Genomic DNA, 258,280 nt, shown 5'->3' with positions numbered 1-258,280 from the left:
TGCCGCTGCTCCAGCTCCTCGGCGGCTGTCACACCTGCTCTGCCCACCCCTCGGAAAGCTGCCAGAGGAGAGAGCAGACAAAGGAAGAGCAGCACAGCTGGAGCCGCTGGAAGCTGCACGCTACCCGGGATTGTTTTTGCGCTCGCCGGACGCCCCTCTTCCGTAGGAAGTGCCTTTCCTGTCACCCTGTGAGCTCAAGCTCCCTCGTGTTTATCGCTTGCCATCATTTTTAAGGCATTACTGCAGAGTTCCTTTGGTTTTTTAATATTATTCTCACTGTTTCTGGCCGGTTTAACCACTGCAGACAGTACATCTTCATTGCTGGCTATGCCCATGAAACACAAACACACGTGGCCTGCCATGATGCCCCCACTTGTTTGAATGACCCAGGACAGAAGAGCCCTCCCAGAGCACATGGACACCAGAGCACCAGAGAAGGGGTTAATAAAGGGTTTAATACCAACAGGCCACACAGCAAAGCCCAAGTTAGGGCTGGCTGCACCCCTCCCCCTGGCCTCCATCCTGCTGCAGGAGCCCTGGCAGTGCTGCATCACTCAAGTGCTTCTTTCCCCACTGAGCTCCTGCCCCACTTGTGTGATGTAACGCAATCCTTTTGTTTTCTCTTTAAGACATTAGCCTCAGGGGCCATTACAGGGAAGAAAGGTAGCTGGGGCTCTTTTATCTGGAGGAATCCATTAAGAGGGGGGGTCCTTTCCGTCCTCCTTGCCCAGGGAGCAGCTCATGCCTTTGCAGTGCTCCAGGGACATCTCGCTGCTCTGTGGCCACCTCCTCCCTGCTCCAGGGATGTCTCCTCCCTGCACCATGGCCACATCCTCACTGCTCCATGGCCACATCCTTGCTGCTCACAGCCATTTTTTCACCCCACTCCAAAAATGGGGCAATCGCAGCATCACCATGCAGAAACCATGAGTCCTCAGCCCCTCAAGTGAAGTGAAAAGGAGGACATGCATTTTTAAATCCACCACAGTCTAATAGACTAGCTTTCTCTTTTCTGACATTTTGGATACCTGAGGGGTGTTTAGTGCTCTGGCATGTCTTTGTGGCTATAGAAAGCAGAAACTCAGTCTTGCTTTGTTTATGGTTGCACTAAAAGCAGCAGTTCCTATGCATTCACAAGACTCCAGGACCCAAGGCTTGAAGTAATAACTGCAGATATTATAAGACTTCTAATAAACTTGAAACCACTGAAATAATAATAAAGAAATTAAAAAAAATGATAGGGAAATTAATTGAGTAGTGGCAGGGAGGTGCTCTTTTTGGGCATACCCTTTGCGCTTTCCCAAACCATGAATCACAGAACAAAACACTTGCTCTGTACAGTGCATGCCACCAAGACCAATGAGGATATATCTTAGTTAATATGAATTGCCTGAGTTCCAGTAAGACATTAACAGCAGATATGAGCCTGCCCTGCTTACGCTCCAACCTCACCAGAGACCAAGCAGCCATGGTCAGCCCAGAGCCAAACCAAGCAAGCCAGCCCAACTCAAGGGCAGAGCGTATTTACCCAGGCTTGGTGTTAACTGCTAACAGCATCATGTGGCTTAACCACAGATAGGAGCTGGCTTGCATATCAGTGATTCAGAAGACAAGCAGTGTGAGGACACCAAAATAATCCTAGCTAAATACAGTGTTCAGCACAAAAGATGCACATCAGAGCAGAAAAGGTGCCAGCGTGCCTTGCTCCTCTTTAAGTTGCGAGGGATAGGATGCTTTTGAAAGCCCTACTCAGCACCTGCTGGCATCTGTGCATGGGGAAGCACCTCTGAAAGCCTTCCCCATAGACACAGCCATGATGGGCAACACTGACTAGCCTAAAATAGAGGGTGGCTTCCTCCCACGGAGGGAGCATGAGTGTGAGAAGACATACATGTGAGGAAATGCATGTGCATGCACAGGCAGAGCCGGTGTGAGTGGGAGCATTACTATGACTCCTTGTCAAAACCGTCAGGATGAGAGAGTGGGGGATTGTCTCCCCCAGCCCTGCCCTGCCTGCCTTGCCCTGCCCTACCTTGCCTTGTCTTGCCTCATGTGGTGACTCCAGGGGCAGGGAGGGAGGTGGATAATGAGGGAAAGGAGATGCGAGCTCACCTCCCCAGTGCAGTTGCTTTATGAAATGCAGGGTCTCAAGGAAAGGTGTGGGAACACACCCACCCACACGCCTCTCTGCAAAATGCGGCAGCTGTGCACACCTGAAAGCCACGTGCTCAAACGCCAAAATATTTCAAGTTCACAAGATCTGGCAGGAGGAGGGAGAAAATAAATGAAGGAGGACTGCTGCCGGGGCACACGCATGGGAAGGCCATCATCCCTACCACCTGCTCTGCTGGGTCACCCTCTGCTCGCTCATAAATGTCCTCCACACTCGCCATATGTCACACACACCCTCCCTGAACCCAGCACCACAATTATGCCAGGCCCCGCCATGGCCAGGGGACAACATCACCTTCCTGACAGTCCTGCACTGTTGTCGGTGTCTGGGGAGATAACTGACCCCCAGCTACTTCAGTCACAGACGACAGAGAACAGGAGCAGGGAGGAGTCTGGCTGCTAGAAGCAGTGATGGATGGACAGACAGACACACAGAGGTAATGGGAACAGCACCGGCATGAAAAATATTTAAATTCGTATGATATTGCAGAAGGTGTCCCCTTTCCTGTGATGATCTTAATTCAGCGTAGGCTAGTGCCATAAAAATGGGTGAAGTTGGTGCCACTGGTAGGATAGCAGGCAAGCACTAACCTAAGCAGCCCCTCAAGCAGGGCTCAGGCACCAACATCCACATCTAGGGTCTGGTGTCCCACAGTATAAACTCATCGGCAAAGTGTCTACACCAATCTAGGCTAATTTACACTGGCAGAAGATCCTACAGTGGGTGTACACTTTGTATTAGGGTCTTGTGATGAGGGAGAAGGTGCAGGAACGGGGAGATGGGCTGCCTGTGCACACCTACCTGGAGCAACAGCCTCACGGGAAGCGGGAGGTCAGTGAGCGTGCAAACTGCGGGGCAGACCCTCAGCATGTCCGGCGACGCCTGCAAAAACGTGTTAAAAGCAGCTTGGCTTCCAAGCCCAGGCATACCCCTGCATATTTCCTGCAAGGAAGGAAGCAGCTAGCAAGCCCGTAGCTGCCCATTAGTGAGACCTCGGGGCTACACACTTCTCACAGCTGTGCCGCCTGCCCCTCAGCGCTTCAGGGGACCGTGGATGAGCTGGACACCATCTTCACAGTGCTGTTAAGTGGGTGTCTGATGGGGCAGCATCGACGTGCCGGCTGGCTCCCAGGAAGCTACATCTGGCGCTGGATGTAGCATAGGCATCTTGCTCATCCTAGGCTGATGTTCCCAGCAGGGCTGGTGAGCAAGCAGGGGTTTATTGCCTCCAGTCAGTGAGGACGGCTGCTCAGGCCTGCCGGGGTAGCTCTGCACAGCATTGTCCTCAGCCACATAGGTATGTGCTCCTTGATCCGTGCAAGTCAGGATGATAAGAGCCAGGGAGAACTGCAAGGGAGTACATTTTGCAGCCAGCTAATACAAATAAAACAGGTCATCTTCAAACGTATTGCAGACAAGGCTCATCTTTCTCTACCCGGAGAGTTACTGCAAACACCAAGAAATTGCCCTAACAAAGAGCTCCTACGAGACAGTGGAGGGATGTGATGGAAACCCCACTATTTGAGATGTGATTGACTGGACAAAACATTGAAAATATGACGGCTCCGAAGCTGCCAGAAAAATACATCAGAGCTGATCTCATCTATGACAAGTGTATTATGTACTTATGGATGGATCTATACAAAACCCCACATCTGACCCAGGGTCACAGGCATAAAACAGTGGGAGTCACTGTAAACACACTTATAATTATTTGGGAATTTCTTCCCTTTCTTCCATTCATTAAAGAAAATTATTTTGCTTCTCTTTCTACTTCTTTACTCATGAAGAACTTGAACCACAGCCTATCAAGGTTTGCAGAACTTTGTTGGATCAAGATTTGCACCACTTATTGGCAAGAACCAGCTCTGCCAACATGTGGAGAAAATGTAATCCTTATCCTTGGTAATTGCTTCTATACCTCATTGGTGTGTAAACAATAAACAACACTAACAGTGATGTTTCTGACAGCCCTTGTAGCCCCACGGGCAGGACTTACACCGAGTGCCTGTTACACATTGCTATCCCAGTCCAGTTGCTTCATGTGCAATTATAAATGCTTGATCTTGGGAAGATGCACCAGACATTTTTGCTGAGTACTGCTCTGTGCAGAGGTGATACAACTTGAAGAGGACACTGTGCAAAGCGCCAGAGGAGTTTTTCAACTGCTCCCTGTCCCACTTACAGGCAGTGCCTGGGGCAGGGGCCAGTCGTGCTGGGAAAAAGGGCTCACGCAGCCCAATTAGCCTCGCTGATGGACTGGCACATGCTGGCAACTAGAAAACAGCTAATGCTCAGAATTTTTTTAATCTACTGTGTTTTAACCTGCTTGGGTGCCAGTTTTCGGGCCTGGCCATGGATGTTCCCAACACTCATGAGAACATCTTCTCTTTCTGCAGGAAAAGTGAGTAAGTGCCCCAGGCTGAGGGGACCTGCAAGAGGCAGGTGGGCTGCCCCCAGCCCTCCCTCAGCCCCCTCACCCTCATACTCACAGAGGCAGGAAGGCTGTCACTCAGCCCAATCTCTGGGCACTGCAGCGGCTGGGGCTGGACCGCCTTCAGCTAGACTCTATGTCATTCATTTCTCCTCCGCTGGGAAATGGCTCTCTGAGGCCCTGGACATCTGCTGCTGCTTACTCAGGCTGTGATGCTGGTATCGGAGCTGGCACCGGTTCAAGAAGGGACTACAATATTTTATCGTGCCGGTGCTGTTTTGCTGAACCCTGCCTGGGAGGCCAGGAGGTTGGGAGGATAGGGAAGAGGTAGATGCACCTGGTCCTCCACATCTCTGTGGTGCAGGGGGGCTCCCGCCCCAGCAGGTGTTGCAGCCAATGTGCAGGTCTCCAACGAGAAAGACACTCAACTTGCACTTGCCAGGTGGCTGCATGAGGGGAACACATTGCTATGGAGAGGAGGGAGGAGATTTTCCTTGGCTTGGCTGGGGAGGGCTGGAGGCAGGAGTGGGAAGAAACCCTCCCGACATGCAAGAAGGTAGGCAGGGGAGGGAGAAGATAGCAAAAGCAGGAAAGTTCAAGAAGGAAGGCAACAGCAGCAGGCAAGCAACTTAACAAAGGGCACCTGTTGAAAGAGCTCTAGGAAAGTTCCCAGTTATTCAGGGAGTCAAGAACATGTTGAGTCAACATGTATTAGGAAACAAATCTGGTGGGCAGAGAGGGAGGTGCCTGCATCTATCTTGCCCTCGGAAATACTCTGGATAATGTCCCACAGTGATTGCCCTGAAAGGCCAAGAAACTCGCTGCAAATTGCTGTATGAGCCGCAGGACAGCAATGCCCTCAGCCAGGTGTGATTTATCAGCATGCAGACAGTGAATGGCCCTAACAGGAGCCACAGACACCCCCTGATTCAAGAGGGAAGATTTTTCCCAGCAGGGTCTTGACAGACCCCTAAGCTGCCCCACAGCACCGCCACCAAGGTCAGTCTTCAGCCTCCCATCCCTCACTTGCTCTTCTTTGGGACAAAGTCCTCAGCTTTTGTGGGTGTTTCTTCAGCCCCAACAAGATAAAAGCCCATGATGCACATGAGGTGGGGCTGTGAAGCCAATTGCTGGGAGCAAAGCAGCTGCATCCATGAGAAGCAGGACAGTTGGGGCTGTAACAACTCATCCCACAAACACTGCGGCAAACCCCACACTGAAGGTCTCCATTAGACAGTTTCCCAAGGATTTACAGCTCAGCCATAAAACTGTGCGCTGTGGCAAAAGTTGGCAGTGTGGGAGCAAAGTTGTGGTGTTAATGTTCATCTGCAGATTTGCCTTACCCAGTTTTCTCCCTGCTAAAGAAGAGTACGCGTGCTCTCAACTGGGGTAGTTACATCTGAGCACTTCATGGCCAAAAAACCCATGCATGCAAGTAGAGGTGAAGAGGATTTGGTACAGGATCAGCATTACCAGGCCTTCATGTGCCCTGGGGATTGTTCCACACTGAAAGAAGACAATAAATAACAGTGACTGATGGCGCTAGCAGCACGCCCTGCTGCAGAGGGCTCTACTGGAGGGTGCCAGTGGGATTTGCACGGCACAGGCTTCTGCAGGCAGGATGGTGGTTTGGGGTGCCTGGCTGGTGCCCAGCTCCACGACCTCCAGGCAGGCACTACTGCTTGTCACAGCGGCAAATTAATGCCTCTCTTCCCTTCTCTCCCTGCTCCCCCCCCAGCCCTTCGCACCACCTCGGTGGCCACCAGGGAGGGGGCCCAGGGGGCGTATCTGGTGGTGCGGGGACGCAGGTGCCCATCACCTGCTCCCAGCACCAGCTGGGGGAGAGGAGGATGGGGCCAGCAGCCTCACCCCCTTCTCCTGCCTGGCTGTGGGAGGGTCTGGGCCCAGCAAGCGGGGAAATGCATCTCTAGAAATCGCAGCATTTGCAAGGCGAATCAGGCAGAGTCCTTGAAATTGCTTGAAATCATTTTTTTAAATAAAAGGAAACTGAGTGGCGCAGGGGGCCAGGTGGGAAGCAGCAGGAAAGAAGCCTTGGGGTCAGAAAACCACGGTGGCAGGAGATGGACCGACCTGCTGAGGCCATGCAGTGGACACCACTGCAGCAGTTTGTACCCTCTGCCACCCCGCCCCCAGCACAGCTGCAGGCTCCCCACCTCCCTAAAAGCTGCCTCACTTCAGCCAATGCCTGTCTGAAGGAGCCAGCATGGTAGCAAGCAGGGCTTCCCATCACTGTGAGCCATGGCAGGTTTTGAATCCAAAACCTTGCTGGTGCTTCCCCAACCCCCCACTTCTCACTTTCCAACTTCAGGCTCCTTTTTCTTTCAGATATAGACCCATGCTGAAATCGAGTTAAGGGAGGCCTGGGCTTGTCCTTTTAAACAGATGAAGTGGGGGGTGTTGCGGGGGGGGTGGTGTTTGCTATAATTGGATCACTTACTGTGTGACTAATCACAGCCGCCAGTAACCACAGTGACTGTGGTTTTAACCTTACTTGGTCATTTCCAAACCACTGGGACAACCCAGCCATCTGCAGCAGGGCGGGTGGGCAGCTGCAGCCCAGGGCCGGGGGTGTGCAGTCCCGCACCCCTCACCGACCAGCCTGCTGATGGGGTGGGGAGTGATGGGGCATCGGAGAGGGTCCTTTCCCCGCTCCTGTGCAGGTGTTCTCCCAAATGGGTGTGGGGAGTTGGGAGCATGGCCACAGAGCAGGCAGGGCCAGGGGCTCACAGTGGAGATGGGCTTCAGCCAAAAATCCAGCTCCAGATCTGAAATTGGTGGGGTCCCCAGATGCACGGTTCAGGCTTCGTCCATTGGACAAACCCACGCAGCTCCACACGTGTCTGGATGTGACTGATGGCATCCACGCTCATGGTGGAGGTGGCATCTGATAGCCCACATCTTGCCCTGGTGCATCCATTTCTGGCAAGGAACCAGCAACTAGATTATAGACAATAGAGAAGATTAAGTTTTGATTCTTATTTATTTGAGGAAGAACAATCCTTAAAAGCCATTATTAACCTCCTTACCTTTAATCAGCCAATTGCTAGGTGTCCTGGTAGCCCTGCTTTTACTGGGTGACCTGGTAAACCTGAATGTGGTTCAGGGCAGCAGTGTGTGGGCTGCTGCTGCCGCTCACGAGGAAGCTGAGATACAGCAAGGCATGTGTCAGGGCATTCTCCCTTCTCTGTAATAAATTCAGGGCAGCGAGGTGAGGCTGGGGAACCCCCACGTGCCCCATGCAAACACAGCCACCCGGGAGAGCCGGGCAGCCACTGCTGCTCTTGCTCATTCTGAGCCCAGCGTTCAATTTCTCAGAACGAGGACAGAAGGAAGCAACAAATGGGAAGGAAACGGGCCTGCTTGTGAAATCCAAAACCGGATCAGTAAGAAAAACACCATAAATTATGGATCCCCTGGAGCCGCCGGCGGCCTGTCATTGTGCATGATCTGTCTCCATTGTACTTTTCAGTGCGGGTGAAACTGTTGTAAACTAACACAGGGCAGGCTTTTTCTGCCGAGGATCACTGCCCGCTGCTGGAAGAGCCCTCTGCCTTCCAGCACAAACAGCCCATTGCGAACCAAATGTTTCGTGTAACCGATAGCGGCCCCACTGGATAGGCAAGCCCTTGAAGAGGGTGAAGGGGAATGAGGGTTTCAGCTGATCCTGCTCACTGGAGCTTAGCACCGGTGGACACGCCAGCTGCAAGGACGGGGACGGGCAGCCTTGGCCAGCACAAGGGCACCCATTGTTCCCCAATACACTGCTGGAAAAGACAACCGGATTAGGGTAGTTGAGCGGCAGCACTGCACCGTAGGACACCCGTGATGGGGAGCCGAGGGGGCTGCTCCAGGCCCTCAGCCCCCAGATCCCAGGGGCTGTGCTGGGGGCAGATGGGAAGCACCCATGGAACGCCCTGCCTGGAGCAGCAGGGGTTAAGGAACATGGGGAGGGGGATTTTCGGCCCCCCAGCTGCACCAGCCTGCCTCGGATGCCAGATGCAGGCGGGGAGGGGGAGGAGGGGAGCGGGAGCGGGAGCAGGAGCAGAGAACGAACTCAAGGTCAAACGGCGAGGGGAGGGGGAGGAAGAGGAGGTGGCGGGGAGGGGAGGAAGGGTGTCCCCCATGCAGGCGGAGAATTGCTCTTTATCCAACCTCCTTCCCCACTTCCCACACGCCAACCGCAGAGGCAGCCTCTCATCAGGATATTTATGAACACGCACAGAAATGGGAGGCTGAAGGGAGGCAAAAAAAAAAAAAAATCCCCCCCACCAACCACCCAACCCTGTTTTGCTCATTCTCTTTCTTCAAAGAGCAGATGTGCTGTGGCCTGCAAACCGAGAAGGACACTCCCTTGCTGTTAGCTAATTTAGGCTGACATGCTAGGTTTTTGCGGTTCGAAAGGAGAAGTTTAGTAATCAGCTGCTAACATTAACCAACACACCTCTCGCACAACGGCCTGCGCTGGGCTTGGGTGTCCTTCGATGTTACAGGCAAAAAATAAAAAAAAAATCCATTTTTTTCTCTTGCAGAAGAAAAAAAAGGCAAAGGCTCAGCAGCACTGAGGAGCCAGATAGTGCTGTGGCGCCCGGCTGCAGGAGCCAAGCGATCAGCCTGCTTTCATGGGAGCCCAAAAAGTAAATGAACAGCAGCACCAGCGAGGAAAAGGCTGTTGCATCACCCTGGTGCTCGCCAATTGCATGCCACCCCCACGGATTTGAAGAAATAAGTCTTTCTAGCAGGTTTCTATGATACTTAAAGGGTCTTGCTTCTTCTTTTAAGCCACTTTCCTGCTTATTTTCTCTGTTTCTGGCCACGGTTCAGCAGCTCATCAGAAGGTGGGCTAGACCCTCATTGCAGATTCAAACACACTTCTGTGCCAAATTGACCTGCTGTTATCCCCCCTTTCAGCTACTGTAACCAACACCACACAAACAATGAATTATGAGATTAGAGTTACAGAAAAATGGCCTCATTCTGCAGATGTTGTGTCTGGAACCGGCTGCTGCGTGGCCTCGTGTTTGTTGTGTCATCTTCCTCACTCCCCGGCCGCCTCCTCCTCCTCACAGCCCCACCTTCGCAGGGTGGCGATGTATGCCAGGGACACTGTTATGTGAAGGGTTAATTAGGAGCTTCCAACCCTCCCCCCTCACCCCCTCCCCCCCCCCCCCCAAAAAAAAAAAAAAGGAAGGAAAGAGAGGGGAAATGGGTGAGAGAAAAACAGCATTGATAAGAGAATAGCCATTGTATAGGCAGAAAAGCAAATAATCGATCTGGAATTAAAAACAAAAAAGCCATAGCAGATATATTGGAGTTTCATGTGGGGGCTGCGCAGCGGGGACAGCGCGATACTGCGGAGGCCAGAGAGGGCATGGGGTTTCTTTGTTGTATGTGTGCTGGGAGAGGCGGGGATGTGTGTGGGGTGCGTGTGCGTGAGTGTGAGCGTGCACACGCGTGTGGTGCTGGTGCCGACACGGCGCTGTCAGCTGCTCGCCACCACGGCAGCTGGTACCTGTGGACTGAAAGCCCCTGTGTGCACCATGGCAGCATCAGGACACAGCACTGCAGCCTCCAAAATACATTTGGTAACTGAGGAGCATTAGGGTATTGTGGTTTTTATTTTTCCACATTGGAACCAAATTTTCAGGTTAAAAAGTGGTGCTTTAAAGCAGATATGGGGACAAGAAAATACAATGAATTAAAAGAAACCCCTGAAACTCTTGATGCTGCTGAGAGTTTTGCTGTTGACTTCAGCTGGGTAAAGAATTTGCCCAGGAAGCCGGTGACTGATGTGGATCAAGCCTGGCGGATACACCTCATCATTATTCTCTTTCCCGCTATGCATGGTTTACACAGCTTAATAATTATATCTTATGTGCAATTTTTAATGCACATTAGGGAGTGATGAATGGAAATAAAGGCTTTCTGCATACTGAAGGGCCAAGGCTATGCTCTTGGTTAGTGGTGGGACAGGTTTTTTTCAAGGGAGTAATTGATTTGGAAAAACAAAAAGCAACTGGAGGTCTGTTGAAACTATTTGCCAATTTCATCATGTTTTCGGTGAACAGTTTTGACAATTAGAAAAAATACTCCAGCGTTTAATTTGGGGTTTTCAAATGAAAGTATCTACAATTTTCAGAATGAAAATACTCAGATCTGTATTTTAAAATGATGTCTCACTTTGAAAATTATTCATAACGACTTTAAAAGGTATAACAAAATGAAATGGTCTTCTTTGGAGTGAAATTAATCTTTAATTATTTCTTTTGCTGCTAAGAATTTTTTTCCAGTTCAATGAAACCTTTTTTTGTTGTTGTTGCTGTTGAATTTATGTAAGAGGGAGAGCTGGGTGTCCCTGGCCTGCCTGGCTCCCTCCCCCAGCGCAGAAGGATGTGTAATTGCTGGGGAAGGTAATTGCCCACGAGGTGACAATAACTCTGTTCATCGGGATGAGGCCAGGGATTCCTGCAAAGCACAGGTTGGGCATTGTGGAAGTGGGACGAGTGCAGCACAAGGGAGGAGGGCCACCAAACCTCTCCCTCCTCCTCCACTCGGTACCCAGCCTGGGGGGGTCCCGGCCTGCATGGGATCCCCCCCTCTCCCCCCGGAAGAGCCTGGAGGTCATCTTGCACCAGAAAGCTGGGAGTTTCTGCATCCAAGAGCAGATGGCTCCTTGCCCCAAGGTGGGGCAGTCCCATGTTCTCCAAGGAAGACACAAGTGTCTCTCTGAATTGCCTCGTGTTGCATCCATCCTCCCACTGCCCCTCAGGGGCACCCACTCTGCCACTCTGCAGTGCTGCCGTGTGCGTTTTTAGTATCTGGGACTGACGTGACACTCCAGAGGACAAGAAAGCACAAGGCAGGAACAGGAAGGCGGTGGCGAGAAGACGCCCCATGGAGATGCTGCATCTGCTCCATCTTTTTCTTTTTTGCTAGTATTTTAATCTCTCAGCGAAAATGAACAGCAAGTTGCAGAATTTGGCTCGATCTTTTATGCTTTCTGCAAATTCTCGACCTTCCCTCACATCCTGTTGTGCTTCAGGCAATGCGTACTTTTTCCAGGCTTTGCTTGACACCAGGCTGCACAGGCAGGAGCTATAGGTAAGCTCTAATATGTTAAAAATACTTAGCAGTCCTTGAGGAGAAACACACTTTTCTGAGACGCTGCAGTCCTGTTAGGCAGCAGATTCAAGCTCCTTTTCTCCCTGTGTCTCTGGTCTCAACTTCTCTACAGCATCAGTTCCCTTTCCACCCTATGTTTTTCCCCATGGTTTTTACTTCCATTATTCTAAGGCAATCTCATATTGACATTCTCATCCCAGTCCCGTGCCGGTAAGGCAGTTTCCCTATCAGCAAACTCAGCTAATAATGTGACAAAACAACATTTGATAAACACCAGTTATTAAGACCCAACAGTGACAGAAAAGGACTGAAGACTCCAGCAGCCTGTGCTCCTTGCCCCCTCTGTTTAGTTTCTTTGGCCGTATTCACAGCAAGTGCTTTCTACAGTGCTATCGAGAAGTTTTGCATCTTCCAGTCCATTTGCCCTGGACATTTCAATGGAGTTTACGCTTATGTATTTTGGTGGATTTCATCATGGTCGGAGACATTCCAGGAGAAGAAGATGGGGGGAAAAAAATTAGGAAGGTGCTCAGGAGCTGGATATGTGCATAGCTGTATGTTAGCTACTCCCCAGCCTATTAATCCAGTCTTACAGGATCTACAGAGGAAGAATTACTGCAGTTTCCTTAGAATTTGGGTTGTTCCACAGCGATCTGTGAGGTTGTGCTAGGCTGAACACAGACTGCTTGGTTTTCTTTGGAATATTCAGATCAAATGGTTGCATTTGGTTGAATCCCTTCCATAAGAATCAAATGGATTTCTATTGCATTTCTGCCTTTTTCCCTCCCTCACCCCGTCAAGCAACAACAAAAAGTCACTCATGAGGAAAGCTTGAGCAAGGAAACCTAGAATTAATTTGAGAAAGTTAGGGGAAGGAGACAAAGGTCTCGTAATGGAAATTGCATTAACTCAAGTGCTCAGATGCACTATTATCGCAATCCCAGTGTTAAGAAGCCACAACTGGCGCTACAATGCTCTCAGCAATATCCACTGATAGGCTGGGGGGTCAGTCCCAGCATGAGGACAGTTGTGGTAGCAAGTGTTTTGGCTGGACAATGCCAGGTCTGCTGTGCCATCACCTCAACCCCATCTGCTTTGCACTGCAGCCATCTCAGGAGGGCATTAGTTTTGCTTCATGCTGGTGGTATACAAGCATCTAGGTACATGACTGCATCCCTCGTTTGATTTTAAACTCTTTTTTTTTCTATCTGCATTTGAGTTACAGCTTTAACCTTTGCAGCAGCACCTTTTTTAACCCTTTTCAGAATCACCCCATGGCTCACACATCTCTGCTATTTGATATTCTCTCTTGTTGTTGCTACCCATGCGCATTTTAGTCTCTCACTGTTCATATTATCCTTATACAGATGCCATACCAAACTCCTCCCCATCAACTACAGCAGTGAACACCTGTTCTCACATCATTAACTTTATGTGCTTAAATTCTTCATGAACATCACTCCTGGCCTGTAGCACTGCTGCTTGTTGAACCCTGACGGATAATCTATGAAATTTGCAAAATAGCTTCGAGGATGTAATACAGAGGATTCTCCACCCAGATTTACTTGCTGGTTCCCAACTATCCCATCTGAATTTGAAATATATATGCTTGCCTGATTGGGAATAGGTTTATTAAGTACCTGGGCTTAAAAAAAGCCCAGTTTATCCATCCATTATTCTTCTAACTCAACTGGTGGTAAATCAACAGCCTTAATAGTGTTGCATTTTCCAAATGAACAGAAACCATTTCAGGACTCCTGGAGGACAGCACAAGGATCTTTCTAAGGCTCTGTACAGTCAGCATCAACTTCATCACCTTCAACCCTTCCAAATTTTTTTTTGCTCGGATGGCAGGTTTTACAGGAGCATTTTGATGCGTAGCCTGGTGCTCGCTGTCCCTCATCTGACATATCTGCTTTTTGTCAGTAGCAGGATTGCAGCGGATCCTGGGGCCAGCCCCCCTCCCTCCCTCCTCTTTTCTGAGCCATCCCCAGGAGGTGCCGTGTGGGCTTTCCCCACGTGACGGGGAGCAGCTGCACTCCTGTTCTGCCCCCCCTCGCTCCCCCCGCGTTGCAGCTGCAGCCCATCCTGGCTACAAAGGACGAGGAGCTAACTTTTTGTGGCATATGCTGTACAGTCGGCTTTGCTGCATCTTTTGTCTGGATTTGTTGCCTTCAAAATAGCTGAAGCCCCTTTGCTTTCTCAGCATTCACTGGGCCTGAGCATTCAGCCAGCCGAGGCATTAGTATTTTGTTTTTGTGAGCACTCAAGACTGCTATGAATGTGGTCAAGTGTCGTTAGGCCTGGGACATCATGGCACCCTCTTCCCTTCTTTCATAGCACAGGCAAACTGATACTTCGTGCTTAGAGAGCTGCCCTCAGCCAGCCACCTACTTGCCATCCCATCCCAATTCATCCCATTCTATCCTATCCCATTCCCAGCTCATCACCTAGGGCACGCACCTTTGCCTTTGCTGTGCCGGGGCCCCTGTTCAGCCCTACAGAACCACCCAATAATTAGTGACCCAAGACCCTTCCCTTCCCAGCATCTCCGTAAGATTTGCTTTCATGGCATTGCAAAGACACCAACAGCAAACCCTATTCCTCTCCTTCTCCTGTCCGTGCTGCTCCTGAAAGGTTTAGGAATACTTATTCAGGAATTATTTAGGAATGACAGATATGCCTTCTTCACGGCCCGGTGTGCAAGGAGGCTTCCCTATGACATAAAGGGCACCTTTACAAATGGGGGTTATTCTGGCAGCCCTCTGCCGCATTCAGCGACATTTGTGCTTATGATGGCTTTGGCATTTGGGTGTCATGGCACTCACAAGGTGCCCTGAAAGCGGCATGCTGCCCAGGCTGGGCATGAGTGGACTTTTGGAAAGCTTCCACAGCCATAAAACTCACTGTGACTTCTGGTGAGAGTATCTGAAAATATGTTCCCAAACCTTTCTATGCTCTCAAGTATTTTTTAGAGTACACAGAAAAATATTCTCCTTTTCTAAACTTATGCAGTGTTCAAAATGCAACTCTTGCTTTTCTCAAATCTCCCTCTAAAGCCCAACTGGGTGGGAAGGCTTCCTTACATCCACAGACAAATGTGGCTCGTGTGTAGGAAAAGAGAGACTTTACAAAATAACACCAAGACACCTCATGTGGTGTTGTCACATACGAGAATACAAACACAGCTTTGGTGCAAAACTATTTTATGCCAGGGAATCTGGAAGTAGCTGGTGTAGATAAATGAGTTTCAGAGGCAGTTAAGTATGTGCATATTAGGTGAGAAGTATAATGCTCCAGAGAGCTTTACGGAGCAGCGTTACTCACGTTAGCAGCTGCAAAACCATGAATGTGCATTTAAAAACAGGAATTGGAAGAAATTATGTTCCTTTCTTCAGTGTGCCTAGAGAAAATGAAACGTTTTTCACACTAACTTTTCACACTGCCACTTTTATTCTGCGTACTCTGTGCATGATACCAGTCTTATTAACCTCTGCCTCCTGCACTCACCCATCAAGTACAATAAAATGGCTCCTCTGATGTCCTTGGTCTGCAGGGAGTTTCCAGAAATGGCATCTGTGCTGACATTGAAATAATCTGCAGTCTGAGGCAAGTATGCAAGTTACGGACGAGGCTGCCTGGCAGCGGTGGCGGGCTCTGTGAACTGCTCCATTCTTGTTTACTTAAAATCCTTTTCCTTCCTCTCTTTATTTGAGAACACAGTATGCCATGCCATGATGCTATCTAATAGTGGTCCCGCATGGACATGGGCCAGCCAGGGACCACAGCCCGATATTTGCAGCCGCACGGAGGAGTCAGCACTCTCTGCTCTGCCGGCAGAAGCTGCAGGCTTTCACCGCCTCTGAAAATCAGGTGTCCGCTCTTGGCCTCCTGGCATTGGTCCCACGGCAGGGTCACAGTGAGAGTAATTGTACCTGCCGCATGACAGGAGTCAATTCCTACTGACTCCAGGTAGCTGCTGCTGCCACTGTTTCAATCAGTGCACTGGTAATTAAAAATTGGTCAAGGTCCAGCCGCTTCCACTTGATATGTTGGGTGAAAGCATCTGGATGAGTGGAACGGAGGGGACCCGAGGCACAGCTGGCTGCTCGCAGACCCCACACTACTCATGCAAGGAGCCGGAGCCCCATGGAGGCTGTGCACAGCACAGACCTACTGAAGCCTGTCTCTTCCAGGGCAGGAATGAACCCCAAATAGACGCACATCAGGGTCCGTGCCACAGCAGGATGCAGTGCTCAGCGGAGCAGAGCAGGACATGGGCAGGCTACGGGCAGGCAGCAGCAAAAAGTCTTGGGGATGATTTCAGCTGTCCTTAGGATGATTGCAGCCCCTGGGAAGGACATCTTTTGGTAACTCCCTGTACTTTTCAGTATAACAATAAATATACATTTATACAAAGACTTCGTCATGAGAGACCTTTCTCTGATAGCACTTGTAGCCTGCTACAGCTGAGAAATACAGACTATCACATTTAAGCCCTGCAAACATCACTAACAAACCCTAGTATCTGGCCTCTCAGCACACCGCTGGCTGCTACCAGTTACCTTTTACAGAAAAGGGTGTAAAACCAGGACAGGGAGCAACCGTTGCCCAGATGTCCTACAGCCACTTCCAGGCTATCAAAAACCATGGCTCAGACACAACATACTGAGATAAACCTGGTGCCCTGGCTTTGAGTGTTTGATCTTCAGCCAGTTTGCAAAGAGAGAGAGAAGAAAAAGGTTAATCATGAACAGCTGATGTAGGAGTTGCTGGTCTGATATAAAAATGGCAGATTCCCCTGTAACCACCTACCTTCCAGAGCAGGAGCCTTCACCAGAAAGCAACTGCTTCCCCATTGCAGGAACTGGCTGCATGACAGGTATTTCCAGAGAGAAGAGCAGGTTAAAGTACTGTGTGCAGCTCTGGAGCCCTCGGCACAAGAAGGACATAGAACTGTTGGTGCGGGTCCAGAGGAGGGACACAAAAATGATCCGAGGACTGAAGCACCTCTCCTGTGAAGAAAGGTTGACAGAGTTGGGGTTGTTCGGCCTGGAGAAGAGAGGGCTGCAGGGAGACCTTATTGTGGCCTTTCAGTACTTAAAGGGGGATGGGAAAGGATGGGGACAAACTCTTTAGCAAGGCCTGTTGTGACAGGACAAGGGGTAATGGTTTTAAACTAAAGGAGGGTAGATTTAGACTGGACATAAGGAAAAAGTTTTTGCAGTGAAGGTGGTGAAACACTGGAACGGGTTGCCCAGAGAGCCTGTTGGAGGCCCCATCCCTGGAAACATTCAGGGTCAGGTTGGACGGGTCTCTGAGCAACCTGATCTAGATGAGGATGTCCCTGCTCATTGGAGGGGGTTGTACTAGATGACTTCTAAAGGCTCCTTCTAAACTAAACCATTCTGTGATTCTATGAAAGCAGTTTTCCATCTAACCTGGGCACAGATTCATTGAGGTTACCGAGGAAGGGGTCACAAAGTGAACTCGCAGGTCTAGCAGGTGTTTATAATACATGCTGCAAGATTTTTCCAGCTAAGCCACAGCCTAAGTTTCTACCCTGAGGGTTACACCCTGAGAAGTTAAATGGGATGCTGGGAAGTTTGTAAATACAGAACATATGTTTGTCCCACCCGCTTTCACTGCCTTTCCGTGTGGGCTCATATATCTCTGAGTATACACAGCAGCCTTGCCCTCGCCTGTTATTTCCACCTGCTCTTGGCACAGCTCGGCCGAACCTGTCCCACGTGGCACACCAGCGCTGCCTGTGTCAGCTTGAAACCTTTCACCAGTGCGAACTTCACGCCGGTGCCACGACCTCCTCTCTGTTATATCTTTCTGGAAAAAGTGTGGCTGTTGGGGCTTGGCGGCCTCTGCAAGGGAAGTGAGGGTCACCCCCAGCCCTGACATGGCCCCCAGCTGCTCCGCTGCCCCTCAAAATCCCTGGGCTCATCACACAGGACTTTTGCTAAGGAGGTTGTGGTACTGCCACCCTGTTTCCAACCAAACTGGCAGATTTTTGAAAGGTGATTATATCCTTATAGTTTCTTGTGAAAAACAGAAAAGGGGGGATAACGGCTGAGATCAGCACCGCAGGAGTAAAAGGGGGACTGTGGGCAGCTCTTGCCAGGTCTCTGGCAGCACCAGGGGCTGAGGATATCGCAGAGGAGAGGGGGCAAAGCTGGGCTCTGCTCAGTCTGACACTCACTAAAATTCCTGCTAACAAGGAGAAGAGCTGGACTTTGCACCGGGCTCAGGCCTTTCCCAGCTCCATCTCTGTTTGCCACCGAGTTAGGCAGCACCGGGTGAAACAAAGAGGGAGCAAGAGCAGCTGCGGGAAGCTTTTCTAGAGAATAACTATTTCTATTATTTCCCAGCCTGACTGGAAGCATTCATGGGCTGTGAGGACATGGTTACTCCCTCATCTGCTTTACTTATCTCAGCCGCTCTAGGTGGTGGTTGTAGCAAATGGCACGCTTGCAAGATAACAGAGGCTTTAAGGGGCTCCTGTCTCACAGAGAAAGGGAGATGCTGACTCAGCTGCTGGAAGAAATCAAGTAAACATGGAAAAGGCACAAAAGTTTCTTCAGCCCGAAGAGGAGAAAATAAGGGAGGGATTCTGAGAATAGGAAGACGCTGAATTCAGGGCGCATCCGCTGGCGAGGCGAGGGGGGGAGGCTGGCCAGGCCAACAATAGAGCAAAACAAAACAACACAAAGGCAGGAAATGCAGAAGTTCAGGTTCACACAAAAGTTCAGGTTCACACAGCGTGGCCGGGGCAGCTGCCCGGCGCAGGTACGGGACCCTGAGCAGCCACGGGACTCGCAACATGGCTGCGCCCACCTGGGATTTTCACAGCTCTGCCCAACCCGGAGCTGTTTGGTGGGTGTTTTTTTTTTTCTTTAAATAAGCATGTAACACCTAGTAACAGGGCTGTGGAGCTGAGCTGGTGGTGCAAATGACACAGCATACAAAGTATCTACACAAGGATGGTTTCATAGTTTGCTGGAGAAGCCGAGTATTTTTTTCAAAGCCAAAAATGATTAAAAATCAAAACAGCAGACGTCCCCATGAGTTCTGCTTGCTGAGGATTTGTGAACTCACTCAACAAGCTTTACAGTCCAGCTACTTTGGCTTTGACTAGGTAACCAGACCACTGTAAAAAGTGAAATCTGTATTACCATGCATCCTCAGTGCTGATATTTCTGTAAGTATTTAGGCATGTAATATTACGCACCAAAGCAGGAGCATATCAGCAGTTAAATTTCACTCGCTACTAATTTTGGAGGGTTTTTTGCTGTAATGTTCATAGCAAACAATATTTACAGAGGGATTTTAACATTCATTAACCAGAAGGTCTTCACAGGTTTATTTCCTTTGCAAAAACCAGTGTCACTAGATGCTGAGCAAGATGGCAGAGCAACAGCTGTGGGCATAAAGGACAAAACCACATGAAATTCAGCTTGGTTAGCAGGCATATTTAGACTCAAAGATCAAATGGTTCACATAGACTTCAAAACAAAATGTAGATGGGGACCGAGTTCATCCACGTGACTCAGGGCCAAGTTTCGAATGACTGCCCTTGGTCCTGCACTGTGGTGGTGGTTCCCATGGGTTCGTGAGGCCTCTCCAGTTGGCAGAGGGGGAAGGACACTGGATGCCCTCAGCCTGCCCGGAGCCACGCTTGCAGAGCGGCATCACCCTTGCAGCCGTGGAGGTGGGGCACAGCTCTCTGAGGCTGAGTGCGGAAGGGCTAGTTTCCATGGCGGGGCTTCTCCCTGTTCTTTTGGAGATGCCATTCCCAGTGTTTTGGGGCTTGCACGCAGCCCACAGCTGAGTCCCCCACCCGGCTTTGCTGCTGCCAGAACAGCTGAGCTCATTAGCATGTAAAGGAAATGAAACTGCAGCTCCTGGGTTGCTTTGGGTGGAAACCAGGAGACCATACAGCCATGCAGAAGACACACAGATCCCTGTGTGTCTCAGACCCTCACAGAGAAGCAGAAGGCTGCAACAATTTTTGACAGGGCAGCGCTGTTTGTCGATGATACCTTGGCAAGAGGGAGATGCCTTGCTCCGTTTGGCTTCTGTGCTGCTGCTGGAAGAGGGAGGGCAGAGCCTGCGGAGGAGACTCTCACCGGAGCCAAGCAGCAGCATGCAAACTCTTCTGGGCAGCCAGGGGGTTTTATCTACTGCCTATAAATCTCCACATAAATTTATAGCACTATATAAAAGTTTAAAAAGAAGGAGGAGGCTGCGGCTCTGTAAGGAAGGGAAGTGGTGGGGAAAGGAGTAGGAACAGGCTTGATTTGTGCAGTAGCCTGGAAAGAGTCCATAGGGAGTTTAAAAAGCAATTGTATTTTGGATCCTGAAATTAAGCAGCGAGCCACTTGCTGTTTGGCTGAGGGTGAAGTGGTCAAATGTCATGACACGTGAGGGAAAACAGCAGCTTTCCATCCCCAGTGGGAGACCCAGAGTGAGGGTTTTACATGGGGAGGGAGGGTTACCACACTGGAGGAATACAAAAAACAAACGAAACCAAACCAAACAAACAAACAAAAAAAGGCAGGACAGGAAAGCATGGACGGAAATTTCAGCAGAAGGCCCAAGACTGCTGCAGCAGCAACGGACAGGCTGTAGTGTGGCTGGAGAAAGGAAGAGAAGGAAGAGGATACACGGGGAATGGGGGTGGGGGGGTGGTAAGGGGGAAGGAGAGCTGGGGTTTATAAACCACTGTCAGCTTAATTTCATTTCCCAGGAAAATTAAAAAAAACCTATTTGTAGGCACACGGATGAGAACAAGGAGATGAGATTCAGTGAAGATGGGTTTGTCAAGAACATATTGCACCAAATCAAATTAATTTCCTTGTGTGGTAAAGTAATAGGCTTCACGGATATACTTGAGGTTAGCAGGCTTTTTACACAGTCTTCCAAATACCCACCTAAGTGAATCAGAGAAGCACACTCTGGCTCAAACTCCTGCAATGCAACTGAAAATCAAATTGGAAACTGTACAAAAGGATTTAGCTTATGGTTAAAAGCAGGTTCTGTGACACCTTGCAGGACCCCATGCAAACAGTATTTAGTAGGGAACTGAGATCATGCCTTCACGGAGAGTCTTGAAATATTTTGAATGGCAACATTCATGCTTAAAGAGGTCTTGATTCAAAATGACGAAGTAGAGAAACGCCTGTACAGTCCAATGAGAAGCAGCACACTAATACATTTATGCAGAAATAATGCACAGAGGGGCGACCAGTCAGGGGATCACCAAAGGTACCTCTTGGGGAACAGAGGATCACAAGCTGAGCACAAACCAGCATCATGCCACGACAAAAGAGAGAAACTGGGTACCAGGAGGTGTGAAGGGGAAGAGCTGAAGGCCCAGGTGAAGCAAGCCAGCCACATGGACTGTCCCAGACCAAACAGGGTGGCCAGTGCCAGGACCTGCTTTAAGACTGTCCAAAGGGAGTGATCTGGAAGGTCCAAACTGGAGGGAAAGACTCAGTCAGTCTGAAGACAAAAAGATTGAGGGGCATCACATAACTGATTTCCAACGTAAAAAAGATGTGGCAAAGGAAGAGGGAGCCTTTGGTTCTCCATGCTTACAGAGAACGAGAGTAACAGGAATAGGCAAAAACTATGGCAGGGAGAGTAAGCTAAAATGCAAGCGAAGCACAGCATGGTTTGTTGGATCTCCATCTGTCAAGGTCTTTAAGAACGGGTTAAGCAAATGTGACCAGAAGAGCCTGAAGAGTGGTTAGCCCTCTTTTAGGGCAACAGATTTGTTAGACCTCCACAGGCCTCTGCCAGGCCAATGAGAGGCAAATATACATTGACATAGTAGTGAAATAAAATGCTTGAGCACTAGCCCTTCAGTAATAACTCAGGGTATACAGTCTAATAAATTAGTAGGACAATTTAGGCTATTTTGTTTAGGACCTGGGTGCTGTAAGACCAGAACCCAGAGTCAGGAAGAGTTTTACTACCACCTTCAACACAGCCAAGTTTTTACCCTGGGATTCCAGCTCCCTCTACCATCAACCACAACTCTCAATAATGATGTTTATATCACCCACTTTTATTGGCTATTTCTCCACTGCCCAATCAGTTGCTCTGTGAAATGCCTAACTCAGCCTGGCCTTTTGAAACTACACATAATCATGCAAGGGCTTCAACAGCTTTGCCCATGCCTGTAGACACCACTGCCTGCTCCCAGGTCAACATGTCCTATTATCTTCATGTTTTGCTTTGCTGACATTTATGAATGCCACTGCTCAGTTAAAGAAAATTTTATTGGGCTAAGAAAGCAGGATATTGTGATGTTCATTACTAGTATAACTTCTCCTTTCATTCATCATAGCCATAATTAATTTTCTAGCATGGGTATAGGCTGAGATTTAAAGCCATCCTGGTGAAATGAATTAGCTCTTTTCTCATCTTATTTGGAGTTCCCTATTGTGAATATCCTCCAAGTGTAATAGAGAGGCAATTTATGAGAAAGAAATCTCATCTGTGTCCTATTCCTTGCCCTCTCTCTGGTGATTTTATTATGCCAGGGTGCCTCTTCCCATTTGTTTAGAGGGCAGGCTGCATTCATTATTATAAGTTCAACAGGTTGTTTAGCATACATCAATGCACAGTAGGAAGTGGAGACAGGCCTTGAATGCACGACATCCAACAGTCAAAGGATGCAGTTGGGGTCTGTGCGTGAGGGATGTTGCTGCATGTAGCATCTCAGCACCAAGGAAATCCTTAACTAGGGCTCGTGGTGATCCAAGACTTAAATCCCACTAAGCCACGGATCATTCCAGGGGGAGACACTGGACAAAACGACTTGCGTGCATGAAGCCTGACCTGACTCAGGGCTGATACCCCGGCACCAGCACATCTCCCATTGCTCCCAGTCTGGTGGGCAATGCAGCTGAAAATGCAAAGACAAGATGGATCGACTGTTTTCATCCAAATAGGAGCCTGCTAATGCTGAATCTGCTGAGATTTAAAGCCATTCTTCTGAAATGAATTAGTCCCTTTCCTCGTCTTATTTGGAGTTCCCTGTTGTGAATATAATCACAGCTGTATGTGGAGAAAGCTGCTGACTTCTGGGAATGAGCATTCAGCTTCAAGGGAGCTTAGGAAAGCTGAACAGAAGCAGCAAAGGATTTTGCAAAGCAATGCAATGTGATGACAATGCTCCGAGGCCCTGCGCAGGGACTCTGGTGTTAGCAAGCAGCTAAAGCTCCCCAGGCCTTAATAGAAAAGCTTGCACCTTTTGGTTGTGTCAGAAAACTCCAGTGCTGAAAATTCCCCTGTTGAGGTGGAGGCAAAATTTTTTCCATGTTGCTGGGCTCTAGGCTTCTCAGTTTGCAGGCAATTCCCTAGTTAAACCAAGGGGTAACTATTCAGAAACTTAAAAAAAGGCCCACGGCATCAATTGTTGACTCCAAGTCTTTCTCTTTTGTTGTTTAAAGTAAACATCTTGCACAGAAAAGCAGATCCTGGCAATCACACAGTTATAATGCTCCTCTTGCAGGAGGACATATGGATGTAGCTGGAACCAGGGAGGGAACAACCATGGTGACCAGCGATGCCCCTGCCACTGGCTGGGGCAGCTGCATAGGCTGATGCACCATGACCGCCATCTCCACTGCTGCTTCAAGGCTGGTATGCTGACAGACCATAATGGCTTATCTTAATGGGTTGGGCTGCACAGTATGGCAGCTCGCAAAGCATGTAGTGCAACTGCATTTGCAGTTGAAACCATCCTGTTCGCTGTCCTAGGAAAATGTCCATCTACCTTCCCACTGAAGTTTTATTATTAATTGACTGCTTAGGCAGTTTGCATGCAGATTTCAGACAAGACGAAGAGGATATTCTGGTGGTTTAATTTCAACTGAGTTGAAAATAAAAATCAGCACCAGTAACTTTTCATAGATTTTACCTTTGGAAAACGGTTGCATTTGATTTTCCAGAGAGCTGGGATGCAGCTAATTAAAACCGCACATACCATCCTAACATCATATCCTCACTACTGAACTTCTAACCTGACATAAATACATTGCATACTGTAACCTGTTTCTCCTGATTATTAACCTTGAACATGGCAACCTATAAATCATCAGTGAAACAGCTGGTGCTCAGCATTGCCCCAAAGGTGTATGATTACGATCATTTTATATATATCTTGGTACGCAGACATGAAAAATTCATTGAAGAGCTTGGTATTGTAAGACTTATTGTAATGAATTTTCTTAAAAACATAGATCATGCTTAAAATAGGTGTCTGCTCATTATAATGTAGCCATTTATATCTTCCTGAATTACTTGAGCACAGCTTGGCTGATTTCTTAAGAGTCAAATGTGATTCCTAAAGAAATCTGGAGTGGTCAGTTTGCCCATACTTCACGGTGAGATTTTAATTTTTAGCTTTATGCCTTTATTTCTATGGGGGCCAGGACCCAAACTTGCAAAAATATCAAAAGGATTACGGATTTTTCCCAGTTGAAGGATCCTCTGCAACCCTTGGTGTTACATCCATCGCTACTGGGATTTCAGTAGCTGCCGTTAGCACTTTAGCTGTGGGGATGGTAGCTGTAGATTCACACAAGGTTCGGTGCTAGCAAACACAAGAATTGAGCAACTGTAAACCAGTAACAAAACCAAAGGGAATAAACAGCATAAAACAGGACATAAAACCAGAATTTGAAAATGAGCTCGTAAACAACACCAAATCTGCCAGCCAGGACCTCAAGGAACACGGAGAGTTAGTCCAGAGGGAGTAGGTCACCTGGTGACATTTCGGTCTTCAGGACAGCGTCCTCACCTTTTCCATCCTCCCAGCAGTCAAGTACATACGTACAGCCTGCACCAGCTAAAAACATGCTCCATGATTTAAAGCTACCCAGCACCAATCTAGCGAGCACCGAGAAGCCTGTGCTACATGTTCCCATCCTACCCACATTCTGCAGGGAGGCTCCAAGGTTCGTGTCCAAGGTTGAGTGGCTGTTTGCAGGTAGAGGGAATCATGACAGAAAGGCCCTGCATTTTGCTTCCGATTCATACCAGCAATTTGTCATCTTGCAGACAAAACCATTCTTTTCCGATAGGTTACGAGAGGCTTTTGTCAATTCTGGCTCCCCTCCCTCCTGAGGCTCCTCTGTCAGAAACCCTGCCTAGGATGGGATAGGGGCAGAGCCTTCCTGTGCCAGCCCTGCCCATGCATTTTCCCCAGGATAACAGAGTCGATGCGGGAAGCTCTCCCTGACCTTGCTGTAGTCTCCAATAACAATGCACACCAATACAAGGACGACTCCATCAAGGACTCCTTGACTGCATCAGCCCCATACCCCTTCAGTCTTCACCTTGCTCTGGAAGGGCGTCACTGCCACCTTGAACCAGGAAGGGCAATCTCAGTATTCCCACAGAAAACTCCACATTCCTCCCAGAACTCCTGGTTTTGATTCCCCCTGACATTTTTTGTTTGCTGCAAGCAGCAGACACACCGACAGTTGCGTGCAACCCTCTTGGTCATCAGAGAGATCAGTGCAGATTTAATTTGCTTTTGCCTGCTCACAGCATAGTCCCCCTTACCTATCAGAAAGAGTGAAGACAAACATAAAAACCAGCTCCACAATCACTTGCAGATTATTTCTGTAGTGCAAACAGTAAAGGCTCAGCAAGAAAACCTGATATCACTGCACGCAAACATTGCTTGGGTCACCTCAGGCATGAGGCCTAAGAAGAGATCTAAAAAGCTACCTCTCCATGAGGAATAAATGAAGCACATGGCAGAGAAGCGTAATTTGTTCCAATTTAGTTAAGACCCTCTTGGGATGCCAACTTGCAACTGCTTTAGGAAGACTTCATTAAATAGCGTGCAAGAAAGTGCGCTCATCCTTTAGCTTGTATACAATGAAATCTACTGATGAAAACAGTTTCACAAAGCCTTTTCCAAATCCAGGTTAAAAACATTCACCTCTGAAATGGTTGTAGTCAAATGCTACACATCTTCAAGTGCTGTTACTGCATAGCGTGATCCCTGCTAGCCATCAGCAGAGAAGCTGATCCAGATACATTAGAGGCTGTTACGTAGAAAGGGTGCCAAGAAGAGCTGACAAACATGAGGTATTTAGCAGCATGTACTGAAAAAAGGCTGAAAGATCTTTTGTGGCTTGCCTCTCGTAGCTTCTAGAGATTTGCTTTTTTCCTTTGGATTAAACATAAATATACAGTAGGTAAGAAATTATGGCAGCTCTTCATGTGGCAAGGGAAACTAACAGGGCAATGAAAAAGCTTGCTCAAGTGAAACACTGAGTGTTTAAAGCCAGCAGATGCCTTTTTGTTTTCCCGAATGCTCCTTTTTAGTGCATTTGCACAGCGCCAATGACAGAAGGTGCCCCTTGGTAGGAACTGGTACTTGGAAAGCTGGACTTAAGGCCTTTTTAAAACTACCAATTTCTGCTAAAAGACCAGTGGACACTGGAAACATCAGCTAACCGCTTCTTGCTATCTGTCAGAGAGCAGACAAGGCTGGAAAAAACCCCAAGAATATTATCTTCTCTCTGCCCATCCCCAGTGTATCCACAATCCCCCTTATTGAGGCAGCTGTAAATAAAGCCAAGGAAGAAACAGAGGAGGCTTTTCACTCCTGCATGACCAGGGAGAAAGAGAAGCTCTTAGCTTGGAGTACACTAAAGCTTCAGCAATCTACCATTTTAATTTCAGATTTGCCCCATCAGCAGAGCAATGTGTACAGCAGAAGCCTTTTTAGGAGAATGTGAAGCTGTAATGATGCAAATCCTGACACTTAAACCCAGTGTCTGAACATGCGACTTTGGTAACTACATTAGTCAGGTGAAGCAGCTCCACCATCAGATCCAGGTATGGCCAAAGGAGCACTAAAGAAACGTGAAGGACAACCAACCCTCCTCCTGAAGAAGTCTGGATACTGATTTGTGTTCACATTTTTATGATGTTCTACGCAGTTACAACAGCAAGTGGTCGCAGGTCGAGCGGTAGCAAGTTGTGCAGCAGAAGCAGTAGCCGTAGTCCTGCCCTGAAAGCAGGACTCAACGGGAGAAGCAGTGAGACCCAAAGCTGGGCATGTGGTTTTACATGGCAGCAGGAGACAGCGGAGAGAAGCTGACAGATCTGGTACCTCGCAGTGGGGTAGCAGGTTTTGCCATCGTAGAGTGGCAGCAATTGATTGAGAGGGGCTGTATTATGACAGCCTGAGATGTAATGAAGATTGTCATGTTCAAAGACGAGCTGAAGTCTCTTACCCAGGCAGTCCTAATCAGGGTGGTTTGAGTACTGCGTGATTGTTGCTAACATTAGCCTCACAACATCTCTGTTGAAGAAGCCAAGTGTCATTCTCCATTCTGAAGATTGGAAACTGCAATTAAAGCAACCGCCTCGGGGAAGCAGACAGAATTAGAAATCGAATCTGGAGTCCTGGGCTGCCGCTTCGCCCATGGGCTCACCCTTCAAACTCGCGAGTAGGCAACTTCAAACAGTCAGAGGGCACCTTTTACCTGCAGCCCGAGACACGCTCCCCCAGACTCCAGCGATAGCCCCAGCCTAATCAAACGGGCACAAAAGAGCAAATGCTGCTTGCAAAACAAAGCGCATACCCCACTGGTCACTAGAGTGCTACAAGCTGGAATCAATGTGATGATTGTGACAGCTGAGAACAAATTCAGCTATGTTTGACAACTTCCAGAAAATATTGGCAGAGGACAGGGAGTCTGCACTGCCCAGCAGCACCTTTGTGAATTGATTAGCCATATAGCAGATGGCAAGCCTGCTGCAGACTGAGACAGCAGAAGATGGCCAGTCTGGTTGAGAAGAACTTGAAGACGACTGGGAAGAAAAAGCATGTCCTTACAGTGACAGTCCAAAATGATATTCTGAAAATGTCAGGTGCGTGGCAGATGAGGAACAGGATTGATTTTTAACATTTGTTTCAACTACTTATTACCAGCACCTGTCTGGCTCGTAAAACAAAATTACATAGCTCAGTTTGAACCTTTCACTTTTACCTCTTTCCTTCACAGAAATCCTTAAAGAAAATATAAAAACCCATTTATTCTTTTAAAATATTATTCTAAACAGGACTTACAGAAGTCGTTCAGGAATCAACCGATACGTTTGAGAGGACTTACATGCTTTCTTTGAGAGCAGGTATGCCTTGAAAGTTTGATTTTTAAGAAAACATATTCCGGACAAAGACCAAAGGCTTTGCTTCCCTTCTCTTGCCACGTATTTTTGGGAGGGGTTTGGCACATGTTTGGGGAAAATCCATATTTTTAATGGTTTTAGGAAATGCCTTAGGCGATTCAGAGTCTGCACAGCTGCTCATCAGTAGCCAGCCATGGCTGAAGGAGCAGAAACTATGTATCGGAGAAATATGCCATCTTTGTCTGGTACAGAACAATGCCGCTGCAGTGAAATACAATGGCCGTCTCTTATTTTCCACTAGCCCTTAGAAAAAAAAAAAAGGGGGGGGGGGTTGGTGTGGGTGGAAAGGGAAGGATCATGGAGTTTCCTTGCAGGGCCTCTGAGCGGAGGGAGCAAACATTAGCTCTGCGCACACAGATATGCAAATCCTTCCCCAGGCCCAACAATAGCTGAAGCCCTGTGGGAGGAGACCGATAGCACAGACCAGGCGGCGGCTGCTCCCAACTCCTTCGCCTGCGAAGGCCCACAGGTTCCTGGGACTTCCTGAAGACTGGAAGGTCAAAGCATCGTCCAAAGAGAGCTGCAAAAGCTCCCGTATCAGAGCTGACCACTCATCGGCCACAGAGCACACCCCTTCTAGACATTTTAAAGCTTACAGTTTGCCTGCCGTTTGGTTTACGGATGCAACTGCCCAAAAGATTGATGAATCCGTGGTTCAACGTCTCTGTATTGCCCCTTAGGTCAATAAGGCTCACGTATAAAAAGTCGGAACTAAAAGAAAAAAAGGAGCTTCTGCAGTGAAACCCCAATTACCAAAGCTTGCATCTACACACTCGGAGCAAGCTTTCTGAATGGGTGGGTTGACTTTTTGTTTTTTAACATTGACTACAATTACCAGGATTTAATGAAGTCTCTGACTTGCAGCTATCGCTGATATCTAAATTTTTTAAGCTAAGACTGAGGGAGTACAAGTAACAGATTGGAAACTACCGGCATTGAGCTGCTGCAACACAAATAGCTCAAACTATTAAGATTTGATGGTTTTACCAATGCTGACAGCAATCTATAAAAGCTGGAAAAACAAAGCCATTCAGTGACAAGGATTTACCCCCTTTAGAAAATATATTTTTGTACTAGAGTTCACGTTATCCTAAATATTTGCTATTTTGCATCAAACCTGTTACCTAAAGCTGCACGCAGACTGAGCTGGCACGTTCACCTTACATTTGGAAGGAGGCTTTCGATTGCTTCCAAAACTCCCATGCAACTTTGGTCACAGCACATGTCAATCCTTAAAATTTCATTTCCTTCATGAATTTTCCTCAGAAGAGCTGACTCAAGCTAGTGATTAGAGAGGATGCCTGAAACATCAACCCTCTACGTAAGAAGCCAACTTTCAGGTCTCTCCAAGGCACCATCACTTGCAGCCAGGTGAAACGCGCAGCGTAGAGCCACAGGAGTCTTGAGCGTCCCAAGCAGTTTTGCATGCAATATGAAATTTGATGGGACGCTTAATACTGGAAGTACAATCGATTACTTCCCCTCCCTCCCCGCAATTACAAACCCCCCTGAAATGAAAAAGTGCTTATTTTGCCGCACTCAGTGTCAAAGGCCCTCAGTCGAAGAAGTGTGCGTTACTCCAACAAGCAGTACACTTTGCCGTTTGACAGTGATGTGAAACAAGAGTCCAAGGCTGACAGAAGATACTTGGGACTCGCTCAGGGGTTTGTCTGCTATTTCATCAGTGACCATTTTCAACACTCGCACTTGAACCAGTTCTTCTTTACAGTCCAGGTTTGCAGAGTAAGTCCCTAAGACTCCTTTTGCAAGTTCTTAAAAAACACGTCTTTAATAGCCTGAGCAGATTTGTTGTTGCTTCATGGTTTCCCTTCGCAGGACTGCACACAGAAAAGGCTGTTAGCCTGCAGACCATTCCTGTACTCCGACACGGAACTTTCTTCTTGAAAGCAACAACAACAAAAAAAAGGTCACTCGTACTCCTCGATACCCCCATTAACATTTCTGCGATCATTGGGAGGTCCAGCAGAAAATGGCTGGTGGCAAAAGGTGGCTTCTCATCGAGACAGACAAAAAGGGTGCTCCAGATGTGAATCAAGTGCAGAATAGTATCTGATCTAAGCATCTTACTCACTTTTATTCATTTAGACACACTTTAAGACTCCGTAAGAATCTTTGCAATAATTAACATGTAAAAACTCTGTGTCAAATCAAAGAAAAACCTTCATATTTTCATGTAATACATTTCTTGGACATTAGATGGCAATCCCCCCACTTCATTTTTCATACCAGGGGCCCATATCCCTTCCAAAAATCACACATCACCTTTTCAACAGGTGAGAAGACTGTATAGCCTGCAGGAAGCGAGGCTGTCTGGAAAGCACAGATTACAGAGGCTCCCCCATTTCCATGGCATTCATTCTGCTGCAACGGTTCACCAGATTTGGTTTTTCTTTGATTAGGAAAGGCAGATCAGTAACGCTGTTAAGGAGGAATGCTTATAATATAAGGGTAAAAATCAACTTATTAGTCCCTTGGACACCCTACACCATGCCTTGGATGCTTCCGTGCCAGAAACCTACAGACGGAAAGAGGTGGTTACCAGAACTTCCCCCTCGTTTCGACAGAGGAAGGGGGTTAGGAGAAGAAAGGGGGCTAGCGTGGCATTTAACAATGTAATTTCTAGTCTTGCCAATTAAAAAGGGCCCTCCCAAGGGGTATCATTAGTCTGTGTAAATCTTTGCTGGGAATTATAAAACTGAATTTAAAAAAAAAAGAAAAAAAAAACGAAAGAAAAAAAGCTGTTTAGTACCAGTATGTGGAACACACACAACGGGAGGCACTCACCAACTTTTACAGTGGGAGTTCTATAGATAGAAGAAAAAAAATAAGACATGAGGCATTTAAACAACTTAACAGCTCAAAGGAGTTCAGAGTATGTAACACACCTGATCAAGTTAATGTACTTTGGCTTTCAGCTTCTCACTTCTACACGTGATGTTTTAGAAAGAGGCAGGAGCAACGCACCTCGTCAACCGCTCAGGGCCGTACATGGCGGGGGGAATCCTTCCTGACCTTCGTTAACTCCGTATGATCTATTTAAGTGGCACTAGAAGAGATCCTGGCATCTATTCATTTCAGCAGTGCGTGCCTGTGATTCATTCACACAAAATTCACTTCCTAAGCCTTCTTTTCTCACCTACTTTCATCGCTCATGAAACGTTGTTTTGAGGCCAAGTTCACCCCTTTTCATACATCCCCCTCAGGGCCCGATTTTAGCCTTGCACCACTTGTCGATTTCAGCTCTTGTGCAAATTCACCGTGGACACGGGAGCGAGGTTTGCAGCTCTCCAGCATTCCGAAAGCACAGATTAATATTAGTCCTAAGATGGGGGTCCACCCACAGCTGGCTACTCAAATAGCTAATTTTTCATGTACTCCACTGAAAGTCTAACCTTTTATCCTCACTCTCAAGATGGGTGTGTGCATGTGTGTCAAGGTGACAACACCGTGAAAACAGAAGTTCTCAAATGGTATATTATCTCGAATATCAAAAGGTCACAAAAGGGTACAAATCGGTAGCTCTCCAGAAGAGACACTGGTTTTTATGAAAAGTGGGTCAGTTTTAGTTTCATGTAGGTTGTTTGACACAGTGGTTTCTGGCATCACAAGCTCTGGTCTACAGGATACCACAGAGCCTTTGTATCCCTTGCTGTCACTACAGCATTGTGTTTTTCTACCCATTAACCAAGGATAAATGACCTAGATATTGTGCCTATTAAAGCCTCATTTTTCTTTTGCCCTTTTGTTCTTTAGTGTACCACATTATCACATGCTGAACACATTTTAAAGTATTCTCAGTCTCTCATGCCCCTTTGAAGGAGTAAAGTAGGGGTTTTAGTGTGCATTTCTGTAGAGTTACTTAGAGTGGAAAATATGAAGGTAATTCAAGGTTTCTCTTCCTGCCTAGGCCCTTGAAGACAATCAGTTCAGCATTTACAGCCACTAATCTATAAAGAATATAGCAGAAAAATGCTATGAAAAAGCCACAATGCAAATACAGAAAGCGAACACCAGTTGTGATGTCCCTAAACGCCTAAACGCTATGTTCTATAATTACATCTCTGCATATCATGGGTCACTTTTATTAAAAGCATCATTACTACAGTTGGCAGCAATTTACATCTTATCTTACATGATAGCAGTTTCCAAAGAAAAAAAAAAAATAAAAAGACATCACAACAAAGAAAAACAATACATTTACAAAGTCATGTCTGTAAACTTCAAGGCTAGTTTAGAGTTGAGGTAATGCTGTTTAGCTTTGTGGCTAAAGTAACAAAGTCCTTTAATTTAAAAAAGGTACCTGATTTTTTTCTTTTTGTTTATACCAGTGCATTACAAGATCACGAGACGATTAAACTGTAGCTTTATCCTGTAAGAACCTTCTCCGCGGGTTAATTTCCAAAAGGTACTCTTCACATTCAACAGCTGCCTTATTATTGCTGCGTCTCAAGACAGAGACATTCACACTATCATGAAGATTGTCAGAGAGAGAGTGTGTGTGTGAGTGTGTGCGCGCATGTGAGCGGGTGAACTCCCATACAGTCAAAATGAGGCGCGAATACGATATGTATGGTAAATTTCATCTTGACCTTCACAGCAAAAAAAAAAAAAAAAATTAAATATATAACTTCATCCTTCCTTTAAGCAGCACTTCCTTCTATTAGTGCCACTTGATTACAAATTGCTGCTTAATTCATAATACCAATGGTACCAAAAGAAAAAAAAAAAGCAGAGCATTATGTCAATTTCCTTAAAAAGACATGATCACCTCTCAAATTTCATCTCTCCTAGGGATAATAAATAATGCACTGCACAATACTTAATGACCAAGATACCTTTTGACACATCTGTATAACATGACTTGAACTTTTTTTTTTGCTACACTATGTTACAGAACAGCTTATAAAAACTAAGTATGGACATTAACTGTGAGTGTAAACAGTAGGACTACCACTTGTCAAAAGTTTAAAACACTTTAACTGTAACTGGTACTGGTTATTCATCATTTTCATTGTTTTCTATTTCTTCCCCCCCATCAAGTGAGTCTAGTTCTTCACCCTGTGCTATTTCATCTTCTAAAACGGAGGAATCTGCAGTTTTATCAAGGCTCTCCTCTGCATCACTGCCTTCGAGATTTTCTTCATCTTTAAAGGCAGTTCCTTCAGTTTTGTCAGTAGCCTTCTCTTCATTGGAGCCCACTGCGTTCTGAAGTCCTGCTAGTGCTGGGAAACCGGGCAGAGTCAATCCTCCCAGTCCTGGAGGTAGAAACACAGATGGATAGAAGAGGCCAGGAGCCATGGTAGACAGCAGGAAAGGATTGAAGGCCAGAGGGTTTGTGGGCAATCCAGTGTTGGTGGTGGTGGTAGTGGTGGCAGTGGCGGTAGTCGCCGCAGTAGCAGCACTGACAGATCCATTCGCAGAGTCAGTAGCAGAAACAGTGTCTGTGCTTTTCTCAGAGTCTTTGTTCTCCTCTTCATTCTCATTTTTCTTCTCTTCAGCTTTTGAAGCACCATCCTCAGTCTCTCCTTGACCGGAAGCAGTAGTGGCATTTCCAGTAGTAGCCGTTATCGGGTTATTCAACAATCCGCTTAGTCCAAACATATTGGGCAATCCTGCCATCCCTGGCAACATCAGAGGCAACATGGCAGCTGGATTTTTAGCATCCCCCCCAGCAGCAGCAGCTGCTGTTGCCAGCCCTGGCGGGAAGCCCATGAGGCCTGCGAGCTGGAGAGACTGCAGGTTCTGTAGGTTCTGGAGGCTTGTGAGGTCCATTCCAGCAAACAGACTGTTCATTAGTAGTGGGTTGATTCCCGAAGTTGATGCTACAGCAGCAGCTGCTGCAGCTGCTTTGGCAATTTCACTTTTTGGCCTTCTTCCTCTTCTGCTTGCTCCTTCCTCCCTCACAACAGGTCCAGTGAGAAGACGGTCAAACATGGACTCTGGAACAAAACCCTGAAAAGGGGAGGCGAGAAAACAAGCTTTATACTCAATCAGCTTTTATAGCTTTCAGCAGTTAACTGATGACGATGGAAGCAACAGAAGGGATTTCAGCATACTGCAAAAACAGTCTGTTTTTCAAGCCCTGGCAAATTGTGACTAGCTAGTTACTAAAGTGAATGGCAGTAGAACATGTAAGAAAAACTGAAGAAAGCAAAGTCACAGATTTTTTACGTTTAAACACAACAGTAAAACAACACATGCTGAAACTCTGTAGCGTCATTAAAAAACCCACCCTCGTACACTGCAGTTATAAGCTTAGACCTTTGTACTTTGTACTGAACTTCAGTATAGTAATATTTTATTAAAATGAGTATTTGCAGAATTTCACCCTTTATTTTCAAACAACTGTTGTAAAAGAAAAGGCTGAAAACCTAATCCTTTGACACTGCCTGTTACGAAGATGATGAATTCTGTTATAAATATGAGAAATATTTTCTTAATAGTTCCTAACATATGAATACCCATTTTTATTAAGGACTGTTGCTTATAAGAAAAAAATAATGCAAAACAAATCCTGAAGGCTGCCTTACTGTAGCTGATTTTCTGAGTGTGCTTCAATCCCATTCTGCAGCAGCCTCCTATCACCATCCCCCCCGAGCTGGGTAACTCCCACCAGACACCACAATTTCCTCAGCTCAAAACCAGCTATGAGATGAAGACTTAATAATGAATTTACACAGCCTTCAACTTTTTTGTGCCATAATCTAGAGGGAAGCATGGAATGAGAGTTTCACTTACAGACTGTTTAACAATGTCAGTCCAATCTGGAGCAACAGCAAATTCAGGATTTTCTTCCAGCCATCTTGGCAAGTCCTTCATTGGAGGGGCCATAGCTCCACCCATCTAATCAAAAGGACAAGGTTAATACTTAAAAAAACCCAAACGAACAACTATTTATATGGATATTTTCTATCTGTGCACTTTTTTTCTCTGAAGGATGGCAGTAAAGACTTTCACTTCAGACTGTGGAAAACTACACGGAAGCCAGCTAACAACACTAGAATTGAGAATATCATGTTTTTAAAAAAGTAGTAAAAACACTGCAGCTTAGGCAGGGCTAGTAATGCAATTCATATCTGATATAAGGAAAAAATGTGCTATATAGTTTCAAAAGGTAAGACTTGTTTACTCAAGTGATTAACATATCAGAAGAGCAAAGAAGGAATTAGAGGAACTGGGTGGCACATTCCAGTAAGAATAACTGCCGGTGTCAACTTATGAAACTTTGAAAGAAAAAAAGCTTGGAGTAGAAAACCTGCATTCCACACGCAACGATGTTAAAGACCTCCACTGAACTAACTTGATTTTTACCTTCTTTCCATTTCGCTTATTTACAACAGGTACCCTTTCTTCTCCTGTCAAGGTGTTTATATCCAGTTTATTAGGGTTTCGACATCTGTGTCGTTTTTGTTTCGGCTTCTGAAATGGGGAAAACAGCACATCTGCACTCTTCTGGAAAGAAAAGAAATGTATTGCTTTTTAGTTATTAATTTTCTTGACAAAAATCATCAATCATGGAACCCCTTCTTACAATTTTAAGGGGTCAATTACTTTACCCTCAGATTATCCCAGAAAAATCTTTTTTCTTATCAAATGAAGACGTTCTGCAGAACTTGACACCAGCACTGTTTTAACACATTGTTATATACAAATATTAAGAAAGGAAAAGCAACCCATACACTCCCGTGCCATGTGGGAGTTCAGATATTATATTAAGTGTGGCTAAAGAGAAAACCTCTATTGAAAACCAACAGTTACAAAATCCAATGACTATGCCCAATGTGAGGAAATCAATTTTGTTGTCTGTAAAACTAACTTCTGTATTAATATAATACAACAACACTTCTAGAATCGCATACTTACTGGTACATAACTTGGCATATCTACAGTGTAAGTAGGATGCAATTTAAGCCATTCAACTAAATCCTTGTTTTTAGGAGCATCCTCTCCCACCAGCCTGGTCCCATCCTCTAGATTGATTACAGGGATGCGAGTGTCTGGGTCCAGTTGACCAGGAGATGGAATGTTCCTTGCTGGTAGGGCTTCCATATCTTCTTCAAAAGCTTTGGTCACTTCTGCATCCTCCTGAAAACATTAACGTCTGTATTAATTCTCACTTCAAGAGAACAGTTACCTGGAGAAGAAATTTCAGGGACAGAAGCTAAATGCTCAAGGAGATTTTGTATACGCAAGAGTTAATGGGGTTTAAATATTCATGCTCTGTAAAGCAATACTGTTACATCAGGGAATTTTGTAAATTAAGCATTCTTGAACATTAAAGAACATACAGTTAAAGACAGAGCAGTTTTCGGGCATTTCCAGTTAATGGCCCCCAAGACCTACCTTCCCTCTTCTACACAGTAAGACAGACATAACTTAACCCTCAAATATATGTTGTTACAAATATTTTTTTTGTACAAAACAATCTTTTTGAAAGTACAAGCTACTTAAAACTCAGCCACAATTTGCTAGAGTAAAACTTGATATGAATGACATGAGCACCATTTTGTTTGGTTCAAAAAGAAGTAACAGCTCTAAACACAAAGAAAAAGCTAGTTGAGTAAAAACTGTATTTTACTATTAGGGAGGGTATAACAACACCATAAACTCACATTCAGAAAGTACTAGACACAAATATGAGACAAAAAGGTTGCTGCCTTACTACAGTCAACGATGTCCGTTTGTTGCTCATAAATAACAGATCAAGTCCTTCTACATTTTTCCTCCTTCCTCTCCTCCTCTTCATGGGCGGTTCTCCATCTATTAAAGAGCCATTTAGTAGATGCCTTGTGGGGGTGCGTGAAAGACCTGCTTGCAGCAGCTCCATTTGAGTTTTAAAGGCATCAGACACGGGTGTGGAGACATTAGGCAAGATAAACTTTGAAGTAACAGATGAAAAATTTGAGGTAGAACTTGTTGCCTCTCGTGAGGCCTTTGATAAATCTACAACCTTTTCTTGTCCATTTTCTGAGACCACCTGAGACTCACGTAACTGGGCAACCATTTCCATAAGATTTCTCCTCTTGGCAGCTCTCTCAGCCTCAATTTCAATCTTTCTTCTCCTCCTCCTCCTCTGACGTGGGACCGATAAGTTGAGTGCATCTTCCTAATGAAAAATGACCATTTCCAAACATTAGCAAAGCTCTGTTTGCTACGCTGAATTTCAGTAAGAGTCCAAACACATAACTCTGAAAACAAAGCCTTCATTTTATTCAAAGAAACACTTTATTTTTCTTTTTATTTAAATAAATTCTTTTTTTTTCTATTATGCAAAAGAAGCATAATAGACATGAAAGACATAGAACATGAAAGACAAAATGTTTTATGTAAGAAAGAGAAAGATGCAGCCTTGCCTTTGATAACTGAGGAGAAGCAGTGATGTCTTCACTGCCACTGACGCTGGCTTGACCAACCATGGAGAGCTCTGCAAAGCTCCTTTTTTGCAGAGGGCTGTCCACAGCTGTTGGAGTATACCCAGGTATGAGCCCCTGGAAATCAAACATCTGGCGCCTATTTACCGGCCACTTCCCTTTCAGCACTGCTTCACAGATGTTGTCTAATCGGTTAATCATTACTCTGTCCTGCATAAAGGAAAAGTACGTAATGAACCTTCAGTGTGAAAGTTGCCTTTTAAACTCAGTCCAAAGCTTCCAAAGCATAAGAAACACATTCAGAAACAACTATTCTTGCAGGTTCGGATAAACTGATCGCCTTACAAGAAGGTAACACACAGATGATTTTGTAGAAGAAAACACCACTAGAAATTAACAGCTGCATTTACACTGGGGGGGAAGGAAGAAGACAGACCAAGTTTTCTGTACGATAATGTACTAACAGACAAATTTAACAGAAACTCACTATTATCTTACACTGTATAACTTCAGTAGTTAGCAAAACCAACAGTTAGGAAGGGAAAAATCAAAACATCTGCAATCTGTATCTTAAAGCTGCAGTTCTTGAGATCCAACAGGCTGGATCTGCAATTCTGTCCTAGGAAGTGGATCCTCATTAGCGTCACTATTAATAAAGTTCAACATTATGAAATGGGCACCAACCTAGGGACATCTAATGAATGTCAATTTTCATTCCACGCCCATTATCACTTCAAATTTCACTGAAGCGTGTATACTAAAAATCTCTAATTATGTTTATTAGTCTACTTATACTGAACCTACAGAGATGAAGGATTTTTTGTTTTACTTTTACATGACGACTGGAATAAGATTTTAGTCCACATTTCCAAAATACATGCTGAAAGCAAAGATGATGAGTATCATCTGATTTTTTCCATTTCAGTATTCAAGCACATTCTATGGTAGCCTGCCTGAAGTAGCAGAAACTTCAGAACTATGAGAAATACTGCTGCTTAGGGAATATGAGCATCAGTTAGCTTCCTGAACAGCAAAACAGTGCAAAAGCCACTAGCAGATCTCAGCAGCTGCAACAGACTGCTTGCTTTCCCCAGGAATAAGCCTATTAAGAGCAAGGTCCCCCCGCCCTGCCCCCCCATCCCAAACCAGATGGCCCTGTTATGGTGATTAGTAAGCTTAAGACTATTAGTACTTTATTTCTCTTTCTCCCCTTACTGCATAGGGTAGCACTAAATTATGTATGGATTTATTATGAGGTTACGGTTTCATATTTTAAAAAACATTTTATATTAGATAATTTTCTGCATTGTTACCAAAATAAGATACAACTTTATCCTATCTAAAACTGCTGCTCATGTTTGCAGGATACCTTAATACAATTACATCTGTCAACCTTACGTAACGGCTTAGATCATGTAGGTCGCCGATATTCTTCTCTACAATCTCCTCACCCCAAAATAAAAAGGTGATCTTGCAAAATCTCTGCTCTTAACACTGCAGATTGCTCTGCAGACAAAATCCATAATTCAAAATCATAAGTTTGCTTCCATCAACAGAGGTGTGATTCTGCCGACATACAGTTATGGAGCCTATAAGAGCTCCTGTCTGTCAGTAGTTTGTTGTTTTATTAAGTGACACTATCTACAGTAAAGCATTTCCTTTCATTTCCTCTGCTAATTTGTATGAAATTGAAGAATAAAATGCTATTCCACAAGTCATTCATAGGAAAAAGTCCCTTGTCTACTAGAACTGCAGAATCATACAAAGGTCACTGTTATTTTGCAACCACATGTCCCATATTTTATCTGTACTGAAAAAGACACGTGTCATTCTACCCCTAACCAACCTTAGGCCAGAAAGAGAAGGCAAACGTTCTCTCATGAAGTAGCTGTACCACAGAGGGATCCCCATCTTCCATGTAGAATCCATCACGTGTTTCATCCCTTGCGGTACTCATAGAGGCATTGCTTTCTTCATCAAAATTCTTACCCTGAGAAGCTGCTCCTGCTGAATAACAACCATGACCAGGCATTAACTGCAGAAGTTCCCAACCACCCAGTGTCAACCCAACTAGGTATGTTAAGACAACCAGGCTTGACACAACATTTCTAACTCAGGCTTTTGTTCAGTAACTACTACAGCAGAGCTGTAGCCTTCTGCATTGGGCACAGAGACCGTGCTTATTGGCTCAGTAAGCTATCTTGGAAACCATCCCTTGTGGGGGAATACCCCACTGATGCTGGATGGTTTTTATGAAAGCTTATCTAGCCACCTGATATGCGTAAGGGCAGAGGAACTGCTACATGTAGCCCATCCCGAGCTCCATGATGGCTCCGTGTATGCCACTTACCAGCTGGCACAAGTTACAACAGCTGTTGGGCTCACGCTAAGCACACAGAATTGATCTGACCAACGCATTACCTTCAGGTTGGGAGGATTCTTCTGATTTATCATCATCATCCAGTTTCTCCTCTTCATCTTCTTCCGAACCTTTCTCAGAAATAGATTTTGGGTCTACATCTGTACTCATTTCTATGTCTTTCAATTCACATTTAACAGAGCCAGGCTCAGCCTCAGCATCACAGTCCGGTTTAGTGTCCTTATCTGCAGTATCTGTCTCCTCTTTGATATCAGGCTTCTCTTTGGCTGCTGGATTTTCAGACCCTTCAACTTTAGACTCCGTTTGTTCTGTAATTTTTTCTTCTTGTACTGGTGTGGATGCAACAATAGGTGGTGTTTGACTGCAGCCAACACCCAGAGGGTTTGCAGAAGAGACAGTATTTGCATTACCCGTCCCTCTGTTTTGAGCGAAGTTTTTGTGAGCCTCAAGAAAAGAGAGTTCAGGATCATTCAGAATGTGATAATCTGTCCTACTGACGCCATGTTTAGCAGCACCAACCAGTAAGTCTTTGTCATGTTTACCACACTCCCACCACTCTGGCAGGTCCAAGCTTGGTTGGCAAAGTTTTAGCCTCTCCCCCAACTGCGGGTGATGGAGAACCTGTTCACGGATTTTCCGCAACAGTTCTATGCGATATAAAGTTCTAGAAGCACGCTCTTCTGTGATCGGCTCAATCATAGTGGAAAGATCAGGCGGTTCTGCAATGACAATGATTTGTCTTGTTTAATACCAATTACACGTACACCCATTGCAAAATCATTACACCTGCGCAGAAAGTTTCAACAGTCCCACTGTCTCATAAAGTTGGTTCCTACAGTCAGGTAAAACTTACCGTCATCCGGTTTGACTGGCATTCGGCACACTCGTCTACACATATTCACGAAGCCATTAAAATACTTTTCCAAGCTTTCGTCGGACTTTTTATCAAGCCTGGCAAATGCTCTGAATTGATTCCAGTCAAATTGATGTTTTACAGGATCAAAAATAATTCCAAAAGTAGACACCACACGATAAAAGTCAGCTTCTTCTCTTCTTGTCCACCTAGTCAAGGAAGAAGCAAAAGAAGTGAGGCCACTGAATAAATGACAGGCCAAATATAGTTTGGATGCCACCAAACTCCCTTAGTTTATTCTTTCAAAACACAAGGGCAGTACTGGTGACACACAAGCTCAAACGAGATTTAAAGAAAGATATTACTAAGAAACTCACTTTTGTCGTTTTTCAGTTATTATAGCTTCCCTTTCTGCTTCTAGTGCCCTCACTTCTTCCCGAGGCCGACGTCTCCTGCGGTCAGTCTTCATTAGTGCCTCTTGCCTCATTTGTTGCCTTTTATAGCTGCGCTGATAGGCAGTAATGAGGCGACGCAGACGGGTAGTCAGGGTTGAAGTGTTGGGCCAGTAGAGCTGGCCTAACTCAGCATTGCTTTCACTGTGCTTGTCTAGAGAATAGAGAAGTATTTGTGCACTGCAAAACCACCACTAAACATTTCAAAGTTTCTATGGCTAGAACTGGATTCCTGTTTTATCTGATAAGAACATAAGCCTCATTAATACTGGTGCATAACAAATTAGAAACAGGATAACTACATAGGTAGGAAATAAAAAATAGAATCAAACCATCCGACTAAGAACTCAGAAATGCTTGTGAAGCATTTAGAGATAAACATCAAGCATTATTATTCAATGTTATGAATGCCAACATATTGTGAATACTGTATTTAAATTAGTGCGATGCGTCTTTAAATATATTACTAAGATGATTTTTCTGCCTTTGAGGAAACACCTATGCTTGTGATTTCCCACTTTATTATTCTCACTTAAATCTTGGCAATTTTCCTCCATTCTGAGGAAACAACGTATCCATTACTTCCAAGATTATCTCAGCAAAAACATCAATGTCTGCATTATGAAACATCCGATCTTTATCATCACAACTTCTACTATGTAATTAGAAACCCAGAAAGCCATAATGTGGATTATTCAAAGGCAGTAAATAATTGTTTTGAAAGATGTGAAGCATTGGCACTAAATAGTTTACTGCGGTGTTTTCCCAAAACACAACCTATTCCCGCATGTGGTAATATAAACAGTCCACCTTTCACTAAATGGTCCATTTATTGCCTTTCTAATTTCTTTGCTATAGTCTTACTTGGGTGTATTTCTATGGACTCCTCTTTGTCTTCTGGAGGTGAGTTTGCAAATTCCTTGGGGAGAAGACAGAAGTTACATTAGTTTTCGGTTTTGACCATATGTTATCATTTCGGGAGAAAAATATGTCATCTCTCAAACACAGCAGCAAACAATCTTTGTGAGGTGTGTTTATCTGGTAGCTCTCAAACTTAAGAAGTGCATATTCAGATAAACATGGAGAATCAGTTATAATTATGTAGATTTGTAATTACAGGAAGTTGAAGTTCTTACATCAATTTCATCCTTGAAAGGAGTTCTGGTTGGCTTATATTCTGGATCTTCATCCTCTCTGTCAAATTCACCGCTATAAAATATTTAAAAGAAGTATTTTTAAGAAATACATTGTTTTTGAGAGGGGGGTGATTTTCTGGACAAAAGCAAAAAAGCAATAAAAGCCATAAGCATGGTGTACCAAGTTACGCATTTGTATTTCATGCTCAACTGTGTAAACTTTTTACATCATATGATCACTTCAGATCCTCAGGCGAAATGTAAGCAAAATATGACATACGAACTCATGCCAACATATACAATGCTGATAAAGTTTATTAATTTTTTCATGTCCTCCTTACCCATCACCGCCATCTGCTAACATGTCTGTCCCTCTCTGTTCAGCAGCTATGGCCTTCGCATCAGGCATGCCAACCCGTTCCAGAAAGCAGAGTGCTGGATCAGCTCTCATAGAATTGTACTTCTCATAACCTGCACGCAGAGTGGGAGACAAATTTTTTTAAAAAGTTATGACCAGCTGTGAATAGAGTAGGTTTAAGCAGTATTAGTACAATTTTCTGGATTCATTCATTTATTTTTAGATAAAACAAAGGAGCTGTCACTGTGCTGGAAACAACCATTTTGTCCACATAATGAAATTTTTCATACTGGTAAATTCCATCAGCACAGAAACATTTTCACATCAATAACATTAACAAACAGTAGATACTGAAGAAAGCATTCAATTTAATGCCTTTATAAGGTAAAATCTTCACTTGTGAAAGATCTTAAGTTTCCTATATGACTTTCACGGCGGTTCTCCACATTCGACGCTCCCTACTGGAAACATGCAGGTGCAAACAGCAGCACACACACGTACATCTTCTATAGCTCCAGCCCTGCTGGAGCCTCAATGTAGGCTGCAAAAATGCTGTATGCATGGGTTATACGTAAGGCCAACGAACCTGTCTTATTAGGTTTAGGATGATGCATGTCAGTAAGATGACACTGTTCCCTCTATGGTTTTCAAACTGCTGTTTGCTTTTTTACTGCCCAAGTTGACTAGATGGAAAATGGCAGATCCCAACAGTGCGCTGCAGGAAAATGATTTTTAGACTAGACTTGCCTCAGCTGAGCCCACAAAACAGAGCTGCCGTACATAGGCAGAACAGCACAATTCAATTAGGATTTGTACTACAACACACTGCTCCTAACTGCTGTAGAGCCTCAAGCCAAACTGTAATCATGAAAGGTTTTATAAGCCATCATTCTCCCCTTTAGTCAGGCTGGGCTGCTGAGAATACCTCTGCGACCTCCAGAGAATTGGGATTATAATCAGGAATCGCTCACTGTATATATCATGCCAGCTCTGCATCCCCAGCCTTTCAAAGTTAACAAGGCTGCATCCCACTCAAGGGAGCCGGGAGTTCTCAACACTGACATTTGTGAAATATTGCTTGGAACAAAGCCCAGGAGGCACTTGTACAGATTAATAGCAGAGGTTAAGCCCACCGTCCACTTTGACACTGGTTGGCAGAGTTAGCAAGTGAAGCAGTGCTGGAAGCAAAGTTTATGGAGATCTATCTTACTATTTGGCTATTATTTAAACAAATATGGTTTTGTTTTATTTACAGCCAAGAAAGTAATGTTTTCTTCTCAAATGTTCTGCAAACATTTAAAAACAGCATCTGATATTTACAGCTCATATTAGGTTTTTAATGCAGGCAAGAAAAAAGAGAGATACAAGCCAACAGTTCCTTGGAACAATACTTGTTAATATTATGACTGAACAGTCCTACACACAGAAAGCTTTACAACTGAGTTTTGTTCAGAGTGAGACATCGCTTACCGTGTTTGAATACTCCAATTAAAAGGGATTTATCTGCCTCCTTATCCCACCAGTCTGCAGGAACTTCGGCATGGAATGGCTCAGGTATCCATATATCTACTTCACTGTAAAGACAGCATTATTTATGTTCTCAAAGGTATTACTAGACAAAGATGTTTAAAGAACAAGTGGTTCACACTGTTTTGTAAATACAAATTTTGAGTGGGGAAAAACCCCCAAAACCCAACACAGAAACTGAAATACCTGGAAAAATAATTAGGAAGGTTAACCGCCCCTCCCAACCCCAAAACCCTACCCACAACAAAAAAGCTAACATTAGCCTATTTTGGGAATGGAATGACAACGGTTATCCAAATATGATTCATGTAAAGACTTAGTATATTTTTTTAAATTTCTTAAATTGAGATAGAATAATCCTTCAGTATTAGCAGAACTGAGAATTCACTTCTGTTATTTCCCACATTGTTTCCTCCCCGAAGAAAATCACCCACGGTGCTTGATAAAATAATAAGGCTGCTTGAGAATAAACATTTGAGAGATAAAGTGTGACAACCTCTAAATGCTGCATTATTATAGTACGCGTACTTTATAAAAGCCAGCATCATAGCGCAAAAAAATAAACCTGCACTTGCACTAACCTTGAGTCAGCACCCTCTAAGATCTTGTCTGCTTGGTCCCCTATAACTTCTTGTCGTAGATAGTAGAGCATGCGGACACGCAGCAGGACCCTGGAGAGGAAGGCAGAGGGGGGAAAAAGTTCTTAACTTCAGGACTGTTTGCCAACAGTGGCTTTTGGCAGCTGCTGCTGTTCATCCATCATCCTGCCAAGGCTGATTAGCCATGCTGTATGGTAGGCTTGAAGCGTGACAGATGGTGGCACATAATCACCTCTGTGTGGTGCTTTCTGCTGGCTTCCAACAGGCCTGCCTGGCAACCGCTTACACTGCACAGAGAGGGACCCAGCTCAGCCCGGCCCCGGCGCATTTCATTTAGTTCTACCTAGTGCAGCTTGTGAAGTTTAGACACGTACTCTACCACTGCCTCTGAAGTATTGAAGCAAGTTTGTAAACAACTGAGCAGATGGCTTTCAGTAACTGTTCTGCTTCATTATCTCATAAAATTTCCTCAGCTGCTGCCTTAATACCATTTTTGGAAGCACATCAGAAGTTGTAGGAACAAACGAGATATAAAATCTGGTTTTACTACCTTACAATAAACCCTCAATATGGAATGTCAGGTTTTTCAGATTATACAACTTTTTGCTTCCGAGAATGGGGGGGAGGAAAATAATCCCCCATTTCCCTTGGGAGATATTAACTATTTTTACCCTTTATAGTTGAAACTGCTATTTAATTTTACCTGTGCACAACCTAACCGCTACAAGGAAGCGAAAAATCTTCATTGCCCATCTTTATTTTTCCCCATCTCTGCAATACTACAGCCATTTTTGGAAGTGCTGTCAGATGTTGTGGTCACACTTAAAGCTGACAGGAGAGAGAATGGCAGACTCTGGCTTTTCAAGAAGACTAGAAAAGAGGTCACCTCTGTAGAAAAAGTATCTACCTGAAAAAAATCCTGCTCTCCTATGTTTACTCAATTCAGGGCACCCCCTGCTGCCTAGTTCATGAAGTAGAATCAGTACCAGCTAAAATGGAGATTACTCAGCCTGCCCTCTCACTGTATCCAAATCCATCACAGCAACTGTTGAATTGCTGCTGCCCCTGGAACAGCAAGGGTGACCAGGGAGGCAGTAATCTGATCACCCACTTGCATGAAAAATTTAGACCACCACCAGTTTAGAGAGCTCCTCATTAGAGATCTGATGCAACCGGAGCAATACTCGGTTTTACATGTGTTATTCAAGCAAACCTTGGAAGAGCAGGGATTTGAATGAAGGTCATGTCTACAATTCAAAACATGACAGACATGCTTCCTTTTGTATGCCTGATAGCTGGGACCAGTAAGGTGTCCCTGCTCCCTGTGTGGCTATGTAAATAAGCTGTTGAGGGTCTCTATCATCTTAGTATTAAGCAATAACAGCTGTTATATCAAGCCGAAGAAGAGGAGCAGGGAAAAAAAAAACCCAACATTAACCAAAAACCAAAGGCTCTTTGCAACCTTCAGGAGTCTTATGCCTTAAAACAGCATACATGTTACATAAGGACAAGACACAGGACACCAGTTCTTACAAAGCCAATTGCTACTGCTACCTTTTGAAGGAATTGACTCAGACTATTAATTGGCATCCACCTCTGATTTTACCTAGGCTAACCATGTTGCTTCTACAATTCACTCAGTCCTGGCGGATCTGGGAAGTGAAGGAAAAAGATAACACCTGAAAGCATTCTTGCATTTATCAGTCTTCGCGATCCTCGTAATTGTTCTACTGTATTATTACAGAAGCAATATTTTAAAAATGAATTTAAGTCTGATCTGCAAACTGGTATAACAAGTAACAAGGACATGTTACCTGGGAGATGGAAATAATGTTACAGGAAAGAATTTAATTACTTTAAGAGCAAGAAAAATGTAATAACAGATCTGAGTAACAGTTTAGAAAAAAATCTGACAGCGCTTTATTTGGATGTGCACTTGCTAATGTAATTCTGTAAGTATCTGTTTTCATCAGCTGAGAATTAACCGTGGTTAGCATCTGGAAATGAGCTAATAAACCCCTTAAATGCCTTTCCTCCTTCACACCACACCCCCTGTTGACAGGCCACAGGTACTTTTCCAATCAATAATTTCTTTCCAATAAACAGTATTAGTAAGACAAGATGTATTAAAAACACAAAAGTAATGACAATCTTTCAGTAATGCTGCATTACATCTGTTTGGTATATATACAATGGACATAAATCTAAAAACAATACAACACACCTCCCCCCACCCCCCACCCCAAATAAAAAAATCAGACAACCTCCCCCCCAACCCCAAAACAAGATATTTTTGGGACATGGGTTAGGTTCAGTGTCTATGATGGATAATGGAGTAAGCAAAACTAATATGGACAACCAGGACACTGTCAAAGGAAGCTGACACAAAAATAACTAAGATATTACAAAACAAAAGCTGAAAGAATGTAAGAGAGGCTCTTACGAGACATTCATGCAACAATAAAAAAACATAACATCCAAATCAAAATACAATGATCTTTATCTCCCAAAGGTTTTCAGTTTAGTAACATGTTTATAATTTCAAAATCAAATCAGGGCACTGATTCAGGTAAGAAAGCCTGGTGAGAAAGTTTATCTCAAACAAAGGAGAAAAGAAGAAAAATTCAGTATAACGTGGAGAGCAAGAGAAGAAGGGAGAAAAAGAATGAAGAGAAGACATACAACCACACATAGGTGAACTAGTACATGAAACTTTGGAAACTAAGAACTGGATATTTGAGTTCAACGTCTACGGAACAGAACTTTAAGGACACCAGCCTGTGAGACCCCACAAGAAGGGTAAAAAACAAACAGCTTTTGTTTAAAGATAGCCAACTGTCAAGGCAAATAGACCTAGTGTAGGGATATAGTCCTTCCTTTATATGGTAAAAGAGTAACCTCATCTGATTCCATTCTTATTTAGTAAGTAGGAAACAATTTTCTTCAGAACTGTGTTTTAAGCGCTGAACAGTCACAAAGAGCTTACAGAAGTAGCCAGATATCTGTTAAGATGATTATCCCCAAATTAAAAGTAATAACCACCTTTACATCCTATTAAATGGCCCTGTGTTCTATTATAAATATCCAAAAGAAGTTGTGGACTTTCAAAAAGCACATAGTAAAAAAAGCCTCCAAATAAAATATTTCTTGATACTTACTTATTACAGTGGTGTTTGAGATGTTTCCTATAGCTGTCTTCTTGAAATAATACATCTGGATTACAGGTTGTGAGCCAATCTGCATCTTGCAGCATTGGCTGTGAACTCTGGGCTTTTACTTTCTTGCCTTTCCTCCCTCTGGGCACTGGTGCAGACAGACCTGCATAAAACCCCAATATTTCTTACAGTCTGAATAGAAAAGCTCTCACCCCAAACTGCATTACAAACATACATTTAAAGCTAAGCATCGCTGTAATATTAATTCCTTTGTGGGCAACACAACCACCAAAAACTGAACAGCAACATAATTCAGCACAGAAAATTGCAAATAATAAAATCAACAAAAAATTTCATGCAAATTTATGTGTGAAGATTTCAAAAATTCAGTGCGCTAGCCAGAAAATGGTGTTATATAAATATTTCTTGTAAAAACTCTCATGAATCTGAACGGCCATAAGGAAACAAGCTTTCTGGTTTACGGCAATTTGAAAGAGAGGAACTCCAGCAGTAGATGCCACTTAAAAATTATGCTAGAATATTTGTTCAAAACTGATTTAAGGGAAAGAGCATGGCATCCTACAATATGTCTGAGGGAGACTTCCCCTTTAAGCACAGACCAAGTCAAAGCCCACCTTACTCATAAAATCTGACAAGATCCTACGACATGTCAGAATGGCTGTAGTTTAAACTAAATACATAGCATGACTGAAGCAATTCTTTCCTATTTACTAGAATCATTATTTGATTGTGGTAGACATACCGGAATGATTAACCAAAGCTCGAGTTTGCCCATCTGCAGTTGGAGTGATCAGATCCCAGATGAAACTTTTGATATTTTCATCCCCTTTGTAATGATTAAGACAATATACCAGGATAGTCCGGCAGATGGTTTCCACATCTTGTTCTGTTAGCTGACGTTTATAGCGTCCATGTGAGAGGATGTCAGTCCACCGACCCCAGCTATAAGAAGAATAAGTTCAATACAACAGCCAGGGCACTGGTATTTTAATTTGTGACTTTTGATTTAACTCCTGGTACCAAGCAAGCTGGGACCTCCTGTGTTAGAACTAACGCATTTTGCATTTGCAGGTTACGCCAGGGAATCCAACCTCCAGCACCAAAGAGTTAAGAATATTTATTTTACAGAACAGGCAATAAGTTCACTGCTCGTAAAGCTGCACTTGAACTACACTCAAAATAATAAAGTACATATGTTTAACTCTAATGGTCTCAGTAAGGTATGAATAGGAAATTCAAGCCATTTCTACAATTATGGGATTTGGGGAACAGCTCTTATTTTGATCCTCAAATGCATTATTAGCAATTGTTGTACACAACTCCCTAAAATAAAGACAGTCATCCTGAAGCCCGCTGTTTTAGCAGCCCAATATAGCTACTTGCTTGCAAAGAGATAAAATTCAAATTGGTAAATCCAATGGGGAAAAACATTAAGTATCAAGTAGCTGAATTTAAGTATGCCAAAATACAGGAATTTATGTTGAAAAACTCTAGGCTGACTGCTGATTTCACTTCTTCACAAATACTCTTTGTTGTTCTCCACAACACTTAGAAAAGAGAGATTAAACCTTGATAACTCAGGAATTCTTTACACTATGAGAAACCAGAAACAAATACTCCGTCATCACAAAGTTACATATCTCACCAGTGAGCTCATAGCCATCTGTGAGACACTAAGCTAAATAACACATATATCAGCAACGTATATATATAGCAACGTAAAATCTCACTGGCATGTATACAGCGTAATGAGGTAAAGGTTACACAGTGAGATATTATGTGAACACGTTCAAGAGAAGGATGACTTATTTCCTATATATCATTTCCATATTTTCAGTTATTTAGCCACAATCTGTATATCCTTACCCATAAACCAACAAGTTCTTCTCGACCCTGAAACATTCACTTCTTGCATAACCCTGTGATTTGTCCTGAGGCCTGCGGGGCTTTGTGCTAGGTTTTTCTTCAGAATCACTTTCCAGGTCTGAAAACTCCATCAGTTCATCCTCTTTGACTGCACTGTAGAGTCTGGTTTGCTTCCTTACTCTTGGTGTATCAATAACTAAGTTATTCTAAAATGAAAGTGAAAATGAAGGAATTCAGCAGGGGGGGAAAAATCTTCAATTTAATTGTACCCAGAACTATCATAAAGCTCTTACCCTTCCATTTAACGCATCAATATCCAGCTCAGCTTTCTTTGCCCACTTCTGCCAAAAATTCGGGTCATCCAAGGAAATGTCTGTCCTGTTCCCAGATGCAACAAAACTAGCCTAGTAAATGTGAAAACACATGCATTGGTTTTTTAACCGCATGCTACAAAGAATATCTGTTTTCACTGGTAAATACCATACTTGTGACTTATAAAGTGGTAGTGTCAAGAAAAAAAAAGTAAGCCTGTAAACTACCATGACTGGAAATACAGATATCCCAACATTTGTGAGGAAAATATCTGAGACAAATACACTGAAAAATTAAATTGACACAGAGGCAATTTAATACTACTTCCATCTCTCCTGGTCACATTTGCTTAATTTTTCTCTGAATATCAATGCACACCTTTGCAAATGTTGAGCCTTTTCCTTCAGATTCAATAGTAATTGTGTGTGTTCGCCTTAAGAGAATCTGATCAATATCCTCTTCACAAAACTTAGACCCTTCATCTTCCTCATCCATCAGAGCACCATATGCCCCCTTTCGAAGAAGATCTTCTATTTCTTTCTTAGAAAGCTGTTGCACCTGTAACATGTAACAGAGGGTTTGGGGGATTTTTACATTAGCCAATGTGTACACCTGACAGCATGATCTGACTCATTGTCCTCTTTAGCATTTTAAGAACTGAAACTCTAAGATAATGTGGTGTCAGTCAATTAAACTTTTATGCTGAAGTCACCTTTAAAAGAAGAATATGAACAACGCAATTCTTAGGGTGAAGTTATATGAGTGGCTTAAACAATTTAATAATTCATTGTCACTAAATCCCTTTACTTTAGCTCTGATGACTGCTAAACTCCTCCCGGGAGCAGATTTAACTTACTAACCTGGCAAAAAGCTAAAGCAAAAAAAGTCCAAAGGAAACAGGTTACACCAGAAAAAGCTGACTAGAAGAACTCCAGAAAGTGCCAGGATCAACACAATGTGAAGGGTGGAATGACGAGAATGGATGAGGATTGAGGGAACATGACTCCACCTGCCCCCTTTCGGCAATAAATGAGCCATTAGATAGGGCTGAGCCTGTTCATGTAGCCTTGCCCTTAATTAACCCTACTTTAAAATACATGCTGTACTCCATCCAAAAGCCACTGTTCTCCAGCTAAAACTCTAACAGCAAGAAAAGTGTTACACATTCATAGCATTTGTTGATCATGCACCTTAATATAGTAATTCTCACCCCATTTGTGGCGTTTTCTCTTCCACTCATAGACTGTAGCACAGCCTTATCAAGGCCAAGCTTCAAGCTAGCTTTGTCAAACATTTCCCTTTCATAAGAATTCCTTGTTATCAACCTGTAAATTTTCACTGATTTGCTCTGTCCTATTCTGTGACATCGTGCTTGAGCCTGATGAAGCAAAGACAAATACTCAGTTACAGGTGACAAAAGGAAGAAAAACTGAAAATAATAAATTCAGAGAACTTTAAAAGTTATTGCTTTCAATATAAATAATAATCTTTATGCTTTCAAGAGAGGGACAACAGAGAATTTGTCCTTTAGGTGAAGAAAATTTCACAGCAAAAACGCAAAGAAAAATTTGCAATAAAATAATCTCTTGCACTGTTACCTGGAGGTCATTTTGGGGGTTCCAGTCTGAATCAAAAATGATGCAGGTATCAGCAGCAGTAAGATTAATGCCCAAACCTCCTGCTCTTGTACACAGCAGGAAAACAAACCTATCAGAATCAGGTCTTGAAAACCTGTCAATAGCTGCCTGACGCAAGTTGCCTCTTACTCGGCCATCAATTCGTTCATATGGGTACCTGAAATAAAAATGCGTTATAAGGAGAAGTTTACTGCAACGGCATTGTTTCTTTCTAAGAATATGCAATTTTAAAAAAAGGAAATTATGCCACTATAGGGTCAAAGGAACTACAACAAACTGAGTGACTGTTCCTGTGTCTACTAACTCCATCAGTAGAAGACATGCTACTTTGCCTCCTGCTTTGCGTCTTTTGGTAAAGAATACACTTTCACTCCAAGGAATTGAATTAACGTTCAGGCTTAAGGTAAAAAACTCTAGAGCAACCAAAACATTTAACTGACTAGTAAACTAAGAAGTTTAAAGCTCTCCATGTGAGGTAATTTTGTAGTCACCTGAAAGAAAAAAAATCTCTGTTCTTGCAACTTACAGTATGCTTTTCCCTTTAGTCAGATCACTACAAAAAATACTGTGAATTGTCTGAATTTCATCCCTTTTCAATATGGATTACTCACAGGTTAAATACTGTGGCCACTGAGGAAAGCGCAGTTTATTTAGAATTGTATTATATTGTTGCTCTCACCGTCTTTGAATGAGGTAGTCTTCCAGTATGTCCAAGCAGCGCACCATCTGGGAAAAGATAAGCACCCTGTGGCCACCAGCCTTCAGTTTTGGCAGCAGCTTGTCAATCAGTACTAGCTTGCCAGCAGCCTGGATCATTGCCTGGAGCTGAAAATCTGGAGAGTCGGCATTGTGTGTTTCTTTAAACTCTTCCAAAATTTTCTCTTCAGCACCTGCAAAGATTGGACAGCAATACATGAACACTGCAAAGGGTTTTATTAATAAACAATGAGCTTGTCTTCAATACCCTATAGAAACTGCAGGAATGTTTTAAGCATGATGTGAATAAACATTTATAAAAAATATTAAGCTTAAATTTAAAGCAAACACATACACAAATACCACATAAATAAATAGTAACTTTGAGCATTCATTGTATTTTTTTCCCTCTTAAACAGGAGTAAACCCTTTCCTAAATAAATTCATGCAACTGTTTGATGCACAAAATGTAATGAAAAATTAAGAAAAATGATTAAAAATAATTATTCCAACTGATCAAATGGATTTTCTGTCCTTTCTTAAAATGCAACATGAAAGAAAAAAAATATCTCATTTCCACAGGAAAAGCAAGGAATACAAATCACATTTGATGTCTGTGCCTCCAAAACCAGGCTTAAACACAAGCATGGCCTGGACCTGCTCCTTCTATTATTAATTACAGAATCGAAATCCAAACAATGAAAAACTAAGGGGGGGAAGCAGCTGTGAAATTATTATTTTACCTTCTATTTAGCTTTCATTTTCTCACTGAATGTGTTTTTTTTTTTTTTCAGTTTGATGAAGCTATCCAATGTATAAATTCTTTCCAGAATTAGTCAAAAGTTCTTTCTCTGCCACTCTCCTTGCCTATGAACGATATGCACACCAGCAAATATTCCCCTGTACTGCTCATTACCTGAAGGCTACAGACCAATTTCAAGTTCTCTCTTCAACCTCTCCTATGCTTTCATTCCATTTTTTTATGTCACTTCTACAAACAGTGGACTATTTCAAGAATTATCAGATTACGACCCTTGGCTATGTAAAAGGTTAGGAATCTTCATTCTAAGCTTATTTCACATCCAAATAAACCATTTTTTGGAGTTGTCTTATTCAGTCCCTCTGTTGTTTGGGGCTTTTTTGTTTTTTAAACAAAGTGTAGTTTATGAAGTATGTCTGGCTTGTATAATATTCAGCTTGAATACTGCTTTTGAATAACACAAGGAAAGGTGAGAAGGTTGGGGGAGGGGGGAAGAACAGCTTACTGCCAGGCCTCTGGTGAGTATCTCTCTCATATCCCAGTTCTAAGTAGATGCCTGTAAACAAACATGCAAATGCACCCTCCCTGTGTGATTGCTGGTTCAGTGCTTACTGTAGTGTGGTGTCTTCACTAGATACCACCCTAAGCAGGCTGACAGCTTCATATTACTCAATACACTCACACTACTAGCTTTTACAGAACTTAACAGACTCAAAAGGTGACCACACTTGAAGGTAGTTTTACCATGCTGATTTTCCTTATCTGGATTCCCTACTTGAAGCATTACTGATCCTAATGGTTTGCCCATAAGAAAAATAAACCTATGTGAAAACAGCACAATCAGACACTCCTTTAAGTTTGCTTCAATCATGTCACTTCCCATCTTGTAAAACAGGCATAATTTTGGGTAGTAAATCTCAGATTCTGTACTGAGTTTAGGCGATTTCAGGATATAGTAGGCTGTCAAGTAGTTCATATACAGTAACTTCAGTGATCTTTCTTGGTTACGTTGGTTTTTTCCTACTCAACTGTGATATCCAAATTTAAGTTTCACTACTAGGAAGTAAACCAATATGCAAACATACCATCTGCAAAAGCAAACCACCTAAGCCAAGCACACCACAACAAACCCACAAACAAGCCTAACAAATTGCAAATTTTCAGTATCAGAGTTTGGTCTCAGCAAGACCCACTTCCATAACGGACCATAACCTTCAAAAATCTGCTCTTTCATAACCCTATCCTAGCTAAACCCTGTAAAAGACTGCCCTGTCTTTTTCATTTCTTCAATTGCAATGAAGTAATTATATTGAATAGCCTGCTACCCAAAAGTTACTTGATGTTGTACCTGTTGGTCTGTAACAGTAGTTCCTATCCTAGCTGATTTTTAGTAGGGGATGAAACAAAGGTATTTGAATGTGTGCTTGGCCCATCAGGGAAAACTCCACTTCCACTCCTAATTAGGAGAGGCTTCCAGGGCTCAAGAGGGCAAAAGGAAGAGAGTAAGAAACCTTTCCAGTGTTCAACACTGTAGGATGTGTAAGTACAGAGGCACTCCCCCACTGCTGGCTCTTGGAGACAGAGAAAGAGGAACGATGTATAGATACTTGAGAATGGTTGCTAGGGAGAAAGCAAGGAATCCAGCCCCAAGAAAAATGACAGACAATGCTTTCCCAAGTTGGTTGGAGAATACACAAAATGCAGTAACTTCCTTTAGAAGTCTTCTCAGACAGTCTTAGCTGACCACCATTCTCCCCTCCACAGAATACATCTACCAATCAAGAAACACACAAAAACGCCCACTCCATACTACTTCCGTCATAGAACCTTCTACGGCTCTTAAATGAAGATTATCTGGAAGACTTGATTCCAACTTTTATGCAAAACAAAATGTACAGTGTTCTGCTTGGATATTCAAATACACATGCATATTGCTTGCTCACAAAACCAGTACACCTGGAAGAAAATGAGAAGAATTCAGGGACACCTTTATAAAAGCAGTTAAGTCTCCAGAACTTGCTACTGCAACAAATCATTAATCAGAACAATACGCAACATTATATACTAGCACTGCAATATCTCTTGGTAGAACTACAACAAGCTTGTGTCATCACTCTGTGTTTGAAGATGCTAATTATCAATCAACAAAATAAAGCCTCAAGCTCAGACAACTACAGGACATCGGAGTATTTTCTGTCCTAGAACTACAAAGAATGTATTTGTTTAGTTCCATCTCCATGCTAATAATAGTCAGGATTTATTTATTCTTCCCTCAAACCTGAAGGCTTGACCCGCCTGCCATGCATGACACCAAGCAAGTCCAAATGTTCCGAAGTCACAGAAATGTTATAAAGGCAAAAGCATTCAAGAGAAACTCACCCCCCTTTGTTAGGGTTATATACAGTCATAAAAAAAATACTTGAACTTTTCTGTATAGCCACCTGGACTTCAGCAATATCTAAGAGACACTAAAGCATAGAAGATATCTGAGAAAAAAAAAAATCACTGTTGTAGGCAACACTGCAAGCACTACTCATGAACTCTATTTGACAAAACAAAGTAGCAGCAAAATAGTCAGGTTTTTTTAGCAAGGAAAAATAATGGCAAGGTTAAAACTAGCTGAAAACCAAGAAATGTAAAAAGCATCAAGGTCAGAAGCTCATAACTTGAACACCCGACTATATTCCGGTAAACTGATTTATATAATGGGTTAACTTAAAACAAAGAACCAACAAAAAAAAAACAAACCCTACACCAGAACCACAAAGCTACTTTACTGTATCTTGTCTGAGTTCAGAAACTGAGCAGCCCACCAGCATGGCTGGGTTGCAGTACTTTGGAGTAACCCAAACATGTCTTTGGGATAATTACTTGCGCATGAAATATAATTAGATGTCATTTTGTGAATCAGTTTAAGCAATTTTCCTCCCATTTAAACAAAAAATGTCAAGGAAAAAACCTAAGCTCTGCAATATGGAAGTCATACAATAAAAACCTGAAATCACATATGGCTTTTGAACAAAAGAGTCTTTCGTCATGAAGCTTATAACCAGCATGAAACCAACCATAGCATAAGTCATATACAGTATCAGAGAAGAGCTGGGAACAAGAAATTAGTAGAACGCAACCCTGTACGGAGACTTGTGTTACATCCTCAAAGGGAAGATTTGATTTGACTGACACATACAAGCTTAGCATACTTCAGAGACAGCTATAGCTAGCTGGTTCATCGTATGGTCGGACACTGGAACAGGGTCCCCTGGTATGTGGTCATGGCACCACTGCTGCCAGAGTTCAAGGAGCATCTGGATGACACTCTTAGTCGTATGATTTAGTTTTAGGTAGTCCTGCAAGGAGCAGGGAGTTGGACTTGATGATTCTTATGGGCTCCTTTCAACTTGAGATATTCTATAATTCTATCTACTTGCCATAGTTAATCCTGATCTAAAACCAATAGCACCACACTGGAAAACAGTATTTGTCATTAAAGTCAACAATGACATTCACACAAATCTTTTTCTGAGTAGTTAAATTAGGAAAATGAACTGACAACATGTGGCGATAAAAAGCAGGCCTGATCCTAATTTCTTACCCCACAACTTTTACTCAGAAATTTTAAGTTACTATGTCAAAATGTTCTACAGCAAGAAAATAAGTAGCAACTAACTAACTCTGAAGAAACAATTGCCATATTTATGCCAGCATCTAACAACCTGCACAGTAACTGAAGTCTTTTTTGTCAGAAATAACAGAAAGGAAAACTTGATAATACCAACACAAACTCTGTGAGGGATAGGAAGCCTTGGAAAGAAGCAGCACCAATGTCTTCAAAAGCAATGCTGTCTCACTTTTCTACTTAAAATAAGTGAATAAATAAATAGACACACTAGAATAGATTTTCTAACTTACTGAACTTCCTTACAACCATCTTTTTGAATGAGGAGAAAAATACGATGCCTACCATTAATAAGGTACGGATGATTGCAGCATTTTCTTAGTTCCATCATAGTGTTTAAAAGGTTAGGTACATTTGCCTGGCCTCCACCCTTGGAAAGAAATGTGAAATTCTTTTCAAGAATAGCACGATAGTATTTCTTCTGAATATTTGTCAGCTCAACTTCAATGATGGTTTCCTCTTTGGGGGCAAGGTTCTTTTCTACATCTTCCTTGAGACGTCTCAGCATCATCGGCTTCAAAATAGCTTGAAGTTTTTGCACCTAGAGAATATATGTTTAATAAATAACTGAATTAAAACTGCAAGGCTTCAAATATCTATTTTTCAATTTCCTTAATTCTAAAATCCTTGTTTCCTACCTCAGATCCCAAGTAGAGAGCACTTGTAAAAAAATCTTTCCTCAATAACCTAGAGACTGAGTTCTCCTTGTTAACTCAGTGACATACACACTTCTGAAGTCCATTTTTCGTGTGCAACCCTTCTGTTTAGTGGATGTTATTAAACAGACCTCACTTAGAACTATCCTTCTAGACAAGGACAGTACTGCACACCAGTCATGCAGAGCTAACCCTAAGTAAGCACAGCTATATAAGTAAACCTGACTGTAAGATCAAGTTTTGCAGTTAACTTCTAGCCATTAAGCAGAGTGTTTAATGCTATTTTTCCCCTTTATATATCTGCTTCTGATTATTTTCTTATTTCCCCTAGTTTTGACATCTGCTGAAGTAGAAAACTATTTAGGCCTGGTCTCAAAATGAAAACATTTTATTTCTGTAAATTTTTAACACACTGATAAGTTTTTAGTGACTCCAGATTTTGCAGCATATATTTTAAGACACATTCTAAATGGGAGAGGGGGAAGAAATGCCTGTTTTCCTCAAAAAAATTAGCTAAGTTTTGTAATGTTTTTGTAAAGTCCTTTACATGAAAAGGACAAACATATTCCATATAAGAAAAGACTAGCATCTAGGTTGTTTTAGGTTGTCTTTCAAAGCACAAACCATCTCAGTGTTGCAGAGCTGATAATTCACCCTGAAATTGGTTGTCATCTCCTGATACAGAGCTGCACAGGACAGACATGAACAAAAGATACTTCCTCCTGAATTCACATCATTGCCTTAGTAATAAAACAACTTCAGGAGAAAAAGGATAAATTAGTACTGAGGGATGAACAACTAAAATACATGGAATAGGATTGCAAGGAACGGAGGAGAAAACCCAAGCTGTTAACACATCATCTCTCCCATCACTTGAAAGATAAATCAAATTCCAAAACATCTAATGGTGTGTCAGCAGAGAAGGTACTTCTTCCAAAACTTCTTGGCCCAAGCAATCCAGGCTCCGATTCTTCTTATGGCTCATGGCATTATTTTAGTAATATTCCCATGTATGGCTTCAAAATTTCCAGTTCTGCACTGCTGACATTTTGAGCTGGCCAGACAAAATCTATGTTGAGAGTCAGGATATATTAACTCCAGCTCAAACACTATATTAACAGGACTACATGTCTTCTGGATCAGAGCTGGCTCACTTCCAATCAGGTCAGAGGCCATTCTGACTGGCATGCAACTGCCCGCACAATCTGTGGAAACATATCCTGTGATTCCCTCAGGACATGCTACGAATTTTCCAGGACGAAAGGGGCTGGGGGCAGACCTGTTTTGTAATTTAGACTATCACCTATGAAAGAGTTGCTCTCATAGAAAGTTAACAAATTCAAGCAGTCAGACGTTAGAAATAACAGAAATTGAATTTTTAGACAAAACCAGCATAAAGTCACACACAACAATGCATGTAATCATGAAGTTAGATTATCATAGGGTGCAAAGGGCCAAATTAAGGCACCTAAATTAAGGCGCAATGCTTCAGTTAACTCTAAACGTTAAGGTGATTTGACTGTTACCTGTTGGCTTTTTAGAACATTTTCATGCATACACGAAGAAATTTGAGTTTTATATATGATCATCAGAAGCTTTTACATTTTAGATCTAAAACATGCTGCAGAGGGTCTTTCATTTTGCATTGATCTATGCCTTTCTTTTATTGGACAGCTTGAGAAATCTGTTTCTGAGTCAGTCAAAAAATTGGTTGGTAACCAAAAAGTTGGTTACATCTTGCTTGCTAAACTAAGTTTCAAGTATGTTCCTGTTTGCACAGAAGTCATTGATAAAACTCTCAGATGTTAACTCCACAGAAGTTACAGGGAACAGTCCCCTCACTCTGATACTGATGCTTAAGGAAGAATGTAAACTGATAAGTTAATTCTCCTAGAGCAAACAAGCAATTCTACAAGTATTGTCATCCAGCAACTGTTACAAGACACCCCACCCCCCATTCTTAAATACCACAAGGGGAAACTCTTTCTGCATGACCAACAGACCAAGGATTTAAAAAAAAAGTGAACAGGCAAAATAACTTTTGGTCAAAAGCAAAAAAAATTAAAATGAAAACAGAAGAACAACAACAAAAGGATGAAACTACTGTGATCTTGCAAAAAGTAAATTGGTATTACTTGTAAAAGAAGTAATGACATTCAGATAATAAAATGGATAAATTCACAATATCTAAATAGAAAGGTGAGCGTGCAGGAGAAATTTACCTGTTCCTCAGTTTTCAGATCACCAAATTCTTGCATGAATGTGGTTTCTGATGGGAAGCGACCTGGTTCCAAGAAGTGAAGCAAGCTAAATAGCTCTTCTACTGTATTTTGCAAAGGGGTTCCAGTAAGCAGCACTTTATGTTCCTGAAACGTTAAGAAACAGTTGCCTAGGAATCCATCTAAATTAATTTTCAATGGAGAAATACACAAAATTCTCTCTTTCCCCCCCCATATGTATCGCTTATCTTTGTTTTCTCTCCCCTCCCCCAACTGCTTAGAAGTAGCCCTTTTCAAGACATTTCTAACTAGTATTCTGGCCTTCCTTCAGCAACAGCGAAGAGAAGTACTTCACGACTTGAGCACCTTCAAAAGTCCTCCAGATACAAGAAGATATTTTACTGATCCACGACGTCCCAGCCCTTTCACAAATACAATGAACTTTAAATGGCAAAATAACAGCTGAACTTATCCCGTCACTTCCAATATAAATCCATCAATTTACCACCCCTCCAATACATCTCAGCACATGAATCTCTTCAGGGCAGGTTTAAGTTTCTAATCTAGGAAACCTGAAGTGGAATCCTACTTTCCACCTACACGCAGCAGAGCATGAGACTGTCAGAGACAACAGGAAAAAGTTGCATATTGCTTTAGAGGAGGAGCCCGGAGAGGTTAGGTGACTTGCCCAAGGTCAAATACGAATTGAGTAATAGAAGAACTGAAGCGTGAAGACCCATACCTCCATCTACAGCCGTGCCTATAAGATCAGCTTTCCTTTAATAGCAACCATAATAAGGAAAACAAACTGTATACAGCATTTTTACAAACTTTCAGTTGTTAAGCCTCAAGACTCCCTCAAGAAAAGTATCGCTTAACAAACAGGGAAAAAGACACTAAAAGTGACCTCTAACTCAGCAGTGCTTGTGTAAGGTAATGTTTATTCCTCTTTCTTCGTATCAGAAATAAGAAGTTTTGAGTTCCAGGTATTAACTTAGCATGACTGCATTCCTCTCACATTTTTAAAGAATCTTCTGACGAAAAAAACCCCAAAATTTTAATTATTTTACCTTTTAAATGGTAAATACCTCTAAAACCCACCATCTTACTGTACTCTGTGCGCTTAATACACATATTTTGTGTACATAACAATACATATTTATGTAAGCATCAGAAACCAACTCAATTTCCCCTTCTTCAGTCAGTCTGAAAGAACATCCACATGGCCACACAACAAATTAACCTTAGAGCTGACATAAATGCAGAGCAGTTGAACCCATATTTGGCCACCTGACCACATTACACATTTAAATAAATGCCTATGTGAAGAAGTGACTGTGGAGTAAGTCACATGAAAAGAGAGAAAGGAAAGAACATGTTTATCTTGATTCTCTTAACAGAATCCACATAATTCTAAGTCTAAATCAATGAAGAGACTTATGAAAAGCCAGCACTCCTAAATTGCAGGTATGCATATGCTTCCAGGTATTTTAAAGACTCTCAGCTGCATTCCCTCATTCTTCTTATCACCTGATGATTTTACCTGACAAGGAAACCTTTTACTTTACTTTTGATGAAACCATAAATCAGAAGCAATAAAAATACAGGAGATACAAATGTAAGAGATGTATACACTGACCAGGTCCATCATCTTGAGGCCTTCCAGAAGCTTACAGTTCCTGTTTTTCAGCCTGTGGGCCTCATCGATGACCACGCAACGCCATGGAATGTTACGCAGCTCCGGGCAATCAGTCAAGATCATTTCAAATGTTGTGATAATGGCATGGAACTTGTAGGACCCCTTTATCACTCGACCCTAGAAAGAACAGCAGAAGTTAAGGTAAACTCCCTGGCAAAGAAAGGAAGCACATTTGTTTCATCTTCAAAATTCATTCTTTAGAAATACAGAACAGTACAATGTGCAAGATATTTTAAGTAAATTAAGTCATTATTGCTGACTCAACGAGGGAATACCAATGTGTAAGTTTACTACTGGCTTCATGCTAGCTGTGCTTTTAATCCTGTGAAAAGGCCCACAGAATCACTGCATATTCATTACAAAGATGTTATACAAGTATTTCAGTCGTAATTCATATGGATTCTACTAATGCCTTGAAGCATTAACGTATTGCTGCAATATTCAAACAAGGTTTTCGGACTTGGTCAAGAGAATTTTCTTTTTTCTTTTAAATCAAAGGTGTGTGACAGTCCTCCCAAACAGTGCCAATAAGCCAGAAGTACATTAAGGCTCCATTTTGATGACTACTGAAATATTTTCTGCCCAGTAAACAGTAATTTCTTCCTGGTGGACACTGAATATCCAAAACACCTACAATTCTAGCAAACAGTTTTGAAAAGAAGCAGATCTCTGAACTCTTAAATGGAGAAGGTATATCTCTTCATACATTTCCTTGGTATTTTTGTAAATTTTTGTTAAGGAAAGTTCAACAGGATGATTTACTTGATGCCTGACACCATAATCGCTATTTATTTGGTTAACTGAAGGTCTTATTTTCAGGGATGATACTAAGACACTGTTCCCCCCCAAAAAAAGAACCCAACAACAAAACAACCAAACCAAACAAAAAAAAAAAACCTGAATAAACTTTACCTAAGATCATGAAATGAACATCTTTCTGACATTATGCTACATTCCTTCCCAATGTCGTTCAAAGAGAAATGTAACCTGGTATCTCCAGTGTCACTGGGTCTGCGCAGAAGCACTGTCTAAAAACGGGCCTCACACAAGTTCGAAGCCATTGTATGTTTTCAAAGCAAGGCTATGTTATGGGTTGTATATTTCAAAAGAAACAGGTACTTTACAGTAAGGTGACCATTTTTTCCTTCAAACATGTGCAAGTCTGAATCCTTTTATAAGTGACCTGTATATTGTGGGGATCAGAACTGGCTACTGACTCAAAATGATACGAAACCTGATACCCTGAACTTGGCATTAAATCTGCCTACGCACATCAGGAGTATTTCAGAGGAAGTAATGACCTGCTCAGCAGTGCTTTCTCATGGCATAGTCAAGAAACATTCATCTTCAGGAGAAAGAGAGTTGTTACCTAACAAACAGCAGATGAAGATACACTAAGTGGGCAACTTAGCCACCAAATTGAAATGCTGTAACCTTATCATGAGCCAGATATAACTGTGGAAGTAAGAGAATACAGCCCAGGAGATTCTCTCCCAGTAGTGGAAAACACTTCCATGAGCAACCTCATGACTGTAGGGCAGGCAGTGCTCTTCAAGAATGATCACTACATACAGCAGCACATCCAGGTAAAGCAAAAATCCTAAGAGGGACCCTTGATAACATATTTAGAGTTGTCTAAATCTCACATTAAAATATACATAGTTGTCTTGCCACAAGAGCTCACATTATTTGAAAGACAGCCAAATGCTGTACTGAAGAACACAGGAGTAAATCAAGCAGAAAGTTCCAAGAGCTTTCCAAGAGGTTTAGACCGTGAATGATGATGTTCCTCAACAGATTCAGGCCTCCAACACTTGAGGAAGTATGGGGAAAAAAAATCCTAAGTAATCCTAGCACTGTCACATTTGACAAATTTAAATGTAGAAACTATGAGGAAAGTGACCTATAGCATCATTGAGGTGAATTCTTAGGCAACTAGGAATCAATTTATCCTGTTTCAGTGTGGCATCCCAAGGAAGGTCTCTGATATTGGAACCACAGGAATTTCATATCCATTTGCTCAGAGAAGTTCTTCCAGTTGAGGAAATCAATCTTCCTAATAGGTAGCCGTTTCCTGTTCTGTTTGGGAAATTTTTCTGGAAGCAACTCAAGCAACAGAGGTAGCCACAAGGTACAATATAAAAGTTGGGTTACGTTTTGGGGTATTTCCTCTTAGCAGATACAAACTGAGATCAATTAGATAGGTATAAGAAGTGGACTCAAAAGGATGCACATTCCACCAGTGGGATCCATGAAAGGTTATTATAGTCTTTTCCCACCAACCTCAGACTCCGCTTTGATGAACAAGAGAACAGATGCAAGAAATGGGCATGTTAACCAATTATAGCTGGGAGGCACCTGGAAAACTGAGTCGGAGCTACTTTGTAAAATGCAATCTGACATCATCTTTCATGAAAGACAGAGTCCCTGTTGGTGAAATACTGCCTTAAACTGCTGCACGCTAACCATTCTTTGTGGAAATCTGAGGTAATCCTATGCTGATGACATGTTCATAGCTCAGTAGCTTCTCAGCAAGGAAGAAAATCACGCAGGCAATTTATGCTCTCTTAAGCCAACACCCACTGAGCCCAAAAGGAACGAACCAGCTAAGCCAGAAAAAGTCCTGAACATCAGTAGCATTATTTTGACTTAAAATCTACCAAGGACAAGGTATTCCATTTCTATGTGTGAGCCAGGATGTTTCTCTTTTTAGTCCACATTACACTAAGAAGCATATTTCCCTCACAAACCAGTCAACTCTTTTGCGGGGCTCTGTCATTAATTTTATTTGGCATATATAGTTTTCCTAATCTTACAACAGAACTCTTTCTCAGAGGTAGAATACTACAGGAGAGCAACTGGTTTATGTGATATTCCAGCCAGGGAATGCCCCCAGAAGGGCCTTCTAGTTACACTGCTCAGGAACACCAGAAGAGGCTTCCCTACGTGGCCCTCACATGCAGTAAGGCTGGAGGGATTTTAGGGGAATGTCTCTGGTAGCATAGTGTTCTTAGTGTTGAAGTCACACCACTGCAGAAGTGTATTTTGTTATTGACTGCTCTCTAGCTTTTCACAACAACTTGACTCTGGTTACTGGTGTTGACTAAAATAATTAAAAAAAAAAAAAAAACAACCAAAATCACACTACTGCAGATGGGGTAGGTGCTTCTTACGCATGCTGTCTCTTATTATCGCTCTTTAAAGCTATTCATACTTTCCCAACGTTCAACTGTCTTTCTGAGAAACGGCTCGGCTTGAGAGGCCTCTCTTTATGTTAAGACCTAAAACGCCAAAGATGCCCATGTCTGGGTTGATGTGTTTGGCAAGGGGACTAGAAATGATACTGCCAAGGCCTGCTTTTCTTTCTGTCCCTTCTCATCCCCCACTCTACACCCACTGATGGTACTTAAGAGGATGCCAGACTAAACACTACATGGGGATTCTTTTGTCATAACATGAAGAGATTTTTTTTCCCCCCCGTAATTCAGTTTCTACCATGCGTTTCACAACTGACAGAGTCTTACAAAGAATGGAACACAGAAGGTTATTTTATGACACATCTGAGCTAGTTGCCACCAAAAGGACGAGTTCACTCCATTTCTGCTTTATCCCCAACCATGGCAATTGTCTGATTCTCCTCTTAAGGCAGTTCAGGGAGCAAAGCTAGCAGAAAATGATTCATTTTTCTGTGCCATGAGTGCTTTGTCATTACTTGCTATGGGGTCAAATGACTGCCATGGTCATTACAAGAGGCAAGTTAAGAATATGGCAACAAAGGGAACAAAACTTTCTGCAGCACCTTGCTTTAGATCCTTTTAATTGCCTTTAGATCAATTAAACAATATTGCCAAAATAACACTAAGAAGCTGCACAGTAAGGTTTTTTTTTTCTGATGACATTCCTTCAGGTTTCATGCTATGAAACTGCTGCATACTAAGGGGAAGAACACGCTAAGGACAAGCGCCAATTAAAGAACAAAGAAACATGATTTTTAACACAGGAAACACTTCAGCAGAGACAGTATTTGTACAAACCCAAATAAGATATCTATCTCTGACAAGAAAAAATGTTAAACCAGAAAAACAGTACAAATCCATTCCACTTCATTTGTGTATTATACATCTAGGTAAGAAGCTACATGTAATTATTATTTTAAGGAATATAAGCCATTAGGCATCAGTGTAGCAACTGTTTTTCAAAAGAACCTTTTTTTAACAACTTCGTGTATAATTTTGATTTGAAAGTTTCTTGATAAATTGCCGAGAAAATGGTTATTTTCTAGGCCAAACAGATGCAACTTCTAACTATAAATTACTATGTGTTTTTCTACTATATTTAATACGTGATCCTGTTTCTGTTTGGCCTAAAGGCACATCAAGTTGTGCCACAGTCATCACCTTCAAAACAGTCTTAGTCTTTACTCAGTTCTTTCCCTGTAAAAGCATATTTTCTATCTCACAACCACCCTCACAGCTTTGCTCCAAGGACTCTGGTTTTTCAACACTCTGAGGACTGGAAGTGAGAACTAGGCAGAACTGGACTACCCACCACATTACTGACAAAGTCAAGAACGCCGTAACTTTTTTACTCTTTAATGAAGGTTTCTTTCCTCCTACACACTTGTACTACACCAGCCCTTTTAACCAGTCTCACAGTATGAACTCATGTTTAATTGGTCGTGTGTCATGACACAAAAGGAGCTGCATTTGTTTTACAGCCTTCCCAGAACTGAGCTCTCCCTACTGTAAGAATCACCTCCATTCCTTGTCCACAGATAACCCTATATTTAGCTATTCTGAGTCCTGTTAGCTTGGATCCAATTTATTAAGTAATACAGCTTACTCTGTATCATGAACCGTCTTAATTATTTACCACTCTCCCCATCTTTGTGTCATTTGAAAACTTCCTCAGTAATGATTTTATGTTTTCTTTCAGGTCATTGATAAAAGTGTTATATAGCTCATGGACATGAACCAATCCCTAAAGAACTACACTGGAAATGCAAATCATTTCTCATTTACAATTACATCAAGAAATATCAGTTAGCCAGTTTTAAATCCACTTAATGTGTGCCATATTGATTTTGTATCGTTCTAGTTTATTAATCAAAATATCCAGTGGCATAAAATCAAACGCTTTACAGAAAATCTAAATATATGAATTCACCAGTATCACTTCTTTAAGCTCAGCTAGAAATAATACTCCACAATATATCAAATCAGGTTGACCATCCACACTTTTTTTTTTAAGTGAGATTACAGGTTTTTGTGCTTTTTTTTTTTTTTTAACAGAAGTTTGCAAAAAAGCTGTGAATTGCAGGATTATGTTGTTTCGCAATAACATTTAATGCATGCACGTTATTTTCCCCCAATCCTGTTTACTTACTCTGGACAAAGCCATGCATTTAATTGTAGAGATCTGTTGCTCTTTATAACTTCAGTTTTCCAAATAATTTTCTGTTTCTACTCCCAATCTTTTCTGTACCTGAGTTCTTTCTCTCGTAACAACTATTCAACCTGAGCGCAGTAACACAGATTCAAAATATATCTGACTTAAAAATTTGATAAAGAAGCATTGACAAGTTTAAGTTCTGCAAGCTAGTCTTTTCCTGGAATGGTAGGCAAAGATTGATTTTTAAGCTTAGTTCCAATTAAAGTAGTATCTCCATTAAGAATCTCTTCTGCCAGCTCTCCCCTCAGGAAAGGACAATAATGAAAACGTTGCTTGCATATACCCCTGAAACCCTGAACAAGAGTTGCACCATCTCAGTAACTCTTGGTCTGCCTCTATTTCCAGCTGATCTCTTGGCTACTATTAGAAAGCACACTCTGGTTAATATATATATTTTCATTATTAGCTAAAATCTACTATATCAACACTAAAACCCTAATCGATGCTTAGATTAATAAACAACAGTAAAGCATATACAAAAGAAGAAAAATAAAGGAAAATCATGAAGAGCTTTTACCTGTGGATCTTTGAAATACATTTCATACAACTGAATGGTCCGCCGGCTTGCTTGACTCCCATGATACACAACCACATTCAACTCTGTCCAGGTGCGGAACTCCCTTTCCCAGTTGGGAATTGTGGACAACGGTGCAATAACCAAGAAAGGACCATGGATTCCTTTCAAATATATCTCATAGAGAAACGTAATGGACTGGATAGTCTTTCCCAACCCCATTTCATCTGCTAAAATGCAGTTTCGTCTGAAAACAATAATAAAAAGTCTGAATGATTTATTCCTAACTTAAAACATAGAAAATCAGTAAGGAGCTAAACAGAATAAAACAGAAATTTCTAGAATGGCAAGTTTACACGGAAGAAACATCACGACCTTTTTGCATTTTAAGTAAATGTTATGATTTGTGATGCAGTAAGCATGGATATATCCATTTTATGTACCTCTCAAGTTCACATTGGGGAGGAAGGGGCAGCAGGAGTGTGCATGAACACATATACATGCAAAAGCATTTGCCACAAGAATCTGAAACATTCACGTTTTATGTAACATGTTATCCACCCAAAATTAGTTTGCATTACTCCTGCAGGGAAGGATGGGACATAAATAAGTCTAAAACCTTGCTTTAGAAGATTACGTAAAAGGTTGTTTCAAATAAGCTATAAAAGCTTTTCCAAAGCAGGATTCATCAGTAAGCAATATTTTACGTACGTGTTGTACCAATTGAAAAGAAGCCAGTTTACTCCCTCCAACTGGTATTCCCTGAGTTTGTTATTGTTTTTATACTCCCTGGAACTCTCCGATTTCTTCCAGTCATCGGCAGGAGGTCGCTCCTGTTTCAAATACAGCAAATCCCATTAGTGGTTTCTGAAAGACCACATTACTTTACTATTTTCAAATAAAATCCTCTATATGGAGCCAATTCTTACCACACGCTCTATTTCTGGCTCCCTAGACATCAGTTTCTCAAATTCTTCAATCTTAGCTTGGTCGATGTCTTGCTTGAGCTCCCAAGTGCTGTCTTCATAAGGAAGTGAACACCATTTCACCAGATAATGCGTTACAGGCTTTGTTAAGACAAAAATAAGATTACATCACAATTTAGAAAGAATAAAAGTGTAACCATTTTTACAGATCTGCAGGCTAGATACAATTCAAAAAACTTTACCAGACCTGAATGTCTGAATCAGCCAAAAGGATAAGCAAACAGCAGGCTGACACCTTGACAACCTAATGAAGTAAGGTTACAACGCGGGGAATGCGGCCTTACCACCAAAACAAGCACACTACATTTGAAATCACTAAGGTTAGACTGAAATTTAGAAGTAAAACAATATTTATTTTCCAACGGTTACGTTTTCTATGCTTTAAACGTATTTAAGCAGTCAACTGTTTTTTCTTATCAGCTTCATCAGAAACTGCCCAGCAGGCAACCCAACCACCACCATTTACTGACAGAGGAATATGGAAACACTGACACTGTCAGTGAAGCTTTCTATTCTCCCAGGACCAAAAAGGAGTCTCCTGGAAGACAAAGCGATCTTGTTCTGCAGAACAAGTCATTAAAAAGTAAGAAACAGTGAATTCAGGACCTCTTCTGCAACAGACAGGCTAAGCAATGTCTAAACTATTATGACATTTAGCTAAAATTCTTTCAATCTTCATTTAAATTCTGTATCACCTGCATCGACGTCATATTTCTACAGTATTAAGTACCACCTCAAATCTACATATCAGAGGGTTTTTTTTGTTGTTGGGGTTTGGGGGCTTTTAATTTTTTTTTTTTTAAAGATAGGTAACTTAGAAGAAGTTTGGGAGTCTCACTTAAACCCCTTTATTTTAGGGAAACTGCTGTATTAGCCAATATTTTCTCAGACACGTTCCTATTTTCTACACACATATGCCCTGGTAGCTTCTAAAGTGTCAAATATATTCACCTTTCTAAACAATAAATTCTAAACACAACGTCTATAGGACTACAGATGCACTAAAATCTTTGTTTACCTCTCCATTATCATCTGTGCTACGTGAAAAATCCATGATTCGATCAACTTCCACATAATCTGGATTAAAAAGCTCATCATCAATCTGTTCAAGGAGAGAGGCAAAAATATAGAAGATATCTCTATTAGCCCTTCCTGAGAGGAAAAATTATCATCTTTTTCAGCAGGCAATAATATTTTGGGTCACGGTGACACAGAATTTATATTTGGCAAACTTCAACATGTTAATTGAAATGCTACAATTCAGCAAGATCATTCCCCGTGAGGGAATCAGACTTCTCAGACTTTGTTAACTGGGCCTCTTAATTACTGTGTGAAACCTTTTACTGTGAGAGAATGTTTAAGAATATTTTAAATGAAGTGTGAAATTACAATTCACTAATGAGCAATCGAAAAGGCTTATGGCATGCAATGCATTTAGCATTCTTGAAAACTACAGCTTGCAATAAAGAAATTAGAGCCTTGTACACTAAGTACCTTTGGATTATTTGAACTACTGGAATTGTCTAACTGCTTTATAAGCAAGACTCAAAGATTATTATTTCAAAAACAGAGAAAAGACACTGCATGCATACACAGTTTCTCCGACAAAAAAAAAAAGGGGGGGGGGGAATCACAATTTGTTATGTTCCTCCTTACACCTTCAACAAGTATGCAAGAGGATCCTGTAAGCTAAGTGCTGTGTTTCATTTTATCCTTTTAAGATCCCCTCCAATAGAAGAGGCAGACAAAAGGACTAGAGACTAAGTATATTTTGATAGCTTTTTCTAAAACAAGAACAAATTCCAAGTATTTACAATAACTTGTGACACACTTGGAAACAGATTAAAAAAAATGAAAAAGAAGCAATTCCAGGCATCTTCACTTAGAACAGATGGAAGTTTTCAATTTGCAATAGGTTTCATTCAGCTTGAGTTATATAGTAAAAATAAACATAAATAAATACAGTAGCACATGAACCTGGTTTTGTTTTTTTTTTGTCAAAAGACAGCATTTTACTGCAAGGTAAGCTTTCAGAGAGACAAATCAGCAGATCTGGTCTTTTATTGACAGGACCCCTGCCACACTACTGCTTATGGCTCTAAGTGAAATTAAATTGATGATAAAAAGCTTAGAATCCCTAGTGAGCAGCAGTCCATAACACAGAAAAATGTGATGCATTTTTCTGGCATAATCAGCTCCTGAGAAAAGAGCTGGTACTGATTCAGTAAGAGTCATGCTTACAATGCAAACAACTAACCACTATAGTAAAAAGTATACAGTCAGGATCGATCACGTGAGTTTCATGATCTTCCAAGACTTGGATCAAGAATGGTAATACTTTATACCAGAATAAATGCTACTGATGTATCACACAGTTGTTCAAAATCTTCTGCTTGTATACAGTACAAGGATTCATAAGAATATTCCTTAAATACCTAAAAGAAAGAAACAAACAAACCAATCGTACTTCTGAAAGGAATTTGTTCTGGCCCTGTTTTGCCTTAAACCGCTTAATCTTCTGGTGAATTCTCTTGTCTTTGTCCAGCTCTTCCACAGATGCCCACTGACAATGAAGGTAAGAACTAGAAGATGAAACAGAAAATCTTACTCGAAACTATGCTTCCATTGCATACTACTATGTATCCCACAAGTATAACTAGATCTTCCCAGGACACTGCGGTGTCACGCTAGAAACACTATCTTCATCATCATACAGATTATTCACAAATCATCTTTACTGGAAGTAATCATACTTACTAATGGAGAAACTTGTTAGTAAATAAACACAACTCCCACCCAAAATTTAAATACCCCATACATTTAGTGTTTGGCACACAGCTAAGATAATATTTATTGGGCATACTTAAAACAACATTACTATATATTTATCATAAATGTCACTATTTAACATCATATTCTAGCAAAGAGTAGGGTTTTCAGGAGTTCATAAAAATACACAAAGGTTTTAAGTACTAACATGCTACACACTTTTTTTGTGAGAACAGCATTGTATTTAAAAGTCACATGAGTCAACTGAAGTTTTAACACTGATAGAAAGGAAAGAAAAAAAACCTTGTAAATGCAGGTCCATGGTAATAATTCACCTTTAAGAAAACAAAAAGTAAGGACCACCATTTCTGCCAAAATAACTAGTCCCACTTTATGCATTAAGAGCCTGTCAAAAGTTATATGAATTTGCTAAACTTAAAGAAGATATGGTATCTTTCTAAAAGAAAAATGAGCTTATCTAGCTATGAATTATCTTATTTTAAATACTGATTGCATTGCATTTGCAGAGCCCAGAAGTGAAACAACATGCTGCTCTCACCACTACTGCATCCCTCTCACACGGGGGCAGCTACCTGCTGGAATACTGGAAGCCGTCTCCTTCATTATCTTAGCCATTTTGTGGAACACTAATCTTGGGGTTTGAAACAATTTTAAGGGTTATTTTTTAGTAGCTTGCAGGCATATTACTCTACAGCTGCAGTTAGATCTACACAGCCACATAGGTATGTGTTCATGAATCTGCATGCATAATGAGCCTTAGATTGAAGTTTTTAATAGCAGAGCAATTTTACCTCTGGATTTCATTCTGGAGAGAACACAAGTTAAAAATGACACTATCAAACCCAGCACCACCAATGCAAGGTATTCCCCTATTCGTTGGTGGTTTGGATTAAACATTAGAAATGTTTAAAGTTGGATAGTAACAGTTATATCATTTACAGTTTTTAAAAACTATTTGGCAGTTACATGAACTTAAAGATAGTAATCAAACCTAAAGCTTTACTTACAAGTTTTTGTACTTTACATAGAATTCCTCTACTTCTACCTCCTCTCCATTCTCCATCTATAAGAAAAGAATTGTTGAAATGTTAATTAAACCACTAAACAGCCCAATTTAGTTAATGATTAAAACTAACTGAAATACAGAATACGGTCCCCACATAGAGACGAGTGGAGGTGTACGAAAGCGTTTGCAGGGGGAGGACACTGATGAGGAGTTTCCTCCAGCAGCTTACCCAAGTACATACTGCACTGCTTACTACAACTTCCAAGACATGAATCATTTGAACTCCTCCCTAACCACATGCAGCTTCATTCACAACCTCACCCCAAATCTGGCTTTCTGCCAAACCCACAGTGCTAAGTAGAAGCCAAGTGTACCATTTTCTCAGGCAGCAGCCAATTAGCAACTGCACTCCTGAATGCCATATGTATTATTTTTGGCTGGCTCATGGCAACTTTACATTGTGGGTTTTGTAATGTTTTAAAAAAGAGTTTTAAAGGGGGTTTATTCCTCCATATAGTTAATAACTCCAAACAAGAAGCCATATAAAACTAAACCTTATACCTCTGCTAGAATTTTAGTGCATCAGTGTTCATGGCTTTAGTTTTACTCAATGGTGCAATTAAATTCACTCAGGCAAGATGTCTCACATACAGAGCAGCCAAATTAAATTAACACCCAAAAACTACATTTAAAGCAAGGTTAAAGTTGTGATATAAACGAGCAAAACCAAGGGCATTCAGTGCTAAGGGTTGGGACTACCCTTAACTCATCCCTAGTGCCAAAGTATTGCATAACATATGGCATGTAATACTTTGTTGAATTACTCCTGAACCCAGCCATAGGACAAACTAAGGACAGTGCACCAGGCACACGTTTAGAATTCTGTTTATGTCACAACATTAACAGTTTGTGTTTACTAATGAACTTTGGAACAATTTTAAATAGAAAAGGATTTTCTGTTTTACATACTTCATCAAGGACAACATCTGTAATACATCGTGCATGTAGCACTAAACAGACAAAACTGTTGACCCCTGTGTAAGTCAAGATCCTCCATCTTTTTAATATATATATATAAAAAAAAAAAGAGAGAGAAAAAAATATATATAGTCGAGAGACTACCCTGAAGCTAGCGGATGAACTGTCATCTTCCAAATGCTCTCTCAAAAGAAAAGTGGCTGGCTAGACATTACTTCCATAGCAGGGCAATGAAAGAGCAACAGTAGCAGCTGCATTAAACTCTATTCTAGCACAGTGAAGAAAAAGTTGATGTCTACCTAATCCCTGATTTACATAGTATTCCTTCTCTTTCAGACTAGCAAGGGGTTTTATAATTTTATCGTTTATATCACTCCAGTGCAATCTGCTTGTGTTCCTTTCTAGAGAGAGGAGCAACACGAGCTTCCACCTAATTCTCCCTGAAGAAATAGAAGAAGGTAAGGTATTTCTGGTGCTACTTCTTGATCTTCCTGAATTTGAAGATCATCAAGATTATTTTTTTAAACAAAAAAATTTAAAGGGAAGGGAGTATTTTTCAAGAAGGTATTCATATTTAGAGGTCAAAACTGTATTAAAAATTGAGAACCCATTATCTGAATCTATTCACTACCCTGAGACAAAACTGATCTTTAAGAAGTCATCCCTAATTCTAAGACATTAACTTTTTTTTTATTTTCTGAAACGTATAATGGCTAAGTCTCTTTCATTAGTTTTAAATCAGAATCCTTTGAGATACATCAATCTTACAGTGACAACATGGTTGAACACCTTTATAAAAAAGGTTTCATACTAGCCAATTTAACTCCCCTCAACAGCATTTCAGTCACAGATATTTTCTGTCAACTGCCAACTTAATAATTTACCACGTAAACCTTGATAAAACCTGTAACTCTCCTGAGTAAAACATATTTTTGTATTGCTTAATAGGTAATAACTGGTCTATGTCATTTTATGTTCTATGAGTGTGCAAAGATTCCTAAATTAGAAGTATTTTGGAAAAAGATCTTTTTAAAATCTTCCTCTGGCACTCATGCTTATGGCCAAAAAAAATATAATAAATTCTAATCAAGTTACAATCACAAACACTCAAGTAGGATTTAACAATACCTCAGTCTACAATATATGAGACAGAAGCTTATGCCTCTGACATCACTGTCCAACCACCACTACACCTATGTTTACATTAACCAGGTAAAAAAGGTGAAATAGAACACATATGCAAAATTCTCCCAAAACTGATTAGGCAGACATCCTAAAATAGCACATGGCAGACTTGGGCAACGCAGGACACTTCAAATTATCATTGCCCAGGTGTGACCATAATTGACAATCTGATCCACAGTCTCTGCAGATAACTGATGATTCCTTCCTTCAACCAAATACTTAAGAGCACACAATCTTGTACTACCACAGACATGATACAGTAATACCTGTTAATGCAAAAGTTATCTGAGCAAGCCACTCAGGTGTAGAGATAAGAAAGAGCTTAAAAAAACCAAGCAAAACCCAAACAAAAAAAAAAATCACCACCAACGAAACAATGAAGAAACCACCCCACTCAGAAATATCAGCTCCTAGAAAAATAGCAGACAGAACACATCAACAACAGATGCAAAGCAACACACAAAACCCAATCACCTCAACTGATACTCAGCACTAGATTGTAAACTAATCTGTTGTTGAAGAGATGTAGGCATTTGTGCACAGTTCAATTAGATCTAATTTTCGCCATGTATTGGTAGGGAAAAAAGAGACATTCAGATGTGTAACATGCAGGTATAATGCTCTACAAATTCCACATCTTTCCCTAATATGTGCTATGTGTGCTGAAAAGCATATTTAGTTCTAGCCATTCCTTTTCAAAAGTTAAGGAGCACAAATTCAAAGGGGACTGAAGCTGGCCAAGAAAATAATTAGAGAAATAAAAAATTTCCACATACAAACTGAAGGCGTCAGGGCCATGATGGTTTGGTAAGAGTGTGATACGTGTACTTAACACTTTGTCCAAGAGGGAAGAGCACTCAACAGAATTCAAAGTTCCATGTTAAGAACAACAGGGAAAAATATTATCTTTTATACATCAAATGTGAACTAAAGAAATTTCTACCTTTTATTCTGTACATTTCAAAAATGGTTGCAAGTACAGTGTGGCATCATATCTGGTAACTCCAGAACTAGACTAAGGCTATTTTTGAGAAAACCAACAGAATTTTACAACACGAATACTGCTCAAAAAGCATATTATCTAACATACAACCAGGGTTTTGATGACGTTAGTAAGAGTGTAAAAGACCTTTAATAAAAGCACAGTTGGATACTTCAGATGTTAAATATTAACATCCTGAAATCCAATTTTTTTTTTTTTTTTTTTTTTTTTTTTGGATTTTGAAGAGGAGGGCTGGGGAGCAGAGCAGGGAAAGAAGAGACACCCCTCAAACCTGCAAATACAATCAATAAAACACATTAAAGAGCAAGCTCAAAATAGAGCTTGCCTCCAGCAGAGCTTGCAATCAAAGACATGTAGGCAGCAGACCAACCACTTCCCACAAACTGCAGCAAAATACACACTCCCCATGAGTAATCACACCTTTGTTTGCAGGGGAGAGGAAGAAGAGAATAATTGGTGAAAAACAGCTTCCAATGTAAAGATATTTATGAAAAGACCACATTCTCCTCTCCTGCCTAGTAGACCATCAGAACAACTAATTACTGAGTTTATATTACATGAAGTTTATCTCAAAAATAAGCCTATGGTTTGAAATACAAAATAAAGCTCTGGACTCCAAAAAAAAGCCCTAGAGGTTTTGTGCTGTGAAAGCTGCAGAAACAGGTCAAATTCAGTCACAGCCAGTCATGACATTGCATGAATTTGGGTTTACAAACCTGTTAGTGATGTTATCACACACACACCCCAAAACGCCACAACATTAAAAAAAAGCCATGAACCATGAATATAGGCAACTTTCCCTTCGCCAATTTGAAAATTAATGCTTCGAGGATAAGAAATATTTCTGGTTAACTAAGATCAACATGAGTACCATATCTACATTAGCCAATGTTCTGCCCAACTGCAGTACAAGTCAGAGAATTACCTACACAAAAGAGTCTATAAAATATAAAAATGCTCTTTTTGGAACAAGTTATTTTCTACTTCCTACTCAGAGTTTGATAGTTTGGAAGTGCAAAGGCCAATCAAGTTGTGAGGCAGATTAGAAGAATCTGTAAGCAAAATAAGACCGTAACTAGCAACCAGGGCAGAATTAAGAATGAACCACACTTAACTAAAGACAGTGTTTCTTTCACCATTTTAGCATAACGACAAGGAAGATGTTAACCACCTGTATCGAATATGTAACAGTCTTGATTGCATGTAAAGTTGTTTTAGCTGCTAAGCACAACTACTATCAAAAGATGCAAAAATTATGGGCAAGGATTTTTCTTTACTAGAAAGAGCACAAACTTAGGATGTAGGAGAGGTTCTCTCACTCCTCAAACTCCCATGAAACACCGCTCTGAACTGAAGAGCACCCATAGATTTCGCTCAGGTATGTATATTTACAAAAATAAAGATTAATATCTTAAGAAACACATGAAAAGAGTGGAAGACTAAACAAGTAATCTGTTTTGTGTATATCTATCCAAAAGCGTGTTAAATACCATCAAAAGACACTTTCAGGGAACCTCCTCTAGTCAATAAAACAGTTTCTCAGTTTGCAATATCCAAGGTGTTTTAAGAACTTAGAGGCTTCAGCAGAAATATGCTTTGCCTGTTTAAAAATATGGGGGGAAGGGGTTTTGTTTTGGTTTACCTTTTTCTTGACTGAACGGCTACTCATGATTTTCTCCACAACAGGACCTTCAGCATCAGCAGATTCCTACATCATAAATACCATACAAGAGTTACGGGAGTGCATCTTTGTTACTTAAAGACTTCCTTCATTAGAAAAACTGGAAATAATCTTTTTGCAACAGGAGTTTAATACACAGGCCTTTTGCCCCCTAGCATGAGAACTGAGAGGGTTCAAATAGATTTAATACCATAATAAGGGACTGAAGGATACTTGTTTAAGCCCATTTTTAAGAGCTAACACCGACTCTAGCTCTCTCCTAAGGCTGATGTGCACAGATACATGGATATAACCACATCGGCAGTTCACCTCTCCTAAAGTAACACACGCTTTCAGTACTGTACAGCCTAAATGTTAGATGATGTTCAAAAACTCTAGCTGGTTGTCCACACAACAGCCGTCAGAATTGCCTGTGATTCTTTATCACACTATTACATTAATTCACTATTACAACTGCAGGCAAACCTACCAAAAATTCTCCTCCTGATAAGACACAATTAACAAGAGAGATCACATACATATTTCACAGGGCTTAACAAATTGCCAAATGAAATACCAAAGAACATGTATATATTCTCCAATAGGTCATCACTTAGTTAAGTGAAGTAGTTCTTTGAAAAAGCACTACAAAACAATGAGATTGTTACAACAGTCATTCTTACATTATTACCCCTCATCTTATTCAAACTATTTTATCCACCATTTACATTGCACGGAGAATAAAGTGTACCCTGCTGGGTACTACAAGGCAATAATTTCATAAAGGGGTTCTTATGGTGCCTAGCAGCAGGGGACAAGCTTGAGTGGTTTATTAAAGTCACAGAAGCCAGACCACTGAATTCACAGAAGTATATTCAAGACTCCTAGCAGTCCAGTTTAGGCTTCCTTTAGGTAGAGCCCATTAATGTCAAAGAATGGTGTCAAACTGCAAATCATCAGCTTGTAAACAAAGTAATGAATTAATATATTCTTTAAGAAGGTAAGAAGCAAATGCCTTCTGGCACAGTGTGCCAACCATGAGTGAATATCATTCAGGAAAAGGGCCCATATTTGAACTTTGAATGCTGCAGTTACAGCCATCTGTCCCGTCCGTTCATATCTGACCTGCTGCTCTGACTGAGAAGTATTTGAAGGGGAGTCTCTTCCAGCAGCATCAGCATCATCAGCCTCCTCGTCTGAAATCTTGAACTCCAGGTCTTCTGTATAACGCTTCCTCTTCACCTGCCTGCTGGAGCGTCGCTTCTAAACAGAAAGCATTGATATTTTTCATGAGAAACAAAACTGATAGATTGCAGAATAACTGAGAAAATGTCTTCATATTTCTCAAATACGCTAGTGTGTAGCAAACACTATTATTTTTACAGCACCCTGACAGAAATAGTGGGCTCAAAGATACTACCATTCTAAATTCCTCCTGTTAGCTGCTTCTAACTTCTATTAAAAAAACAAAACCCACAACAACACAAACGCCTTCACGCTTGTTCTGAGTTGGAAAGTGGTATTTTTTTCTTTTAGCATTACTAAAACCACATTAGAAAATTGGAAAGCATTATCTCAGAAAGCAATTAAAATACAAGAAGTTGCACCTCTCAATTCACATCTACGACAAACTCTGACAGATGGCCAATGCAGGAACCAAACACCACCTTTCCGCAGCATGGCCCACAGTGTTGCTAAGCAGTAACAACACACTTTCTTGCTCTCCCCATCCGCTCAGTTGTACCCAGGTTATCTTGTAGGAGAAACACAATGAAATATGGTTTCCTCACTCTACTGACCCAGCACTGTGCAGGAAGACATCCTGCAGCACAGCATGGAAGAAGACCCCGAACTAATAGAGGAAAATGAAAAACTTGAACCACCCCAAATTGAAAACATGTCCCCATACCCTCATCTCCAAGATGAGAGAAAGCTTCAGAGAAACTGCAGAAAACAATCTGTAAAATACACAAGCACGCATTTGACAGAATTTGCAACTTGACACTCAGTAACAGACACCATTTTCTCCAAGAGTAAAATTTGAATTCCCAGATAGTCTGCATCAGGTTATATATTTTGAAAAGCTGAGAGCATATGCTGTTGAAGGAAACTGCCAACTAAGCATCAAATATCTCTATGGACTGACGAATATATTAAAGAAAAATGTTGAATATTGTTCGTTTAAAAAAAGTCTTTATGTATTGATATACTCATTATTTTTACATCTTTCTCAGCTTAACACACATCTTCACTGGTATATGCAAATACTTATGTGGCTTGTTTAACAGGTCTCTGCACCCGAGTCTCTTCATGTACGCAGACAAATATTTACTTTTAGATAGTTAATCATACTTTTTAAAGCACAAATATCTGATGCACTTTACACTATTAGAAATTCTTTCTTTAATCAAAAATCAAGTTTTTGAACACAAGTTAAGTTTACATCACCCTTTTAAACGATGGTGATGTGCTTTCTACGTTTAACACAGTAACTTATGGGGGGGTCCCACAAAACTTTAACAATATTTTAATACTTGAAAATAGATATCACCTGGCAAATTTGCACCCTCATTTCCTAACCACTGATGGGAAAAATATCAATTTTCTTTTGGCTCAATAAGTGAGTCTTACCATTACTTTTGGTGCCAAAAATCTCTTCTTCCATTTCCCTAATAGAAAGGGTGCCCAAAACGTTATGGTAATCCTCTGTTTGATTTTTACTGACTTGGTTAGCTTCCTGTTTCCTCTAACATCCACATGAGGCTTTGCAATTGTTATGCGTTGCTGTCAGAAACTGTGCATACATTTACCTGCATCACATTATCTTCTACTCATTAACTGATCTATAGGTAGAAAGGCGAGTAATAGGCTTGATAATGGAATATTAAAAAAATCCGTATGACAACACACAAAGTAAGAATTTTTTCCTCTCTAAAGATAACAACGCATCACTTTGCATTACTACATAATATTGCTACAGAAGACTCAGTATTTAATGCTAACAATACAACAGTGTTTTAGACAAGTGCATAATCTCAATCTCAGCTGAGAAACCCATAGCAAATTTTTTAAGTTTCGCTGTTCTAGTGTATATAGCTGTAACCCTTCCCTAAGTTTACGCCAAGAAGTGTGGGTGCAGTATAAAATGCACAGGGTGAGAAAGTATTAAGAAAGCAAAAATTACCTGAAATATTTTATTATATTTAATTAAAAAGTGATGCAAATACCCTAACACTTATAATATTTACAAAAAATATTTCAAATGTGACGTTTATCACCCAATTGTGCTTCACAAAGAGGAAGTTTTGTCCCACTAAACTGAAGACAAGCAAAACAGGCATATATATTGAAACATAGACAGTATATAATCACCTACAAATTAACTCAGAAAAACCCCATCAGCTCGAAAAGTTTCTTCTACATCTTTTGCCAGCGCTATTAATCAGGCTGAGAGAGATTTGTGCCACAGGACAGAAAACTTATTCTTTGAACATTTTAACATTTGCATGGTGTATCTCAACTTTTCTAATTCAGAATACATGGTTTGCATGAATCAGAAATACTACTCTCTTCTGTCGCTGCTTTGGTTTTAACTAGAGTATATCAAATTGCTCAGATTTCATTATACTCTACATCCTTCTGGGAAACAGTAAGAGGGTAGGCATAAACCATGTTTGTGTTAGGACACTGCTGTTTGCCAACCTCTTCACCAGGCTGCGCTGACCATTCTCAAGTGATCATCAGTTCCAACATCTCTCCCAACTTAGAAGCAACACATCCACAACCTGATGTGCAACAGATAAATGCAATGGATTTCAGTAATACCGGCATGGCTACATAGGAGTCTCATGCCTTCCCCACCACAATTTGCATCAACCCCTTCATGAGGAAATTCTTATTTTTAATGCTCACTCTGACCACTGCCAGCAGAAGAAATACTTGTTTTAGTGAAACATTCACTACAATGATTTCCAGTTCTCACCTTCTTGGTATGACATTCTAAACAACACAGAAAACACCCGAATCCCTGTATCTCTGTAACAAAGACTGTGAGAATTACTGTTTTATGCATCTAAATTGTCAAAGGCTACATGGAACTTGAAAGATAGCATTACCTGAACACCTGGGTCATCTTCATCTTCAGGATGAGGTGATGGTGGTGGAGTTTTTTCCAAATCTGAGTTTTCAGAACCTTCCTTTCCCTTGTTAACCTTTTTCTTTGCAGCACTAGTTTCTGAATCTGGTTTCTTGTTACTGAAACAGAGGTATTTTTAATCAGTATTTGTACAAAAATGTAAGCAAAAAGTGCTTAAAGAAACAGTTAATCTATGAGATGTTTATTTTTAATTGCCTTCCTTACTGAAGTATTTAAACGTCACTGTAAAATCAATGATGCACAGGCCATCACTACCCATTTCCCATTCCTGAACAATGGACACCTCGCCTCTTTCCTTCAGTATCTTGGACAGCAACACTGAATATGTCTTCAACAAGAAATTAAAAATGAGACTGGAAAGGAAGAGCTGCTCTCTTCAAAACCTGCACTTTTTCCTGAAAAAAAGTTTTCAGGTGTTTGAGCAACCTGACACATCTGAAGAGGAACAGGATAACACGAGCACTTGTCTTGACATTAACTGTGTGGACCAGCAGAAACAGAGGAAGTGTTACCAAAACAAAAGACCAAATGAGAAAATTCCTTGCCTTCTTCTACGATCCCTGCTATTTCCAAGCAGAAAAGGCACTTTTGTGTCAGCTCCGAGGGCACCCGTACAGCTTCAGTGCATGCAAGCAACTGCAGCTTGCATGTGTGTAAGAATTACCCAGCTGGTATCTCAGCACCTACATGATACTAGAAAACTATATCCACTGATGGCGGGGAAAGGTTCGGGGGATTGTTTCTCCCCCTTCTCCCGCATGAAAACATTCACCACCTGAGGAGCTGGGACCCCATCTCTCCAACTGCACTCAGAGGCCTGGAAATGGGTGAGGATGCATCTATCAAAACCCAGCTCTAAATAACATCACCACCAAATCATGCACCAAGACGATCTTCAGCATTGCGGGGGTGAAATTTTTAACCGACAACGAAGAAGAATCGATGGTAAAAGTTAGCAATTTTAAACATATTTAGCCTTTGAGTCTCGCATGGGTTTTTGCTAGTCTTTTTCCCCTCTGTGGTCACACACCCCCACCCCCCTCCTCCCCCTGCCTGTTACCGATTTGACAGGCTGCTTGTGGAAGCTGCCGAGGCATTTAAGAGCATAACAGTTATGCACAGGTACCCAACAAACAGCGAGTACAGGTCGCCAAGCAGCACAACACGTACTTTTATTTGGCTCCTGCACCCTCAAAGTTTTAATATCATACCCAGGATGCTGCCTGGAGTTCGTTTTTCCTTCATAATCCCCAGCCTTGTAACTTCTCAACAAAACACCAGCTTTAAGCTTGTTCATATTGACCAGCACGTTGGCCCACTGAAGGGGTTATTTCAAAGCTGCGCTTTAAAATTCCCGAATACTGTTAGGTGTCGCTTTGGGTTGAGGCAACTCAGTTGCGGTATCGGGTTTTGGGGTTTTTTTGCAGCCTGCGTTTAAACTAATGTTGACTGGAAAATAGTAAGGTTTACAAGTGGAAAGACTGGGAGTTTTGGAAATGAATTTGTGTTATGGTGAAATTACAGGGCATGACACGGCTCTCCTCTAAAAAAACAAAACAAACAAAACCAGGAAAAAAACAAAAACACAAACTGAGAATTTGAAATGGGGGTGGGGGTTGGGGGTGGTGGTGTAGTTTGACACCGCGGAAAGAGCGCGGATATAAGCCAAGCCCTTCAGGAGGCGGAGGAGGAGGAGGCGGAGGGGAGAGCGGTGCCCGCCCCGCCCGCCTCCCCCGGGCGCGCGGGCGGCGCGCGGGCAGCGGCTCCCCTCGCGGCGTTTGTTTCCGCTCTAGCTGCCACCAATGGCACAAAGCCGCAGCTGAAGCGGGGCCCCCCTCGCCTTTCATCCGCGCGCCGAGAGCGCTGGCGTCGCCCCGGCAACCCGCGGTCACGTGACCAGCACCTGCTCCGCTGGCTGGCGGCCACCGACTGCAGCCATCTGCTTCCCTCAATCAGCGCCCGGCCGCTCCCGGCACCTGCGCGGCCGCCGCCGCCGCCGCCTCCGGGCGCCCCCCCCCGCCTCTCCCTCACACACCAACCACCCCACCACCACCACCCCCCGGCCCTTTTATCAAATCACCGCGAAACCGCTTCCAAATTAAAAAAATAAAAATAACACAAAACAAAACCCAAACAAACAAAACACCAAAAAACCCCACTTCACGTATTTCTTGAATTTGTTGAAATCAAAGGTAACCCGTCCGGGGAGCTGGACAGCCGCCAGGTGAAGCAGGCTGACAGCCCTGTGCCTCTTCCTCCCCTGACCCCCCCATAAATCAGAGCAAGGCGCGCAATTAAGTTCAGTAGTCGTTACCGTGCCCCCGGGTGCGCCGCTGCCCATGAATAACGGGCTTAAAGTCCGGGGAAGAATAGTGTGGCCTAGGTTTGATAAAATATCAATTTGCTGAAAGGCCGGGAAGCACTAACGAGGGCCCCGCTGCCCCGGGCGGCCGCAGCGGCTGCCACTGCACTCCCCGGTGCTTGCTGCACACAAAGACCCTGCCAGTGACTCCAGCCCTGGTGGCAAGGTCCACCCCGACAAAGGTTTCTTTCTCGTCTCGTGTTAGACCTTTCCCCACTCGGAGTGGCAGGGACTCCGAGCTGAGAGCATTTCATGACCTATATGTACCCCCGAGCCGTGCCTAGGCCTTCGGAGTCGCTCTTGGTAACAGACACACAGATGAAGCAATTCGGATGCGGTTTCAAATCTCCCCCATTCCAAGGCCAGTTAAAGACAGACATGTGAAAGAGCCACCAAGTTTGGGAGAACAAAGCCCACGTGCAGCTCCACCGGGAATTTTGAGTTCTAAATTCAGCAGAAGAATTGCGCTTTTCATGTGTGCTGTTACAAGAAAAGAAAGGAAGGTGAAGAGCAAATCATAGAAGAACAGCACCGTCCCCTAGAGCAAGGCAAGGCTTTGCTTCCCAGTGCATCTCGCACCCAGGAGCTTCACCTGGCCGGTGGGAGCATCGGCTTCCTCGAATTGTCAGCCACTCTGGTTCCTCTCCTTCTTCCCATGGACCCAGTGTGATTTGATCCTGACAATTAAGTGTACCCAACTTCTGACTCAGCCTTTCCACTTTCTGGCAGATCATACTCATGCTGTTCAGGAATGGTGTTAGTCTGGACCAGAATTACCTTTCCACATGTAAGTACAGCCAGGTAAAAACCTCTTTTTAGACACTCTGCCATTACCATTAGGTCTGTGTGTCTATGCTTAACTCTGGATGCACATCTGATAGTACTTTCCAAATCTGGCAACAAGGAAGGCAAACCGTAATATACACACGTTCAGACGACTCTCATGTTTGTTTTTACACTTGCACGAATACAGAAGCTAGCCAAGTCCCAGTAGAGACAGGATAGTGTCCAGTCCCAAACAAGAACTATAAAACTGGGGAAAAAACAAAGTAATATTTGCCACACACAAAACACTAAAATATTTCCAAACTGTCTGTTAACAACTAGTCCTTCTGTTCAAGTGATACTAACACAGACATTTCAGATGAGATGTCTTACAATATAGCTGTCCAACACCACTTTCTGATTTCCTCCTCCTATCCCCGAGCGCGGCACAGCACACTGACCAAAGGGGATCAGTAAAAGACAACCTGCAGAAGGTCAGAGAAGTGAACAACGTGAACGAAAGGGGCTGAAGAGGAAAACAGTAAGCAGGATAACTGAAAGAAAGCTTGATTTACAATATGAGAGCAAGTATCCAAACTTTGATAAACTGTTTTGTGTCAGTCAAGCGCTAGGTCAAACTCCAGGAACTTACCAGGGCCAAACCATCTGACTCAAAAACACCCCAAAAAGCATTGTACCCCTTGCAGGATTAAGAGGGGAGGTAATTAGCCCATATGTTTACATTGTGCAACTACTTGATCTGATCTGGGTAACTGACAGATCTGTTTATTAGTGTAATTTATGATGGCTATCAGGGTTTGGATGATGCTTTTTCCTGTAATTTAAACATTTAAAGTAAGTCAGACAGGCTATTGATTCCTATCTTACCATTTGAGAACACTGTCTGACAACAAATGAACGACTGGATCCTGGCTTTAAAAAAAAATAAAAGTTACACATCCACTGTGGAGCATCAAAACAGTAAAAAAACAAATCCCACCCTCTCAAAATGTTAGAGCTGTCAGACTTTCTGTCCTGCCTTACCGGAGGAAAACAATTATTTTTAAAGCTCCTAGTGTAATCAAAACATTTTTTTTTAAAATCAGTTTTTATATATCACAAAAGTAGGAAAAAACAATAGAACAACAAGGTTTTTTTCCCAGCCTGAAAACTCAGCCAAATTACTAAGAAGTACGCTTGGGTAACAGCGAAGCCCACAAGGCCTGCCTGCAGCAAAGGCAAAGGTAAATATCAGGCAGCTGGGCTGGTTCAAAAGGGAGATGAGGACAGGTGTGAATAGGAACAGCCTCAGTGGACGCACACATTGAGATCTCACACAATTTCCTGTTCTCTCCCACAGGCACCCCCTTCCTGCCTTGCTCAGGATGATCCGGAGCTTGGGAGTGGAAACTACCACCACCTCCCTGGGACCTCTCTTCCTGTCCTCCAGCTCCCCAGGGTGCTGCGTCCTGCCGCCCGCACTGCTCCCCCGTGCAGCAGCCTCTTCCCGCTTCCGCAGCCAGAAGCCATCCCCTTTCCGATACAACAAACAGTGAATCTGTGCGCCAAAAAAGTCCGTCTCCACTACCTCTAAAAGAGGTGGTTATGCTCACGCTTAGCACGCTTGTGAGCAGCAGCCCACTCGCTCTTCCCTGCATCCCAGACTGCTGCTCTAGGTGTGGGAAGGATGAAGAGTTTCCCCTGCCACAGGGAGGGGAGGAAGCGGATAAGAGCAGCCCTGCGAAGCACAGCACACTGCTTTGGGGAGATGGGAGGAGGGATGAGCTCCTGCAAAGAGCTGCCATTTGGCCCTTGCAAATAGTTACTGCTTCTCCCACTGCAATCAGTGGCCGCTCTCTAGGATTTCATAGGAAGCAGCAGCAGAGATATCAGCTGTGCTGCAGCATGATCTTCTCAAACAGGTGGTCCTCATCTCCTCTAGGGACAGGCACAGGAGGAACAGACATCTGAGCCATGACTTTGCAATTCAGTAAGACTACTTGCTTTTCCCTGTCCATCTACTTTTGGAAAAATCTGCCTCATTTGCCTGTGCCTGAAGCTGGGTCCGTAACACTCAGAGCCCACATAATACTCAGCACCACACAATTTAATGAAAACCCTTCATTTGTGATCCTGGGTATACTTACATTTTGCTTTCAAACCTGACGAGTTTGGTCCACAATAGATTTGTTTTGCAATTATTTTTTTTCCCAGCCACCACTGTGTTTGTCTTTCTGCATTGGCAGGATTGGGCTAATATCCATTACAAGTGTAATAGTACAATATTAATGCGTGATCTTTCTTTCAAAATCACCAAGTATGCAGTATAACATACTAGCAGCCCATTTGGGTGTTTTCTCTCTCTTTAAGATGCAATGGGACACACAATTCAAACAAGCACAAAATTAATCAGCTTCTTCCGTTCTCCAGTCTGACTGCTGTCCCTCGCATGAAGGTGCATTTCAGCGAGGCAGGCTCCTCATTTTGTCACTGCTTACACTAAAGATAGAGATGTGAAGGATAAAGTTTCTGTTTTTTGTTATTATTTGTTCAACAAAAGGATTGTACTGTTAGTCAAAATTGGAATTGAAATAACGGTTAAATTACAAGTTATATTAAATTATGAAATGGTTAAAATACTTAAATACCAGGGGTTTTTTATTTTTGTGTATACTCTAATACAGGCTGTGTCAAAATTAACTACCAAGGACTTATGCTCTGTCCAAAAAAATGTTGCTTTTCAATACGCACATTTCCTATGTCTGGCTTTATTTACCTGAATTTTACCTGAGTGCAACACTCTTCTATTAAAACTGATCAGCTTATTGAGGAATGAGAACTGTTAGTTTTGCACAGCATTTAGAAATCTAAAAATCACCCTACTCCTTTCAATGCTTAGAAGCAAAATACTGAGTAATATAAACCAGGAGTAGTAAACACATGCCAGATACTAACTTTGTCAAGATATTTCACTTCTACATAATAATCCATAATCTACATTAACTTGCATTAATCTCAATCATCTCAGTTACTTTAATATTTCCTTTCCAGAGTTAGTGCTGATGAAATACTGGGGGTCAGATGATTAAACGTTTGGACTGTTGATTTATTTCAAAACTCAATTCGGTGATCTGTCACTGGACAGGCTCCCTGGTCTGTGATATGGCCAGGGTAAGCAAATTTCTTTCACCGATTTAAAATTCTTTGGCAGCACAGCATCCCACACAGTCTCAGAATTCTTCAAAGCAGTTTGATACTGAAGCTGACAAGACCACAAGATGAGAACAACCTTGTTTTCAAGAGAGCATTTGGCAACGAAGACACAAGCCCATTGCGGGTAAAGTGGGACTTTCTCCACACCCTCAGTCAGCATGAGGAACAGCAAATGCTCTCAATGCCGCTCCAGACATGTTTCCTCTCACAGGTAAAACAGCAGCACTGTTTTACTGTAAGTTGTCTGGCCACCCAGGGACAAGAGTCATTGCATAGGAAAGAAGACTCTTCTACAATAAAACTTAGAAAGCAGTGATTTGTTCCTTCAAAGGAAACACTGCTCCTTTAATCTGCATGGCACATCCCAAGGTTTAGAGAAGACACGCAAAGAGATATTAGGATCGAGTGGACAGGACAGACCAGCTCTGAGGCCTAATGTCCAGCACAGCCACAGGAACCCATGCTTGTTTTTGAAGCAGACTCCTCCTAACCACTGGTTATTAAACAAAGCTTAATTGTAGTCAAGACCTTGTAAAACTACACTAATTGAGGAGTCCTGCAGTAAAAGTTGTTCTACTTCTTGGTGACAAAAATTTGCTGGGAGATGCTCAATAGCGTGTGATGTGGCCTAGTTAACCTTTCAACTTAGGAGTACAGAGAAATGGAACAAAAAGGTTATTTTAGCTAATACTAGTATTTTGGTTTCAAAATATAACTGAAGAGTTTTTCTAAGCTGTGAATTGCTGTGTATGTGTAAACCCCATCCTTAGGGCAGTCAAACACAGCCCAAGTAACTTCTGCAATAGGGATAGGCTGATCAACTGTAATTTACTGAAGAGGTAATATAACCTGTTCAGGACAGCATTTGATTTTACACGCCAGTGTTTAAAAATTTTTCAGGAAACATCGTCTCTGCTAATATAGAAACAGCTCTTTCTTGCTAAAGGCACAAATAATATCTTACTGTCCGTGCCTCACTTAGTCACACAGCTGTGTCAAACCTAACCAGTAGTCAGTCTTGTAGAATATATGCAAAGCTGATACATTAACTACAATTTTAAAACCCTAATACAAATGGGTTTTGCGAACTGATTTGGATTAACCAAGTCTGGCTGTGCTTCCATCTGGAAGTTATATTTTATAACACTAGCCACATCTTGAAAAACAGATTCAGATGTTTGGAACAAATTCAGAACAGTTGTAAGAAATTCTAGGTACAAATGAAAAAAAATTGAGCTTTAATGTCTTTTTTCCTCTCAGTTTTCTTTCAAGTAGGCATTTATAATCATGGTGTTTAGGGAGTTGAGGGGTAAGGAAAGAATCTGTGTTATTATCTGTGACGTATTTACTCGTGTAACGGCAGTTTGTTCTTTTTCATACTACTCTGGAGCATTTTAAGCCTATCCTGATAAAGGGACATGATGCTGAGTGAAAACAGTTAAGAAACAGGATTGAAGCATCTGGTCTATCCACAAAGATTTTCTGCTAGGAAAATTGTCTTTACATGAAACAGCAAAATTAATCTAATCCCTAGAGTAAGGGCACATCAATATCCATATAAAAATGCCTTTTTAGCAGCAGAGCTTATAGCCCATGGGTTGTGTCAGTATAAAATAGCATCTGTAAGGGTTGTACAACTTGTAACAACACTAAGTACCTAACTCACTTCTTTAGAGAAAAAAAGTCAAACCTTTTTCCTCTAAACCTTCATCTCTGCATTTGGTCAAACCTATATTAATGTTGGAGCAATCTGATTTCTTCATACACAAACCACACAGGAGGACGGATGAGCATTAGAAGAGAAAGAGTTTTGAAATCTAACACATCCTGGAATTTTTATGCCTTAAAAGAAAAATTAACCTTCTGCCCTTCCAGCTTGTTTAAAATAACTGTAAAGCCATAAACAGGAAAGCCAAACAGAGAAATGTGCCCAGGTTCCTCAAAACCATGATGCTGTAGATGGTAGAAGGCAAACAGCAAAACAAGATTTCCTCTCCACCCAGGCCATTTAGCACAGATGCTCTAGAAATCCCACAAACACAGTTTTTCTCTGATCGCATACAGAAGTTTCCTGACTTACCTAGCCTTTTTGCTGGTCTTGGGTTTTGGCGTGGTATTTTTTGCTTTCTTTTCCTTTGGCTCTTTAGGGGTCTTAGGGACTTTGGGGGTCTTGGGTTCCTTCTTCTCCTTGGGTTCTTTAGGATCCTTCGGTTCTTTTTTTGCCTTGGGCTTTTTCTTTTTCTTCTTCTCTTCTTGGGAGCAATCCACTGAGTTTCTGCTTAGATTCTGACCGTCAAGTCCCCCAGGAAAGTCTTCCTTACCAAAACCTTTACTGGGACCTTCTGCAGCAATGTGATTGTTTTTCTTTTTCTTTTTCTTTTGCTGTGGCTGTGGCTCAATTGATGGCAGATAATCATCGCTTTTCACTAGCTGGGTATTCGGTCCACTAACCTGAGTCATATCCGGCACTGGTTTCTCTAAAAAGGGTTCCGATGGAGAATGCTGAGAGAGACAAATAGAAATAAAATTGTAGATTTGCAACGTTCATTTCTAAAACTTTGCTCTTTTGGAGCAAGAGGTTACAGAGGGAGAAAATACTAAGCAGAAGATCAACCTAGTAGTGTATCTCAAACATTGTACAGTAAAACAGTAAAAAACCAAAGGTTTCTGCAGTTAAAACAGTAGCAAAATGGCCAGAAATTTTTTATATAGAAAGGGTAAAATTATTCTAAAGCTTGTATTCAAAGTGGAAGTATAGAAAATATTTACAGTCTTCAACATTTAGATGCAAAAGGACAGCAACTGTTATACCAGGTATTTCAAAACAGCTGTTAGTAGAATGACTAACTTGTTACAAATTATTCAGTCGCCCTGGAATTTTGTCTTCCAGTTAAAGAATTGTTAAAGTTTGTTTCTAGACATGCAAAGGAAAAGAATGTATAATCACAGGCTGTATTTACAGAAGATTAATCAAGGTAATTTGCATTGGTTCAGCTGTGACAGGAGGTATTTTGATCAGCATGTGAAGGATTAAGCCACTTTAAAACATAACATTGTATTACATTTTATGTCAAAGACCCACAGCTCCCTACTTGTAATTGAAACAGATTTGTTCCTGCTACAGACGGGACAGAGAACACCTTAAGCGTTTGTGACCCTGCAAAAACATCCTATTCCAAAGCCTGTATCATGTATCAGGTTTACACCAGACTTACAAAGCACAGGAAACTCTACATATAATCACACAAATTTTAAGTGCCTGGACTAAACATATTGAATATATTTGCAACTCTCTTGCTCTTAATGGTTCTGTTCTACACAAAGATCCATGAGTCTGCAATGAAAAAAAAAAAGTCTAAGCAAAGTCTACCATGACTTTGCAGCATATCGAAGCTCTAACCTGCTTCTCCTCACTGCCTGCCCGTGGTTACAAATGCAGGACGACAGTGCTTTTCAAAAGGAAAAGTAACAGCATGACACCGTACTGATGCCTGTCTTGCAACTGCATATATGGTCAGACCATTTTCCCACCCTTGTTCTCTCTCTGTTTCTCCTCCTTTTCCCTAAAAATTAAGTCAGGATGATTCTAGGTAGAAGAATTCCCCATTAGCTGTGATCATGAAGTCTAGCCATTCGAGATGCTTGATCCATTGAATTGGGGAGAAGAAAGGTTTATAGCAAATCAGAATTTTACTTCTAGGAATAGCAGTGCCTGTGTAACTGTCTAAATGTTATTCATGTTTCCTTTTCTCCACTTTTTATTCAAACTGCACTTACTTAGGAGCGGCAAGCATGCAAACAAATGACTACAGACCCAAGTCCATGAGCATACACAGACATATACTTTAGCCACCTGGATCTTAAGAAAAAAGCACTTGAAGATTTAGGAAATAAAATTATTAATCTCGTTACATGAGAAAGTGAATGCATGTGTATTTTCTAACTATTTTCAGCATTTCTTCACATTAGCATAAAAAATGCTGTGCCCTGAATAAACTCACATACTCAGAAGCTACCCAAGCAGCAGAAAGAGAAAGGCTGAAAAGAAAGGAAGACAACTCTTCATTGCTGTTTGGGAGAGGTTTGAACACTACGAGCTAGACACTACAGTTCTTTATGGAAGAGACTCCAGGAAAAGAGGGAAGGCCTGAGTGCTGGACCGAAGATCTGGGTCTACGTGGCATAACCAAGAACTTCCAGGATGACTTCTGCATGCTTCTGTCCTCTGCCTGTTTATTAAGATACTTTTTAGTGCAACAGGGTCTTAGTTGCAGTGGAAACTCAGCCCTAACGCAAGCCTGATGCACCCGTTCCACTAGCACCACATCAGTCAGGCCCACCTCAAGGCAATCTTATGTTAGGCATCCTGAAGTAAGAACCAACACCTCTTCTACAAATCTGTCGTCACCAGAACACTTACATACCTTCATGCTGAAAAGTTTAAAGACTGGGTATCTGTACAGAAAATGTTGACCCCAGGATGTCAGCTGCGCCAGTGAGTTCTGTGGTCCAATTATACATTACATAAAACAGAGATATTTTAAAATCTTCTAACTGGTTTTGAATTTGGTTGACTGAATTGCACGTCTCCTTAGATTTGTTCTGTCTTCTCTGTACCTCACACCGTTATGTACTTGTACTGGCTAACACTTATTTTTAGGTAGGAAAAGACAGGAATATTGCACAGATCACCTGTAAGTACTTCTTATCCATGGGTTTTCAGAGCAGTACTTTTAACCTACATTTTCCCAAGGTAGTCAATATATTTTTATATTATCTGCCATTTCATATCTCATGCATCCTACGTTTTTCAGAGACCTTTAGTGCAAGTTTCATCAATGTCTTCAAGATGTTCACTGCAATACTCAGTTCTCTTTTTAAATACTGTTCACTTGCTGTGTCTAACATATAAGAAATCTAAGTTTTTCTTTCCGTTATTTGTAACATTTGTATTGATCAAGTACCTTGTGTTTGGCACTACAGTGTTTGCCATATTAAGAGAGACTTCTACAACTATCTGAAAGCTTATCTATAAGGCCCAACTTTCTAGAACAAATCAGAATTGGTAGTTTAATTTACTTTCTTCCTCTTAAGCGTGTGAAGCAGCCAAACCAACAAATATTAAAAACCACAGGAAATCCAGTAATGTCACATAAATTTAGTTCTATAAAATTTTCAAGGTTGAACCCTCATTAGTGATATGACCGCGTCACTGAAATCAATATGAAGTTTTATACACGCTTGAGTGTTCTCATTACATTTTAAAGCTAATTCAAAGAATTAATCCTCATCTCCTAAGATCTGTGGGTTGTTTTTTTGGTGTTGTTTGCTGGTTTGTTTTAGAAGTCTGAACAACAGATTTCAGCACAGTCACAAGCAAATCTGAAGGTAAGGCCAGCAGCTTTCCAGGTTTCCACATCAGCAATGTCAGCCCTTCATGATTTGACATTTGTAGTTTTAATGTAAGGTCTGGCCAGAAGGTAAAGCACTGAGCATAGCAGCGATTGTTTCCACACTGTAGTCCTCAGTAACTCATTCTGGAAGATGGCATCCTGTGAAAATTCAGATTCTTATGACCTCAAAAAGCTTATCCACACAAGTCATTCTCAGGCTCCAAAACAACTTAAGACTGTACATTAAACTTAAATGTTATGCATGAAACAAATTTAAAAAAACCCCCAAACTTACTGCCTTTTATTTGCAGTACCAAGTCACGGGCATTACCAAGCATACAAAGTAAGATATTATGGTTTTGTTTCATAACATTCACAAGCTACAAAAAGCCAACTCTGCCCTAATTAGGCTTTGGTTATATTTCCTATTACTTGAAAATACATTACTCTTGCCACATGCCACTCCCTTTGCAGTTTGGCATGTTTTGTAATTCACTTATGCATGCTCTTTTAAATTGTAGGACTCTTTCAAAGAAATGGGTGTGATTAAGTTCATTTTTCTAGGAAGTCTGTGCCTACACTTTTGCAATATGCTAAAACGGTTTATCCCTAACTGACAAACCCACATTGCTCCCTAGTGTGAAGCTGTGTAGGAGCAGCACAGATCTAGTGAGGAGATTGGAAGAAGCCTGAAAGATGCATTTGCTTCCCTCAAACTAGTGGTCTGCTCTTTCTTAAGAGGGGAGAAAAGGAAGAACAGGCTTTCACTGGTAAATATTAGTTTCAGCCTGCCACAGGGAATTATTTCAAATAGTTCTACTTCTTTAAATCTACAAAGGATTAACTCTAGTTACAGGGTCACAATTTCTCATGAAAGAACCCCATTTTCCATTTACAAAATAATAATAAAAAATGTATATTACAAGTTTTTACCAAAAGATTGAAAAATTTACCTGCATACTTCAGAGAAATCGCTTTCCTGCTGCTTTGAGTAATAACAAAGCCGTAATTTAGTATGTTGGTACAGAATTTAATCTTCCACAGGAAGGAAACCAGTGAAGATTAAACAAAAATAGGTATTAATCCTATTTGATATTGGAGCAGAATTATTTTTGGTATTATTTGAAATAAGGTGAAAAAGGTGCTTAAAAATATTGGTGTGTTTACTAGACTCACATCTCTCTAAATCTTTTAGAGAAAAGCTGTTTTTGTAAACATTTAACAAAGAACAGATGGCCTGTTTTAATCATGCGAAAAAACCTGGAGCTCACATTAATACTCCTACCACCGACTACTGGGGCTAGTCACCTCCCTAACCAGCAGTGTGGTACTGCCTTCAGAAATACTGTTTAATTTTACAATGGACATTTTCTCATCAATTCCCACTGCTTGACAGTTAATCAATGCTATTAACATTCAATATCACAACGCAGGCCACTCCTAAAGATCGTAGCTTATTAAAGCAAAACAGAGATTCTTGAACTCTGAGGAGTTATGATTTGCAGCCCAACAGGTTACCTACGACGGAAATATGCTTTTGCATTATCAGTAAAAGCCAACAATATCCAAGGAAATAATAAATAAAAGCACTATCCAATAAATTGTTTCTGGAGTGCAAAAATCTCACTTTTCTGGAATTCAAACTAATTTTTAAACTTCCAAACATGTATCACCAAGAGCTGAAAAATGAAAAATGAAGCTGCTCGCATATCACAGCTGCTTAACACATTTAGAACTAAGCTTATTCTCCGCAGCCTAAAGCACAGATAGATGTCTCAAACCAGGCCTGTTACATAAAGTAGCAAGACGGACAGGATGTAGGATTAATCCAGGGAGGGAGGTTAAGGAGGAGAATCTTTCTGTTGCTTGAACAAGGACTGAACCACAATCAACTGTACTTAAGCACTGAAAGTAGCTGAGTGTCAGTTCCCTAGCAGAGCAGCAACTTGAGCCAATTTAAGCTTTAAGAAGTATGAAGCAAGAGCAGTAAAGTATACGACATGACTCAGCTAACTTGGTGAAATTTAAACATCAGCACCAAAAACAAAAAAAAGGGCAACTCTTTTTTACTAGGACTACTTTCATTTCCTCCATGGGTACTTCCAGACTCCCTGGTCTTTTCCGTATTTTGAAACTGTAACCACACTTCATTTAAATTTTCTTGAACTTTGGTTTATTAACTAAGTTGTGTAACAGTAGAGCAAGTGCTCAGTCAGTTCCCACTGGCTCCAAAACACAAACCTCCCCGATATGATACCAGTATGATGGATAATTTCACCTTAGGTAAATCATTACTGAATATTTTCATTTGCAGCAATTGCAGTCCTGTTAAGTTACCACCTTCGCTTTGGAAAAGTTAAAACAGCAACTTGTGACCAAAGAAAGTTCTTTTAAAACAGAAGACAGACTACAGCATAGCTTCTGGAAGCAGATCTACCTAGTGCCACAGAGATCACCCGTTTCGAATTTGTATCCTTCCTGATAGCACGGTCCCCAAGGTGTTAAAAGCCATCACATGTAGAAATTGCTCCACAATTCCTCCTTTCAAAGGTTAATGAAAGGATTCATCATCCCTCTGGATTATTTAGAGCACACTATTCATCCTGACTATCCTCCAAACAAATCATTTGGAAAGTTTCCACATCATGTCTCTATACATTGCTTTGTCCCTGCAATTCTCAACTTGTCTCCTCAACACTTTCAGCATTAGGCCTGTCTCGGCACTTCCTCGATCTGAAGGACGTTTCAGTTTTTCTAGACCAACGTAAATGCTTTTCAGACACTGTCTATTTAAAAATCTCACGTATCAGTTAAAAAGTCCAAAATAAACAGGAATCAACACCAACTCTGAAATCACAACCAAATACCAGTACCTACATTCAAAAACAGTAGAGCTGTAGGTTTCTTCTACAGTAGCTAAAGTCCAGAAACATCCTCAAGACTACGCTCACACCCATCATTCTTTCCGAAATCTGTTTTACCTGTTTCTCCTCCTCTATTGTGAATGATGATCCCTTCCCTTTTCTGTGAAACTACTGCCTTGAACTGAAGATATATAGGTCTCTCTTACTTTACCATATGAAAATACTCAGTATCTTTTCTGCAATAAAGGGAAAGGCATCACACCAGATGAGAATGAACGACTGTTTTGCAAAAAGACTCCACAGGAATCTTGTGGTTTACTAAATCTGTCGCCATACTTCTAAAAAACACAGATGAAAATGTATGGAAGACAAAATTCTACTAATACCTTCTTAGCAAGACATGACAATTAAAAATCACTTTGCATGAAAAAAGTTCATGTTTTAGTGAAGTGCTACTGCAATAGCATTTTATTCCTTAAGCAAGTCTTCTTGCTCTGTTACTACTAATGGGAGACTATTGTTGAAAAACAGGTGCGACTACTAAAGAATTAAAACTTTCTGATCCAAAGTTTTCAGAAAAACTCCCTATCAGAGGAGCATATTTTGATGCCAGAAGCATCCTAACAGTGGAGTGGAAGTGATTAAAACCAGTCTTAATGCCCTCAGCAAAAGTACACTCATTGCTGATCTGGGGGAGCTGAAAATATCACCCAGTCACTGTGTGTGGAAGAATAAAACAATGCTATAAAAAATACAGAGTTCCTTAATAAGAGTCTCAGCACAGCTACAGCATTAGAATTATTTATTTTCTGGTCAAGTACTCTGTGGAGTAAAACAGATTACAAAAGAAGAATGACACTAACCTGGCCATCCAAAAAGCAAACATTCCATTACATGTTGTAGCAATCATATGTAGCAACACTGTTTCGTGCTCACATAAAGTGAGAGGTATTGCTAAACCTTTGGAATATCAGCCAGTGCGATGAGCACCGACAGTCTGCTCACAGCTCAAAAACAACTAACTTCTCCTGTAAGAGAGCGCTTCTGGTTGCTGACCATCGATCAGAATCAACATCGGTGTTGATCAGACAGTATCAGACAACTGCCACCCCTACAATAACGAAGCGTGTATGCTCCAGATTGGCTTTCCATGTAAGAAATTGCAATAGCTACCACACTGATTACATTTAAATGTTAATGTGATGGTCCGCAAGCCAAACGTTTTATTAATACTTTTTTTGTTATAGATTACTTCATAATATATACTGGCTTAGACAGCAGCATAAGATTGCTCCTTATGCAAGCAGGGTAAGTCCTAAATACTACAGACCCGTAGCCAGCACAAGCCTGACTCTCCACACTCCATCACCAACATGTAGACTGGTCTACTAACTCTAGCTGTAGAGACACAAGAAAGGGTGGGACAATTAGGTACTGAATTTGACTGGCAAAAGCGGTATCGCTCATGTCAACAGCTTATGCTTTACCCCAAGCCTGCCTTCCCTGCACAGCCACTGTTGAAGGAAACCTCACTTCTGTGTACGCTCCATTATCAAGCAGCAGACAAGCCAGAAACATACCAACATGAATTTCACCACAGTTTTGCAGAGTTTATGCTCTGCAGTCTATACCAGAGGTGGGAAGATGACAGGCAGACCAGCAAGAGTCCTACTGTAAAATAGCCCATAAGCATCTTTTCCTTAACACCTTAATTCTGCCAAGTAGGACCTCTAGTTCAAAATGTGGATGTTTTCTTTGGGAAGTTATGTCTGTGAAGTTACATCCAAGCACAGTTATTAAGACATCTTGTGCTTACTAGACAATTCCTTGGTTCAGAGAATACCCAGGATGTTTACCACCAGTCCTTTCCAACCCCTCTAAATAAGGCAGTGGCTGCACATCTCCGGGCAAGATAGGAGTCACACAGTACAGTAAGACCATGTCAGGATGAAACGGTTTCCAGAGGACCTAGCACAGTACTTCAAGTTCTCTAGGAAAGGCGGAACAGGGGAGGAAACACCTTCACATGTTCAACCAAAACAGTAATATTGAAACAGCTATTATTAAATACATAAGCCTTATAAAGAGTAACCTAACATTTTATCATATATGCAGGCTGAGTTGTTGCTCTTGGCCGTGCCTCCACGTTCCCCACAGCCCTTCAGCTCTGCTGTGAAAGTGAAGCAGTTCCTCTGGAATAGTAAAATGCGACCATCCTCCCCCTCTTGGGCAGGTTTCACAGCCAAGCTTGGAAATTGAAGGTCCTAAGAAAAGGAGAGAAACATACTGCCCTGCACACAAAGCCTCCTCCCTCTGCCAGCAGAATTCCCTCCACTCGGTTACTGAACATCAAATATGTAGAGATCCATCCTCTCTGAAGGGTACCCATTCCCACATTACATGGTATTGCCATCACCACAGGTTATGGCGCTCTGGTACCAACTGAGATTTCCAATTAACACCCTGTCCCCTACCCAGAAAAAGAAAACCCAACAGAACAGTCCTGACTGACTTGGTGTATTAAGTGCTTACAGCCTGCCCATAGCAATTAAAGCAATAAATGTCCCCTAATTATTTTTTTTTTCCTACAGAAGACAAAGTCACTCAGAAAACCATTTGAAGAACCACCTTAATTAGCTCATGTCTACTTCTATCAATACATTTCTCTACCGTTACCACATCTAAATCACAGAGCAAACAGCATCAAGGTTTGTAACTAAGGACAAAAATCAAAGCCCAGCATACTTGGTGCAAATGCTGCTTCCTCTGACCACAACCAACCAAAAGAGTTCTACCTGCCCTTTCACTGCTTGCAGCAGCAACAGCAAAAGCATTACATGCCACAACAGCAAAAGCATGTCTATTCTGGACTTTTTTCCGCTGTCCTTTCTAACCCCCAAAAGAGTAAACCGGATAACTTATTTAACAGGCTATATATGTAAATATATAAGGTGTGAAGTAGTAACTGGATGAAGCTGAGGACTAGCATGCCAGGCAATTTTTATTTCTTCTGCCCACTTAGCAGTGCGTAAGGATCAAGTAAATACCACCTGTTTCATGGACATCCTGTGAGCCCTAGTCCATTGCTTGTAAGGACAGTACTAAATGCTTTACAACTTCAGCAATGAATCGAAAGGACCAAACTGCAGTGAAGACTGTAAGGAAGTACGCTAGAAGCAGAGATGAGCACAGACAGGAGCAGTGTGGATTTAAGTGTGTATTGCCCCAATATATTTACCTGGCACCACTGCGTGCGTATGTATTTTTTTTTAACCATTACGCCTGTGCCAAGAAGTCCTCAAAATCAGCTTTATACATTTCATGTCCATGACTATGTGCCACGTTTGTGTACTGCACCATCATGTCCTTTCTTCTGCACTTGGATATCTTCCAGTCACTCCCTACCAGCTTCAGAAAGCCTTTTATAAAGGCACTTCTCATAGCCAGTTCTTTTGGCCTTCTCATGGTAAGCCACACTCTGCTTTGCCACGCACACCTGTCCCAGAGCAGCCTCTTGCCTCTCTTCTGAGGGCACTCTAATGCAAGTGTCTACAACAGGTCTAGCCCACCTCTGGGGAAAGCCGGCTCTCAGGAGGCACACTGGGGACCTCAGCTGCCCACCCAGCCCCCTCTCACAGAAATAAATGAGGGCAGCAGCTGAATACACTCATAATAATATAAAATATAGCAACCACCAGCAAAATGGTTTCAAACATATTTTTAGACAATTACAATTTGTTAGTATACAGTGTTTGTTCCAATACATTAGTAAGACTAAGATACAACTTCTCTGTCACTTTCCTAACCCCTTCCTTATATACCTAGGAAAACAAAAAGACGATCATTTTTGTTTTAGAAGTTCTCCCCCATCAGATTCTACAGTTGCTAAACATGCATGTTTAAGAAGCCTGCACATATCAAAAATTTATCCATCAACAGTTTAATGACATACATGCATCAGATTATGAAGCTGATGAAAAGAGGATGCAATTCATAGAAAGCCTTTACAAAGAACTTTATCACTTCTGTCTGCCAGCCCTCATGAAAAAAGAGCAAGTTTTCCCCAAAAGTATAAATAGATATCATGTTCTAATAGCTCAATAAGTGGGCAATGGCCTTAGATGTTTAAGATTTCAACAGATGCAACAAAGGAGTCAAACCCCTGAGTTCTTACTCTGCTACCTAGAAAGGAGGTCCCACGGAAGTCCCATGATACTTCCACAATACCATCCACAAATATTTTTATTAATAAAACATTCTGAATTCTTCCACGGTTTGCAGCAAGATTTTTTTAAATTTCACCAGGATACCTTGCAGATAGAGCACACCAGCATAAGAAAAATGAGCTTACAGCATTAGAAGAAATACTACCAGCACAGATACTACACTTCTGTTTCAGTTTGGAGTTGACAAACTTTTACTTCATCAGTATTTTATGTGGATGACTTGCAACAGGCCCCACTAGACAAATGATACAATACTTGTTCTTACCTTGGCATCTCCCCCCTCTGCAGGGCGAAGCTGTACTGTATCCACAAGCAAAAGATTAATTCTTTTTGATTTGTTACTTGAGCCAGTGCTGCGTTGTGTGTGTTTTTTTATTATTTTTTTTTAGCTACAACTTGTACTCTGGACTTTTCTGCTACAAGTTTTTAAAAACACACAGAATTCTCCAGACCCATTGACTTCTAACACTGTAAAATACATAAGGCACCACCAAGGCAATGAAAGTTAAACCTAGCCTAAAACAACTTTTAAAATTATTTTCATGACTTTTAATCTTTAAGTTTGCTGACTTATTCTGATGAAAAGGGTCTCATTTCAGAGCTTCCAAAAAAAGCTGTATTTGGTAAATGTTTTCCAATATCATGATATCCACAGTAGCTCAATCATCTTGTCTCTACTGCTTCTATCTACTCCAAATCTCAAAGTGTTTTACTTTTTGCTGTTTCAATCTCACAGTCCAGGTGAGCATGCTTAGTACTTCGGAGATTCACAATTTAAAATTATCTAAAAGTTAACGTTTTGGTTTGACATTCTCAATGCCACTTCCTTAAGTTGCAAAGAAGTTCCACATCAGAAGAGAAAAAGAAACTCCAAAACCCCACTACCACACATACTTATATTAGCTGTCCCAAATAACTTGGAGTGACTTTTCTAACCCATTTTTATCCAGTGTTAAACTGTTCTTGTCCAGCAGAAATTCAGAAGTTTTCTCCAGACATTGACCAAATGAGCCACCCTTCAAGTGAAATAATAAACAGGCACTGCTGTCTTGGGAAGAGTATTTAAAGTTTACAGTAACCCTAAGAAAAACTATTACTAGTTTTATTTTTTAAATCACAGTCTAGATTAAGTATTTCAAATACTTGAAAACAAAGAATAAATGTCATTCATGTCACTTATGACACAAATTCTACTTCCTAGTACTGAACTTTTTACATTAATATCTTTAACATATAGGCTGACTCTGCCTTAGTTACCTCCAGAATTGCTGCCTCATTCAGCATACAGGATGGATGAGACTCCTAGATTAAATCAGATCTGAACGACTAAGGTATTAACCTGAAAAGAAGACTCATGTTACCCTGAAACCTGAAGTACAGAAAAGGGAAAGATTGCAAGAAGATGGTCTGTGATGAAAGCAGTGAATGTCAGGCAAGTAACTTAGTGTCCTTTTTTCCACCAACCTCAACTCCCTGAGATACTTTTCTGGTTTTTCTAGAAGGGGTTTAAGGTTCCCCTGCCCTTTTAAATGACATACTCATTTCTTTCTATAACAGGGATCTCCAGCAAAGGACTTTCCATGGACCTTCTTCAGAAATGCCCAACCAGGAGTGCAAGAGTAGCTACCTGGATAACTACTCACTGCAGCATTAGGGCAACACACGCAAAAGAAACCCTAAATCCCATGTCTATCACTGCGACCTCAGGCAACTCCCTGTCTGGGTCTACTAGGATGTAAAATGGAGAAAACAGATTGCAGGAGAGTTTAGAAGATGAATGAATTAGTGGTTGTTGAGGTTCTTCTGTGTTATGATTAAAATTAACATTAAAAGCCCATTTAGCTATTAATTCTTTACCAAAATATGAAGAGAGGCAGCATTTGTAGGAAGAATCCGTCTGTTTCATGAGATTCAGTGATATTCAAGATTGGGTTTACTGGATAATACACAATAAAGAAATTATCATGCCATACCTCAAATAATAAGGACTAATAAATTAAACAGCTCAGTATCAAGAAGACCTTCTGCAGGTAAAAGAAAGGGAACAGAGAAAGCATGGCTGCATATACAGATTACATCCTGTTTCATAGGCACAAGGAACATGTAGCAACAGTCCTACTTCCAGCTTTGCAGCTTGCTATCATTCTGGAAGCACAGTCACTTAAAATATGTGTATTAAATTAGATAGTTTATTTTCTATAACTAGCTTCATTGTTTTCTTGATACTTACTTTGAATAGACAAAGTATATACAAACATAATAACCAAAGACTTCTTGTGAACTGTACATACCATCTGCAGTCTGCCTTGTTTGTAACGAACAGTTACAGTTTTATGGATGCCCTCATCACACCCCTCTTTCAGAGGCAATGATGCTTACAGCAGTATAAATACTTAAAAGCTCTGAGGTGTCACACATTAAGTATGTGGGGAAGAGCAAAAGAGTAAAAAGCTACTTTTTTCTTACATACTTGTATATTTACAAATTTATACATATGTATTCAAAAATTTAACTTCAACAGTGTTCTTTAAATTTCCTCTGCTAGTACTGGCCCCCTTCCCAAACTACAGCTGTTTCCATGTTCACTTTCATATATATATATATAAACAAAACAAATTAAAAAAAACCCCAACACACCGCACCAAACAACAACAACAAAAAACAAAAACAAAAACAAACAAAAAAAAAAAACACAAAAACACACCAAAACCCTGCAACAGAAAAAATAATCAGCTAAATCATGTGGGTTCTTCCCTGGTTACATACTCAAGAATCAACATTTTCCATACTGTGAAGTAGAAGATGCCCAGTTCTCAGGTTAAATAAGTTCTATGAAGATAAAACAAAATATGATGGAAAGGCAGGTTTTTCTTTTCCCTCTCCCATCTCTAAATAGAAAAGGAAAATAGCATGAAAACATAATGGCTTGTGAGATGGTTTTCTTACATTGTTTTAGATACGCTCCTAAATTGTCAAGGAAAAGCAGTAATTCCAGAAAAGCCTCTCGAATTAACCAGCCTTTAAACACCCATAGTTGATCAACTCATGGAAATCAGAGGGCAAAAGGTACAATATATCTTCAGCAGTGATGCATTTTACACCAACGATACCTATTTTATGAGAGAAAAACTACTAAAGATTTAATGGTGCCAATTAAAGAAGCCAAGAGTTTGCATGGCTCAATGGCTGAGTCACAGACCTTTTGCCTATAATAGGTTCCATTATAGCCCCAAGCTCAAGCTGTGGGAAGAGGATTGCAGATGAGTAAGAGGAATTAGTATTTTTAAATGTTATTGCAAAGGAAGGTGTCCTTTAAGCATTACACAGCTGTGATTCTAGCAGCAGTAGAGCAGCTTGTGCTTACTCAGAATCCTAGTTTTAAATGAGATGCTTCGAAATTTGTGGACACCTCACAACTTCAAAACGCTATCAGAGAAATTAAACCCCATCGCTGTAACAACCTCACAAATTTAACCAGCATTTCATGCACATTTCCAAACTTGTAATTTTTGTGTTACTATCCCCGTTTTTTGGTATTCATTTATGTTTACATAAATAAGACTGTGCAGAAGACTAAAGTAGTTTGTACTTAACCATATGATGTCTATAAACAACTGGTGCAATGTACAAGGAGGAAAAGAAAACTGAAATGTCAAAGTGCCTCTCAATATGATTCCCAGTAAACCCAGAGAAGTATTTGTACCATAGTACAATATTGTACACAATTCTGATCATCCACATCAACAACAATTAGACCTCAGACACAGGTATAGATTATCTTCAAGGAGAAGGCTAAAGAGAATTTAACTTACTTTAGATAGATTGATATTTATGAAAATATTGGCAGATCCTAATACAGGAAATAAAAAAAATATTAAGATGGGTAAAATTGGCACATGAGCAAATTGGGAATAAAACCAGTGACTAATAAGTTAAGGACAGAAAGTCAGGTGCCTGTTTCAATATTTAGAGAAGTCTGATTTGGGTCAGGATTTCAAAATGGAGTACTGGGAGCAAAAGCCAAGTGCTCTTTAAATTGAAGTTTGATATGGGTATGAAAAGTAGTTCATAAGATGGTCCATGTGACAGCTAGAGGCCCAAGCAATCTTCACAAGTACTTTGCTGTTATGACTGGTGACAGTAAAAATCAACAGCAAAATCTTGTTTAGATTAAAAACTAAATGCATTATAACAAATGTAATTTGGGATATGACGAACATGGAACATATTAGTTCAGGAATGAGTTAAATATGCTTAGAACAACCATTTATGTTTAATTTTCTAGGGGAAAGAAGTACCTATTAAGCAGACTAATAGTGCTGGTAAGACAAGCTTCTGGTCACAGAAGTTTTACCTTCAAACCTGAAAAAAACAGGTTGGTTACCCAAAAGGCTTTTATAATTAGACTGGCCAACATAATCAGAAAAAAAAACCTTAAATATTACCTCTTTTATAAGCCTGACTTTGCTCCCACCCTCAAATCACAGCTATAAATGTGACTACTCAGATAGCCCAAGGAAAACCTCTGTGATTTCCAATGTTTGTATTTATAACACCTTCCTTTGTCTAGAAATTGCCTTAGTTCATACCACGATTGTCACACAAAAATACAACACTGCTATTTAAAACAGAAAGGGTTACTTTTTAAATAAAGATGAGGCAGTCCCCAGTGTCCTTTTGCAGTAGCTTCTATATTCCCATGTTTGGACAATTTCCCAAAATAATGTAGAAGTCTCTTTTATTTTTAGGTACTCTAGATGAGATTTGAGAAAAGTAGAAGTCAGCAATTTATGAAATTACTGGTCATCAGTTGTCATTTACAAAGTTACATTTAAATATTAGTGATATACTTGTTAGGAGTGGAGTGGATAAGTGCAGGAGATGCTAGTATCCAGTTGCTGTGCGTGTGTCTTAACTTCCAACAGGAATATTGCAATTAGAAAGGCTCCTAAGAGAATTTCACTTCTTTCTACTGTTGTATTGGAAAACTTATTCTTCCTCAAGAGCTTCTTACACACAACATCCCTAACACAAGGATCTGAATCAATGAGGATAAATGAAGGTGGAATAAAATCTTTGCCCCCCCCCCCCAAAAAATAAATTGTTTACCATAGAAATAACCCCAGAGCTCTCAGATCACAAGTCCCGGACCTGCTCTGATGGCTCTCCAGACCAGTTAATTAACAATGTAAACCCCTTCTCCCATCCCCACCCATTGAGGCAATCAGGTGGTTTACAGGAGTGCTTTGTTTTGGGGTAAGTTTGTACAAGTTGGTGTAGAGACACTTAGAAGAGAGGGAAAGGAGCAAGAGTTTTATCTTTTAACAGCTATTAGTAAATGTATCAGACTTCAGCAGTTAATCCCCAAATCACAGAATCACAGAATTGTTCAGGTTGGAAGAGACCTTCAAGATCATCAAGGCCAACTATTAACTTCGCACTGCCAAGCCCACCACTAAACCACATCCCTAAGCACCACATCTACTCTTCCTTTAAATACCTCCAGGGATGGAGACTAAACGACCTCCCCAGGGAGCCTGTTCCAATGTTTGTCAACCCTTCCCATGAAGACATTTTTCCTAATATCCAATCTAAACCTCCCTGGTACATCTTGAGGCCATTTCCCCTTGTCTTATCACTTGCTACTTGGGAGAAGAGACCAACCCCCACCTCGCTACAACCTCCATTCAGGTGGTTGTAGAGAGTGATAAGGTCTCCCCTCAGCCTCCTTTCTCCAGACTAAACAACCCCAGTTCCCTCAGCCGCTCCTCATAAGACCTGTGCTCCCGACCCTTCACCAGCTTCGTTGCCCTTCTCTGGACTCACTCCAGCAACTCCATGTCCCTGTTGTAGTGAGGGGCCCAAAACTGAATACAGTATTTGAGGTGCAGCCACACCAGTGCCGAGTACAGAGGGACAATCACTTCCCTGCTCCTGCTGGCCACACTATTCCTGATACAAGCCAGCAATAGTGGCTTGTATCTTTACTTCTTGGCCACCTGGGCACACTGCTGGCTCATGTTCAGCCGGCTGTCAACCAATACTCCCAGGTCTTTTTCCACCAGGCACCTTTCCAGCCACTCTTCCCCAAGCTGTAGCGTTGTTGTGACCGAAGTGCAGGACACAGCACTTGGCCTTGTTAAACCTCACACAATGGGCCTCGGCCCATCAATCCAGCCTCTCCAGGTCCCTCTGTAGAACCATCCTTCCCTCAAGTAACATTCCTGCCCAATTTGGTGTCATCTGCAAACTTACCGAGGGCATACTTGGTCCCCTCAACCAGATCATTGATAAAGCTATTACACAGAACTGGCCCCAAAACTGAGCCCTGGCGAACCCTGCTTGTGACCAGCCACCAACTGGGTTTAGCTCTGTTCATGACAACTCTTTGGGCCCTGCCATCCAGCCAGATTTTTACCCAGCAAAGAGTGCTGAAAGAGCAAAACCTGCAGATCATACTTCCAACTGCTTGCAGCCCAGGTTTTCTTATATAATATATTCTCCCCCTCTAATGTTTTCTTTGCTTTACCTATGAATACAAGCATCTGCATCTTCAGCATCTACAATACACAGAATATGTTCCTGAGTTAAAAGGAAAATATGATGATCAAGATTTCAGTAATGCTGTGTTTGTGACTTGCAAGAAATCACTTGGTGATTTTCTAGGACTGAAGGTAGATTTTTCATGTGCACTGCTAATATTCCTTTTATGTATTAGTCACCACAGTTCCACATGAGAATTTTTGTTTATCCAGTTAGACATTGTTAGTAGAAGCCCTTTAAACGCAGAGAGTTACTTTCTGAAGCCACAGTGGTTATACTTTGGGTATACTAAAAGACAAACCAGAACAGAAGACTATATCCAAAGGCTTTTTGCCTTTTTGAGGACAAACAAATGCACAGAAATAGTCAATTTGGCATCTGAGAAAGCACGCGGGAGTTGAGGAACAAGGGGTGTTAACATCTCTCAAGGGAGGACTCCCGGCATGGGTGCCCCTCAGAGCACCAGGCAGCCGTGGCAGGAGCCTGCCCAGGGTGGCAGGGGCGGAAGAGGGAAGAGGTTTGTGGCTGCCTGCGTAACCCCAAGCACGTTACCCAGCTGCACGTTTCCACCCAGTGAAATGGAAACAGTGATCAGGTTTGCCTGCCTTGCTAGTGTATTCCCACTGACTCAAAGTACTCAAAGGTCCTCTGATGGAAGAAGTTAACACCCATGGAGGGTACGTATCACAGGCTAAAGCCATCTTTTTCTAGCTGGTTTAATGCTGTCACTTTCCACTACAAGATTTGCAGTTCCACAGAAAGGCTCAGTTATGCTTGGTTCCCTTCAAATCCAAAGGCAAATATAGCATTCTTAGTATACATTCTCTTCACTCTTTCCATGTCCTTTCCAAAAAAGGTGGCGCTGTACAAGCCATTACTTCCAGGTGAGGAAAGGATGCGCTGCCTTGATCAGCCACTACTGGGATTCCCCGCTGAAGAGATCATAGAATGGCTTGGGTCAGAAGGGACCTTTAGAGGTCATCTAGTCCAACCCCTCTGCAGGGAGCAGGGACATCTTCAATTAGATCAGGTTGCTCAGAGCCCCATCCAGCCTGACCTGGAATGTTTCCAGAACGGGGCATCTACCACCTCCCTTGGGCAACCTGTTCCAGTGGTTCACCACCCTCATTGTAAAAATGTCTTCCTTATATCCAGTCTAAAACTACTCTCTTTCAGTTTAAAACCATTATCCCTTGTCCTGTCACTACAGGCCCTAATAAAAACTTTGTCCCCATCTTTCTTATAGGCCCCTTTAAGTACTGAAAGGCTGTAATGAGGTCTTACCAGAGCCTTCTCTTCTCCAGGCTGAACAACCCCAACTCTCTCAGACTGTCCTCATAGGAGAGGTGTTCCATCCCTCTGATTGTTTTTATGGCCCTCCTCTAGACCCACTCCAACAGGTCTATGTCTCTCCTGCGCTGAGGGCTCCAGAACTGGACGCAGCACTCCAGGTGGGGTCTCACCAGACCAGAGTAGCGGGACAGAATCACCTCCCTCAACTTGCTGGCCACACTGCTTTTGATGCAGCCTAGGATAGTGTTGGCTTTCTGGGCTATGAGTGCATTGCTGGGTCACATCCAGCTTCTCATCCACCAGTATCCCCAGGTCTTTCTCTGCAGGGCTGCTCTCAAGCCCTTCATGCCCCAGCAGGTATTGATACCAGGGACTGCCCCGACCCAGGTGCAGGACCTTGCACTTGGCCTTGTTCAACCTCAGGAGGTTCACACAGGCCCACTTCTCAAGCTTGTCCAGGTCCCTCTGGATGGCATCCTGTCCCTCAGGTGTGTCAACCGCATCACTCAGATTGGTGTCATCTGCAAATGTTCTGAGGGTGCACTCGATCCCACCATCCATGTCATTGATTAAGATATTAAACAGTACTGGTCCCAATACACTTTGCTTTACACTGAGGTGCAACTGCTGTCATTTCAGACACCAGCCTGAGCAGATCCTTTCTGAAGTAAGATTTACACTACAACACAGAAGTCTGTCCTGTCAATTTTTTTTTTTAAATCTGCAAACCTGTAGTAGTGAAGATGTAATTCTCTTTAAGAACTTCCCATACACATATTGCTGCCTAGCACATAAAGCTGCTCTCCTTAATCACCTTTCCCAGGCCACTTAAAAGCAGTCCGCAGGAGACTTCAGAGGTGTACAGACCACAGGTTGAAACCACTGACTCAAATAAATCTTAATGGATACATGTGAGATACAAAACCAGAAGAGATCATCAGTAATCAACTCTATTTTTCTCCTGGGGTGGGAAAACAGGAGTTCTCCAAATGGCTTTTCCATTGCAGTATTTTATTAACTTCAGCATGACAAAGCAGGCTTGAAATCGCAGACTTGTTAAAAATCCTTTGATGTTATATATGCTGCTCAAGATCCATTTATGTCAAAGAGCCCAGGATACTCCTCAAGCTCTAGTTCTTTAGTCACAGCAACAAATGAAAAAAGCCTTTGAATATGTTATCTAATATGTATTTATGACATGTCACAGGTAAGCCTTTCCCAGCTCCTCTAGTAATTGAACTAAACTAACAATTAAATCAGAAAGCGTTACTGAAACTGGAGGGGAGAAGGTTTAAAAAAAAAAAAGAAAATACCCAAACTCCCCATACTTCCTTTTCTATGGACAAACACTTCATTTAGCAGTACTAATTGAGATAACCCTTAATTACAATGTCTAAATCATACTTCGGTCCTCCAACCAGTTTGATTAACATTGTTCAATGAAACATTAAATACCTTATCTTTAGTGCAGATATCTTTAGTATCCTAGCTCCAGCCATTCTTTACGCAACCTAGAGTAAAATGTAAAAATCCCTATACACAAGTCTTAAATCAGACTTCCCTACAGCAATCTCAGGTCTAAATTTTGAGTTATACTGTAATATTATATTACAGCTGGAGAGCTGTGTCTGAAGTGATCCTTTATAACTTACCATTCTTTGCCAGTAACAGTCTGAGTTACATTTCTAGGTGTTGCTGTACAGAGCAGCAGGGAACTGCAGGAACTGCTCTGCCATCCCCTGCTCGCTGCTGCTGCAGAGCACCTCCCAAGCACACCCAACAGCAATACTGGCAATACAAACACAAATGGTTAACAAGCAACCTATGTCAGACAGCAAAGATTCCCTGAATCCCAGCCTAATGCCTTAGTTACACAGTTATCTGGTTTTCAACAAGTTTTCCTGAAATATTTCAAAGGAGGCTGGCAGAAAAAAGACTTAAGAACTAAGTAGTCTCCCAGTATTGTAGGCATTCATCCCTGCATCTGCAACTGATGGTGCTTGCCCTGGTAAACTTTTGCAGTATCGTATTAGCAAACTGCATGAGATATGAATAACAATTATCAAGTCGAAAGTTTTAGACTAGTTTTAATGACTATCTACTTCATATACAGTTACACAAGTCAACTGTGAGGTTAACTTTTTACGCTAAGGCGTCACTTCAAATTCAAACATGCACTGTATATTACAAGATTCGTACTATATTTAGCAACAATTGGCTGGTACAGAAAGATTTCTTCCAAAAATAAAATAAAGCACTTCATATCATTCAGCGCTCACACGTAAGGAAAATTACAGTATTATCACAGTTATCGGAGTCCTGCAGGGCCAAAAAAGATAGGAAGTACCAGAATGCAAGTGGATGGAGGGCCATCTGGAGAGAAAGGACATGTAAAAGGAGAGTGGAAAAAACAGAGTTCATGTTGACTATATGATATTAGGAAGTTTGTATGAAGCTTGTTCTGAGTCCTGCCTCTCTTTTCTTACAGGAACACTAAATCGAAAAATCTGTAAAAGTATTAACTCCTCATTTACCGTGGTCATTATGTTCTTTTGGTTGCGGGAGTTACAGAGCCATAATAAAACACAATTAAAATTGACTGATGTTTCTTATTAAACTGATTAAATTATTCACTCTGTTTTAAGAAGGAAGTCTATTGTAGGTGGGTATACATTCCTTTTGGGAACTCTTGTATTACACTGAAAATTTCCTCCCTGATTAAAATAACAAGAGTTTATATTTAACAAAATATTAAAAAGTGAAAGAGGAAACTTAAGTGTTTGGCACTCCCTACAACATGTTATACCAATATAGCAAAGATACATTTGGTGCTGTGTACTGAATAATAAGCGTTGCACTCTTGAAGACAAACACTTGCAACTTTCCAAAATTAAAAGGTTAATAACATTCCATAGAAACCTGTCAAACTCCAGAGGTTAACATTTCTTGATGTTTAATTTCTACAGCAGCAGCCCATGCGATATGAACTCAATCCCAGAAATTCTTAAATTTTGTGCTTTTTCAATGTAAACATAAGCTGCTGCCTCCTAAGCTTGGCTAACACAGTAAAATCGCTGAGGAGGAGTACAGGAAAGAGTTGCATCCAGACCCTTGGTACTGATTTAGGGATGAACAGGTGATGGGAAAAACAGAAGCAAAGGAACAAAGATTCCTACCAACACAACACGGGAAGATCAGAGAAAGATCCACTTATTTTCTTCCACATCCTGTATAGCTGCACTACTCTCAGGTTAACCTCTACAATTACCAAATTCCTACACAAGAAATGGGATTTCCTGCTTTGAACTGTTAGACTGGTCGCCTCTATCTTTTTGAGCTGCACTCTTAGGCAAGAGCAATACTGGAAGGAGTGACAGATAAAGCAGAAAGATGGCACATTTTAGAGTAAGAGATACCTGAGTAATAATTGGAATCTAGAGTTTTATGAAGTAGGGTTTTGCATAAAACAGTCTTTATGCCTGTCATCTATATGTTCCCCTTCATAAACAGGGGCAACATTATTATCAACCTTGCCCAAATTCTAACTAAACAGGTGATATATCAAGGTCAGCAAAATCAGAAAGAATGCTTATTCCAGAGTTTATAATCAAACCCACACTCAAATCACTAGGCCACCCAATCTCTCAGTTGTTTCCTCATAAAGAAGACTTAAAAAATTAATCTGAGTTTTATTTCTAACTTTTCATGCTTTTAAACATTTCTCATTGTCAGAGAAAAAAACCCATACAGTGCTCAAGGAAAACAATTCATTGACAGATATTAGAGGCACCTTCCCTCTTTTTAGTCCACGTGACGCACATGTAATGAAATTGTGCCAAGCTTTTTTTGCTAGAAAGGGAATGTTCTTTCACCTCTTCAGTAACAAAATAGTTGCAAATACTTCAGCTGGAAGAGGAAAAAAGTACTTCTTTCTTAGAAAAGACAATGCATCTCTGGAATCAAATCAGTTACTTATATTTGTGTCAAAACAGGAAGAAAAGGTGAGAGTTGAAAAAAAAAACTGGGGAGAAGTTGGAATGTGACCTGTTTGTCACTAAGTTGGACAAAGCTTTGACTTCTAATGGAAGTTTTTATTTATCAAAATTTGAGGGAGGACTCAAGGGTTGGTTACTGAGGGCAAGTGCTACAGAAACTAGAGCTGTGTAAGGGCATAAAGGGCCTGAAAGCTCACTGCCAGAGGAAGAGACAGTCCCCATCTTCCCTCACCAAGCATTCCCACTCCCACACCATCAGCATGGGTGATCAGGTGGTCACACAGTTAAGTGATGTCAGGAACATGACATGGCAAGAAGTGAGCTGATAAGCCAGTTCACCAAGTGATCAGGCATGCTGATGCAAGGAAGGAGCTATGGTTCTATATCCCAGACCTCAGCCACCGTTATTTGCATGGATTATTTTTTTAAGAGGATTAGATATTGAGAGTTACTGAGTTCACACAACTATGCTGGGAAGCTGCCAGTGTCTGCCCACAGCATGGTGATGCAAAGGTGCACCCTGAAGCAGGGCGCAGAGCAGTAACGGGCACCATTGTGCCAAATGGCTGCCTCTGGCAAGGGCTCAGGAGGCTGGTGACTTGAGCAGCTGGCACTGGAGAGGTGGGTGACCCCCTGAACTTCTCTGTCCCCATTTTAACACAGACGTTGGCCATTTCCTCTCTGTTCCTACTGCTCAGCACTGCTCCATCAGCTCAGCTCAGCCTTTCGCTGTCCCCTCCCTCGTCACAGCTTCCTGCTCACGCTTCCTACTCTGCTCCTACCAGCTCTCAAGAGAAGCTGCTTCACCATCTTTAAACCACACCTGAAAACTTGGGAATTTTTCAAAAGAAAGATGTGTACAAACAGATGCTTTAATCACCATGAAAAATTTAAGGATGTTAATCTCACTCCTCAGCTACCAATCCCTACAACTCTGTTGGCAAAAGAAGGTACCAAATACTTGTAGATTACATCTCTAAAGAAAAAAGTTATTTGTTTCCAAAATCCAGACCACATTGCCACTTGTATAATAATATATATATTATCTCCCCATACAATTAAATGATCATTGATACTTAGAAAGGAAAGCTCCCAAAGACAATGAAGGAATGGGAGGGATAGATACATTCATTCAGATACGTCTTTCAAGTGAGACCATCCCTTTTTAAAACACCAATCTAGTATTTTAGCTTCATAATTTTTTGATTATCAATTCTTTCATGATAACTCAAATCTGAAAATTCAAAAGTGAGAAGCACTGGCTCACTGAACTGAGGGAGAAAACAACCTCTACAGACAAAAGTTAAAAATTGAACTTCAGAGCGATGGTGTCCCACCACAGTGGGAACAAAGACGTTTACTCTCTCCAGAGGAAAGAAAAAAAACCACGGACACTTACGTAAGTTTGTGACACTAGCATTCAAGATACAAACAAAGGCAGATTAGTTTAAAACAAATGGATGCTTCGAATTCCATATGAAAAAGCAGGATGGAAGACCAGAAGGAGGATCCATAGTAAAAAAAGCAGGAAATTATTACTTCACCTGCAACTTGTTCCTTATTAAGACTGCCACTGTACTAAAAGAAATAACGTAAAAAAAATTTAATCAAGCATTTCTCCTTTCATTTGCCCCCATTTTCCATCCTTGTAAGTTATGTAGGCTGATGATGACACAGACATGAGGGTTTGTACTAGACTATCAGCTTTCAGTCATGAAAAAAAAAAGCTTCTCTGAAACAACAGATTTAAAATTGTTCAAATAAATATAAAATAGGAGAATGTGTTCAGCCATGGGAAAATAAGATGACTGCCAAATCCCACTGGAAGTGATCACCAGCAGAAGTACTGAAGTACTGAACAGCAGCATAAATTTTTAAAATATATCTAGTTAGGTGATTCCTCAGATAATGCTAATGATTTCAAGAACACACACATTCAGGTCACCAACATATCATCGAAACTTTCAACATATTGATGCTGAAGAACACGTCTATTAACTCTTAAGCCTACAATATCAGTATGCTGATACAGACTTGTGTTTTATGCTAATGCTGCAAACTGGCTTTACCCAGAACTCCAGAGCAGGTTATTTTAATGGCACAAATTATCTTCATCACAGTCAAATCATGGCACCTGAGGGAAGAAGTATTCTTGAAGTTGCCTGTACCCCCTCAACAGTAAAAAAAGACCAAAAATCCATAGCAAAACCACCTCAAAACTACAAATCTTTGGCCAAAGGCCTATTCACTGCAGAATCACTGCAACCCTGTATTTATAAAATTACATTTAGCCTTCTCAAGGACGAGGAGGAAATAAGCCTTTGGATATGTTAATATTAACTGTTAGACTGGAGTATATCTGTGGAGTTTTAGAACATGAACTTTTGTTGGACAATGTATTTCATATTAATTATTATATCCTTTAAGAGACCTGCATGTCTCTGAACTGGCTCACAGATGGATCAAGTTATCAGTGTAACAGACTATTCTACTCCAGAGGTAAAATAACTTCAATACTTTTAATCAAAGGTAGCTTTAATTGTCCACTTTTCTTTGGAAAAATATAGTTAAATACACTGCTTATATTGCTGAAATACAGGAGTTCTTCAGAGCCTCAACAAAATAACAGCAGAAGCCTGTAAACTTTTAAGAAAAATTTACTATTATCAGCCTTTACTTCTAGATAAATACTATGGATTTTCTTCTTAGCTCTTCCTTCATCATTCTCTACAGCTTCTGATACGGCCTAGTGTTTTTACATATACTTTACATAAATACACACACACACAAATGCATACCTATATATAAAAATAATATACAATTGTAATCAATCAAGGTTCAGTATTAGTGGGTTTTTTTATTTCCATTTAGTCTAGCACTTTCAAAAAATCTTGTCGACATACACTAGTTTGCTGGTCTATGAACACTTAAAAAAGGGAAAACTAGAATTTGCAGGGGCAGCCATGAGATTTTGCTGAACGTGCAGCACTTACAGGACTCCAAAAGACCAACTAGCAGTCACCTGAAATAGCCTCTGAACCAAAACAAGAAGTACTCAATAGTGTTTATAAGTTTTTTTAAAAAATTGGAGTTGTTCTACTCACTGACAGGAAAATAGTCAAAAAGCTAAACACTCAAAGGATGAAAAAACTAACAGTTCTCTCTGGAGCTGTAGGACATTGCCTATGATTACTAATTTATGGGAAAAATCCTAACCACCTGAAATGATACTATTTCTTACTAAATAAAATTATAGGATGCACATTGTAATATAATCGGTTATGTGATAACAGTGAGGAGGTAAGGAAGAAGTCAATCTCTTATTACTACTCATAGGCGTTAGAACAATTAAATACCCAGGAAAAAGTCAACTTCATTTTAGTGTGCCAGCAGTAACTGACTTAAGATGCACTCTGCTGGGTTAGGATATTGTGTCAAATCACACCAGCCAAGAGTAGTTTTCATTACTATCCCTCTCCATTCAGGTATATCTGAGCATAAACTAAACTGAGGCAGCAACACAGGGTTTGAAAATGCAGGAAGGGCCTGTGACAGAGGTGACCTAGCTGGTGACTCTGCAGGACTTTCCCTGCCTCTTCCCCCACAAGGGAGGGCAGGAAATTTCAAAATAATGTATTCATACCAAACACAGCTATGAGTTATGATTTAAAATAAAGTCACATGCCCACAGAAGTAAGGTCAGCAGAGTAAACCTGACAGTGAACCAGTAACACACAAAAAATTAATTCCTTCTCCATGAAAAGCTGGACACCACAACCCAGCATCCTTCAACACTGTTGGTGCCCGCCATTGTGCTCTATCATTTAGTCAAGCACGGAGGCTATACCCTAACTGGTTGTCATTTAAGTATTCCTATGTTTGACTATAAATAATGTAGATCACATTTGTGGAATATGACTAATGAACAGGACTTGAAACTTCAGCCCACACAGTAGCTGTGGGTAAATAAGTTGTTCTGTATAACAACACACCCAGGATAGCCTATTCTTGGCAGGGAAACTCCTACACTTGTTCTATCACTCAGAAAATTCTCTGAAAATGATACATAAGAGCAACTGCATAGCATTAGACCCCCAGAGGCCTGTCTAACCTGATATTCCCTCTCCGATAAATTCTGTGGAACAGTACAAGGGCCAGACACGCACACAGTAGATGCACCCCAATAACAAACTCTCAGCCACTTATTTATGGCACAGATCTGCTGAGCCAAACGTGGTACCCTCGTGTTTATCAAAAGACAATGCATTTTTCTGGACATCTCAGAGATCAGCATCTTATTGTGTGGTTCTGAGCTCACCACCTGATAATTTGCTGAACACCTTAGAAGAATTCAGGGAGATAAAAACTGGTGACAAACAACCCTTGTTTCACATTCACCTTCTTCATGCACCCATATTACTCACAATTTTAGAGGCTTTTACCATCTCTTTTCTTCCCTTCCCCTCTAAATCACCTCCCCTCTATGTTTTTTCAAGTGCTACTGTATTTTCTGAGGCCTGAGGAAGGGACCCAGAGCTGCACAGCACCTGCCACATCAGCATACCATGCATTCACGTAGCAACATGATAATGATCTTTGTTTTGCTCTCTACTACTTCCATAACAATTCCCACAGTTTTATTTCTTTGACTGTCGTAGAACATTTTCAGCTAGCCATCTAACACCAAGAGCCTGTTCCTAAGGAGAAGTTTTTGCCTGCCATTTCACTGCCCAGGCACCACAGAATCACAGAATCGTTTAGATTGGAAAATACTCTTAAGATCAAGTCCAACCATTAACCTAACACTGCCAAGTCCACCACTAAACCATGACCCTAAGCACAATGTCTACATGCCTTTTAAAAATCTCCACTCGACCACTCCCCTGGGCAGCCTGTTCCAATGCTTGACAACCCTTTCCATGAAGAAATGTTTCCTAGTATCCAATCTAAACCTCCCCTGGCCATGCCTTGACTCACACAGCTTACAGCCAAGCAAATGACATTCATGTTGTATTTCTAATTATTTAGTTTCATTACTGTTAGGCTCTTCACCATATCTGCACTTGGTACTCAGCTTCGAGTATGTTAACAGCAGCAGCAAACTTTGCCATCTGACTTTTCCCTCTTTTCAGATCATTTATGAGTATTTTGGAGAGCATAAGCTCACACGCCCAACACAGATGCCTCCACTGTGAAAACAAGCAAGCTACTCCTACCCTTTGCTTTGTACCTTGGTCGATTACCCAGCCACAGCAGAACCCACCTCCCCACGCCACAGCCACCAAGCTCTTCCAAAAGCCTTTGGCAAAGGACATTTCAAAAAAGGGCCTGAAAAACCAAGCACACTGACTCTATGTCCCAACGCTATGGTGGTTCTGATTAATCTATCAAACTCCACTGAAGCCAGCCAACTCACTGCTAACAACATCCTAATAACCACATCTAGTTTTCAGCTATTAATCTAAACCAGCTGAATTGTCAATCACCAGCTTCTTCTCCCAGCCAAAATAATTTGCAGTTTTGCACACAAAAAAGAAATAACGAGCCCTAGAATCGACACAGCAATTTCTTTCAAGTTAAAAGCAAAAGAACTTCACTTTCCTTCCAACATATCTAAAAACAAAACAGTAATTTGGTTAACCACAACTATTACAGCCATCCCGTGATAAAGCTAGCTTCAAATCACTGAAAAATAATTACTAAGATGGCTCCTGTTGATCTAAAAGTACACAGTGATTTCCATTTCACTGACTATATTCGTTTTGTTGATTCATTTTATACAAATAAAAACAAGCCAGTCATTTAAATAACTGTTCTTCAGTGAACAGTTTTCTGCCAACTGACATGAAGGGGAAACCACGACATAGACAGGAGAGCTACAAATTCTGTATTTGGTCTTAAGAGCAGGGGTGTTGCACATCTGCATTTTTCCCCAGGGGGTGGGGAGGAGCTGAGTTTTTGTTGACTTGAACAATATTTATTTCATCCAAACAGTTTTCAAGGGGGAAATGCCTGCCTGTCAAGAGTTTCATTACTATAGTCAGGTCTCTAATTACTTAATGGGAAGGTATGTTAACAGTAACTTTTACCAAATGAAAAACTTAACAGAACTAGGCTAAAAGAGACGTTACTTGGCTAGCTCCAACTGTTTGGATTACTGATTTTAATCAAATAACTTATCATGTGGTTTTCCTCTAATTATTTAGTTTCAAGCACTTACCTGTGTTCAAGCTATTCATCTGCAGTTCAGCACTTTGTAATAGGTTGCATAGCTCATTTAAGGGCTGAGCTGCCTGCATTTTACCTCTTCACCGATTAAAGGGAAATGAATGTCCCAAGAACATTTAAGAAGCCTGACCATTCTACAAGTAAACCTTCTCCTCCCGAACCACCTCTCGCTGCCAAAAAAGGTTGACCGGATGAAAACAAGGAATTAATGCTGGTAGAGAACACCACAGCTTTAGGGCACAGTCAATCCCAGGTGTTCCCACACCCGATGTGAAACATCCCAGCCTTGGAAGTCTTACGTTACCATTTCTACAGTTTTCTTTCCAGTTTTTTTTTCTGCTAGAAAACCACATTATCTACTTCTTTTTCTGATCCCCAGTCTTTCTGTACTGATTTCTCTGTGCTGCCATTACCTGCTTCCCAAATATCTACTCATTCTCTTTGTTTTTTTTCTGTATAGTCTTGAGTTCTCTCTTTTTTATCCTGCTTACCCACACAGCCAATAACACTAGGAGTATTGTCAAGAGCTGCTTCCTCCAGAAGGAACACACAATTCCATGTGCACGAGAGAACGGTAATTTAAGTTCTTCAAGCAAAGCCTGTGTGTGGAGGTGGAGGGAGAGGAAAGGCCAACAGCTGGTATAAAATTTCACATCATTTTTGAGGGGGCAGGGGAGAGAAACACAGTCTTTATGATATTTTTTGCCCCTTCAAGAGGAAAGCTTCCTCTTCCCTCCCAGCATGACAGCCTCCTTCCCCTTGCCCAGCTTAGGGCCCGGTCTCCCTCCCAGGGCTTCCCCACCCTGCAGCACCTCCAGTGCTCCCCCCATCTCTCTTCCACAGGGAATGTGGAAGCCTCTCCCAGCTGATGAGCTGCTCCATCTACCATTCCTTGTCAGCTGCCTCTCTGGAGCGCATACATCTGATTCCCAGACCCACCTCATGCTGTGCGGAGCGGCTAACAGAAGCAGCCGGCAGGCAGCAGTGGAGGGGACTGCTGAGCAGCTGCTTTCCGCACAGGCCTGGGACACTGGCTAGGACAGCTGTTTTTATGATTTATTAAGCTTATTGTAGCATCATATCATTATGACTGCATTCCAACAATTGTCTCCAAATATTTATGGGCAGAGCTACTTGGCATTAATTACTGACTGGTTAAAAAAAAATAAAATCAAACCTCATATCTTGACCACTTATTCATTCACTATCAAAAACCTCTTGAATGACGACTCACAGAGCCAGAGGCAAGCAATGGCAAACATGAAGATCCCAAAAGGCACTTTTTCAGCTCAAGCTTAACATACTAGCATGTAGTCAAACCTGCTAAGCTAGAGAGGATCAAGATGTTTTACTCTTTTTAGCTTTTAATTGAAAAATTACATGGAAGCAACACATCTTCATAAAAACCTGGCAGATCAGAGACTCAGTAAAATAAAACTTCTATCCTGTTTGAGATTTCATTTAAGCCTCAGATTTGATTTCAGACTATGATTCACATCTGCTGCCTTCTTGCATAAACTGTTGCCCCATCACTTCTTCAGCACTAAGTAATGCAACTGAGAAGTTAATCCTGGAAGTTTTTTCAGATGTAAAATTTTCAGCTTTAACTTAAAACCACAAAACATTCCCTTAGGATTTAAAGAAACCCCTTGGTTTGGCCAAAACAAACCCATTATTAACACACATTTCTTTTTCCAAGTTGCAAATACAAAAATTAGTAGTTTAAATGACAATTCTCACACATGCTTTCCATTTTCCCCTCAAAGGAGACAATGTGAAAAAGCAGGTATTCAGCTTGTCCTGTTGCTGTATCATATTTTATTCTATCCCTAACATTATCCTGTGAAAATTACTGTAAGGACATTAGCAAGCTACCTGAACGCCACTTTACCTTCAGCTTGTGTGCACCAAGAAAGCCACATAACCAGTAAGAAACAGGGGAGTCAAACAGGAGCAACTATTCCGAAACCAAAGATCTTGTGTATCCTGGAACTCATTTACAATTATTAAAAACATTTTCTATTCATCAGAAGTACCTTACCTGAAGGACAGGCACTTTTTGTGGTGTGTTTTGTGGTGACTGGTGAAGCTGTGCCCAAGGCTGATGATGAGGATGTGGGGGTGGTGAAGACTGATGATGTATCCCTGGATGAGGCTGCATGGGAGGACAGGTTGGCATTTGCTGTTGAAAAGACTGCTGTTGACTAGGAAGCTGCTGGCCAGATATTAGTCGCTCTTGTATTGCTTGTGGATCTGCAAGGCCAACACCTGGACAACCATTTGGTCTCATGTGCCCACCCATCTCCCGTGGTGTTGAAGACATACCCATAAACGGACGATTCTGTTGCATGTTTCGGGGGCCCATATTCCTTTGTCCAATTCCCATGGCACCAGGGGGCTGGTGTGACGGCTGAGGATGGGGTATATTTGGATAACTGCCAACTTCCATTGGTATTCCAGCACTACCAGGTCTAACCTGTGGAGGAGGCGTACCTGCTGGATTACTCATTGCTTTCATAGGTGACATGGGAGGTGGAGAGGCATAAGTTCCCTGAGGCTGTGAAGGGTGCATAGTTTGCGTGTTCATTTGGTTAAGTGAGCCACTAGGGTGGATGGGTTGCTGGTGCATTAGTCCTTGACCACTGTTTGATGGAAATCCGACAGCATTTGGGTATCTTGGTACAGATTGATTCATTGGAGTGTTATTTGTAAGGCCTAAATTCTGATTCATCCCTGTATTATTAACTAATCCCTGATTAAGGTTACTGTAAGGATATCGAGAATACTGCCCTGAGTTGTTTATAGTAGGTGAGGGTACCGTCTGGCTCCGAGAACTAAAATTAAGTGTTTGCGGCCTAACAGCACCCTGCTGGGGAGGATTAGGGGAGAATCTGGGATTGTGGGCTACTGATTCTCCATGGAGAGCAGTGGGGGGATGGTGGTGAAATTGCTGGACTGAGTGTCGCAAAGAAGGTGCCATACTGGGATTCTGCTGGGGCACATGAGACAAGTGGCCAGGTCCTGAGGTGGCAATGAAAGGGTTTCCCTGATTGAGGCCTTCTTGGCCTTGAGAAAACTGGTTCATCCTCTGCTGTTGCGGCTGACCGTGCTGCTGCATTGAAAAATCACCACGAGCCATGTAGTTTCCCATCTGCTGCATGTGCTGAGGATGGCCCTGCCCAGGGGGTCCAGAGGGTGCCTGTGGCGGCTGTGTCGGTTGCGGTTGCTGCTGCTGTTGCTGCTGGTACGGCGCTCTTATCTGGTCTGGCACTTGAACTGCCCGTGGTCCCCACATGGAGCCACTGTCTACGAAGGGTTGCCCGTGTCTTTCATTCTGCATGCTGGGATAGACTCCCATCTGACCACCAGCACCACTGCCGTGAGGAACCTGAGGAACTGGAGGGTTGTGATACTGTGAATGAGGAGACGCTATACCATTCCCAGGGGCATTGCTTATCATCCTGTTCGGCTGATCCATCAGGTGCATTTTCTGCTGTTCGTATTGATTATAGTGATCAAAATGGGTCAACTTGGCTTGATTTTGATTTGCAGGGGGATGATGAAGAGATGACTGTAAAGAGGGAAATCCTTGATCCATGGGCATTTGCTGCCCCATAGGATTTACTGTATTTTCAGGATATCCACATTCTCCAAGACCTTCCAACCCTTCACTGAAAATATTCCCATCTTCTCCAAACAGACTCATCATTCCTGGATCTGCCATCTTTTTTCAGCACACAGCTCCTCAGAGCTACAACTAGAATGCTAGTCTGTGCTTCACCTCGGCGAGGTGTTTTGTCCTCAAAGCCTTTAATCCTCAACTAATCTCCTTCATGTCATTCCATATTTCCTTAATTCTTTTGGACCACGCAGTGTCAGGCAAAGTCTGGTTACTGCTCCTAGAAAAAGCAGGGGAAGGGGGAGAAAGAGAAGAAGATATTGAAATAAATAATGTCAGGCAATACAAAGAAAACACACTTGACTGTCTTTTAGACAATGCTAGCTAGTTTCAGCCCCTGAAACACATCTTAAAAATCTATTTTGCTTTACGAAGGATTCATTAGTTTTATCAGAAGCTTTATGATAGTGAGTTAGGAAGCAAGCAAAACACTAGCCTTAACCTTAAATTAATCCATTCACTAGACTTCCTAGTGCTCCTTTCTTGGGTGGAACAGAACAAAAGAACACAACATGCAGCAGCAGCAGCTGCCACAGCAGGTAGGCAGATGTATGAATGTAGCCAAGCAGCCCATCTGCCGAACTAAAGCCCTGAAAATGCTCTAGTTACCAACAGCATGTCCTTAACCTTATTCCCTTGAGCTGCGTAATCAGATGAGCAAGCAGAAGCACCAAGTCCTACGACAGACTAAAGTTAGTTATACGGACAACAGATTTTTTTCAAATGCACACAGAGGTGACCCTCTAAAACGTATTAAACATCAAGACTTAAGATTTAGGAAGAAAAATAATTTTAAAAACATAGGTTATCTTCATTTAATGAAGCTGTAAACTGAAAGACATGATGCTTCTTCCCATTTAAGCAAAACTATATGCTCAATTTACGTAAGAAAATTAAATTCAAAAGCTTCATTCTATGATAGGATAGATTTCTCAAGCCATATCCTAATTTCTCTCATGATGATAGCAGGGAACACTACCATTGGAGTTCATTATTCATCTTCAGGCAATCATGCTACTAACTGCAACTACAGCACTTTAGAAGACCACACTGAAATTTTGTTCTCTCCAGAACTACAATCTTGAAAATTCATTCAGGAGAACTACTAATGGCAAAAGAATTTTAATAATAAAATGCTAGCCTAACGAGGTACACTCTTGGACTTGGGGAAAAGAAAACAACACACAGTAACAGATTAGATTCAGAAAATATCCTGTTTAGCTTTTTCACGTGGAAGACGGGAGTGTTCTGAAATGTGCCCCCCATCCTCTTCCCGCAACAACTTGAAAGACTTTGTTTGCATCTGCTTATTATGAACAAAACTAGTCTAATGTTCTCTTTCCTTCTTAAGATCAGAATTTTAAATGCTATGTCTTATATCTCAAAATTAACTTTAATACAATAGTCAAAAGGAAGCCCATCGACGTAGCAAACAAAACCAACTATTTTTACATCTTTGTCGTAATTTAGTAGTGACTGTACTTGCAGATACCAACTTGCCCTTAATCAGTGAGCAAAGAAAAGAAGATTTACAAGTTTCTACTTTCACATCTTGCATTTTGTTCTGGAGGAGGGATGCTTTCAATCACTTTGGATGCAGAATGCCAGGCCAGACTATTTTAACTGAAGGCAATTTGTCCCAGACAAGTTTTAGGAGAAAATATCAGCACAATTATTACACTTCTTGTAGCCATTGTCAAGAGGACCTTCTACAGCATGAAGTAGAGGGCAAGAAAAAAAAGCACAAGCATTTATCACTCCTCTTAAAATAGCATTTGAATGTCACCTTTAAAACCACACTCAAATCTCTTCAGTGCTCGGCTGGGATATTAACACATGTATTTCTAAACCACTTGGGGGTAAATTCCTATGAGCCATCTTCATATTGTTAATATCTATTCCTTTTGTTCTCATTTTCTTTATTAAGCAGAAGCCATCTGTAATACTTACCACCTCTACCAGTTTATTAAAGCATAGCATAAGGAAGTTCCAACAACAAAGTAAGATGGAACCTCCTTCACCAAAACAAGCTTTCGGTATTAGACTGCTCCAGAGCAGACCACTCTGCTGTGGTGAAGATCCCTCCAGTGATTTAAGATTGCTTGAGGACTTCTGACACTGCTACCTCTGCTGATGCACTCTGCCATCAGAAGCTGGCGAAGCTGGACATCAGCGTGTACTGAGAGTCTTGTCTAACGGCCTTTTTACTTGGAAATGCAAAAAGCACAGTGCACAGACGCTGCTACCTCCCAGCCACTGACGTAATCTGGGCAATATCAAAACTTTAGCCAGGTAGAGGATCTCACCCACCAGCTAACTTATTTACAACCACAGAATTATGAATAAGTAAGGATTTTCACTCGTTTTATTATATAAATCATGCCTACTTAAAGAACCATTTTTGAAGACAAGACTAGTGAAACTGGGCAATAAAAAAACCTGAAAACTACATAGAAGAATTCTCTTTGCTATCTGTTGTAGACAAGCTAACAGAGCATCTCCAGAAACAAGGGTGCAAGCATCAAGCACACATTTGAATCACACTGCTTCCCTCACTGTTCATCAGCTGACAGGCTTCCAATAAAATTCAAGTGAGAGTCAGCCACTGGTAACAGTCAAAAGCTAACAGCAGTTAGGAGCTGCTACCATACCCAGAAAACCAAGTTAGGAAAGGGTAAGGGTGTTGTTTAATTAAACAGACCTTAATTCTGCCCAGCTGACTCCATCCCAGTTCGCAGGTCTGGGACGGGGACTGTCCCTTGCAACGAAGGAGGCATGGTACAGAACGGCTTCCTGAGAACACTCTCTTTAAAAAGAAAAGTAACCTCTAAGTTTATGATGCAGTTTATATGCAAACAAATCCATCATCCAAATTAAGAATTAAAACACTGTCTGCTGCTACTTATGATTTTAGCTCTGCCTTTTTATCTGAAGTGTGAATTGATTTAATGTTTGAGCTGTTGATGCTAAAGCTATTAGGTTTAAAACACAGCTTAAGAATGTGCTTGAGAAGATGTCTTGAAACTGTAGTTTAAGTTTAGCCTTAAATTTAATGACCACAGCCCTTTACAGTCAGAAGTTGTGTGCTCTCAAACCTGATTCTACTTCCCCAAATAAAAGTCAGACCTCTGATGTGATATATAGCACATGTTGAAGAAAAGACAGTAGCAGCTGAAGCCCGATCAAACTGAATTAATCAACTCTTTGATAAGAAAACAGTCAATACTGGAATTACCTAGTAAGTTCTCAACCTCCTATGCTAACAGGATAGATGCCTTCTAGATAGTTAAGCAAGTCATGAGAGTCACAGCCTTATTATAAGTTGCAATCTTTTGCTTCTTTCACTACAAGTAATGTAATTTCTCTGCTTAAATCCTCAAGGCTTGTCAAAAAAAAAATTCCCACACAAAGGTAGGACCTGCACCAAGCAATAATTCTAGCTATGATTAATTCACTAAGCGCCACTGTTCACTTCTCCAGGAAAGCAGACAACTAACAGCAAGACTGATCATGTTAAGCTCCGCTGAAAGTCTTTTTATGAATAAGTAGTTTAAAAATATATATTAGTGCATCATCTTCTCTACCATCCCATAAAACCAATAGACATTCACAAAATGACAACTATTTTCCAGGCCTTGGAAAGGCAGATTCCTGAATAAAAGTGCGAATGTATGAAGAGATAGTGAACCTTTTTTTAAAAGTAATCTTAACCAAACTATGCAGATTCAGCTACAAAATTCTATAGCTGTTCTGTTCCTGAACATGAAAGATTGCATCAGCAAAGCTGAACTCAAAGAGTGAAGACTGCCTAGACAACCTATTTCTGTTCAAAGCAATGGCATGATCCCAGCTTCCAGGACACAGTCAATTGCTTAACGACCCTGTTGTCTCAACAGACAAAGCTTACATTTACTCCAGTCTGCAACATTCCAGTCCTAAACAGCTAGATCTCAAATTTAAGTAGTAGTTAACCATTGCTCAACTTAATATTTCAGAGCTACGTGGACTCAGTAGCCTTGGGCCGCTTCCCACTTTATGAGTGGAACAAAACTGCCTGCTGCATACATATAACCTGATCTAGGGCTGTAAAAACTAAAACCTGAACTTTGTTAGTCTTGCTCCCAAAGCAGCAGATCCCAGTACTCAAGACCAGGAAGCAGCAGGGGCAGCACAGATGCACATGCCCTCCTCACATTCTGCTGTTCAGAACAATGTTTTGTAAATCAACAGGTCCTTCGATTCAACTATTGATCCTTCTATACAAGAAATTTAGCAACATTTCTTGATGGCCTTGCAGCAACTAAACTGAATAAACAGAATGTGTGAAGGAGCTAATACTGACTGCTTAAAGCTTTGAAGTGAGATGTGTCATGCAGAGTTAATATTTTTACTGCTATCAGTTGATATTTCAGACAAAGCGCTTAAGTACTCGACAGACTGAAACAAAACAGTTACTCATATAACGGAACTATGCACCTACAATGCAATACAAAAAACACTGCAAATACTGTCCTATTTTGAAGAACTAGGCTAAAAAGACCTCTCATGCTAAAAACACGCCAGAGGTCATTTTGAGACCAGAGCCTCAAAATGTAGGATTAAACATTAGGCTACTAAATCTGCATTTAAACATTTTGTATTTAAACTGCTTTTCAAAACTGCTAAGCTCCTGATGGCTGTTAGGGGTAGTAATTTAAGCATTTGCTGCATGGAAGTACATGACACAAATGACAGCAATTAGAGTCACATTCTTATTTTATGAACAAAGTTGGAGGAAAACATTCACCAAAATCTTCATAAACACATGTAAAACCCTGACAACATTGGAAAAGTCATGCCAAGACATTCAAATTGGGGAAGATGACTGATGAGACTTCTACCTGTCAGCCCAATTACCTACCAAGCAAATAGTGCTGCTGATGCCAGGACAGTTACGCAAGTGCCTAACTGCGTCCGTGGGAAGCGCGCCTAGTCTCCTGCGTGTTTAATGCTTCGTTCTCATTGTTGTGCAGGCAACATGATTTCTGACTGTAACTTCCAAGTAAACTTGGTTATCCAAATGCCAAAAGACACTTCTTCATGTAGAATGCTTTCCTAGTATGCACTTCACACAGTACAACTGCGTTAAAAATTAAGTCTGTATAGTTTATATCAGATCAAAGGATAACAGTAATCTCATTCCCCCCCATCCCAGGAAAGGGAGACAGGACTTGCAAGGATGACAAGAATGACCTCACACATGTCAGGAATATTCTGCCTTCAGTGGGAAGAGTCAGCAAACAGGGTATAAGCATTTGTGAAAAGTTTAATTTCACATCTATCGAGTAAAATTCATTTAGTTCTTCAAGGAAACACATCCTTACAGAAGTCTGCAGTGGCAAGTTCAAGGCAGTCAATAATGTCTTGTTAAACTCAGAAGGGGGGCGGGGTGTGTGAAAACCTCACGTGCCTTTCCTCAAAAGTCAGGGTTTTTGCGTATGTGCAGTCAGCTAAATGCCATGAATGCTATTCAGTAACATCTTCAACACTGGGCAAGAAATCCATGAAACTAAGTTTCCCATACAGTATTTAAGGAAATAAAATGCAATCTGGTTTCTGCTTAACACATCATGTACTTTGGCAAAGAATGGGCTTTTACAGAGGCAACTGAGGGCACAACAGCCTTCGAATACTTGGCAGCTTGTTGCTGTCAAGCAGCTGATGCAGGAATGACCAGCTAGAGTTCAGCCTGTGCGACACATTTGGAAACAATATCCTACGTCATTCAAGTTCACAGGAGCTCTGATACAAGACCACAACAACATCTAGGAGCACTCTGATGCAAACCCACTGAGCCTCGTCGTTATATCATATGCTCCCAATACATGCCTTCTGCATTTGCCATACCAGTCGGGCTGCAAACTCTTTTCCGAACATGGGGCACTGCTAATTTTGTCAGCACCTATAACATTAAAATAAGAAACCTCAGCATGTCTTTTCTTTCCAGTCATTAGAAAAAAGGGAAAGTTTATAGCCATTTATTAGAAGTCATGTACTTGGAGGTCTTTAATGAGGTAACCAGAGGAATAAAAAAAATAAAAGGTTTTTACATTTAAGTACATTACAAACATGAGGTGGGAGGAGAGGGGACAAGCCTAAGCCAGAAACACTTCAGTTTTAGTGTTACGTAGCCTGGAATTTTAAGAGGCCTTTTTTGGTCATACGACCACCCTCTCTCCCAATCTAAGTTTAAAATACAGATGTGAGGAGGAGGTTTATCTAAAAATAGTCCTAGATAAGCAAGAGAAACAATGCAGTCACAAAAATATTTCAGAAATACTTTTTAAAATATTTGATAGCGGTGTTATCTTGCAAATGACTTCATAAAGGGGAACTATAACATGTTGGATGTAACCCTAAAAAAGGTTTGAACGCTACAAGCGCAGCCGGTATCGCCTGTGCCCTTGCCGGTGTCAGTGGGCTGGGGTCTTTGGAAGCCGCGGGTGCGGAGGGCACGTTGGGCGCTGGGTGCCGGCTGCCGCCCTGAGCCGCGGCTGTGCAAGGACGATGGACAGCGAGGACGATGGACGGCGAGGACGACGTCCAGGAGAACAAAAAGCCGAGGCAGGGCCGGAGGGGGGGAGGTGGTGTCACGGAGAAGACTCACATTGTCGCCATCAGTCACCAAGAAGTCTCCCAGCAATTACATTGTCTTATAAAGCTGACACTAAACCGGCCGGGGGATTCAGGAGGTGGAGCCAGCGGCGACCCGCTGAGGCGCTGAAAAAACACCCCGTGCAACTGATGACTCTTGTTAAGGGCCCTGTTTTTTGTGCACCTACTGCAGTCGTCACTGATTAACCAACTGCTCTGGCAACTTCCTACATTCTTTTGCATTTAAAAAGGATCTGAGAGGCCGAGAGTCATCCCCTTTCATATTCCACGGGGAGCGGGAGGCTGCGCCCCGTCCGGCTGGCTGGCTGTGGTGCAGAGGGGCCCCGCTCCAGCAGGCCCCTCTCCCTGCACCGCCGCCCTCCTCCCCCAGCCCAGGCCTGCCAGGCCTGCAGCTGAAAATAATTTATCTGTTCGCTCCGCCGGGCTCCCAGCATATGCGATTGGGAGGGAAACGTATCCATCATGAATAAACTTGAGCACAAAGACAGGCTGAGTGTCACAGGATAGAAAAGGGCAGAGGTCGCCGCAGCGAGCGGGAGGGTTTGTGCAGGGCCGGGGCTGGGCGCGCATGGCCGCCTCACCCAGCCTCCCTCCACACAGCAGCCTCAAGCCTTCCCACTTTGTCGCATCCCCCGAAGTAAACAAAGACCAGCAAGTGGTCCCAATCGCAAAAAAAAAAAAACCAACAAAAAAACAACAAAAAAAAAGTAAACGACAAAAATAATCAGAAAGGTGATGAAGCTCAAAGTAAAACGGAGCCTGTTCTCTTCCTTTTACTGGAAGTAGCTCACCGTGTTTACACCCGGAAAGCTGGGAACTGTAAAAATTCATGAGGTGGATACTCAAATGTTTCCCAGGGTTTCTGAACATGTGATTTTCACTGAAATGTATTTTCTTAATCACAGGCAGGTTTTAAGACTTAATCGTATCCCAAAAGGCTATTTCCAGCTATAGAATTATGAGCGCTTTAAAGTAGCCAGACCCTATATTTTACTTTACCTGTTGTAAGGCCAATACAATCATGTTTCATTCATAGTTTATGAAGTCTGAAAAACCACTTGATGAAATTACAGTCTACCGATACCACACATGGTATATTTGTCCACGCATATTCTATAATCATTTCAATTTATGACTTGTACTTAAGAGTCATTTTCCTGTACATGTGTTCTTCATAAATACTGGTAGATCACAGTCTGCGCTTGCACAGGAACCACATATCCACACTCATTTCTGTGAAGATAAATACACCTTATACATCCAAAGTGAAAAGCCAGAGTTTTCACATATTTCAAGATTGTGGAACAAAATGGTAGTTCTCCCTTATACTCTTTACATGTGGCAAGATGAATCATCCTACATCTGAACTTAAGCGCTTACTCAGCTTCCAGCATTGATGATAATTTTTGCCCAATACACTTAAGCATACTGTCTTGAACCTTTTGGGAAAGAAAAAAATTACATCTTACATTGGTAAAGGATTACAAATTCTCTCTTCCAGAAAAAACAACATCAATGTTTTAGAAAGTATGTTAAATGAAATCACACATTATCTATTGGATTCTATGAATCTTAACTTTCTGTTAGAAAGAAGACCTGTAGTACCAGACTAATTATGTATTTTATCACATGCAATAGATTCTTTAAAAGAAGTATTAAATTATTTCACTAACAAAGTCTACTGTGAAGAAAAAGGATTGGGGAGGGAGGGTGTGGAGAAAGACAGCACACTGCAGGATACAACACAGTAGATGGAGTAAATAGATTTCAGGAACCTTCATTTACTGCCTGAACAATTAAGTATGTCCAATAATGTCCCAAAGAATATGGGGGACAGCTGGGATAGAGGACAGATACCAAAAAGACCTTCCACAACTGCTGCTTATCGGACCACTTATTTGTTTGTTTTAACAAAATTAAGACATGTATCTTAAACATCCTATCCTTTTTTTGAAGAAAGATATGCCAGCAAAGGTAGTTTATTCTTGGCCTGTGGAATGGAAGCAGGCTCTTGCATGCACAAATCAAGTTTGATTTTTTGTTTTGTTTTGTTTTTAACATAATGCCTGCCTCACAGTGATCATCAGTGCTTATTCAGACCACAACATAAGTGATTATACCAAGCTGTTCTCTGCAATGGAGAATGCGAAAAGGTAAAGAGTTTGGAGCTCTCAACAGCTCCCAGTGTGTGAGACCGAGGTATTTAAGAGTAAAAAAACCTGCTGTGTTCAAGTTCACTTAGACATAGAAAAAGGCTGTCTACACAGCATAAGCAACGGTGCCAGAAGTTATAAATCGGAAAGGGGACTCTCAGATGAGTGCAACCCTCATCAGGCATTATGTGCAGCATGGCTTTTCCTTCCAGGCAGGACTGAGCTAAAATTCTCTTCCTCTATAAAAGCAGGGGAAATTCAAAAGGAAGAGAGCCAAATTTTCTTGTGCAAAACTTTAATGGGTCTCCCATTTCTTCACAAAGGAGAAAACTAACTGGGGTGTTTTGAGGTGTGTTGCTTATTTGATATGCATTTCTCGAATTACTCCAACGTAGTTTTGTTCAAACAAACAAAGTCTTCCAGGGAAAACTTCGTCATCTAAAGTTTTAGAACTATGCAATCTCATTCCCCTTCTCATCAAGACTTTGAAGAACTTGGAAGTAGTTTGCAAGTCAAAGATAATTACTGACCCAGCACCCAGAGCCATAGTCATTCAAGCTATTGCAAGCAGTAGGAGCAGCTGACATTCATCTACCACAAAATCTTTTACACCCAACAGGGAAGTTCTTGAGCTACCTTCAATTCTCCACAAGCTTTTCAGAGATTGATGATGAACATACAAGAGCAGTGCTGCATTCATGGATAAGATATGAAAGGAAATTTTTACTCATCTGAAAACAAGCTTGGAAACTGGCTCCATTTCATGGTAGGTAGCTCCACCTCTCTCAAAATGCAAAGATAACTAATTAAAGCAGAATCTCTTAATTTTATAACCGAAAGCACTATCTTTGCTGTTCCTAATTATTCACATTCCATTTAAATTTACTTTCCAAGCTCATCAATCTTGCTGCACCATCTACAGAGGACTAGAAGTTTCCAAGTCCTTTTAAACAAACAAACAAAAAAAACCCAAACCAAGAAGGTAATTCCCACACTACCTTCCCCTCAACAAAACCAAAAATATACTTCTACTCACTAGAAGCCTTCTGTAAGGTTAAAATTTAGCAGAGAGGGTGTTGTTTTGTTTGTTTGGTTGAAGTAGAAAAAACAAGCAAATTAAAGGAGGGGACAGGCTAACTAGATTAGAATACTATTTTATGAGTGTGAAAAATAGGAAGATTTATTTTTATAACATTGGAGAAGTTTAGATTGTGAGCTCTGTTGGACCCACAATTTCTTTATTTTGTGTTTGTAAATACCTTGAAAAGTGAAAGTCTGACCCATAAAATGGCTCATAAAAAAAATAACAAGCAGAAACACTTAAGTAGCAAAGATCCCAGAACAACAGAGTTCAGAGCCCTTCATTAAGTACTATATGAAGACTGCTGCGATACAGGTTTGTGTAACCAGCCATGTTTAGAGCTATTTCATTGACTATTCACAGTCTGGTTGACAGAACAAGACCTACAGGAGCCAGTATATTATCTGTGCTACAGGGCATTGCAGAAACACTAGGAAAATCTTCAGTCTATCAAGAGGTAAAAACCTGCTACTCAAAGGTGGAAAAAAAGACATCAAGCAAAAGCTAAAAACGTACTCTTTTGCTTACAAACTATGTAGAGAAAGAAATTAGAACAGGTATGAAAAACTTCGAAGTTCCAGTGCTAAACAACATTTCCAAATTTATTTTACCTCTACAAAAACACTCATTCAGAATACAACAGCCATCAAAAGACTAAAAGCATGAACACTACACTATGTTTTACTTAAGCAAACAGTAAATGGCATTATTATAGCATCCCTAGTACATCAAGAACTATCCTGATGGCCTTTCTAAGTCAGCATGCAAAGACTTACATCACCTGAACCAAATAATACAGTGCACAGCTGAGAAAAAAAGCATGGATGAGGCTCTGCTAGAGTTTAATTGACTTAAAAGTCACAGGCATTAGTGGCAGATGAAATGCTTATGCTGTATAAACAAATATTATTTGGACCTAGAGCTGAGACTTGGTTAACTGTTTTACTAACAGTGCTTGCAAAGCAATAAAAACTACCTTCTTGTCCCCCCAGTTATATATATATAATTTAAAACTAGTTATGAAAGTAAAAGTACTTAGAAGTACTTGAAAGGGATGATGAACTGCCTGCTGCCACTGATAAACCTCAACAATGAGCTTTCCTGACCAACTTTTAGAGCACCTTTTAAATTACTGTACCTGATCACAAAGCATCGTCCAAAAATCTGAGAAACATTAAGATCAGGATTCTTCCTTTCCTGCCCTGCTCAGCACCAGAAGTCCATGTACCTCTCTGTTTTCAGGCAACAGCAATCCCTGAACTTAGTCTTGAAATAAAAGCAACTCAAAAAAGTACATGTTACGTCCTCAACTGAGACCGCAGCTTCAAAGCAAAGCAAGCCATGAAACACCTCAGTGACAGCCAGTCATGAGAATCAGCTCCCCTTGGACACTGTATACCACTGTGCCAAGCTTGGAAGACAAATTATTTAGGAAAAAAAATTCTATTTGAGAAACTTCAGTGTCTCACCACTCTAAAATACATGAAGACTTAATTTGATAGACTGATCTTCTACCACCTGGTCTTTATAAAAATTAAGGAGGCTCTTTTGTTCAGGTTTTCCTCAAACCCAGGTCTCACTGCTCAGCGTAATGGATGCTAACAGGTGCAGTTGGTATTAGGTCCTTCTATCGAATCTCCACAGCACCCAACACATTCTGCGCAGCTCTGCAAATTACTCAGAAACCAAGAGAAGAATAGAGCAATCAAGAGATGTCTGCAAGGCAGTAGCAACAGCTGTCAACCGGATTTGTTCATCGGGATTGTCAGGAGTTCCAGCCTGCTTCTGAGCATTCAGGTAAGTCAGCAGCCACCTTCCCTTTCAAAGGCACTCCTCGCTAGTCAGCCATGCCTCATGTCAAGCTTGCATTACAGCACAGACTGCACTCTCAACTTATACAAAAGCTGTTGCTACCAAAACCTGGAATTATTTATTTAAAATTAAGACCTTTTTTGGTGGTCTTTTTTCCTCTGAGGAAGACTGCATTTGCATTTGATTTGTGGCTACCTTTATAAGTAGCCACAAAGTAACTAACTTTCTAGGGGCAGGCTAAGTGAATGTTTTATTAAACAAATTCTAAGCTTCAGACTTTACAATACTGACAGTCTCTTATCAAAAAAGAAACTGTCTGTACTTATCCAAAAACCATAAATGGCATCAGACTGATTTTTCTGATTATTCAATACCTACATTTTAAGGCACCTGCAGTTGCAGAAGCAGCGGTTAGCTGTTTGTAAAACTAAATGGTGGATGTACTCTAGTAACTCTTCCTGACACCTCCACATACAATGCATTTTCTTTAGAAGGGATGGAAGGTGCTATGAAACAAGAATTTCTACACTCTTCTTAGTAAATAGTAATTGAAGCATTAGGTTAAAAAAATCAAACCCAACCAAAAGACACAAAATAAACCCAACAAAACCACTTCATCAACATCTGTCTGCTCAGGAGGAAAAATTCCCTTATTCCTTAGGGATTTCAAGATTGTAAGCAGCATCACATACAGGAGGGATTATTACATTTTTTCCACAACATCAAGATGTTCTACTAAGAAACGGACTAAATCACTTTTTCTGTCTACAATAAATACATAATTCAATTTAGTTCGTTTAAACCAGGAGAGTCAGCTCCAGGCTATCAGCCTAGTCCACAAATAGCCCTTGTTGATAATCTGGGAATTTGAGATTACTGATATGGCCATGACATATTACTTCACCTGAGGATGAACAGTTAATTTTTCACATCTCACACCCTTTCCCTATGTCGTCTTTGCAGCAAGGACAAAACTGAGCTTCCTCTCACACCTTCTACAACACTGAATGAAGTAACAGCATTAAAGCTGGAGTGAATTTACAGGTAAGGTCCACAGCAGTACTATAAAAGCCTTTTCTTCCAGAGCTGAAGCCAACTAAAACAAGTTTAAAGACAGAGTTTCATTTGAGAAGAGAGGAGGAAGCATACATAAACAAAGCAGTGATGCAAGGAACATCTACAAGATAGAAATCTATGTAGCGCCTCTGTTTTAAACCTGTGACTGCAATATAGTCCAATCATGTATACTTTGTTAGAAAAGCAGCGTCCACCTGTATTTTCACAAAAGCCATACCACTTTTCTGGTAACTGATACAAGTGAAACAGCTACAGGACACACTCCAAAATCTTTTTACAGTTTTGATAATTAGACTAACGATTTCAGTGTTTACCACAAACTTCACATTTCACTGGAGCCAGGAGGCTGTCCAGCCAGTCTCCCCTATTTGTTTTTGATCTAGGGATCTGCAGCTTTGGCTGAATTCAAACCCAGGTAACTACTGAGTCAGTCGTTTAAATGAGTTTCCCATTTCTGCTGCACCATACAGTAGCCTTGTAGCTCGACAGACTAGCATACTAAATATCTACCTAACTCCTTAAACCATCCACACTTGCTCCACTGTTACAGAAATGGAACTTCAGAAATCACAAGCTGGCTTCTCCTTGATCCTGATTTTGTGTCTTCCCTAGTAATGCTCCAAGTGCAGAAGGCATGGTGGGGAAGCTTCTTTCCAAAACCCTGCAGGGCCCCTTACCTGGCATCTCCATGCCATTCTCATTGCTCAGGTACACTGCTAAGCTATTTACAACATCGTAGTTGCTCATGACAGAGCACACAACTGAGATACTGAGTCACACGCTGTTATCCATCAATAAAAACACTCCTGTTTCACTGAGTCCTCTCCTTCTCGGTCACCGTTTTGTTCATGCCATGTTTTTCAGGAAGGCAACAGATCTCATGGGCATGGAGCTTCTCTTCTCACTCTGCACAGAACAACGCGTGGCAGCTGCACTGATAGTCATGTACTTGCACAGAAAACTATCCAGAAGCGTATTACATCTGATAATGCAATACACCTATCCTCCCAAAAGGCAAACAACTGCTCCTGTCAGCAACTCTATTTTATTTCTCCATTATCAATTTCTGCCAACATCAAGCTAATAAATGCATGATCCCCAGTTAGAAATCAGTGGTTAAGTTACATACACCATATTAGCTGGAATCTGGGGGCAGAGGGGCGCTAATTTGAGAAATACATAAAAACCCTTGCTTTCAGAAGAATGAGCATTAGTGCTTTTAATGTGCTCTGGGATTTCAAGTTGAACGTATGAACCACTTAAAAAAAAAATCACTTTACAGTAATTTTCAACTGGTTGCCTAACACCCATCTCCTAAGTGACTATCATCAAAACACAACCATAACACTAGTGATGAATTAATATTAAAACCCTTCAGTGAGATCACAGAAGTCCTCAAAAAACAGCCCAAGTTGTCAGAGCATGCTTCTCCCACACGCTGAGTAGCAGTCAGGTTCTGGAAATAAAAGCTTTGTTCAATTACAAAAGTGGGTGCTAGGTACATTTCTCATTTACACGTATAATTTTAAAATCCAAACCAATTTGACAGTGTCTAAACAGGTTTTAAAAGCCAAGAACAAACACTTCCAAAAGGAAGATGACGCAACAGTCAGAAAAAGGGAAGCGACTCACTCAGTAGGACAACCTGACTAGCAAGGGACTGCACTCTGACAATTTTATATACTTTGCCAGGGATAATTAATGAAGTTTTGCAGGACTTCTGTATTCTGGCAAGTCAGAACTTATTACAATTTTTCATACGTATAAAACAGATGTTTTGTTGTTCACCTGTTTTGCTTTACAGGGGTACTTCTCAGCTGCATGCCTGTGTTGCCACTGTCTCTGCTGCTGTCGGTAACTTACCAGCATCACTCAAGAGAGCAACAGCCCAGCAATCTGTGAAAGGGATAATCTAAGCGACCGCAGGATGGAATAAGTGCTAAAGACAAGAGCAGCCTAAAATAGCAGTCTGAAGATGGGCAGCAGGCATCCACCCACCAAAAGAGAAGACACATTGCAGGGTAAAGTTCTGCAGCTCCTGGGCCAAGACAGAGATGGCCACTCCAAGATTTCTTAACACCTCCCTTGGCTCCCTCCCACTTCTTACTAGTTGCATGTTTTTGTCTTCACAAATAAGGCTTCAACTATTTCTCCCACTGTCTGCTGCAAGTTAGCATTCAGCATTGCTGTACATTTCTGAGCCCATCACAGACCGAAGCACAGAACTCCTCCCAGGGTGGAGGGCAGCTGCCATGTAGGATAGGCCTGCAACACTGCACACACAACTAAGATGAGTAAACACATTTGCTACAAAGAAATGGAAATGCACCTAACGAAGTTCAAGATATTAGATGTGCCTGCGTTGCATGCCAAGTTTCTGAGAGGAAAGGAAAATAAACATGTGAGACATTTTCTCCAAAACCACAACCCCCTAATTCCCCGGGTCAGTGCAGTGTCTGGTCCTTCAGCATTTTACTCGGCTCAGCAGATGAGGAAACAGTCACACCAGAAGGCCCCGTAACAGATGGAAACCAGAGCAGCTGGAGAGCAGGGAAATGTCTGTGCGGGCGTGGGGCGAGGGGGTGGGGGCAGAAAGCCCATCCCTGCTCCTGAGCTTTAAAGCTGTGTGCAGCCATCATGCGGTACTGCAACTCAGCCCACGGATCTGCTGGGGAGAAAGTTGAAGGAAGCGGTACGTGGCCGGATGATTTAGTGCTTCCCAGACTTCCCATCAGGAGAGCAACACTAAGCCATGCAACATGGACCTGCAAGCACTGGGTGCGAGCTCCTCACAGGAGCAGGAGGTAGCAGAAAAGAGCAAGCTGGGCATTTGCCTTCTTCATGAAAATCACAGCAGATGAAGAACTGCCAGCTCAAGAAAGCCTAGAATTGAAGGGGTAAGGAAGGAGCCAAAAACTACACACACATACTGGAGAAATGAGTGGATTAAGACTAAAACCATTCAAGGTTTGAGGGATGCTTGTTTTCTCCCCTTCTTTCTTTTTTAAATAAGAGGTACTATAGAACCAAAGCAGCACAGAAATACATTTTTAAATAGGAAAAAACCAAACATGGTAAATGAAGAAGAATAAAAATGGAAGAAAAAAACCCATGACATATGGTAAAATTATTCCACTACAGTTTAGATTCACAGCTTTACAACACCTGCGCAGTTAATAACCATATTAAGTCATACATGATGTCACCAGTATTTCCTTTCTCAACTTCGTCAACTATTAGGGAAATACATCTAACAGTGGTTTCTACACTTTTGTAAAGTCAGATGACTGTCCATGATTAAGATGCCCATCCCCTGGCACAGTTTGGACCACAGCCTGCACTCAGGTCCCAGATGAGGGAAAGGGACCAAGCCCTGTGAGGGAAACAGCCATTAAGCAGATAGTTTTATAAACAAGAGCAGGGGGTGAGGTTTTGTTCTTGTTTGTTTTTTTCTTTTAAGCCCGGTTGGAACTACCTTCTGCAGTCCTTTTGCCTCCTCAAGTCAAGAGGCAAGAAACTAAACTGATCAACATGTAGGAGAGAAGTCCTCATGTGAGAGCAGCAGATTAGAGTGTTAACCCTGATGATGCAAACAAGGTCATTCAATGGTTGTAAAAAGCACACAGAAATACTCCATTTTATATCTATACATCTGTATCTATCTATGTATAAAAAACTGTTCTTTACCTAACTGGCCATGTGGAATTAGACTTGAACATTGATTTTCAGCAGCCGTCAGCAAGTACAAAATTGACAGGGCAGTGGCAAGTTTTCATGACACTTTTTCCTCCTTAGTTATTCCTGTTCCTAACCACAGACAAGATGCTTTCATTCTGCTGCTTACACCAAACATCTCAAGAAAATGTTCGGGTGCAGTCTGACACTAGAGGTAAGCTGATCTCACCATTAGTTGCCATCAGAAGATCGTCACCGCAGGGGCAGCTGAACAGCAATGACAGCTCAACGGAAGAAGCAAGAGTGGTATGGCCAATTTCAAACAGCACAGCCCACTGGATCAGTATATATTACTATACCACTCATTCAAACCGCCTTCAGGCCACGGCCAGGTGGTTCAACAACTTAACCTGAAAAGCACAGCATTAAAACAAGCCAGGCATTTGCTGTATAGAAAGAACATGAGAAACCAGTGTCTGCTGGTATGACGTTCAGAGAAAAAAAACCCAACTAGTTCTAATTTGATCAAATAAGTGAAAAAACTACTGTGCATCTGACTAATCAAACACACAATGAAATCAATACCGAACACTACGCAAAGCATGGAAAATCTTGCAGTTACCGCTAGCTGCTCCTGCTGGCTGGAAAGGAAGATTGCCGACTTGGAGTTATTTCATACCAACGTACAACTCCAGTGAAGGATGTCCAAATATTCTGGGATCTGGCATTAAAATTTCTTTTAGACAAGAAATGTTATATCTCTGTGATTTAGGAAAATAGAGGCCATTTGTGAATACTAAGGATATTTGTCAAGAGAGTCAAAGAACAGGGTTTAGTTAAGACATTCCAAAAGCAATTAATCCATGGCGCTCAGAGGACTGCCTCCAGCAGTTCAAGCCAAGCACACGCACAGTCCCTCAATGATCGGCTGTGATGGATAAACACACTACTTAAAGGGAGAATATTTCATCGATATCCATTCAACACCTAGGAAGCCTTCTGAACACAGAGGTAAAACTTTCTTAGATTTCTCATAACACTTCCCCTGCTCACATCGTACTTGTCTGCAGTCTTCCCTAAATCCCCATACTAAAAGTCCATTAGCATAAGAATAGGTTTTACATATTCTTTTTTAAAAAACATATTCACCACAAGAATTTTTAAATATATCCCACTATTTGAAACACTTTTGTTCCAAGAGCTGACCATTACAGACTATTTTCTAGATATGGCAGGACAAATTCCTTCCTGTCTGAGAGTTTCCATGGTAATAAAAGTCCCCTTTAAACACATTCACGGTGGTTTGGGCAGGCCAAACAGGCAGCCTTTGTACTGAAAAGCTCCCTCTTTGTACTCCTCTGTGCTGATCCTGCACAAACTACCGTAAAAGTATATTTTAGTGGAGGCAGAGTAAAACTAAGGCTCACATCAGTTTCACACGACAACTGTTTATTCCACAGCACAGATACAATCCTCTGGGAGATTCCCTTCCCAAAGAATTTCAAGTGGTTGGAGAAAGCAAGCTACAGGACAGTCTACAGCATGTTTCAAGCAGACCTAACCCAAGCAACTTTGCCACTTACACTATTAAAAAAGATGAACTGAAATGACCATCCTCCTTTTCCCTTCCCCCCCTCCCCACCGCCTAGTCTCACTGCTATTTGGAGATGGCGTATTTACACCAGTGCGTGCATGTCTAGTTAAATAAAGGTAGTCTTAACTGATACCTTCATATCAATACACAGACTTGTCATTGAAAGGGACTGGGAGAACGACCTAATGTGCAGTTCAAATTGCTGTTTGGAGAATATACAGAAACAAACAAAAAAATGTTTTTAGGATGGTCAACAAAACACATCCTTTTAAATGTCTATCTGTTCACATTTGTACTCTGACACCTTTGAGTACTAGCACAAGTTCTGGCACATTTAAGTCTTGCTACAAGTGCAGCATATCTGTATTAGGAGTTTAATTTTCAGTAAATCTTATTATTTCAGATTTAGAAATATTTTTTTTCCCCACTACCGCTACAGCAGACCTTCTACTGAAGCTGGACCAATTCTACAGGCAATGGATTCTCTTTAAGAACTAAATCATTAAGCACAAACATGCAACTTTCATTCACTACGAAAGATTTCAGCCATCCTTTAGATTTTTTTGCTTTGTTAGCTTTTGAAAATTTGTATGCAGATTTCATTTTAGATCAAAGGTCTTTATTTCTTAATCAAGTTTGTTCACTAGAGTTTTCAAGTCCTGTAGCTTCAGACATCTCTGTAAGACTCTTAAATGCAGCTCAGTTCCCAGGACAGGGACAGTATTTCTTTACTTACAGTAAAATGAGAAAGAGAAAAATTCAAGCATCTAACTTGCACAGTGAGCTTTTTACCAATGCTACTGTTAAAATTTGCACTTCCCTCCCCCCCCCCCCCCCCCCCCCCGTGGAACTTTCAGCATAGCACAGACTCTCTCATCCAGGTCTGTGAGAAGATGTATAAAGACAGAAGCAAGAACAGCAGGAATAGTTCTGAGAAGTCAACATAATGCTTCATATCTCTCATCTCAGCAGTTTTAAAACCCCCCTCACACGCATGCACATCCCCTTTCTCAACTCCCGCACCCGCCATGTAACTCATTTCCCATTGGGTGCCCCGCTCCTGAGAGGTACAATCTTGACTGCGGACTCCCTTTGCTTCCCAGGAATTGATGCAGTTTGTATGGAAAGCATTATCTAGACTGGGGGGGGACGAAGAATCAGTCTTGTGATCACTTCACAAGTGTAAGAATGAAAATACCTGATCTTTGTCAGATCTAATTTAGGGGCATTTAAGTTTCCCTTTTGGCAACAGAGGAAACAGCCTTAAAAATCACAGCAAGTTTAAAAATTGTGGGAGGCAGTCCAGTAACATTTAAGACAGGCATTTTGAATAGAAAGAAGAGGTTTGAGAAAGGCACATTACACAGAATTATTTGGACGCATAAACCCAAGCTATAGGTATAACCTTCTGGAGAAGGTTTTCGGTAGGCAGATTTTAAGAACAGGATCAGAGCAGATACAGAAAAATCAGAAGATAGCAAAGCATTCGTGAAATGCCTCTCAAAAATAACAGGTCTAGTAGTTCGCTGACTACTTGCAACTGAAAAATGACGGGTTTAGCTTAAGCAAGAGCTAACAGCGTTTATTTTTTTCCAATAGAAAATTTCAAGTCGGGAAAGGAAACTGAACAGAATTTGTTTTGGTTGCCAGCAAAACCTGGTCTATCGCTTTCGTTGAAACTAGTCCAATTTAAACAAACATCTATGTAACATCCCACATTTCTCATGCTAGCAAATCTTATTAAGAATACTTTCCACAAACACATGGTATTGCTCAGTTATTAACAACAACAAAAAAATTCTTACACAGTCCTTAAGGATAATTTGTAGTAAATCCACCTACTTCAGCAATCTAGCTATGAATTTATCTCCTTAAATGGATGCAACATGTTAAATGGTTTTCACTGTAGGCTGTAATATTTCTGAGTATGTTTAAATTGCCCTCAAATTATGCTTTATCAAGCTATCATGCTGATTGTAAGATAACTGAATATAATCAGAAAAGGTAAACTGTAGCCTCTATTTCTTATGCACCCACCCACTTCTTAAAATCAGAGTCATCGTACGACAAAGATTTCATTACCAACCTGTTCTGACAGAAACCAATATTAATTATTATTTGAATTAACCTTTGAGCCATAGTTTTCATCAGTACTCAGTAAAGACACGGACAATTTCTAATTACATTCTACTCTCATTATAAGTCACTAGGCTGTAAAGCTGTATCTGACAAGACTGTTATACTTGGCCTTGAAATGCTCTGGACTTCACTATAAATCTTTCAGAAACATGTAAGAACTCATTGAATACAAGAGCTATCACACAGGATGCTCCAACAATTTAGAAGTGTTTTTAAGGAGATACCAACTTGATGTCACAGAATTGCAGTACTGTTGCTGAAGAAAAATTATTGGTGGTTTTATCGTTCAGCAGCATTATATAAAGATCTTTTACCTGAAGTTACATACAGTGGATCCACTCAGCCTATCAAGTGCAATTATGCAGTGATCATCAACTGAATCATAATTACACTCGACAAATAGTGTAAGAAGAAAATGAAAATTTATAGACTGACAAAAATCAAATTCTAAAGCTTACAGCAAATATCTACATCATAGGCTATATTTATTACAGACCAGAGAGATTTTATTCACTAAAGAGTTTCCTAGTAGGAAATGTAGATTTCCAGGGTCATAAATGAAGAATAACCTGTAATTAATATATAAAAATAAGTGCAAGAGGGCATTTTTTCTTGTGTAATCTGTCTGCTTTACCTCACATAATCGCTTTGCTGCGGTCAGCTAGCTGGCCAACAAAAAATGAAATATATACAGGGATACAGAGAAAGCAAATGCCGTTCTGGAGAACAGGTTTCTACCCTTGACTATGCCAAATCTCTTCAACAAGCAAAGTAAACTTCTAAGAGTGATTTCTGGCTCTATAACCCAAGCCTCATTTTCACAACTTCACAAAGCTCACATCTATGACTAATTCCAAATGTTCAGTCTCTGGGCAGAAGACAGTTTTATTTGAAGGAATACCAGAGGCTGGGATCTATCAGGTTTCAAAACCAGAACTTGACTTAGCTGCTGACTCAAGACATATTTCAAGATAACAGGAACATATTTCAAGATATCATTCTAACCTTCCACTGTTCAAAATACCTGTATCTTAAAACAGAAGCCTCGGTATGAAATCAGTTTAATCCCAGTGAATGACATCTCATGTTATAGAAACCTCGACTTAGAATAAGACGCACAACAAATATGACTTTAGATTTTGTACGTCTCCAAAAAAAACACCACAAAAAACAACCCAACAACGGTCTTTCCTTCACAGATCACTTTTACTGATGCTGTTAATTACACAGAAGATCCAAGTTACTCATTTCACAAAGATTTTAAAGAGAAATTACAAGTCATAAGGAAACTCTATATAGAGTTTGGAGTTGTTAACACAGGAAATGCCAGTTGGGCATGTATTTAAACATATTATGGATTCCATCAGTTAATGCACAACAACTTTGTAATCACATAAGGTAAATGATGGTCCGTGAGTAGAAGAATAGCTACATACTGTCAGGCTTATCACAAGACAGAATATGCTAACAGAATTCAGATCTCTTGATTTTTGAGAAAGGGTAGAGATTATGGACTTCAGCCTACAAAAATGCAAAGTGTTTGTAACGTTGGTGTCGACACCGTTACCGATTCTAAATATGCATCAACTTAAACATAGAAGTGGTATTTTTCCTTCCAAGCCAGGTGACTAAGACAACTGCCTTAAACTGCATCCCCATATTCTGAAACTATCCTGACGCTTCGTCTTGAGGCCCCAACTTGCTTGCCCAGTCAAAACCACAAAAATTTGCCATACTGGTTTGTTGGTTTTTTTTCCTTCCAGTTGCATACTTCTCAGAAGTTACTCCAAATTTACATCATCTTTGTATTTCAGTAGTATCTATCTGAGTATTCAAATAAGCATCTTCCTTTTATACCTGATACATTAAATGCCTGTATTATTCCTCTACTCCTCCAGCTAAAAACACATAACTGGTAGTTTGACTATTTCTTCTGAAGACGTATAAGGGTAAAAGGGGAAGAAGAGAGGAAAGAAAAAGCATCATTCTTGACCATGCAAAAACTGTGCTTAAACAGAAACAAATTTCAAACAAAATTTCAAACAAAAAAAGGATTTACTTCCTTCTACTTATCCTTATCCATCTCATTAATAAGAAAATGAGGCTGAGTGATGGGCAAATGTAAATCAGCTCATGCTCCAATCAGATCAATAATCATACAAGGGAAAAAGAGGCATCAGAACCACAGCAGAATAATCTGTCTTTATGAACATTAAGTACTTTCCACATAACATTTCCAAGAGCTTACTGTTGTAGTTAACTCAGGGTGAGCCCTACCACACTGTTAAACTTCAAGGTAGACCAGAAGGAACAAGTATGTATCCAAGCCTTTGAAAAAGCAAGGAAAACCGAAAACTTACTGTCGAAAAATCAGTTTTGATTTTATCCTACAACAAGCCTTATGTTGGGACTCCATTCTGCTAATGTATCACTGCTCCAAAAATCCTCTAAAACAGGGACATGGAACCCAAAGCACATTATTTCATTTCATACCACTCATCAACACATATGCCCGTTTGATTAGTACTAAGATAATACTGACAAGATCATTAAATCATCACACCCAACTTATCTGAAAGACTTAACTGAGCTGCAGAAAGGCTGTCCTGCCTTTTAGTTTCATACCTTTAGCATATTTCAGGCTTAAAACACTGCGCTTCTAACAGTTTAAAATAAACCTAATATGCAGTTATCTCAATTTTCAGCAATTCAAAGTTACAATTTAACGAGTAATTGTCATTTGTGGTGCAGTACCCAGCTACTCAGAGGTCTTTGTTAAGAGTGTATTAAATGGAGCAGAGACTTTTATAAAAGCCCGTTGCCAGCCCCAGAAGATGTTGACTTATTGCTGGGAGATGGGGGAACAGAAGTGGTATATGCCTTTGACAAGGATCACAGAAACAGGAGCAGATACCTATAATCCATAGCTCTGTTCATGCTAGTAGATTCAGACCTACTTCCCCCTCCCAATACCACTTTCGAAATCCCATGTGCGTGGGGGGATGGGGGACGAGGAGGTTAAGGGAGGAAACGACAGCATTACAGCACCTCGTTTTGTTTATCAGCTATTCATAGACCATGACAAAATCATCTCCAACTGCCTTCATGCCATTTTTTCATATCAAATTTGCTAGTGACACATTTAAACAAGCCTATAAGCAGTGTATTCTAATAAATCAGCCTGTAAAAGCCCCTATTCCATTTAAACCTGGGCACTAAATGACTGATAGCTTGTGATCTTCCAATAGCAGACATACCTTGCGCTAATGCACAACAACTACGCGGCTTTTAAACAAACAAATTACAGATTTCCCCTCTATTCTTCAGGAAAGTTACTTAGGAGGAGAAGCTCAAAATGCATTAGTTCAGAAAGAGATTAAAAAATGGCAAGTGCTCATTAAGCAGCACCTAAGAGAATTTACCATCTCACAACATGCTGCTTTTGATTGTGTCCAGGCTCGATTAATTTCAAGCCTTGTTACATCAAATTTTGTAACCAACCTTTTCTTTGCAGACAGAAAACTACCCCTTCACTTTCTTCTAGGTGCTTTGCTAGTATTATTTGAACTAAGAAACGACCCCATCCTAAAATTCCTTTTAAGTTCTTTTTAAAATCAAAAATCTATACTTCTAGTTTCTTTCCCTGTTACCCTCAAAAAAATTACCTGTAAGCACATTGACTGCAACTGGACTTGTTTTAAGAAAAACAAAACAACTGATGAGCTTATCTTGTACATATGGCATGCTATCTAGAAGCTGAAGTAGGTTTCACGAGGAAGTTAATTTTTAAACTTATCAAAGCACAACCATGACTCCTCGACAACTGGAGCGGGCACAAGCCTTTTATGACACCTGCATTCTTGGTAGGAAATAACAGAAGAATTTAAGATCTCTCTTAAAATTCTGGTTTTTTTCCTGAGTGTTACGAACTCACACTTGCCTCCTTTGAGCATCCATTTTGAAAATGCAGCTGCTCCTTCTTTATGAAATCAGTTCGCCTACTTTCATGACTATGGGCTCTCAAATATTTCACAATCTTTATACATCACACATTTTTTTTCCATTCCTGAAATGTAAAGCTCCCCAAAATTCAGTTGCTTATGCTGAAGTACTGCATGAGTGCATATTACAGACTACTCTGAAAGTCTAAGTAACTTTCAGGCTAGCCTCTTCTCTAACAGAAATTATCAAATAAAACGAAGACGTTAACAGTTGTTGCCTATGCCTTTAGATTTACTGACTTACTACTTTCTAAGGGCTTCTTAGCTAAGCAAAGCAACATAATTACCAAAAAAACCACAACAGTATGAAGTGGTTATTATTTGTGCAAACGTTTTCCTAAATATGGTACTTGCATATCTATGCATAAAGACATAAACAAACTCTTACTGTTCCACCGCTGCTTCAAGCACCAAAGGTTTTTATACAGAGTGGTACTGTAGCATGTCACACACCATGATAAAACAGAGAGACCTCAGTACTAAACAATTAAATAATATACTACAGTATGGTTTTTCACATAGGAAGCCAAGAAAAAGAAAAGTCAAAGTTATGGTTCCCATGATAACTACAGCTTGATTGTAATACTGTTTTCTACTGTACATTTGAACAAATGCATCAATTTACAATTGATGGGGAATTGTAACTGAAGGCCACAGTCACACGCTTTGTCTCACTCTTAAATAAATCAGTGGCATTCAAAATAAATTTCCATGCCACTTGTATAGCTTGGTAAGGTGGCTGGTTTGCTAGCAAGAAGAAAACAGGCTATCAAAGCACATAAACCGTATTTATCAAACAACCTCTCCAAAGTTACAGTGAAGCAAACAGGGCAACACTGCTGCATTTTAACTAGATTATGGACTATTTCAACATCCAACAAATTATATTAGATTCAGATTTGTCCATGTCATATTTGACTCAACTATACCATGACTCATGGCTACTGCTAATGAAATCCATTAAATATATTTAAGCTTAGCATTCCTAAAAAAGCAACAGCGACAAAAACGCATTATTGGAGCGCTTACTTTAAAGAGAAAAATGCATGAAAATGAGGAAGCTTGGTAAGAGAAATAAAACGAGACCGTTGGACAAAATGTTTGCAGAGAACGGACAAAAAATACTACACTGAAAATGCAGAGACCCGAGGGGGAAAAAAAAAAAATCATCACAGCTAAACCACAAGCTGAGGAGGCTATCAGTAAGAACGTTTTTCATCAAGAAGGGAATACATCAGAAGAGCAATAGCAAGTAAAATTGCAAACAAAAGCCGTGTTCATAAAGGGGCGAAGTAATAAGAGGTCCTTTCACAAATGCCAGGTACACAAAGTCAGCTAGAGAATCCACTGGGCTAACATACAGCCAAGACATGAAAGAAATACTCCCATAAAATAAACAAAAATTAGAAGGTTTTTGCATCTACTGTCATTGCAGAAGCTAAGGGAGCCTTTTACCTTTTTCGTCGCATAGAGCCTCAGAGACAGTTTTGGTCAAACCAAAGCCAACAGTAGCGAGTGACCAAAGCGAGATGGTACTCATCCAAGAGTTCTAAAAAGCTGAAGGATAAAATAGCCTATCTATCCACTATACCACATAGTACCTTGGTGTCAAACACTGCTTTTTTGTCAATGGTGAAGCAGTTTCAAAAGGTGGTCACACCATTAGACTGCAAAGAACTACAGACCAGCAAGTCCCACGTCTCACCAGGGCAAATAAGTATAAGAAACAATGTTCACGGGCACATAGCTAAGTACAGACTGCAAAAGTGACATTGATGCTTTCCCACAGAAAAGACCTGTCTTGTCAATACATGAGAATTCTTTGATAAGTGGTCAAAGTCTGTGCTAACTTGGATGACCAAAACACGTGCCAGCTGCTGAACAAAGGTCCTCCACCAACGGTTCCTAAAGAAACTAAGCTACAACAGCAAAAGGAGGAAGGTGTAAAAAAAAGGAAGGTCTTCACATGGGTAAGTAACCAGTTCAAAACAGGAAAAAAGTGTTAGGAAACATCACCTGACTCTTTTCCAGACCAGTGTTGTTTAGCATGCACATAAAGGATCTAGAAACAGGTGGTCAGCCTTGAAGTGAGTTTGCTGATAATGTTAACAAGTTCATTATGCTAAAAATGAAAATCAACTATGCAGGAAGCAGCAGACCTTCATTGTACCCAGTGAAGGTGTAATAAAATGCAGATGAGGTTCAGTCTAGGTAAACAGAAGGCAATGCACCTGAGAAAATACAATCCGGCTGTTTTACATATATTTTACTGAGCCCTGGCCCAATTACCTTATTGTCAAGAAAGATTTAGGAGCTAGAATGCATATCTCTAGGAAGACAAGATTTGTCAGAAAACAGAACGCTAAGCATATTTAAGAAAAACAAACAAAAAAACCAAAACAGAATTGTACGAGAGATGCACAAGTCTATGAAGTACCTGTATCTTGCTGCAGTGCCAGCGTTTGCTCTGCCCACGTCCAATTCAAGAGTAAAATTACAGAAAGAGAAAAGGAGGGTGACAGGCATTTGAACACCCTTCGCATCTCCAGCTTCGAGAAGGGACAGCCAAGGAGAGAATAAGAGCGTCCATGAAATCAGGAGTGGCATGGAACAGGTAAGTAGCAAACCATTTTCCCTTTTTCTTTTAACAAGGAAACTAGAGAACATCAAACAAAACTAGCAGGTGGTAGGTTCAAAATAAAACAAATAAAAGGAAGCAGTTCTTCATACAATGTGTACTTAAGCTGCAGCACTCATTGCCACGGTCCCACTGGAAGCCAAGAGTTTACACAGACCAAGAAAAGACTAGATGAATTCATGCAAGAAAAATTCATTAAGTGTTACCTATCACTTTTTCTGAGGTAATTCTGAGCTGCAGAGTTGCAGAGGCTAAGGGACTTGCCCTGTTTCTGGATAGCCTCTGCTGTGGTCACTGCGAGATAAGATTCTGGATGAGACTGACCTCTGGTCTCAACTGGCAGAGCTATTCCCTGATACTAAAAAAGCAAGATTGTATTCATAACATGGTTTTAATAGCTCTTGACAAACATGCCACTTCGATAATACACAATTTCCAGTATATCATTTCACCTTCCTTTCATGAAGAAACCGTCTTTCAGTCCACATTATCAGTACTTCAAGAATGCAAGTGAAATGACAACGTTAGACAACCACAGCGTGAATGAGACAGGGACATCCAAAATAGTGAGAGTATCAGGCTCTGCTGAAATTCTACCATTCTTGTATAAAAGATTACCCTATTCCAAAAACCAAAAATTCAAGGAGAGTTTATGATCTGTTTTTTACCCCATGAGGGAGTTAAAGGTGGATAAGGGTAGTAACAGAAACACTGGCAACGCTAAATACTGCAGTACGAGCAGTACTTCTCTGGATGCTACTCAGTACCTGCAGTGGTGTTTAAGTTTGGTGTGGGAGTAACTCAGAGCAGAGTTGTGTTATACATTGAAATTTTAAGAATATTGGACTTGTATTAAAAACCTTTTTTCAGTTTGAAAGAAAAAGAATTAAAAACAACACTAAGTGGTGAAAAGATTAAAATATTCATACTTTTTCTGATTTAAGCAGCAGTTTTAAGAGATTATATCAGCTCAAAGCACTGGCCTGAAGCTTTACTACTGTTATAAAAAGGTACTTAAAATAACTACAACATATTTAGGTTAAGCACTTAAAGGAATTACTGGAAGACTGAATTCAATCCTCAGCTCCAATCCACAAGTCATTGTGCAACGTCTTAGCTGCCGAAAACAAACTCTCCCTATTACCTATAAAGTGGGGATCCTGCCCATCCCTGAAATTAGAGGTACAAATTTTTCCCTCAACAAATATAGAAGATGCAACAATTGCTGTTGTAAGCAATGGAAGAACTCTGCCTCTTTGCACCTTCCAGCCTACTCCTGCTTCCTCCAATACAAGAAAAGTGCTGCTGCCGCTCTATGCTGAACACCGTCCAAGCTTCAAGACAGCAGCGTGTGCCCAGGGCAGAACAGGCCTTCTGCTAAACCTCCATCAGAACCAAAGCAGCACAAGCCAGTGGTTTTTTTTCAAGGACTCGTACCGATCAAGGTTTCCACAGGTACAGTAAAACTCACCATAACCTCCATATCACACAAAACAAATTACATAGCCTTGCTTGGAACCAGAAGTTCTTCAAAGAGATTGTTTGGCTGTAGTTTAGTTGAGTCAGGTTAAATACTTGACTTGAGAAGGAAGAAAAACCTCACAGAAAACGTGAGTCAAAATGGCTAATAACATAGCATAGAATAGAAAGTGTACTACTAAAACTCTTTCTACTCCTAAATCTAAGCTCAACATATAACAACCACAGACTATTTGGCAGAGCTTATTCAGGAAACTCGTAAGACATGGGGGAAGCTTACAGTCCCTAAACTCAATACACAAATATAATTGTTTAGAATTTACTCCTGAGAAAGTATTTAAAGACGATGTAAATTCTGAAAAAATAGCAGGCTATTCAGGCACAGACTCTGAACACTTAAAAAGGTTGGGGTTTTGTTTTTGTTTTTGTTTTTTTTTGTTTTGTTTGGGGTTTTTTCTTTTTTTTTATGTACTAAATATCAGTCCAACTCTGCTTTTAAGGACAGTATTTATCCACTTCACGAGAGCAGTGGCAAAGCAAAATTAACACTCGGTGAAGAACTCTCATCTGATGAAAGCTGCTAGGTAAACAGCAACTATTACAAATCCCAATATGGCAGACCTCAAAACACATCATTATGGACCTGGTATACCAGTTTGGAGTAGCACTCTGGTTCCTGGCTTCCGACCATCTGCTCAGGCCACTAGCCTTGAAAAGAAGAAAAACCATCTGAACACTCGGAGACACGTGCACTAAACAGATATTTTGCTTTCTATCACTTCCACGCATAATCGAGACAAAGAGCATCGAACTCACTCACTGGAAGTGACTGTACTTTTTCCTCCAGTACAGCAGAACTATGTGCTCAGAACTCCTCCTGATCTTTCCGCAAGCCTTGTGCTACTGCACAGACCATACATCAGCAACAGTCAGCAAGAACAAGTGGGAAGATACCCCCGCCGCTCCTATTCCCCCCCGCCTTTCTTTTTTTGAGGCCACACTGTTTCTCAGTTCCTCTTAAGCCCTTCCTGTAGCAATGCCCACCACACCAGACACCTTCAAATTTAATCCACTGGAATAAGCAGCCTTTAAATTAAGGTGTTATAAGGTCATATAGCAAGATGGTCGGATTAAAGAGGAAGTGGAGTTAAGTCAATACTGAGTCACTATTTTAAGTTCTGCGTTCAAGACAACAGCATGATAGCCTTTCAAGTGTAAACCAGTCTTCAAGCAGGATGGCTAAGAACTTTTCTATTAAAAAAATAAGTTTTATTTCTTTTTTTAATCTGAACATAAAATGCAGGACAAAAATTTATCAGACAGACAAGATCTGGTCCCAGAGACAGATGTTTTACAGCTGTGCTTTGGGCTTCCTAAAGCCCATTAGAGCTAGCACATACAATTCCTAATGTAAACAAGCTGCTTTTAGTAACTACAATATTCCCTCTGAACACACACACACAATGCTAGCCAGGGCCACCACTCCTCACACAGTTTCTACCAAAAGCAGCTTGCAATATCCTCAGTGCCTTGAGACAGAATGTGGAAGTGCCCTCTCCTGCTCCTCCCACCATCCCCTGTAGCTCCTGAAAGGGAATTTTTTAGATGTAAAACCTGCAGAAAGGCATCTAGATGCTGCACTACATTGGGGTCTGGGTTTTTTTTTTTGTTGTTGTTTTGTTTTTTATAATTATGGCAAGTGCTTACCTTCCATTACAGCACATACAATTGCCCAAATCTTGAGAAAAACAGGAAGGAAAGCACAAGATTCCACTCTTCCACCTGCTAAGAAGCCCCTTTCTGTCACACTGCAGGCAGTTTACACAAATAACTTTACAAAACAGCCAGGGCTCTTTAGAAAGCAAGCAGTTTCTCATGCCACATTCCCGCCACGCTGAAAGAGTCACCTCAAGCTGGCAGGTGGCTTAAGCAGGAGCTACAGTCAGAATATCCGATTTTTTGTAAGGTGTTCATTCCTCTGCTGAGCTACACAACGTGAACTGCCCATTTCTCTCTCTGGAGAACAGCAAGAGTATAGTATTACAGGAGTAACTAAGCAGCATGTTATTTTACTCGCAGTGCAATTTTTTTCATGAATTTTAAGGAAATAAGAGTGTGTTCATTTTGTTACGAGAAAGCTTTAGGCTATGATAGGAAGTTAACAGTCTTAGCCACCTACTATGACCAAGAGCTCTCACACCATCTCAGACTAACAGGAATAATGTAGATACCTGGAGTAAAACTCTGAGTAACTGAATCCACTGAATTAAAACACTGATTTGATAAAATTGGAGATGTATAAATAGACTCAGAAGGTTGATGAACCTAACGGAGAACTTCAAGCTTGCCCACAAAAAGAATCACACTCCCCCAGAGCAATGTACTTTCCTGTGGATAAATTGTTCTAAAGATTAAATATATTTGAAATATCAGACAAGCCATTCATATATTAGTAAATCTTTAAGGCTTTTGTCTTCCTACCTCAAGAGGAAAACTGATTTCTGGGCTGTGGATTATTAATTTCAACAAACTGTTCATAGCATGCAATCCATACCATCACTAGAATAAACACGTTTTAATATCAATTTGAACTCAGGCCAGCACATTTTTCTTTTGGTGTCTTTTGCTTCACAGATGATTACTCTATTTCTATTTCCCCCATGAAGGTTCCCAGGCGACTGATCCAATCCACTTGCTCACTGCCACCAAAATGAAAAGATGAAAAGGGCTTGCTGCTCTCCAAGCCACCGGCCCCCCTCGTCCTTAGTACCAGCTCTGGTGTTCATCAGATCCTTTTATGAGCCGGTTTGATTCATTACAACAGCAAAATGCTCTCCATTTTACAGAGTTATTTTTCTGCCATTTTAGTGAACTAAAGTGGTTCACAGAAGGACCTGACAAGCACTGCTGCTATAACAAAGTAGCAGAGCCATGCAGTTGGGAGGAAGGGTGCAGGGGGACAAAGGCAGAGAGGAAACTTCTCCTTTCAGAAAAACGTCCAGCTAAATTAGCTCACTGCATTTCTCAAACCATACCCCGATTTATGAATGATTAGACGGACACAAGACGACGTTCAACAGCTTTCAGCTATCTTCGGAGCTACAAAAAATTTATTGTACAAAGATATAATATGTATTCTTATACAGATTTAAGTATAATAATCCAGCAGGAAAAAAGTTCTTACAAACATAGCAAGATAAGCAAAAGTCAGAAGAGGAGGGTAAAGAAAGCTTGGCAGATGTCATCCTAGCTTTTTGTTTTGGTTTGGTTTTTTTAGTAAAAAAAGCCCTCAGAAAGTGACCACCAATGTCAGTAAGCATTATGATATAGAAAAGCTACAAGTGTTTCTGATAAGGAAAAAACAGCAGGAACTTTTCCTTTTCTCCTGAAGTTGTCACCAGTATCCAAGTAAACCTACTAGGGGAAGGCTGACGTGCCTAAGAGAAAGGATATGGAGGGAGGCAGTGGAACCAACAAGCTGCAAGGTGTTGTACCACAGGCAAGCGACCATGTGCTCTGGATGCCTAGTCCACAGGTTTTCTGCCCAGCGATTTCTCTTCACAGATCGATCCGCTTCGTTCTGTGATGGACTGCCTACTGTGGATGTGCCATTTCACTTGAGAAGCAAGAAGTGAACATGTATCAAATATATCACTCCCACAGCCAAATTGAATCGATGACAGCAGCAAACAGGACAGCTCAGCTGCTGGAGTCCTTTGCTTCCTATTCATAGTTCATTGCCTACCTGGAGGCACCTCAAAACAGAAACAACTCATTTCAGAATGCACTGAAGAGAAAAAGCACCCTGCCCCAAAACACCACCATCGTTACACCTTATCAAATTAGACGAGGGGTTTTCAGCCTTCCTGACTCTACCAGCTGCCTACCAAAAATCTTAATGTTGGGCAGCCACAGAACACACCACAAATCTCTGAGTGCCGCAGAGACGGAGCCACAAAGGAAGACAGCAGCAGATCCCAGAAGGCCCACCGGGCGATAAGATCGGGCACACGGCCTGCATCCCAGCTGGCTCTGTAATATCCGCCTCCAGGAGCCTCTACTAGTCCAGTTCCTCCCACAGCAAAAATTCACCTTGCCCAACCATCCCCATAACTGCACAGTCCAGTCACGCCACTAGTCATGCGACAACCTCAGCAGGGGAATCACACGCGAACCACTGACAAGCCAAAGGTTGACCACCCTTCATCTACAGAGGCAAGGCAGAAAGGCAGGCATTCTGGTTTCCTTTCTTTTAGGGGAGGGAGCTGGGAAAGGGGACTGGTGGACGAAGGAGAAGAATAGATCAAGGAGATTAATCTTTCAAATGACTGCAATGAAAGCAATTCCTTTCACCTGCCATCTTTTTTGTAGCCAAGGTTCTTTTTTAACACCCCAAAATTAAGTGGCAGGGAGGAGCAGAGGTACAAGGGATTAGTTTATTTCCTTGAGAACTAGCTAGTCAAGGACTCGGTCACCTTAACCATAGTATTTCTCTAAATCTAACCACGATAAATGAAAAGCCACACAGAAACACACCCCCTTCCATTTTTCTTCCTTTTTTTTTTCCCCTCAGTGCAACATCTAACACGTTCAACTTCTAAGACTACCTACTACAACAATTACTGGACCTAAGTTAGAAAGCCTGTTTCTGTTCTAGCACTGCCTTTAACAAGATGATTTTTCCAACAGCCATGCCATTTCTACGAAACAACTCCTTCCTTCTGCATGGCTGCCACGAAGTTCAAATCCTGTTTAAAATACAAAAGTATGTTCACTAAGAGTCACTTCTGTGAGGGAAGACAGCATGGGCTGGGGATTACTGCAGAACCATAGTAAAGGAGAAATGCAGGTGGAACTGATGCAATTTTTTCGGTAACCTCTGATAAGGGTACAGTGGAATTAAAGAATCACATAACTGCCTTCACTTACTTCTGTATGGGGGGGGGAGGAACAAAACCAAAATGACAATGTACCTTTGCAGATATCGAGAGAGAAAGAGGGGGGAAGTGAAGCTGAAGCCTGCTTATTCACTTCCCCACTGATCAAAGAACGGTGATTAAACTAAGGAAGAATAAGTCCGGACCCCATTCACAGAGACGAGTAAATGCAAAGCACAGCAGACACCTCATAACGGTACTGATAAATAAACTGGATTACTTTGCAGGTCTCTCCCAGACTTACCTCCTGAGGCAGTCCAGAAACCCCTATTTAACTCACTTTCTGAATGATTCCTTCCTAAATCAAGAAAGATATTAAATTGCTCACTATAAACTCTCACTTTAATTCTTCATGGTTAAAACAACTTGAGGCAATAATTATACTCCTAGGAAGAGTCCCCTCACCAGAGTTTAAAGGAACCTCTGAACTCACATAAGCAACGGCTATGGTGACACAGGGCCTTCGTTTAAGCCATCATGACACGACCATAGCACTCTGTGAAACCTGCAAGATCTTCCCAGGAACTAGCAACACAGTCCCAAGTACCTCCCAAACCAAGAACCAGAGATGACGACCTGCCTGCTTTTTGCCTTGCAATAAGCCACCAAATCAAACAAGCAGCTACTCCAGTCCGATAGCAGTGCAAACCAGAGCACGTCCTCAAAAAGCCGCAGGATTTGCCTAGATATATGCCAGACAGTTGAGACAAAAAAAAAATAATCATATTCTCAGATCTTACTTCAAGCTAATAACCACAGTTGCGGCTGTTTAGGTATTTCTGATCCCACATGAACAAACGATGCACATTCCAACATAGAACTAGAAGCAGCAAGTTACCTGGGATGCCAGATTTCTGGACTTCAGATATGCTCTCCTACCCAGGGATAGGTAAGATTTTCAAAACCTTTGTTATACCCTAAACAACTAATTAAGATGCATCCTGGAAATTTACCAGTCTCTCACCTACGTACAATTTTGTCTCAATTGCCCTGATAAGAGCCATTTTTGAACATCTGTTAGCCTCATTGTTACCTTGCTTTCTTCAATCCTCCTTCTATCAAGCATTAAAAACAAAGTCAGTCATATCTCCTTTCTGGTTGTCTTATTTTCAACTCGAAAAAATACTAAACTGCTATTCTCTATAGTCCAGAGTGACGTGCACTTTCCTGTACGACATTTTACTGGGCAACATTTCAGCTTTGGATTTCAATCTCAACAACTACATCGATGAATCCTCTCTGAAGCAAGAAATATTTTCTTAGAGTAAGTTATCATCAACTCAGACTTCCCACTTACGAGCCCACCCAAGCCGTTTAATACTGAAGACTTCAACTGCACTTCTCCATTCCTCTCATTTAAGGGCTTGTTTCACACTTCTCCTGGAACAGTACTACCCCGGTGCTTTCTCTGATTCAAGACTTTTTCCTCCTTGTTCTGTCCTATCGCTGATCTCTGAACTTCTAAAATTCCAGCTTTCAGGTCAGTTTTAGTTAGTTTTCCCCTGAATCCTCTCTCCAAGAATGACTGGTATTCCTTTGCACCTTGAGACTACCCATTCAACAAATCCTGTTTACCCTGTAAATAAATCCACAGGCTTCCTATTTTAAGATCCAGGACAAAAGTGCCTTTATAAAAGTCTTCCTTGGACTTGCTCCAGGTTCTGATCTGCTTTACCACGGGCCATATAGTTCTTGGTCTCCAAACCTTCCCCGTTCCTTTCAAAAACATCACAATCCCCAGCAGGAGCTCCTCCCCACACCCCAAAGCGCTCTGTTTGGAAAGGGACATCCCATGACAGCTACCCCCATTTCACGTGGAGCGTGATGAGACTGGACTCTCCCCACTTGCAACTACTCCACACACAGAGCAGGGGACACTATTACAGCTGTGTTTCTTCACTAGTAAATGATGGGGGAGGCATCATTTTCATGAAAACAAAACTTGAAATGACAAGAGGCCTTTCCTATTCAAAGGGTCACGAAGAACCTTCGCAAAGTTGCCGGCAGGCTGCAGCACCCAAGCGGCCCCCCGCTCCAGCTCTCCGCTGCCCGTCACCCCCTTGCCAGGCAGCACCCAGGGTCTCACATGAGACTTCATCAGGCTTTGGTGCAGCCAGCAAACTCTTCCCACACCGACAAAAACATCCTCCGTGCTTTGGGTAGAAAGCAGTGTTATTAGGAGTTGAAACGCATGTTTATTTTGCAACATTTCCTAATTATCTGAGGCTGGCAAGAAAATGCAACTCTGCTAAGCAAACAAAGAGCAATATAAATTGGAAAGAAGATTAGAAACCCAATAGGAAAGAAAGGCACAATCTGAAGAGGAAGAAAAATCTATGGGAAAGCGGGGGGCGGGGGGAGGATCAGGAAAGAGAAATAGAAAGAAACAAAACGTTTAGATTTCAGAGCAGGACTGGCTTTGCTGCATACAAGGAATCATACTTTGTACATCTGATATACACCTCCGTAAAATGCTTTAAGAAATGACACTTACTTTGTAGCTAGAAGACAAAATAAACTGTGGGGTAGGCCAATTTCTTTCAAAAAATAAAAATCACTTAGAAGAAATTTTAAAGCCAGCTACCTGTTGAAGTTCTAGCAGTAAACAGAAAACTCAACTGAACAGCTTAAGAAGTGGCCCAAAGACATCCAAATTAAAGCACTTCCGAAACTATTCAGCACTGGGTTCTCCACACACCGGCTACTCCCAGGCAGGTAAGTCACTGCGCTGTTCTTTACAATTACCAGCCCATATTTAAAGGAAGCCTGAACTGAGTAACCTCTAGGATCACGACCATGTACGTGAAATTTAATTTTCCTCTCAGAACCATTAGGAAGAAGGCCGACATTTTGGCTGCAATGACTTTTTCCAGACAATTGATCCTCGAAGTTATTTATTCCCCACCATTCCCCCCAAAGCCCTCTCGTCACAGCAATTGTCTATGTCAGAGGAAGGTTGGACACAGCTCCCATGAAAGCCCAGCAAAACCACACCCAAAATAGCTATATAGGTCACTACAAAGCAAAGCGAGCCCTACATCATGCCAGCAAGGGCTTCTGGTTAGTTCCTATATGCCAGTAAGCTTTCCAAGTCGTGTTATGATGCTCTAATAACACGGGAGCTTTTTTGATAATTAGCACTCGTTTACTGAATTTCAACTTTTAAATGACCATGGTTAAATTAAGCAGTATCTTTATGTAAAAAAAAAAAAACAAAAAAAAAAAAACAAAAAACCCAAAACCAAACCCAAAACCAGGAGAATGCGTTTAGCATAATGGCAACAAAATCAGGATGTTTAGAAACTGCTACGGAGCAGCATCCATGAAACGAGAGAACTCAACAGCACGAAGACCCTTGGTTTTGACTTGGCTTCTTCCAGGCATGTGTTTACATCTTTGAAAAGTCACAGTGTTGGAAGCTGAGAGCTAATCAGCTTTTGTATACTTAAGAATATCCTTAAGAGCTTTGTTGTCATATTCAGGCGCTTGGAATGTGTCCTTTAGGTCACAGCCTCTTTTTTTATTTTTTCTATCCTGCCTTCCAGCCTCATTTTCCAAGTAAGAATTTTAGTGTGTAACTATGGCGCAGTACTTCCACGACCGCTGATCTCAGGTAAGATACGAACCACTAAAAGTTATAGTTTGATTCTGCAGGCGGAAAGAAATCAAGGAGAAAACTCTTCCTTCGGGTTTCAGTATCTTGTCAGAATGCTAATAAAAGCATGGGAAGTTTCTGCATACTGTACCTCACTCCTTCCTCTGAAAAGAGTTCTAAAAATAAATAATACTTGGAGCTTCCCTTTGCCTTTTTTTCGCTGCCAAAACACAGACAACATCTGAGACTTTGCTCCATAAAAATCCAGTGGTTTGTATTCGGCAAACAAGCTATTCACAGAAATACAAGGGATGAGAAGCGATGGAGGTAACGTCTGTCTTAATGGTGAAGCTGAATAGAGGCAGTAAATTAACACAACAACTTTTCTGTTGGGAAAGTGAAATCTAAAGCCTCACCTATGCGCGAAAGACTCACTTGTAAGAAAGACAGTTTAATTATTTACTAAAATATGCAGTTGTCTCATGTATACAGGGAACATAAAAGTAACATAAAAGTATCACCCGTGTTACTTACGGGCGTCAGTTAACCAGCTCGTAAATCTGCACAGTTAGTGATCTGTTCAGAGCAGACAAATACAAAAGGGGTTGGAAGTCAGGATTTAAGGGAACTGGGGGAAGGGGGGTGTCACGCAGGCACACACGACTTGTCACACAGTTGCCCGTATCCTTGCTAGCCACACAAATTTATTTGAATAATGCCGGGCTCACGAGAGCAAAGACCAACCAGCAGATTCTAAAAGCTTTCCCCTCTGCAAATTAATGTGAATGTAAGACGAATGGGAAATAAGGAACAGAGTTAAGGCACAGGATTTAGGGCAACGCACGTGTTTATTTCTAGCCTCTTCCTTTCTGGTTACTTTTTTCCTCCTCCCACCTTAACAACCCTTACGTATCACGCCACACACTAAAAACAAAACAAAAAAAACCCAAAGAGCCAGCCACTATAGGATGCCATTGATACGGCAAACCACAGAGCCTCACCGTGAGATTTCAGCAGCTCTTTGAAAACCTGCGAAGTTCCTATTACTCAGGCCTTCCACCTTTACAGAAAATCACGTCTGGGTTGGGTTTGTTTGTTTGTTGAGGTTTTAAAGCCACATTGTATTCTTACACTGCCCACTCTCCTCCAGCCAAGGGCCTAGGCCACCTCCTGCCCTGCACGGCTGCAGCGGTGCGCAGACCTCGCACGCAGCCGCCCTCCGCGCTGGGGTAGGACAGGCCCCCCGACGCCGAGAGGGTGCCAAGCCCGGACCCGGCAGCACATCACCTGCCCCAGCATAGCTTGGCCATCGGCTTGTTTTGCCTTTACTTGCGAATAACTCCACTTTACATCTTATAAAGTCCGAATATTATTTGAGCGTTAACAGGAAACAGCGTGGACATTCATCGAAAGCTTTTCAGTGTGAAACAGCAAAACGACTCGCGTGAAAAAAAGCTACGCCCTGGTTAACTGACCCCTCTAGACGGGCTGGGAAGCCTTCACAGCGCTCCTTTGACCTAATTCTTCAGGTTTCCGTATTAACCAAATTCAAAAGAAAATGGTTACAACTCAAATCTCCCGCCACGCTACAGAGTTCTGATTGCAACAGGGAGTATTCCGCTATACCTCGCGTTGACCGGTATTTTTACCGCACTATGTCCTCAGAAATTGTTATTTTCCTAAAAACTGCGTGGTCTTTGCCTATGATCAAAACTTTCCTTCATTACTGAAGAGGCAATAAAATTGTTTTGGGTTTCAAATCTGAGCAAGTTTTTTCCACTGTTTAAATAACCCAACCAGGATTTACAAGTAATAACAGAAATATCATTACATTGTTAAATATTTAGTAAGATATTTGGTCAAATATGATTATCCAGTTAGTATCAGCGAATCACTGATTCAGTTCAACTCACAATCACAGCATTTAATGCTCATCTAAGAGCGTGTTCTACAGCTTCATAGAAATCTTTATATATTTCTTGTTTTTTAAAAAAAAAAAAGCTAAGAAGACACTGAAGGTAAGCAGTTTAGGTTAACAGAAAAGCAGGACAGGGGACGTATGAATCTGTGGCATTTTCCAACACTACAGCAGGGGAAATTTTGTTTTGTGAAACTGTTTCAAACTTCAAATGATGTCTCGAGCAAGAAATAATTACTTTTTCCAAGCAGTTGTGGTTTTATCCTAGAGGAAAAACAGCACCCTATCAAAAGGATCTCTGCGAAACCCTGAGCACATTTACAACCCCAAACAAGAGGAAACAAGCAACGTTCCCGCTTTTAGTAGCTGGAGATGGGAAAATGTAAAGAATCCAATTGTTCTAATCACCTGTTACAAACCTCAGAAACCAATGGTTAATTTCCCCCCCCCCCCCCAAGACTACATCTTATTTTAAAAGGCATTACTAGAATTTTTCCGCTGCTGTTCAGAAGGCAGACCTGTTCAAAAGGCAGACCTCTCGGAAGAAGCCCTCTCTGACTACCTCCTCACCGCTAAGTTTGGCAGCAACCCTGCCATCTAGAACGTGTTTTATACAGAGTAGCCTATTTTTTTTCTTTTTTTTTTTTTTAATAAAAAAAAAGAAAAAGAGCGCTGGAAACTTTCAGGATAGAAACTAGAGAGCTTCGAAGTTCCTCCCTTCACAGTGCCTAGCAATGGAAAGGAGGGAGTTCTGCAAATGTGCCCCAAGCATCCAGCTACATTTAGCTTTCAGCCTTTTTATTATCATTGTCAATGAATGGGCCCCAGTCAAATTAAAGCTGCCATTTTAGGTTAAAGACTAGAGAGCCTCTGTTGTGCAACAGCGAGACAAAAACACTCCAAGCGACAGATGCAGCACTCTCACTGGAAAACGATGGATTTTAACTTTTATATAAAAAAAAATAGCGATAATAATAATTACCGATCATGCTTTTTAATACGAATTATATATTGATACTCACACATTACTGCAAACTAACGGGATTTATAATTGGGATAAATCAGCTACCCATGCTGCTAAGGTCATAGTCATTAAGATTTTTTTGCCGTCGTTAGAATGGACGATCTGTGAGGAAACGAACAGAAACATTTTTTGTTCAACTTGCTCGTTCGCATCTCCGCCAGTCCCATACACCGTGAGAAAAGGAAAGGAGAAAGGAAAAAAAAAAGAAAGAAAGAAAAGGGCAAACACGTTCTCCCGAAAGCCATCTTCTAGGACAAACACAGCTCGCAATCTGCTTTGATGAAAGTAAAATCGAGACGCACATCGACACAGAAACAAACTTATCGCATCGAGGTTATTCTGATATTCCCCGAGCAAAAAAAAAAAAAAACCACTAAAGACCCAGCGGCGGGGAGGGAGGGGGGTTGGTGGTGGAGGGTGTTAGAGGGGGGGGAAAAAAAGCTTCTCGCACATGAAAAAAAAAAAAATAATCGCCCTTTTCTGCAGCGGGAGGCCGGCTCAGCCCCTTCCCAAACGAAAACAAAGGCAGAAAGTGGGTAAGTGCGGGAGAGTTGCGCGGCGCGGCGCGGCGGGCGGCCCCGGCGGCGGGAGGGAACTCCCGGGCATCGCTACTTTCCTTTTGTCCATTGTCTGTTTAAAAAACAACTAGTTTCAGCCCGGGCGTGAGCGGGGTGTGGGAGCCAGCCGAGGAAACCGGCTCCATTTCCAGCCCGTGCCCCGCAGCCGCCCCCTTCCCGGGCACCCCCCGACTCCCCCGGCACCCACCCGCGACGGCCGGCCCGGGGGGGCGCGGGGCCCGCCCGCGGGGGCTCCCCGCGGCGTGGGAGCGCGTCCCCTGATGTAACGCTACCGGGATAAATGAATGCAATGTAATGATGGCTGCTCATTGCCTGCAGCGCCTTCTCCCTGAGACTAACAACCCTGCCCCCCTCCCCCCGCCACCGCACACACACACACACACCGCGCACACGCACTCACACGCGCTGCCCGCTCCCCGCACGCAGCGGCCGCCGCCGGCCCCGCTCCGTGGGTCGTCCCCCCCCCCGTGTTTCCCCCACCCCACCACCCCCCCGTGCCGTGACCGCTTGGCCTCAAACCACCTTTTTCCGCTCACCCTCAAAATGGCCCGGAACCGGGCGGGGGGGGGGGGGGGGGGGAACGGTGGGAGCGCCCCGACCCCATGTGCGCGGCGGCGGCGGCGGGGCCGGCCAGCCGCCCCCCCGCCCCCCCCCCCCCAACCCCCCGGCCCGCCGCCGGCGGAGCGCGGTGCCCGGCGGGGTGAAGCCCCGTATTATGCAGCGTCCGCCGGCACTGCTCCGGCTGCCTTAGATAGCGTCCTCCCTTCCCTTTCGTCCGTCCGTCCGTCCCCCCCCGCGCTCCCCTTTCTTCCCCGGCCGCCCGCTGCCCCCTCCCGCCGCCGGGGCAGGACGATCCCCCCGCCGCGCGCACCGGCGGCCGGAGCGGCACCTCGTGCTCCCGCCTCCCTCCTCCTCCTCCTCCTCCTCCTCCCTCCCCGCCCGCCTTCCTGCCGCCCGCCGCCACCCACCGCCCGGCCTCCGCTGGGGGTGCCCCCGCCGCGGCCCGGCCCCGGCCCCGGCGACCCATGTGCCGGCAGCGCGGCGGCGGGCGGGGCGGTGCCGGGCCGGGCCGGGCCGGGCCGTGCGCGGCGGGGAAGCGCCCTCACTTTGTTAGCGCTTGTTGTGCCGCCGCCGCCGCCGGGAGCCGTCAGCGTGGTCAGCGGGGGAAGCGCTCACCGCGGCCATCCCGGCCGGCGCTGGGCCCCGCCGCCCCCCCCGCAGTTTCGCTCAACTTTTCCCGGATTTTTAGTCACCCTCCAAACTTGCGGCGAGGAGCGGGGGGGGGGGATGGGGGAGGCGGGGAGGGGAAGAAGGGAAGGGGAAGGGGCGCCGCCGCTCCGGCTCCCCGGTGCCCTCCCCTCCCCCGAGGCGAGGCCGGCCGGCCGCAGCACAACAAAAAGCCATTTACACCCGGGGAAGTGCCCCGCTGAGACACCTCCCCCCCCCCGCCCCGCCTCGCCCAGAGCCGCGGCGGGGCGCAGCATCATCCCCCACCCCCCCCCCGGACCGGCACGGAGCACCCCCGCGCCGCGCCGCTCGGCTGGGGACGGAGACCTGCCGCGAGTCCCCGGCTCCATGGCCGGCGCCCTCCTTCCCTCCCTCCCTCCCGCCGCGCTGAGCGAGGTGCGGGGTCACTCACCGGGCCGGTGCGTGGCCGTCGGGGCCGTCGGGGACCGGTGTCCCCCGCTCGCTCCCTCGCTGCCCTCCGCCGAGGGGCCGGGGAGGAGGAGGGGACACGCTCCGGAGTTGGTGCCGCCGGCCGGGGGGGGGGGGGAGGGGGGGGCGAGGCAGGGTGCGGGTCTCCACGCACGCACACGCACACACACGCACGGAGTTGTTCGCTCGTACCGGGGCTGGGCTAAGAGGGGAGGAGGGGGATCCCTGACCGGGGCGGGCGGGCGAAGGAGGGGTGGAAGGGAGGGGAGGGAGAGGAAGGGTCAGCGCGGGTCTCGGGTAGTTTCGGGGTCTCCGCCGGGTCCCGGCTCCGCTTCGCTCCTTTGTGTAATTTCACTCGATTCAAGTTTAATCCGATAGTTCCCGAGCGAGCGAGGGAGCGAGCGCGCCCGCCGGAGCCGAGCCGAGCGCGACACCAGCCAGCCAGGCGGCTGCCGCCCCCTCCCTGCCTGCCTGCGCCGCCCGCCCCCGCCGCCTCCCTCCCTCCGCCGCCACAAGGCGCGCCCCCGACACCGCCCCCTCCCCGGGGGCGAGCGCCGCCGCGCGCCCCGCCCCCCCGCGACGTCACCGCCCCGCCCGGCATAATTTATGCAACGGGGGGGGGAAGGAAAAAAAAAATAAATAAAAGAAAGGGGGGGAGAAAAACCACGCGAAAGCCCGGGGCGGGGGTCACTGACCTGCCCGCCCCCCCCGCCCCGTGGGGCCGGGGCTCCGCCACCGGGCGAGGAAGCGGTGCCGCGGGTCGGGGGGCGGGGGTCGAGGCGCGGCGTCCTCCGTGCGCCTCCCCCGCCGCCCCGCCCCGTCTGCCGGTGACCGGGGCGGGGGTGGGTGGGTGAGGGCGGGGGGCGGCCCCGCACCGCGGGGTCAGCGGCGGGACCGATCGGCCTCCCCGGCCCCGTCCCGTCGCGGGGAACTCCCGGCAAAGCCCCGGGTGGGGGGTGCGGGGGTGTCTCCGGGTCAATCCCGCGCCTCAAACTTCCCAAAGGCGGCGGCGAAGTGAAAGCGAGAGGCGCCCCGGGAGGCTGCGCGGCACCCCGCGGCCTGTCCCGGCACCGCCGCGTCTCCCCGGCCGCCGCCGGGGCCGGGCGGGGCAAGGCAGGCGGCGGGATGGCCCCCGTCCGCGGTTGCGGGTGGACTTTGTCCCGAGCGGGTCGGGTTTTCAAAGGGAAGCGGCCATTAAGGGCTGCCCGCCGCGGCAGCGCCCCCCTCTCGCCGGGGCCGGGGCCGGGCCGGTCTCGGCCGCTGCTGCCACCGTGTTTGTAAGTTGAACGTTCAGATTCGTGATACAAAGCGAAACAAACTCATTTCGTTAAGTAAATTATACGAATCCCACCAAAAAAGTGATTACCAGTAGCACGCTTAACAGTCTTCCCTGCCTCGCTCTGAAAACTAAATAAGCGTCTTAAAAACTATAAAGAGATTAAAACGTAAACCCGGTGTAAAGACGCTCTGTGTTACAGGAATTTTCAGCGAGTCATTTGACGAGATAACTTTTTACCGTCGTCGGTTGTAGCAGATTGGAGAAGGAAAAACAACGTCATGTGCTGCAGAGCAGGGGCACCCCCCCCCCCGCCGCTCCTTTTCGGGGACGTTCGCTGCACCCACCCTCATACCTCTTCTGTGGGAAGGAGAGAAGCCGTTTTCCGAGGATCTCGTACAGTTTTTCCCCTACGCTCTCTTACTACGCAGTTAGCGAGGCGGGAGCTGGGCCCCGACACGCGGATGTCAAAAGCTCCTCTCGCTCCTTGGGTCGTTGGCTCCGTGGGTCCAGGCGTCCCCGTTGGTGCTGCGGCCCTGAGGGCCACTACGGACGCAACAACGTTTCGGGCTTCTCTGGAGGAAGCCTGAAACTGTTCCACATCATGTCATTCACGTCTGGCCTACTCGACCTCTCTTGGGTTTAGGGGGAAAGCACCTTTTTGGGAGAAGGGACGGTCTGCGGATGGAGAGGCGTCACCGCCTCCCGCGCAGCTGGGCCCGCGCAGTCGCGCAGAGGGGCCAGCCGCCGGGGAGGTGACGCCGTCCCTTGCTTTCAACTGAAAAACGTGTTGAAAAGCTGATAGCACGTGATGGTGCGGTATAATACGTTCCCTGTTCTTCACCGTGGTCTTCCATAAAGTTAAAAATAGCAAGTGGAAATAGCATTTTTAAAAAAAAAAAAAACCAAACCCAAAACAAAAAACCCACACAACTGAAGCAGCACATGCCCCGAGCATCCCTTCACCAATTTTGCTCGGTTTAGGATCGTTCTATTTTTAGCATTTCTCTGTGAAAAAAAAAAAAAGAAAAAGAAAACCAACGACTACACCGAGGTATCCTCCCAAGTTACTAAATGTAATCGGTTTCAGTTTTCTCTTGCAGTCTGTTGACAGACCAGAGAGTAAACAGCCTAGAAATACCCACAAGTCTGTTTTCTGCATCTATCATTTAACTGCGCCCCTGGTCTGGCAGCCGAGCACCCTGGCGTAGCGTAAACTCGCCTGGAACTCCCCTTGCTTTCAAAGATTTAAGTTCTCCAAGATTTAGGGGCAGGAGAAACTCATTCTGAGACCAACTGCCAGCAGCCTCGCTGCTCCCCCTAGAAACTTGTTTCAGTTTCTTGTTGAGCAGAAATCAGATTGCAAAGCTTCCGAGCATGAAAAGCATTTAAAGAATATCGTGGTGACAGCGTAAGGCAATCAAAGAAATGCAGCGTTTCTTTAAAAAAAGAAGTGTATCAGCATGGCACCAGCAAGGAGGGGGGACACGTGTAGGTACTTGGTTAAATGTTTGTTCCAAGGAAAAAAATCCCGCCCCGGTCTCCAGCGCACGCCTCCTGCTGAAGGCACCGAACCAGCTCCCTGGGTCCCGTAAATCATCCTCAGGCCATGGCCTACGAAATCAGCTGGCTTACGACTCGGGTAATAAAAATGTGAAGGGAGTCTTCCAACGTTTTCCAATGCTAGAAGAAACAGAATCCGCAAACGGCACTTTCAGAGAACAGGGAGGACTGCGGCCGCTCTCCAACTCCTCAGCAGCGACAGGAAAGGGAGGGCAGGGAAAAGCGCGGGAGGGGTTTCACCACCCCGAAGTGGGACACGGCCCTGGTGCGGCACTGGTTCGCACACATGCATACCCCAGGGTGGTACCAGACATGGATGAAATACATCATTGCGTGGCTGCTACGGAGGAAGAAGTTTTGAAACCTTAACTCGTGCTTCAACCAGTCCCTAAGGAGAAGGTCGTAACTCCCAGAGTTATCAACAAGCACTTTGCAGCTCCGCAGGAGTGAGGGAACGGCAGCATGGCAGCCTTCGTGATTAACCTTATTGGTAACAGCTTATTAAAATATCCAAGAGATGACAGGGATGAAAATTCACTGGTAGCCGCCCAACCCTTTGTACGCTGTTGGGACACAGCGATCCATCTGATGCAGGCAGCCATTTGGCTCACAGATTAGAAAGAATTTGCATGAACGGCTGAGAATTTTGACAGCAGTTGCGGAGCAGGGGTACGCGCACCAACAAAACCCGAACCAATTGCTACACTTTGCCTAGCCAGGTGAAGTTTCAAGGTGGGGATAGTTTGTACGAAGCTGAGCAAGTCACTGTGTGCGACAGGCATAATTACGCAGAGATAAGTTAATGCACTCCACAAGAAGCACAGCGCAGAGGTTGCCAAGCGGCATTTACATCTGTTTTAAAACAGCAGTATTACAAAATGCAAATTATCTAGTATCACATGAAAATACAAGGGAAGGTTATTTATTCAGCAGACTTTGAATAACCAGCATCTGTTTTAAAAGGCAGGTATAGCAAAATGTGATCTTAAGGTCTAGCTGCTGTCCCTTCCGAAGGCAGCTGATGACACCTCTCGATGCCGAGTCCCCACACAAGCCGTGTGCAGGTAGCCCATCGGGCCGCAGGGCCCCGGCAGTCTGTGCCTCATTTCTGACAACCCCGTCCACGTGTCTGGCATGTTTGAAAGCTGCTAACGCCGAGGACTGTTGCACAGCGAGCTCAGAGCAACCCACCCTGCCCGAGAAAAGCTCCGCTGGGTTCCTCCGTTTCCTCACCACCCGCTCAGCATGGCGACGGTCCAAGCCCTGCATCGGTCCCAAGAGACAGCACTTGTGCTTCTGCCAGACCCTCCGGCTGGCTTCTTCCAAAAGGCTTTTCTTGCTTTGATGAAGGAACTCGCAGCTCCCCCGGAAATTCTGTAATGGTGTACCCAAACCCCAACACCTTCTCATCTCATAGCCTTTCCTTTCTTCTACTTCTCTTTGTGCAAGGAGGGATGTGAAGCTGTACCAGGAGCCCAAGCCTGTGCTTGGAGTAGCTGCCTTTCAGGCACTCCGGTCCATGGCCTCAAACAAACTAAGGCATCATGTTTTCTCCCCGAACTGGTGGGAAGTGGCTCCGAAATCACACTACCCTGACACATACTCACGTTTTATTCATCTCTGAACGTTGTTTCAGCCAAATGAAGTGAAAAAAGACAAATGGTTTCTTTTTCTTTCACAAGTGAAAGTTTTACTCAAAGTTTCTCAAAAATTAGGCAGCAATGGAAGCACACCAGACTGAGAAGGTGAGGTGGCCAAAAGGGGCGCAGACGGTAACCATGTGCCATACGCTAAACCAATACTCCTTTTTTAGAAGAAATTGTTCACCAATGTACAGTGTGCTGAAATACTGACAGCATGTGCATTTTGGTCAGGACCAGGAAGCAGTAGACTTGTATCAGAAAGAACAACCTTCACGACTTCAGCTGAAAAGCTAAAAGCATCAGGAATACAAGCGCTGCAAGGAGCCACCCTGTGGCACCAGCAAGCTAAGGGAGCAGAGGGCAAGCCAGGGTAGGCAGTTGTGTGCGTTGACTTTTTTTTTCTTTTTTTTGAAACTCAAGCCAGCGGGAGTGACAAAAGCTGGAACTGGCCCAAACAGCCACTTTTGTGGCAGGGAACTCCTTAACTGAAGAACTGAAGCAGAAAAGCAGAGGGGCAGCAAGCTCCGGGAGCTCACGTCCACACGCCACTCACCTGCCAGGTCTTATAGGGGCAAAGCTCTCTGAAGGACGTCAGCATCCCCCGCTGCCTCACCCTCGGGAAACCAACAGCGACAAGGAGAATTAACACTACTCACAAAATTAATTCTTTTCTGTGGACGTTTTCTGATACAGTAACATCTCTCTGAACAAGGATAACAACATATAGCTCTCTCACAGCTAACTTAAGGACACAACCAAAGACTTTAAGGGGGGAATAGGTGGAAATGCCATCTGAGACAGCACACCGTGACTGCGGGCTGCGTGGGTGCATGCACAGTTGTGCACAGCTGCCCCAAACCTGCCTGCGCTCTCCCGCTCACGTCTCTCAGAAACGCTCCCTGGGGGCTGCCCCTTACCCATGACAACCCGGACAGCTGGAGGGCAGCACCCACTGGAGTGCCAGCGGCGTGGAGGGGACACACAGATCACTCTCCTTCGCAATCACAAACAGCCTCACTGTGTAGTGTACTGAAGCAAGAGGCAGGATCGCTCAGCCTTCCCTCTAAATACTGATCTAACAGGCCAGTGCCCAACTGCTCGCCTCAGCCCCCCCATTCCCATCATGACTGGAGACAAGACGCTCAGTCAGACAGCCCACCTCTTTAATCAGGAACAGTAGTGAGCTCTTATAAAAATGAGGCAACACTGGGGAACTGACCTACTCCTGAGGACGTTTGCGCTTGGACCATGACATAAACCAACAGTTTCACGGTGGGTTTTGTTTTCACCGTGCAGAAGCAGCATTAAGGACCCCCATTTCCATCTTTGACAGCTCAGCAGAACATGCCTCTTCTTATATGGAGAGACACAGCTATCATGGTGCTGACAATTGCTGACCTTTGTCCTTAATAAATGGAAGGCATCATATCTAAGAGTGAAGTCACGCACCCGATGAAACTATCAGCTGACATAAAAATACAGCAACTCATCTGCTCAGCAACACAAGCTGCCACCACCATCACTTCCTTCTTACATACAAAGTTCAGTTCTCGGGCTCCACCCTGACTCAGAGCCGCCTGTAAAATTGGATCTGACTTGCCGAGAGGTCACGTCTCCTCACCATGAGCAGGACTTTCCACAGCAGCTATATTTTACCGGAACTTCCCAACGCGCAGCCCGGGGGAGGCAGGGAGGAAGGGAGGGAGGGAAACGCCACTGCAGTCACAGAGTTCACCTGCCGAGGAGGCGAGGCACTGACTTTCACGTTTCCATTCAGCTTTCCTTCAAGATAGATTTTGCAGAGCAGGTACTGAATAACTTGTTCCTTCTGTGGACTGGCGAGCAAGAGTGATCTGTCATGATTATTTCCTGGGTTCGCACACACGAAGAGCACCCAGGTGCGACATTCTCGGGTACAGTCAGAATACCTACGTGTGTAGTTGTTACTTGTTTTAAAATGTGAGGCAATTTAAAACCCACGGCCAAACACACATTTATAATAGCCTTGAAAAACACTTATAAACTTGGTTTTTTGCTACTTACATTCATCGAGAAAAAGATGCGTTTAAAATTGTAACAGTTTAAAGAAACAAATGCAGTAGGTAACGCCTTAAATGTCTTAAGTTTTATGACTTTTCCATGTATTTTTTGGTAAACGCTTCATAAAATTGCAAGTCAACAACAATTAAACCCCCGACCCCATTTACTTATATAGTTAAGTTTGATGTGGTTTCTCTCCGATCCCTTTTCTATTCTGAAAGAGGATGAACTAATAGGATGATACTGTTTTCTCATTAAGCTGAAGTCCACTCCCCTCCCTGCTTGGTAAACGTCTAGGAAGGGGACTGGGAGGGATCTGAAAAGACCATCTGGTGTCCCCCCCGGCCGCACAAAGACAGGGTAAAGTAGCCCCAATCCCCAACAGATGTTTGTCTAACCTGTTCTTAGAAACCCTCCGTGAGCAGATACCCCAGCTTCCTAAGTAGCTTGTTCTGGAATTTCACTGTAACGATTTAAAAGTTGTTGTTGCTTCTCCCCCCACTCCTAATATCCAGTTTAAATCATCCTCCCACACTCCTAATATCCAGTGCGAGGCATCTTCACTCTGTACAGATCTGATTTATCCCATCTTTTCCCCCAGAATCTAAAAACAGTTGATCAAACCTCTTTTAACCTTTTACACACTGGAAAATTTATCCAATTCCCTCTAAATATTATATTTCAGGCTCAGGATCCTCCCTTCCTTCACCGTTTCCTTTTATATTCTACTCTTATTTTTTCTTGCCCCATCCTGCACTTTATTTTTCAGCATAGAACATGAAACCGAAGGCAATGCTGCAGTTGAGGCACTTACCAGCACTTAGTGGAGTCATCTTTACATCTTTCTCTATGACTTACATATGCCACCTATTGATAAATCCTAAGAGAGCACTGCATTTTGCAAAAGTGTTGCATTGTCCCTCTCTATTTTGTTAGTGATTCTCTACAAACCCGATAACCACCTACCTTGATTTCTGCAAGAAATTGAAGATTGTTTTAATTGAATTTCACTTCTGCATTTAAGTTCATTTTGATTTCTGAGCTGATCATCCATAGCAGTCTCCATCCTCCCGGCTTGGTGTAATTGAGACATTTCTTATTCTGCATACATCTGCATTGCATCAGTCCATATTCTTCGTGTTTTCTTACGCCACATTTACCACAGTAGTGTCTCGGTGCCTTACAGCAGAGTAATTGGTGACATCTTTTCTGCCTCTCTCCTCCCTCTCTGTCTTTTCCTCCCTCTCTCCAGAAGGGCAAGTGTCGAAAATTTAGTTTCAGAAGGATATAGGGACATCCATAACACTGTACCTTTACAGAGAGGAGAAAAAGTAAAATAAATTGTTCCTTTCACTATTTCAGACCCACCCCAGAAAATAGTCTCACATACAGTCAAGTTTAAAGCTTATCAGATTTCTGCCAGGACAGAATAGCAAAGTTGTCCGCTGTGCTCTTCATTTCATTGGCACAGAACACTGGAAGAGATGGGCTAAAACCAAATATGAATCAATACTGTATGGAAACAGGATAATATGGAGGAAAAGGATAACATGCTCACACCGTAGCCTGCATTGGCACTGTACTGTGGGTCCTGGGTTGTTCAAAAAGTACATTCAGCAAACATGTAAAGGCTTAAACTTACTTGTACGATCTTCACAGTTTCTCACAATCCAGACAAACACGCCTCCCTTGCACAGCACTCCACTGCAAGAAAAAAAAAACAATTGCCTGGCTAAGAAGAGTTTGATCATCAAAGTATTTAAAACAACGCACTGTTAATTGAATCTTACAAATATTACGTGTAAACTGAATTTAACAAAACATACTCTGATAATACCAGCTTACAGATAGAGGAACACCTCACTTCACATATTTCACAGGAGAAACGTTAGATCTGATTCCACGAGATGCGTATTGTCATTCGCACTGATGTGGAAGTAGAGGTGTTCAATACCGCTGAGTGCCAATGGTGAAGGAATACATCTAGAGCCACAGGTCAGTGTTAAAAGCACCACCACCAGCAGCAGCAGACACCTCATTTCGTACCCCTCCATTCTACACCTTTTCTGCTTCTGTCCTGTGTAAATAGCTAAAAAATTTGCCTTACCCTTAAAGAGGAACACTTCAGCTCTGCAGCGCTGAGGCAGCTCCCCTGGAAACCTGCCAGAAACTCACCTTTTCGATGCCCAAGTTTGTTTATACTTTGGATATCACAATCAACTTACACGATCATTATATTTATTGTACATTCTTGGCAGATGGACGGGACCTGCTTATTTCAGTTAAGGCAGGAAGACCTCATGTCTTCACCTTGTGGTGGCAGAGGAGGGAGAGGATGTGCGCTGCATCTGTAACCCCACAGGTAACACTTCGCAGGCCGCACACTAAGAACGGCTGCACTGAACGGTGCAACTTTTAAGCTATGGACCAACTCTTTTCACTCTTAAAAAACGCAAGCCAGAACATGCTGGTTTTTTTGCACTGAGAGCACAGACCACTGCTATCAAGATCACAGATCAAGTGGTATCCCAGATATCACTGCTTCTAAACTGGCAGGATTTTACTTCACCCTCTTCTACAGCTTCACAGAAAAGATGTAAAACAGTTGCTAGAAGATAAAGACAACAGATACAGTAGCACTGATATTTACTGTTTAATCTTTGGTGTAGTAGGTTACCAACCTGACGTTTGGGTCAGAACACTGCGTACGCTGTCAGGTTTTTGTGTTCAATAAATTATCTACAGTACACCATGGCCACCTTGCATTCTGTAGGGAAACAAGGAAGGCTGGCAAGGGAGCTAAAAAGCCCAAACAAGGTGGCAGCCTTATTCGTGCCAACTTCTTAGAAACCAAGTTTCATGACATATAAAAGCTTAAAAAATTTAAGTTACATTTGCTGTTGCATGACCACTGTAAGTTGATGGGCTAAATTATATATAAGGAAGCTCCCCAAAACATTTACATGTCAATGAAACAATGTAAGTAAAAGGTAGATATCTTAATACTTTGGCCAAGTGACCAAAACCCTCCTACATTTGTAGGTTAGTCTGAAAGGCAGGTAGTTCCCAGGGCCTGGATGAAAGGGAATTGCAGCAGGATGGAGGGAGGAGCAGGAAAAGGCCACTTCCACCTGGAGCTGCTTTTTATAAGCCTCCTCACTACCAAAAAGGCAATCCCAGTGCTTACAAGGATTGCCCCGTGGGAGCCCTGCTGACAAAAGCACAAATACATGGTTTATTCTTGATCCTGAGGAAAAAAAAAACCAGGAGAGCCTTCAGAGGAATAACGAGAGGGATCATCTGTTCAGTTCAATGCGCTGGAAAGACATTTTTCTGTCACAACTCTTCACAGAGGTTTAAGGCTAGCAAGCCGCAGATTCCCAAACACAGAAGCAGCAGCAGTTGTTGCAATAAAAGGATCAGTGTACCTGGGCTTCAGATTTTTGTCAAGCAGAAAATATAATTATACTTCAAAGTTCTCCAGCGCCAAAGACAGCACCACATCTAATGCTTTATGCTGTCCTAGGTCTTTTTTACATATTTATACAAAGGCACAACGGTATCGGAAGGGTTATCATCAAAGCCACTACTAGGTCCTTCAACTTTCCTACCAATCCCTAGAAACAGTCTACCAAAAAAAAAAAACCACACACACACACACACACAAAAGTACTGAAAAAATTACAGGCGATACACATTTTTAAACCCTCACTGTTCTTTCCCCTAGTCTAAATGCCATAAAATCCCCATGGCTTTAAATGCTGTAAGAATTTTAAGCCTATCACTCACCTCAAATCATAAGTTTTACTACACATTTTTCACCCCCTTTAAAAACGAAAACCCAGATTCAGCTTTTAGCAGAAGTGAGACTATTGCTTCACCATGATTAGATATAAGCAAAGGAAAACAAACAAACGAACTTGGGGCCTAATGTTGTCGACATTTGTTCCATACACAGCGCTTTACTCAGTACCCCTCAGCACTAGCACACGTGGTGGTTTTGCCAGATCATGGCCTTGTTTTAGTATAACACAATCAAGATAATTTTTACAAGGTCAGAAAGTTGGAATAAGAGGAAACAAAACCCAGGCCAGTTGTGTCTGGAATCAATTAGGCTTATGTGCTTTTCAGATGCTGCTTGTCTTTCTATTAAATAGATTTCGGTGTATACATACTATTAGTGTGTACCTAAAGGTACGCATTGCAATGCATTTCTCCATTTATTTAAACCCACCTAAACTAGGGACACCAGGAGGTCAGAAAAAAGGAGAAGAGGTGTTCATCTGTGAGCGTTGAAACGGTTTTGCTTTGAGTTTGCAGTTTAGTTATCTGCCTCCTCAATGACAAACTGCTCAGAAGGGCCAAACGTCCAGGCATGCCTGTGGTGGGCTCTACCCGTCCAAAAAGCAAATTAAAACTGAAGGAGCCGTCCAGGCAAATACCGACTATGCCCACTGCCAACTTCTAAGCACGTCCCTGGGTGTTAAGATTTAGAGCAATAAGAAACGGGTATTTTATCTCTGTAAGATGAAACTTTACTGTCAAAGCATCGTATTTAGTAAGGAATCATCCACAGAAGACTTTAATTAACAAAAAGTTGACTTTATGGGGAATTCCCGTTTTCTCTATGGTTTTTTTTTTTTCCTCTAGATGAGGCCAGTCTTGATCATACTAAAATTAACGCCTTTATCAGTACAGAAGGCATGTGCAGAGAGATAAAACCCAGAGAGATTGTTGCTGCATTCACAAGTAAAATAGGTGAGAGTAAAAATGTTTACTTGTTGCTAATGCTGTGAAAAAAATTTACAGGCATCAAAGTTCAATTGTCTAACCAATTAAAGATCAAAATATTTACCTCACTGCTTCTTTTTTCACCTTCATTTTGCCAAGTACAAAAATAAAGTGAAATAAAGCGTTCTTCCTCCACTGTGGTAACTTTTCAATGTAATAAGTTGAAATTATTTCGGGGATAGCATTATAAATAGTAAAATGCAGTGAGAGAAGTTAAACCCCTCAACTTTCCTATTATTTTTCTAAGCAGAATAGCTATGTTGTGTCTTCACTGTAAATAGCCAGTCGCAGAGCTGGCTTGATACACCAGCCAGGCCGGCAAGGCTTCAGCTGGAGCTGGGTCAGAGGAGGGACTCTGGGACGGGCTCCAGGCAGCTTCTGCGGGGGAAGGAAGGGGGAGCCGCAGGCTGGGCTGCCCTTGCAGTGACCACAAGAAACCCTGCACCAGGTTGCAGGGAATAGTTTTACTGCTGAAGTCACTCCTCACACAGCCCTCCCACGTCTCCTTGCACTCACAGAGCCGCGTGGCTCCACGCTGACGCAGCAAGGGGAGAACGCACACCGCCAGCGAGGCTGCGTGCAGCAAGCGTTCGTTGGAACAGGCAAATGCAGCAGCAAGGAAAGTCCCCCGGGATGGTCTGAAGAAGCGGCCTGGCTTCAATGTGCCACCAGCTGCCGCGGCTGTTGTAACGCCAGGGGATCGGGCGCCGTGTACAAAGCGCTGACCTCACTTCGCGCCCCTTCCTCTCGGTTCGGAGCGGGCGCCTCACGCCTGTCGGCGCTCGGGCTCCAGCAGGAAATCTCACCTTTTAAGGGTCAACCTTCTTTGCCGGCCTGAGCTTTGGGCGCGCTCCTGCGCAGCGCCCTTGGAGGCGCGAGCCACGCGTCGCCTCCCGGCGGGGTCGGCTTAACCAGGCCCGAAACCTCGGGCCGTTCCTTCGAGCTACCGCTACCTGTCACAGAAACCGCCGCGGGACGCCCAGCCAGGCTTGTGCGGGCGCCGCGGGCACAGGCCGACGCAGCGCCTCGGGGGGATCCGGGAGCAGATCGGGGAAGGGGTCCCGAAGATCCCGCCCCGGCCCCAGCCGAGGGTCACCGCCAGCCAGCCGCCCCGGGTCACCCCCTCACAGGGCCGCGGCCCAGCGCGCCGGTGCCCACGCGCCCGCGCTGCTCGGAGCGGCCCCTTGGGGCGGCGGGGACCGGCCAGCAGCCGGGGACGGGGGATCCGCGTGGGGGGTGGGGTGGTGTAAATTGCAGCCCCTCCCCCCGCGGGCCCGAGGTTGCCGTGGCGACGGCCGCGCTCAGCTCCCGGGCCACTCCCCATCCCCCCCAGGGCTGCGAGGGAGGCACCGGCCCGGTACGGCCCGCCCCTCCCCCCCCGGGGAACCCCCGCCCCGCCCAACCCCTCCCGCCGCTACGGTCGCGGGGGCGGCCGCCCCTCCCCCCCGACTCCGCCCGACGTCACCGCGGCCGGGCTTTCCTTCCCCTGACGGTGGCGGCACGGCCGCGCTGATTGGGCACGGCCGCCGGCCAATGACAAGCGCCGCCCCCTCAATCGCGTCCCGCCCCCCTCCCTCCAGCAGCACCTTTTCCCCCATACCGGTACCGCCGCGGAGTGGAGCGTGGTGGGTGCTGGCCTGTGCCCTCCGCTCCCGGCGCGGGGAAGCGACCCGGCCCGGCTGCCCCAGCCCGTCGCGGCCGGGCGGGAGGGCCTCGGGGGCCCCTTGCCGAGACCCGGCGGGACGCCCCATCAGGGCCGGACTCCGTTGGGGCAGCCGCATGCGGGGCCGGCAGCCGCATGCGGGGCCTGCCGCCGCTCCCGCACCCGTTTAACTTAAGTCTACGTGGGGGCTTATTTATTTCGGTTTAATAGGTATTTATGGTACGTTAGTCTGGGCCTGTTCCTAATCAGTCCGAGCTAAACCCAAACAACGCAGTTTTACATCAGCCCCAGAGCAACCACGGAGGCCTCAGCCCCAACCGAACAGGTTTTTACCTCACGCCTGCGGCTGCACCGGCCTCGGCTGCGGAGTGGGCAAGCCCCGGTGCACCAGGGTGGCGGGCGGATAGCTCAGCTTGGGCTGCGGTGTTCTGGCCTCCCGCCATCCCCACCGCATTGACTGCTGTCACACTGGCAAAGGTGAAAGTGTGTGAAGCACAACAGCCTTCCCCAGCGGCAGGGAGAAAGGGGAAGTTAGGCACGTGGATATTGGGGTAGGCTTTTTTTTCATTTTCTGTCCTGGCTTATGGTAGTCAGGAGCACATGGTCGTCGTAACAAGCCACAGCGCTGGGAGGAAGAATTACCTCATGAAATTGCAAGCGCTTTCCAAGCAAAGGTGGAGTCTGGAGCAAACAGCAGATCCAGCTGATAGCGGCTGATAAGCCTGGGGAGTATCGCATTGCTGCTTTGCATACCTCAAAGAGAGCCTAGGTCCTTGTGGAGCAGGAAGAGACAGCTCTAACCGACTGGCTCCCAGCACCCAGATAACAAGAGAGGTCTCCACCTTCCTGCAGCAAGCACGCTTCTTCCTTGGCTCACGAGGCAATAGTTTCAGTAGCAGCTTTTCCTTTACTGCAACCCTAAATGGATCCTCTTTGCATTTGATGGGCAACACTAACTTTAGAACTTAAGAGCTCATCTGACATTGAAGAACTGCTTTGCACCTTGCATAGCAACTGCATTAAACTGGAAAGCCAGTAGGACGGAATAAAGTTACGTACACCTTCAAAATAAAGCCCAAAACAAACAAAAAACCTCCACTGCTCAGATTGCGTTCAGCCAAAAAAATTTGCTGACCGGCAACTACATTTCTTTTCTGTGTTTGTACTGAAGCCTTTCTACTGCCAGCAGATGACTGAGGAGAGAGGGTGTAGTGGCCTCCCCGCAGGCCTGTCAGTAAGGCAAACCTTCAGCCTAGCCCTCCGTGCCCAGGGTTCGTACTGCCAGCTATGGCTATCCAGCCTTCTGCAGCACGCCTACACCAGGCACAGCTCGGCCAGCTTCCTCACACATCCCGTACCTCTCCCGCACCCTCAGCAGAGCTAAATAGGTGGGTCTGTGACCAACTACCTATATGTTAAATTTATATAGTAGCATCGTTATAAGGAAACATCTCTTCGTCCAAAGCGGACAAACTAAAGCTTTTTTTACCAGTGACAGTTAATAAAGCTCTTACAGTTCCCTATTCTTCTGAAAATATGCTGCTCCTTTCCTTGAATCATTCCCCCCAAACAGACACACACCCCCAAAACAACTAGGAAAGGAAAAGGTGGGAGAAGTAACAAAAAGGAAGAGAAGATGTGAAGAAATATACAAGAAACAAGACACAGAGCTTTGGAGACTGGAAATAAAACAGACTGAGACCTGGATAGGAATCCAGAGAAAATGCCGAAGTATTAATTTCTGGTGCACGGTGGTCAGTCCTGCAGGCCAGTGCTGTGACTTAACTGTATAAGCTAGATTTTCTTCAGCGGTAATGATGCCCTTTTCTATATATAAAGCCGTGTAACTTCAAAGAAAGACACCTCAGTCAGAATTGCAATACTGCAGCTATTTTACTTCACAAACTTCATTTCTGCTTCATAGAAACAGCTGTGGGAGGCACCGCAGGCATTTTAGTTACTGTCCAAGAATGTTTTACTTGGGAGATCAGAGTTGAACCACATGAGGCAAGGAGAATCCGCACAGCCTGCCCGCGAGATTTTTGTACACCACTGATGCTGACAGACCTTCGTCGGTGACCAGTTAGTTTAGGTATGTCAGTCACACTTTGCTTAGAGGTGCTGGGTTAGCTCTCAGGGATACCAGAAACAAATTCTTTTTTGTCCTGGTATTCTCTGTCTCGAGTACGTTTGACATGAACCTAACCAGCAACCCACAAGTAAGGTCCTCACAAATTAAAATATCATAGAAAAAAAAAACCTGCTTCCAACTCCATTCAAGACAAAGCTTTTCTGCATTTGCATACAGTGATCCCAGACAGGTATTTTTTGAGCCAGCACTTAACAAGTTAATTTCCCCCAGGCCCTCCACTGCTGTTCTGTTCCCACCTGTCCTCCTTAAAGCACACATACACGTCCTCAAATTCTGGAAGCCGCCTCAGCTCCCGTCCTAGCAGTGCCAACACCCACCTGGCAATAGGGCGCCCAAACTCAAAAGCTCCTTCCTCACAGCCAGCCCAGCGCTACGCTTCTCGAGCAGGAGCAGCAGCGCCTTCCCAGACGTAGGTGGCAGCGTTCAGCTGCCGGGTAGCGCTTCCTAAACCAACAGCCTTCATGGGAGACAGCCAGCAACCCCATGGGTTTTTGCCTTCCTCAGTACCCTTCTTATTTAACTGTTTTCTAAGTTGCATTATTTCAAACGTTTCATGCATCTGAAGATGTTTTCCCAAGCCACAAATCTGAGAGCATCCTGTTTACTTGGCTATTTTAACCTGGATGATGTTAAATTGACAATTGGTAGAATTGTACCTTGGTCTCTTCTGAGCTGGCCTCTCGCTTAGGGATTTTCTTGCCTTCCAGTATTTTGTGTGTAACTCTAGGAAAAGTAAACAGTCAGTTTCAGTTAGTCTGACACGTGGTACTGGGCTTCGCTTAAGTAAGAAAGGCTAATTAGAGCCTGCTATAATTTACACCAAATGTACACTAGTCCCAACCATCAGCAAGATTCTGCCCAATATAAACATTTATCCCTCTGACTCTTTAAAGAAGGTCGTAACTGTGCTGCGAGTGGAAGAAAACACAGAGAACATTAATGGACTGATTCATCAACATTCATGCTGCCATGGACAATTTCACAAGAACTGTAACTCCGGATAGGAATTTAAATGGCTGTACAGACAGTGTAGTAGACTGGCCTCTAAACAGGCTTCCAAACAGATTTTCCCTATGCCTTATTTCACCTCTACGTCACACAGTTAAATCCCATGTCTGAGTATCAGATAAGCATTCCAGTTTATTTGTCAGAACAAGTTTTCGGAAATACTCACCACCACGACAGGGAGAGTTGCAGTACTGAAGTTTGCAACCAAACACAACTTTTAAAAAACTTATTTTTAAGTGAACAGTGTACCTGAGGGTATAGACTAGTGATTTCTTTGATCAGCGCTCCCATGACGACAGCATACATTTTTAGACTGGGGCACAACTGAATGCGGAGATGCTGGTTTTGCCTTCTCCAGCTTGGATCCCCCGCGGTAAGGCCGCTCCAGCAACAATCTCCTTCCTCAAGCCAATCCTAAAGCAGGAACGCTCCCCCCACCTCCTCCAGCTGCTAAGCAAAGAATAAACTTTCAGCGCCGCCCCTCCTTTATTGGAAGGGGAATAGGGTAATACACTGTAATTGGTTTTCCATGTTTGCCAAGAGTCTGTTTCCTCTTATCATCCACAATATTTAACATAAGTCTTGTAATAGTTCCAAAAATAATAAAATCTGTCCCAAGAATAAAAATGATAGATCCACAACATGCTGCTCTTTTGTCATGGTCTTGGTTTCGTAACATTCTGTTAGTAGTTTTTATTGCCTAATGTTGTGGTTTCTTTCATATGCAGCAGACCCAGTAAAGACATTTCATCAGCTACTTACACAGCAGCAGCCTGGATTATTTACAAATGGAGATTTCAGTACCGTATTAAAATAAATCACCACTGCATACTGTTAAAGTCACACTGCAGTCATATGGCAGAAGAAAACCCAGGATTCTAAGGGGAGGAACATTAAGTTTATACAAATCACAAGTATGATACCAGCAAACAAATTTATTACGATATCCAAATAAAACCTGTCAGCCCTCCTTCTTCTCCCCTACCACCTCCCATGCAATAGTAGAAGAGGAATAGGCAAATTATATCCCCCCCACATGCAAGACAGCACACGCGGTATGTGTAACGAGTAACAGGACCCATGCAATGCTTCCGTCGTGATTTTGCATCATGCAGCAAGACAGTACATCCCTCTCTCCCGCTGCCCCACCCTTCCATCCCCAAAGCAGTGCCCCATGTTGGGCAAACTCCCTCACGCGTAGGCGTAACATATGTGGAGCAGTGAAGACTGAGAGCAGCACTTTGCTCGCCGGACTCAGTTTGAATGAAAGACTACCACAACAGGCAAGACAAAAAAGGAGGTAATACACAAGAGAAATTTGATTTAGGTGGGGTGGGGAGGAGCCCCACAAACAAAAAAACCCAGAAGAAAGCTGTAGGACAATCAGTAGCATCAAAAGAGTAGACCATACAGAGGACTCACCATCTCAGGCTTCAGCGTTTACAAAAGCAATACCCCACCGGTAACAACATTGAGAAAAATGCAGGCACACTGGGGTGCCCTCATTTCAAATGATTACTTAAAGAAATCCTTTAATGCCCCAAAATAGTCTTATAATATTTCTAAGTTTTTTTAATACCCATTTTTCACTCAGATTCAGTTTAACTGTAACTTAGAGCCCGGTAAGAGGTTCTCCTTTCTTTCCAAGAACAGAATTAGTGCTCTAACAGTCACAGGCAAACTCTTAAGGCAGAAACAACTTTCCCAAGTTAAATGTATGCCATTGAGCCTAAAACTAATCTGCCCCTTCTAACCCCACCAATATATGAATACTGCAGTTGAAGGCTCTTCAACTAGTCAGCAACACGGTGAACCAAGTGTCACAGAAAGTGTACCGCAGCAGAAAGGAGACCTCCCTGGAGCAGGGAATGGAGCGCTCTCCTCCTGCTAGGGGCTTCAGCCAGCCTCGCATGATTTTAGCTTACCGTGTTTTGGCAGTCATTTACCTTAAGTCACAGCTGAGTCTGATCTTGCACAAAAATAAATCAGAATGATTGAAGCCAACAGAAACACACAGATACAAGATTGAGGGGCAGTGTTAATCTTCCTTAAATGACTGCCAAAGTTCCTGGAGCATCTCATTTTAAGTAGAAATGAGAGAGACAAGTCTTAAAATCATGCTTAGAGGATTTGTCACTCCAAATTTACTCTTTTATAAGTTAACTATGGTTTTTTTACCATATGCTAAACTGGGAGTACAGGGAAACTGCACTGTGGTACGATTTTTCAGTATCAATGGTAGTCTTACATTACATATAACAGCTGTACAAGTTGCTGAGGAATAATGAAATGTTTTAATTCTTTGGTTATGAAAATGCAACCAATAAAAGCAACTGGAATTGAACACAAAAGGTAGGCAAGTTATCAGTCATGTACAAGTAAAACTGAAACCTGTGAAAGAACCTTGTAAAGCACAGGCTCTAGAAGCAAAGCCTGCAGCTAGGTTCTGTGCTATATAATTTTCAAACTCTAATAGGATAAAATAGAATCAGTGGCTTCTCAAAAAAAAACAACCAAACAAAACCAGACACACATAAAAAAACCAAACCAAAAAAACCCACCCAACAGAAAAACCCAACACTAAAATATACAGCCTTCTAACTGGCAAGAAAAGGCATATGCATGCAGAAAGCTTGTGACAAAGAGCCAGGCAAAAATGCAAGGAAACTTCAGTTTTGCTCCAGTTCCTCTTTGAAAGTACCAAGTTTGCACAGTTTAAGGCTGGCATGTAAGCCAGGACCAAAAAAATCAATATGCACACCTGACTACAGTAAGTCACGGCACATTCCTCCTGCCCTTTACACCCCCACCCCACCCCCGAAAAATGCTGGTGGCTCTTTGCTGTAATAGCCCTAGATTCTGGTCAATTCTATACATCTTCCATGCTTTCAGAAAATGAGCGGCTGTCAGAAGCTTTAGCTTTGTAAATCATTACCACTTAAAAGAGCATGCATTTTTGTTCTTCTCAGGATACAAATTCCCCTCCTCTGCTCCCTTCACAGGGGCGATTTTTACAGCTAGGAGAGTTACTCCCGTCTGTAATGTAGCTGAGGCTGCTATAGCAGCGCATGCTTTTCTCCCATCTCAAGCAACTGAGTTTCTGCAGTGTTGCCAGTTCCAAAAAATCTTCAAGCAGTTAATTCGAGCAAGTGCTCTTGTTCGTTCATTCCTTCTTGTGAGCATCTAGTTACCACAAGCCTGTTTTCCTTCACCATCAATGCAATTCAGTCCTACAGTTTTGCTGTCATGCAGCACCATTTTCAAACTTCAACTGAAACAAGAAATGTTTGTGTTTTATAAATGCAAAGATCATATAATTAACAGTTAATAGCTGAAAGTATGTAAATGACGTATCCTCTTAAGAATTTAAATAGTTGAAAAAGTTACATTGCATTGCTTGTAACGCTCCTGAATGTGGAAGAAAGGTCTGAGGTTGGCAACTAATGCAAATCCTCATCGGTTGTCCCTTCCCCCAGACACAAACAAAAGGTTCCACAGGTTTTTTTTTTAAACTTTATTTAATCTCAGAACCACTGCTATGTTACACCCGTCAGGCTGAAGTTTATTCACTTCCGATGTTGAAGTTCTGACAATAAGAATGGATGACACAAGGATCCATGTCCCCCAGCGCTGTGTTGCAGTCAGTATTGGTCCAGTAAGACAAAAGTTTTGCAGTCACGCCCCCCCCCCCCCCCCTTTTTTTAATACATGAAGCATGGCCTAGCATTAGCATCACCCTTTTATCTGCAATTTATATAAATAGGATGAGGTGGAAACTCAGTTGTTTCCTTATTCGTAGGAAAAGTGACATGAATATTCTGTACTTGAACAAATAAACACTTAAACACAGGATTTTGTTTAGCACTGTTGCAACCCTTTCATTTGAGGCAAAACATTCACCCCTGCCCGACCACCACCGTAATAAGTACCAAAGCATTTCTAGTTTTGAATTTCATCAAGATTTCCAAAGTGGCAGATTTTATTTTCACACCCTCTTCACAATAGACAAGATGCTTACCATATATTTAGGATTACAAGTTGTCACTAAAAGAAAACTTTACACAACCACTGTACATTTAGGTTGGAAAACTGTCCTTGCATGAAAAATATACCTAGAAATCAAGTGGTAAACAAGAAAAAACCATTAAGATTAACATTTTTATAATGTGCCATTTTAAATTTATCAACTCCTCCTCTATTTGTCATTCATACTCTGTTTTTACCTATAGCATTCGTTAAGGCAAACAGCTAATCCATTTCTGAAGAGGTGCTGTGGAAATTGTGGACAAACAGCAAACACTTGGCATTAAAATAGATATCACGTTTGTAGCCTCTAGTAATATACATTAAGCATTTCTCTTGGACTTCAAGATAATGACAGGGGAGGATGAACATGCTAACAATGTCAAAAAGGCTTAAAATTTAGCGTCCAAGCAACTTCTATTAATGCTTCTGTAGTTTTCAAGCTCTAAGTAGTATAGAATTTATGCAAATGCATTAAAGAATTCTAGCTTGGCAAGTACACCCAAGCAGGTTATTAAACTATATATACAGAAAGTGATAAATACAGAATTAAAAGAGTCCTTCCGCTTTTCTTTATAGCCTTGAAAATCGACAAAAAACTTGAGGACAGCTCTACAATATTAAACATTAGGTAACCGCAGGAGCTGGGAAACCTAACTACACAAACTGATTAAAATACTCAGATGACTTTGTAGTGTTTAATACAATTCAGTTCGTAGTCAAGGGCACAAGACAACATTTAACAAAAATAATCACATCAATTGACTTAGAAATCAAATGTAAATAGATATGAATACAATCTCCAAAATCTGTCTTTAAGTGAACATTAACCATTTATTCAAAGTTATACAAGAATTTGAAGGATAAAGTCTTCTTCTGCAACAGGAAACTGACTTACAAGTTTCATGTCTCAGTTGAATTGAAGTGGAGGCGAGCAGGGCGGAGGGGGAGGGAAGGGTGAACAAACAAGTTAGTAGGCCCCATCCAGGCAGCTAGAAAGTAAAAACAGGCTCAACAGCAGCCTCCTCCAGCTTGTTGTCCTCCCTGATTGCCTGCAAGTGTTGCGTTAGTAGCCGCGTGTTGAGGGCCAATTTTTATGCCATTTGCCTGAAATGAAGTTTAATACACAGTGTAAATATTTTAGAACCCTAATATACTTGAAAAGCTTTTTTTAGAAGATCATATAGCAAGTTCTCTTAGCGTGTGTAACAAATATAGCAAAGTTTATATATTTCTTCTAGCAACATGTCTTCCTTTAGATTTAATCACCGAAGATGCTTTCCTTCTCATTTAAACTTTATCCCTGTGTTAAATCCTGTACCTTAAACTTCTAATGCAAAAACACAGAGCAAGAGTTGTATTTAAATACTACTTGGCATAAAGCTTTAAAAATACATAGCATTTGCTAGGAACGCATAACCTCTCCCCTCTCACCAAAATCTCCATTAGTTTAATAGTTTAATATAAAACTTTTCCTCTCTAGACAGCATTTCTTTCTGTGTTGAATCAGCTGTAGAGGCTAAGGGCATACGAGTGTTCTGTGTCATCAATAATTTCTATGATCCCGAAAGACATGGCTACTTGCCAAGAACCCACACACAGCGTAGCTCTTTCATTCATCAAAATCACACTTATATCTTAACCCTCACTCCCTCAAGTGGATTTTACCTAAAAATACAGCACTTTTCTCAAAGTAATACAGTAGCTTCAGAAATTAAGCTCTTAAGGAAACTTTGTGTCACAGTAAATCTCAGATTTATAGTGCTTGGCAGTTGTTCTGCAACAGTAGTAGCCTTGGGGTTTCTGGCACTAGCTCAGTATTGACAGCAGCTGATGTGGTTTCTTTTCGCTCTTTGACTCCTCTTTAATAAAAAGCATGCCCTATGGCTCATTGGTTTTGCCCCCTCTGGGCTGATAGCAACTTCTTGAGGAATCAAGGAGCCAGACTTGGCGTAAAGCCAAATAAATAGCACGGACTGTTGGCTCTTGACAGCATATTGCAATCAAAGCTCCATAAGGCACAGTAAAGCAGTCAGCTACTATATGAAACTCGACAGATACAATGAGCATGCTTTTTCAGACACTCTGATTACTGCCCAATTTATATTGCACTACCGAGTGCATTTACTTCGGCAAAGGTGTTGGAGAAAATTTTACGTTTTTCACCACTAAACTGAATTCAAAACGTCTTTCACCAAAACACCAGACAAACACACATTTTTCCAGTCAGAAGTCGTGTATTTGAAGAATTACTACTCAAGTCTTATTTAGCTACAAGTTCCCTAATGCATATACTTTGCATGCTACTGAAGTTTCTCATTATTTCCTGTCTGAAGTCATAACAGCATTATTTTTAATAGTCTAAATTTTCTCTTGTTGAAATACATTAAGCAGAAAGAGGTGAAGCTATTTAAAAGAGTCCTGCACATTCCCTCACTACACCTTGAACAATTCTGCAAGGACTATCACGCTTAAGACGGCGTCAGACTGACAGTCCCACTCAGAGAATGCACCTATTCACAGAACAGATACACACCAGAGCAGTGGTGCAGATTTTCACATGTGGTTTCGCTAAGAACCTCAGCAACAATATCATTTGGACATGCAGGACAAAACAAAAACAAAACCCCTGGGCATCAGAAAGGACTGACCACATTGTCAAATTTAAACCTTGTGGTGTGACTTTATGTGAATGTTAACTGAGAACTTATACGATCCTAACATTTCTATTTCCTACTACGGAATTTGAATCTGCTTTTTCTATGGCCTCTCTCCTAATTGCTCAAGATTTTCAACAGCACAATCATTTCAAAATTCAAGAGACACATTATAGGTCTTTCTAGGTTCTTGCATTACAAAAGTGCTCCCTGCTCCACCTCCCCACCCCCACCCCAAAGAAGCAAAGAGACAGGCCCCGATAATCTGTAATTTCAGTAATGTGCATAGGCAAAATGGCTAATCTTTTATTCCCCACAGAATCCAGCCACCTAAACCAGGAACATTTCAAAAGTCTTTTATGTAACTCTCAAAGCAATCCCTCCCCTACACTGGACAGCTCATGGAGTGCATCTGGCATATCAACATGGTCTCCCATTTACATAGTGGAAAATTATCTTTGAAAACAGATGACACCATATGGAGAAGTGGATGAAAGTGGATTTTCTTCTCTTTTGGGGATTTATATTATTTTGTGATGCTTCATGGATGGATAGGGTCACTTATTTTAATCCATTTTTATCACAATGCCAGACAATTGTATACCCAAATGGAACAGACAAATATCTTACTGTCCAGCCTTCTAGGGAAGGTGAATTTTGTACATTTAAAAAAACAATCAGAAAGTGTTCAGAGTACTAAAAGTTACCTCATTATTAATGTCAAAAACGCCTTCCTGGATTTTCTCGTAGATCTCCTTTGCAGTGTTAATAAATGCCTAGAATAGAGGGGAAAAAAAAACCACAAACACAATGAATGCGATATCCTTTGGTATAAGATGCACTAATTGGAATCCAATCTCACATGCAGTTGTTTCAGCAAGACTTTTCTTCCTGACCTCAGCAGAAACAGGTATGACAGCAGCATCCTGTAACCTACCCTGAGATAGCAATGGATCACACGCTGTTTACAAAAACAGTGGCATTTTCATAACATCTGTATTCTACAATCTGCTGTCCAGTAATTACAGGGGAAAAGTGGTTTTTAAGATATATAAATTACTTCTAAATTATTTATTTCTGACCCTTATGGATAGATTGTGTGGCAGATGGTTTCCCCTACCCTTAATATCTTTGTAATAGGCCACTCTAGATTAGAGCGCTTAGCAACATAAAACCACAGGGTACTTACAATGATGATGTAAGGATGCTGTCTGCTGGATGAAACCTTATGCTATCATTTAATATTCACCTAATTTTAAGAACAACGTATTCTCTTTAATTAATCTTGCACACAATAGACAATAGGCATCAATAATAGAAACGAGAGGCCCCAGGTTTTATTATGATTTCTGAAAATCTATTATTTTAATTCAGAGAAAAGACTGACATTCAGGTCTGAAAAAGTGAATGATATAAATATTTTTGGTTAAAGTTTACAGTCAGTGATTCCATTCTTCATCTCTTATTTAACTTCGTAGGTCAAGTAATGCCTAAAATAATCTATAATTTAAGAGGTGATTAACAGCAGCTAATAATTACAATCTATATCAAACATACAGTTCTTTTTGTTTTAAAATACCAACAGCATGCAATCATATGAGATATGCTATCTTCTGCACAAGCCTATTACAGCAAATACAGATCTAATTCAAATATAAAAAAGTAAACAGGGTTCATGGAGAGGAACAAATCATACCTTCCCTCATTTCTACACTGGAAGCATTTGACTGCTGAACTTGCCACCAGAGCTTTGTTTCCTAATTAACAGGACTGATATGTTTTCACCTTTAAAGGCCTTACAGCTCCCCAGAGTAATCAATCTACTGCAGCTCAATTACTGCACCAAGCACACACCACAGCCAGTGAAGGAGACTTGAACGACTGCAGCAGGAGCAGAAAGATATGAATATGCATAAACTCTAAGTGGGTGATCGAATCATCACAGAGGGTCATGAGAATTTGCAGCAAAATAATGAGAAGAATTAATCATTGCAGATTCACAAGGCACTTAGGAAGCAAGTTCGTTTTTCAAACATGCGTTAGAGTTGAGGAGAAAAATTGGCTTTCAGCCAACTACGAATTGATTCGAATTCCTCAGAAATTTAAGTTTTCAACGTAAGAAAAAAAGTCAAACTTATCTTCATTTCTGATAACACACTAATTATTGTAATGGCCTCATACACGGGCCTACTGAAAGGTATAAGTCAAACTTTGGATATTCACACAGCTGGAATCCGTGAGGATGCTTGCTTGCTATTTCAGTGGGACATTAAACAGAACTTGAAGTCTTAAAAATGTGTTATGATAACTTCATGTAAACAAGTACTTAACAATTGGCACTGCTAACAGTTCCAGAAGATGCTGGCTAAGTACGCCTAGGCTCTTGGAATTAATTTCACGAGAATTATATTAGATCTATAAAAATTACTTTAGACCAACAAAACTAGAATTTTAGCAGGCTACAAACTCCAAACTAACACAACGGAGTATAAAATAGCTTCTGGATGATACACTCAAGAACAGATCACTGCATGAACGCATCTATCCTCACAAAAAATGGAATGCCCTGGAAAACATAGTGTGGTTGTAATGACACAATCAGTGTGTAGCTATTACACATGTACTGTAAAAAAAAACAACCAACATACTGAGTTCAGTACAGTCTATTTTAAACATATTGCCGAAGAAACTGTTGATCTGAAAAATCCAACTAGTCCATTGATCTCAGTTCTATCATTTTACTTGTCTTGATAAGACAAAATCTACCACATTCCCATCAGTGATTCTAGTGCACCACGTCTTAGTGTTAAAACAGCACGTACAGCTATTCTGCATGGCAAGATGCCAGGCTGCACTGGGTCACATATAAATAATTCCTATTTGAAAACAGTGGTTTGAGAAGAACATAGCACATAATAAACATACCTCATGTTTTCTTCAGTTGGTATGGATTCTGAAAAATTACTATTAATCAGCCATGAAAAGAGACTTGCATCCCTTGAGACTTCCATTTGTTCCTTGCATCCATGTATTTTAAGTTAGCTTACACTTCAAAGTGTGAGTGGACTCAAAATAACCACCTGAGAACTTTACTGAAAACAGCAGTCTACTCGCTTTAAGAACATCGTATCAGATTTTGGCACTGCATGCTAGTGCCCCAATTAGCAAGGACAAGAAGGTGAACTTGGTATAATTGACTACTTCTAAAAACCTCTTTTAATACTGCACGTTCTAAGTCTTATCTGGAACACGCAGTATACTATAAACTCTCAATTATTTATGGGCAGTTTATCCTATTTGCAGATTAACTGAGCCATGGATGCAGAAAGACAGAGCAGTTGCCCCTCAAATCCAGTTTGGATTTATTAGACCATGTGCAGGGGACTGAAGCACACAGCTGTAGCACTTCACACGCCAGCTTGGATCCAGGTGCAGTTTAGCCACTTCCACATGACACAAGACCTCGACCAGTAAGCCCTCATGGACTCGGCTGGCGGCCTACCAAGCCTACTGCGGCTGCACTCTTACATTCCCATAACACTGCTGTTACTAAAACACTATACGAAGATACTTGAGCACTTCCACCCCACATCAGCTCCAGTCCAGGTTTGTTTTCACCACCCCAGGAGTGGCAGTACCAGATTCAATCTGGATTTATACTCAGTCACCTGAAAGATGGCAAGGCCCTAGTACACAGTATCGCCATTATTCATGGAAGGAGGAGTTAGGCTTTTGCAAAAACAGTATGTTAGACTTCTAAATATAAAAATTTTGAACCCTATTTTATGAAAATTAAAACAATGTAACTTCAGGACAATGTCTACATTTAAGGTTTAACTCTGGACTTTACTCTTTCTAAACAATAAATTACTGATGCTTTTATGCATGAGACTACTGAATGTATCTGTACCACAGCATTAAAAAACACCATTGTGTACAAGTTATTCAGTGATTTTTTTTTAATATAACATGTTTTTAAATTGTGTTCATATTATAACTAGGTTCTCAAATAATAGCAGGAAAATTACATTAGTGTCCAAGTGGGAAAGTGAGTCTTGTAAGATGTGATCTGCCTGTTGTGTCACACATGCACCTACTGCAAAGCTAACAGAGGTTTTTCAAGTCCCAGTAAACCAGTATAATATCTCTTCAGATGATTTGTATGAGGAATTTCCTAGATCATGTTGCTACATGGGAATCAAGACGTCAAAACCCCCCCGTCCTGCCCTAAACAACCTGAACCACAAAAACCCAATTACCAAACAGTACAGATGCTGCACTTAAGTGAAATTAATCCTAAAAACACTGAACATCATAGAATTAAATCAGCTTTGACATTCATTTTATCACACAAAGCAAACAAGTAATGTAAGTTTACCACCCTTAAGACAAAAATGGGAAGAATGAATTCTGTACCTGGTAAAAACAATGCAGGAACTAAGGGAATAAGTTCCTGATACCTCTGTCTTATGGAAGTTGTATGCAGGAGTAATAATAAGCTAAAGGCACCAGCATGCAAGTTATAGAGCAGCTACATTTAGTTTTCATTTGGCAGATGTCAATAACATCACTTCTTTTTCTCAGAAAGCTAATGCCATGCTGAGTATTTGAGGGCTTAGCTACAAGCTGAACTTAACAGGAAAACTTGTAAATAAATCACACTTTTCAAAGCTCAGATTTTACAAGTTCATCTTTGCTTAAAGTCAGAATATATCAGGTTTTGCACTGCCAGCTCATGTAACATGCTGCCATCTGGTGGCAGTACTAAAGTTAAATTTCATGCTTTGAAATACAAACCGGGCAGTCATTTTTTCTGAATGTTTTCTTACAATTAAATGAGGAATGCTTAAAGGTTAAATATCCCACAAATGCTAAAGCATGACCCTCACCTCTGTGGTCAGCCAACACCTAGAATTTCCTCCTCCCCAATTTCCTGTCTTATCTTTAAGCAGTAAGATACACTATAGTCAGATTACTCTAGTATTAAAGAATGTACTTGGAAACAGTAACAACATGGACCACAAACAGATTTACCCCTACAGCGTTGACCATGCCAGTGTGTGAGTGGTGCTGGATGGCCGTGTAATAGAGTGAGATCCCCAAGTGCTGAGCAGCTGTTTTATGCACAGTAAGACAATACTTTTTACAGCTAAATGATCCTTCAGAAAGAAGTCTAGGAGCTAGGGGCAACAGAGGGGTTAACTATCAAGCAGTAGGAAGGTGCTATATCATGACTCTACACCTCAAAAAGCACCCCAACGTATTAGTGTGCACAGGCACAAAACAGACCTTGACAACAATTTGTTGCTCTGTACCTGATGAAGCGCAATCCTCCTGAAAAACTTAGAAGAGGCACATTACTAGAGCTCAAAGTGTCTCAAAAAGTCCTGCAGCTGCTGTTGAACAGTTACAAAGGAGAAGGTACCCGAGGAAAAAAGAAAAAAAAACCCTGAACTTAGGATCCATCTCTCCAGCAGAATCCACAGCTCAGGCAGGCAGCCATATCATACTTTTCATGCTTATCTATAAAGCCTGAAACCCTCGATTAACTGAGACTTTTTATTCTGATTTTACCTTGGGATGCCCAGAAGCCCCGAGAACCATGGCAGAGCCAGTGCTCCTTCCTGCACAGCTGGGGCACAGTCCAAGGTTTTGCCACAAAGAGGTAAAAACTGTGAATCTTCTCTGGAGCCAGATGTCCTGCCCCTTTTGTCTCCCACAGCTGAACCAACATGAGCTTTACCTCTGTCTCTCATGAGAGAAACTAGCTAAAGTGCCCACTTCACACAGCTCAAAGGTCACAGAACTTTGATTTCAAGGAACTTGAAGGAATACTGGTTTTAATACAAGTTAAGATAAACCTAACTGTTGGTCGTTTTTTTTTTTTTTTAAGACTCATGAACTAGAAATCCTCCTCTTTTGCAAGTTCTAGTCAGATTACATCTTGTGAGTCACCTTACCTTACTATGAAACCTATTAACATCCCATGCTTTCAAGTTTTATTCACTAAACCCCTACTAGCTATATTACCAGGTCAAACAACAGTTTGTTTACCAGCAAGTAGTTTTGCTTGGGGAGGGTGTGAAGGGGAAATAAAAACCACTTCTAAAAATCAGTTCAAATTTGGAAGCTGCTACAAATCTTGTCTTTCCATGAGATTTTCATTTCTACCTTTATTACAAAGACCATCTTCCTTCCCTTATCTGTGACCACGTAGTACTGCTGTTGAAGCTACAGGGGTTTTGAATAGTCATTATCCATTTAAGCAGAAGTATGAAAGAAGCTGCCTGAAGAGAAAATTAAGTTAGAGCTGAAACAAAACCATTGAACGATCATCCAGCTACATCTAGCAGAAGTGCTCCATTGCTCAGTGAAAGCCGTTAGCCCATTCAGATTTAATCCTAAATAATGAATCCATTATTGCATTCTATTTGTTATTCCAAGTTGTCTGCACATAAAGACAATACTCTTAAGACCAAAGCTTGGCATAGGGCTATATAATCCCCTCCATATGGGAAACAACTTACTAAAACCAACTCCCACACCAGGAGTCAGTGAACACCAGTACAACTCAAGTGAGATCAGCTTCTGAACTGTGATGGTGTCTAGTACTGGTTTGACCAGTATCCAGAAAGCTCTTTTGCTTAAGGTTGATCACATTAATCATTATTAAAAGCAGCTGACTGGAGTGCAAGAAGAATGCACAAAGTTATTCCAGCTTCCCAAATACAGCTAGGTATCTTTACTTCTTGAGAATCAGTGCATGTAAATGGATTCAAACAAATTATATTCCAGGCACACAAAGGTAAGTATTGTGTGCTCTAGGAGACTGCATGGTCCCCCCGAATTCATGCAGATGATTCTATCCTGCCTCTACAAGTGCAACACACTGCCCAGGCAGAAACCACACAGCAAGCTCTGAACTGCATGTTTCAGATAAGACTACAATTAACAGTCATACACTGTTGTTGAACTACCAATGAAAAAAGGTGATAAAACTGTTAATGTTCCTCACGATTGAGAAAAAAATTCTTAAGTATTATGTGTAGTTTTAATGTAAGGCAGGAAAGTAACTGATGTTATGATTAAAACAAGTGCAAACATGCCTGAGATTTGGACCTCAGACTTAAGCACAAACAAGTGAAAAACCTACTGATAGTCATCAGAGTGTTTTCTTCAAAGAAAAAATTACGTAGGTGATACTGAATTCTGCAAACAGTACTTCAGAGCGCACACCCTTCCATCCACAATTCAAAAAAGTACAACAGATGAGATAATCAAGATTCTAAAAGTTAACACTAGATTCCTTTCAGCATGAATTAAAAACAAGTTCAAAGTTTCAGGTCAGATTTAACTATGCATTCTACTGTGAGAAATCCAACAGCCATGCTCAGAGTGTACATTATTGAACATTGTCAAGATTTTTTTTTCAAACAGAATTGTAAAGAAAGAAATGCACTAGTGATACAGCCTAGAAATCACTGAAGAAAAAAAGCACAAAAATTCAGTTATGTTTTGATAGCTGGCTATCTTGATAGCTTTAGATAGAGGCTAAAAGGAACACAACAACAAAAAAACCTGTTTAAATAAATATGATACCACTGAAGAGACTAGACACAATAACCCTTCTGTCCTCCCAGTGATTCAGGAACTCTTCTCGCCCAATTCCATTCCTTATTAAATATGATTATTTCACTCTGTGGCCACACTGAATTCTTCAAAGCTTCCACAGAAACTACAAAGGAAGAGCCTACACATCTACTTCCCGCTCCAGCTACCAATTACCTATTGTGCAATCAGGCTATAAACATCCCCTAGCAGCCGTGCACAAGACAAACAGCTAAGAGGATATTCTCTACTGCTAGACGTTTCTATCCAAGATGTAGGCTATGAGATATAATCCTGAAGAACAATGAGAACTTTTAAACTGTCTCAAGATGCAAGTACTGAACAGGTCAATGAACTTCTACTGCTAGAGACTAAGGCATTAAACAGTGGTAGAAATCAGGTTTAAACAAGGGAAACAGCTTAAATAACATTAACAACAGAAGCTGATTTGTTCATATGAAGAAACTGCTGAAGATGCCACCATTAGCTTTCAAACATCTGCAACAGACATTTATGACACAAGGTAAGATAAAGTTGGGTCAGAAACAATGTCAAACTGATCAAAACAAAGTCTAGAGGCTTGTCTTGTCACTCTTGACAGAGAAACATGCATTTTCAACTAGAGAGATGAAAAAATCTGTTAGGAAAAAAGTCTCCTCTGGCCACTTAACTGCTTCTGGTACAACACAAGAGACATACACCCACGTGCTGCTGTGTTCCAGTGTTACACGCACATGAAAGGCAAGTAGTCTGAACACTGAACGGCACTGAATAGGACCGCAAGACTTTTATGGCTATCCGCTTGTGCTTTACAACAGAGATCTGTCTGTTAACTTACATAGCACCCCCAGCTCGTAATGCCACATTGCCCCTCCTGAATTCTGCACAAGAGCCACACAGTTACTAGCCCTTTCCTGCAGGGCCAGGTATTAGTCTGGACATAGACTAGAGACGAAGTTGAGAACTGCATGCCAGATCTGCAGATGCTGTAGAAATGCCCCTACCAAAGTAGCTGTTCAGAATATGTGGAATGTGGTTAGATAATCCACTAATTGTATTGTTCTCAGTCCCACACAGTAACCTGTATAGCTAACTGTGTCTCAAAAATAATTAAAATAGATAAAAAGCACTGAGGTGCTTTATATCTGTAGGACGCAACCTGTACAGTGGTGAGACTTACTGATATCAACCAAAAGATACGCTATATAAGAATGAATCCATCTTCTATAAACTAAAAAGAGACCTGAAAATGCAACGTAAGCAGTTCAGAAAAAAAGACTGCTATAACCTTGCTTTTTTACAAAGCAGTCATTTAATTCAGAACACTTCTGAAATTTTCATTTTTCCCCATGAAGAATTTCATCCGAAGGATTTTAGAACTGCCCGAGAAGCTTCCTTTACTACTTCAGAAATTACTGACACAAGCAGCCGTGCTAAAGAACTAAATAAGATGAGTTTACTCCATTTTCTACTCTAAAAACATGCATTAAAGCATTCTTGTTCAAGTAAGTAAATAAAATTCTGGTGACTAGTATTTCAAGCATCCATGTATGTTTATGAGACAGACTGCTTCCACATACTGAGGTAGGCTACAGAGGACTACAGCATTCAAGTGATTTGAGGAAGGGCTTCTGTGAACAATCCAGGATGATTATTTCTAAACCCTTAACAGGTCTTCGTTCTTTTGCCACGAGTACTTTTGCCTCAGATTCAGAAAGTGAAGTTTGAGAACCAGCTGTGTAATGAGAAAAATAAATTTAATTCACAAAACAAGTTTGACCAGGAAAAATGGATATTCTTCCTAATTCTACTTCAGACAGATACCTCAAAGTTGGATCTAACTATTTCTCTTAAATGGGTGGAAGAATAGTACAAGCCCTATTATTACTGGATACTGTGTAGCTTCTTTATTGTCACTTTTCCTGGCAATCACACTAATATTGCTTCCTTCAATACCCAGAAATACACTTCCGTTACTACTTCGCTTTGCATAGCAACCACTAAGCAACACAACACAGGCACAAATGCAGCAGGCCAAGGCTTTATTAGTCGACTGCACAATCTCCAGATGGTAAAATCCCTCTTTTGGGAAAGGAAAGAGAAAACAAGACACCAGTTGTTATCTGGGAATGTTCTAGCCTGTTACATATATGCATTTCCATATGTATACATGCATGTGCCTTACAGTAAAGTGTCTTTCTCCATAGGCCCCTTTTTGAGGAATATCTCCTGTTGATGGGTAACAAGGACAGAAGGCTGGTAACTGCATTAAAAATAAATCTTAAACATTAGTTCTATCATTCTATAAGACTTCATTAAATACAGAGTTGAGAAAAGAATGGAGGCCTAATAGTTACAAATAATTCTTAGATATTTTTGAAGCTCTATTCATGTAAACTTTTGTTTGCATAGTCTTTGCTGTTATCTAGTTAGAATCTACACCTATCATTTTGCTCTGGAGCTATATCCTTATCTCAAGTAGAATCACCTGCTCTTTCAACACTGTTGCTGCTCTATCTTACACAGACATGTTTGACTTTAAAGATCCCAACAGGTATCCTGGCATTGTAATGGTTAACTACTAACCCATGCATGATACACTACAGTCACCAGTGATTTATCAGCACCTATTAAAAATGCTGCTGAGTAATTAAGGGGATATTCCTTCCCCCCAAATTCCCATAGCTTTTTTTCCCTCATCCCAATAACTTCCATACAATTAGAGAGCACCCCTTTGATCCCAGTAGTTCTATGTAAAAATTCTGGTACTTTTGGAAAAGATGAGCATTCCCAGACTCACACTAAATGCATACAAAGTATTTTGACAATTTATCTGAAACCTAAGGAAGCAGAAGAAAGTCTCTCCTTCAACACTTAATACCAATGCATTTGAAAACATCTGATATAAGAACCCAGATGCAAATTCAGAGACTTGTAATGTCCAGCTTTTTAGATCCATTCTATTTCCATCAATGCAAAAAAAATTCAACAGTATAAACACATCCTCTTTCTAGTGAAAAAGCTTTACTTTTTTAGCCCTTAATCTCCCAAACAAGCCAGTAAAAGTGTTCTCCACTGCCACCACATAAGATAACATGAATAGACACAAGACCACAGACTACAACTGCTTTAAGATTCATCTAATTTTAGCTGAATTACCTGAGATGATGCTCTTCCTGTTTAGTTTCTACATTCTCAGGCAGTCACAAAACTATCAGTTCTTTCCAGTCCTCAAGTCGAGTGCTGAAGGCTTGCTAGACTTGCCTCCGTTTTGGATACTTGTTCTTTCCTCAGATGTTGTCCATTCCACACAATTTCCTCATTTCCTTCTTTTTTTTCTTTATACTGAACAGTCCAGAATCACCATTAAAATGAAAATGGTCTCCTTTTGTCCACAAAGTGGTACCTTTCACCAACCGTGCCTACTCTTTCTCCTCACTTATTTTTACTGTCTCAAAGATTAAAATTTTGCTCCTTCAGCTTTAACTATTCTAGATCATGCCACCTCTTCTAGTGTTGACTGAGAATACCGTTTAAGGAATGCATGTGATTGGCACTAAAAGGATTATATCCTAAAGCTTTTCCATCAGAGTTAGAAAGTTAATACATGCAAGCAATCACTCACTCGTATCATCAGAAGGAGAGAAACTACTTGAACTTTTGACAGAGAACTTTATGCTCATTTTCCTCCTGATAATCAGAAATATATTAGGTACTGGACAACTCATTCGCTAGCACATATTTTTGGACATGGAGAGAGGTGCTAATGTTAGAATCAGGTAGTAACAAACCAGAATGAAGTCAGTGAAAGCTGTGTGCTACTCTTACTATGACTTTTCAAAAAATACTCAGTATTTCAAAACTAGAAGGCTTTACCACTAAAAGAATGCCTCATCAATTGTCCACCATTTTGCATTTAGAACAATTTTGGGAAAGAGTGAGGGCAGATTATGTAGCACGACAACCTGAACTATGTCATGCTACTGTAAAAAACAAGGTTAACAAATGGCAACGTATGAACTGCATATGGGCCCGAAAGACATGTGAAGCAACTTTTCTGCTTTACATAGCAACTAGCATCTTGGCTAGCGCTCTTTCTCTACTGCTGTACTGTGTCTGGCTAGGATGGAGTTGCTTTTCTTTACAGCAGCCCGTATGGTGCTGTGTTTTGGATTTGTGACTAAACCAGTGTTGATAACACACTAACATTTTAGCTACTGGTGAAGTGTGCTTACGCAGTGCCAAGGTTTTCTGTTTCTTACTCTGCCCCCTGCAGCGATTAGGCTTGTGGTAGGCAAAATCAGGGGGCAGGGGGTGGGGTGTGGGGAACAACACAGCCAGGACAGCTTACCAGAATTGGCCTAAGAGATATTTCATATTATATGTCATCATGTTCAACAACAACAAAAAAAGCACCCAAAAAAGCACCAAAAGGGTAGCCTTTCCAAAGTAGCTGTTGCTTAGAGGCTGGCTAGGAATCAATCTGTTTGTGGGAAGCTGTGAGTGACTGCCTTCCATCACTCTTCCCCTGACCTCTTTCCTTCATTCATTAAACTATCTTAGACCCTGAGTTGTCGCTTTGGCTCTCCTGGTTCCTTTCCCCATCCCACTGGATGGGGGGAACGAGTGAGTGAGCAACTGGATGGGCACTTAGTTGCTGGCTGAGGTCAACCCACCACAAGGACCCTTCAAGAAAGGCATGCAGTGAATCAAGGTGAGATATGTAAGAACTCACATAACGCCAGAAATATGAAACTTCTGAAGACTTAAGTACTTTAAACTAGCAAAGACTGAAAAACTTATTCAAAAGCATAGCAGACTATAGTAACCAAGATAATGACCTCTTCAGCAGCTCTGTAGAGGACAGAAAAAGAAATTGCATGCATGAATTGCAGCAAAGGTTCCTGCAAGGTAGCGGAGGGGAAAGGTGACAACAATACAAAGCATTGCAATAGATTGCTCTGAAGAGCTTGTGAAATATTAGAGGTCTTTAGAACAGGTTAGACTGACATCCGCCAAAGATACCAATAGCTTGGATTGCTTTGGACTAGCAAATCTATTCTAGCCTTACTTTTTAGATTTCAGGACAGACAGAAGTACCCATTGCTCTGATCAAATAGTTTTAAAAAGAACAAGTATTTTAATTACTAGAGTCTCAACAGTATAATTAGCGCCACACACTCAAATACAACGTAGACATTGTCTTTCTCATAATATAAATTGAAGAGTTGTTAATTCAAGTTAAGGAATCCAAAACCTGAAGGAATAGCATCTGTACAAATAACGAAGTGCAGTTCAAAGCAACTGTTTTACTAAAACACCAGTGTTAAGCAAAATTACCTCCTCTACATTGGAAGCAGTTTTGGCAGATGTCTCCATAAAGATAAGTCCGTGCTCTCGTGCAAATGCTTCACCTTCTTCTTTCTTGACTTCTCGTCTAGATTCTAAATCACTAAGATAGAAAAAAAAGTCAGTTGCATGGTCTAACCTGTCCATGTAAATATTATTCTTCAGATACATGCTTTTAAGGCAAGTGCCCTCATGAGAACTTATGTACATACAGATATCTACTCAAGCCCCTACATAAAGCAGAATTACTGTAAATCTTGCACTTACAGTACATGGAGTAGCCACAGACATCCCACTTGCTTGAGCTACCAATCCCAGCTGACATAGATCTTATCAAAACACTTCATAAATGGCTTTCAACAGGCTGTGTGTATACTTATCTAGCTATTCCCTGAATGCTAACTGTAGACATTGTAATTTTAGGTAAATTCCACTCTTTTCTAGTATACTGTTATCTACAAATCCACACTGTAAAGCTGAACTGATAAGGGAGGTTTATAGACGATTTCTTAATGATATTAAAACTACTTTTAAAATTAGAGTTCATTTTTTCTGTTCAGTAACAAAACTTCATACAGTCAATTTCTGTTCTAACAAAAACACTTAAAAGCAAAAATAAGTTATTTTAAACTATATTAGCTGTTCTCTCTCAACAAGCTAGCATTTAGGTTTTGAAACTCCAGACGTGGCCCCCTACCAGCAGAAGAGCCTGAAGTGACTGTTACGTAGTCTCTTATTTCCTGCTTTTCAAGCAGTTTAGATCAAAGTTAAATATTACACAAAAAAAAGAAAAAACACCCAAACCCTCTTTGACTGGACAACTGAAGACAAATCCACTTCTCTAAGTTATATGGACACATAAATATTTCAATCTTAACTTTTTAAAGCTTCTTTAGGAACAACAAGAACACAGTTTCTGCCCTTAAGTATTTACATCTTGAGCCATAACAATGCTACATTTATACATATACATTTAAATAAAGTTTCATTTCAGTTGTAAAAATATCTTCTCAGATACACATTTTTAAACTGAACAGCATGCAAATACAGAGGTTTAATTTGCAGCCAGAATATCAGTAAAAAGTATCATACTGGGCTTCAGTGCTGCCATCTGTGTAATTATATATATATTAAAAGTAAACGATACTCACTGTGACATCTATTTTGCAGCAAAGCAGGTTTTTGTTATTTTTACAACTACATGCTAGCTTAGATGAATTATAGAGTCAAAACAATTCAGCACATAATTCAAACACGGAGCATTTGAAGTAAGGATACAAGAAACGTCTTCTCAAAACACTGTTAAAGTTGACGTTCATTATATGTAAGCGTTCCCAGTATCTCAGCCTCAGACTTAAGGTATCTGAACAAGGTGTTTATTCTCATGTCTCTGAAGTAGTTATCTGACATTGTATTTTTGAACTTGAGCAATATCTTTATTTGCTACTACCATGCTACTCTCAAAAATATCTTATTCAAAACCTGGATTCGCTACAGTCTTATCTCCACGATAGGATAGAAATAAACAACTCTCTTGACTTGAAATAGTGCAGCTGCATCAAAAACTGCAGTGATAATCCAGTCAAAACTCACTACTGATATCTAAACATATTCTTAAAGAGCTTTAACTGCTTCTACTAACCACAGTTGTCTTCCTCTCTCCATTCCAATAATTCGAGGCATTTGGTCTTACTAGATCAATATAGCTATGTTTTGTTCTGGAAAGAAGATTAAGTACAGTATTTGTCATGTTTCAACACTAGTATTTGTAATGTTTTCAAAAAACAGCTATTATATTTCAGACTAAATTCTCAACACTCTTCAAATCCAGCAATAAGTCAGTACTACAAACATACCAAGTGCACTTTTGGGACCCATAAGAACAAAATTAATTCCTTCAAAAATACACGTTCTTCCATCCATCCATGCCCTACTATAAGAACTCCTGTAACACACTTTCAGGATAATGCAATATAATTGAAGGAGTTTCTTTTCCATCCTCCTCTTTGAGGCCTGAAAATAAACCCCTTTAAAAAGCTTCTTAAAGAACTTTTACTTCATGTAGCACCTTAATCTGTAACTTAGAATACATAATTTAAGTATATTGTTTGAATAAAACATAGTTCTAACTGGGAATTACTGAGCTAGCTGCAAGTAGCATATTATAACATACAGTCCTGTGGTACAGTCTGCATCAGCAGAATGCAAGATAAAAATTTAGTTTAACAGCTAAGAATAATCAGGAATAGTTACAGATGTCAACTAAGTATGCAAACTTATGTTGTACTTATCTTAAGTAAACCGTAGACTTTACTGTTTCTCTCAGTGCTATATTTTTACTCACATAAGCATAAGAACAGTTGGTCAGGGACATCACAGGCATACCAAAGCTTCATTTAATAATATAAAAACATAATCTCTTTTAATTTGTGAAGACTATGCCTATCACATTCGTCAGTTAAAAAGGGTGTTGTTAGTAATTTTCTAGATTGTGTATGAAAATGTGGACAAGCTTCACAATTACTTAATGTTTAACATGTTTTTCAGGGGGAGGCAGAGGGTGGGGGGCAGAGGGAAGAAAACAATGGAGAAGGGGGAAGAAGAATAAAGTAAGAGGTGAACAGGCCAGAGTAGCAAAACCAGACTCTCTACCACAAGGCTGTTGCTCAGTGGTATCTAAGAAATTATCTGCCTGTTCATTAAATTTTAAGGGACAAGCATACACACCATTATTTAAACCAGCATCTTTATCTTCAAGAATGGCTGAGGCACGGAGACAAGTTAAAGTCAGTTAGGTAAAGGCCCATAACTAATAGGTTATTAAATTCTGAGATTATGCTTTTGATATTTGGAAAAACCCCACATCCAGCATGAATATCTAGACATGATACTAGAGTTCACTGGATCAAGAACTAGAAAAATTACAGATAAACTTAATGTATTCACTGATTTATTTCCGTAAAGACCTTCAACAGAGATCAAAGTCTCAGCATCAATAGGGAACTATTTTAGAACTTTGGACAGTCTAGCTGATGAAAGACCAAGTAAATAATTGTTTACAAACTGGGTAACACAGTGCTGGTTTTGGCTGGGATAGAGTTAATTTTCTTCCCAGCAGCTAGTATGGGACTGTATTTTAGATTTGGGCTGAAAACAGTGATGATAACACAGGGGTGTTTTAACTATTGCTGAGCAGTGCTTACACAGAGCCAAGGCCTTTTTCTATTCCTCACCCCACGAGTGAGTGGGCTGGGGGTGCACAAGAAGCTGGGAGGGGACACAGCTGGGACAGCTGATCCCAACTGACCAAAGGGATATTCCGTATCATATGACGTCATGCTCAGCATATAAAGCTGGGGAAGAATAAGGAGGGGGGACACTCAGAGTGATGGCGTTTTGTCTTCCCAAGTAACTGTTACGCATGATGGAGCCCTGCCTTCCTGGAGATGGCTGAACACCCATCTGCCCACAGGGAGTAGTGAATGTTTTGCTTTGCTTGGGGCTTTTGATTTATGCATTAGCCTGTCTCTATCTCATTCCATGAGTTTTCTCACTTTTATCCTTCTGATTCTCTCCCCCATCCCACTGCAGGGAGTGAGCGAGTGGCTGCGTGGTGCTCTGAGGCCAGCTGGGGTTAAGCCACAACACACTTCCATAACTTCCAGTTACATTTTCATCTAAGAGCAGCCTGAATTCATGAGGAAACGGTCAAAAAGCATTCTCTGCCTCCAACCCCAGCTAAAACACATATGATATGAAACACGCTTAGAATTTAGAAAAGTCTCATATAATCATTGAGGTATTCTCTTTTTACATTTGAGAAAGTTTTTGAAGTGACTCCTGTAGTATGGGCTTTTTATTTTTAATGACATTTTCTCTGCTGTGATTCTAAACTAAAGCACTTTAGAACACCTGAAATTAGGAGTCATATTCTCTTTATAAGGGAAAGATCTAGGTGCTTCTAATTGGTGATTCCAGATGTAAAAAAACATAATGAGAAAAATAATTCATATAATCCACGACTTCATGCATTCAATCATTTCAAAATAAAATTATTTCTAAAAAAAGTACCCAGAATAGAAGGTAGCTGATCCACATGTGCTGTACATTGTGTTAGCCTAATTAGAAAAGGAAAGGTTTTAGGTTCACTGTAGAATTATGCCCAGTGACTCAAAGTAATACAAAGTTAACATACTGCCAACAAATAAGAAAACACAAAAGCTGACATCCACAGAAGTCATAAATCTTTACCACTTACAAAACCAAAGCTGGTTAAATTTTACCTTTTATTTCCAATAAGCATTATAACCATGTTGGAATTGGAATGCTGACGAGCATCTTCTAACCAAGTTGTCAAGTGATTGAAAGTGTCCCTCCTAAGCATGGAAAAAAAAGAAATTTAGAAGTAGTATTTCAATAAATCTCTTTCCTTTCTGTTATTCAGCTTCTTTACTTGAGTAACTAACTCATTTATTGGTACACATGCTCCAGGATAAAAGCTAGTAATCCCTTTGTGAGAGGGAAAATAGGCAAACAAAAATTTAGTAAACAAGGAGCATTAAAGAACTCTGCCTAAAAAGTAATTGAAAACATGTTTTGTACAAAGAGTAAAGGAGGAGGATTCTTATAGCTGTAAGAATCTGTAATTTTATATACATATAAAATCTGCTAAAGAGAATTCTGAAGTCCCTAACAGCCTCAACCAATTCAAACAGCAGTACAAATAATCACCTACTCATATAGTAATATTTATTCTACTGAAAGCAGAAAGTGGTTGACAATTTTCTGTGAGTTTACAAACTGAATAAAGAATTTAGCAGCAAAGTCCTTTAAAGTAAGGTACACAAATATAACATGTTACAGATTTTAATATTTAGTGTACACATTCTGTAAAAGACATGATTGTGAAGTGTGTTTAAGACTTCACAAGAGCAAAACCATCTATTTATGAATCAAAGATTCACTTGCTGGAAATTCAATGGAAAGAACACATTGCTTCCTGGTATTTAAAAATAATTGTGGAACAAAGGAAAAATGTCCAGGAAGTCTCTAGTAAAAGTTGTTGTTTAATTCAGCGATGAGACCCAAGATCCACAAAAGGAGCCACACACCCTAAGAGGATTTTGGAGGCTGAACATTTTTATAAACCAGCCACAGTACCCACAGTTTTGCAGATAACAAGTTTTACAGAGACTTTATTCAATGCAGTAGGAAAACCTTAGTCACTTCTGAACAGCTGCTACCAAAAACAAAAACCAACCAAACAAAAAAAAAAAAATCACACTACAATCTGTATTTTCCCAACCTCATAAACACAGCAATGGTACAAGTTTCCTCTTATTTTTATGTAAGCAAACTTTGATGTTTTACTGTTTCAGTCCTCTGCAGAACAGCACTTCAGTAAAAGATCTGCCATAATTAAAGAAAAGTTATAGCTCACGGTAATAAAAATACTAGAAAGAAATTATTATTTTAAGGTCTTTCTCAATAAAGGTAATCCAGAGGTTCATGGTCAAATAGTTTATTAAAATATCTTTTTTCATTCTTCCTGAGGTTTTATGTATACTTTTTCTCAACCACTATATATAGAGAAAACTGGAAGTATATAGGTCACGTAGTCTGTATCTTGATTTTGAACACTTAGGGAAAGTTGGCAAAACATTAGATTACAAATATCTATACAAAAAGCCAAACTAAGTTAGACATTTTAACACTGCTGTATACTGTAGCACAATTCTACAAAGACATATAATTTTAATCCAGTTATACCTCCTTGGTACTCTCACCTTGTAATGTCATACACTAGTAAAGCCCCTGCTGCCCCTCTGTAGTATGACCTTGTAATGGAACGGAAGGACTCCTGCCCTGCCTGTAGAAGACAAAGTTTCATTATTTCATATCTCAAATTTATTTTTTGGTACTGAAAACCACAAACTTAGAATCACAGAGTCATAGAATTCGACTTTTGAGAGGACGGGGACAAGGAGAAGTACAGAAGGGAAATAGGAGAGGGGACAACTGGTGACAAAGTCTCTAACCCTAGCAAGAGAAGGCACATAAGGAGAAGACCAACTACAGCACAGTGTCGCTTAAAAAAAAAAATCGGAACAAGACCTCTAAACCTTTTTTGGCAATCCCTGACAACCCAATTTACTGAACGGCTTTACAATACATGAATCATTATTAGAGCGCAGAATGGACGCCTAGCAACTAAGCTCTGAAGACAAATTTGAAAGGAAGCAAATAACCCAGAGCTTCACATTTGAATTCAATAACCTGCTCCCTGGGGCAGCTGTTGACACTAGAATAAATAAAGCCCATTGTAAATAAATGATGAATGACATGTTTACGCCCACCATCTGCTGGTGTAAAGGTTGTTGGAAGGCCAAGGATGCAGATTTTATCAGTTATATCATAAACTGCAGCCAGCTTTCAACAGTCTTCAGATGGAATTCTTTCAGTAATCATTTTATTATGAAAAAACAGAAAACGGTTCTGAATTCAATTTTACACAATTCTGCTCCACAGTTAATCAATTTCCTCTGTGCTTGATAAATAACGCTTGTCAAACAGCTACAGGATGCAAGAGTCATCTTCATATGCATTGGTGAAAAACTTCAGAGATCCTATATAAATTAGATAGTTCTCACAGGAAAGTATTCTGCAAAAATCTCAGCACTTAAAAGAACTTGCTCAAAAGAACATGGCCCTGAAAAATAAATATTCACAGTTGCAGACCTTGAGCTCCCCATGCTTGTGTTTTTCAGAAGTGCTATCTAGCACCTGACAGTTGTTAGAAGAAACATTTACTTCTAATATTTAGTAAGAACAGAAGCTTTAGCATAATTCAAAGATAACAAAACACAATTAAAAAATACTACTATTAATGCTGAAACAAACCCTATATGCAGTAAGATAGCTGTCTTCAGAACTACAGGCAATTACCCTGTTTTAAAACCATGAAAAGCAAAAATGAAATATTTATCAAATATAAGCTACCCTTCAGCCCTACCTACAAAATTAGTGTACAGAGAACTTTCTCTTCTCACAGTTATTGTACTTTTCTTAATATCAGGTCTTCTTGAATTCAAGGAGAACTTGATCTAGATTCTGTCATTGAGCAAGAACAGTGGCACAACAAGTTCTGACATGTTCAGTCCTCAGAAAGCACCTTTATCTTCCAGAATAATCAGTTACTTCAGTTTAAGAAAACAGCTTTATCTTTGCCATTCCAGTGGGAAAAGTTACAAAAAGACAGACAAGATATTTAATAGTTTCAACACAATTAGAACACACTAGCATATGCACTTGGCCAAGAGTTCAAGAGCATCTTTATGTAAACTGAGGTAACAGAATACAGACAGTCTGCTAGAATATACCAAGGAAGAGTAAAAACCCAAGTTTTTAGCACAATACTTGGTTCCCCATCCAGAAGCTCCACAACTTTTTTCTTGGTGTGGTGACTAGCTCAAGTGCATGGTAGATACACAAAACATTTTCCTCCTAACTAGGCAACAGCCAAGTTGTTGTTACCAGTCTATTGCATGTACTGCCTAAAATCATACCTGAAGTGGACTTAGCCTACCACGTTAAGACTGCCTGTTTCACCTTCATACCCTGACACATGAAATTGTTCATCTCCCTGAGTAAATTAATTGTGGTCAACCAAGATTGTCAGAGGTTCTAGTGGATCTTACAAGAATGTAAGAACTCACAATTCTTACAAGAATCACTTACAAAAGTTCAGTATCTAAATTCTGAAAGTACTATAACATTTTTAATTGTCTCACTTGCCCGTGATGGAATTTAAATATCCTTGCTTCCTGAAGGAAAGACTGGGGAAAGGGTGGAAAAATGTTACTCTTTCACCAAAGAAGATACAATCTTCCATATAACAATGATGAATTTGTGCTTACATATTTGAAGACGCAATGCAAACTGAATTCCCCTTCATTCTAAACCGAAGAAAATCGAGTTTCTTTACAGAAACTCCATTATATTTATGTTAATATATTATTTTATATGTAAGAATATATATCAGAAAAACCTTATATATGTATTATTTACTATTTTAACAGAATCGTTCTGAATGAGAAATCTAGAAGGTCAATATAGCAGGATTAGTCATGTTGAATATACTCCACAGATTTTTTAAAAGTATCATTACTTTAATCATTTTTCATCTCACAAGTTGCCCTCTGGACACCCCTGCTTTCCCCCCCCCCACCATCCCAAGAAGAACAAGTTATTTCAAAGAAGAGAAAATCGAAAGGAAGTGTAGGCCATTAGCCAAAATCGATTTTTTTAAAAAGATACAAGTGTGTTATAGTTGTACTTTACCAGTCTTGGAAAGTAGTACCAAGCTTATCTACTTGCTACAAGGAGCAACGAATAGAAGTAGCAGTATGGAAGCTCAGTATACAGTCAAACCAGCTTTGATAGCAAAGCCATTTATCTTAAGTGGAATTAACATTGTTCTTACCATCCCTTCCCTGTTCCCTCCCCCCCATTAAAAAGCTTTTCTCACAGCATCACAGAAGGGCCAAGGTGGGAAGGGACCTCTGGAGGTCACCTGTTCCAACGCCCTGCTCAAGCAGGGCCACCCAGACCAGGTTGACCAGGACCATGTCCAGATGGCTTTTGGTCTCCACAGAAGGAGACTCCACAACCTCTCTGGGAAACCTGTGCCAGGGCTCAGTGTGGGGTGGGGGGAGCATAGGGAACAGCAGTGGCAGTTGCCACTAAGTGAATGTTAAACCAGGGAATTTCCCAAAGCCATATTACACCTAGTACAGGCAACACAAACCTTTGCTCCCATGCAAAGGTTATACCCTCCCTGTTCATACCCACTTTCAGAGTTACACTGCAGTGAAGGTGGGAAGATGGAAGATTTTTTGGGTAATAGATAGCTGTCATGGTCTATTTCACATGTAGAAACTCTAGCTCAGACATAGTTGCTTACAGGACCCATGTATACTGAACAGGCCTGAACATGCACCCTTCCTCTTCAGAGAAAAAACATGCTAGCTCTGACGCGAGTAGTTCACTAATCATGAAAAAAACGTGGGCCTCTGAAACAGCTTTTTGGCTGTTTTCTGAACTGTAATTTTTTACAGTTCATATCATATTGGTTAACAAACCAAAACTTTCTGATATGAGACACATATAATTGTTGTTCTAGGAGTTACACATCTTCAAAATAGTACCAAGATCTTCATCCCTGCTTGAACAGTATAACTGCATGGACATATATCCTGTGTGCTTCTCTAAATACACCTCAGTGTAGAGACCACAATGCAATTTCAAAATAATGATGTAAGCAGGACATGAAGCATTATCAATCACCTTAGGTCACTAAGATGCAAAGATTTGGAGCCTGCACTACAGTTTTCAGGAACATTTAAGCTCTGTAACTGTGTTACCATTGACACAGTATCTGTGGCACATTTGAGAAAGGACGCCCAAGTGTTACTATTCCTATAAGAAATCTCCATGTCATTTCCAACTCTGTGGTTTAGTCACACAGGTCAGTTGCAAAACGTGCAGACAAGTCTTTGCTGTCAAAAAGGGTTTCTTGCAAATTCTTTAACTGCATATTTTTGAATCTATAAACTGGCGGGGGGGAAGATTAGTTAATGAAATAAGATCCACGACAGCACATCTCCCTAGAAAACAGTCCATTAAATTTTACTGAATTCTCTATTCTCAATGCTGAAGAATTTGGAAAGCTTCTTCAAGGACAACATTATCTGAGCACATCCCCGCAGGCCTTCAAGATCCAAGCTGACCAACAGCTTGGTTTATTAGGAGGAAACTTTATAGTATACATCTACATGAAAGACGAGAAACCGCACTTTTAGAAAGGGCATACATGTGTGGTATGTTCAAACCTGGTGACAGAACACCTCATTCACACTGGGAATTATTACTCATTCCAACTAGTTCACACTTTTGCAAACTGTATAGAAAACTAAAAAGAGATGTAAGAAACAACCAACTCATCCTAGTGTCACAGTACCTATGACAACTGCCAGTTGGGAACTACTCCACAAAGTTGATCCCTGGAACAAGATGTTCCAGAAGGAGAGGAGCAATACATACCTTTGAATATAGTTTTGAAAGTTATAAATAAATCAACAGCCTTTTAGTCACATGGCAACTTGTTTATACAAATGCATTAATCTCTCTTGCAATCCTGTCTCTACTCCAGAATAAAAAGAGTTGTAAGGTGATTTACTAGCATGTAGTACAAAGAATAGGCACAAAAGTAGTATAAAAATTAAAAACCAAAACAAAACAAACCAGCCACACACCACACAAAACATTCCAAACTTGCTGCTTTCCAGCAAAGCCATTCCCAAACAAGAACAGAACTACAGATGCTTATGAAGAGGAATCTGGAACAATTTAAGAATGTCAGAATTCGTGGATGATTCAGTCAAGTTACATGCTGCTTCAGAATAACCCTGTCGGCACCCTAATAAGAACTGAAATTTCAAGAGGACTAAAGATCCCCAAGGGTGAAACTGTACATATGTCTAAATACAGATCATTTGTACATACGCTTTTTCTTCTGATGTTGTTGAATGCATGGTATTTAGACATCCAAAGCAATTCCCAACACATCAGAGAAACAAAAAGCTTTAGCACTCTGTTATTAGAAGTATACTTACGATTTATTTCAGGTTGTGCTAGTTTTGGCTGGGATAGAGTTAATTTTCTTCCCAGCAGCTAGTATGGGACTGTATTTTGGATTTGGGCTGAAAACAGTGATGATAACACAGGGATGTTTTAACTATTGCTGAGCAGTGCTTACACAGAGCCAAGGCCTTTTTCTATTGCTCACCCCACCAGTGAGTGAGCTGGGGGTGCACAAGAAGCTGGGAGGGGACACAGCTGGGACAGCTGACCCCAACTGACCAAAGGGATATCCCATACCATATGGCATCATGCTCAGCCTATAAAGCTGGAGGAAGAATAAGGAAGTGGGGGATGTTGACAGCAATGGCGTCTGTCTTCCTAGGTCACCATTATGCATGATGGAGCCCTGCTTTCCTGCAGATGGCTGAACACCTGCCTACCGATCCTAGGTTTTAAGTAGCTACCCTCACTAAGATGTGTGTTCCACTACAGACAAAAGGAACTGATTTGCCCTCCTTCCATCTAAGGTCTTATCCTAATCAAGAGCTTCCCCTACTATTGTAGAAAGCCACAGATACACTGGCAAGAAATCTATAACCAGTCAGAAAATCAAATAACAATAATATAGTATTTCAATAACCAAATACATTTAAGCACATGACAGATAAATGTTTGTGAACACTACTCTAGAAAGTGTATCAAGTTACCTTAGCTTCCTAAAGTGCCACCATGGATGCGAACAGTAACTTAGCTACTGGCACTAAGGTTCAGATGATGGTCCTGTTACACAAACTGTAATACAAATAACCATTAAGTGGACAAATTCCCTCCTGATCCATGAATCCAGAAATAAGTTAACGCTTCCATGCAGCAGCAAACACACTGTGAACTTATGATCAAATCAGTGTCAGGAACCAAAACAGACCTTCTGCAAGTTCTTGATGTTATTTCACAGCAGTAAAACAGAAAGTCACAAGCACTGAGCCATCATAACTTGAGCTGTAATATGTAGCCACATTCTTGCTGGTAGAGTGATTAAAGAGTCAAATTAGTAAAAATTCAGCAGAATAATTCACCAACTGCCTATGAACACAAAAATATGTTCTGACTACCAAAGCAAGTAGAAAATATCATTAAGGAAACAATTAGTGAAGAACTCTCAGGGATGTGCTACATCCTAGCAATTGTCAGTATCACTAAGATGAAATGAATATTGATTTAATGAATTAAGGGAACTTTATTTGGCTCTACTAGATCCAAATTGTTTGCAAATACATGAAAATGACTCTGTTTCCAAGAAGGATTAGTATATTCAGAATACCTGAAAGGGACAGACAAGTCACACCATGGGTTTAGGGAAAAGAGGCATGCCTTCAATAATTATGCCTTCTGTCTTGCACAAACACGCTTTTTTTGTGTGAGGTCTCAACTACTAGAAAGCCCTGACAACTTAATTAGAAAGCACACTTGCATGGAAACCAAGAAATTACTCAAAATCAGCTTATAAAAAAGAATATATTATTTCAGCTATTTAGTCTTAGTCTGAGCAAGACTAAGGTGTTAATAGAAACATAATGAATAAAAATAAACATTTTTTATCACAGATTTCCATGAAATGAAGCAGAAATAGGTATTAAAAATTGTTGTAATTAAATACGCAGGAAACATTCTCATTCATATCAATTTAATTTAGAGAACATAAGCAGTGTTACTTAGTATCATCACTGATGCCTCTCCCCACAGTGTCTGGGAGAAATTTAATTCCCTCTTTCAACTACCACTTATTTTTGCTCATCAACAATGACTTGTTAGTAACAGTCAATACAATACGGAACATCCCCCTCAACAACAAAATGAAGGCTACTGACTCAGCCTGATAACAAGCCCAGTATCTCTCTACAACAATGAAGTTTTTCTGAGGAAAAGCAATCTTAATATTTCTCTGTGTGTCACTTCCACAAGACAACCAGCCTCATCTACACAGCTTGTTTAAACTCACAAAGCATAATAGCTCCCACAGAACAGTCATTTTCATCTTTACCAGCATCTGTTGTCCACTTCTAGTTCCCTAAAAGTTATTTTGGTAAATGACACTAGCTCAAATATCACACTTCCACAAAACAGTAGCTTTACTTCTCATAGTAGGCAATTACCAACTAACCAGTTTTGACAAAAATATTTCTCAGTCTATCCAACTATTGAAAATGATTACTAAGATTAAAGACACAGGGAAAGGAAGTAATCTAGAGACTAAAGATAGACAAAACAAATGAACAGTTTGGCCCAGTACCCGCGCTCCCCCTGACTGACCTAAATGCATCAGAAAGGAAGAGTGAAACCCAAGGACTCACACATCTAAAAACCCAGGCATGCCACAGCACACACAGCAGCAAGCTTGGAGAGCCCAGCAGAGGGGAGATCAGCAGTAACCTACAGCTGGGAGAGAACAGGACACACTATTTGCTGGTGTAGACATACCATCAGCAGTAAAGCCAAGACCACAACACCTAACACTAAGTATGCAAGGGCCACACTGAATATCTTCCATGGAATGGGGGGGTTTGGGGTTTTTGTTGCTGTTTTGGGGTTTTGCGGTTTTTGGGTTTGGTTTTTTTTTCTTGTTGGGTTTTGGGGGGAAGGTTGTTTTTTTATGCGTGTGGTTTTTTGTTTTTATTTGTTTCACTGGGTTTTTTCCCCAGCAGACAAGTTTTACTAAACTGCCAGCTCACAGGATCAAATCCTGGACAGCAATTTCTAATGAGCACCCATGCATTCCTTGAGCATATCTTCCAGTTCAGCCTCCTCTGAAAGGAATTCAGTTTGCACACTCCCACATGAAAACCAGACTGCAGTAAGCAGAGCTAACTCCTGCAACACACTTCTGATCCAAACTAAGATGCTAACGAAAAGGTCAAATATTCTTGAGTTATGACACAAGAAGAGCACACAAATGGATCTCTCAGACATGCAACAGTGTTAGCTTCAGCTGCGCCTGCAAGTTATGACATTCTCCTGCAGTGAGGTACACTGCAGGTTCCATATATTCCCATTATTAATATATACCTTTCCTTGGAGCTGCAGTGACCTGCTGAAGAGAACACAAACTGAGCACCATTGCACAGAAATATCTGGCCAGAAATATCTGAATTAAAGTGTTTGATTCTCTTAAGAAAGCAAGTCCTTACTGTTAACCAGTCAAAACAAATTTCATCCAGTTGCCCACTTCTTATGTCTCTGCTAACGATGCTTCCTGTTCAGAGGTGGATTAAAAGCAGGTATGTAAGACTACGTGGCACTAAATCAGAGAAGGGCTGGTGCTGCGACTCAGTAAGCACCAGCTGAAAACATAATTGCTTCATGTGTTTCCTTAACCATAGGTGTAAAATGAACTCTCTCATATCAAACAAATTGTTACAGCTTAATAAATATGGAGATAACAAAAACTGCTAGCTGTTACTGGTGCTAACAGAAATTCAGGAAATGCTCAACCCAGATACACAACACCGACATGGTAACCTTGGTCACTGTTAACATCTTTGTGTACCTTAACACTTCATAAGTAAAGCACCTCTTGACAATTACATAATCATATTCCTTACCTTGCTATTCCTTTAACACCTTTGCACCCAAGATCAGAACTGAGATGGTGGAATTTAGATATGCTTACAAGCCAAGATTGGATTAGAATAGAAATATTCTGTGTTTTAAAAATCAGACTGTATAATGTTAGAATTTTTACTATGACCTATACTAAGTCATTCATTGCTTACAACAAATATTAACTACAGCACAAGTATGCAATCCCCTCCATGTATGAATGCTTTTAAAGAGTGTTTTTCATTTATGTATGATAAAGTTAAGAAGCTAGCCATACCAAATCCCTGCCCAAAACCAGTTTGTAAGTTATACCCAGAAGCAAGTCTGTCAAAATTTTGGGTTTTGGACACTCTACAAGCATTCAAGAAATCAAACATTGCAAAGAGCTACTGAGTAGGAGGAGGCACTGAGAAAAACACAATCTACTCAAGATTCACTGAAGTTCATTTGTATCCAAGGAGCGGGTAATAGCACATTAACTAAACCAGTTCAACAGCCAATGAAAGACAGTAGCTGCATTGGTAGTAAAATTAGTTATTTTGTCTCCAAAGCATCTGTCCCAGTTTTAGGAAACAAGAACCAATGGAGGTATGTTCTCATGTAGCCACGTGACATACTAAAATTCTGCTTCTGATGCTACTGTTTATGCAGAAATTTGCTTGAGATCTATTGAACTTAAAAATTATCAGCCACCTTGGTAGACAGCAATCCACAATTATAACAGTAAAAAAGCCCAGGGCAGTAAAAGCCTAAAGTAAGCACAATCTGACCATATTCTTCTATACTCTTCCATGGAGAACTTCCAAGAAGGCACAAGCATTAGATGCCATTTCAAGTGTAAAATAAGTAAGGTACTTCAGATCTTACCTACAAAGTTAACTAAAATATTGCATTTGATTACATTTTTATATACACATGCATGAATGCAGGCATGCATATACGAATACCTCTCCCTTCATTGATTTCCTATACCAGAAAGAGCACATATACAAAGCTATAGCTCATGTATCCGTCAGTTTCTAAAGGTATCCTAAAATGCTACGGGAAAAGGAAACAGACAGCCCTGCCTTAGAGAACAGTTAAGCACATTTGAAAGACACAGCTATCAGCATGAGCCTCTTAAAGCCCTTGCATCACAAGTGTAGACATTGAGGCTGACTGCTGTAAAGTGATTGACAAGAAGTAAATGGCTGCCTTCACCAAGGTATGTTCTTACCCTGAACCCTCTCAAAAGACAGTGTCTGGGTTTTGGTAGGCTTTTTGAAAATTTAAGCTTTCACTAGTCCCTTCCTGATTGTCTGAAGTATTTGCTGTCTTCAGGATTATAGTGAACTTGAGTTCTTGAGTCCTCTTCTGTGAAAACAGTGAGCCATATCTTTTATTTTACCTTGAAAATGCAAATATTTCCTCTAGAGAACTCTTGATTAAAGCTAGTAGACGCATCACAATTTCCCAACAGGATGGTATATTAACCAGACCTTGCATGAATGCACAGAAAGAGACTATTTCGAGAAATATAAGTTCTTAAAAATATATAAAACTTTCACAAAAAAAAGTGAGGCGGCATGAATTCCAGTCCCACAAATCTGACAAAGCATTACTTGAGGAAGTAAAGTTACTGTGCAAAGAGCAGAAATTCACACTGTTTAAGACTACATCACACCAAAAAAGGAAATCTTAGCAAATTTTTAATCTTCATAGAAACCAAGGAAAATTCCAAGACAAAGTACATAGTCTTACATGGGTGCTGACGATGGAGAGCTTAACCAGAACAAAGGGAAAGCTAGTGGAGCCATATGTTTAAATAATTTCTATGATTTATTACTTACCGTATCCCATATCTGAAGCTTTATCTGTTTTCCATCAATAGTTATCATTCGAGCCCCAAATTCTACACCTGAATACATTTTACAAAAGATTACATTATTAGCATATATCAGAAAAGAGCATGTCAAGTGCTATGAAAGCAAGAACATAAATTTAAGTTAACTTAATGTTGCATTTGTAGGAAATAATCTCCTTCATAATCTGCTTTTAGTTAATCTTCTGGTTGCTTGAAAACTTAAGTTTTACAGAAGAAAGAAAACTGTTACTCTGTGAGTGCTTTAAAAATGCATTAATTCGAGCAAGTCAAGGAGGGATTTCCTACAATACAAAGTTTTCCAAACAATTTAATAGGTCTAGATCAGAGGTAGAAAAACAAAACAAGTCCATTTGAATGCAAACAGGAAATTGAAGAGTCACAGTTATTTCAACACTCTACCAATGATAGATTGCTGAAGCCAGTTTAGAAGTTGTTAAACCTACAAGTCTTTATCAATAAAATATTCTATTAAATAAGCATAGAAATGTCACCCGCAAAAAGATAACTTTTATTACTGTATTAAAACTCATCTGCCTTTATGAAAAAAAGGACTTCCAGAATTATAGATAGTTAAAAATAACATTTAATAACCAACGGAAAAAAATTGAAGTATTTCAAATAAACAAAAGGAGTTTCTTCAGTGGAAACATTCTGCCTTTTGTACCGTCCTTTAAAGCAATTTTAAGATCATTAACAGTAAATTAAGCATAAATTGACGCTATTACTACAGTAGTTAAAATCTGAAAAATGCCTAGAGATAGTGGACATATTTAAAGGCTATCAAGTTGCCATTAATCTATGCTTCATATATCCATTATGAAAAAAAGATCTGGTGGCTTAAGTTCTGTCTAAAATTGGTCACTGTTAGATTTGGACCAAAGTCTTTCGGTTAAGCAGCCCTGATTTGAAGAATTCCAAAAGTCTCTTCCAAAGCTTGTTTAGAATATTTTGGGGGGACTGTGTTGCTTTCTGCAGAATGACTTTTGGGGAAGAGGAAAGGGAGGAACCAGTCTTCCCCACGCAGGATACAGGAGCCAAATCAAAGCTGTGGGCCAAAGAACACTGTGCTTTCTTTAGCATCCAAATAACTTGCAGTAACTGTATGCAAACAAGTCAAAAGAATAGCACAGGGGAGGCCCAGAAAGGAGGAAGCAGGTGAATGACAAAGCGCTCTCTGAAGTTGATTGCAAAGCCAAGGGAAGGTCATTGGACTACTAGGAGTGTCAAACCCTGCAGGTATTATTTGATCTCAAAATGCAGATTTAGAGCTGTTGATTAAAATCCAGCAGTCAACCCCACAGAAAAAAATTAAAATAATATTTGTCCTGTTCCTTTAAAACATCCACTGAGAGAAAATTCTGAATTTGAAACAACACAGAGTACAATAAGTTTGCTGTCTTAAAGGAAGGAATAGAAGCTGTTCAGGTTTACAGTAAGGGTAAACCAAACAATGTTTATGGTGGTTTTTGTCACCCATATCTACCTACAAATGTTGTGGGGTTTTTTTAATTAGTTTTTTGTGTGTGTATGCTTGGTTTTTGTGGCAGCTGGGGGGAAAGCAACCTTCAAAAAGCCAAATCCAACAACATCAATGCAGCTTCTCCCTCGCTCCTTCATTTCTTTTAATAACAGATACTTCAATTCCCAAAGGAAAAATTGCAACGGTTGTTGCATTGTAAGCTCTTTTAGAGTACACTATTACAATTATGCAAAATTCTGAGGGTAGCTCAAAGACAGAAAAATACCTGCTTCTATGCATTCTATCTTCCCCCCATCTTGTTTTCATTAGAGGTAAAGTTTCTCTCTGAATTTCTTAAATCTTAGAGACAACCTTTAGGGCTAGCTATACTAAAATTTGGGGCCAAGTTTTGCACAACTCTAGATGAAATGTCTTTTTTCCACATGTCCAATTTCAGTTTCCCTTCTCTTCTCCTGAGTTGCTCATGGCAGGAATAGCATCTGCATTCCCATAGGCCAAAATCATTGTATTATATTGAAAAAAGTTAGGCTATGTAACACAAGCCTTTTTATTCACTCTACAGGTTCTCATTAATTTTAATATCATCAACTGGAAGTGCATTAGGTAACACCAACCCATCCCACCTCAACCTGCATGGGCATTCCTATGATTTAGAACCCACATTCTTTATCTCTGTCTTTCTAAATCTGTTTGGGTACTTGGGAGAAGCATTCTCCTGGCCAAAACACGCACACACGCCCCATCAGTTAAGTGAAAGGAGGCTGCTTCCAGCCTATGCCCCTTCTTCGCCTTTCCAAGCAGCTTCCCATGCTCCATTCCTACGTCCCAGATTACGTTGCTATCTAGGTTCACCTTCTCATCCCACTAGCTTCAGTTTCTGCTCCCAGATTTCAGCTACCTATATGCCAGGCACTACAACCACCCCGCTGAGGTGAAGCTACTTCCCACAGCCTATCATTTTGCTGATGTGACAGGGCTGCCAAAGGCGTGATATATAAGGTGTCATATATTTGGCAGGCCAAAAGAAGAAAGGATGACAATAACTCATGCCTCCCTAAAGAACTCAGGCACTTTATCCAGCCAGCCTATCTGCTGCCAAGACCTCAGAAATATTTGAAAACCAACATTAGCCTAAGAATTTTAATTACATTAGACAGCCACACATAAGGTATGGGAAGACTGTCAGGAGAGAAAGGGAAGCAATACCCAAACCACCTGATACATTCTGTTATATGAAGAATATTTGTTTATATTTCAAACATCTATTTCAGTACTCCCAAACACAGGAAGCCTACCTATTCCAGAGCACAAACTAAAAATAGAGACTAGGGATACATTTTGTGCAAGGCTCATCATGACTAGAGCTGATAGGTTCCTTGAAATAACATCAAGAAGTAGTTCAAAGGTTCTGCAACCTTATCAGGTGTTAGCATCTGTTACGCTTAACACAAACTCATCTAAGACTAAGCTTGCCTACAGAATAGTTTATTCCCACACTGTTCCTCATATTTTCTGCGGAAAGATAAAGAAAAGTTTGTAACATTTACTGTAGTTAGATAAGAGGCAATGCATGCTATCAACATGTATTCATTTCCCCTAGTACCAATACCAAACTATACCTAACACAAACTGGATGTCAGTTGAGCAGTCAGGAAGAAAAACCCTTGTCCCCTCCAAACAGTGAATACCTTCACACTTCAATCCTTCTCTATCCAGAATTTAGTCTTCCCAAATAGTAAATTTGTTTATTCATCTTTAAGGTTAACACTGATTTAGTTTGTCTGCAACTTCTCTTCAAGGTTCTGTGGCTAGGCTCCCTAGTGACAAATCTGCCATTTGCATTACCACCAATGCATTTCAAGCTCAGCCAATTCTGCTTCCAGGAACAGTTTTTAGCTTTTCTGAAGAGACAGTTGAGATACTACAGGTATGAATTTTTCAATTGTTTCAGGTTGTACCTTCCCAATAAGAAAAAAGCCTCTTGGCTTTATTAGCTAAGAAATATTCATCAGTTAAAGATTCACTGCTACCTTAATACAGCACACATCCTACATTACCTCAGCACAAACTCAAACACATGCTGAGGTACCCAAGCTGCTTAACCATTAGCACCGAGGAAGACAAGAGACCTACCAATAGTGAGATCGTGGACTGGTTGAAACCTCTTGTCTGTAAACTGTAACAATAAACATGATTTCCCAACACCTAAAAAAAAAGGGAAAGAAAGAAGTTTTAAGCAAATAAAAAAAATGTGTTAAGAACCAAGATAAATTAATTTAAATGAATGGTATATATTGTTTAAAATTCATTAGTAGAACTTGAGACACTAGATTTTACCTACTTTGAAGTGTTTGCAACTTTCTCATAACTTAACAGCTTTTAAAGTTCCAGAAACATTGAAGTCAAAGCAGTTATTTTCAAAAACTGAAAAAATTAATACTTCCTTTGAAAAAGTAGTTCTGCCTTTAAAATGAACAGAAAGTCTCCTAAGAGACCTTCAAAGTATCATTTCACATCCCCTCTCCACAGTAACTACAGGTTTTGCTGCTCCTCACAACCTTAAGTCTGCTTCCTCTTCAGTACTTTCCGTTTTCTTCCAAGCTAACTAGATCCTCCACAGCACCTCACTCCCACCTATCTCCAAATTTATCAGCAGAGGTAACAGCAATACCTATACAGCTGCTTACCACCACTATGTGTTACTGCCCACTAGTTCCCAATAGGCCAAAAAATAGTCCACGCGAAACTGGCAACAGCTGAGTTCATATTACAGCTAGACAGACAGCACAAACATTGTCATCCTCAGATATCCTGATTTCAGACCCAAATGGATAACTATTTCACATTACATGGACACTGGTCAGCAAAAGGGCAATTTCTTTGGTTCATAAAAACACAGAAAAGCAAAAGTTAAGGCAGTCAGTAGGAGTACTCAAACTACCTAGGTTTGTAAACATAATTTTTACAGTTAATTTTTGCTTGTTCTTTTACTCAGAGGGGTCATTCTTCCCATTCTGCTCAGCCAAATTTCCTATTTTCAGCCTTCTAAAACTTGACAGTCATACATTTGGCTTACATACATTTAAACTCTGAACGATATCACATAACACACAATACTGTAGCATCCAAGTTCCCCCTGTACTTTGCTTTATCTGTCCAGCAAGATAAGGCTATTTTAGCTACATGCTAGAGGTCAGCAACAGCTGAATAGGAGTGACATATCTCATAATAAAAGACAGCAACCAAAGGGATAAGGAAAAGAACCATGCTGCAAGACACAAGATATGCATACCACAGGTTTGCATATAGAGACATTGATTTTTCTACTACTAAATTCAGCATTCTCGAAGTTTTTTTAGTATCGTTTCATGAGGAAACAAAGCCTATACAATCGTAATCACTGCCCACCCGTCATTTTAGATTTAAAAGCTAAGTGGCCTGTTTCAATCACATCTAACAGAAATCAGAGACTTACATTTAATTTTGTCACAAAATGAGTTGTGACAAATTAATGATACTCCGAGGTTAATATCCCAAGTGATGCAGAAATTCCAGCAGCCTAAACCAGCTGTTGGTGCTGCTATCCCTGCTCTCTTCCCAACAGCATTTTCATGCCCCTTTCTCCACATTGCTTCAGAACTCATCTAAGCTATTTCAGTTGTCTGCTGGGTTAGCACGCTAACCTGACAAGAAGAATGACAACAAACACAAATGGCTTCGTGCAGGGTCAGACCAGCATGAGAGTTAGTTCAAATGAGGGAAGAGAAATGCAGCAGCCAAGCAGATCAGCAGCTTAAGAGTGGCATGGAACTACAGCCTAAGGCAAAGTTTACAGCATCCACCTTAACAGACCTCTTTTCTGTAGCTCTCTGGCTTATTATAGCAAGCTGTCAGAACACAAGCAGCTTGGAAGCAGGTACAGATTTTGTTCAACAAAATTAGTGGACATAAGAGAAGTAGACGAGTAATAAAGGAGACTGCTGGAGGTAAGAAGGAAACAGGAAGAAGGATAGGCACAATACTGGAGCTGTAGGGACAGAGAACACAAATCTCTAAGGAACCTTAAAATATTCAAAATTCTTCTACTCGCAGAACACTGTTTATGTAGACAGATAACTTTTATACCACCAATGAAATACAGCTGCCCCACTGCAGAACATAATCACCATCCCACTTAAAAAAACATTATAAATCACATCAGAAAGAAAATGTGGAATAGCTTTTGTCATTAACTTTACAAAGTGATTTCAGTAACACTGGATAAACCAGAACCTCAAAACTACCCAATATTCCTGCAAAAATCTTAAAGATCAGAAAAATATTTCCAAATCTAATCAACAAAGTGACACTCGATTACGTGTCCCAGCACTAGTTCTCAAGTGGCAATCTGATATTTCTTCTTCTAGTAAGGCTGGTGACCAGCTCGTTGGTTCAGGAGAACATACAAACACCAGTGTCAGCACAGTGAAGATGACAGACAAGCACAGCCCCTTTGATGCAAGTCCTGTCTCGAACTGGCACAAGATGACTGCACCTCTAGTTACTTCTATGAGTAGGCGTTTTAGGAGCAGACTGATGGGTTCACACACCGAAACAGAAGAAATAAATGGTTTCTGTTTAGTGACATTCCTATTACTTCAGAACCTTCTAGCAAAAAACATCTTGAAGCCCCAAAGTTTTGTACTGTTGTTGACTGAAAAAGAGGTTCAAGGTTGACAACGAATCTGTAGTGCCTGGGAAGTTGGTGTTATAATTCTTTTTAGGTACTACTTATAAATATCTTACTTGCCTAATATCTTGTTTTAATTTTATAGTTTTAAGACATTGCAAGTTTGTAACAGGAGAGCTCTTATGAGAACAGCTTGTAGCCCATTCACATCCAGAGCCTGAGTGGACAGGAGCTTGTACATGAAGTCCCCAGCAGTTTACCACCTTGTGACAAACAGATGCCGCAAAGTTCAATTAACCATTGCATGGCAGCTAATTCTATGGCATACAAATGGTTAAAAAAACTACACTTGTTAACTCTAAGAGCAAAGTGGCCATTTACCAGGTATCTCATTCACTTCGCACTGTAAATCTTACACCTGAAATGAGGCAGACAGTCTGGGAAAAGTAGTTGAGCATGTCTTACAAAAGCAATTGTAGAACACAGACGGGACAAATTCAGTTATGTATTAACTCATTTTCCATTTTACTGTCACAATTACTTCAATATAGCTTCAGATAAACCACTTCCAGAGAAAAAAATTCTTAGTCTCTTAAACCAACAAATGAGCAGAGCTTGGATACACTTCAACAAACACAGTAAACAAAAGCTCTTGCTTAGAAACTAATTAAAACAATGGATTATGTGCTCAGAGAAGAGCAGTGTGCTTTTTGCAAGTGCCTGTTCTACGATGCCTTCATCACTTCTTAGCACCCAAACAGTGACAGGAAGCAGAACTTGTGCTACAGTAGTTTTACCCTGTGGTTCTGAATTCCAAACTAGCAGCCTGAGGTGGTTCTCCAAATTCCCCTGCCTCCCTTAACAGCTTCCTCTCTATCTGGTTGCCACTCTGCAGTCAATTTCCCTAGGTAAAGCATTGCCAGAGCTCTTCTATTGTCCACCTTAGCCCAGCCATGCTCCAACACCTCCCTTCCTTATATCAACACTAGTGTTCATTTCACTGCTTGGCAAGCCAGAACAGCTAAGTGGTAAAGCTACCGTCACCCTTCTCACTCATAACGTTATGCAATGAGCTAAACCAAGAAATGGATCCAGCATAAAACTATAGTCACTTAAAACACAAGTAAGTGCATAAGACTAGGGCTACAAAATATACAGCAAAGGGAAGGGTGGGTTTTTTTCAGTAGCAGCCTGCACTCAGCAATTAAAAAAGCAGCCCTGGACCCATAGCACAGGTGGTGATACGGCTGAGCCAGTTAAATGGCTTTTGCTAAGAAAGCTGACTTGCATCCTTCTCCCCTTTCAGCTCCTGTGATTCCTTGTGAACAGGGCAAAGAAAGTTCAGTTGTCAGCTGCAAAGTCAGAAGTGTACTACTATCAACATGAGGAAAACTTCCAGTCTTTTCTTACCACTAGATGAAATTCATCAGTGCTCCTTCCACTGATGTTTGATTGAGTGTCTTTGAAAGCTGATCTGGCTCAAAACTAAAAAAGCCTCAAAAACAAGGGAGGAGGAGGGGCTAAGATAATTTCCTTATTTGTTCTCATGAGTGACCACTGTAGCTCAAGAAAGGTGACAGAGGAAAAGAACTTCAGCAGTTGTCATCCCAACCTGGGTATCAAAACAGAATCCTGCAGACAAATCTCTTCAGTTAATCTGCTAGCTGCCTCTGATGGGTAGACTCACTTCTTCCCACACAGTTCCACCTCCTTACTCAAAACGGCTCTTACACTTTTCTGACCATATCTGCGATTTGTTTGGCTTTGTTTTTTAAATCATCTTTGTGAACTGAACTGACTTTCTGAAGGATCAGACAAGTGCTGATGCTGACAGCTAAGCAGCAGAAGTTCATAGCTCAGACTAGGAATAGGAACCAAATCCACCCATTTTAGCAGATAAACACTGGCTTAACTCAGCCATCTCACAGAACTATATTTTTTCTTACCGTTGCTTCACAAGGCAGGGTGATCAATCAGCTCACCACCCACAGATACGAAGACCTACTCCCCCTTTGACACCTTGCTCTCACCAATCCAGCTAGGTCCAGCTTCCTACCTTGAAAGTACTCCAGACCCTGGTAAGCACTTCCCTGGGCCAACTCAGCCAATTCAGCTACCAAGCAAAAAGTTAACACAAAAAGCAGGTAGTTTTCCGCTGCATTAGTAGGTTGATTCAGCTCATGGTAGACTACCAAAGCCACCACAAGGTAAGGGGAGCACAACCTCCTCCTTTCACGTGTAATCAACTATGCCAGCTCGTAAGCCCCAATACCAGCTGAGCTGAAACAAGCTTCCTTCTTCTCTTATTTGCCTTTACAAAAGAAACAAAAATAAATCTTTAAATAGGCTAAGGGTAGTCTCAAACAGCATAGATTTTAAAACCAACTCTGATGTAAACCAGGTAATTAAATAGTACAAATTTCACAAGCTACCTCTAGTTCTTTAGTCAAGGTTGAGGGGGGTTGTTGGGGTTATTTTGGGGGGTGTAATTAAAGGTTAGAATTAGTACGGGGTGCACAGTAACAGTCTCACGAAACTATTTGTGGGGGCTTCTACTTAGAGTTTGTTATTGCTAGTTAACTTCTAAGAGACTAAGAAGATGTACTTACACAACACCTAATGTCTGCTCTTTTAGGGATGAAAGTATCATTAAACGGGTCTCAAAGCAAGATACAAGTAGTACAGATCAGTACTCTGGTTTTCAGTATGAACAGGCTCTCAAACTATCATGGGGCGTTAACACCATCTCTAGTGGGATGAAAACCTGTTCAGGTAAGAAATATTGTTACGTACTTGTAGAAAATAAAGGCAATAGGCTCTTGGTCATGCACATTGCTAGTTAGTAACAGCTGCTGTTCTGAAATAAAGTGCACTGACCCTAGAAACATTTCACAAGGAGGCCTGAAAAATAAAGCCAATTCAATTGCTGAATTTCAACATTTGAGAATCTCCTAGACAAGTGAAATGGTTGACTAGACAGCTTACTTTACTATAGAGGGTAAGGAGAATTAGATCTCCAAGTAATTATATTTCCTTTCATCATCTTCCCCTAATAAGAATAACTTTGAGATAGCTGCTAGTTATCAACCAACGATATCTGCAGAAATTGAAAGGCAAGTTAAAGTTCATATGCAAGAACCAGAGGGCTGCTGAAGCAACACGTTCAAGAAAAGCAGAAGACAGTCCTGCTCATGGAAGATGCAGCACCACTGATCATTAAGATACATTTAGATGGGTCACAAGTGACAAGTTATGTTGGTGGCAAGAAATCTGACCATTGTAAAACTGGTATTTCAGGCATAGTAAAGTTCAGTAGCATTCTCTGGTGGAATCTAGTAAACATATTCTGATGTAAGAAAATCCCGTTTAATGCATATTAAATATTCTGGGGTGAAAAAAAATATCCGGCTCTAGTCTTCACAGAAATCTTGCATATCATTCCCAGTTTATTCCCATGTGGTACACTGCTGGTAACAAAAACGTTTAAGCAGAAAAGAAGATTTCACCATCATACAGAAGAACTTTTAAGTAAAAAAAAAAAAAAAAAGACAGACTTCCAGTCACCAACAGCAAAACCAGGAAATACTTGTGTGCTAAGTGTGTTCACCCTGGCTCAGATCAAAATGCATCTCAACTAGTGGCCAAGAGATGATGTATAGGGAAGAGTGGATGAACATACCAACTCCTACCAGGAACCAAAATGAAGCAGACACTATCAACTACCAAGGCAAAGGTCTCAAAGCCCTAAGCAGAATGCACCACACATGCTTCTAAATGCATTTGCAAACTTCTATAATGTTTTGGAAATATCCAGATATTTCCTGGTTAATACTCAGAACAGTCAGCATTCCATAATACTTGTATTTTTCCCTTTAAGATACCAACTCCATTAAGTTTCATGGCTACTGTCCCACTGATACAATGTAAAAACCATGCAGATTATGACAATGTTTGAGTACCTGAAAGACAGTCATGCCATTTCAGGTCTCTCCCACAACAGAAAACTAACTAGATCTTGGAACAGTTCCGACTACATAGAAAAAAAATATTTTTTATATATATAAAATGTAACAACCATAATAGAATCAATCCCATGTCCATAAAGCTACTGGGCCTAAAGTACCAACCAAAGAAAAAGTCATGGAATGTCAATGACCAATGAAGCAAGCAATACAAGGGGACAAGAGCTGTTGAGCAAAAAGCAGTCCTGCTCAGTCAGTTTCTGCGGCTGTCATTTTAAGAGGCTGAGATCATCCTGAATTCCTGTGTTTAAGTAGATGAAGGTATGTGGAATCACAATTCAGAAGAAGAATACAAGTGTCTGGTAAAACTGCAGAGTTTCTTCGTTGGTTTGTTTATGGCTCGCATAACCCACTTTGTTTTGCAGTGCTGAAAAGGAAGACAAGCTAAATGTTAACATCCATCTTCAGCTGATGCCGTCTTACTTTTCTCCTAGAGTTTGTTTACAACTAATTGCTGAGTCACCAGGCAGCTGATCCATTTCCAAAGACACTAAATCAAGTCCCAGAGATAAATTTCTTGATCATTATGAAAATTACATGGCCTGCAAGGCCACTGACGTTATCTTCACTGGTTGGAATGCTGTGGCAGACCACCACTGGAACTGAAGAGGACAGTCCTGATCCACTCTTAATTTCCATCTGCAGAGCTGTGAGTTCAGCTGCCTTCCTCTAAGGAACAGTAGTAACACCTAAACCACCACAGTAATTTTGGCAACAAACAACTGCGCACAACATAAATTGGCTCTTCAGTACTAGCTATATTAGAATACTTACTAGGCTCACAAGAGGTCTAAATAAAAGCAAAACCAACTTACCACTACTGGCATATTTAATTCACTTCAAGAATGATCGTTGCAATAGTTTTAATTAGCTTCCTGTAGATACTCTGAATAAAACCCACAGGAATTAAAGAAAAAAACAAACAAAAAACTTCTGAGCTGTTTTCCTCTCTCTGTTTCCCACCTCTATTTCACTCTTCCCAAACTGGCTCTCAAGCAGCTTAACTTCAGAAGTGACACACATCCATTCTGTATTTCACATTTCAAGCAACTGAAATGCAGAAGTGCAGCACAGACCACTACAATGAGGACATTTCATTAAATTTTTGCAATCACTGTATGATCACTGTATCAAACCCACCGGCTGCCGCAGTCTCTACCACTTTAACAATTATAGTTTTTAGAGATGTACCTGAATTGGCCCCTGCCATTCTGAATTCTGCACTACCATTTTGCATCACGCTGGGCAGACAAACCTCTTCATACTTCCCCTGAATCTACTCAGGTAATCTCCTGTCCTCTGGTTTAACAAACTCTCACCTAAACACTCAAGGAGAAACAGAATTTTTCCTTATCATCTGCATCCTAACGCTTCCAACACGGTCACTGTAGCTGCAATATAGTTCTTATGATTTATTTGTACTACAGCTGCTACTGCAGTAGTCTAAAAAAGCTTCCAGAGTTTAAAAGTGGCTTTAAAAAAGATAAAAATCACATACTAGTTGCATGCAGTGTATTTAATAACCTCACGTGTAATGCAACTGTAACATATAATTATACTCTAGCAACAAATAATTTGGTTCACAGGTATGAAGTCCAGTTATGCAGGTATCCTTAGAATAGTATGCAAAATGACAGCTTAAAGAAGGCATTTATTCAGGTATGAGGAAAACTACAAGATAGATGCACACACAGGTACAATAGTTAACAATATTAGTTACCTTGTCCTGAGAATAGTTTGATAAAAGTATGCTACTTATACCCACACTATGCTGAGGAAGCACGGAATACATTAGCAAAGGGGCTTCAAACGTCAATTCCTACCAGCATACAGTTAGGCCTGCAGCATTCATAAGCATTATTATCTGTTATAGAGCAGCCAATAACAAATAGAACGAAGCAAGTTTTTAAGAAGTGGCAAACAGATGGGTGTGGAAGGGAAGAAACCACAGAACCAACTTGAAGCAGTAGTCCAAAAAAAAAAAAAAACCCAAAACAAGCCCCTGTAAATTAGAAGGAAAGAACCAGGGCTTTTATTTTTCCTCTGACAGCATGTCTCGCCACTTTAACAGCTGGCTACGGCACCTCCAGCCGGGACTGGGAAGGGCATCCCTGTGACCTGAGGTACTTCACAGCAGCGGTCTCGGCCTGACCACCACACTGCAGGAAGGTGTGTGGCACCTCTCAGGCCTCGCTGCTGCGGGAACGCCAACACGGGGCCCTACACACGTGCAAGTTTTACAGTGACAGCGCCTCCCCCCCTAACCCCCCCCAGATGCCGCAGCCAGTGGTGTGACACAGCCCGACCTCCCCGCGGCCGCGGCCAGCCCCGGGGGCGGCTCCGGGGCCTGCGGCGGGGCCCAGGGCCGCCAAGCAACCCGGAGGCAGGCCGAGGCCGCGGGCGGGGCCCGGCGCAGAGGCGGGGGGGAGAGGGGGGGCTGGCGGGAGCCGCCTCTTCGCGCAGGGCCACCACGTCGACGACGCCAGCACTGCGGAAATGGGAGCGAGGAGCCGGGCGCCGCTCGCCGCTCCGCCCGCCCCCCGCCGGGGCGGCCCGGCCCAGCCGGGCCTCGCCCCGTCGTCCCCGCCGCTCACCTGTGTCCCCGATGATGATGTACTTGAAGAGATACGCGTAGGCCATGGCCGCCCGCTCCCCGGAGCTCCGGCTCTCCCGCTCCTTCCTTCCTGACGGGAGCGCGCTCTGCCCCCGCTCCCGCTGTGAGGCCTCGCGCTGCGGAGAGGTGCAAACGGTTAACGGCCACCGGGCGGTGGGGGTGGGGGCGGCGGCAGCAGAGGCCCGCTCCCGCCGGCCGGGCGCCTCCGCGGGCAATCGCTCGCTCGCTCGCTCCCTCCCTCCTACCTCCGGGCCCTTGCACCGGCGGGCTGGCTCGGTCGCTGCTGCCCTCCCGCCACTCCCCGAGGCGCCGGGGAAGGCAGAGGCGGCAGCGGTAAGAGCGGGCGGCGAGAACAATAACAGGCGCCGAGCGGCCCCGGACCCCTCCGGCAACGTCACGCACCCACCGCCTGGCTCCGCCCCGCCCCCGACCCGGAAGTGCTGAGGTAGCCGTTGGCCGGGGGCGCTGCGCGGCCTCCTCCCGCGCCGGCGTGGGGGAGGAGCCGCCGTGCCCCGCCCCGGCTGAGGGGAAGCGGCGGCGCGGAGCTGTTTTGTGGGGATGTTTACTTGACCTGAACCCACTCCCTCCCCCGCTCTAACGGGTGCTGGGGACGTCGTTTTATCCGTCGTCTTGGCGGGAGGAATAAGCGACCGGTTGCTCGGACGCGGGAGCTGGGGTCTCTCCAGGGAAGCCGTGGCGCCTCCACCGCCGTCACCCCTGAGCGGCTCCGAGGGGGAGGAGAGTGGCGGCAGCTGGGCCTTTGCTGGGCGCTGCGGAGCCCCGGGCCTGTAGCAGGGCCTGGGGTGCCGGGGCACGGGGGTGGGTTGGTGGGGGATGGCCGTGGGCGAAAACCCAGTGCAGCTCTTTGAAGCGTTTATGGTTTTTCTGGCTGAGGGAAGAAAGTCCGGTCTGAGACTGCTAAGCCAGCTCTGAGCTAGAGAAGTCTTTAAGCATAAGCACCAGCAAGCAGTTCTGTGCCAGTTTATTTCCCTCACTTACCAAACTTGAGTTCTGGCTTGCAAAAGGCTTTTTTTCTTTCTGCCTTTCCTTATCAAACTGGAAGCAATGATTCAGGCAAGGTAGCCTAAGTTCACAGTTGCTGTTCAGGACTTTCTACTTGGAGTTCACGTGGGACTGGTGAGTTGGAAGAAACTTCAAGGTCCTCCTTAGCCTAAGCTGCCTCACAGTGTCCTGTGTACCCGGACCGTTGGCCCTGGAGCAGTCAGAGGGAGCTCAGCTTACAGGTTGGTCCCACGCCGAGGCTATGTCAGGCACCTGGCAATAGTAATTCACTAGGACTCTCCAGCCAGGTGCTAAGGTGGTCATGCTTTGAAGTGTCCCACAGCTCAGCTGTTTGTTGACAGTGAATTGTTGGGATGGTTGAAGAGGCATTGGCATTTCCTTCATATGAACTCACAAGTCTACCTTTCTGGCTGTGCCAGTCTGGTAGCTGATAAAGACTTTTTATTTGTGGTGTGTCAGGTCAACAACTTGAACAACATTGACTTACACTGCTTGTAAGAGGTGTGCATCTAACTTGCTCATAAAAACCTTCAATACACTGATCTTGCAGGACACCAAATTCTGTTTCCATATTTCATGACTTTTCTATGAGAAATATTGCCCTGTGAACCAAAAATAAGCTTTTTTTTGCTTTTTTTATTTTCTTCCCTGTGGACAGACAAAAGAAATTATTCATATTATATCTATAAAATATCTGCTTTTTCCACATGAAAAAAAAGTTTTCCATGTTCTTTTGTCAGTCATTTTTCTCATTTTCTCTCCTGTATTTTTCCCAGTTTCTTAACATTATTTGTAGAATGTGGAGTCCAAAATAGCAGTTCTCATGCGTCCATAACCAGCCTCATCACCTCAAAATAAAGTTGTATGAGTATCTCCAGTCTTGCTCCTTTCTGACTGTGATTTTTTTGGTTTTGTTTTTTTCCAACAGCATCTGAATTTTCTTTTTCATCCTAGATCCCTATTCTAGATGGTTACTACTGAAATCTATCTGTATATTTGGTATTTCCTTATTAAGCACTGTTTTTCCCTTCACTAAATTTCAGTAACTTTGATCAGAGCCACTCAGTTTTTCAAACATAGTTGATTTTTTTCTTTTCATTCTATCCCAGCCATTTTGTTACCTACGTTGTTCATAAAAATAGGTCTTGCCTGGACAGTAAGGCATTGGAAAGCAGCATGTGAAATATTTCTCCTAGTTTAAAAACCCTTTACAATAGAGTTTTTTTTCAGCCATACTGATTTCTTTTCTTGCATTTTTCTTGTTTGTAAGAACATGATGCAAAGAGTGCCAAAAGCCTTCCTGAAGTCAAGGTGTGGCACACCCGCTTTTTGCTTTCATACTATGTAGCTTGTCAGAGAAGGAAATAGGGTTGATCGATCATTGTTTATCCTTGAGGAATCCATCTTGTCTATTTGCCACTTTTTGCAAGCTCTTGAACTTATTTGTTGAAACTTTAAGTCACTTGTATTGCATAACACAGCCTTCCTCAGAAAGTTTTGGAACCAATCTAAAGCATTGGCTATCTTGGAAATACAGACACTTTGTCTCCACCAGAAGATGTGAAGCGAACAAAACAGGGTGGAAAAACTTAAGCTTATTTTGGAGGACCCTACTTTCCACACAGAAGAGAGCTGCTTCCCCATTATTTTATGTACAAGAAGTGAAGTTTTGTTAATTACTTTTTAAATTTAATAATTCATTAACAATTCTTATCCAGTGTGAGTTTTCTCAGAAAAACAAGTTTTTGCCTTGTTTCCTATGAAAGTTAGGCTTCCGCTTTCACATATCCGTGTGTGTAGGGGTCTGCCTCTATGCTCCCTATCCTAGTAATGATAACGAAAACTGGCATCTTTGCTGAAGGAAAAGCTGCAGTTGGGGTCAGCGGTTAAACCCAATCAAGAATTCGCACAAAAACAAGTCTTTCCAAGTGCTCCCTCTACAGGTAGGAACTTCAGCTGGCGTTCACTTTGTTCACATGGGTTTGTGTGACCTGAACCACAGGAAACAAAGCTGCAGGAAACCAGGCTGTAAGAAGGTAAGGTCTGATCCAGTGTAAGTAAAGCTTGTTGCTACTAGAGATGGGGCAGCTCTGCCCCCACTAACCCGCTCTTCGACCCTTCCTTGTTCTGGCACTAGCCGAGTCATCTCTGAATCAGGGAACTGGAGTGGCTAAGCTTTATTTTTTCCATATTAGCTTTCAGACAAATCCATTTGGGGTGCCACAGCAACGAACTATAATGCTTTTGACAGCTTTGCCAGATGGATTCCATCTCTGCCCAGCAGTCCTCACTCCTCAAAAAGGGTCCTGTCGATGTCAAGGCTAAAGCCCATTCTGTTACAGCAGTCACACAGACAGGTAATGACTCAGTCTCCTTTCCTACAGAAGCTTCTCCTCTGCCTGTATTGGGGAATATGAAGGAGAAATTGAACGCCCACTTGAGAGCAGAGAGGCCCTGCAGCCTGCAGAGAGACCTAGACAAATTAGAGAGCTGGGCAATCACCAACCATGCGAAGTTTAACAAGGGTAAGTGCTGGATTTTACACCTGGGGCATGGCAACCCTGTGTGTACATACAGACTGGGGAACGAGAGGCTGCAGAGCAGCTCTGCAGAGAGGAACCTGGGGGTTCTGGTCCACAGCAAGCTGAGCATGAGCCAACAGTGCACCCTGGCAGCCAAGAGGCCAACCGTGCCCTGGGGTGCATCAAGCCCTGCATTGCTGCTGGTGGAGGGAGGGGATTGTCCCGCTCTGCTCTGGTGCAGCTTCACCTCGAGTGCTGTGTGCAGGTTTGGGCGCCACAGTACATCAAGGATATAAAGCTACTGGAGAGTGTCCAGAGGAGGGCCACGAAGTTGGTGAAGGGTTTAGAGGAGAAACCGTACAAGGCGTGGCTAAAGTCACTTGTTTGTTCAGCCTGGAGAAGAGGAGACTGAGGGGAGACCTCATCATGGTCTGCAGCTTCCTTACCAGGGGAGGAGGAAGGGCAGGTGCTAATCTCTTCTCTCTGGTGATCGATGACAGGACCTGAGGGGATGTCAGGAAGATGTTGCAGGGGAGGTTTAGGCTGGATACTAGGAGCAGGTTCCTCACCCAGAGGGTAGTGGAGCGCTGGAACAGGCTCCCCAGGGAGGCAGTCACAGCACCAAGCCTGGTGATGTTCAAGAAGCATTTGGACAATGCCCTCGGACACATGGTGTGACTTTTGGGGTTGTCCTGTGCAGGGGAAGGAGTTGGACTCAATGATCCTTGTGAGTCCCTTGCAACTCAGGACATTCTATGAGAATTGTGTGGGCTTCTGTGTCCTTCACCTCCTCCAGAGCTCTGCAGTCACTCATGACACACTCCAAGTCTCTGTTGGTAGCATCAGGGATTCCTACGTGGTTGAGCCACAAAGGGTGTTAGCCTGAAGGCTGGTCAAGGCTCGGCAATGTGTCCTCAGCATCCCAGGGTAATAATTTACAAGTGTACTTACCTCACGGATGGGATTTTGTCTGTTAGTTTCCAAATTATGTGATCTAGACTTTAGGTTTGACACAAGTAAAAATGGCCTAATGTGATTGAATTAAATCTGATCAGAAAGGGGAATTTCCATTTTGTAAAAGTGCAGATTGCTCATGGGGAGAACATACAGACACTGCAGAATCTCCAGTGAAATGGGAGGTATCCATAACACCATCTAACAGCCTGCTAATGTGACTGACAGTTCAGAGAGAAGGCAGCCCTACCTGTTTCTGCTCTGGCAGCCTGGTGAGACACTGAAGTAACCAACCTGCTGGTGACACACACGGCAGGACTGAGTCCTGCTGGCTGGCTTGGTGGCCGCTTGGCTTGGGTGAGCAACGGCATGGTGAAGAGATAGCAAGACCTCTCCTGGTTTGACAGGCGGCCAGCAGGGCTTGAGAAGTTTTATGTGTGCCCGACTGGAGTATTTCAGTTGCATGTGATGTTGCTGTTGAGATATTTATGAAATCAGGGTTTGGTAGAGGCTTGCAAGGATAACATGCAAGGATTTGTTGCTTACACTACCCCATGGTAAATACAAGCTAATTTGCTGCTGGTTAAGAGATCATATACCTGAGTTATTGAGGGTTATCAGCCATTCTGCAAATCTTGGGTGCCTCCAACTAAAGATTAATGCAAAATTGATTTTCCTCCAAGTTATGTTTAATGTACATTTGTTTAAATGCCATTAAGAGGCATGTAAGTAAATAGGTATTTATACATGTATCTGTATATATACTTATATATGTATACCTCTCACCTGTCTAAATTTTTGTTTTCCAGACAAATGAATATCTTCTTTTGTTAAGTATTATTACCTTAATAGAAGGCTACTGTGGACACAGACTCACTTATTAAAAAAATTGTTAGCCAAGAGGTATAAAAGAGGCAGTGGTTATTCAATATTGAATCATAACGCTTGCAGAGGATTGCCTTGCTTTTGTTTTTTTGTTAATGTTCTCTTAAATAATAATGTTATCTGTTAGTGATTTTATATATTACTAAGATGACAGGACCAGGATTATATTCTGGGAAATTCAATACACTTGAGAAAACTAGAGCTTGCTCCTTTTTCTGTGTCACTCAGGTTTTCCCTAAAGTTCTGTCATTTATCACTGCGCAAACTCATCTGAGGTTTATAGCAAAGCCTTAGGATTTGCAGGATCCTTACCACTAATAGTGCTACTTAGGAAAGAGCCGTGGTGGCACCCAAAGCTCTACTCTGCAAAGCATTAGACAGGAGTTTTTTAAGGAAACTAAAACACAAAAGCAAAACCCCAGCATAACATTTGAATACAACCACACTTTAATTATGATTTGCACTGTGCTATCATTTAACTGTTAGAAGTCAATCTCTACCCACTCTTCAGTTTAGCTTACGATTTTTAAATCGTTCCTTGAATTATTTATACAGATGCTGAATAGAGAATGTTATTTTCTAGTGTCTGGCATTTAATCTGGTTGTATGGCCCCAAGCTGCGCCAGGGGAAGTTTAGGTTGGATATTAGGAAAAATGTCTTCACCGAAAGGGTTGTCAGGCATTGGAACAGGCTGCCCAGATAGGTAGTTGAGTCTCCATCCCTGGAGGTATTTAAAGGAAGGGTAGATGTGATGCTTGAGGATATGGTTGAGTGGTGGACTTGGCAGTGATAGGTTAGCTGTTGGACTGAATGATCTTAAGGGTCTTTTCCAACCTTAACAATTCTATGATTCTATGTATTTTTTCTGAACATTAATTATGTGCTACAATTTGTCTAATTTGTGAATATTATTTAACAATTTTTAGGTTAGATTTGTATTTTATGTAAATAACAAGGCAAAACATAGCATGTTTTATTTACTATAAGTGTTGAGAATGGGTCCCCACTTCATGTGGAAATATGCAGAGCAGATCCTGCAGGAAGACAGTCAAATGTGTATAAAACTCAGTGAAGATCTGCCTTTGGAAAGAGAATTTCTGGGTACCTGTTAAGCATAAAAAGTTAACAGCCCCTTGTTAGCCATCTTAGTTTTCCTTTATTTATAGAAGATCTAGGATATTTTGAGGTCATACAAATTCTGTCATAGAATCCCTTTTAGATGTTATTAAGATTAGGGACTACAGGGACAATCCAACCTATTGATAAACCCTCTGAAATTATCATAAAATGATCATTATGTTAATGGCATAGACAAAGATTTGTCAGCTGATCAGTGTAGTACCTCCTCCTTCCAATCTGGGATTTTAAGAGTCTAGTACCTTGGATTTAGGTTCATAACACTTTTACTTGTCCCAAACTTGTAACCTGAAGTCATGGTAGAAGCCCATGTAAAGTCTTTGATGTGCAGCATCAAGCAGTGGTATTTACGGACTTTTTCTGTTGTCTGTGGTGAAATTATGGATCCTTTACTTTCACAGTGGATTATCACCACCCAAACTGGGTTATTTAACTTATATTTTAAAATTTGTCTTTAATATATGTTAGATGGCACACTATTTTTTTGGTTTTTTATCATTCTCTTGCAAAATTGGCACATCATTTGTTAGGTCTGTTAATGCAAGCATCTTGTATGGCCTTGAGATACGGGAACAGTTCTCACTTGCAGCCAGAGAGCTGCTGATGTTGCTTGTTTTATTTTTTTGTACTTAATGTTGAAATTTGCTGGTGCAAACTTTCTGAAAGAAATTCTGAAATTCCGGTTTGGTTCCTGACTCACTCATTGCTGACTGGGTCTTATATGAAACGCTCCAACCCACACCCTGGAATTTGTAGCTGAGTCCAGTGATGAAATTCCATTTTTCCCTACAGTTGCAGGGCTTCGGATACTTGAATTTGGCAGTGCAAAGTTCTCATTTATTGTTTGTGTTTGGTTTCATTTTGTGACAGGTGCTTTTGGAAGCATCATGAAGGGCTCAGATGCATTTGGTCTCTGTACCTCCTGTGGATAGAAGTCTGTGTTCCCTTCTTCACGTCAATCTGACAGATTGTTGTCTATCTTGAATGGACAATTTAATGCACATTTCTTGTTTGCACAGAAAGAATGAAACAAATTAGTCTTTTAATTCCCAGTCCTCCATCCCTTGGGCTTCATAATAGGATTCTTACTTGTGGAGCTGGAATATAGGCTTGTCTTCCACTGCTTTTTTTTAATCTTTGCCTTCAAGAAAGTGAATATGGCTTGAATGATGTAAACCTTTATGCTCTGGCTGGTTTGCTAGGTATGTAATCCATAACATAGCAGTCATATTAAAATTTCTATTATTTTTTTACGCCATTTAGGCCCAGAGTGTTGGAAGCAGCAGAGGCTGTACACGTAGAGAACATGGGGAAGAGGAGGGGCAGAGCAGCAAGTATCTGCAGGACTCTGGGACAGGTAGTCGTGAGCACAGAAATGAAAATGCTTAGATGTTCCCACTCAGGTATGAGGAGCATGAGTGCAGGGAGTAGAAAGAGTAGGGGTCTCTGGGCTGGGAGAAGTTGGGGATTGGAGTGAGAGGATTTAGGCAATATGAGAAGAAATACCTCTAGTGAAAAGTTGGATTAGAGCAGGGGGTTTAGGGGCAAAGAGTTGAGAAATTGAAATTTTGGAGTGAAGAAGAGGGAAACTGGAGACTGGGCTTCTGAGCAGAGTACCTAGAAATATGTGCCTATTAGGGATAGGTGACTCAGGCTCTGAGGGTCTTCGTCCAGGCAGCTTTGGCTAGGATTTCAGCTAACAGCTGGAACATATGTGCAAAGGCTGTTACCCCACAATTTCTGTAGCCTCTTTGCTTTCAGAAATACATCAATTTTACTAAAGGACAATTAATATATTTTTAAAAGACCTAATCTAAGTTTCATTGTTGCTTTTGATCTGGTGAGAAAAGCTTGGAAATGGGTTTATTTTTTAAAACCTTTGTGTAGAATGGTGTAGTATTTAATGAACAGTCTTAGTTAAATGCTATTAGATAAACACTAAAAATAAAAGTAGTGCATTCTGAAAGACACAGTATTTCTACAATCACTATAGTTATTTAATATTTTATTCCCGATCAACTACATTGACATATTTTGGGGCGATTGTAAAAAAACAGTTTTAATAGAATATATTTGGTTTTGAAGTACAATCTTGAGACTACATCTTCAAGCCAGTGCAACAAAAAAATAAAACTAGAGTTCTTCAGTTTCCCAGCTGTATTCATATTTTAGTTTTTTGAACTCGTGGAAATATTTACCCAACCTCTGCTTTATCCTTGTTTATTCGCTAAGGACCTTTGCCACTGTTATCATTGCACCCTGTTTTTCCTTGCAAATAACCTTGTTTTTCACTGGCCTGATTTAAAAATAAACAGTTTGGACATGATAAATTTTAATACATTTTTCCCATAAAAACTGGGAAAGCAAAAGGATCCTTGAAATAACCTTGAAATGGCTAACGAACCAACTGAAAAGATATGTTGTGGGTTTTTTTTAATTCTCAGAAGGATTAGAAAATGTGTGCTCCTATCACAAAGATCACAAGAGCATGGAGCATTAGTGCTACACAGACAATGTCAGAGATCAGTGCAGAAGTCTAGTTAAACTGGCATCAAGGTAAATTTTAATTTTTTTTTTTACTTTAGAGGCAAAACTTTTCTTAATTTCCTTTAGATCCCAGAAATTGTTTTGACAATGGTTTAATAAAGTGGAAGGTAAATAAAGAGTTACTGCACAGTCTCACAGGAAGCGAAAAAAATGAAAAATTCCTGTTTACTCATAGCAAGAAGTGAGACAACTTTAAGGGAATTGGTTTGCTTAAAAGACAATAGGATAGGCAAGCCTGGTCACATATTTTTTCAAATTGAAAATATTTTTGTCTGGAAGAGTTAAAAAAGGCTTCCTTTTTAAATGTTTTTGTAAAAAAGGTTTCTTTTTCTCTTTCAATAGTAATTATTTTTTTCTTTTTCAGACACCTCCACTGATGTCTTTTGGTGGCTGTAGAAAGTCAGGAACTGTCTATGATTCTGAGAGTCAGCAGAGTTGCTAAAGGATTTGAGTTGAGAAACTAGAGGTTTATTTCTAAGTATTTGTGCATTCCACTGAATAGGCTTTTTCTTAAGTATTTTAAATTAGAAGATGTTTTACTTTAGCAAATACGTATGTAGGCCCCTTTTCTATTCAGCCATTGTTGACGTAGAGGGTAGCACATGCTTCTGCATGTATTTTCCTTCATTTGTTTGAATCTGATTCAGAACTCCAGCCTTTTCGAGGTTATTTCAGCACAGTTTCCCTCACTTGTCTTCAGGCTGTGAAGGTCACACCAAAGCTGTTATTGCCAGCACATGAGCTGTGCCATTGTAGCCTTACATTGTAAGCTAGGGAGTCTTTAATTCCACAGATCAGAAGGTGGACAAGTGTTAATTTTTTTCCTTTCATGAAAGTTCCTATATCGTTATCTGTTGGCCATTCATACACTGGCTGAGAAGGGTAAACATTACATGTTAGAAAGGGAAAAAACCCAAGAGAATTAATTGTAATGGGGCAACACCCCACCCCACCCCCCATCAACTTGCATTCGTTTCAGATGGCAAATTATTAGGTGTTCAATTTCTACATGTTTATTGAGAATATCTTGTTGCTCTGATCATGAGATGTCAAATAGTACAAAATTTTGGATGTCAAAGATTCTGTCTTACATTTCATGGCAATAACTAGGAGAAAAGTAATTCTTCTGGCTTTAAGGTCCGGTTTATTTTTAGTCGGATTCCTCTTTGTTGGAAGAGTTTCTTCCTTTATAGTTCTATAGTTTACTTCTATACCACTTGAAAAAGGGATTTTTCAATTCTTTATTTCTAGTCCACAAATGGAAAGAAGGGTTGTATCGCATCTTGACTTAAGAAAGCTCCTGTCTGCTAAGACTTAAATTCCGGTGATATCAATAGCCACTGTAATCCCACCCTTTTTAACAGCAAAGCTTGTTTAGTTGTCGCTACCTTCATGTCATCATACTTACTCAGCACAGAAAACGCTTGCAGTTTATGGCAGTGCCAAGCCCTCATCACCATAAGGCTTGCCCTGTGCTATGTTGACAGTCCTCTTGTCCAAGGCCTGTTCCTATTCAGCATTTTTTCCTGCTATGTTTCTCAATCCTGTTTGTATTTTTTTTCCAGGCTGACCTTCATTTATTTTATGTGGTCAAAAAATAAATGAAAATTGACAAAATGACCTTCTAGTTAACAATTCCAGTCATGGTATTTTGTTCCCATATTTTCAAAAGGTAAGGTAAGCTTTCTCTTTGCAGAACTCCTTGGTGCTGTAGGAAAAAAATAAACAGTATACAGTACTCCCTAGTATAAGCACAGAGTGGTCCACAAACTATGAAAAGTAATTTAGTGTTTCAGAAATAAATCCCAAACTTGGTCCTTTTAGAAAATCATCAGCCATATAACAACTGGCCAAGGCGATATACAACAGAGTCAGCGTGCTAACCTATGCTCTGTAGGGACTGGGAGCCTACTCCTAGTACTATTTCTAGGAGGTTTTTTTTTGACAGGGGCAATGGAGGAGCATACAGGGAAGAGCCTGAATGATTTTTTTTTCCCATGAGCAACCAGTAATATGGAAATTTTCCATAGTTGTTCTTGCCATGCACATGAACCTAGCCACGTGATGGGGAAAAGCAGAGCTGTCCCTGATAAAAAGAGTGATCAGGAGCATACTAGGTAAATTCTTTCTGCATTAGCAGTCAGGCCAAAGCCATCCTCTCCATAGTGTATACTCTGTGTAACATACACAATCAGTCTTTACCTAGTCAGTATAATGGGATGCTCCCATGGTGCACCAGGCTTACTATGCTGAGGCTACATAATAAAATTCTGCCATGGATTGAGAATGCAACCTGTCTTGGTACAGAAAGAAACCAAACAGCCAACCTTCCCAGGAAGATATGGCAGCAATAATCTGATTCACGTGAGTCAGACTAAGTAGAGATCAAAATATTTGTATCTTGATGACACAAAGCAAGGTATTAAAACAGTTCCTCCAAGTGAAAGCAATGAAAATGTATAGTTCCTCTAAGATAATGTCGGTTGAAGCAAAGAGAAAACAGAGAAAAGCTTATGACAACTACAATATTTATGTCCAATGAAAATGGAGGAATGTAACAGCCAGTTTAAGTAGTACAATGTAATGTATAAAATAAACCCAACTGTTTTGCAAAAAAAATATGTTGACTACAGCAGGCATTGAAGGGAAGAAGAGAAGAGAAAGAAAAGGAAAGATAAAGGAACAGATCAGTTATACATATCGACTGGTTTCCAAAAGAGGGGCCATGTAGAGATTCATAGGCTTGCTAACATTTCCCAGTAAATTCATCCCTAATTTCTCTGAATTAAGCCTGCTTCTCTTTCCACTTTTACTGGAAAGAAAAATTGTAATTGGGACCTTTTGGGGCATGAACTGGATGGGTTTGCTGAACATCTGTGGACCCTGTGGCTTATTCTTTCAGGTTTCATCTTAATAAGTTGAATTTTCTGCCAGTAATTTGCATTTAAATTATGAAAAAATACCGAAGATTTCATTGTACTTTCTTACATGAAAATTTTGCTTCAGTAATGACAGCAGGCATATTTATTTTGTTTTCCATAAGTCGATCTGGAACATAGAATTGTCCCATTGTTTGGAATAATTCAGTAGTTCAGCTGTACAAACGGTAAGTTTACAAGTATCTTTTAAAACATGAAAACATTTTATCCTACACCTCAGATAAAGATCAAGTAGGCTTAAATACCGTACTTGCAGTAAGCAGGTGTTTGACCTTATGTTCTAAGGTGAGTAAATTCCATGCATTTTTGTATATATAAGTTGGGCTCTGCTTTTTCCACCAAAGAGAATTACAGAGGTCTAAATGATGTTTAGTAATGAATGTGATCTAGCTGAGTTTTAAAGAAAAGTAGACTGGAACTGAGAAACCAACCAGTAAGAAATAGTATTTTGCTGAGAGTTATTTTAAAGTGATTACCTTGATCAAAATTGAAGTTCTGTTAATGATGTATACTGAATGGGAAAAAATGAAATTACAAATTTAACTTTCATGAATGCAGTTCTGTGAGGGGGAAAATTCATTACCTATTATATGTTTATTTATAACATTAATATGATTAGTATCGTATTTGATAAACAGAAACTATGTAAGTCCAAAAAAAGCTGTGACACAGTGTATGCTTGTTTATATTTAGGGTAAATGTGAAACAAAATGAGAGGATTCAAAACACTTTTGACTAAAGTACTGCCACAGACTGGAGGACATAGAAGATGTGTCTCTGTGGCACTGTAACACTTTAGAAATGTACATGATGTGTATCGGGAATAGACGGGAATAACAACAACATTGTTTCAGAAGTTTAGTATCTTTAAAATTGGCACAAAGAGAGATAAGTTATCGCTCCCCAATTCCACAAACCTACTTCAAATTATATGCACGAAGCACTAGGTGTTATTGTTAAAACAGCAACCATGCTTTCAAAAAAATTCATACTTTATATTATGAAATATTATATAACATATGATAATATATATTATGCATTATTTATATGTAATAAAAACATCTGCAGTAAAGGATCTCTGACATAATTTTGTCATGTGTATTTTCTTCTTTATTTATGAGAAAATATTCTCTTCTATCAGAAAAAATATACATTCCTTATCCTGCTCTTTTGAAAATACCCAGTTAACTGTATCTGCTATTTCTTTTTATCCTGTCTCTGATGTTCAATACTATTTAAGAACAAGCATTTTCAGTATTACACTAATACTTATTAGAAACCGTTGCTTCTTCATGGAAGAAATAGTAGGTGATGCAATAAAGATAAAGTTAACAGCATGGAGAATACATTGCAGAAAACAAGAAGTGCATTGTGAATGAAAAGCTTCAAAAAGTAACCAAGGAGCATGAGCCCGAGGACTTCAGGTTTCAGTTACAACTGATGAACTTGGCTCAGAGTGTATTTAGCAAGTCTTGACCTTAGACTACTGGCTAAAAATCTGAATCTATTAAAGTAAATCATGTAAGTCACTGGCAAATTTCCCCAGATACTGAAACAAGACCAGATTTTAGACTTGAGTTGAACAGTTTAAATTCTTTGTCAAACAATTATAGTCTTCGCGTCTGACAGTGACTAGGGGGCCATTGCTGAAAGGAAGACAGCACAAGGGCAAACATAATCCCTCATCAGAGAAGGCTACCTTGTGGGAAGCACTGGAGAGAAGGGGAGAACCTTCTTCCAATGGTGGAATAAGGTTAGCAAGTTTCTCATCTTTTTGCCTCAACGGAATGTGGAAGGGCAGTGGAAGTTTGGTATGGTATCTTTGTTATGCTTGAAAAGTGCAGAATAAGGAAGGAGACCTTAAGAACCATTTAAGTTCATAAGAAACTGCAAACCTAAGGAGAAGCCTTTTTCTAGATAGTTGCTAGTAACTACAGGAAAGAGGAGCTATGGGGATCAGAGTGTGATGGTCCATTCTAGTAGAGTCTTTCTCTAAGGAGCAGGCTTTGCTGAGATTTGAGGTTTGGAAAAGATGCTTCACTGAATAATTTAGATCCTTTAACTGTATGGATTGTGGTGGCATGCAAGCATTTCCTAGAGCTGCAGTTATTCCAGGAAAGTTAATAATAGGCTTTGGAGTAGTTTATACGATAGCAGCTTCCATTGAGAAACAAAGGAAAGAAACCACTTAAAATTTACTAATAGCTTCTTTTTTGACTGGGCTGAATTTACCCTCAAAACCTCACAGATCCCGAAGGTTTAAACGTCATCTGTATCTAATGGCAGAACCATAGATTCTAAATGTTGGAACAGTGAACCACTCAGACCAGCATAACACCTCCCCAAAGATGCATTTTGGCTCATGTACTTTTCCTGGCATGTTAAGTGATACTGGATATTTAAAAGAGGAATTACTGGAGTTTAAATAGCAAGAAACGTATCTGTGAACACCAAGGGGAAAAACCCAGCCTTGGCTTTGCATGTACTAAACAGTGATGTCTGTCTCACAACCAACAGTTTGTTCTAGGTATTGTTTTTTTAATTTGCAATGTCTTCTATTTTCAGTTAAATAATCTAAAAAATTTTGTGTATAGAAGCCCACATCTACTCCCCCAGTTATACTGCCAGGAATTTGAATTTAAATAGATGAGAAACAGACAGTTTAGATTTATATAACTAACTCAGGGCTAAACAGTGCAACTCCAACTCCCTTGAGGAAGCCTAAATGTTTGAATATATGTATGAATAATAGCTGTATAAAATCTTTTCCAGGCTTTGCTTCTGTTGTAAACCCTGTAGTTTAGTCTTCAGTGGAGCTTATTCCTGCTTTACTGTAATTATTTTATTACCAATGAAAGTAATCTGAGTAACATGATTGGCTTTTAAAATCTAAATGCACCGTAGTTGTTTCCTACAGGCTACCATTTCAGCATTTGGATGCTCTTACTAACTGCAGAAAGAAATCCTGAGATAACCATTAAAAATCTCCACAACACTATTACAGTTAGTTGATACTTCAGAACATAGAGCTTCTTTCCCCAAACCATGACTTATGTTAACCATTGTATCCAACATTGTCAATACCTCAGATATTAAATCCTAAAACTGAAACTACTGCTGTTCCATTTAACACAATATTGGCTTTTCATTGTTTCCATGGGCCAACGCTGACTGCTGACCACTGTTTTTAAGAGGCTCTGTATTTGTGTCTCCCTCCCCAAATCCACAGAAATTATCAAGGTTACCTTGCTGCAGTTCCCTCAATAAATACAAAGCTTGATATGCATTTCAGAACAACGGCATTGAATCTTCGGTTCAGGTTAATTTAATTTAGTCATACATGTTGACAGTTATTCTGAAGCACGCTGTTTTGACATTGCATTTCTTCTAGGTATTTGGAGAGTTTGTTTTGACTCATTTGGAAGCAACCTTGAGGAAGGTCAGCAGTCATGGCTGAACATCACTTTCTTGAGTGACTAAAAATAAACAGTTTAGGCTAGCATACGTTATTGAAGTCAGTGTTTCTTTTGCAATATTCTATGTTAATTGAGAGGCCTACATTACAAAATTTACTTCTATTATACACCAAGAAGTTTCAAGGTCACTTTTACCATCCCCCCCCAGTCACGTCTTCCTGGTTAAATAATGTAGAAACAGCAAAGCAGCTTATTACTGCCAGCTTTTCTCGCTGCAAAACTTCACTTAAGAGTGAAAGTCGGATATTTTTGGGATGGAGAGTTTAAATTTACTTAGACCATATCAGGGAAGTTTGGCTTAAGAACTGGGACATCAGCTAGTGACTTGAATTTACTGCTCTACCATAGATGTGCTGTTGTCTTGGTAAAAATTCTGGTTAGCACTTTCTTGCACTATGCGAGTATTACCAGGATCAAGAAAGACTGAAGAGCTCAGCTATCCTAGTAATGGGGGCCATGCAAGCCTATTAGATATGTAGTCAACTGAAACTAGGTAACTCAGTAGAAAGTGTGTACTTCTGTAACAAATTGTGTGTGCACAAGGCTAAAGCCACCATCATCTACTGTGATTCCCAAGCTGGAATGACCAAGGCTCTGTTTATATTTGGGCCAGATTTGCGATGATGTTTTGACCATGGTTAGATTACTCAAGATCATTTAGATCTTCAGTGAGACATCTTCCTGTCCTGTTGTAAAATATTATCCCAGAGATAGGTGGATGTTATGTTGCTTATGTTGTTTGTGTAAACATCCTCAGAGTTTGGGATTGTATAAATATTCTCCATATATGGGATACAGCTATATTAGTAACTCTTTTCTGAATTTACTGTGAAATGTAACCAGAATTTTCATAACAGAACTGAAATCAGTCTTTCACTTAAAACAGTGATTAAGCTTGTCCTCTCTAAAATTTTGTCACTTTTGTAGTAAGTAATGAATTCCTAACAACTTAGAAGTAATTACTAAATATTTTGAGTTATTAAATATATTTTCACCAAGAAATTTACTGCACTGTGCCAGCTTTTGTCTAGAAAAAAACACCTGTGAAAGTATTTCTTGAGCTGACTAATTGCAGAGGGTAATTTTAAAAACTATTTTGATATTATATATCCTTTCCTTCCCTTCCTTTCTGTAGTGTTTTTTTTTTACGTATTGGTACTTGAAATAATTTCAAATATACTTCTGAAAGCAGATGAGGAAGTTTAAGAACTTGCATCAATTCTCTGCCAATGAACCTTACAGGAGGATGAATTTCAGCCCATTTTAATGAAGCAAAGAGGTTTATTTGAAGGCTCACCAACATCCAGATGTATTCAATGTTCTTACGATAGCTGCAACATTTTTCTTACACTCACGCCATAGGCCTCAGTAGTGACACGAGTTATTCCACATTTGGAACACGTATCTCACCTTGAAGTTATGCATGATATTTTTATCCAGTGTTACAAGCTTCATGTATATTTGTTCAACCAAATAGGATTTTTGTGCCTACAGAAGACTATGCTTTGTTCAACTGTTAACCCTTAATGGTTATCTCAGGCTTTTTCTTGCTCTAAGAGTAAGTAGCAAGATTTACCTATTGAAAGCCCTGGACTTGAGAGATCTGTTGTATACCAGTATGTTTTTCTCCAGTTTCTCAGAGCCGGAGTTTGGTATACTTTATCATTCTTTTTTGTTTTCCTTGATCATTTGGCATATCAGGTAAGACACTAGTATGTCTTCTCTACAGGTTACTGGTCATATTTCTTAATATATACATGCAGACTAGAGATCCAGCCTAAACCTTCAAAGATGTTCCAATACTCTTCTTTGAGTATTTTGTAAGCTATTTTCCTGTACATCTCCAATAAGTGGCTTACTGCTGATTCAAAGCAGCTATTCTCAGTGTTGGCTAATCCAAGACACAAAATCTTCTTTTTCCAGATAGATTCCACCTACACGTGCTGAGTGTCCACTGCAATTTCATATCTGTAAACTTACCAACAGTCTTGTCTTTTTAAAATAACACCAATATAATTCTTTAAAATACTTAGATTAGTATGTTTTATTTTCTCTTCTTGAGTCACTGAGCAGTAGTATTCCTCAAGAATGCTGGTGTTAAATTTTCAGTAACTAGGTCCACAAGTCTAACGTGCCCCATTAGGGACTTTCTCTGGGGAGACAATTAATTCCCTTTCCTTTTCAGTATGCCTAAATTATAGGAATGTAATGATGTCCACAAGTGCCAACCTGATGAGGAACATATTCCACACTCTTAGCAAGGTCAATTTTGATACCACGCTAGTGAACTGGAGCCATAGTACTTACTGTGCTGCACTATGTTTATAATTTCAGAAATATTGTAGCTATTGATCAAGTGCCCAGTCCAGCTGGGGACAATTAATGACCAGCTTGGTAACCTTTGTGCTTAATTAAAAGAAAAGCTACCTCTATACTTTCTAATATATTTATGTCCACTGACAGTCACACTCTTTCCTTACTCTCCAAACTTCCTAGGGTGTATCCACAGAAAATCACTTGCCCGTGGGCTCCAATGTCTCACACAACCTCATTGTTTATTCTTCTGTTTCCAACTACATCAGTAAATCTAATTTACTCACAGTATTTTAGGTGCCAGTGTTTCCTGCTTTGTGTCTGTTCACTTGTTATTCTTTTGCATGGCATTTTGGATGATACTACTCTGCATCCTGTATCTCAGCCACCAGTCCCAAATATGACTTTTCACAGAATTAACACTCCCTTTTTACAATAATCCAGGATACCCTGGTCAAATCCCATTTTCATTATGATAAACCAAACCGGCTGAAGCTGAGTTATCTCTCTGTTTACAGAGAGGTGTGATTTTTGAAGTGTTTTATTTTACTTGTTCTGGGTTTGGTTGCTGATGGTTAACAGATTTTCCACTGGCACATAGTTTCCTTTATGCTTTCTTGGAACAGTATGTCAATTTTAGGTTTTCATTATAGTGTTTCTGAAGTCTCCCTTCTTTCTTTTTTCCCTTGTTGGAGTTCATTTCAATTTTGCTAATTATTCTTCTGTAAGTAATTTAATATTTGATTATGTGAGAATGGATTTTTGCTGTAATTCTATGCCATTTCCCCCCCAAAAATACTCAAAGACTTCCCTGAAATATTCTTTCTTTAGCTGATGTTGAGTCCTTCTGTACCAATGCAAAAATCTTTCAACTATTCATTAGATTATACTTGTGAGTAACTAAATCTTCCACACTAACTTCTCCTAGAGCAATCTGCATCACGTAAATGAGGATCTTAACAGTTCAGCATCTCCTGCCAGGCTAGTTAAATGTTACAAGAGGCAGTTTTAAAACTAGAGATCTATTAACTTGAGGCATGTAAAAACCTTCATACCATAGCTTGCACGGGTACCTCTCTTGCAAGATGATTTTCCGAAAAACATGACTGCTACAATCCTGTGATTACTCCCTTTTGCCTCTTTCTTTGAGTTGCAATCCTGAAAGGAAGAGAACATTTACAAGTATGATTTGGCTTCCCTTTAGAAACTCTGTGGCTATATCTCATTAACTGCTTACAGCATAGAACTTGTAAAATATAACGGAACACTGATCTTTCAAAAAACCGAGTTCTGCACCAGTCAGCACTTCACATTGAGCCCACTGGCTTACAAAAATGTTCCAAAGCAAGAGATCTAGAGGGACTTAACACCAAAGGGCCAAATTAAGGACCAATAGAATCATAGAATCATAGAATTGTTAAGGTTGGAAAAGACCCTTAAGATCATTGAGTCCAACAGCTAACCTATCACTGCCAAGTCCACCACTCAACCATATCCTCAAGCACCACATCCGCCCTTCTTTTAAATGCCTCCAGGGATGGAGACTCAACCACCTATCTGGGCAGCCTGTTCCAATGTTTGACAACCCTTTCGGTGAAGACGTTTTTCCTAGTATCCAATGTAACCTTCCCCTGGTGCAGTTGAGGCCATTTCCTTTCATCCTATCGCTTGTTACAAGGGAGAAGAGACCAACCCCCATCTCGCTACAACCTCCTTTCAGGTAGTTGTAGAGAGCAATAAGGTCTCCCCTCAGCCTCCTCTTCTCCAGATTAAACCACACCAGCTCACTCAGCCACTCCTCATAAGACTTGTTCTCTAGACCCTTCACCAACTTCATTGCCCTTCTCTGGACACGCTCCAGCACCTCAGTGCCTTTCTTGTAGTGAGGGGCCCAAAACTGCACACAGCACTCAAAGTGCGGCTTCACCAGTGCTGAGTACAGGGGCACGATCACCTCCCTGATCCTGCTCGCCACACTATTCCTGATACAAGCCAGGATGCCATTGGACTTCTCGGCCGCCTGAGCACACTGCCGGCTCATTTCAGGCAGCTGTCAACCAACCCCCCAGGTCCTTTTCCTCCAGGCAGCTCTCCAGCCACTCCTCCCCAAGCCTGTAGAGTTGCATGGGGTTGTTGTGACCCAAGTGCAGGACCTGGTGCTTGGCCTTGTTGAATCTCATACCGTTGGCTCCGGCCCAACAATCCAGCCTGTCCAGGTCCCTCTGTAGGGCCTTCCTGCCCTCCAGAAGATTGACACTTCCACCCAGCTTGGTGTCACCTGCAAACTTACTGAGGGTGCACTCAGTCCCCTCATCCAGATCATCAGTGAAGATATTGAACAGGACCGGCCCCAACACTCAGCTCTGGGGAACACCACTCATGACCAGCCGCCAACTGGATTTGACTCCATTCACCATCACTCTCTGGCCTTGGCCGTCCAACCAGTTTTTAACCCAGCGCACAGTGCACTTGTCCAAGCTGTGAGCAGCCAGCTTCTCCAGGAGAATGCTGTGGGAGACAGTGTCAAAGGCCTTACTAAAGTCCAAGTAGACAACATCCACAGCCTTCCCCTCATCCACTAAGCGGGTCACCTTATCACAGAAGGAGACCAGGTTAGTGAGGCTGGACCTCCCTTTCATAAACCCATGCTGGCTGAGCCCGATCCCCGGGGTGTCCCACACGTGCTGCTTAATGGCATTCAAGATGATCTGCTCCATGACCTTTCCCAGCACTGAGGTCAGGCCAACAGGCCTGTAGTTCCCCGGGTCCTCCTTCCGACCCTTCTTGTAGAGCGGTGTCACATTTGCTACCTTCCAGTCATCTGGGACCTCCCCAGTTGACCAGAACTGCTGATAAATGATGGAGAGTGGCTTGGCAAGCTCCTCTGCCAGCTCCCTCAGTATCCTCGGGTGGATCCCATCTGGCCCCATGGACTTGTGAACATCCAGGTGAAGGAGCAGGTCAGTGACTGCCACCTCTTCAACAACTGGGACTTCATTCTGCATACTATCTCCATCTCCCAGCACAGGGGCCCGACCACCCCGGGATGTCCAGTCTGACTATTTGCCAGACTGAGGCAAAGAAAGCATTAAGTACCTCAGCCTTCTCCTCATCTTTTGTGGCAAGGTTACCTTCCGCATCCAACAAAGGAGGGAGATTCTCCCTGGCCCTCCTTTGGTCACTGATGTAGTTATAAAAACTTTTTTTGTTATCTTTAATGGCGGTGGCCAGTTTAAGTTCCAGCTGGGCCTTTTCCTTCCTAATCTTTTCCCTGCATAACCTCACAACATCCTTGTAGTCCTCCTGAGTCACCTGCCCCTTCTTCCAAAGGTGGTAAGCTCTCCTTTTTTTCTTGAGTTCTAGCCAAAGCTCACTATTCAGCCAAGCCGGTCTTCTCCCCTGTCTGCTTGACTTACGGCACATGGGGACAGCCTGCTCCTGCGCCTTTGAGTCTTCCTTCTTCAATAACATCCAGCCTTCCTGGACTCCTTTGCCCTTCAGGACTGCTTCCCAAGGGACTCTTTTAACCAGACGCCTTAACAATCCAAAGTCTGCCCTTCTGAAGTTCAGCGTAGCGGTTTTGCTGACCCTCTTCCTTGCATCTCCAAGAATCGAGAAGTAATAGCTTGCTGAAACTGTAGTTCAGACACTGAAAATATAAATTAATTAGAAATTGCTCTCCAAATGGCATCCTCCTTTTCCTGTTTGCTATAATTCCATGTACTATAAAGGCCACATTTAAAAGCGAAGGACTGAATCAGGCTTTGTGCTAGTTTCTGGAAAGATACCCAAGATTGCCTGAGTTATGTGGGACAAAGTGACAGCAACAGTGACATCTGCAGAGCTAGTACTGTCACTATCAGCAGCACAAATGTGTTCTTGCATCTTTTATGAGTTTAATTCAGCAGAGGATAGAATGGCTCTTTTGACAAATTCTGTGCTACAATTACAAGTCTGTTGCTCAAAGAAAAGACTGTTTCTCAACTGAGAAATCAGAGACTTTGGTCATCTGTAGGCTGAACTGCTACAGTAATTTAACACAGAAGCAAGGAATATATAACCCAATTATGGGGTGTAATATCTAAATCACTCCTATTCCTTTTTTAATGGTTTGCCTTGGAATCCATTAGGACAAAAGGATCTTTATGTATGTAAAATATTAATAAAGTGAAAAACTGAAGTTATCATACTTAGTTGTAAGTGAACAAAGGGCAGTCATTTATGTTCCCTGTAAGTCCTGTCATTCTTGTCCAGAATCTGTTGTCATGGTACCCAATATGGCCATCTCAAAAAAGTAGTAATAACAAGTGGTGGTGGTTAGGGATATGCAGCAGTACCAAACTTTTCCAGTTTGGTACTTAATGTGGGGTTGAATAGGCAAAGACAAGGGTCTGCTTCAGATGCAGAGGAAACAATATTCTGAGCCTAATCTGTAGAACAGTGGGACCTAACTATTCTGAAAATACATGAAGTAGAATAAATGTTAGAGGGGATTTGGAGGTTTTTTTTTTTTGAGAAATGAATAGGCCTTAACTTACTATTTAAAGAAACCTCGTATCTCAGCTCCTATAAACCAGGTTAACAACTTTGAATTAATAACATTTACATAGCCAGATTATACAAGTCAAGATTTTGGGCGCTTTTCATTTAAGAAGGCCTTCAGATAAGACCTTGGTTGTGTTTGTGGTTGAAAAAAACCTTTGCAGCCTGTGGCCAGAAACAGACTGCTGTCCCATGTTTGCCAACATGCAAAAGTATACTGATTTAATTTCAAATGTTACATTAAATTGGGTTTGCTAAGACTGTGATAAAGGAAATGTTTATCAGAGTCTCCCAGTCTTTTCCTGGCCTGAGACTCAAGACCAAATATTCTGGCCAATATTAAGAGTGTAGAATTACTTTCATATGAATGACATGAATGGAGAGATTAGTTGTCTCGAAAGAATTATTTTTCTGTCCCAGACCTTTAGAAATGTTTTCTAGGGTGCTGGGAAATCAGTGGCTAGTCCAAAAGCAAGACAAAGGAACAGCTATAAATATCCCTCTCCTTCCAAATCCTGCAGAAAAGATGGCAAGATTAACATATATGTGGCTGCATAATTTTTTTCTGCTGTCAGTCACCCTTAATCTCTTCCTATCTTAGGGAGGCAGGGAAACACAAGGATTTTAAGGGCCAATTCAAAGGGCAGGATGGCAATCCATTTTGCTTAACTGTAAGACTGCAATGGTGAATGGAAAAAACATCAAAAAAATCTGCATATCACAATCTTAATATCATGACAATAGCAACCACCCCCGTGCCCAACTAAGCCTTCCATTGCTGTTTTCATAAGAAAGACGATCTCAGCCTTGCAAATAGAAATGTTTAGCTGTTGTTGCCCCAATAACAAACTCAGACCTTAACATAGTTACTTCCTTGAGGCTATCCTAATTTACATCAAAATCTTCCTGAAAACGTCTAACTTTTTTTCCTGTCTAGGTTTAGCCATCAGCCCTTCTAAGTTCCCTCTCTAGTCAATGGAGGCAGACAACTTCAGAAAGCAATGCAGAGAGCTCCTTCAGATAATAATTTGACTTCTTTTGCTCCATGAACTATATACAGAGCCATGATTTTTACCTTGGGCAGTATGAAATCAACTTCTTTGTGTTCTGAACTTTATTTTAGTGGGTGACAAGCAAGTGTTGAAACTGTGGTACTGTCCAATAAAAGCTGAAGGTTTCAATTTTCTAAAACTTCCCTTGTAAATCTTCAGTTAGGGATTGTGGTACAGATGAGAGGAAAAAAATCAAGTCATATACACATAAATAGACCACATGTCTCCCATGTCATCCACAATCATAACTCTGAATACGATCCTTGCCAACAATGTCCATCTGTGAAAGGCATTTTAGAATTTCTGAAGTACTCAGTAAATGGTCAATTCATAAAAGAACAATGTGACAGATTTTGTCCATGTACTCTAGATAAAAAAGGAACAACAGCTACTTAAAATGTTTTGCATTTATCATCTTTAGGAAGAAAAAAGAATTTGGAATCACTGTCCAACCCCAAGGGACGCTTCTTCTATGTCCAATATGACCCTAATTATAATGATAATATAATGAAGGAAAGTTCCCTCTCTTCCTGTAGCTGCACAGTGGCAATCTGCAGAAAATTGCCTTCAGCTCTAGATATATGAATATATGTTTTCTAACAGTGAGCTGTGTTCTTGTAATAGCACACTTTTTTTAAGGGATCCTTTAATGAACTGCGATCAAGAAAGAAGAATCTGCCATGCTATTAAGAAAGTATCAAGTAGCCCAAAGTCAAAACCAGATACCAGCTTAATTTAATATAACTGAAAAAAAACCCAAACCCAAAAGGACACCTGCATTGATAATAATGTGAATTATAGATAGTTGTGACTTTGTTCCAAAGTAAAGAACTTCACCAACTTGCATACACCAGTGCATTAGTTGCAAGTCTAAGAATGTTAGTCAATATTTCCATGTGTTCATCACTTCTAGAAGCTTCCATTTGCCTCAGTTACATTTTCTGATTCATAGGGGTTTTTTTTTGCAAAGATTTCACAAAAGAAATCTGCCTTTTTTAAAATCACGACAAGTAAAAAATATTTCTCCCTATAAAAATTATTTTAAAACTTGTTACAATCCTAGCACCAAAGCAGTAGGTGGTAAGCAAGATGAAATTTGGCAGGGGAGGAGCTCTGAAGTGCTCCCAAACTTCATTTTGTGTTGCTGGTGTACTGAAAACATCACACAATTGTTGAGGGAATTTAAAAAAACCTCGGCACTATGCATTAGTTCTTACTCATGAAGAAGTGTCTTGTAGCTACATCTTTATAAATTACTATCTTCTCAGTATCAAGAGATTTCTCGGCAACCCCTCCATGAACACATCTAAAAATCAAGGCATAATCCTCAATTAAACGTTTTGGGTTTTTTTTTTTTCAAATGGCTGAGGATATCTTTTTCTCCTGGTTATTTGCATTTTAGCAAGGAACATAACATCAGTTTTTCATTCAGATAGCAAACTAATTTCAGCCAGACTACAAAAATTCAGGACTTACTTGAATATATACATACAGCACATGAACTCCCTCCTTTGTGGAGAGCAGGTTGGAAGAATGTTGCAGGGGTTTTCTAGCTCATTACCAGAAACCTTGTTGCTGCAATCTCAGTGGAAGGAACCTGGCAAGCAGGGAACATCATTACCCAGTCTATCTTCCTGCCTCTGAAGAACAGTAATATTTATTGATTCTCAGGAAGAAATAATGGAAACTTATAAGCAGGAATAGCAGATGGAATCAGTAGACTACTGACACTGAAGAAGAAAATCTCAAAAGCAGTATGTTGGCAAAAGTTCAGTGTAGCTACAACTGAAGAGTGGAAGACATGTTTCCAGGCAGAAGAAGAGGGAAGAGGGGGTGATGAATTTTGTCCTCCTGCTTCAACCAGACTGCTTGTATGGTCTGACTTAGTTACTAAGTCTGATGTTTCCTTGTAACTGTGCTTGGGGTATTTGCACCCTAGTATTTGGCAGCCCTTGTTAAGCAATATTCTTTGATTTCAGCTGTGCAGATGACTACTGGAACACGCCGAGGGCCAGAAAGTAGGCTTCGAGTACACACACTGGCTAACTCATCATGCAATTAGGCAGCCCCGGCTCCCTGAGCAGCCCTTTGCAAAAGCAGGGTGTGTGTGTCAAAAAATTTACCCATGTGCGTTGAAAACAAAGTGAAATGTTTACAGCAAAAGTTGCTGAGGGGGTGAGGACCTTTCTTAGAACAGTTATTTGGGGCCTGTTAGCTCCACACCTAACCTTTGCTATACACTTGTATTCCTTACAGGCTCCAGTCGGGGAGGTGATGGTGCTGGCTTCTGCTGTTTAGCTTTTTTGTTTCCACTCAAGAGCTGCTGGGGTTTTAAAGCCTGCACTCTGATCTCCAGAAATGAGAAAGAGGGATTTGCTCTTGGTGATGAATCGTGAACTAGAATCACAGGAAAAAGTGTGCTGAAGTTGCTTCAAGGTGGCCAAAATTTTGTGGAAACTCAGGGAGATCAGTAACTTAAAAAAAAAGCAAAAAAGCCATATGATTCCACAAGCTCCATAGCTCCATATTTTAGTTTTTCTCTAAGAAAGAGTAAATACAACAAAATTCATGTGCTAAGGTTTGTGCCACAGTTGAAAGTTAGGCACCTTAAAAGACAGTATTTTATGTGTATGTCCCATGATCACAAGGAAACTCCTGTCTTTTCTTGCCTCGTGTCATATCCTGCAGGATACTGTGTTTATGTTGCTTAATCTAGCATTAAGAAATCTTTTGTGGTGGATTAAGTACTGTCTTCCTGCTTGGAAGGATAATGCACTGTTTTCGAAGAGTATGTGTTATTAGCATACAGGACAATATTTCAGTTAAGTCTCTTTACTCCACTGCTACTTGTTTGCGATCTGTTCAGGTAAGTCTTAGCCTCCTGCTGTCTCAGTTTCCCCTTCTGTGCAGCAGGGACATCTGCCTGCTGCTGCTATGGAAGCAGCAAAGCATACATGTGAGATGGTGTGCTGGCTGGGAGTTAGGTTACCCAGTACATCTACCTGCATCTGCAAGACTTGGTGCTGTGGCAGAGTCAGCCCATACAGTAAGAAAGATTAAACTGAAACTTCAGCAGCTCAAGGAAATATGATCTCCAGTACTGGCAAACTGAGTCCTGGTAAGTGCACTGAATGAGTCAGGGCACCTTTCTGATGCTCATGTTATATGAGATCAAGTTTATAATGTTGAGCTGTGTCGAGTCAGGATGGGTGACCTCTTTTGTCTGATGTGGGCTCTCTACTATAATCTACACCTTAATTATCTCAAGTACAGGATAACTGTAACCCACACTTGCTGTCAAGTCACAGCTAAAAACTACTGTGAACTGAGGGTGCCTTGAAATGCAGCCATGCAATTATTATGTGTCACGCAAGGAGCAGAGCGCATTACACCAATTGCTTTGGGAGCTCATGCGTCGCCAGCAAGAACAGAGGTGAAATTCATATCCTCTGTTTTGATCTTTGTCTCCCTAAACGGCTCAGGACCCACCTACCTGAAGGGACATCTGTTTCTCTGTGCTGTGTGCTACAGTTGTGATTACAGGTACTGGAGCTGGGAGTCGGCTTAAGTTTTAATAGATCTTACCTTTGTATTTTTTTCCAAGAGGCTGTTCTTCATAAGCACAGGGAGGAGTATTATCATGACTCAGATGTTTAGGTTGGGTGGATGATTGTGTTCTTCTGGTTTGACTTGCTGCTTGGCAATGCTCCTTCTCCTTTCCCCTGGGATTCCTGCACAATGTACATACATACATACGTATGTGATGTGGTCAGACCAGAATACATATTTTACAGTCCTACCCAGCCATCAAAGAACTTCATCCCATAAGTTGTTCAAATTGCTCCTTTTTACTCTGGCACCTGGATGGGTTTGTTCTGTCGATGCTATATAAGCAGGTATGTTGCCTGCTCTAAAATTTTCTTTAGAATATGATTGCTGTTAGTATTTGTGAAGCGTATAGGGTTTTCTAAAAATAGAACTTTGCTCAACTACCAAAACCTAGATAAACAAAACATCTGAGGTTGCTTGGTTCAAATAGTTTTGTGGATACAGTTTGATTGTTGTTACTGGGTTTTCTCTTATACCTCTCTTGGCCTTAACGTTTTCCAAAGCTATTATAAATGTTTCAGTTGCTGTGTGAAATGAATATTAATTTGGAAAAACTTATTGTATAGCTTAAATATTTATAAAATATTATGTCAGGAAACTGTTGCTATTACTCCTTCAATGAATCAGAAATAAAAATGACATGCAAGGAATTGGGATCCTTTGGAGCATTAAAAATTACTCCACTAGGTGGAGAGCTTGCATCAAGTATGCAACTAAAATGTTAGAACTAACTGATACAGTAGCCACTGCTGCAAAAATTAAACTCCTAATAACTGAATAGGTTTTGTATCATACTTTCCTTTTATCATTTCTGGTGAAAAGCACTTTTAAATTTGTAGCATAGTAATTCAGTGAGGTTGTAGAGCACTATATTAATTTATGTTTAAAAATTAATAAAAGGATTAGCATATATTTCTTGATATATTAGCTGAAGAAGTTGATTTCACTAGTTATCAACTTTTCTGTGGAATGTATTAATTTAAAATATTTTCCTTTACCATCCAGCTCATTCTAATGAGGTGCTTACAATGCAGACTGTCTAGAGGAAGAAACAGTGAAAAATCTTTGCCAAAAAGAGATATTTATTTTTTTAAAATCCTATTTAACTGGATCCCAGTTAATCATAAGCTAAGGAAATGTCATATTTTATTATTACCCCTGCTTCTGTCAACAGGGCCAATATTAAGTTATCAAGTTCCTCAGAACTAGGAAAAGGGCAAATGCTGACAAAAAGGACTATTTTAATGTGTCTTTTTATATTGGATGTAGGTCCCAACCATTAAGCAGAATCAAGACTGGGGTTAACTTTGGAGTTTCTGCAGATTCAGGAGCCATGTGCACTGCAGTGTTCTATAGGTCCCATATAGGTGGGAGGAGAATAAAGACCAACTGGGCCAGTTTTTCTTAATCTGCCAGAACAAATCTGCCAGGAACTTGCAGTCTGCACAACTGTCTGCTGGAAATAATTAAAAGTGGTATATGGTTGGTGTAAGAATCAGAGTGTAAGGGTTCTAGGACCCACATGTCCAGAAGGAGACAATTCAGAAAGGGCCATGGCTTGTTTGGGTGTGCTAGCTAACATTAAGCTTCAAGGTACATTTTGTGTTGGGGTTTGGGAGTATAAGAAAGAATTGGATTTTTTGATTTTCTCATAGGAGTGAAGAATCAGAAAGATGGCAGAAAGGGGTAAATGCTCTATGTACTTCTTTACTATTTATGTGTGTTTAATTAATGCAAGTAGTAGAGCTGGGGTTTGAAAATTCAGGTCTTCAAGATATTTGTTCATGTCTATTCTGGTGGTCTGACAGAATTAGGAAGAGGGCAGGTGATGACAGTGTAAAAGACTGGATATACTCTTTTATTATGCTGCAAATAATTAAGCTGCAAATAATTAAGGTCAAACATAAGGTTTGGAACTGGATTTTCAAGACTCTAGTTTATAATCTACTCTCTGTGGCTTGCAGAGTTCAGAAGACAAGGTAATAGGTGCTGGTAAAGGCAAATGCTGTGCATCTGGTTGCTTGGATGCATACTGGGTTATAACTAAGGTTTGGGATAGTGGTGGGCTATGTGTTAGGTTATGGCTCTAACTTGCTTTAAATTTAGCACTGACGTTAGGTTTCAGGTTAAGAGTTATTCTCTCCTATCAACACATTCCTTCCTAAGGGCCCAGATCATTGCTGCATCTTATTACTAACGAGTTGGAAGCGGGCAGGTTTTGGAAAAGACCAATGCTCTACATTGTCTTTTAAAAGCTGGATTTATACAGCTGTACTGACTAGGGTTACTGTTAGGAAACAGGAATCTAAAGCTTACTGTTCCCAGCTTATAGGTAGATTCTCCAAGTACTAGGGAAATACAAAGATGATGTGTTTCTCTATGGGAATATGCTTTTCTTTTGCTTTCATTGCTGTGCTCACTGCTGGTGGTGTTGTTAACATTAGGATTGAAGCTAGGGTTAAAATTTTGGGCTTAATGCGTAAAGGAACCTCTTTCATTTTTGCATTCTAGAGGTTCTAGATAACTGCAAGTAAAGAAAACAGTTGGATGGGCCAATGCTTTATGATCTCATTTACTTCTGGGCTTCCTTCAATTCATTCATAAAATTAAATTTTGCATTAGCATTTGCACTTTGTATGAATTACCAAGACAGAAAGAATTAATATTTATTTATAGTAATAGTTATTATAAAATAACAGCTTTCAAAATTATTAAATAATATAGGGAAGAACACTAGAAGGGACTGCTGCTAATAATTAAGTTTATGTTCAGGACTGGAAGTAAATTTAGAGCTCAGAAATCTAAAGGTTCTAAACTTCAGTATATTCTCCTCTTTTGTAAGGTCTACGTATGTGTGTAAAGGGCAATTTCTTAAAGATATTACTGGTAGTAGAGGCCATATCTAATTAAACATAATTAAGATTGAATGTATGAGTTAT

At 41.5% G+C, this 258,280-nt stretch overlaps 2 protein-coding genes and 2 long non-coding RNA genes across 8 annotated transcripts; 1 reads left to right on the top strand and 3 right to left on the bottom strand.

Moving 5' to 3' along the window:
• Window positions 1-32,069: 32,069 nt before the first annotated feature.
• CHD7 (chromodomain helicase DNA binding protein 7) lies at window positions 32,070-164,159 on the bottom strand. Of its 5 annotated transcripts, none has more exons than XM_075085096.1 (39): window positions 163,665-164,159; window positions 120,033-121,890; window positions 89,530-89,951; window positions 81,069-81,207; window positions 78,079-78,216; window positions 76,936-77,001; window positions 72,129-72,184; window positions 70,799-70,913; window positions 69,350-69,433; window positions 68,275-68,412; window positions 68,057-68,178; window positions 67,349-67,592; window positions 61,321-61,497; window positions 59,685-59,828; window positions 57,092-57,347; window positions 52,354-52,564; window positions 51,636-51,831; window positions 51,248-51,415; window positions 50,416-50,595; window positions 50,019-50,129; window positions 49,726-49,931; window positions 48,602-48,801; window positions 47,842-48,001; window positions 44,666-44,755; window positions 44,028-44,131; window positions 42,541-42,670; window positions 42,200-42,272; window positions 41,928-41,982; window positions 40,989-41,217; window positions 40,612-40,820; window positions 39,800-40,477; window positions 39,225-39,385; window positions 37,361-37,588; window positions 36,996-37,113; window positions 36,670-36,767; window positions 35,871-36,092; window positions 35,319-35,459; window positions 34,746-34,850; window positions 32,070-33,959 (listed from the first exon to the last, which is right to left on the bottom strand). In XM_075085096.1, exons 2-39 carry the CDS (start codon window positions 121,713-121,715, stop codon window positions 33,003-33,005), a joined length of 8,814 nt encoding a protein of 2,937 aa, XP_074941197.1. In that variant the 5' UTR covers window positions 121,716-121,890; window positions 163,665-164,159; the 3' UTR covers window positions 32,070-33,002. The 5 variants fall into 5 exon arrangements, with proteins under 5 accessions (XP_074941197.1, XP_074941193.1, XP_074941192.1 ...); XM_075085092.1 differs by adding an exon at window positions 161,446-161,549 and having other exon boundaries at window positions 36,670-37,113; window positions 163,665-163,749; XM_075085091.1 differs by having other exon boundaries at window positions 36,670-37,113.
• Window positions 164,160-167,345: 3,186 nt separating this feature from the next.
• LOC142053441 (uncharacterized) lies at window positions 167,346-176,176 on the bottom strand. The gene is made up of 4 exons (XR_012659222.1): window positions 175,801-176,176; window positions 171,846-171,907; window positions 171,170-171,514; window positions 167,346-170,091 (listed from the first exon to the last, which is right to left on the bottom strand). It is a non-coding gene; the product is annotated as an uncharacterized LOC142053441 (long non-coding RNA).
• Window positions 176,177-183,316: 7,140 nt separating this feature from the next.
• Window positions 183,317-228,820, bottom strand: RAB2A (RAB2A, member RAS oncogene family). The gene is made up of 9 exons (XM_075085090.1): window positions 228,587-228,820; window positions 228,322-228,457; window positions 219,170-219,241; window positions 215,522-215,589; window positions 205,241-205,323; window positions 203,738-203,830; window positions 199,446-199,557; window positions 187,205-187,273; window positions 183,317-184,947 (listed from the first exon to the last, which is right to left on the bottom strand). Exons 2-9 carry the CDS (start codon window positions 228,365-228,367, stop codon window positions 184,852-184,854), a joined length of 639 nt encoding a protein of 212 aa, XP_074941191.1. The 5' UTR covers window positions 228,368-228,457; window positions 228,587-228,820; the 3' UTR covers window positions 183,317-184,851.
• A 95-nt stretch (window positions 228,821-228,915) lies between these two features.
• LOC142053438 (uncharacterized) lies at window positions 228,916-239,030 on the top strand. Its single transcript, XR_012659220.1, has 2 exons — window positions 228,916-231,889; window positions 235,734-239,030. It is a non-coding gene; the product is annotated as an uncharacterized LOC142053438 (long non-coding RNA).
• The last annotated feature ends 19,250 nt before the right edge of the window (window positions 239,031-258,280 follow it).

This window comes from Phalacrocorax aristotelis, chromosome 2, assembly GCF_949628215.1.
Source record: "Phalacrocorax aristotelis chromosome 2, bGulAri2.1, whole genome shotgun sequence".
Taxonomy (NCBI): domain Eukaryota; kingdom Metazoa; phylum Chordata; class Aves; order Suliformes; family Phalacrocoracidae; genus Phalacrocorax; species Phalacrocorax aristotelis.
This window is presented reverse-complemented; position numbering and strand designations above follow the sequence as displayed.

Coding starts and splice junctions, on each gene's coding strand:
- CHD7 (XM_075085091.1), bottom strand. CDS start 121,715: ATGGCAGATCCAGGAATGATGAGTCTGTTTGGAGAAGATGGGAATATT. Junction 68,413..69,349: donor GCACAGATGATAATGGAGAG/GTAAACAAAGAT, acceptor GTCTTAACAAAG/CCTGTAACGCATTATCTGGT. Junction 61,498..67,348: donor TGTATTTCAAAGATCCACAG/GTAAAAGCTCTT, acceptor TGTTCTTTCTAG/GGTCGAGTGATAAAGGGGTC.
- RAB2A (XM_075085090.1), bottom strand. CDS start 228,367: ATGGCCTACGCGTATCTCTTCAAGTACATCATCATCGGGGACACAG. Junction 199,558..203,737: donor ATGCTTATTGGAAATAAAAG/GTAAAATTTAAC, acceptor TTTCTATCTTAG/TGATTTAGAATCTAGACGAG. Junction 187,274..199,445: donor CTGCTTCCAATGTAGAGGAG/GTAATTTTGCTT, acceptor CCTCTATTCTAG/GCATTTATTAACACTGCAAA.